Source organism: Thalassophryne amazonica, chromosome 1 (genome assembly GCF_902500255.1).
Source record: "Thalassophryne amazonica chromosome 1, fThaAma1.1, whole genome shotgun sequence".
NCBI lineage: Eukaryota > Metazoa > Chordata > Actinopteri > Batrachoidiformes > Batrachoididae > Thalassophryne > Thalassophryne amazonica.
In genome coordinates, this window is record NC_047103.1 from 155,009,633 (window position 1) to 155,249,073 (window position 239,441).

Sequence of the window (239,441 nt, forward strand, 5' to 3'; positions counted from 1 at the left end):
ATCTCCAGCATGAGAGGCGGATGCTCCAACCAGTCGGCTAACAACCCGGGCTCAAAAAGCATGGTCAGAAAAACACCTATATATCAACAACAAGCAGCATAGATGGATAACACTTGGAGGGAATACTGCTTGGACAGACATGTAGAGATGATTAGGCTTTGGAGTAGTTTGGTGGAAGGTCAAGATAACTGTTGGAAAACTCCTTTTATGTACATCTCAAGAACCAAGAAGCCTAGCTAGATTATCTAAAGCAAATTAATCAGCAAAATATTTGTGACTGATTGGTATGAATGACTTCATAATGAAGTCACACAGAAGTCATACGATGAAGTGCCATTTCAGATGTGTGTATATTTACTTTAACATTTATATTGTGGTGTGCAGCGTGTGCAGGGTATGCATCAGCTTCCTGATGCATTTCATTTTATTTTGCCATCACTTCATTTATCACCGGGTTACTTTGTTAATTTTCAATTTAAAAAATATCTCATATATATATATATTTAACTCTAATAGCAGTTTGCACGGCCGGTCCTATCACTCAGTTTGATTGTCCTATTTTTAAATGTTTATTTTTATGAGTTTTTTCCTTCTTCTTCTTCTTCTTGATATGCACAAATCGGAACAGAGCGTCGTACTTCGTTTCACTTTATATCTCTATGCACGTGACGGACAAATAAAAATGGTCCTTGAACGCATAATGTAATGACATGGTGGTGCTATACTCACAGTCTGCGGCGTGAGGGCGCTGTGTCCTGACTGTACTGGAAAGAGGTTGTGTCCACCCCCACCACCACCAGCCTACAGCAACCTGATACCGGAGACGAGCAGCCAGACAAGCCTGGAAACGAGGCGTTCCTGGCCGCCCTGCTTGTCTGTGTGTCTGCCCAGAACAGCTCCGCGCTGCCGCCACGGAACAAAACACCGGGGGACCTCAGAGCGAGAGAGAGAGAGTCCTCCTGTGGACGCGTAAGGTTCCATCACGGGAGTTCTTATTTATCTTAGGTTATCGTAAACCTAAAAAAGCGGACTGTTTTTTTTCCTCCCCCCCTCCTCTTGGTCGCCAAACGAGACGGGACGCGCCGGAGAACTAAACTGGCTAGCTCTTCGGCTAACGTCGCTTAGCTTGAAAACTAGCCATTTAATTGAGCCGAGGGCTCGTGTTTATAATACCACATTCCTGCCTGGAATATCTGGAAAAAGTGGACGCATAGATGTGAAAGCGGTGTTTATCTAAACGGAGAATTTCCCATCTGGTAATTTTTGCGATATTTCTCCTCTTTTTCCAAGTTATTTTATTTTATTTTTTTTATTTATTTATTTTTTTACTGCGCATTGTTTTTCCCAAGTTTTCCAGCTCCAGACAGTCGCCCCGCGGCAGCTAGCATGGTAGCTAGCAGATATGGACGCTGCTGGCTGGCCGCTTGCAGACGGCACATCCGCCAAACAAGTTAGCTGCTCGGTTTATCTGCAGGAGTAACTTTGCTTCCATTCACAGTCATTAAATCGCGACAAGCGACCTCGCCACAACAGCGCCTCTCTTTGTTTTTCTTCCTCCCTTTCTCCACATCCATCCTCAATGTGTCGGTTCGTGCTTCAGACAGCAGTTCAAGTTATTGAACTGACTTGAGGAAAACTGATCTGTTATAAAACGAACAGGGGGAAACAGACTAATAGAAGCCGAACAAGACTTGGAGGAGCTCCAAACAACGTGATCAAAGCCGATGAATGTTGCCATGGTTGTGGGCCGAGTCACGATGAAATCACTCAGTAAATTTGGGTTTTGCCTGATGATCCTTCTGACTTCTGTGGCTGGTAAGTGGCATGTTTGATTTTTGCAAAATTACCTTACAGATGCACTATATATGACATAATTTTCTTCAATCACCTCTTTGCTTTCTGGTGATCCTCCCTTATTTCCTGCCTGGTTCATTTCTGGAGCTGTAAATGTGACTGATGTAACATGGATCGCCTACGAAACCCTTCGCATAGACCAGAAGAGACCAAATTCTTTTCTTTGAAAGAATTTGGGAATTCTTCCATTTGAAAGCCACAGCCCACAATGTTTATGTTGTGTGAATTATATCAAGTTAAAATTAAATGTATTATTTTAAATACAATTAAAGTTCTAAATATAAAATGTTAACTTCAAAATACAAATGCTACTCTACTCTTTAATCTACTTCACACTTAATTTGTTGAGAGCTTGTCAGTTGCAAAGGTGGACCAAAACAAAAAGGGACACATGGCCCCAGATTGTGCCTGTCTGACACTAGGGGCTACTGTCAGGGCTTATTTCCGATAAGAGTTCACAACAGGTGGCATTTGCACCACAGTATTCCAGTCTTGGTTGATTCTGCTGATTGCTGTTCTGAATTAGGAGATTTCACCTTGGTCTAAAACCCAAGTTGGGAAGGCTCAGCTGTGACCAGGATATGATCCCTGGCTACTTTGCCACTTGAGTTCTGTATAGTTCAATACATGTATGTCTTGGATATACTCGCATGGATATTTCAGGGGACTTGGGAGTATTCCCAGTCAGTCTACGCGTGTTTTATCGACTTGGAAAAGAGGTCCATTCAGGTACACCGAGGTGTCTTGCGGGAAGTGCTGTGGGAGAATTGGGTACTGGGTCCACTGCAACACATGACCCAGGCCTCTATACGACCAAAGTAAGAACTGTGTCCACATGCTCTGCATTTCATTAGATCTGTGTCCGCTGGGTGTTGGACTTTGCCTGGGCTGCCCATTGTTGCCAGTTGTGTTTGTGATTTTCATGGACAGAATTCCAAGGGACAATCAAGTGTTTGGAAGGTGTCCGGTTTGGTGGCCTCAGAATTACATCTGTGCTTTTTGCAGATGATGTGGTTCTGTTGGCCTCATCGGACAGTGGCTGATGTGCATTCTGCAAGTTTGAGCCAGAGTGTGAAACAACTGGGAATGTGAATTGGCGCTGTCAAATCTAGGCCATGATCCTCTGTTGGAAAAAGGTTGATTGTCAGGGGAGAGTTACTGACCCATGTAGAGGAGTTCAAGTAAGTCTGGGTTTTGTTCATGAGTGGGATTAAGATGGAGCATGAGTTTGATTGATTGATTGACTGGGTGCTGTGTCTGAGGTCCTGCAGATGCCGAACCAGATTTATAGTGAAGAAACAGCTGCGCTGCAAGGTGAGGCTCTCGATTTACTAGTCAATCGCTGTTATGTTCACCTGTGGTGATGAACTTTGTGTAATGATTAAAAGAACAAGTTCACAGATACATGTGGCAGAAATGACATTCCTCTGTAGAGTATCCAAGTTTATATTCAGGGACATGATGAGAAAAGTGAATATCCAAGAGGAACTCAGAGAAGAGCAGGTGAGGTGGCTCAGGCATTTGGTGAGGATGCCACAGGGTAATTTGCCAAGGGAAGTTTTCCAGCCACGTCCAACTGTGACAAGGCCCCAGAACAGAACCAGGACACACTGGATGGATTATATCTCTCATTTTGGTTCAGGAACACCTATGGATTCCCCAGGAGGGGAGGGGAGGGCATAGCTGAGAATAGAGAAGTCTGCTGCTAACACAACCTGGACTCCGATAAGCAGCAGAAAATGAATGAATGAATGAATACTTTGGGGGTTTTCTTTGTGAGGCTACTTTGACATTGGTGTTTGATGTGACCTGAATAATCATCTTTTTGTAGTTATTTGCCTGCATTTGCTTTGGGACAAGTTCTATAAGTCTCCAGCCAGATGTGTCATATGCAGGGTGTTCTTCTGAATCAAGGCTGTCCCCAGAAACTTGGAGCATGGTGCCGGTTGGGTGTGGTGGGGGGTTCCGGGAGGAGAAACTCCAGCACTTTGCCTTTTTCAGATAGAGGTGGAAGCCATTTCCTGCAACATCAGACACAGAAGAGATAACACAAACATCATCTGAACAAAAGAGATTCTGCTTGGTTGCCCAGAAATTGGAAATAAATAAATGAATAAACAGTAAATAAAATAAACTTGCATGTAATTACCGATCTTGTTTATTTACTTTATTGTTATATTTGTATGATGTGTGCTTTCTTATATGTTTGTGTAATTTTTACACACTAATAAATTAATTTTGAGTTATAAAAACTAAGCAGAAAAAAATCAGCAACCCGCTGAAACTTTTCAATAACCTTTTACCTAACGCTGTTATGGGGTTGAAAATCTGAAACAGGAATTCTATACTCTCATCATATAACTTTGATTCATTCATTTGATCAATCTTACGAAAATGAAACAAAGTGAATTTTAATCTTCTTTCTGCTGTTTTCTTGACTGAAGCCACTTTATTCACATTGAGCTTCTCTTCTGTCTTACCATTGCTCGGCTTGCCTCCCCACTGCGGTCATTGAACGTAGCGCCATGGAGGTTCCAGTGGTCTTCCATTTCACGGACAGTGGAAACTACATCTGAGCTGTGTTTTTACACAAGAAAAAAAAATGCAGTAAACTGCACATTTGTGTCTTTTTTTTTTCTTGAAAATATCTTATTAAAGATCACATATTACACTTTAGTCAGGCCTTTAAAATACTTTCGTGGACTCTTGCTGTAATATGTTTTCAGTGGTTGAGAGTTTTTGTAGGCATCTAAAAACGCTCATAATCGGGTGAAACCTGATGGAAATCTCTTTGTGGTGTGTCGGTGATGTATGTATGTGCAAAATAAAACAAAACACTACACCAGGGGCCTGTACTACGAAGCGGGGTTAACTTACTCAGATGTAACCCAAGGTCAGCCTCTTAAACCGGGGTTGACAAAACCTGGTTTCCTCAAGTGGTGTTAATCGGTACTACGACGCTGAATAAGATGTTGATTTGTTGAACCTGTGTTAACCTAATTGGAGTTTGTGCGCGTTCACATAAAAGGGGCAGGTTGCAGCACACGTCACCATTTTTCAATGATGGCGCGGTCACCTTACTTTACCGAAGAAGAATGCACGATTATTATGCGGAGCTACGAGGAATTTAAATTAATGTTAAGGGGGAAATCGAACACATCGTCTGCCAATAAAGCAAGACAGGCTTGTTGGCAATGTATTGCTGATCGGGTAAATGCGTACGTACAATTCAATTGTTCCCCAAATCTGTTACAGATGATTAACCTGTGGAATGTCTAATATGTGTAAAAAAATGACCTTTCATTAATTACGCCCAGGTGCAACACGATTCAGAAGTGGGCATAGGCCTACTAATAAATGTTAGGTTAAGTTAATGTTTCCTAAATAGGCTACCTTGACTGTATGATTGCTATTCCTAATCCTGTCAATATTTCAGATGCAATAACAGTGCCAAACGCACCTGGCAGCAGGTGAAGATGAAATATAAAAACATCCTTCAGAACGGTAGGTTTATATTCAGAGCTTGATAAGCCCCACTTCGCCTAATTAATGGACATGCATTAGACCTATTTCGATATTAGTAATTACCCGCGATTGCATAAAACCCTTCTTTGATTTGCATTGCGGATAAATGGCCAGGGAAAACAACAAATGCTTCCAACAGTTTAGATAGAGCAAGTACTACCTTGCAAATCATACGACATACAGTATTCTTGCTCAGATGTTCAGCATCACCAATGAAATACATAAATTGTCCACTGGCAAAATAGGCACAAGGCACATTATCTGCTCGATCGTCGGGGCATTGCTACACTGTAAAAAATTACTTTTTTGTACAGGAAAATGCTGGAAGCTGTGGTTACCAGGGAATTCCTGTAAAACATACAGTAGATAACATTACAGACATAATATGTATATGGATTTACAGTGAATGAACCATGGCTGACTCACATTAAAAGAACTGTTAAATCTACAAACAAGAGCTCTCTTTTTTTTGTATATTTAACTGCTGTATTTTTTACAGGAATTCCCTGGTAACCACAGCTGCCAGTGTTTTCCTGTAAAAAGAACAGTCTTTTTTTACAGTGTACGATGGGTGATGTTACAGACTTCTGGCCCGATCAGCTGACAAAGATAACGAATTCCCTCGACTGAGAATCTATATCTTTCATAGAGAATATCATCCGGGTATGTCAGCGGATTCTGGCGGTCTTTAAAAACCCTCGCCCTGCGGAGAGAGGTCCTCACAATTTGTGCCCCAATATCAAACGGATCATCCAGGTAGGCCGGCATTGTCTCCGGAGTGATTGAAGGTGGATGGATGGTACTTATAAAGGGAGTGGTTGAGCGAAAACCTCAAGCTAACCGAGAACATAACCTGCTCGGAGCAGGTTTGGCACACAGCATAAATTGCCATGGCAGCATACTTCGATCAAAACCTATCCACCTTTCGTAGTACGGGTTAACCGGGAAGTTACTCCACACATCATCAACTTACTCCCGAAGTTACCCTGATAAGCCAGTAACCCCGCTTCGTAGTACAGGCCCCAGGTATGTTTATGACGAGAATATAACAATTTTGTTACAAGGTCAAATGATGTTGCGTGATAAAGGCCTTTTAACAATAACTCAGTTAAAGAAATAATGGCAAACTCACATGTAAGTAAAAAAAACAAAACGATTAATCGAAAAAATAATTGACTAATTAATCGATTACTAAATAGTTAGTTGCAGCCCTAGTTTGTCTTACAAGTGAGAGCATTTAATGATTAAATGTGAATAAGCCAGTTTGAGTTTCTCAGTGCGCATGCATTTTCAAAACGGGTGACAGTGTTAGTTTGTGCAAAGCAGAACGTTGTCAATTGCTTTAGGCCCTAATTTTGTATTTTATTGACTGTACAGCCAGCAACACAGCACCGTTTGGCGCATTTACTGTATTAGAACTGATCAAATACTGCAGAAGACAAAGATTTTTACTTGACAGTTTGAAGTGAGTTTTCTTTGTTTCAGAAGGCTTCATACCCATTAAAATTCACTAGAATATACAAAATTTGACTTGCTCTTTAAACAATTTCTGGTGGAGATCTCCCAAACCTCCCATAATCGATACTGTGTTTTACTTCACAGTTTGAAATGAGTTTTCTTTGTTTCAGAGGGGCGTCATACCCATTACAATTCACCACAATACACAAATTTGACTTGCTCTTTTAAAATGTTCTGGGGGGGCACCCCCAGACCCCCCAGAATCAAGACTACGGCACTGCTCCCCACCACTCTATTACCTTTATGTTCAGGTTTGCATTCTTTTTATGCTTTGTCTCTCTCTCCTTAGAGGCTATTTAGAATAGATTTGTATACTGTATAATGTGTTTATTGTATTTATTGAGAAAAAAGAGTGTGTTCCCCCACTACGCCACATTTTAGGGAATTGCTGGCATTGATTTTTGCCAGGAAAAACATTCAGTCGGATGAAAATTTATTGCTTTAACCCATGGCTTAGTCATGATTCATGCGAACAAAGAGTCAGCTGACATTGTTTGAACGTCCCCCCCCCCAGAAATGGTGCTATTAAGCCTTTGTGTGACGTCTAATATTCCACCAATAACAGCAATTTATTTTTTGCGTGACCGTTAAGCAGATCAATGACATGCGAGTCTTGCACACTGAATCATTGCGTGACGCCTCCTTTATGAAATTACACAGGAAAGCAATTTTGACAAGAGAAATCACACTGCATGGCTGCAAACTGATGAGTTTAAATAAATTCAAGCAAAATGAACTCTGGAATAAACGTCGACATATGGACATTCTGGAATAAATTTGCCACGTATCGTATTTATAGCCGGGGCTTAATGTGATTAGAATCTTGCTCGTCTAAATCAAACAATAGTATTGCATGCAACCTACTACAGCAACAATTAAACATCAAAATAATACCACATATAAAAATTTCTACAATAAATAGAATATATTTGGCACTACATAGCTGATGAGTGTCAAAAAACTGTTTCCTGATCATCTTACTTTTGAAATAATTCTGTGTGTTTTAAAAACATCCAGATTTTGCATTAGGATGTTTGGCCGCTGAGTCCTGGGATACACTAGGTATTAAAAACTGTGGAGTCTCAAGCGGGCCAGCACTGAGTCCCAGTGCCTCTCCTAAGAGTGCCAAATTCTGTACACAGCTGCTAATTTCAGGAGCTACTCAAGGTTGCTATTCGGCGAACATCCCATCTGTGAAATCTTACACCAATTCCTATAAAACATCAAATTAATAAGTAATGTAATAAGTTGTGGCATTGTCTTCTTAAATGAGCATTCCTTGAATGGTACATCTTATATGTTGTGTCCAGCCTTGTGGATAGTTAGGAGAAACAAACAAAACAGAGACATTATTTTAAAAATTGACTTTTGAATGCTTGGGACGTCCCTGCACTTTCAAGAATGCACATCCTGGGGACGTGGTACATTTTATATATTACACTCAGCCTCGCTGATTTTGCATCAGGATGCAGAATCAGTGCAAACCATGAGATCATGGCGTCACCATGGTCAAATTAGTTTATTTACTTTCATACCTGATTGGCAGTCGTCTACTCTATCTAAGCCTTATCCCATTAGAATCTCAGAAGCTAGGGCTGAAGCAGATTGGGCTGTCTGTGTTTTTCTACCTGAAACTGGAGCTGCGTCTGGATGGGAATCCGGCATAAAACTTAGGCCGAATCTCAATGCGGATCTGTGCTGTATCCGCTGTGGTGACCCTGAACAAAAACTGGAGCAGCCACAAGGCAAACAACAACTTTCATATTGGATTTGGGTCACTTACACGTGAATCTGAACCATTTGTATGAGAAAAAAAAAAAAAAGTGATTCAAAAAAACATTCATGTTACTGTCAGTAATTTAAGATGAGTTTAATGGAATTCCAAAAAAAAGTCTTGCTGCTTTGTCACCATGTGTATTTTGTCCATGTAGCAGGTTTGGTGCAGAATTTGTTGCCTAGACATCGAAGGATACTTCAGCCTTTACCCTTACGTATTTGGTAGCTGCGGCATTGTTTAATGTGTTAAATGTAAAGCAGAGGTCAAGCCTTGTAGATGCCTAATAACGATTATAATTTCCTCAGTCACCTCTTTGACTCTTGCACTCATATATGCCTCCTGTGTGTCTGTCTGATTTCTCCGTAATTGGCCATCTCGTCGTGCAGCTCATTTTTGCAGTTGATCTGTGAAACTCAAGCCGTTGTGGGTTAAGATAAACCTCCACATATCTCTTCGCTAACATGGTAGCAAATGCACTTGGAATTGCTTTTAATCATTCCGTGTACAAAGGCCTGCAAAAATACTGTCAACCTACTGCAGTCCTTGTCTGCCAAGTTTTGCCCCTTGTTTGAGACTCGGGCTTGAAGCCAGGCTGCTGTGAAATCTTGAGTTTGATAAGGTAGCTGAGCTTCACAGAGATGGTGAAGCAGCACACGGGGAAAAGCAGTGGAATGTGTGGGAAGATGGGTAAGGTATTTTACGAGATGGATAAATTCTCTGTTAAGTTCACTGTGGTGCTTTAGCAGTCTGAAGGGAGAGTTTGATGAATGGTGTGTACAGCTTTAGCCACACATCCGGTGCCATATTATCTCAATGTGCAAATGTGAATCTGTGTATAAACACTGTATTGTCATCTCACAGTGTGTTATTGTGGAGGCTTAACCATTTATAGACACGGTATTATCAGAGACCCAGAATAATAAGTGCTGTTGCTGGAGGAAAAGCAGTTATATCCATAAATTTATGGGTGATAGCAGTTATTTTCATAGTCTGCCGCAGCATGTTGGAGTTTTAAGCAAATAAAAAATATGCAGTCAAACTGTAGAGATATTTGAGGGTATGAAGTACTTATTATTTTACCAAAACATAATTGGTATGTTGGCTGTTGAGATGGTCCATAGAGAAGTGTGTTACTACATCACAATTTAATTTGGAAGTTAAACCAGTTGAACGTGTTGAATTGATTGTTACATTTGCTTTTGGAATCTGTTATTAACTGTCAAGATGAAGCCCATTGAGCTTCTGTTGTGGTGAAGCAAGTCATTAGGATTCATTCATTCATTTTCAGCCACTTATCCAGCTCCGGGTCGCAGTGGTAGCAAAGCAAGCAGCTCAACCCACCCTTCCCTATCCTTGGCTAAATCCTGTAACTCTTTGTGGAGGATCCTAAATCATTCCCAAGCCAGCTGGGAAATATAATCTGTCCAGCGTGTCCTAGGTCTTCCCCGGGCTTCGTCCCAGTTGGACGTGCGCTAAGTCCTCCCTAGGGAGACGACCAGGGAGCATCCTCACCAGGTGCCGAACCACCTCAGCTGGCTCCTTTTGATGCAAAGAAGCAATGGCTGGACTCTGAATCCCTCCCGAATAGGATGAGAAATGAAAACAAATCTTCCAGATAGATGGTAGAATATTCACTTATGGACAAATTACTGTTTGTGTATCTTTTTAAGGAGGAGGATGCACTGATGAGCTCAGATAGACTGCATATAACAAGTGGAAAAACGTCTCTGAAGAAGAGCTGCTTTACAACAATTGGTCAGAACATCCTCTTACAATATGTACATCAATGGCAAAGTCAATGATAATGACAGACCCACAGGTCAATAGCCTGTGGGTGGAAGAGACAGTGAAAATGTTAGTGGATTAATGGGCGGTGTGTGGAGAAGGGAAGCAGCTGGTTATGATCTGAAGCAAGCAAATCCTGTGAAGTGTGATGGTGTGTGCTGTGTCCGAATATGGCTGTAAATGTCTGTGTGTGTGTGTGTGCTTTTTTTTTTTTTTAAGGAAGTTATAACTGCTAGATGGAATTTGTTGAAGGTTTGTGAGGGTGGTGCTCAGGTCAAGGAAGGGTTGAGCAGATTTAGGTGGTGATGTGTGTGTCTGTCTACCTTAAAATTTCTCTTCTGAGACCCAAGCTTTAATTTTTGTATGCAGGATGTCTTCATGTGAGGATGCAGGCTCTCACGAGGTTAATATTGGCAAATAGGTTTTCCATGTATCTGTTTCATTAACATTTTTGCTTCAAGCCATTGCAAAGATCTGAATTTGGGTAAGTAGGGTTCTGACTGCTTTTCTCAAAATGCGCTGTTGAGTGCCCTTTGAGTTACGAATGCTATGAAAAACAGCAAGATGAATTGTAGTGGGTTTAGGGCTGTAATGGCTCTCATTCAACTCGTGGTGTGGAGACATATCAACTTAAATGGTATACTGATTTGAAATTAAGCATTTATTTGACAGTTTCTGAATATAGTCATGCTAGGTAATGGCAGAAAATTTAATTATTTGGTGAAGGCCCATTTTTAGTGCCACCCTGCTGCACACCTGTGTCACTTCTGGCCAATGTGTAGAAGAGAACTAGGTGTTTAAAGGAATTTAAAGCTATAAATGGTAAATGGACTGCATTTATATAGCACTTTTCCATCTGCATCAGATGCTCAAAGGGCTTTACAATAATGCCTTGCCTTCACCCTGATGTTAGGGTGCTGCCATACAAGGGGCGCTCACTACACACCCGGAGCAACTAGGGGATTAAGGACCTTACCCAAGGGCCCTTAGTGATTTTATGATTTTGGCAAAGGCTATTTTTTTTTCCACTGGTATTGTTCACACCACAGTGTATTCTACCAATTAAGGATTTTATTTTAAAATATTATTTCAATATTAGACACATTGTTTTCATGTAGGACTACAGGCAAAAGTTCCTTCTCTTTTGTTTTGTTTGTTTGTTTGTTTTTAAAGGAAAACCAAAAAGCAAAGTGATATTTGTCTTTACTGATCAGAAAAAAATGATCCAGTCCAATCTGTGAGTCATGTAACCAGTTATACCTCTACTGCACCTGCTTAAAATATACTGGAATACATATTTTTGACTATACTGATACATTCAACCCAGTGTTTCAAATCCATTTGCAGTTCAGATGAACAGCTTGCAGCATACTGCAAAAGAAGACATTAAAAAAAGTGTGTTCTGCAGTATCATCAGAGAAGAAACCTTTGTACCAGACATCAGGCAGCCACAACAAGGGGCCGTGCTTCTTGTAGTGTTTGTCTGATTTATCTCATTTATTTGCTTTCAACTTTAAATAAATGAATACAATCATTAAGAAGTAGCTTGAATTGCAGGTGTTTTATTTTTTCTTTATATGTGGTAGAGCTGTTATACTGGCATGTACAATGGATTGACTTTTAATGTTCATTATATTGAAGTTTATATACTGAAATATATATATATATAATAGAGGCATGCTTCAGATTATACCACAGCATGAATTTTAGGCCATACTGCACAGTCCTAGTGTGAAGTATAATATAAATACACAATGTCACTATGTTTGTGACATACACCTGGTGGTGCAGCAAAGCTTTGTCCATATTTGCATTAATATTTGCATTTAACAGACAAGTGATGGTGATGTGGGATGACAAACAACGGCGGTAATTGTCAAAGTCAAATGGTGCCATTCAGATCCTCTGATCATGAGGTCAAGAAATAACAGAGCAGAAAATCCAGTTTCTCTAAATTAAATTGGAATGATTAGAGAAGTAAAGGGAGAGTGGCCAGTGAAGCATTTCCTGAAAAAAAGTTAAGCCATGATGCAAACATATAGTGTGGAGGATGTCCGAAAGGCCAATCTTCAGGAAGATGTGAATCACTTGGCTGCTCTATTCACTTTCTCAGAGTAAAAAATAGCCATTGTGAAATGGGCATATTGGTGCGATAAGCTCACCTTTACAATTCATCTTGTGCAAATTAGTATTCCCTTAGAGTGCGTTTATGACTGCATTGACTGGCAGAGGATTGGCATGTTCTCTCAATAATCAGTGCAAGAACGATTAATGGAGGCTTGTACGAGCATGTACGATGTAAACGATCAATAAATCCAAATGGTCGCACTGTACAAAATTAATTATGGCAGTAGTCAGACTTTGTGAGTGTAATGACTGCAAAAACACAGTAGGAATTTAGCTCTGGCGGCATTCGTTTTGTTCATGAATGCAAAGTAGATACATCCCAGCACTGTTTCTGAACATGATAATGAGAGGAATATTCATGCCTTTGACCCAACACCTTTTCAGGTCTGATTTGGCTCCAACAACATTGTTTTCCATTATCCCTTTTTCCCAGCTCAGCCATCATTACCTCTGCCAAGGAGGTTATGTTTTTGGTCGCGTTTGTTTGTTTATTTGTTTGTCTGTCTGTCTGTCAGCAGGATAACTCAAAACGTTTTGAACGGATTTTGATGAAATTTTGTGGAGTGGTTGGAAATGACGAGGAACAAGTGATTAAATTTTAGTGGTGATCCGGATCACGATCCGGATCCCGATGCTAAAGCGTTAGCATGTCTATGGCATTTTCAATGTTAAAAGTTAGCATTAAGCAGTTGCAGCTGTCATCACGTTCGGGTGCATTTGTTTTCAAATTGTAATATTTCTTAAATTTATTTTTGTTTAGGGTTAGCCCTCTGTCTGTCAGCAGGATAACTCAAAAAGTTTTGAATGGGGTTTGATGAAATTTTGTGGAGTGGTTGGAAATGACAAGAGGAACAAGTGATTAAATTTTAGTGGTGATCCGGATCACAATCCGGATCCAGGAGTTTTTTTAAAGGATTCTTCCCCATTGCGGGATAAGGGGAATTTTGACATTCTAGTTTCTAACTCCACAAAAACAAGGCAGAAAGGCTTGAAAAAAATTAGGGTGTAACATAGTCAAATGTTCTATCAAACAACAAAGTTTGGTGATGATCGGATCCGGATTCCGGATCTGGTGATCCAGAATATGCAAAAATATAGGGAAGAAAAATAGAAAATGTGTCAGTATGAGGTGACAAATGAAGCTAGAGATGCACAAGTAACACCAAATTGTAGCTGAATCTGTACTGATTCAGTAAGGTGTCATCAGATTTGATGTAGCTTCAAATGTTATGGAGCTAGATCCAGAAGAAAACCGCCAATGCAAACAGGAAATCCCTCATGACAAACTATACAGGGCTGGGGTTAGGGTTAGGGTTACAAGCCCTCGTGAGATCACTCCCTGGTGAGACAGCCCGACGGTCCTTGTGGGAGACTTCAACTTTGATCTCCTGGAATCACCACAGCACAATGTCATCACGTATATGGAGGGTCTGTGCTTCATTCAACAAGTCCACGCACCTACTGCTGACTACGGAACCCTACTAGACCATGTATACACAAGAAATATTTCAGTTGCAGAAATCAAAGTTACTGATGTTTGTTTTTCGGATCACGATGCACTAAACATTTCCTTGAAGGTTTAATTTGTAAAAAAATTACATGTACTTTCCTTTTGTTATTTTTATGTAATACCTGTTACAGTGGTTTAGTATTTTTTATATATTTACCTCCGCCAAGGATGTTATGTTTTCGGTCGCGTTTGTTTGTTTGTCTGTTTGTCAGCAGGATAACTCAAAACGTTTTGAACGGATTTTGATGAAATTTTGTCTAGTGGTTGGAAATGACCATTTGAAAGTGATTCCAAGTTCTAGTGGTATGTTTTCATGGTCAATGATGTCAAATATACAGAAAATTGTATGTATCATAGTTTTGGTTGTAACACTGAATTGTTGAATAGATCACTGTGCCAAGGAGGGAATCTCTTTAGGCCTTTGGCCTTGGCGGAGGTTTGCACTCTGAGTGCTTCTAGTTTGTATTATCTTTTTATACTTTTATCATTTTTGTTATTGTTCTCCTTCCTGCTACGTGTGTCCAACCTGCCAGCAGTTGGTATCTCTGTCCCCTGTAACTAATCAGTGAGTGGGTGAATGCCTGCTGCTCAGAAATCTGTAGTAGAAACTGTTCCAAGCACCGCGCAGTCCTGCCGTCACTACCTGCGGCATAACCACAGGTGTTCATCAGTTGTGCTGTTTTGGTGGAAGTAGGTTGTTTTTCCTTATCTGAACTTGTTGAAGTTTTTCAAAGGTCACACATTCATGTTCATGATGTTTGCCATAAGCAGCATTCAGACAGTCTACGCTGTTTGAACTATTGTCCAGGTAACCTGGAGGTTTGGGCAACAAAGAGGATTAAGGTAGGAGTATTATACCACAGCATAAAAGGGCCTGCACATTTGCTCCGCCTGTCCAAATGGTGAAATTGTGTTTTGTGGGCCCCATACTGTGGCGTTGACAGGCCCACAACCAAGCCGCCCCTGTCCAGATTCTTAGGGCCACAGGGAACTCTTGAAGCTGTTGGGTCTGTGGTCACATCATCCACTCAACAGAAAGAGCAATTGTTGACTAAGGATCACAGACTCGTGTTGAATAAATGGGAGTCCAGTTTTGTCTTCCAGCTTTATTTGATGTGTTAGGTACAGACTGCTTTCTGCTGTGGCATCTCCCCAGTTAGTTTATTGACAATTTTGTTAAAAATAAAAAGATTTGAGGACTTGTCACAATAGCATTTTGGCTGTAAAATGTTGAAACAAATTTCAATTCATTCCCTGCGATCAGTGGATGTCTGTTGGTAAACCCAAGTAATTGTAATATTCACTAAATATTGATTTAGATTCAAAGGCAAATTCATGATGGCTTCCAATCAATTCATAAAATCCTACTGACTGGACTGTGAACTTCTTCCAAAGAATGTCGTCATTTGCTGTCACGATGTTTTGACAAAAGTTTCAGTTGACAATTATAGATACAAGTCCCTTCGGCTGGCTGCTTCAGGTCAACTGTGCACTGATGCTCCCCATCCAACCTCATGGAGCTTGAGAGGTGCTGCAAAGAGGAATAGACAAAACTGGCCAAAGATAGGTGCACCAAGCACGTGGCATCATATTCAAGAAGACTTGAGGTTGTAATTGCTGCCAAAGGTACATCAACAAAGCATTGAGCAAAGGGCGTGAATACTTGTGTATATGTTATTTCTTAGTTTTTTTATTAGTATTTTGAGAGGGGGAAAAATGAATTTACTCCGCTTTGGAATAAGGCTGTAACATACGAAATATGGAAAAAGTGAAACACTGTGAATATTTTCCAGGTGCACTGTAGATAGAGTTATGCAACAAGCTGAGTTCACCTGTGTGTTCACACATAGCAGCCATGCAGAATATTGCTGCTGCTCCAGTTCCAAAGCCGTTACCACCTTTCAAAAAAATCCAAATTCTAGGAACATATTACGGTCAGTAAAGATCCAATTGCAGATAGGTTTCTTTTGCTTCCTTCATTTGTCTGTTCACAGTCATTGATCCGGTAAGCAGTAGGGTTTTGGATATCAAGACCCGGTTCTTCTCGGGTATTGTTAAGAAATGATTAGATCCACCGACATCAATAGCCTTTTTGCTTAACGACTCCCTTATCAGTCCTTCAGAGCAGCTGTTGTTTTTGAGGGTGTGTGTTGGGAAAATGATCATTTCTCTACATTGATTACAGACCCTGCAGTGGCTCTGTAATCAACCACTTCAGCAGCGCGACACCACTTTGAAGTGTGAACCAATGAAGCAATGCTTCGATCCGCTGGCTCGTTGGTTCTTTGATTCACTGCTCTTCAGAAGCGGCAAGTCCACTTCTTAACCCCTCTCAACGCCATTAAACTATGTCAGTCGTGATTCACTTTTGTGTGGATTAACGTCACTAACTGGGACTCATGGCACAGCTCTAAACGCTGCGCCGCTCTCTGCCAAGACACAGTTCGATCGAAATTAATTCTCTTCAGCCCAAAATTCTAATCTTTTTTTTTTTACACATTTTACAAACTTCATGTCTTGACAGTAGCAAGGCTCCCATTTTGACTTAAATGGGAATTGCTCGGTAATTCATGCAGATACAGTTTGTCCACAGTAGGTTCTGTGATGAATGATATGTGCACAACTTAATCATCAGTCTTACCAGACGGTTTCACCGTGCAGCACAGTACAGAAGAGTTGGGAGGGAGAGGATTAATAACTTCAAAACGAATTGACTCTTTAGATAAATTGACACCTCCTTTCCAAACGCTGTAATATAGACAATAAACTACAATTGACTAACAAGTTTTTTCCTCCCAAAATGAGACGTCCTGCATTCTTCATGAATTACATCCTGACGTGCAGCATAGTCAGCTGCAAGAGCTCAGCACAGAGGTATGGAAAGATATTCATGCCAGTAGAGTCTGAAAGGAATTGCTTTTGACAAAAACTACAGATTTTATTTAATTCTATTTATGTTCAGAGATCAAGGATCCACCATGTAGAGTTTATGTCCAGAGTTTAAGGATCCAGTGACCAATTTCATATTTATTTACTTTAAGACTCAATAAAATGTTGTTGACATAGAAAACCTGTAAAGCCTACTTTTAGTACACAGAAAATTTACAAGAGTTGTCGATAAGGGAATCGATAAGGAATCGGGTCGATAAGCGGAATCGATAATGACATCTGTCGATTTAAAATCTTATCAATACCCATCCCTAGTAAGCAGGTAATGCCGTTAAATGACTGAGGGTGGCTCCCCGTGACCACGGCACATTTCACGCGTTAATATTTCAGCAGCAATCACTTTCAACGTCTTCCTTTTCTCACCTTTATAAACACATGATAACACATGGATAAAACGTTTCTTTCTCCACAACTCTAGGTAGTTTTTGAAATGCATTCCTCACTGGACTGCATTTCTCCGCTCTCTCCGGGAGTCAGTACAGAACACTTTATCCTTCAAAAATCTTATGCTTGGGAAAACTCTACAAACACCATGACTGGTTATGATGGAGCCTCCAAAAACACACCTGTTCACCATTTTGAAGTATTCAGTGTCAAAGTCCACAGAAAACACGGATTTCAAGCTACAAAATATTTACCGGCTACTCATATGATGTCACCAAACTCAACATTTCTGGCAAGCTACCATTTCTGACCGTTTATCAGCACAGATGAAATCAAGCTAATTTCCCCATGTTTATGACTTAAGCCCCTTTCACACCGGGGCCACTGTAGAGTTGCGTATTGCGGTGTACTGGTGAGTTCAGCAGCTCTAGGCCCAGTTTAAGCAGCTCTACGCAAAGTTTAAGCAGCTCTATGCTAAGTTTTTGCGCCCTACGCAGCAGTATGCTGATGGCTACCTGAGGTGGATGCAAAAAATTAAACCTGTGAATTATTTATTTATTTATTTTAAACCTGTTTAATTTTTTCGGCGTCGAGCACTGGACTCAGAAAATATGCAGTTTTTAAGCAAGCCTACACAGCACTCCACAGCTGTTTGTAAATCTAAATGACACTGCGCTACTGTACACCGAGCCTCCACAATTCTACACGCCAGGGTGAAAAATCCTTTTTATCTGTACATATCTGGCTTGATAGATTTTATTCATCCCGCTGGACTTTGCTGGCATTGAAGCTTTAAAACCACAGAAGAAGAAGAGGCGAGCCAAGGTTCCACATTCAGAGGACCGATCGCCAGCAGGAGGACATGTCCATGTCCGCCGTTCACTTCTCACGGCGGGTTCGCACGTGTGGCCACCAGAAGCAGCTCTGCTTTGCTTCGCTTTGCTTTTCATCTCCTCCACTTCTGTCATGATTGTGGCACATTAGTAAAGTCAATTAACTCGGGGAAATAATGTCTTCTGATTTTTTTTTTTTTTTTTTTCTCCAATGTATCAAATCCATCTTCGTGCTAGTCTGTTGCGTCTGGAACTAAACTTTTCCCATCTAAGCACAAGTTCGGTCTCTCTCTCTCTCTCTCTCTCTCTCTCTCTCTGAGTGCCGTTCATATATCGTTTTGAGAAAGGAGCGCATTTCCTTCCACACTGTCAAAAAAAAAAAAAAGTGGAGAGCGAGGGCTAGATATGTGGCAGTAAGCAACTGAAAGCAAGACTAGGAACGCAATCACATACAGAGACTACGCCAAAGCTGCGTAATTTTCCATTGTACTCCCCACGCATCACAACGCAACTGTATGGAAGCGCAGTGTTTAAGGGGCTTTAATTTCTCAGGACATACGGTACCAAAAATAAAGAACAATACATCAGTATTTTCAGAATTCTTTGTTTAGAATAGTCAGTTCATTTGACATTTCATTTACCATAGATATGCACTTTAAGCTCTAGTTTGGAGAGACTCAAAGACAAACAACAAACCCTATGGCCCAAATTTAAGATTTTTTTTTAGTTTTCACTGTAAGCGCAGTTGATTTTTACATTTAACTGTCTTCAGGGTAAAAAGGTTATTTCAGCAGCTATTTGTTGCTTTATAACAAAGCAACAAAGAAGTAACACATGACTTGCTATAAAAATAGAAGAGGCACTTGGAGAGCCCACACCTCTTCCAAAGCCAAACAATTTGGTCAGGATCCAGGATCCCTGTCAACTCCAGCTAATAGGTTCCAAGATATGTTGAAAGTGACTTAAAAAAGCACTAAGAAGCAGAAATAGTTTTGAAAACCTCCTAACAACAAAACATAACCTAACAACACTAATCCTGCAGTGATTATTTTAAAGACTGGCACTGGGGTTGTGAATAATCAATGCACACTGTGTTCATGAAGTTGGCAAGTCCCATTAGCCTATAGGTCACTGGGGATTACTACCTTTTTTTTTTTTTTTAAACTGAATTTTCATGTATGCTGTAATTTGTTTTGCAATAGAAAACACATGGAACTAGGAAACATGCCTTTAACAACAACAGAAATTAAGTTTAAATAATTTTCTTCGTTTTAAGGAAATTATGGTTTCACCTGCTATTATATAGGCTCAGCAGGTTAACAGTCAAAGCTGGTTGGTGCAGAGCCTGAAATATTCTGAATATACAATACAAATAACAAGAGTCAAGCCAGAGGTGCTGTGAAAATTTTTTTCTTTGTTGTTGCAGACAGCAATGTTATCATCCACAATAACACATCTTCCCAGACATGCTTCCCAATAAAAGCATTTTAATTGGAGCCCATTTATACAGGATTTTTAAGATATTTTACTATTGTAAAATCCAGTGTATTGACCATTATTTAAGCTGTGTGTTTCCTGGAAACACATAGCATGAACAAAGAGCTCGAAAATGGATTAGTTGTGATAAATAAGACCGATTTGCATTAAAAGAAAAATGCAGCCGATCTCCAGAGATTTGAGCTACCAAGTCTACTCTAAACATAATCCATACCGGTGGATTTTATATGCCATTCATCCTGCGCACCTCTATTTAGCAGGGCCTATATGTTCGGTGCATCTCAAAGAGCTCCTGTCTTAGCCTAAAATGTCGTGGCAAGGACTCCTAGCCTAAGACAGACCCAAGAGGTGTCTGAGAGCAACTCTGGGCAAGGAGTTGACAGAAACTCCTATCTTAGTGAGGAGACGGGGTTGACCCCATTGCTAGGTATGACGTGGTCCTGTAAGAGCTGTGATTGGTTGTCATGGAAAGAGAAGGGGAAATTTAAAAAACATTAAATGCACTCTGCGCTCCTACATATGATTGAACAGTAAAATCAACCGATCATATAACTGCATTAAGAAATGGGTAATCGTGAAAATAATGTAATGTCATGATGATGATACTCAGCTTAATTAATTTGGAGTGATCGCTGGGCCGGTAGCTAAACCTGTAAATTCTTGTGCTGCAATGCATTATGGGATTTCTGGGCTTGGGTTTTTTAAATGTTGTTACTGTGGTTCATGTTAGTGTTGTTAGTGTTATTGATTTATTGTGTTTTTGTAGTTCAATTGGTTTAGTGACTTAAGTGTCACCATGTTGTCACCATAAGTGAAAAGTGTATCGTGTTTGATGCCGCCCCTAAGCCGTCTGTGTTGTTTTAACTGAAAAATAAGAGCACCTCCTAGTGGCAGAGTGCCAAAAACACATTATTTGATGATAACATTATTTTTTTTGCTGGTAAAGTGAACAAAGTTTAACGGTCAAAAACTTTTGTAAACCCTAAAATGAAACATTTTAGTCAGTCTGTTGTGTTTGCAGCAAACTGGCTGCCTGTCGCTTGCTGATGACGTCATCATTTAGCGCAAACCGTGATTGGCCGGTCGACGCATGGAGCAATGTGGCAGTGTAGTTCAGGTTCACTTTGGACGTTACAGTGAGTGAGTCCGCTCGACACAAAACAAAACAGACTAATTTTAACATTATTTTATTTTATGTCTTTGTGGCTGTAATTTAATCGCCAAGACTGCAGCTGTGTGTACAGAGGGACTTTTTTCTTCACGTTTAGACACTGTTTTGTTTTTGTTTTGTTTTTTTAAAAGGACGCTTTATGTGGAATGGTGAATCCCACTGAAACTAACAGGTAAGAATTTATATTTACTATGTGCCTTTTACTCTGCCAATCAATGCATTAATGTACGTATTTCCGTTGTTTAAGGCGCAGGGTTGAAAGCCTGTGAAAAAAGCAGCAGCTTTTTAGTTCATAAATGATTGTGTATCTAATACCGAGATAAACTGTGACTTCTTATACTGTGTTTTACTGCTTTTGAAAGATGATGACAGTGTTTGGGGTTTTATTTTTTTATTCATTTATTTTTCGTACGTTCTTATGCGTTTGTGATCCTTGAATTTCCCCAGCAGTGAAAAGTGAAAGTGGTTTATCAGAAGCCAACAGTGCAATTTGATGTGGCCGCGTCCGAATCAATACTAGGTTATCTGTAATAAAGATAAATTTTTTTAGCAGTTTATCTGTTTATCGTCATAAAAGATAACTTTTCAGTTATCAGATTAATGGTTATCGAAGATAACCTTTTGGTTAGCTGTGCCCACCACTGCATGTGTCACATGACTAGCAATTTACTGTGAACACAGATTATTTCTATGGTGCTGACTCTTCTGTCAGCTGATTGTTGTGCTCCATGTATGTAGACAAAAGGAGAGCTGCAGAGTGCCCCTGGGTGGACAAACTATGCAACAACAACACTCATGCCATAGTTGACTTTTTTCAATCTCTTTCTTTTTGGCATTTATTGGCCGGTATAAACTCAGACACCAATTTATCTGCAAGTAACTTATATCAGATGATTATGTTAGCTTGCCAATTTATCGGTTGGGCTGTAATTTTAATGTAAAAGCAGCGGTGCATCAAAAAACTTCACTGTGAAAGTCACAGTGTAATTGTTCCATAAGACTATTTGTAATTGTAATAACCAGCCACAACAAACTAAGTATTTAAAAATGCAACATTTTATCTGCGAAATTAAAAATTAGACTTTGCTCGAATAAAGTAAAAAAAAAAAAGACACAAAAAACAAAACTGCTTTATCTACTACTTTACATCGTCTGTGGTTAGTTCTTCTGACTGAATTCTCTTTTGTGGTTGGATGCCAATCTGTGTTCATCTCTGATAGGCTGTGGCAGGCTCCGTCACTGGTTCTGCTCTGTGGGGCTTGCTGTGTGTTTTTGGCTCCCACTGCAGCGTTGGATTGTAGGTCAGAGTAGGCAGGCAGGGCCAGTGAAGTGAGGAAGATGAGACAGAGACACAGCAAGAGAGAGACCAGTCGTATCTAAAAGCTTCAGAATATTTCCCTGCTCCAAGCCAGTTCATTGGATGATGTCGGGCACTGCTGAATGTTTACCCATGGCCCAGTTATTTACTAATCCCACCCCCACCACAGCAGAGCCCTCCTCCCCCAAATGGCCTTCAGTGCACCCTCCGCTACTTCCCGTCCCCTCCGACTCCACGACCCCGCCCCACACACACCATCTCAGCCTCTCTGTTAAAAACAACGATCTAATCAGGCTCTCTCCTTCCCATTTTACCTCTCCTCCCTCCCAGGCTCACAGAGAGATGCAAAACATTCAGCTGAAGATTTGATAAATCACAAAGTACTGATGTGTCAATTGTTTTCTTTCAACAACTTTTTCCAATGTTGAGAGAGAGAGAGAGAGAGAGGGGGAGAGAGAGAGAATGTTTTTACTTATACAGTAGTGTTCAGAATAATAGTAGTGCTATGTGACTAAAAAGATAATCCAGGTATATTTATTATTGTTACATGGGAAACAAGGTACCAGTAGATTCTCACAAATCCAACAAGACCAAGCATTCATGATATGCACAATCTTAAGGCTATGAAAGTGGGCTGTTAGTAAAAAAAAAGTAGAAAAGGGGGTGTTAACAATAATAGCATCTGCTGTTGACGCTACAAACTCAAAACTATTATGTTCAAACTGCTTTTTTAGCAATTCTGTGAATCACTAAACTAGTATTTAGTTGTATAACCACAGTTTTTCATGATTTCTTCACATCTGCGAGGCATTAATTTTGTTGGTTTGGAACCAAGATTTTGCTCGTTTACTAGTGTGCTTGGGGTCATTGTCTTGTTGAAACACCCATTTCAAGGGCATGTCCTCTTCAGCATAAGGCAACATGACCTCTTCAAGTATTTTGACATATCCAAACTGATCCATGATACCTGGTATGCGATATAAAGGCCCAACACCATAGTAGGAGAAACATGCCCATATCATGATGCTTACACCACCATGCTTCACTGTCTTCACTGTGAACTGTGGCTTGAGTTCAGAGTTTGGAGGTCGTCTCACAAACTGTCTGCGGCCCTTGGACCCAAAAAGAACAATTTTACTCTCATCAGTCCACAAAATATTCCTCCATTTCTCTTGAGGCCAGTTGATGTGTTCTTTGGCAAATTGTAACCTCTTCTGCACGTCTTTTATTTAACAGAGGGACTTTGCGAGGGATTCTTGCAAATAAATTAGCTTCACACAGGTGTCTTCTAACTGTCACAGCACTTACAGGTAACTCCAGACTGTCTTTGATCATCCTGGAGCTGATCAATGGTTGAGCCTTTGCCATTCTGGTTATTCTACTATCCATTTTGATGGTTGTTTTCCGTTTTCTTCCACGCGTCTTCCATTGGTTTTATTGTCCATTTTAAAGCATTGGAGATCATTGTAGATGAACAGCCTATAATTTTTTGCACCTGCGTATACGTTTTCCCCTCTCCAATCAACTTTTTAATCAAACTACGCTGTTCTTCTGAACAATGTCTTGAACATCCCATTTCCCTCAGGCTTTCAAAGAGAAAAGCATGTTCAACAGGTGCTGGTTTCATCCTTAAATAGGGGACACCTGATTCACACGTCTTTGTTCCACAAAACTGACGAACTCACTGACTGAATGCCACACTACTATTATTGTGACCACCCGCTTTTCTACTTTTTTCTTACTAATAGCCCAATTTCATAGCCTTAAGAGTGTGCATATCATGAATGCTTGATCTTGTTGGATTTGTGAGAATCTACTGAATCTACTGGTACCTTGTTTCCCATGTAACAATAAGAAATATACTCAAAACCTGGATTAATCTTTATAGTCACATAGCACTACTATTATTCATAAACACTGCTGTACGTTTGGAGCTTCTCTGTAAACCAATGTGTAATGTACACAAATGCAAATTGCGCCACTTTCATCACATTTGAAGAGCAAATTTTTTTTTTTTAAGGATCAGGTTGGCTGTGGTTCAAGCCGACTCGCATTTCAACAAAACATGGCTCAGAGATGGAACCTACCAAGAAACAAACTTTCCCAAAATGTTTCGACCAAAAACCAAACAGTAACCTTGCCAGGGGTCATCAAAGTTCAAGGCAAAATTACGCAAAAACTGATATTTCATTAAATTCCCATCTTTCAAGTGGTGTAACATTCAGCGCCATCAAGTCCCCGCACCAGCTTAACTATCAAATGACTTATGGAGGCAAACTCTTTTATCTTACATACATATTAGGTTGGGGGATCGATGGTGCTGAATATAGGGGGTGCCCAAAGTCTGGTCATTTTGTAAAATTGGCTTTATTTTAAAGCCCATAACCCTTTGCACCAAGACCCCAACCAGATTTCAATGTTATCAACAAATATAGGCCCTACTCTTTCAAATGCAACTGAAAAAACATTGGGGTCTTGATGATGCTGGCCACCAGGGGGGGGCCAAAGTACTCGTCTTGCCCAATTTTGAGGAGGTTTAGCACCACTCGGTGGCCCGTGCCGTCAGCCTTTCTTAACAAAATTTGCAGGAGTGGATAAAGTAACATCTGTACTTTATATAACAGTTTGCAGAATTTTGGGGACTCCTCTTATACTGGTTTGATACAACTTTTTAAACGGGTCATTGAACACATGCTCACTAACCCAATTTAATGAATTACCATATGAATGCATGTATGGATCTGATGACATTTCCTTTTGATTCTCCTTACCTTATGTACAGTCAGTTCAATACATGTGTATTGGTATCAGTTGCTATGGCAATAATCTTGTCCTGTTCAACAGAACATAAGAATTTTCCTGAAGTTATTTTTCCCATAGTCGGTCCCTGATTATGCAAGTTCTCCTACTTAGAAAGATGAGAGAGGTCTGTAATTTTCAACATAGCTTCACTTCAATTATGAGAGACAAACTGAGGAAAAAAAATCCAGGAAATCACATTGTAGGATTTTTTTTAAAGAATTTAGAAAATAAGTATTTGGTCACCCACAAACAAGCAAGCTGTCTGGCTCTCACAGACCTGTAACTTCTTCTTTAAGAAGCTCTTCTGTCCTCCACCTGTTACCTGTATTAATGGCACCTGTTTGAACTCGTTATCTGTATAAAAGACCCCTATCCACAGCCTCAAACAGTCAGATTCCAAACTCAACCATGGCCAAGACCAAAGAGCTGTCGAAGGACACCAGGAAGAAAATTGTAGATGTGCACCAGGCTGGGAAGAGTAAGTCTACAATAGTCAAGCAGGTTGGTGTGAATAAATCAGCTGTGGGAGCAATTGTAAGAAAATTGAAGACATACAAGACCATTGATAATCTCCCTTGATCTGGGGCTCCACGCAAGATGTCATCCCGTGGGGTCAAAATGATCATGAGAACGGTGAACAAAAAACCCAGAACTACATGGAGGGACCTGATAAATGACCTGCAAAGAGCTGGGACCAAAGTAACAAAGACTAAACACTACACAGAGAGGGACTCAAATCTTGCAGTGCCAGGCATGTCCCCCTGCTTAAGCCAAGCCCATCTGAAGTTTGCCAGAGAGCATTTGGATGATCCAGAAGAGGATTAGGAGAATATCATGTGGTCAGATGAAACCAAAATAGAACTTTTTGGTAAAAACTCAACTCGTGTTTGGAGGAGGAAGAATGCTGAGTTGCATCCCAAGAACACCATACCTACTGTGAAGCATGGGGGTGGAAACATCATGCTTTGGGGCTGTTTGTCTGCAAAGGGGACAGGACGACTGATCCGTGTTAAGGGAAGAATGAACGGGGCCATGTATCATGAGATTTTAAGCCAAAACCTCCTTCCTTCAGTGAGAGCATTGACGATGCAACATGGCTGGGTCTTCCAGCATGACAATGATCCCAAACACACCACTCAGGCAATGAAGGAATGGTTCGGTAAAAAGCATTTCAAGGTCCTGGAGTGGCCGAGCCAGTCTCCAGACCTCAACCCCATGGAATATTTGTGGAGGGAGTTGAAAGTCCATGTTGCTCAGTGACAGCCCCAAAACATCACTGCTCTAGAGGAGATCTACATGGAGGAATGGGCCAAAATACCAGCTGCAGCTTGTGCAAACCTGGTGAAGGCTTAAAGGAAAGGTTTGACCTCTGTCATTGCCAACAAATATTATGTTACAAAGTATTGAGTTGAACTTTTGTTATTGACCAAATACTTATTTTCCACCATAATTTACAGATAAATTATTTAAAAATCCTACAATGTGATTTCCTGGATTTTTTTTCTCATTTTGTTTCTCATAGTTGAAGTGTACCTATGTTGAAAATTAGACCTCTCTCATCTGTCTAAGTAGGAGAACTTGCACAATCTTACCCCACTGTAAATCCTCAAGTCTGCCAAGGGAAAACACAATTTGAGGCATATCCAAGCAAGTCATAATTAACAGTTATCACTTAAAAACAAGTCATCATAATGCGACAGCACACTTATGTAAACTTTGCAATTATTCTGTGGCTCCGTGAGCAGCGACATTCCATTCAGCAGCGTGTTTCTTGTAATCTACAGCATCTCTGAATATTAATTTGTCAAGGTTGAGGAGCCAGCTCCATTTATCATGACCCTTCACAAATTCATAAAAAAAAAAAAAAAAAAAAAAAAAACTTTAGGCTTTAAAGTAAGGTTTAAAAATTTGGACCTCAAAATGCAGGAAATAGCAGTTTCAGAGGGTTATAAATTTCAAAATTTTCTGCCCTAAATTCTCCCCTATGCTGTGAAACAATCCTGGTGAGAACCATGGACGTGCAAACCGCTACACCATCACCTTCCATTAAAAAAGATGTAAGTTGTCCTTTTGACTGTATGGTGCTGAGTAAGTATTTTTCTTTAGCTGGGACAGGTCAAACCATGTTCAATGTGCCATGCAGGGATTAGTGCACCTGAGACCAAAATGTACAATATTGTAGTGCTCATACTCGTAAAGCTGCACACCAACAGCTCTGACAAGCATGAGGCAGTCCTTGTGCTGTTTGCATAGATGTAGATTGCTGAGGTTGGACGGATAGGATTCGGGGGCATTTGCTGACATCCCCAATTTTCCAAGTCCTCTAGATGAGTGGAAAGATGTGGAAGGGGAGGGTGGGATTTAATCTCTTCCATCTGCTGCACTGGGGCAGCCCCCACCCCCCAACTCAGTCTATGTTTGTCTCAGTCTGATACAGTTTTGTTAATCCTGTGGTTTTATACTATCCTCAAAGCTTAGAAGCCTCCATTATGGCTCATGATGCATTTATGTCAGAGGTCACGCACCCAGTACGTGTTAACTTTCCCCATATACAGTAGTGTTCAGAATAATAGTAGTGCTATGTGACTAAAAAGATTAATCCAGGTTTTGAGTATATTTCTTATTGTTACATGGGAAACAAGGTACCAGTAGATTCTCACAAATCCAACAAGACCAAGCATTCATGATATGCACACTCTTAAGGCTATGAAACTGGGCTATTAGTAGAAAAAAGTAGAAAAGGGGGTGTTCACAATAATAGTATCATCTGCTGTTGACGCTACACACTCAAAACTATTATGTTTAAACTGCTTTTTTAGCAATCCTGTGAATCACTAAACTAGTATTTAGTTGTATAACCACAGTTTTTCATGATTTCTTCACATCTGCGAGGCATTAATTTTGTTGGTTTGGAACCAATATTTTGCTCGTTTACTAGTGTGCTTGGGGTCATTGTCTTGTTGAAACACCTATTTCAAGGGCATGTCCTCTTCAGCATAAGGCAACATGACCTCTTCAAGTATTCTGACATATCCAAACTGATCCATGATACCTGGTATGCGGTATATAGGTCCAACACCATAGTAGGAGAAACATGCCAATATCATGATACTTGCACCACCATGCTTCACTGTCTTCACTGTGAACTGTGCCTTGAATTCAGTGTTTGGAGGTCGTCTCACAAACTGTCTGCGGCCCTTGGACCCAAAAAGAACGATTTTACTCTCATCAGTCCACCAACTATTCCTCCATTTCTCTTGAGGCCAGTTGATGTGTTCTTTGGCAAATTGTAACCTCTTCTGCACATCTTTTATTTAACAGGGGGACTTTGCGGGGGATCCTTGCAAATAAATTAGCTTCACACAGGCGTCTTCTAACTGTCACAGCACTTACAGGTAACTCCAGACTGTCTTTGATCATCCTGGAGCTGATCAGTGGGTGAGCCTTTGCCATTCTGGTTATTCTTCTATCCATTTTGATGGTTGTTTTCTTTTCTTCCACGTGTCTCTGGTTTTATTGTCCATTTTAAAGCATTGGAGATCATTGTAGATGAACAGCCTATAATATTTTGCACCTGCATATGTTTTCCCCTCTCCAATCAACTTTTTAATCAAACTACGCTGTTCTTCTGAACAATGTCTTGAACGTCCCATTTTCCTCAGGCTTTCAAAGAGAAAAGCATGTTCAACAGGTGCTGGCTTCATCCTTAAATAGGGGACACCTGATTCACACCTGTTTGTTCCACAAAACTGACAAACTCACTGACTGAATGCCACACTACTATTATTGTGAACACCCCCTTTTCTACTTTTTTTTTTACTAATAGCCCGATTTCATAGCCTTGAGTGTGCATATCATGAATGCTTGGTCTTGTTGGATTTTTGAGAATCTACTGAATCTACTGGTACCTTGTTTCCCATGTAACAATAAGAAATATACTCAAAACCTGGATTAATCTTTTTAGTCACATAGCACTACTATTATTCTGAACACTACTGTACATGACAAAACCACAGATAACAGACTGATACATGGTTGAAATTGGGCTTCCTCACCAGGGTAATAGCAATCTCAAGATAATTTATATGAACAACAAAAAATTTGGGTGCCTGATGCTTGAAACACTGCTTCCATGTTACACAGATGAACAACCATTCAGTCTTGACAGGATGATTTCTCCTCCACATCAGCCCACGTCACTGTCACCACTATAAACCTGTGGTTGTCTGGTATGTCTGGTGTTTTCACCTTTTCTGTGTGGGATAAAAAGCGCTGTGTTGTCCTGGTTATGACTGGAAATTTAGATCAAACACTTGTTCTTGAAAGGACAGTTTTTCCAAAAGCTGCTGTTCTCTTTATCCTGTTTGAATAATTTCAAACAAAATGTTCTGATAAATTGGTCAGAACTCATTTTTCCTGAAGGTTAGTTGTAGTCCTGTGGTGATAATAAAAATAATTAACTAGAAGGCCACTTTGAAAACAAATACCTCATCTGAGACTGAACAGTCGTTAAAATTGACATTGGATTTAACAACATTGTTGCATTGAACTGCAGTTCTATTTCTTAAAGTACTGTAACTCCATCCAAATGTATATTTCAGCGAGGGGAAAACATTTCACCATCATTTGACATATGTTTCAGTGAGATCTCTCTGGCGACTTTGAAAAATAAAGCTAAAAAAGTCATCTATAATTCAGTTCGGTCTACGAATCAGTGCTCAACATTTGTGGATTATTCTTCTTGAAATTGTATTCCACTGGAATCACATAACCTCCTTGGTCAAGGAAATATTCTGTTGCAATGCTCACTGTAATATGATGCAGAAGGTACATGGAAAACATGTATACATGAAATAATATCCACAATGTGCTATCACATCTCTTACAGGAGATAATATGATCCAGTATGAATACACCATTTTGCCCATCACATTGTATTAAATTACAGAACTCTCTCTCACCAAAAAGGCTCATCCCTACTCAGAACATTTTTTTTTTTTACATGGTGTAGACTTATTGTCTTTGTTGGTCAAGGAGAACACTTCATGCTAATCACAGCCTGTCACTCTGAGTTACCACCTCAAGGCTGCACCTTTTGTTTTCTAAAACAACCGCTAAGTTCTTCTTTTTTGCTAAACCAGAAGGTCGACTAAACACTCTTCTATTTCTATTGTATCTCACTGTGCATTTAACCTCATCTCAGAACTAGAGTACTGAGAAAGACAGTTAATGACGACTAGCTGTATTTAAGAATGAATCCCCTCCACACCTACACACTCGGTGGTTTGCTTCTAGATATCATCAGTGTAACCATGATTTACACACACACACACACACACACACACACACACACACACACACACAAACATGATAGTAAAATACGGAATCATAATTGGTGCAGTGCTGCTATATCCTACAGGCACAGCAGTAATTGATTGTCTTATTTCCCTGTCTAAATTGCATTGCTCTTTTTTGTGAACACGACAATAAGGATAGGTATTGATAAGATTTTATCTATCGATACCATTATCAATTCCGCTTACCGATTCGATTCCCTTATCGATACCTCCTGTGAATTTTCTGTTTAGTACAAATAGGCTTTACAGGTTTTCTATGTCAGCAACATTTTATTGAGGAAATAAATATGAAATTGGTCACTGGATCCTTGATCTCTGGATATAAATAGAAATAAACAAAATCTGTACTTTTTGTCAAAAGCATTTCCTTTCAGACATTAATGGCATGATTATCTCTCCATATATCTGAGCTGAGCTCAGCTGGCTGCTGGGGTCTGTAGGTCTGCAGCCATGCAGTCTTGGGCTGCTGGACATCAGCGCAGGACATCTTATTTTGGGAGGGAAAAAAACATTTTGATCAATTGCAGTTTATTGTTTGTATTACAACGTTTGGAAAGAGGTTTCATTTGATTTAAACGGCAATTCACTTTGAAGTTATAAATTACGAGCAGACTCGATGCAGCCGAGAGTGGCACAGCGTTTGGAGCAACAGAACAGAGGACGATTGTCATTTCTTTCTTGCTACAAGACAGGAGTCCCAGTTAGTCACTTTAATCTGCACAAAAGTGACTCATGATTGACATATTTTAATGGCTTTGAGAAGAGTTAAGAAGTGAAGTTGCCACTTCTCAAGAGGAGCGAAACAATGAGCCAACGAAGCAGCAGATCGAAGCACTGCTTCATTGGTTCAAAGCAAAGCCGCGCTGCAGAAACGGTTGATTACAGACCCGCTGCAGGGTCTGTAATAAAGGTAGAGAAATGATCATTTTCCTGACAAACACCCTCAAAACAACGGCCACTCTGAAGGACCAATAAGGGAATCGTTAAGCAAAAAGGCTATGGATGTCGGTGGATCGAATAATTTCTTAATTATTAATTAATACCCGAAAAGAACTGGTTCCCGATACCCATCCCTTGACGACAAATAAATAGCGAAGATAAGAAAATATTTTTATTCATTCATCTTACTACCAACGGAACAAGTCTCAGCCTCACTTCGTCTAAATTCTTGGTCTGTTAGTGAAACTTAGAGCTAGCATCCGGCAACCACCTTAATATTCTTTCTGCTTTCCTGTCTCTTTATTGTTGGCACACTATACTCTAGGTGTAGGTTTTCTGGCCGACTGATTCTGCTCTTTTTCTCTCTGTTCGAGGTACGGACAACATCACACTGTCAGCTGCACACCATAGGGCGCTGGACTGACCACGATATGCCATGCCTGAAACTGATGCAGCACACTGCAGTCTGCTTTTGGAACAAACTTTGCCGTGATGACAGGCCTACTGGTGGCGTGATGGAGGATTGCTGACCCTGCACCCCAGGGTGCTGGATAACCCCCTGCCTGCTGCGCAAATGCTTGTGTGATCATCTCAATAATTGCACTTTGTTTTGATGTTGCTTTGGTTTCCTGTTTCTTCAGCTTTGTTAAAACTTTTGTAAAAACCTTGTAACTGTGGGAGCAGTGGGTCAGCCCTCTGAGTCTGGTCTGCTTGAGGATTCTTCCTCAATTACCAACAGAGGGAGTTTTTCCTTACCACTGTTGCCTGTGTGCTTGCTCTAGGGGTTGGTAAAGTTAGACCTTACTTGTGTGAAGCGCCTTGAGGCAGCTTTGTTGTGGTTTGGCGCTATATAAATGAAATAAATTGAAATTGAATTTTACGATCTATATGCTAGCTGTCTGCAGTTTTATAACTGATTACTACAACACATAGATAACTCAAACCATCTGACAGAAAAGGGTTCACCATATTACCACGAGGATCTTGGTGAGAGATGCAGAATTGTACATCCCAAAAATTATTCTCATACATCAAGTTTTCACATTTGCTAACTAGACTGTGGCAGATCGCCAAAAACTAATTTGTCCCCCCAGGCCCCCCCACAGTTTCATATTGAGCTGAAAATGTGTGTCCATTTCTCAGAATAACATAAAAGATCTGTAATATTGTGCTTAAGCAAAGCATCAGTCAGCCAGCTCCCTCCATCTCCACCACCACTGCTGCCATATGCTCATAAATGTGTGCACTGTAAATGTGGCATTCTGGTCAACACAGCAACACATTTGAGAACATAACAGTAAATTTGTCATTGTGTTAGCACTGCCACGATTAATCAACTAGTCACAATTATGTTGACTTTCAAAATCGTTGGCAACTAATTTAATAATAAACGCCATCTTCTTTTTTTTTTTTTTTAAGATTTGTTTTTCTCTCAGATACGCCGCTGTTCCTTCTGCGGCCTTAATGTCCTTGACGAACATGCACAGTTGTGGTAATCCAGGTCAGCTGTGATGTCATCAGAAAAGCCCAAACAATATCATGTCTAGCTGGCAACGGAGCTCAAATGTTTGGGAAAATCTTAAACAACTTAAAGAGAAAAATGTGCAATGCAAAATCTGCAAGGCAGAACTTGCCTTCCACGGGACTACAACAGCGATGCAGGACCATCTGAGAAGGAAGCATGTTGTGGCTGATGCTGATGAAGAGGGCCAGTCATCTCGGTAAGCTAATTGGCTAGTTAGTGGCTAACACTAACATCTATAGTGAGCTACTTACTTATACTGATAGCTGTAAATGCTAACATTAACGATGACGATTTCATTAGCCTTACCACACGTTATGTGTTTGCTGTAACATTATAACAGTGATGCCATGTTTGAATAGGCAACATGATAATGCTAATGTTTTATAATGCTAAGTTACAGTGCTAAACAATACGTTCCTCTTAATTGAACAACTTTGTTACTAAGCCAACAGCATCCACAACCTCAGCAAGCAAAAATCCTGACTAAAGCAATCTTGAACATTTTGGAGACTGACACAAGACTGATCTCACTTGGCCACAATGATGGAAAAGAAATATGATACAACCTTTGAGGTCTCTCTCTCTCGCGCTCTCTCTCTTTCTCTCATTTTCAATTTGCTTTATTGGCAAGAATTTATTAAAACAATATTGCCAACAATAACACATACTAAAATAATTAAATGATGTAATAAACAATAGCAACATTTAAAGACAAATAACAGCTGCATGCTGGTGCGATAAGACGTAATTTATGTATGATCAGATTAGTCGACTAATTGCAAAAATAATCAGTGACTAGTTGATTATCGCTTGTGGCAGCCCTACACTGTAGGGATGGTGCCTGGTTTCCTTCAAACATGACACCTGGCATTCACGCGAAAGAGTTCAATCTTTGTCTCGTCAGACCAGAGAATTTTGTTTCTCATGCTCCGAGAGTCCTTCAGGTGCCTTTTGGCAAACTCCAGGTTGGCTGCCATGTGCCTTTTACTAAGGAGTGGCTTCCGTCTGGTCACTCTACCATACAGGCCTCATTGGCGGATTGCTGCAGAGATGGTTGTCCTTCTGGATGGTTCTCCTCTCTCCATAGAGGAATACTGGCGCTTTGACAGTTACCATCGGGTTCTTGGTCACCTCCCTGACTAAGGCCCTTCTCCCCCAGTCGCTCATTTTGGATGGGAGGCCAGCTCTAGGAAGAGTCCTGGTAGATCCGAACTTCTTCCATTCTGGGTTCTAACCAGGATTTTTTAGCAGAGTAAGGGGAGGGAAAAATCACATTAAAAAGCCGGGGGGTTCTGGGGCCGCTCAGACAGCACCCCGGTGGGGGGCCCAGGGTTGGCAAAGCCCCCTGAAGTTTTTATGCGCATATAAATGGCCTTCTTTGTCAATCTAAATTTACCAAATTGCTCTGGAATTAACTTAGACAATGATATTTTTACCTTTTAGATACCATGTTTCCAAAATATTGGACAATCAGGTACTTAAGCTCATAATAACACCCAAATCATGAACTCACAACAACATTTATTGAAACTAAAACCATTACATGTACATTTCTGTCATAGATTTGATCAAAGAATGCTCAGGTAGTAACATAATTTCTTCTTTTATTCATCCTGTCCCAATTGTTGCAAGCTGATTCAAAGCTGAATGTTTCTGCGTCATCTCCTTCAGTAGAAATCATAAGGAGGTTGTCCAGGGTTTCTTCTTCCAGTCTGTTTTGGAAGGGGGTCGTGACCCACTTCATAATGGAAAAGCACTTGTCACAGTCTGAAAATATAAATTACTTGAAACCTCAGCATTGGGTTGACAGTCTCATCACAGTGGATGTGTATTGAGGCACTACAAGTAAATGCATTTAATCAGTTTTGTTTCAAGATGCTAATTGTGAGGTCTACAATCTAAATGTCTTCAAGTCAGTAGTATATGAACACGAGGTATAATATACGGTATGATAACCGTGGGCAAAAATACCGCGGTTTCACGGTATTATGTATAACTTTAAAATGTGCTTTAACAACATTATGGCTATTTGCATATGAAGTGTGCGTGATTCAGGCACACTAATTGATGCAATGTCTACCGCTATGAGCACCATACCACTGATAACTTTAGAGAAAATACCAAAATGATAGTCTCTCTTTTAGACATGTAGCATCTGCCCTGTTGGAAACATGACTTACTTGCTTAGGGAGAAACGTGGCTGGAATAACGTCCGGAACTCCGATAAGAGAAAGCACTGTGACCTGCAGACTTTTTGTTCACCCTGGGGACACTAAGTAGACCTGCACCTTGAGAACGCAAAGCCCGGGCCGGTACGTAGGGTTTAATTAGGTCAGCTAGGTAGGGAGGTGCCAGGCCATGAACAATTTTCTTTCCAACAACACACAGAGGATATTATTATTATTGTTGTTGTTGTTTTTATTTTTTTTTCTTTACATGAGGGACAGTAACTTCAGTTTACAAACTGGGAGATATTAATGGTCCAGTACTTGCCAGAGAACCACGTCGTTGGCTGCCTCATGAAATGAGGAACGAACTAAAACTGTCTGGTGTGAAATGATGGATGATTCTTCCTTCTTGCCTGCAACAATTAAAAAAAAAAAAAAAAAAAAAAAAAAAAAAAGAGTCCCAGTTAGTGACTTTAATCAACAGAAAGGTGAGTCACAATTGACATCTTTAAATGGCTTTGATGGTTGTTGATGAATAAGTTGTGGTCCCGCTGCGCAGCGGGTTGACAATCAACGTAGAGAAATAATAATTTTCCTACTACACATCCTCAAAAACAATGTAATGGCCCAATTCCAGTGTAATTTTTTCAGGCAGTATAACGGGTCATTGCTCTGTTATAACGCTAGTGAGAATTATGGAATGATGGGGGCCACTGTGCTCATTGGGATTTTCAAAACAGCAGAAATGTTTCTGTACCCTTCCCCAGATTTGTGCCTCAAGTCATTCCTGTCTGAGGTCTACAGACAATTCCTGTGACTTATTGCTTGGTTACTCTGACATGCACTGTGAACTGTGGAACCCTATATGTAGACAGGTGTGTGCCTTTCCAAATCATGTCCAATTAACTGAATGTACCCCAGTTGGAGTCTCAGTTAAGCTGGAGAAACATCTCAAGGGTGATCAGTGGAAACAGGATGCACCTGAGCTCAATTTTGAGCTTCATGGAAAAGGCTGTGAATAGTCATGTACATGTGATTTCTTAGTTGTTTTATTTTTGGTAAACTTGCAAAAATCTTAAAAAAAAAGCTTTCTTTGTCATTATGGGATATTGTGTGTAGAATTTTGAGGGGAAAAAAGAATTAATCCATTTTGGAATAAGGCTGTAATATAAAATGTGGAAAAAGTAAAGTGCTGTGAATCCTTTTGGCACACACAGTATTTATTAATGCTTGTGCTTTTCGGTCTTATTTAAATGTATTTGACAGGGGTTTATTTCCTCCTGAATACAAAAGGCAACCTGGATTGACAAACTGGAGTAAATTTGAGTATGAAAGTAAGTGGCCACAGATGCAACACAATGACTTTCAGCTTGCTAAAAGTCAGTCCCCAAGGTTACATAATGATTATGGGAAAAAAATGGTGATTAATCTCTTGTGCATTTTTCTGACACATTCTCGCTAAGTTTACTTCTATCAGTTTTATCAGTGACTGCACAAGTTAAATACTTGGAATAAGTAATTTATAATCTGGTATATGTTATATAAATTTTTAAGAGACAGCATTGACTGGAGTGAGTTATGCACCTTAATGTCATGGTGAATTATCTTTTCTCTGTCCACAATTCATAGAAAAGGCTTCTTCTGCAGTTCTTTATGGAGTTTTATCCCAGTGCTTTTGTTTGTTGCATTTAAACACAGTTTGCAATTTTTCCTTGCAGAATTTAGAAATGAGGAGAAATAAGGACTTTTTTGTGGTGAAAAACTGAAATTTACCCAAAATGTTGCTGCTTCTTCAGTTCTTGGCAGAAATTGGAGTTTTATGCAAAATATAGACTTTGGGTGGTGAAAATACAAACATTTCCCTTAATAGGTCATGTTCCCAAATCACATTGTTGCTTCAATAAGAAATTCACCAAAAGAACACATCTTTCAAGAAAATTTACAGTGCAATCAAGAGAGAGAACCTGAACTACCAGCAAAAATATTTACAGCAGTGTGTAAATTACTATCCCCCAGGACAGTTTATGCACTGCTGTGAACATTTCACATGGTTGTTCAGGTTTCATTCACAAGTATATTTACATAAAAGTTTAAAAGATAAAATGACTTGACGCTTTGAAAATTTACAGCTATCAGTAAAGAATTTTACTTGTAGTATTTCATTTTCTTCAACTGCATGGTGTGGAAAAATAGTTGGAGAATAAATCTGGATGAGCTCTGTCATTGATGCTCTGAGTTTTTTTTTTGTTTGTTTGTTTGTTTTTCTCTGTAGGAATGTTGATAAAGTAGCATCTTGCTGGTCTTCATTTTAGAGGTTCCTAACAGAGTAAAAATGCTACTAATTAACATCTCTATCAACCTGTCTTTGTGAGAAAGATGTTCTGCTGTATAGATTTCTTTTTTCTCCACAGTGGTCTACTGTATAATTCTGTTTATCTATAGCTGGGTGTTGTCTCAAGGTTTGCCCTTCCTTCTGTTGTGTGGCTTTATGTATTTCCTCTTTTTCCTGGAATTCCTTGTCTACAACATGTGTCTACACCCCTTGATTGCTGCACAGTTGGAAAGGAAGTCCTTCTCAGCAGAGACCATCACTGTTGAGGCTGTCATTATGTTTCTCCTCGGACATTTCTAGATATGGCTGTTACACATACCAAAAAAGCAGCCTGTCCTCACAGAACTGATCATAAGACGACACTAGTGGCAAGTGTGGCAGGGATTGTTATTCTCCCTACCCATTGTCTGTCTGTCTCTCTCTCTCTCTCTCTCTCTCTCTCTCTCTCTGTCTCTCTCTCTCTCTCTCTCTCTCTCTCTCTCTCTGTGTCTCTCTCTCTCTCTCTCTCTCTCTGTCTCTGTCTCTCTCTCTCTCTCTCTCTCTGTGTCTCTGTGTGTATAACATCTCAGTTTGGGCAGAATGCAACTTCATTCCCCTTATTTGTTTAGTTTCTTGTTGGACTGAATTCTGTTCTACTGTATTTCCTTGATTAAAGGCCTGACCTTAAATACAAGTCTGCCTCATTTAATTGCCAGGTTTTGACCTCCGCTTGGAAAAAAGAAAAAATGCCAGCCTTAAATAAGCACCGGCCTTCTTTAAAGGCTGGTGTTCAAGTTGATCTCCCTGTAGTGCAAATCAACAGTTACGTGTGTCGAGCTGAGCTCCCTGTCATCTAACGACAATATTGTGCTTTAAAGACAGCGTGTACATGCAAGTCTTTACTTTTTTAAATTGACAAGATACTTATTTCTGTATTTTTATGTAAAGACAAAACTTACGTGGGTTTTCTTCGGTCATGGAGTTCATCTTGACAGGTGACTGTCTCCTCCCTGAGCTCCACAGCGCAACTTTGCATGCGCACCTCACCCATCATAGAAAAGTAGAATACCCACATAAGTTTTGTCTTTACATGAAGATACAGTAATGTGTCTTTCAATAAAGGAAAAAAAGGTGAAGACTTGCATGTACACACGCTGTCATTAAAGCAGAATATTGTCATTAGATGACGGAGAGCTCATAACGATGGGGAGATGCGTATGCGCAGTTGTGCGGTAAACAAAGATAGATAAACTCGATGGGGGGAGGTGTTAAAGTCTGGGGTAGAGAGAACGCATACACATTTGTGCGGTGGAGATGCTCTCAGCGGGTAGGTCATCTCATCGAGACACTGGGTCACTTATGTTAACCACCAGACGTCTCTGCCTGGCTGATTTTCCGTGTGAGCAGTCGCAGGTGTACCTTCTTTAAATTAGGCTCTGTGTACAACTTTTAGGTTCTGGTGTGATGAAAAAGTTTGCGATATATGTATGTTAAAATGGATTACATTTGATCAAGTTATTCTTTTTCCTAAGTCTGCTCCAAAGTGGTGCCTTAAAATCCTAGGATTAAATGGCATGCCACCGTGTCAGTTGAAGAGGAACGACTGTAGGTGGCGAACTGGTATGGTTTTGATTTAACACTGCATTGATATCTTACCATCCCATTATAAGATATTGAGAATGTCAAGCTACTGTAGATGCTAAATGTCAGATGTAAAGCGGTTGCCTTTGTTTTTCCGTACCCAGGGATATGTGTGAAACTTACAGTAAAGGGCAGCAAGCAGCATTTTGTTAATACTCACCGACATTGAATAACTTTGCGCAACCAGCATTCCTTCCTTTGAACAGATCACCTCTGAATACATAGCCTGCCTCATTTAGGTGCGCCTCTATAGGTCAAAGTTAGCCATCTTTGAACTTGTTCAAGGTCTGTGTCCCAAGAATGTTCCCTGTGAATTGAACGACTCTGGCCATAATTGGACTGGATTTAAGCTGAGCATGGACGGACACAAAGGCTTCACAATACCCAATGGCCATATTTGATGACCTCGGCTAATAAAGCCTACCAGCTCCACTGAGGAGGAAAAAAAAATACAAAAGGGGGAAAAAAACTGAACAGAGCACTCACCCATTTGTAGAATGATTTCCAATATTAAATATATATGGTCCACTCCACCAAAGAGTCCCCAAGTCTGGATCACCAGCTGGAGAACAATGTGCAGGTCCACTATAAGTCCTTAGACGCGATCACAGCCAGAGAGTAATGTCCAGCTGCAGCGCCGCTGCCAGGTCCTCAAGTTCTCTCACGATTCTGGCACATTAGATAGAAAGTCCATTATCTCCTGAAAATAACGGATTCTGATTTTTTTTTTTCCAATGTAACAAATACACCTGCGTTTTCAGGCAGTCTGTAAAAACAGCATCATGGAGACATTCCACATCAGTATTCATGGCAGCAGTAAAACAGTGTCCTGTGATACAAACAGCAACATCCCCACACGTTAGGTTCCAAAATCAGACAGATTCTGAAAAAGTTTAGGGTTTTGGGGTGAAGTGTGCCTTCTCTCTGTATAACCTCTGTAATTCTGAGCCATCACTTTTAAATGAAAGCTTCATTATTGGACATAACCGCATTCATTTCACTCTGTCGGCCATCGGGATGTTTCTGCTTATTTTAAAATGTAGGTCACGCCGATAAATGTAGACAAAAGACATTATCCAGAAATGCACCTGTTAACTCACACAGTGGGAGAGATAATTAGCAATAAAAGACATCAGGGATCACTAATTATTACTGCATGTCCATGGATAGACTTATAATCATGAATACATTGATGTTGTAGTATGTTCGTTTTATGAATTGTTTTGTAATTTGTGTCTGTAGCATGGCCCAAGCAGAAAGTCACCCCTTTGAGTCTGGTCTGCTTGAGGTTTCTTCCTCAGAGTTTTTCCTTACCACTGTTGCTCTGGGGGTTGATAAGGTTAACCTTACTTGTGTGAAGCGCCTTGAGGCAACCTTGTTGTGATTTGGCACTATATAAATGAAAATAAATTGAAATTGTTGTGTTGCTAACTGGGATGTTAAATAAAGTGCAACATGTCTTTTAACCATAGATTGCAACATGTTTATTGAAGGGGTGAGGCTTTTTGTTACAGACTGGCGTCCTGTCCAGGGTGTACCACGCCTCACGCCCTGTGACTGCTGGGATAGGCTCCAGCCTACCCCCGTGACCCTTAATTGGAGTAAGATGAGTGAGTGAGTGATTATATATTTGGGGAAAATATGATGGTTTCTGTCCCAGATTAAGCTGACTTGCATCATTTGTGACCTAACCAGTTGAAAATGTTGTTCTTGGTCAAGAAAATATTGGAAAAAAGAAGATAATTAAACAGTATTTGACAGGGACAAGCAAAGATCATATCTGTGAGTGAGAGTGGTTTTTGGTTTGTATTTTTCTGTACAAGTGCGAATTTGTTTATGTTAGAATAATTTATTATGTGTTTTTCTTTTTGTCCAAATAGGCAGCCATGCTCAACAAATTATATTGTGCTCAACGCTGTCATTGTTTGTACGAAATGTAATTGAGTCAAATGGCCCTTCAGGGTCACTTCACATAATTTCAAGCAAATTTTGTGTGTGCGAGTGCGTGCCTCCATCAGCAGTTGCAGAATGACGTGTTTTGATAGTTGAAAGTGTACTTTCCCTTTTATGTATGTTTTGTCTGCAGTTACACAAAACTGCTAAAAATGAAAGACTATCTGACCCTTAAGCCCCGGTCACAACCCACTGTGCGTTTTTTTTTTTTTTTTTTTCGCCGTACGTTTTCTGCGGATGCCACGGCCACTACGTTTTTGTGAAAACATACGGAGGCAGTAGCAAGAGGAGGGAGGGAGTACGTTCAACGCACGTCTCTAGGAGTGTAACGATTGAGTTGACAATAAAGCAGTGTGTGTGGGGGGGGGGTCGCTTTTCTTTTTTATGAGCGGGACTGGAGCGGCAGGTGTTTTTCGGCGTCGGCGATGCATGAGCATGTCCAGCCTGCAGCGGTCAGTTGTACGAGTGTTTACTTGCCTCAAAAAGTTACAGCTAGTTAACAGACTGAAGCTGTGGAGTGTGTGTTGCTGACGTTTGGAAATAAAGTCCAAGTTCAAGTGAGAAGCTGCGTTGTGCATGCAAGTCTGTTGGCCTCCATAGTATGTGGTGAGTGCCGTAATCCGTACTGCCTACGTACGGATTTGGTTAATTCAATAGTAATTGAATGAAAATGTGCTGCTTTGAATCCGTACTGAGGCAGTACTCACAACGTGTGTCATCTGTACTGCTGGTGAATCCGCAGCCTGACCGCAGTGAAAGTTCTGCATGCACTAAAACCGCTACGGCGTGTCTGCGTGCTCCTAAATTTGTACTGAGGCAGTACTTAACGACGTACGGATCTCCAAATTTAGCCCACGTTTTTGCAAGTAGACTTTGCAAGTACGGCGGGTTGTGACCACGGCTTTAGCCTCCCAAATAAAGAATTTCTGGTGTTTTGAGGAAAGTTACATTTCTTTGGGATCTTTTTTTAAATGGCTTACTGTTTGTGATCAACTTGAGCAGACATGAAAATGGTCCTCCTCAAGCAGGCTACTTTTCTGTCTGTATTCATTACTAATTTTGAGCATTTAATTTTTTGTTTTGTTTTGTTTTATGGGTTTTACAGGTCAGTGCTCATAGCAACCATATGATGTGTGTGGGAAGTATGTTGTGCATGTACTATTTGGTGGTCTTTTTAACCCAGAGCTTGTTCATGTAGTTTACATGCAAGATGAAAACTGCTGGGTATTCAGCTGCTACACCTGATACTTCTTGCCATCATCCACTCATTCAGATTTAGTTTTCTCATAAAAATGTTAATTTCTGCACATACCTGACCTTTAGTTTGAACTCTTTTACCACTCTGAATGTTCTTGATGGGATCCCACAAAACTGTAGGCAGCAAAGGCCCACAGGTTCGGAGTAGCAAGGCCCACAGTAGCACAAAGGAGATAGCTTTATCTGTGCATGGGTGCAGCAGAGGAAAGTTGGCATTGTGCCCAACAGAGCTACCACTCCATCACATCACCCTCTGCCCACACAGGCTAGTGTGACCTTGGGCAGGCACAGCTCCTGCTGCCCCCTCCCCACCCCACCCTTTCTCAGACAGAGAAGAAAAACGGTTGGGAGTAAGGGAAACAAACTGGCACATCATGTTTCCCTTATCAGAGATTACCCACAACACAGGCAGTATCTACAAACACACACTGTGACATTGGTTTAAGCTATTTCTTGCTGGCTTTTTCTCTCTTTCCCAGACATTCATGACAAATCAACATACTCTCCAATGAAGTAACCCCATTTAAGTTGTAGATTCACTTAGATGTAGCGGTGAGCTGCTGTAAAATAATGTTAAACGACACATTCATCTTTCTTTTTTTTAATGAGGCTCTATTAAATGTTTTGGGAGTCATCTTTTATTTGGGACAAAAATAAATTTAACTGGAAGCACTTGGAGAGCTCAAACCTCCGCCAAGGGTCACTGATGCCACATGGAATACCCTTTGGCAAAGAGACTTATTCCACGTCGTTTCACGCATTTACCATCATGTTTCAGATTCAGTGGTTAAACCCTTGGATCTTCAGCAAATGTATTTATAAAGAGAAACTTCATGAACTACACAAGTTTTTTTTTTCTAATAAGTTTATTCAATGAGGAGAAACAAATGCTAAATTATTGTTGTCGTAACGTCATTTTTGTTCAGCCTTTGTGCCCCATCTTCATGAAGTTAGATGCAAAAATGTGGAAATTGGCCCTATCCTGCAATGATAAAGAATCTTTAAAAAAAAAAATGACTGGATCCGGATTGTGTTCCAAATCATTACCAAAATTGAATGACTTCTAAGTTACACCAAGATACACCCCTTGTAAAAATTTCATTGAAATCCATTGAGGATTTTTTTGAGTAATCCTGCTAACAAACCAACCAACCAACCAACAAACAAACGGACGGGACCGAAAACATAACCTCCTTGGCGGAGGTAATCAGCACATTATTTAGAATGGAAACACTGTGTTTGCACGCAGAAGCTAAGCAGCTAGTTAGTATTGTTGGATCAGACAGAAAACAACTATTTGTTGCCACCAAACGGGCAAAAATGTCTCGAAGTGTCAATTTGCATGAACCACTTCATGGTGGAGTTAAAATACGAGGTCTATTAGAAAAGTATCTGACCTCCGTTGGAAGCCTTAAGGACAAGTTGGAACATGTCCAGCTGTTAAACAATTTCTCAGATACTCAACTGAAAGCCATCAAAAGCTGCCTGGTTTTTACAAATGGTTATCAACACGGAGGTGTTTTTCCTGTGGCGGCGTGCTGCGCCGGCTGCCTGCCGCCGCGCCAATCCGTCCGCACGTCTTCTCATTACAAAATCTCCTTTAACAGTGGAATGTCCGGATAAACTGCTGATCCCGACCTCTTCTGAAAGTTCTCTGTTCTCTCACGACGTCCTGGGTCAACAGAGGCGTAAATTTGGAGGTTTTCAGCTCGAAACAGGCTGATGACGGCGCCTCGGAGCGCTGCACGACGTCCCGCTCCATGGGAAGTCCTTAAAGCGACAGTAACACTCCATAATCTCTCATCAGCCGTTAAAATTTTCACCGAAAACCAGCTGAATTTCTCAAATGGTGTCCACTTCGATGTGCCTCACATGTTCTGAAAAAATTTTGATAAAGCAAAGCGCCAGTCTCTCAGCAAGTTTTCAGACAAAGGAATTCCAACGGGAGGGGTGGACCACTCCTCACTCAAAGCCTGCCCACAGGCGAATGACGTAACCGACAGGCGTGAAAAAACTCACACATGCGCACGAGGGTTCAAGGTTGGCTGATGTAATCGCATGTGATTCAAATCTGTATAGTTTTTGAAAAAAATTAAAAGGTAGGATACTTTTCTAATAGACCTCGTACACATATTTACCTCACTAATTTTAAATAAACCTTTTTAAAGTAAGTGATTATACAGTTAACCTTAGTTTTGCCTAGCTGTTGTCCTCTGCTCTGGCTGTCCGCAGAGTGCAAACAAGTAGAATGTACAGTGGGCCTAAGACTGAGCCAGTCAACTCTGTTACCAGTTGTTTTAAAAAGTTTTACATTTTTAGTGGGATAAATACTGTATATTTTATGCCCTGTCCAATAATATTAACTAGCTGGTTAGCTTTGGCTTGTTAAATTGGTGTTTGCATTCTTAATAAATTGTATGTCAATGAAATCTATTTTTCCCCAGGATGAAAAGATGATTCCTAAAACATCCTAAAAATAGGACCTACTAGGGATGTGATTCGTACAACTCATGATTCAATTTGATTCCGATTCTTGGGGTGACGATTCAATTCAGAATCGATTTTTGATTCAAAGAGCTCTGAGAAATAGTTATATTACTTAAAAAATGTTTATGTTTAAGAAAATGCAGCTTTACAAGGTTAATCAAGTGATTCTAGATGTAAATTTACTTATCTGCTTTGCTCGTTCGGAGTTGGCTGGCAGTATAGTGAAGCGCTGGTCAGTAGTCGGCAAAGACCGCTGCGCCCATCTTTTAGCTCCGGGTGATAGTGTAGCATGTGGGCTTGCGGATTTGAAGTGTTTCCGAAGTATTTGACTTTCATTTTGCAGATTCTGCACACTACATAAGTCATGTCAAGCTCTTTCTTATGCAGCAAATAATAAAATCCAAAATGCGCCCAAACATTTGCCTTCAGCAAAGACAGTGCTGGCTGAATTAGCTCTTCGTCCGCCATGCTAAGCTACAGCCACTGAACTCTGCAGCGCACGAGTGTTTGAAGCACGCCGGTTCTGGGGCGGATCCCATCAAATTTACTCTCTCTTTGAAATTTAATTGAATACTGTTGCTTTGCAACAATAAATTGAAAGTTACAAGTGGCTGATTAATATGACAGAATTTAATGTAGAGGCAGATGTCACTACAAAGTGCAGCAGAATGGGACTCCAAATAAGCTGACGGCCAAAAACAAATATTGTTCTTGTGAAAAAGTTATGGATGCAGTGATTTGGATATCCGCTTTTTATATCAGCTATGGTGTGTTTCAGTGAGTTGAACATGCTGAGGTCACTGATTTTAATTGGATGATGATGTGGGAAATTATCTTTGTGATAAACTTGCGTGTTGTCTGTGGGGTTCCACTGTCTTCAGTGGTAGTGTTTAGAAAATAGGTAGCTGACATTTTTCAAGGGTGTTAATAAATTTTGCAAAGTTTCTATCATGAGTTGAAATGGTGTGTGAGTCCAGAATGTTTTCAGAACCTTAGACCTCAACAGTTTTTAGAAGAAGAACTCAGCCCTTTTATTTTCTGTTAATTACATAATTTTTAAATGTTAATTTATTGGCTTAATGTATTTATAAATTGTTTAGGTTATTATTATCATATACACACTATTATTATTTTATTTTATTATATTATTACTTCTATCTTGTCATTTGATTTGAAATGGACTACAATGGAAATAAGTGTTTTCAATTTCTTGTCATCATGTATTTTTAATGTATTTACAATTATATTATGTACTTACTTACATTGAACTTATTAAATAAAATCACACATGCTTTTAATATATACATGATTTACTGCCCCCTGCTGGAATGACATGGGAGTCCAGAATGTAATTATCAGTGTCCAATGTTCAGTGTTGTCAGCTAATATCTGTTGTTCCTCTGAAAATATTAGTCCTCTCAACCGTCCATTTTGACGGCGTTCATGCATGACCCAAAATACATAAGCATACCAAATGGCGAATGTCGGCTCTCCCCCGTTTGTCCATGATCACAGCCATACACACACACACAGAGGCCACTTGGCTATTGTAATATATATTATTATTATCAGTATTATTTAGGGCTGAAACGATTAGTCGAGTAATTCAATTACAAAAAATGTTTGAGGCAAATTCTGTGCCTTGAAGCTTCATTTAACGTTGTAGTACATATGCCCGGCCTGTGTGTGGTGCTGTAATGTCCCCAGAAAAACAAACAGAAGAAGAAATAGAGCAGGCGCTAATGAAATTAGCACAAAAGCTACAGCTTTCCACGTGACAGAGTGAAATAAAGCCTTTTAGGAAAAAGACAATCCACACTGATCATCTGAAATAGCTTACTCTGCATTTAAAGCAAAGCAGTGTGTTTTTTTTTTTTAATTTTTTTAATTTTTTTTTTTTTTACAAAGTTTTGTCTGCTGGGCGCTCTACGTGCGGCGGCCGGCTGCTGCCTCTCTCTGCCTGGTGTGAGCGGCTCACCACTCCCGTCACACAGCTCCGTCCCGGCCACAGACGGTCTCTGGAAGAAGTCCACTCTTTCTTCTGTGTTTTGCTTAGACTCGCAGTGAGTTTTAATTTTCGCTTTTTGGGCAACACACAATGCTTCGCAAACACGGGAACTCAAAATAATAATAATAATTTAAAAAAAACAGTGACTGCGAGGCTGCATGTTCAACCTCCAGATGAAAATGAAATGCATTGGGTGAATTGCAGAGAGAGTGTTAAAAAGAAATTCATGCAGGGACCCATTCCACCACCTTAATAAATACATAAATAAATAAAAATGGTTCAATTTTACAAGATGGGGAAAACAAAAAACAGAAAGCCACAATCCATCGCCATTTCAGCAAAATGTCAAGACTTTGACCCGACTTTGGCTGAGCTCCTGACACCAGGAAAGATCCAAAATCAAATCAAATCAATTTTATTTATATAGTGCCAAATCACAACAAACAGTCGCCCCAAGGCGCTTTATATTGTAAGGAAAAAGCCATACAATAATTACAGAAAAACCCCAACGATCAAAACAACCCCCTATGAGCAAGCACTTGGTGACAGTGGGAAGGAAAACTCCCTTTTAACAGGAAGAAACATCCAGCAGAACCAGGCTCAGGGAGGGGCAGTCTTCTGCTGGGACTGGTTGTAAAGATGGGAAAAAATAAATAATTACCCAGGAAAACAGAAAGGGATACACTAAATTTGACAATCTCCGTGATGACACAGTGACACTGTGCCATTACTTAGGGAGAGCCCTGGACTGTTAATGTTTTAAAATGCAGAAGTACTTTTGATCCGATTACTTGATTAATCGCCAGAATAATTGATAGAAAAATAATTGATAGCTGCAGCCCTAGTATTATTATTATTATTATTATTAAATTGTATTATTATATGGCTGCAACACTACGTGCGCTGTGATTGGCTGATGTCCGGTCTGATATTTTCCCAACTCAGTCGGTCCGGAACGCGTATCACATTCGTTGCAAACCACAAAGCTAAAAACGTGATTAGAAAAAAACAAATCGGACATGAACATACTCCATAAATATCTAAACGGCATCGGAAAGCACACAGATTGAAAGCTTACTGGCTAACGACCGGACCGTCTATTAGCAGGTTCTTCATGGAGGTGAAGCAAACAGGTCTGACTACAAACCCAAAACAGTCAGCAGCTTTCATATTCAGGCCATACCATATGTTTGTGTGTTTTTATGTATATATATATATATATATATATATACATATATATATATAATAGCCATATAATAAATGAATTATTAACCTTGCTTGCTCGGTTAGTAATCCTTTATTATTGCTTCCGTTTTGTCATTTGATTTTTAAATGGACCGCAGTGGAAATAAGTGTTTTCACTTTCTGGTGTCATCCATGTATTTTTAATGTATTTACAATTATGTACTTATTGAACTTACTAAACAAAATCATGCATGCATGTATTTAACATATAGATGATTTACTGTCCCGTCCCCTGCTGCAATGTTGTGCGAGTCCAGAATGTAATTATCACATTTTTCAGTGTTTTTAGATGATATCCGTAGTTCCTCCAAAAATATTAGTCCTACCGACAGTCCGTTTTGGCAGTGTTCATCCATGACCTATAAGCATACCAAATGGTAAATGTCAGCTCTCAACAGTTTCTTTGTGATCAAAGTTATTCACATGCATGCAGAGCTTTTTTGTCTTTTCTGTATTTTGCTTCAAGCAGGTGCTTTTAATTTGACACACCCACAGAGATGTGTCAGAAGACATCAAATGCAGTATGTTTTTCACTCATGGTAATGGCAATATAACAATTAAACTGACTAAACCAATTGAACTACAAAAACACAATAGATCAATAACACTAACAACACTGTCAAACTAACATGAGCCACAATAACATTTAAAACCCCAAACACCAAAGTCCCATGGTGCATTACAGCACAACGTCCATTGCTCACTGGTTAATTAATATTGCAAATTTCACCAAAAATATTAGTCCTATCAACGTTACAATATACATGCACACAGAGGCCATTTGGTTATTATAATATAGATAGCATATTGTGGCATATTGAATATACAAGGAGGAAACAAATGTGACCAAAGATGGTATATTTCTTAGCTGCTATTCTTCCATGTGCTTAGTATGTAAAGCATTCATGTTTTCACCAAAATATGTATTCATAAATCAACATTAGCTTCAGTGACTAACCATGCAAATGCAACCAATGACAAAAAGCATACTGTAGCTGCAAAGATACACCACTGCCATATTGGAGGGGGTTGGTCAACAGATGTTTTTGTTGTTTGTGATGTTTTGTTTTTCGATAAACATATTATTTTACCTTGACAAGTTCTATCTGGCACAATTTCAAGCAAACTACAGCTCCTTCATTCATCATATGTACAAGCCTGCATATATATATATATATATATATATATATATATATATATATATATATATATAAAATGTGTGTGTGTGTGTGTGTGTGTATGCACATTTTCATCTACTTGCACTCATCTTGTGTGTTTATTAACGTGTAACGTGAATTTCTCCACTGTGAGATCAATAAAGTCTTATATATGTATGTGTATGTATGTCAAGTAAACCAGTGTCTTATCCAATTACTAGAATAATACTAACCATAAACAATGGAATACTTGTAATCAATAGTGACAGCTCTTACACAGTCAATACACTGACTGTTAATTGACACTATTCTTTTAACTTTTATGTCTTTGTTTTAAAATGTACAACATTTTGTAAATTTGTCTGACTTTTTCTTCACATTAAGGGCACATCAGAACAGTGACTTGACACTGCAGGATATTTTTCATCTAAAGTATGTGTATGTTTGTTGGTGCAGTGGAGCGATGATTATTTGATGTGTGTAATTAATAAACTTGTGGAACTCTTTCTATCCTTTTTACAGCATGTGCATAATAACACCAGCTGAAAGTGCATCTTTTGTAAAAGTAAAAAAAAATAAAATAAAATAATTGCATCTGGTATTTATTGTTCATGTCGCTGTGCAAAGTGCATCTCTGATGTGTCAGTGGAAAACACTGACTCCCACTTTTCCTTCACAGCCGCGGAGGGCGAAGAGAGGAAGTGTGCCTTTGCTGACCAGCAGCAGCAGTGGGAGGTGGAACGAGTCGCAGGGGGTGAAGGCAAGGTCTCTCCAGAGAACACCACCATCCAGTGTGCCAAGGGAAGCCACTGTTTCGGCTTGTGGGAGAAAAGCCCACCGGGCGAAGTGCGACTGGTCAAGCAAGGTACAATTTCTGGAGACATGATCTAAATGTTTGCCTACATAGTACAGCTGCCAAAGACTCTATCATCATCAAACAACTCAACTGGGGTCCACCTTTTGTAATTTGTAACAGATCTGTTAGCACCATACCCCCCCCCCCCCCCCCCCCAAAAAAAAGCTTTTTTGTCTGTTTGTGTCTTGTCAGTGTTATTCCAGAATAGGGCTGAAAGGATTACTCAAGTAACTTGAATAATTTGATTACCAAATATGCTCGAGGCAAATTCTTTGCCTCAAGGCTTCATTTAAATCTATCACCACAGTTCTGTTAAAAAATTATCCACTATCGCTCATGTTATGTGGGCTGCTCAGCTGCGATAGCATTGTTCCACACAAACTGTTATTACTGATGCACAGCACATTCAGACTTAAGGTGGCACAGCTGCAGAGAGGCAAGAAACTGTATGTAAAAGGCAGAAAATCCCCACAATTTGTGGAATGTGTCTACTGTAAAACAGACATGCTGTACCAAAACAGCACATTATCAGTGATTCAACATCTGAGCAGAAAACATCCACACCTTAACACCAGTTCACCAGGTGGAGCCTCTACAAGGTAACATAAAAGTTGATGTTAGCTTTAGCTAGCTGATTTCAGCCCGCTAACTATACAAAAGCCGCATCAACATGTTAACGTTCATGTGGTCTCTCTGTGTCTCATAGCGAACAATAGCAGCACAACAGGGCTACGTTTAACAAACACTACACGCCTTGCTTTTCTTTCCAACTCTTCGTTCTTTGGCTGTGACATAGCCAATTAGCACAGCTACAGCCAGCACCTAAAAACACAGCCGTTTAAGAACCACCACTTTGTTTTGTTTTGTTTTTGTTTTTGTTTTCAAATATGCCTGAATTCTCCCATCTCAGGATGGCATGATATAAAACCTTTTTACCTCTCAATAAATCATGCTTTCCACATAAATACATGTTGTGTAACGCACTATTGATGTTGTTTAAAAACACAGAAGTACTTTTTATCCTATTACTCGATTAATCAATGAAATAATCTGTAGAAAAATATTCGATAGCTGCAACCTTACTGCAGAACACTGAACCTTTACAACTTGGTCTAATGCTATAAATCTCTTAAGTCTGCTTGTATGAGTTTGATACCTGCGACAGATCTGTGTTGATGATTGTATGTTGATTAAGAGTTTTATTTATATGCCTCCCATTTATTCTTCTGAGTCGACAGGACTGATTATTCAACATTTTATACATATAATTGCATATATAGGTTTCCATAGGCTTAATAGAGTCAGAATTGTGACTTATTCACCTTAGAAATTTTTGGTTATGATACATAGAGGTGAGAACCAGTGAACCTCCTTGTTTTGGGGCATGTTGGCATTTCTTAACAATGACTAAAACACAGAATAAAGACAGATAGCCCTGCTGAGTTGCTTTTGAGGCCTTGTATTGCAAGTCCTTGGTGGCCACTAAGGCCACTGTTGCTTGTTTATTTATTTTGTTTTAACACATACACAAAAAATGAAGCTTAATGTGATGTTATTCATATTGCCCACTGGGGGCCCTCGCCGTCCAGTGAGGGCTGTTAAATGTCATGGTCATAACACAACCATAACCCTGTGTATCTGCATAAAAAAATTGCAGTATCCTTGTGAGACCCAACTCTTCAATTATTATGTCCTCTATAGTGGACAAAAATGTTAAATTGAAGGATATATGCCCCCTTCATAGCGTGAAGTTAGACGACCAAATAATTTCTGAGATGTTGATGGAAGAACTGAATAATTCAGTTTTATTATGAGGTGACAGAGCAGGATGAACATCAAACCAGGTATGAAGGATGTTCACGGAGTTATTGCTGAGGTCCAACTGTGGACAGACACACAAGTATGATTGTAAATAGGGATGAATTCATGATAAGATTTTTATTATCTAATATCTATTTTTTTTTTTTAATTGAGTAGTTGTTTGGTCTATCCAATGTTGGGAAAAAAACAGTGAAAAGTGTTGTTCACTGTTTCCCAAAGCCCAATATGTCATCTTCAAATGTCTTGTATTGTCCACACAACCTAAAGTTGTTCAGTTTATTGACAGCTAGTAAAGAAAACAGAAAATATTCACATTTAAAAAGCTGAACTCAGAGAATTTGGATGTTTAGAAACAAACTCAAAATGATTATCGATAATCAATTATACGAGGGGATATCAAAAAGCTTTGAGCCTCAAACAGAAAGAGCAAGATATTTGGATTTATAATGTTTTATTTTTCAGCATAGTCCCCTTCCAACGCCATACACTTGTTCCATCTAGTTTGCCAGTTATTGATACCCGATCAGTAGAACTCAACATCTTGGTCCCCTAACCAGCCCTCCGCTGCAGCAGTCAGCTTATCGTCATCCTCAAAACTCTGGCCCCAAAGGTATTTTTTCAGCCTGGGAAAGAGGTGGAAGTTGCTAGGAGCTAGGTCTGGAGAATAGGGTGGGTGAGGAAGAAGTTCATAGCCACACTTGCGCACAGCGTCCATGGCAACCCGGCTGGTGTCGACTGCTGCATTGTCCTGGTTAAGCAGAATGCCACGACTGACACTGGAGGGTATGTCTCTTCCACACAGTGTTATGACTCAACAGTTGAAATGAACAATATGATCCTACATGAAATAAGTAGCTACGGCATTGATCTAGATCAGGTGTGATGCAACTAAAATTTACATAAAAGGTGTGATGCAACTAAAATTTACATAAAAGGTAGATGCATAAACCATGTGCAGTCTTGTGCCTGTACGTCCACTAAAAGCAAAATGTGAATGCAGTTAGACCTGTCACAATAACTACTGTATTTTTGTTAGATGATATGTTGCACCAGAAGTAATGTTGTTGTTGTTGCACGTACACACTTTCAAAGTGTGTGGAGGAGCTGTGAGAGACTCTGGAGAGAGTAGATTAAACGACAGCAGCAACGCAACGCAAAATGTTTTTCTTTTTTTCCCCCCTGTTCTTTCAGGTGTAACGTCTTTTAATAGTAGTGAAAATCCTGCTGTTTATTCTGGTGTCATTTTACTAAAGTGAAATTTTTATGTAAACAAACACGTGTAAACACAATGAGCAATTTCAAGCACATCTCAAATGATCCAGGCCATGCCCATATATCATACAATTAGCCAACATAGTAATTATCAGGACAGGCGTAAATGCAGGTACAGTGCAAGATGTTCACATAGTCCTGTTTTTATTTGATTGCTCAGGTTGCTGGACTCACCTGGGTGACAACCAGGGATGCCGTGACGACCGCTGTGTGGTAACCAACCTCCCCCCACAGATGCAAAATGGAACATACCACTTCTGCTGCTGTGGTAGTGACATGTGCAATGTCAACTTCACAGAGGAGTTCCCAACACCCAGTCCCACCACTGCTCAGCCCATTTGTAAGGACGCACCCCCCAGACACACAAACCACCGCATCTTTCTCCCTTAACACGTAGCTTTTCAAATGCCATACTGCCATAGATGTGTCCAGTTGCATGGATTTTAGCATTTTCGAGTGAGTTTTACTCAGTTTTTTTTACAAAAGGTCTCCCCAAAATCTAGTTTTGTTTTTCGAGAATAATTTCTGGAGATGGAAACATTTCTGTCACAGGTCTTCGTAAAGCGGAGGCTCCCGTAGAGCTGGAACACAAAGCTGTTAAAAGAATAAAAGCATGTTTGATATGATCAGCGCCATTGTACCGACACTTACAGCATCTGTTTATTCTCTTCTCCTCCTCCGTAACATCAATCAGCTAAAAGATTTAGAAATGAACTTTGTTCTATTCAGAATTGTGGCAGCTTTGTGTTACAGAGATGAATTGTTTTGTGTTTACCACCACGTCAGGTGCTATGAGATATATCCAGTAAAGAGCTGCGAAACTGGTTAACACTGAATCCTGTTTGTATCAGTGGACTTGTTTTGTTCCTTACATACGTCGCACAATATACTGTGAAGTAAATAGGTGTATTGTTAATTATTACTGTCAAGGTGTAGCCGTGAATGAAAGAAATTTGTGTCAGTGTGCGTTTGAGGGTGTGTCTTTGTGTCTCCAGCCCACACACAAACTCACATCCACCGTCTTCACATTCCAGTGATTACAAGGCATCTGCTGTGACTGCAGGCTTGCAGTTCCTCATTTCAGTGAGCAGACAGATGATGACATGAAAGAAGAACTAAGCTGGGAGGAAGAAAACCATTAGGCATAGAACAATGTCACATTGTCTTCACAATGTTGAATATGAGCAAAAAGACAGATGGACTGCGGCGTAGAACACATGAAACATCATAAAAATAAATGGAAACATTTACCGTAGACAGGTTGAAGTCAAATAATGCTTCTCATTGGGAGGGAGGTGATGATTCCAGTTAAATGGGAACCACCAAATCTAATCTAATTTATCGGGTTATTTTGGCAGCCTTAATATCGACACACTGGACAACCCCCCAGCTGAGCAATAGAGTTCCTTTATTGAGCGAGTAGTGTCAACTTAGAACATGGCGCCATTTTGGGTCCAACTGTGCTGAACTACTGAATGAACCTTTTATGTTTTCAACATTTTTTTAATTACTAGCTAAATAAATATAAAAATAGTTAAGCTATTAAATTTACAATTTATGATGATTTATTTAATTAATTTAAAGCCTGATTTATGCTTCTGCAGCTCTGTAACTCCATGTCATGCAGTGATGTGCGTGACAGTTTTAAAGTTCTCCATCGCTGGATTATGCTTTATTATGGATTAATTTGACCCTCAACAAGCTTTTCTTTCTACAATCATCGCCTCCTACAATTCTCTCTTTTTCGGACTCTGTGTCGTAAATTTGTGGACTTTTCTGATCTGTTTGGAATCACCTTGCACACTGCAGAAACTATTAAAATATGATGGGAGACGAACGAGTGAAAGCAGAAGTGTCACATCACAGCCTTTTGCACTGTCTGATTTGACAGGTGCACGTGAGTCTGAGTCTGAACACAGTTTGAAAAAAATTAATTATTGGACTTTTAATCACGAAAATGACTCCGGCCCCACATGCAAGGGGTTTTTAATGGAAATTCATTGCGATTCAACAGGACATTTTATCCGATGTGAGCAAAAAATCCATTATACAGAATCTGTTATATACGCTGTTTATTACATGAAAAACAATACAAAAGCATTGGGACTTTTTTTGTCCGGTGACTGCGAATATCCAGTTTATACAATGACGATTTAGGTGAGTTTTACTGTACATGGGACTGAACAATAAATTTACCTTTCAAAACTTTGACGATGAAGTCACTTCCATCCCACACAACTGGCTTTATTTTCCCAAATTTTTCTTCTGTTCAGATCTGAAGGGAATCGGTACATCTTGAACCCGTTATTGTGTCTATTTGTGCATCCAAATGCACGGCAATCTGGCGTTTTCAGTAAATAAATAAATAAAATAGCTGGATTTACAGTGAGGCAAATAAGTATTTGATCCAGTGTTGATTTTGCAGGTTTTCTCCACCTACAAAGGATGGAGAGGTCTGTAATTTTTATTGTAGGTACACTTCAGCTGTGAGAGACAGAATCTAAGAGAATCACAAGGCTGGGATGGACTACAGGACAACAGGCAAGCAGCTTGGTGAGAAGACAACAACTGTTGGCATAATTATTAGAAAATGGAAGAAACACAAGATGACTGTCAGTCTTCCTTGGTCTGGGACTTCATGTAAGATATCACCTCGTGGGGTAAGGATGATTCTGAGAAAGTCCAGAACTACACGGGAGGACCTGGTCAATGACCTGAAGAGAGCTGGGACCACAGTCACAAAGATTACATTAGTAACACATGATGCTGTCATGGTTTAAAATCCTGTAGGCCAGCAAAGTGCCCCTGCTCACGCAAGCACATGTCCAGACCTGTTTGAAGGTCACCAGCCAAGTGACCATCTGGATGATCCAGAGGAGGCATGGGAGAAGTCATGTGGTCAGATGAGACCAAAATAAAGCTTTTTGGAATCTACTCTACTTGCCGTGTTTGGAGGATGAGAACAACCCCAAGAGCACCGTCCCAACTGTGAAGCACGGGAGTGGAAACATTTTTGTTGGTGTTTTTCTGCAAAGGGGACAGGACGACTGCACCGTATTGAAGGGAGGATGGATGGGGTCATGTAGCACGAGATTTTGGCAAACAACCTCCTCAGTAAGGGCATTGAAGATGGGTCATGGCTGGGTCTTGCAGCATGGCAATGACCCCAAATACACAGCCAGGGCAACTAAGCAGTGGCTCCATAAGAAGCATTTCAATGCCCTGGAGTGGCCTGGCCAGTCTCCAGACCTGAACTCAATAAAAATATTTGGAGGGAACTGAAACTCCAAACCTGAAAGATCTGGAGCTCTGTATAGAGGAGTGGACCAAAATCCCTGCTGCAGTGTGCAAACTTGGTCAAGAACTACAGGAAACGTCTGACCTCTGTAACTACAAACAGAGGTTTCTGTACCAAATATTAAAGTCTGTTTTTCAATTGGATCAAATACTTATTTCATGCAATAAAATACAAATTCATTATTTGAAAATCAGCAATGTGATTTTGTGAATTGTTTTGTTTTGTTTTTTTTTGTTGTTTTTTTTGTTGTTTTTTTATTCTGTCTCTCACAGTTGAAGTGTACCCACGATAAAAATTACAGAAGTCTCCAGTCTTTGTAGGTGGGAAAACCTGCAAAATCAACTGTGGATCAAATACTTATTTGCCTCACTGTACATGCAGACAGATTAACAGAGAACGCTATTTTGGCCCCAAGATGTCACCACAAGTCATGTAACCTTTTTTTTTTCCGACTCGTAATGTTGCTACTCTCTGAATAAAGGGACTCTACTGAGCGTTAGCCCATCTCCTTTTTTTTTAAAGACAGATGGCTGAATGCCCACCCTAAATTATTTTTATTAACCCTAACATGAATTAATTTTGTGATCCCAACCGAAATGAGTTTTCACAACATTTTTCTCATCTCGTCTGCACCTTACCTGTGACAACTTCAGCAGTGTGCGGTGGTACTAGCCGCATGACAGTGTTGTTAGTTTGAAAATTGGCAGTTCAAGAGTTGCGGCACACGTTGTGATGGATTGAGCAAACCAATTAGAACGGATTTAATTAATAATTTGTCTGGAAGCAAAAATCGTCGGTTTTCAGTGGATTTCGGGCTCGTTTATATAGCAGCTTTCAAGATAAAATCACAAAGTTCTTTACAATGACAATAAAATAAAATTAGAAATGCAGAAATTAAAATAGCAGTAACATAAATCTAATTAAAAGAAAGCCTATTCAAAGGGGCCTTGAGCTTCTCCTTAAAAGTTTCAAGTGTTCACCAATCTCAGATGTAGTGGCAGTGCATTCCACAGTTTGGGAGCCACAACCTCAGAAGCACAGTCATCTTTGGGCTTCAGCCTTGAATGAGGCGACAAACACTGACTGCTGGTGTGGAGTGCTTCTGGACGCAAACAGAAGATAAACGGATAACTCAGGAATATTCCATTGTTTGGCTGTGACTGCAACAGGACAAATGGGATGCTCCATTGTTTTCAGTGAGAGGCTGACCAGAAAATTCCACCTCCTGTAGCACATAGATGTTGTATTATCTTTAACAAGGAGAAAATACTTAACAGCAAGAAACAGATGATTTAAATGGTTTTAAACGGGTAGGAACTTTATAAACTGCCATCAGAGTCAGGGTTTCCTGTTTTAATGTAAAGCTGTGCAAAACATTTCAGTAAAGTAAATTATTGTCCTTGTCGTTGTCTTTGAAAAATGACTTCGCCCCACGGCACCTCCTGCAGTCTGTCACTGTAGATGGAATTATGCTGTGACAGTTTGAGAAAGCAACTTAACGTCGACTGGACATCCACTGGCAAGCAACGAACAAGTACAGGACAGAGCAAACATGAAACCATCAGGAAAGTTTTGAGCATGTACACAACTTTCCGATAGACATGATAGACATCAACTGACAAGGAACACATTTAAAGGACATGTCGCACGTTATTTAATGTCTCGGTTAGCAACACAACGTCAAAGTATTCATGATTGTATCTCTATGCGCGCATATGCGGTAGTAATTGGTGTTCGCTGATATTTTATTGCTAATTATCCCTCTCGCTCAGTGAGTTAGCTGGTACATTTCTGGAAAACATCTCAGCATGTGATGTACATTTTAGGAAAAGCAGAAACATCCCGATGTCCAAAAGAGTGAAACGAACACTGCTGCATCCAACAGTGGAAGCATCTGAGCTTTCATTTGGAAGTGATGGCTCGGATTTACATAGGATGTACAGAGAAAAAATGACACATTTCACCCTGAAATTCTTAAAATTTTCAGAGTCTGTCAGATTTTGGATCCTAACGTGCTGACTCTGCTGCCCGTGTCACAGGAAGCAATATCACTGCCGTCGTAAACGTGCATGTGCAACGTCTCCACGATGCCGTGACTGCATCAAAATGAACAGTTATCACTTTAAAAGGAGTCATCATAACACGACGCAACACTTATGTAAACTTTGCAATTAATCTGCGGCTCCGTTCTTTACATTAGCAGCTACATTTCATTGAAGCGTGCGCTAGGACGTTTTCCTCAAAGCTATGTAGATGCTGTCAGAAACACTCGGGAAAACGAGTACTTTGTTTTCAGCAGTCTCTGTAGCTGTTTGATGTGAATGCCATATACTTTGAGACCAGTCACGGAAGTGCACAAAGTAATCCCAGTGTGTCATTGGATGGTAACTAACAGCCTAAATCTAAGTTGTTATGATTTTTGTGCAACATGCCCGTTAATGAATGAGAAAAGGATTTGTACAGGATAAAGATGAGCACAAACAATTTGACAAACCGCCCATTTGTCAGGCAGAATTTCACGCAGAACAGCCTGGGCACTCTGACGCGTAGATAAGGAATATTATGGCTGTCAAAATATCATGTTAATTTTGATTAATTAACTACAGTACCTATAATCCATTAATTTTTAAAATCTAGATTAATCACACTTTGATCCTTTTTGGATGACGTCACTGATAGGGTTGGGTATCGAGAACCAGTTCTTTCCGGGTATCATTAAGAAATGATTCGGTCCACCAATATCAATAGTCTTTTTGCTTAATGATTCCCTTATCGGTCCATCAGAGTGTCCATTATTTTTAAGGGTGTTTGTCGGGAAAATGATCATTTCTCTATGTTAATTACACACCCTGTAACGGCTCTGTAATCAACTGCTTCTGCGGCACGACTCCACTTTGAAGCGTGAACCAATGAAGCAATGCTTCGATCCATTGGCTCGTTGGTTCTTTGATTCGCTGCTCTTCAGAAGCGGCAAGTCCGCTTCTTAACCCCTCTCAAAGCCATTAAAATATGTCAATGAGAGTCAGTTTTATGTGTATTAAAGTCACTAACTGGGACTCTTGTCTTGTTGCAGTCAAGAAACGAGAATCGCGTCCGTTCTTTTGGCACAGCTCCAAGTGCTGCGCAGATGTCTTCAGAGACAGAGTCCGCTCAGAATTAATAACTTCAAAACTAATCACTGCTTTAAATAAAATGACACCTCTTTCCAAATGCTGTAATACAGACAATAAACTACAATTGACTAAAACTTTTTTTTTCCTCCTAAAATGAGACATCCTGCATTCTTTATGAATTAAGCCTGGGTCCCACCGAATAATGAAGGATGAAGAAGGAGCCACGCAGCATGTTTTCTTTGCTATGAGAGGGTTTCTTCAACTATCGTGGGAGTTTCATGGCTCTGAGTGGCTCTTAGAGGCATTATCTTCAGTTAACGAGGCTCCTCTCTGAGCGTGGCGCTAATTTCAAGAAGTTCAAAATTTAGAGTAGTTTAGGTTTACGTATCTCTGACATGAGGAATAAAGGAGCCTCGTTAATGTTTCCTCCTGCTTAGCAACACACGTAGGTGAAATACCTGTTAAATAGTTTTCATACCAAAGTATGTTGCTTTAATAATTGTCATTGTTCTATCTCAAATGTGGAGGTTTTGTGCATTTTCCAACATTTCACAGGGAAATGCTGATTAGGCTTAAACAATTAACAGCCACACTGAGCTCTTACAGGTTTAAAACAGACTAAAAAAATGCTTGATTCATGATTCATTGATGTCCAGTGGACATATTTGAAAATTAAATCATCTTAGATCCAATATGGTACTTATTAAAGAGATCATATCATGGCAAATCTCGTTTTATCTATCTTTTTCATGTTTGATATTTAATGTTTAGCATCTCCAATCTCCCACAGTTCTATGTGTTTTCACAGATATTCTCCTGATTAATGCAGAATTTATGACTGACGGCTTGTTTAACACCTCTGTAACATATATAACAGATGTGCTCCCCACCCAACACACACCTTCTCAATAGCCCAAGATTACAGCTGTATACAAAAATCATAAAAAAAAAGGCCTGATATGCAAAGTGAAAATTGCTACATCACACACACCGCTTTGATTGAAGTGGTTTAAAAAATTATAAATACATTTTGTAGTGCAGCAGTAAATCATGCTCAGTTTGTTCATGATGAACCTTTTTTGCCAAGTTCATAAGCTGCACAATTTATTTTTATACATTAAAATATTTCCTGTAACTGTTTTTAAAGATATTTAATTTTTGTCCTCATTGCTTTTGTTTTTATGAGAGCCTGTTTGTGTTTTGTGATTTGAGTGATGATATCAAAACAAAATTCATATGCGATTAATTTACCACAAAGCTTGTAATCATTGGCAGCAGTGTGTGTGTGTGTGTGTGTGTGTGTGTGTGAGAGAGAGAGATCAAACAGCAGAAAGTAAATACCATTTGTGCAAAGAAAGTAAGCTGCTTTGTAGAGCATGTTCTGGAACTATAAAATCAGTGGGTCAGTCTGTGACTACTCCTGTATGTCAGTGTCCTTAATAAAGACGCTAAATCCTAACATGCTTCAGGCCTAATCCCATTTAGGACCAGTGTCTGGCTGCAAGGGCCGTGCTAACTCACATCTGGTTACAATTAAAGGTTTAAATTAGCTGACAGACTATTACGAAAGAGTGCAGTATATTTTTTTTCAAGATTATTTCACTAAAATGAGTGGTGTTTTTTTTTGTTTTTGTTTTTTTTTTTTACTGTTAAATGTATTTATTTTTCAGTTATCTGCTTTTTTTTTCTTTCAGCAATCAGTTCCACTCACCAAAATATTCCAGTTGGAGGATGTTAGGTTTTACAGTGTGTGCAGAAATGATAACAATTAGTCCAGTATTGATTTGGAACACTAACACCAGTATGGACTAAACAGCTGTACAGTGTAAGCCTATGGGGCAAGCTAAAAACATCACAGTAAAGACTCAACATAGAAAAATGCTGTTATGTGTCATAGTATGAAGAAGATCCATACAGAGGTAAACATGAGCATGTTTACCTCCAGTTAATTAAAGAATTCTTATTAAAACACCTTCCCTTTGTCCATGTCGCTCTCCATTGCATCCACACAAGTTGTTGCTGCTGTTAGCAAGAGAATGAGCCCCTCGTCAACATTTGACTTGTGTGACCTTAGTGGAGAACACCTATCAAACTAGAAGAAGGCTAAAGTATGTAGCTGCCTGTATAATGTAATTTTTAAATTTTCTCGCCAGGCTCACATAGGCCACCAAAGGCCTGTAAAAAAAACAAAAAAAAAAAAAACAAATTTGTTGTAAAAACACTCCCACAGGCACAAAGGTAATGTTCCTTAAACAGCCTCATTGTCAGGTTTCTAAAGCTGCATTTTGCATATTGCTTCAAGAATATTTGAGCTGTAGGCGGTTGGCCACCAGTGACCACAAATGGCACATTTCTATAGTAACAGTACACATTAGAATGCCAAGTCAAAATACATCATAACAAACATCATCCCATGGCTGAAAATGCGTTACCCACAACATTTGGCTCAGTGGTGGTGATTCTGTTTTTGTGATACAGAAGAAGATGCAAATGCTCAGAAAGTACAAGGCCATCAGCTGCCAGTCTCAGATGACATAGTCACCATTTAATTTGCAGAAGAAGAAACTTTTGCTGTCAGTCATCAGTGGTAGCAGTTCAGTGACTTGATGGTATGCTGTTTGAGTACCCAGTGTAGAACCCTAGAAATGGACTAATGTGTCATATGTCTTTGAAATCTAAACTGAACTGTATGAAGTTTAAAAAGAAAAACAAAAAAGCAAACTTTCCTTTTTTTGGTGGAGGTGTTAATCTTGTGAGCTGAATACATGCATGTTTTTTTTTAAAACCTTTATCAGAGCATGAGCATGCTCATAGCAAAATGTCAGTCAAAGTCTCTAAACCATCAATTATTGATAAAGACAATGTCCTGCAGCAGCACCAGTGTGTTGACTGATGGCACGGATTCGGGAGAGCGTGTTCCGCTTCTTTGCGGCTGCTGGGGAGTGTGTTTTTATTTTTAAGATGTGTGCATATTATGTTTGTTCTCTACATCCAAAAAATGAGGTGGGCTTCATAGATAATTGGCAAAGCTTCTGGGGAAAACCTGGTCTTGTTAGGAGAGACGGCATCCATCCCACTTTGGATGGAGCAGCTCTCATTTCTAGAAATCTGGCCAATTTTATTAAACCCTCCAAACCGTGACTATCCAGGGTTGGGACCAGGAAGCAGAGTTGTAGTCTTACACACCTCTCTGCAGCTTCTCTCCCCCTGCCATCCCCCCAATACCCCATCCCCGTAGAGACGGTGCCTGCTGCCAGACCACCAATAACCAGTAAAAATCTATTTAAGCATAAAAATTCAAAACAAAAAAAAATATAGCACCTTCAATTGCACCACAGACTAAAACAGTTAAATGTGGTTTATTAAACATTAGGTCTCTCTCTTCTAAGTCCCTGTTAGTAAATGATATAATAATTGATCAACATATTGATTTATTCTGCCTTACAGAAACCTGGTTACAGCAGGATGAATATGTTAGTTTAAATGAGTCAACACCCCCGAGTCACACTAACTGTCAGAATGCTCGTACCACGGACCGAGGGGGAAGATTAGCAGCAATCTTCCACTCCAGCTTATTAATTAATCAAAAACCCAGACAGAGCTTTAATTCATTTGAAAGCTTGACTCTTAGTCTTGTCCATCCAAATTAGAAGTCTCAAAAACCAGTTTTATTTGTTGTTATCTATCGTCCACCTGGTCGTTACTGTGAGTTTCTCTGTGAATTTTCAGACCTTTTGTCTGACTTAGTGCTTAGCTCAGATAAGATCATTATAGTGGGCGATTTTAACATCCACACAGATGCTGAGAATGACAGTCTCAACACTGCATTTAATCTATTATTAGACTCAATTGGCTTCGCTCAAAATGTAAATGAGTCCACCCACAACTTTAACCATACTTTAGATCTTGTTTTGACTTATGGTATGGAAATTGAAGACTTAACAGTATTCCCTGAAAACCCCCTTCTGTCTGATCATTTCTTAATAACATTTACTTTAATGGACTACCCAGCAGTGGGGGATAAGTTTCATTACAGTAGAAGTCTTTCAGAAAGCGCTGTAACTAGGTTTAAGGATATGATTCCTTCTTTGTTATGTTCTCCAATGCCATATACCAACACAGTGTGGAGTAGCTACCTAAACTCTAAGTGAGATAGATTATCTCGTCAATAGTTTTACATCCTCATTGAGCACAACTTTGGATGCTGTAGCTTTTCTGAAAAAGAGAGCCTTAAATCAGAAGTGCCTGACTCCGTGGTATAACTCACAAACTCGCAGCTTAAAGCAGATAACCCGTAAGTTGGAGAGGAAATGGCGTCTCACTAATTTAGAAGATCTTCACTTAGCCTGGAAAAAGAGTCTGTTGCTCTATATAAAAAAAAAGCCCTCCGTAAAGCTAGGATATCTTACTACTCATCACTAATTGAAGAAAATAAGAACAACCCCAGGTTTCTTTTCAGCACTGTAACCAGGCTGACAAAGAGTCAGAGCTCTATTGAGCCGCGTATTCCTTTAACTTTAACTAGTAATGACTTCATGACTTTCTTTGCTAATAAAATTTTAACTATTAGAGAAAAAATTACTCATAACCATCCCAAAGACATATCGTTATCTTTGGCTGCTTTCAGTAATGCTGGTATTTGGTTAGACTCTTTCTCTCCGATTGTTCTGTCTGAGTTATTTTCATTAGTTACTTCCTCCAAACCATCAACATGTCTATTAGACCCCATTCCTACCAGGCTGCTCAAGGAAGCCCTGCCATTAATTAATGCTTCGATCTTAAATATGATCAATCTATCTTTATTAATTGGCTATGTACCACAGGCTTTTAAGGTGGCAGTAATTAAACCATTACTTAAAAAGCCATCACTTGACCCAGCTATCTTAGTTAATTATTGGCCAATCTCGAACCTTCCTTTTCTCTCAGAAATTCTTGAAAGGGTAGTTGTAAAACAGCTAACTGATCATCTGCAGAGGAATGGTCTATTTGAAGAGTTTCAGTCAGGTTTTAGAATTCATCATAGTACAGAAACAGCATTAGTGAAGGTTACAAATGATCTTATGGCCTCAGACAGTGGACTCATCTCTGTGCTTGTCCTGTTAGACCTCAGTGCTGCTTTTGATACTGTTGACCATAAAATTTTATTACAGAGATTAGAGCATGCCATAGGTATTAAAGGCACTGCGCTGCGGTGGTTTGAATCATATTTATCTAATAGATTACAATTTGTTCATGTAAATGGGGAATCTTCTTCACAGACTAAGGTTAATTATGGAGTTCCACAAGGTTCTGTGCTAGGACCAATTTTATTCACTTTATACATGCTTCCCTTAGGCAGTATTATTAGAAAGCATTGCTTTAATTTTCATTGTTACGCAGATGATACCCAGCTTTATCTATCCATGAAGCCAGAGGACACACACCAATTAAACTGCAGGAATGTCTTACAGACATAAAGACATGGATGACCTCTAATTTCCTGCTTTTAAATTCAGATTAAAAGTCATTTTTGATCAGGATATGTCCTTCAATGCGCATATTAAGCAAATATGTAGGACTGCTTTTTTGCATTTGTGCAGTATCTCTAAAATTAGAAAGGTCTTGTCTCAGAGTGATGCTGAAAAACTAATTCATGCATTTATTTCCTCTAGGCTGGACTATTGTAATTCATTATTATCAGGTTGTCCTAAAAGTTCCCTGAAAAGCCTTCAGTTAATTCAAAATGCTGCAGCTAGAGTACTGACAGGGACTAGAAGGAGAGAACATATTTCACCCATATTGGCCTCTCTTCATTGGCTTCCTGTTAATTCTAGAATAGCATTTAAAATTCTTCTTCTTACTTATAAGGTTTTGAATAATCAGGTCCCATCTTATCTTAGGGACCTCATAGTATCATATCACACCAATAGAGTGCTTCGCTCTGACTGCAGGCTTACTTGTAGTTCCTAGGGTTTTTAAGAGTAGAATGGGAGGCAGAGCTGGGGGGTTCCCATGATGCACTGAGTGTTTCTTTCTCTTTTTGCTCTGTATGCACCACTCTGCATTTAATCATTAGTGATTGATCTCTGCTCCCCTCCACAGCATGTCTTTTTCCTGGTTCTCTCCCTCAGCCCCAACCGGTCCCAGCAGAAGACTGCCCCTCCCTGAGCCTGGTTCTGCTGGAGGTTTCTTCCTGTTAAAAGGGAGTTTTTCCTTCCCACTGTCGCCAAGTGCTTGCTCACAGGGGGTCGTTTTGACCGTTGGGGTTTTTCTGTAATTATTGTATAGCTTTTGCCTTACAATATAAAGCGCCTTGGGGGGACTGTTTGTTGTGATTTGGCGCTATATAAATAAAATTGATTTGATTTGATTTTTGATTTACATAGTTACGTCTTTTGCAGATTCAGAGTTTCATTAATCACAAATATCTGAAAGTTGAACCTGTGGCTGCTTCAGATAACTGTTTCTTTTGCTTCTTGTAACCTAATTCACCTGACCAGCTGTCAGCTTGTTCATAAGTCACTTCTTCCTCCCCCATAGAACAGGTTGGAATGAGACATGTTTGCTGATGTTTTTCATCTTTTTCTATTCACATCTTCTTACACTTTTCTTTTTCATCCTGTTTCTTGATCTATGCCTCACACGTTCATTTAAAAAAGCTTTGTACTGGGTTATATCAGGTAATAGTGTGCCTAATAAAATTTTAAATGGAACGCTTTTAATCATTTGCTTTTTGAGAGAACGGTCACGATTTAATTTGTACTTCTTCTTTCATATGCCGCTTGCAGACCCTCGCACAGTGCGCTACGAAGAAACAGTAATTATCGCCGTGGCAACAGTGTCAGTACTGGCCGTACTTGCTGTAGCGGCCTTCTTTGGTTACCGCATGATAAACGGTGAGTTGCCATGGTGCCGCACTTTAATAAATTACATCCATACTATTTAAGATTTTTGAGATTTAATTTCACAAATGGAAACAGTGCTGCTTTTGCTGCACTTTCCGTAATGGCTGGAATTGCTGTGTTTTAACAGGTGATGGTACACAAGGTCTTCACAACCTGAACATGATGGAGGCCGCTGGCTCTGAAAGTTCTCTGGACCTGGACAACCTCAAACTGCTGGAGGTCAGTGCAGAGTGTGTAGTCCACGTCTGGCTTTTTGTGTTTGTATCTTGTTGGACCCAGTTGAAATGACTTCATATACAGTTCAATACATTTCTTTGTTTAAAGAACATTTTGCGCAGAATTCATAACTCATATTTTAGCTATTAGAGGTCCTGTGATGATAAACCTGATTTGTACACTTCTGTGAACAGTTTTTAAACATATGCCAATCAAAACAAATGGCTACGGAGACTGCCAACAACAAAACATGATCTGATGTTGCAACGTTCATTTCACTCTGTCGGTTCACCATTGTGCTGTTTCTGCATTTGCTCTGACTGACATCACCCGCCGAGAAATGCAGAGTAAATTGTTTACTGTAAATGTACCTGCTGACTTGCCGAGTGAAAGATTTAATGAGCATTAAAGTACGTCAGCAGCCACTAATCGGGACCGTGTGCACATACAGACTTGAGGCCCACTGACACGAGCATGCTTTTGATTCACACAATAGCACAACCTGTGTCGTGCTGGAGAGTCAACTCATCTTTAACAGGTGTAGACAGGAAGCGAGAGGGGCGCCGGTGCGTGCTATTGCGCACAGAGAATTTTGAAATGTTCAAAAAATCTTTCACACATAAATGTTGTGCTATGTGGCGTGATCTAATCTTCAACAACATGCAGCTTGTCAAGTGGAGTAAAGAAAAAGTGAACAGAGCGAGTGGTGACGTCAGCGGATCGCATCAGAGCGCAGCTCGTCTGCCGGATTATAATAACTACAAGTTAAATCTGTTATAAACATACTTTAAGAGCTGCACACAAGAAGGAAAGAACATGCAACTGTTTGTCAAGCCATGACAATGTAAACATGACAAATAATGACCTTTTTAGACGGCTCAAAATGCTTTCTGCAGGTAGTTAGCTGCGCGCAAATGGCTCCGGCTGCAGCCTCCTCTGTGATTCAGGATGAGATTAGAGCCGCTTTCAATGGCCAGTTGGCAGAAAAAAATGATTAATCCGGCACAAAATAATTATTTTATATACGCAGCGTCCAGCACAGAGCACGTGGCAGCTGGTAAAATAAAGAATGGCATCCAGCTGGGAATGCTGCGGGTGGGATCGTCACTACGACATTCGTGCTGTTGTGTGAGTCACAGGCATGCTCGTGTCAGTGCAATTTTAGAATCAGGAATCCTTTGATGTTGTGTTGTTGAACGGCATGTTAAATTACCTGCTACATGTCCATTAATGTAGACAGTCATTTTCCATGATAAATTAAAATCAGCCAAAACTGGTATGAATACATATTTTGGGAAAAACCAGCAACCTTCTTCAGGTTCATGCTACTATGCTGCACTGTCTCTGCTCACCTTTTGTTCACCACTGGGAGCAGCACAATACACAGTAACAGAAAGCTCAGCAAAGAAGCTGCCCAGAAGAAGAAGCTAGCTGTTGTTAGCATAGCATATCGTTGCAAGCTGGTATGAGAGTCTTAACAAACCGTGAACCAAACATGAAGTTCAGAATACATTTATCTGCTACATTGCCTACTACTGTTGCACATGTTTCTGTGTAGGCTCTCAGTTGTCCAGGTGGTTTCCATAGTAGAGAAGCTAAATAATTAGAGCTATTGTTTAGTCACCAGCCTATAGCAGTCTGCCTTTCGGTAGGAGGGGTCTGGTTAGGTTTAAAACTCCAGCTTTTGTGACTTCTTGATTATTCTTCTCTACAAGAGTCAAGACAGAAGTCAGACCACCAGAGCAAGAATTTTAGCTGAGGAAGCTTCTGCGATTTGAAGCGAAACGTCCTCGCGTCAAGCAACCCAGTCCAGTCGAAGATTCAAGCTTCTCTACTACTATGGCACATGTTGATTTTGTTTTTACCTCGCAAAGGAAATGTTTGAGACGACTCTTGTGACAGCCTCACGCCAACCTTTGAACTTTTATGACAGTTCGAAGCCATGGAAATAGCAGCAAAACAAGCATGCTTAACTCAGCCTATTTATAATGTTGAAATCAAACCACCTACTACTTCATAGTGCATTTAGATTAATTCAGGGGTCCAGGCAACAATGTAGTCCTTCTGTCTATTACTTAACTCTATTTTTTTATTTGTGTCAGTTCATTCACCCCTAATAAGTATATATTACACTTTATTGGAACCAGAACAAAAACAAAGTGTCATTTCAATTGTGTTTTAAAGTAATTCTAAATTAAATGAAACCTAATAATTATAGCCACCTCACCCCCCGCCTTCCCTATTCGTTATTGGTCTTGAGGTGGGTCCATTGTTATTCAGCAAAATGAATTGATTTGTTTTCCAGTGCAGTGCCAATAGGCTGCAGTGGTGGACAATCCGTTAGGGAAATGTGACTGCTGAAGACAGGAGCATTACTACAAAAATTTTCACACTGGAATATCATAGCACTTGATGCTGTTGGTGGTGATTTGGTGGGTGTGCAGGGACAGATAACAAAAATAGATAACACCCCCATCAGAAGGTTTTTCAGGCTGTTTTTTATGTTCTAAAGCCTCTTTATCAAAGATAGACACTTGGAGTATTAAGACATGAAAGTAGTCTCACTGGATTCAGCATCTCTCGAGAGCTTGTTGTATGAGTTAAGTGTGTGTGTGCGTGTGCTTGTGCGCGCAAAAGGAGAAACCAAAGGCATAGAGACAGAATTGCACCTAAAATAACTTGAGGTTTATCGTTACATTGTTGTTTCAATGTGACTTTTATCATTTGATCACAGTGGGAGGCATTAAATGACAAGTCTGTGTCCACAAAAGTCAGATTTTTGTTCACGCTGACATAGGATGCCAAAAACCTGATATAGAAGTGGTAGAGCTGAAAATGTTATAGGAAGTTGATATAACCTGGATTATTTTCAGCTACAATGACAATATAAGCAGGGTGAAAGAATGGTAAATAAGCAGGGGGAAAAATTGAGGCATTGATTCAAATTATTTTGTACATTTTATTTTTTTTTTTTACAAAGCCTTAGTTGAAAGAGTTACCGAATTGTAATCAGTGTTCAAGGCTTCTGCTGCGTTTCCCAAAAGGAGGTGTTTGGATTTCCCAGCTGCTTTTATGCAGTTTCATATCTATATTATAATAGCCAAGTGGCCTTTGCGTGCGTGCGTCTTTATGGTTTTGATCATGGACAGATTCAGGGCAGCTGACAACGCCATGAGAGTTTGGGGTTTGGTGTATTAAATGTTATTGTGGTTCATGTTAGTTTAACAGTGTTGTTTGTGTTATTTATTGTGTTTTTTGTAGTTCAATTGGTTTAGTCGGTTTAGCGTGTTATGTTGCTGGTACCATGAGTAAAAAGAGACAGATAACAAAATGATGTTTCTCTGTTTCTGCATGTCTGAAAATAGAAGCACCTGCTTGCGGCTGAATGCGGAAAAGAGATGTGCGTGCGTGCGTGTAACTTTGATCACGGACAAACTCAGACATTTGCTGTTAGGTATGCGTATTTTGGGTCAAGGATGAACGCTGCCGAACGGAACGTTGATAGGACTAATATTTTTGGAGAAGCTACCAATACTAGCTAATATTACTAATTACATTCTGGACTAACACGCCATTCCAGCAGGGGGCGGTAAATCATCTTTATATTAAAGTTCAAAGTAACTACATAACATATTAACTGTGTTAATATGTTACAAATACATGAATGACACAAGAAAGTGAAAACATGTATTTCCATTTTGGTCCATTTAAACATCCAATTACAAAATAGAAGTAAAAATAAAATAATAATACTGATAATATTAATATGTATATGATAACAAGAACCTAAACAATTTATAAATACACTAAAACAGGAAATTAACATTTAAAAAATTATGTAATTAACAGGATATAAAAGGTTTGAGATCTTCCCCTAAAAACTGTTGAGGTCTAAGTTTCTTAAAACATTCTGGACTCACACACCATTCCACTTCATTATAGAAACTTTGCATAATTTATTACCTCCATTGAAAAATGGCAGTATCTATTTTATAAAGACTACCCAATCTGGAGCCTGTGGATCCCCACAGGCAACACGCTCACGGGTGGGCAATCGTGTCATGAAGGGCCAAGACACTACAGGTTTTCCTTTCTAACAATCACATCACTGGGAACCCAAAAAAGCTGCACTTTTCACGACTGCTTTGGTGATTGCAGCCGAAAACAAAACAGTACACCATTTTCCCGTGTGAAGTTATGCTGTGTATATATTGCACAACGGGAGCGGCTGTCCCCTTGAGTGGTCAAATCCTGCAATATCACGCAGGGTTCACATGAAGACTGTGCTGCCCTATTCCTCATACTGTACAACGTGTTCTAATTTAAGGTGATAGAAATTATTGCAACTACTGTTACCTCAGAATTTGGAAATGGTAGCTTTCTGCTCACTGGCTTCTCTTAAATCTGATGACGTTGAAGCTTTGCCTGTTAGCGTGTTATTAAAAAACTCCGTACCATAGAGCAAATTTATACCTCCTCTGACTATGTGCAGTTTATACTGTCCACCCTTAATTTCAAGATAACTAATCATGCTAAGAGCTACCATGTACATTTTGATTTACCTTTAGGTGATTTGTACATAAAGCAGGTGTTTTTAATATGCTAAGCATGTGTAAGATGTCATTGAGGGCATCATGCATCGTTGTGTGGGTTAAAATTTTCTTCAGGTGTTCTGATGGGTTTTTTGTTTTGTTTTGTTTTTTTAATCACCTTGTTCCTCCAAGATCAAAACCCAGAGCACACGGTCATCACTGAATAACTCATGTTGTAGAATAGCTTATTGGAGAAAATAATTTCTTGAAGTTTTTCGATTAAGATTTATTGCTCAAAATAGTTGATTATTGACTCATATCAACCAAACAATACATGAGAAATAGCAAATGCTAATAATGTCATCAAACTACCTGTGTGACAAAATGTTGCTTCTGCTGTATTTCTGCCAGTGCAGAAAATGACAACTTTAGAGATGTATTACAGTTTTTTTTTTCTCCCCATCATTTGATATCTTTATAGAGCTTTTCACTTTGAAAGCAGTGCTGTGTTTTCAGACAGGAGTTGAATTCAGAATGCTGTCCTTGGACCTTATCAAATGCAGGCACACGTTCTTTCACATCAAATTCATTGCAGTGGGAGGATGAGTCAGGAAGTCTTTATCACAGACAAAACAAGTGTCCGGTGATTTCACAGTATAATAAACGAAAATAATTTATTTAGCAAGCATGAAGGTAAAGCATGGTAGTGCTGCGGGACTAAATATACTCTGTCATTCCGATTGTGCCTCTTTGCTAATTTCAGGGTACAAATTAGACCATTAGAGTTTGACGTGCAGTTTGTGAAGCTTTAAGCAGGAAAAATATTGTCATTTCATCTTTTTTTTTTTTCTTCTTTTTTTTATGCTTGGGATAGAATTTTAAGAAATGTGTCTGAAGAGTTTTTGTTCTAATCCCACTGCTGTCTGTTCAGCTGATTGGGCGTGGCCGATACGGTGCTGTGTTCTGTGGTTCACTGGATGAGCGGCCAGTGGCCGTGAAAGTCTTCACTACGGCCAATCGCCAGAACTTCCTCAACGAGTGCTCCATCTACCGGCTGCCGCTACTTGAACATGACAACATCGCCCGATTTGTAGCTGCAGACGAGCGAATCGGCACAGAGGGGCGCACAGAGTACCTGCTGGTGATGGACTATTACCCACATGTGAGTGCTGAGGAAGTAGAGGAGAATTACATTAAATTCTCCTGTTTCCTTTTTCCATTCATGCAGATACATAACAGCTTTGGGGGGGGAGGGGGGGTGATGGGCTCTAACTGAACCTTATACAGTTAAAAATCGAATATTTACTGTCAAAGGCTTTAGTAGAAGTCAGCTAACCTGCAGCCAGACTATGAAAGGAGTGTTTTATGTATCATAACGATTACTAATGCAGGTTGTCATAGAAACACGGTGCAAGCCAGGACAGAAGTCTGGGACGTATAATGGTTTCCCATTCACGTAAATGATGATTCATTTAAAACCAACAGATCTAATGTGATTTTCTTTTGTAGCGGATGCACGAATTGCCTTGTGATTGATTTTTCAGCGGAACAGTTGAGTGCATGTGCATGTGTTTTTGTTTTGTGTATTTTTGATTGTGTGTTTTTTGTGTTAGGGCCTAACCAGTAATGGATTATGAAGGCAGTTTCAGATAATTGAGGAAGGAAATTAATCATGTCTGCAATTTCTGGAAAACATTCAGTGGGCTTCTTGTAGGATGATATAAGGTGCCATCATACCCTTTACAGCAAAATGTAAAGGCAAAATTATGCAGAGCCAAAACAAATTATCATCTCAGATGTTCCATAATATGCAAATGTTTGAGAACACTTGGGCGTTTATACCTTTATGTATGTGTGTGTGTGTGTGTGTGTGTGTGTGTGTGTGTGTGTGTGTGTGTGTGTGTGTGTGTGTGTGTGTGTGTATATATATATATATATATATATATATATATATATATATATACTCAACAAAAATATAAACGCAACACTTTTGGTTTTGCTCCCATTTAGTATGAGATGAACTCAAAGATCTAAAACTTTTTCCACATACACAATATCACCATTTCCCTCAAATATTGTTCACAAACCAGTCTAAATCTGTGATAGTGAGCACTTCTCCTTTGCTGAGATAATCCATCCCACCTCACAGGTGTGCCATATCAAGATGCTGATTAGACACCATGATTAGTGCACAGGTGTGCCTTAGACTGCCCACAATAAAAGGCCACTCTGAAAGGTGCAGTTTTGTTTAATTGGGGGGGGATACCAGTCAGTATCTGGTGTGACCACCATTTGCCTCATGCAGTGCAACACATCTCCTTCGCATAGAGTTGATCAGGTTGTCAATTGTGGCCTGTGGAATGTTGGTCCACTCCTCTTCAATGACTGTGCGAAGTTGCGACGACGAACTGGAGTCAGGTCGAGACCCCGATGAGGACGACGAGCATGCAGATGAGCTTCCCTGAGAAGGTTTCTGACAGTTTGTGCAGAAATTCTTTGGTTATGCAAACCGATTGTTTCTGCAGCTGTCCGAGTGGCTGGTCTCAGACGATCTTGGAGGTGAACATGCTGGATGTGGAGGTCCTGGGCTGGTGTGGTTACACGTGGTCTGCGGTTGTGAGGCTGGTTGGATGTACTGCCAAATTCTCTGAAACGCCTTTGGAGACGGCTTATGGTAGAGAAATGAACATTCAATACACGAGCAACAGCTCTGGTTGACATTCCTGCTGTCAGCATGCCAATTGCACGCTCCCTCAAACCTTGCGACATCTGTGGCATTGTGCTGTGTGATAAAACTGCACCTTTCAGAGTGGCCTTTTATTGTGGGCAGTCTAAGGCACACCTGTGCACTAATCATGGTGTCTAATCAGCATCTTGATATGGCACACCTGTGAGGTGTGATGGATTATCTCAGCAAAGGAGAAGTGCTCACTATCACAGATTTAGACTGGTTTGTGAACAATATTTGAGGGAAATGGTGATATTGTGTATGTGGAAAAAGTTTTAGATCTTTGAGTTCATCTCATACAAAATGGGAGCAAAACCAAAAGTGTTGCGTTTATATTTTTGTTGAGTGTATAAAACAGTAAACTCTGCTATATGTATTAAATGGACAAAATCTCTTATGTATGTAACAGATTAGTTACAATCAGGAGGCGCCGAACAATCTACGGGGAATCCATAGCACCAATTAGGCTTACGTATTTCCATGATTAAATGTCTGACCTTGAATAGGGGCCTCATTTAATGGCTGGGTCAAAACATCATCTGAAAAAAATAAACGCCTGCCTTAAACAAGCACCAGACATTATGTGCATTAAAAAGATTACATTTGGTCGAGTCACTCTTTTTCCTAAGTCAGCTGCACCTTAACATCCTAAAGCCTGATATATGCTTCTGCAGCTCTGTAACTCTGTAGCCATGCAATGATGCTGACATGCCTGTGACTCTTTTTAAAGCTCTCAGTCACGTGTTTATGCAATTTTCCGCATGAACGGCGGCTTTTTCTGAATTAATTTGTCCCTCAAGGAGCTCATCTTCCTTATACAATTATCAACCCCCAAACCAACAGTATAGTGCAGGTAATTTCCTTCCATGAATTGCGGGTCATTAGTGTGTCCTTTTCTGGCTCAGTGTTGTGAAGTTGGTCATATTTGCGGACTTTTCTACCAAACATGTTTGATCCATGATCGAAATGTAATTGGAAGGCGCACTGCAAAAGCATTTAAAATATGACAGGAGAGGAAGGAGTGAAAACGTAAAAGTGGCCAATTACAGCCCTTGCGGTCTCCCTCGTTCAGCAGGGGTTTTCAGCCACGCAGAGGGCTCTGATCTAAAGCGATTGTCTTTGGTTCGTCACACCAGGGATATGTTTGCAACTTAACTCTATATTACAATGCAGGCAAGAAGCAGCATTTTGTTAATAATCACTGGCGTTGAATTACGCCCTGCCTCATTTAGGTGTAGTGTCTGAGCACGGTTTGAAAAAAATAAACGCCTGGGCTTTTAATCAAGGAAATACAATACCCACTTTCCTCAAGTCTGCAAGTGTCAGTGGTGAACTTCATTCCATACCTCTGTTACTGGGCACATCCAAACTGCTCTGTCCGGTATATGCGGGGGGTTGTTAATGTAAATATATTACGATAGGCGGGACGTTTTGTCCGATGTGAGCGAAAATGCGTTATACAAAATCTGTTATATATGGTGTTTATTACATGGAAAACCATACAAAAACATTGGGACTTTTGCTTTTGTCTAGTGAGTGCGAGTATCCGGTTTATACAATGATGGTTTAGGCAAGTTTTACTGTGTGTGTGTGTGTGTGTGTGTGTGTGTGTGTGTGTGTGTGTGTGTGTGTGTGTGTGTGTGTGTGTGTGTGTGTGTGTGTGTGTGTGTGTAAAATATAATATAATGGACTAGGCTTTCAGTCCACCGTTCTCCCATCCCAAGCACGCCCTCCCTCTGTCCTCTACCCACCCATTTGATCTCTTATCTTTTCACTTCTCCTTTTTTTGGGTTTGCATTTTCCATCTATTTTCTGACATCTCATGTTTCTTAACCCACCTTACAATCTTCCCTTACCCTCCTCTTGCTCCCTGTCATCTGCACTTTTCCCCCTCGTACGTTCTTACTCTTTGTCACACCCTCTCCCGCCCCCTTGCTCCCCATCAGGGCTGTCTGAGTCGCTACCTGAGTGTTCAGACCAACGACTGGATCAGCAGTTGCCGGCTCGCTCATTCTGTCACTCGTGGCCTGGCGTATCTGCACACTGAGCTCTACAAAGGAGGTGAGCCTTAGGGTGCAAGAACACACACGCTCAAAGTTAATTACATAACTCCTGTGTTTACACACACCAGAGTTACAAGGCGGCTGTTTCTGAGACTGACATTATTTTGCACATGTTGCAAGATGCAAGCAAAAGAGGTTTGAGAACATTTATAGAAGCATTTCAAACATCACCTGTCATTATCCTCTGCTGGTCAGATGGGGTTGGCTCTGTTATGGGCTGTCCACATGCCTGGGCGTCCATACTTTGTGCTTGTTCATGATAAAGACCACACATGAAGACTACATCAGAATATTTACTGGCGCTGTAAAACTTACTTTTCCACATCATCTGGCAGTCGCTTCATTTCACCAGTCACTAACTGTGTTTATATGAAGGATTCAAGCCCAAATGGAATTAAGACTGGGGGAAAAAAAACTCATTTATTCCACCCATATGGTTTAAATGTCTGTAATAAAAAGGATCAGATAGGTGCATGTGTTTACAAGTGTTGCTCAAAACAGTGTGAGTAGTTTTATATATACACAACGCAACTCCTGCTGTCAGTGTGATTAGTTTGATATGTACACAACGCAACTCCTGGTGTCTCTGCATAATTTAGTTTGAACAATGTTCCCGCATTATTCTGTCTTTGAGACTCATACTGCAGCAGAAGAGATTCAGACCAGACTGTAGTGCAGCGGATAACTGAAAAAAAATGCTTCAAATGGTGATGCAAGCACCCAATTTGGCACACATACTCCTTAGACATTACTCTTTTAAAAATGCCAGGTACCCACGTGAACTTTCAATAGGCGGCCAAGAAGGGGTCAATTGAAGTATTACACAGGGGTCAAAATTTAAAAATGTTCCAATCATATTGAAAGGTATTCCATATTATTTGTCTGATCATAAAGATTCCAAAAAGGTTTAGTTTGGACTATCTGTGAATGAATGTTCTGGAGTTATGGGGTAAAAACAGCAAGAACACTGAGAAAGGTCAATTTCAGTTTGTACAGGGGTCAAAAATTAAAGTTGCTCCAATTTTGGTACAAAGTGGTGCAAATTACTGGTTGAGCTAATAGGATTAATAAATGGAATAGTTTTGACTGTGTTGTGTGCTTGGTTTGTAAAGTAAAGGTTAAACAATATCAGCATCCATTGGATTCTATGACATGTGACATATGCTACCCTGTAACATGATAGCTAAGCATGATACATGATGCAAACTATTCCTTTTTAAAACCGTATTCACCCAACTAATAATTTGTATCACTTTTTACCAAAATTGGAGTAACTTTAACTTTTGACCCCTGTACAAATTGAAATTGACCTTTGTCACTGTTCTTGCTGTTTTTACCCCATAACTCCGGAATATTCATTCACAGATAGTCCAAACTATACCTTTTTGGAATCTTTTTGATCAGACAAATAATATGGAATACCTTTCAATATGATTGGAGCATTTTTAAATTTTGACCCCTGTGTAATACTTCAATTGACCCCTTCTTGGCCGCCTATTGAAAGTTCACGTGGGTACCCAGCATTTTTAAAAGAGTAATGTCTAAGGAGTATGTGTGCCAAATTTGGTGCTTGCATCACCATTTGAAGGATCCCTCAGTAAATATTCATTTATCTGCTGCACTACTGTGCAAAAGTGGGTTGGTGGTTCATGCACATTATGGGTCATCCTCGTTCTGATTGTTTTTGACCATGGAAACAGTCAAAGATTTTAAAAAACCAACAACAAAAATCTTTAAGTGGCCATAGTTGCTTCCCTCGTCCCTTCGCTGGAAAGTCTCTGAGCAACTTTCAGGTGATTGCCCATCTGAAAAGTCCTCAGTGAGCATGTGCACAATATTCTACCTGTGGAAAATAAACCGATTGGCTGTTTGCATGGCTAACAGGTGCTAATATCTTATGATTTAATTAATTAAAATAAGGACTGAACCACCCTTGAACCATCTGACCATATTTATTATCAGACTGACTTATTAATTCTTATCGAAGTTTATACAAGACATTTCCTTTAAAGAGTCTCAGTCACTGGGATTATAAATGTGTTGTTACGTTCCATGTAAATACAGCTACGGATTGAGGTACATTTCTGTCACTCCAACAACTACCTGAGTTACTTCGAATTGCCCAGTGAGCAGATTGGTATTGTTTATTGAAGTCGGAAGGATGTAGTCTTTTTTTTTTTTCTTTCTTTCTTTCTTTCTTTCTTTCCCAAAATATGTCTATAACACATTGCCTACCACTAAAGTTGCATGATTCGCATTACTAGTAGAGTATAGTTGTATTTTGACATTATTTTGTAAAAACTATTTGCCAAAGACAAAGCACCTTTTGGTGGATGCTAGAGAACAGAGTATTATCTTGCAAGGCTTCTTTGAGAAGTTTCTTGAGAGACTAAATACATTGTACACATTTTAAAGTCGGCTACAAATGAATTAATCAAACATAAAAATATTCAGCGTACTTTTATGACTCTAGCTCTTATCGCTTCAGCCCTGCTGTGTTCACTGCAGTTCCACATGGGTTTGTTTGGTTTGGAATGCTTTGCTTGCGTGCGTTTTGCCACATACAAACACTGCAGACACTTCAAGCCCAGAGTATTTATGGATTGGCCTCAAGCAAGCTTCAAACAAAGCAAAAAGTGGAAAGCAGGACAAAGGAGGGGAAGGCCGAGTCGAGATGGGGATTCAGATGACAAGTGAATTTCACAGTGGCTCAACAAACAAGTGAACCGAGCACCACTTTGTTTTTTGTTTTTTTTTTTGTTTGTTTGTTTGTTTTTTTAACCAAACCTCAGCCAGCCTCAGCAGTCACATTCGGTCGTCTGTCTTCATCAGTCTGGACTCACATCAAACGGAGTAAGAAGTGAAAAGATTCCAAAGTGATTTTACGTTGGCTGCAAGTGTGGCATGCCGCAGACTGAGCAGTTTTTGTCCAGGCTCTTCACAGATACAGACAGTCAAGTGGCTTTGTTGTACGGGGGTGATGGACAGTAGGCTGGGTAGGGTGGGGAGCAGGAGCGCAAGATCAGCGTGACAGAAGGTAAAAAGCGCTGGCGTTTGTGAATTGTAAATTCTGCTAAAAGCAAAATCTCATGGGCTTTGGCACAGTCATCTTCCTCCCCTTCTCCTCCTGCACATCAGCTCCCACACTGTAGCGGCTCCTCCACCTTCCACTGGGCCTCTGCCTCATTGCACCCTCTGCTGGCGCTCTTGAAATGTTACCAGCAGAGGCTACACAGTGACGCTTTCTTAATCCCATTGTCATAGATTAGATTAGAGGATTTACTGTCTGATGGTGCTTCTTGGTCTGAACAATAAATAATGCAGAGGATGGAGAGAGAGCTGGATGAGGGGATTCTCTGGATCTTATCATTCATTAGCACATAACACAAAAACTGAACATGTATCTGTGAAGCAAATAATTTGAGTGCTGTACAGTTGTGTATATTTAATGAAATCTAAATTAGCCTCATCTCCTGATCCTCCCTTTGCCATGCTCCTCACCCCCTCCACCTCCTCCCTTCCTCCCTCCATGAAGACTTGTACAAGCCGGCAGTTTCCCACAGGGACCTGAACAGCCGGAATATTCTCGTCAAGGCTGACGGCACGTGTGTCATCATCGATTTTGGCCTGTCTATGAAGCTGACGGGAAACAGGCCAGCGCGTCACGGAGAGGAGGAAAATGCTGCCATAAGTGAGGTATGTGTTAGAGGATGACCACGATTGAAGTCTGTTGTCAGACAGTAATCAGAAGGAAGCTTTGCTGAGTTGGAATTCTAGAGATTTGCTTCTTTTTTCATAATACTTTTCTGTCATTGTGCATTTGCAACTCCACTTACTACTCCAGTTAAGGGTCATGGGGTGGGGGGGGTATCAAGGTGTCTTTATTAGCCCCTCGGGGGAAGTTTGTTGTGCATCCAACAGTAGAATACATTCATACATACATATACATAACATGATCTTAAATATGGCGTGAAAACTCACCAAACAGTAAACATAATAACACAACATAAAATAATAAGAAAACCTAGATTAAAAACCACTTGTGAGAGTGTTTAAAAATCTAGTGACAGTGGTAATAAAAGAGTTCTTGTATCTATTGGTGTTACATCTCTTGGACATAAATCTACGACCAGACAGAAGCATTTTGAACTCAGGGTACAGAGGGTGACTGGGATCATCCAAGATTGACTTCACCTTCTTAATGGAACTATTTTTATATGTAGATGGCAGATTGTTTAAGGAAATGCCAGCAATCTTGTTGCACTCATTTACAATACGATGCAGACTGTTTTTGTTTTTAAAAGTTAAAAACCCATACCAACAGATAAAAGAAAAGGTAAGAACAGATTCAATAACACATCTTCAGAAAAGTGCTGTCCACGTTAAAATGCCTGGGTTTACGTTAAGCTTTCTTACATACCTGGTCAATCTGATGCTCAAAGGTTAATCCACTGTCAATAAAGGTTCCAAGGTATAACTTCCCCAGCCGGTCCATTAATAACTACAGGAGAAATGTCATCCTGCTTTTTCCTAAAATCAATTATCATCTCTTTAGGTTTGTTCACGTTGATATCATTTACACCAGCTGATAAAATCTGACACCACAGGGCCATGGTCTTGATCATCTGAATTTAAAAGACAGATGTTAGTATATAGAACAAATAAGATGGGGTGGCGTGGAACCTATCCCAGTAGTCATAGGGCGTGAGGTTGGGTACACCCTGGACAGGATGCCAGTTTGCTACAGGGCTAGGTATATAGTTATCATCTTAAAAGAAAAGTGAAACTTTGATCTGTTGCCATGACAGTCTGGAAAAAAGGTGCACTGAAAAGATAATCTTATTAAATATGACTTCACCTTTTCCTCACCTTGTCATTTTTCTTATTGTTGAATAATCCTATGTGCCTCCCTTTATTCCTCCTCCGTTTGCCAGGTGGGTACAATCCGCTATATGGCCCCAGAAGTGCTGGAGGGCGCAGTGAACCTGAGGGACTGTGAGTCAGCCCTGAAGCAGGTGGATATGTATGCCCTGGGACTGGTCTACTGGGAGATCTTCATGCGATGTACTGATCTTTTCCCAGGTGAGACATAACAAAAAAGATTTTGAGGGTTTTGATTAGGGGTGGACTTAATTACCATTCTTGACAGGAAAGGCTGTCTCCCTAATATGTAAGCATAAGACATTCCTGTTCCCTTCCCCTCCTTGCCTGCCTCTAGGAGAGTCTGTGCCAGAGTACCAGATGGCGTTTCAGGCGGAAGCAGGAAACCATCCGACATTTGAGGACATGCAGGTTCTGGTATCGAGGGAGAAGCAACGGCCCAAATTCCCAGAAGCTTGGAAGGAGAACAGTTTGGTACGTTTGTGTTTGTGCAGTAGCTTATCCAGTGTCTCAGGTTCCTACACAGCTCATGAAGATACAGAAACGTTGTCAGTCAGACTTGTTAATTTGAGTGTATGCAGCACTAGTGTCATCAAATTAGCGGTTTAGCCTGTAATTATCTGTTACCTATTCTTAGCTGTTGGAACAAAATATTACTCTTAACAGTAGAGAAGTGCGACTTCATTATTGTTGATGCTACAAACAGTCACAGTGCACTCAGACTATGCCTGATTTTAACGTCAACATCAGGACTTTTTCAACTACGAAGTTGGGACGTCTTGTGTTGTAATTGGAAGTCTTAACACAGAGTTTATGCCTGTTGATGTGATGTTGATTTTAACCCTACAACCAGCAGATAAAGTCTGTGTCTTTGCCAGGCGGTGCGTTCTTTAAAAGAGACGATGGAGGACTGCTGGGACCAGGATGCAGAGGCCCGGCTGACAGCCCAGTGTGCAGATGAGCGATTGGTAGAGCTGCTTCTGATATGGGACCGTTCCAAGTCTGTCAGTCCTACACTTAATCCCATGTCCACCACATTGCACAATGAAAGGTAGGCATATGTGGACACGTGTTCCTCTTACTTGCCGTATGTTGTTGATGCTGCAATTAGTATTTTCTATTTTTTTTTTTCTTTTCTATTAGAAACCGCATGACACCGAAATCTGGCCCATACACAGATCATCCCTCCACCTACATCGAAGAGCACGAAGGTGTGGCCAAGAACTCTCAAGCCGATACAACTAGCTCCATGAGTGGCCGAACTACTACTGGGACTGGAGAAAGAAACCGGAATTCTATCAACCAGGAGCGCCAGCAGCAAGCGAATGCCCGTCTGCCGAGTCCAGAGGGCAGTAGCACCAGTGGTGTTGGTATTGGCATCAGAGGAAGCCCTTCAGCCTCCACTACAACTACCACTATTATCTCTGAGTCTGAGGGTCCTGCAGGTGCCGCGACAGTGCCCGTTTGTCTTCACCTGACTCAGGAAGATCTGGAAACCACTAAGCTTGATCCTAAAGAGGTAGACAAGAACCTGAAGGAGAGCTCTGATGAAAACCTGATGGAGCACTCACAGAAGCAGTTTTGCTCACCAGACCCACTGAGTCCTGGCAGTTCAAGCCTACTTTACCCCCTCATCAAGATGGCCAGCGAGACATCGGGCACATCAGAATCTGCCACCACCATTCCCGCCACCATCTTCCCCCTGCCAAAGCAACAGAACCTGCCTAAGAGGCCATCCAGTTTGTCGCTACGCACCAAGCCCGCTAGGAAGGAAACATCATCCTCGTCGCTCAGGTTCAAGTTTGGACGCTCTGGAAAGTCTAACCTGCGGCAGGTGGAAGGAACAAAGATGAACATTGGTGCAGTAACAAGCACAAACACAGCTGGAGAGACTCACAGGGCCACAAGCACAAATAACGTCCCTGTCCTACGAGACACACAAGTCAACGGTAGCGCTAATGGTGCTGTTAACGGTCATGTCAGCAGTGGTATATCATCCATGACAGTAGGTGGCCCTGCAGGTTTTGGAGGATCCAGTGCCACTCAGAATGGGTCTTTAGTGTTAAGGTCTGACGATAGCCGTCTGAGTCTTGGCGTCATAACAGCCAGCCCCGATGAACATGAGCCGCTTTTAAGCCGAGAGAGGGAGCAGCTCGATCCGAGAGAAGCTTCTTCGAGCGTTGCCGCTCTCCGCTCAGCTCGACCCAACACAAATAACAACAACAGCAACACTGGCCACTGTCAGGGGGATGGAGAAAGTGAAGGAGAGAGTGATGGTGGAGAAGAAGAGAGGACAGAAGAGGGAGGAAGCAGGGAAGCCACAGGAACCCCAGCTGAAAGTTCAGGGTCTGCTGCCATTGATCCCCAGCAAGAAGCACCTGTCACCATGAGAGGGGAGGCGCTACTGAGGCAGCCCAGAGCTCGCAGGCCTGAGAGACCCAACTCTCTGGATCTGTCCTTCACCACACAGGACCTGGCCTCACTTGGTGATTTTAACACATTGAACACCTTCTACCTCACACATACAGCTGTTTTTATTCACAGACACCATTAATCACTCAAAACAAATAATATTTGGCAGAGCTGTTGGCCGTTTTGCCAAGCCTGTGGACAGGGGAATCATAAATGTGCACACAAGCATCGACTTCAAAAACCACCTGGGACTCAGAAACAATTGAGAACCTTGACAAAATTCATCAAATTCTGTTCAGTTGTTTTCATTATAGCTTGACCTATACATTCCATATGTGCCCTCCACAACACCCCTTGATTGAAGGCCTACTTTTTAAGACATTTTTCATACTATTACTTCTTAAAATAATTAATCATTTTAACTAAAATGTTTGAATCAGCATTTCTCTGGGCCTCCATTTTACTATAATTTTGGACTAAGTTTAATTGATGAGCCATATAAAAATAAGTTTACTTAATTTACCTTTTCTACATAACTAAAGTGGGATGTGAAGCAATAGCTTGTTTTAATGTAATGTCTAAGCTCTGCATTACTGAGTCTGTTTGGGGTTCCAGCTTTAAAGTCAGGTCAGTCAGGATGAGGGAAGCTGAAAATATGAAAATGGTTATGGCTCTTGTGGTTAGTAATCTTATCAAACAAACATGTAGGTTGTGATGAATTTGGTTAAAGGCAAAGTAAAGGTGAAAATGTGCAAAAGAAAAAACAAATACAACCTGCATTAAACAGTACAACTAAACTGGGTGGATCAGGGTGAGAAAGCAGTCATCAAAAAAAATAAACTACCAAATGCATCCCAGGACATTAAAAACCCAAAATTTTCTAGGGGCCTTGAGCAGCTCCCAGACCCCCTGCTGACAAGGTCCACTTTCACCAAAGAAGCCACCCCCCCCCAGTTCAGATCCTGGCTATAGAACTGAGATTTTAATTGGTACTTAAGTAAAAGCTGTAGAAAATCTGTGCCCTTAAACTGTGTTTATCCTGAAGTATTTAAATAATATGAAGGTTATAGTCTGTCTACAATATGATGCTGCATTAGAAAAGAGCAGCAATGGTAGTGAGTGAAATATAATCTTATCATGGGTTAAAGTTCTCCGTCACCACGACGGATTTCCATCATTTGGAAAATTTAACCACACATACGCGTACGCACGTGGTGTCATGCGTGTTTTGGGGCCGAAATATGATACGCTCATGGTCAAAGCAACATCCCATTCTGTGCTAATCAAAGCAGCAGCAATGTCTGCATGGACTGCGGAGGAAGGGACTGTGTGAATTTTCACTCCTCTCTGCTCTGTTTACTGCTTGCCATGAGCCACGGTCCTCCTCCTCCCTAAATCGACCTGTTATGGTCTTCTAAAACAGCTGATAGATGTATTTTATAACTTAAAAACGGGACAGACGCTAACGCGTTAGCATCCACTTCGTCCCTGTTTTATTTAAGTTTAATGACAATTTGTTTCAGTCAAACCACATCTAAGCTGTGTTTTTAATACGAAAAAAATAAAATGCAGTAAACTGCACATTTGTGTCTTTTTTCATTAAAATAACTTATTAAAGATCAAATATTACACTTTGGTCAGGTCTTTAAAACAAAACACTACTCCGGGTATGTTTTTGATGATAATATAACATCATAACTTTATTACAAGCTCAAACGTTGATGTTGCTTGATAAAGGCCTTTTAATAACTCACTTCAAGAAATAATGGCAAAACTCGCATGTAAGTAAAAAAAAAAAAAAAAAAAGATTAATTGATTATTAAAATAATCGTTAGTTGCAGCCCTAGTTTGTTTTATGGGTGAGAGCATTTTACCAGTTAAATGTGAATACGCCAGTTTTGAGTTTCTCAGTGCGCATGCATTTTCAAAACTGGTGACAGTGTTACTTTGTGCAAAGCAGAACAACGTTGTCAGTTGCTTTAGGCCCTAATTTTGTATTTTGTTGACTGTACAGCCAGCAACACAGCACCCATTTGGTGCATTCACCAGATTAGAACAGATCAAAATACTGCAGAAGACAAAGAATTTTTATTTGACAGTTTGAAGTGAGTTTTCTTTGTTTCAGAAGACTTCATACCCATTAAAATTCACTAGAATATACAAAATTTGACTTGCTCTTTTAAAAAATTTCTGGGGGAGCACTACCAGACCCCCCATAATCAATACTGTGTTTTTACTTCACACTTTGAAGTGACTTTTATTTGTTTCAGAGGGCTTCATACTCATTAAAATTCATCAGAATATACAAAATTTGGCTTGCTCTTTTAAAAAATTTCTGTGGGAGATCCCCAAACCCCCATAGTTTGAAGTGAGTTTTCTTTGTTTCAGAGGGTTTCATACCTGTTAAAATTCACCAGAATACACAAAATTTGTCTTGGTCTTTATAAAATGTTCTGGGTGGGGGGGGCACCCCCAGACCCCCCAGAATCAAGACTACACCCCACCCACCCACCATCCTTTTATGCACCTTTATGTTCAAGTTTTGCATTCTTTTTATGCTTTGTCTGTCTCTCCTTAGAGGCTATTTAGAATAGATTTGTATACTGTATAATGTGTTTGTTGTATTTATTGAGGAAAAAAGAGTGTGTGCCCCCACTACACCACATTTTAGGGAATTGCTGGCATTGATTTTTGCCAAGAAAAAATTTCAGTCAGATGAAAATTTCTTGCTTTAACCCATGTCTTATTCAGGTGGAAAACAGTTTGCTGTTTTCTTAACTGTCTCCACTTTGTTTTACTTTAAATCCTACGACGCAGTCACGAAAGGGTTTCTGTAAAAAGGTTGATGATGAACAGCTTATGATTTGGGTGTGAAAAAAAATTCAGTTGTAAGATTTTAATTATTATTATTAGTAGTATTAGTATTATTATTTTGCTTTAATCCCTGTAAGTGGCAGAACCTCCCAAACAAGTATAAAATTGGGGTGGGTGTTGTTCCATCCCAAACTTGGAATGTAATTTCAACAAAAATGGGTAGTTGAGTATGTTGTGGCTTCATTTATGTTTAACGCAAATATTTGTTAAATGTCGTATACATTAAAATTTGCCTAAACAGTCGTTGTATAAACCAGATATTCACACTTACCGGACAAAAGCAAAAGGCTGAATGTTTTTGTATGGTTTTCCATGTAGTAAACACCATATATACCAGATTTTGTATAATGGGATTTTTCCTCACATTGGACAAAACGTCCTGTCCGATCGCAATGCGTTTTCATTAAAAACTCCTCGCATGTACCGGACAGAGCAGTCTGGACATGCCCAGTAACAGAGGTATGAAATTAAGTTCAGCACCGACACTCGCTGATTTGAGGAAAGTGGGTACTGTATCTCCTTGATTAAAAGCCTGGCTTTATTTTTTTCCAAACCATGCACAGACCCGGGACCCGCAGTCTGACTTGCACCTGCTAAATCAGACAGCGCAAAAGGCTGTGATTTGTCACTTTTCAGTGCTTCCTCTCCCGTCATATTTTAATAGTTTTTGCAGTGCCCACGGCGATTACATTTCGATCATGGATCCAACACGTTTGGCAGAAAAGTCCGCAAATATGACCAGCTTCACAACACGGAGTCGGAAAATGATGCTCAAATGATCTGCAATTCATGGAGGAAATTGTACACCTTACCTGTGATTTGTAGGTAAATGATTGTAGAAACAAGAGCTCTTTGAGAGACAAATTAATCCAGAAAAATTGCATAAAGACGCGATGAGGAACTTAAAAACTGTCATGCGCACAATGTCGTTGCATGGCCACGGAGTTATAGAGCTGCAGAATCATAAATCAGGCTTTAGGATTTTAAGGTGCTACTCCACAGCAGACTTAGGAAAAAAAAAAGAGTGACTCAACCAGATATAATCTTTTTAATGGACATAATGCCTGACACTTGTTTAAAGCAGGCCTTTATTTTTTTTTTTTTTTTTTTTCCAGAGGAATTTTTTACACAGCAGGGCTTGACAATAAGGCAATTTATGCACTGGCCCACAGGGCCAGTAGAATCTGAAAGTTACTGGCCCGGATGAAAATATCACTGGCCCATACTTTCACGCCTGTGCCGAACCGGGGGGTAACTGATAAGAATTTTTTAAATCAACACTCAGACATTAGAATTGGGTTTCCTTAATGTAAAAACACTTGAAAACAAACACAAAATTCTTATACTACATGATAAAAACCTTAAAGTGAGTAAACTTTGAAAAAAAAATTTCATAAACCAAGTTCCCTTGCTAATGTTGTCACCGTGGGGTTTCCACAAGGGCATACTGATTAGACTTTTAAACTGGCGTATGAAATCATACCACATTGTCTACCAGGACATGGTATATTTATACTTACTTGTTAGCATATTCTGGCATGGCCCTACAAGTTCCACAGAAGACAACCTCACTCTCCTCATCACGCTCCAGCTATGGCCGTCTTTTCTTCCAGGAAGTTTGCCAAGTTTTCCTCACCCTTTTCTTCTCATATTCAGCATCAGCAGCCTTCCTCTTCTGTGCTTGTTTTGAGGGTGATAGCTGTTCTTTCCTTTGCTTTCCTGGTTTCTGCCCAGGGGCAGGAGGTTTCAAGAAATTCATACTATTCACTGCGCTCGATCTTGCTTAAGCGAAAATGACGCGTCGATGTTGAAGCGAAATTTGCGCCACATCAGAAGATGCGCCTGCAGACAAAGTTTGTCTGCACTTCGGCAATGTTCCGAACATTGCCGAAGTGGTGCAACATGTCCTGTCTCTGGTAGCAGCCTGTGAGCAGGACGTATGTCTCTTTTGTCCTTTATTTCACAACTATGACAAGAGTTTTTGGAGGAGCAGCAGCCCCACAGCAGCGGGAGCGGAGTTTCTTTTTCTTTTCTTTTTTCTTTTTTTTTTAATTGTTTACATGTGCGCGCGTGAACGGGACAGTTGGTCCTCAAGTTGGGTCCTGCAGAGACAGAAGGACCACTGAAAGCAGCCATCATCCAGACGCAGCTCCTGCAGCAAATAATGATACTGCCTGAATTGGGAACGTCTCATGACGTTTGTCAGCTTTCCACAACAACTCGCTCCGTGTGATCAAGGTCCGTCATGTTAACTTGACTGACAACCGGAGCCGGCGAGCTGAATGGAAGCTGCTCCTATTTGATGACGCACCGGGGCGAATTTTCGCAGCAAAAGCAGAGCGACACACCGGGTGAAGGAGGTGCGTCCGTTGCCACGCGACCCCCGCGAATTTGTAGCATCTGATCGCGCCCGGTGTGAACGCGGCATTAGACTAATAAATCTGCCCAAAGCAATTTTAATTCTTACTGGCCCATACGGACCAGTGAAATATGAACTTCACTGGCCCGTGGTGGCCCGGAACATGTAAAAAAGGCCGCCGGGCCATCGGACCAGTGCTATTGTCGAGCCCAGCACAGTCATTAAATTAGGCAGGTCCCAATTCAGGATTCCCCGTAGAATGTTTGGCACCTCCTGGCTGTTTTGATTATAACAGACAAAATTTGCTGGTCCACCTGAATTATATTCGAGTTTTACTGTAATTGCAAACACTCTATTACAAAATCTCAGTCTGAGCTGTTGTCTTCCAGTTGTGTATCACAACTTAGATGGCATTAATCTGGTGTGTGCATTAGTTTATGAATTAGTATGAGATGATAATCACTGCGCCCTCTTCTTTTGCAGGAGAGAATATGCAGCAAGACGGACCGGCGGGGACCGGAGACAAAATCAAGAAGCGTGTAAAAACACCATATTCTCTGAAGAAGTGGCGGCCCACCACATGGGTCATCTCCACAGATACCAGTGGCCCCGAGGTTAACAACAATGGCTCCGCCCATAATCAAGGTCATAGTCAGAACCGCCCCAAGTCCACTTCAGCCATCTATCTTCGGGGCGGAAACTTGTCCGGCGGCTCCAGCGACACACACGTGTGAATCTGGACAATTTGACAGGGCCGAACAAAATCCAGAGAGCGTCTTTATTATTTAATTTTTTTTTCAGCTCTCCACTCTGATTATGAACCAACTTCAGCAAGAGGAAGCTAGTGAGTGTCGCAAACGAACAGCGGAGTGTGACCCCTGTACAGTAATCTGGTCCTTCTCACTCCCGTGTGTCTTTCTGATGATGGCATTGCTTTAAACGGAATCCAGCTATGCAGCTTTCTCATCTGCTTCTGTTCCCATGTTTTATTATTAATCTCCCTTTACTGGTTTACACGTCATCCTCGTGAGCGTAGCTATGTTTGGAACGGATTTCTTTTTCTATGTGCACTTTGAAGCGATTAAAATCAGTGTTTCAGAAGTCCTGTCTGTTGTGACCGTGACACAAACGTGGTCTCTAAACTTCAAACTGCATTTTTTTTTTTAACAATCTGCATTGGTTTTTTTTGTTGTTTTCTTTGTACTTAGCTGTATCAAGCAAGTCGTCTCTGCAAAAGAAACGATGGTCTTAAAAGACAGAACAAACTTTTATTTGTATGCAATATGTGTTTTGTCCTTTTTTGAGTATGTATCCTTTTTTTGTATCATAATTTTTAATTGTGCAATAGGATGTAGCTTTTAGATGCTTTCTATGTTTTTATTGCTTCCATCAGTTTGGTTGTTTTAAAATTGTTGTTTTTGTATGTTGATCCTTGTTGCACTTATTAATCATCACAATCATTTTTTATTATTATTATTTTTACAATCCACCGCACACCATCACCCTGCCTTTGGCTAAAGAGGAGAAAATAGATGACAATCCTCATTATCCGACTTCTCCAGAATCCGTCTGTGGGGGGGCACAAACACAAACAGCTGATCCCAGCTGACTGGAACTTCCACACTTGCACAATTAAACCAGGATCACTACAATCACCAGATGGTAGCGTCTGCTACGGTGGCCACCTCGCTCTCTGCACCACTCACCTGAGCTCACTGTGGACAGACTTTTTCTCTGCACGTGACGGAAATGAAGCCCAGATTTTGCTCTGCAAAACCAGACATTCGTCAAAAAAAATAAATAAATAAATGAATGAATGAATGAATAACCAAACTCTTCTGAAGCACGCTGGACATGATTTCTGCTTCTTGTCTCATCTCTTAATGTGTGAGCGAATGGATCTGTGTGCATGTTTGTTTGTTACCCAGAATTCACTGGGGCCCCGCGCTATACAGGCGTGCTGAAATGTCATCATACTCATTCTGTGTTTTCAGCACTGCTTCAGAGCTTATGAAAAGATCCCACTTATGTTTTTTGTAATCTGTAATTTGTATTGAGAAAAAAGATGTGTGTATTGCATCAATAACTGCGTAATTTTTATTCTGGAGTTCTGTTTTGTGTTCAGTGGACATGGCCTTTGAATACATTGCTATGCGTCTGCTCGATACTGTTTCTGTAAACATTTTCAAAGACGATATGGAATTTAAATGAAAAAAAATAAATGTGTAAAACTGCTGTTGGTTATTTGTTTACATCTTAAATTTTGGAATATTTGTTTTTAACAAATGTTTTATTTTTCAGCAGTTTTACACTGAACAGGTTTAACTTGTGTCAATTTTAAGTGCATCAACTTTAAGGAGACACACTGTGTCAAATCAGGTTTTAATATCATTGATAACTAGAGCACCACGCTTGTAGAGTGCAATTTTTACTTTGGAAAAAAAATTCAAGGTCAGAGTCCTGCTAGAAAATAAATTAGATGTGATCAAATAGACAAACAGGCATAAAATTGGAACCTCCATCCAATTTTGGTGGTGTAGGTAAATCCATAAATGAAAAATGAGTGATTGAGGCACTTTTGATCGAAATATGCAAAATGTACACCAAAAGGGCTTTTCAATATTAAACTCAAACATCAACAAAATCCACAATCCGAATAAGATCCAGATCAAACTTTGTCAGGCGACAGTGAGTGCCAGTCTGCACCTCACTTTTAAATATGAGTGTGATTGGGGCATGTTTGATTCAGATATAATGTAAAATATACATTAAAAGGGGTTTTCAATGTTAAACTGGCTACGTAATCTGTAATCTGGATCAAATTTTGTCAGTTAATGAAGGATACCATCCTTCATAACACTCTCACAGATGAAAGAACTTTGATCTTTTTTTGACAGGTTGATTTTTTGAAAATCTGTTCAATGTTAAAGATGTTTTTTTTTTCCAGTTTTCCAAGATTTTTCCTGACTTTGAACTTGAAAATTTAATCAGTTCTTGCCTATCAGGATATGAGTCCTCAAAATAAATTCATAATGATATATGAAAAATTGTGGGTTACAAGCTGTTGACAGACCAAAAAAAAAAAGTGAAAACATTAGCTTCTGCCCAACATTGTTGGAGGAGATACAGTGAGGAAAATAAGTATTTGAACACCCTGCGATTTTGCAAGTTCTCCCACTTAGAAATCATGGGTCTGAAATTTTCATCTTTGGTGCATGTCCACTGTGTGAGAGATACTCTAAAAAAAAAATCTGGAAATCACAATGTATGATTTTTTAATAATTTATTTGTATGTTACTGCTGCAAATAAGTATTTGAACACCTGTGAAATTCAATGTTAATATTTGGTACAGTAGCCTTTGTTTGCAATTACAGAGGTCAAACGTTTCCTGTAGTTTTTCACCAGGTTTGCACACACTGCAGCAGGGATTTTGGTCCACTCCTCCATACAGATCTTATCCAAATCTTTCAGGTTTGGAGTTTCAGCTCCTTCCAAAGATTTTTTATTGAGTTCAGATCTGGAGACTGGCCAGGCCACTCCAGGACCTTGAAATGCTTCTTACAGAGCCCCTCCTTAGTTGCCCTGGCTGTGTGTTTGGGGTCATTGTCATGCTGGAAGACCCAACCATGATCCATCTTCAATGCTCTTACTGACGGAAGGAGGTTGTTAGCCAAAATCTCGCAATACATGACCCCATCCATCCTCCCTTCAATACGGTGCAGTCATCCTGTCCCCTTTGCAGAAGAGCGCCCCCAGAGTATCATGTTTCCACCCCCATGCTTCACGGTTGGGATGGTTTTCTTGGGGTCATTCTCATCCTCTAAACATGGTAAGTGGAGTTGGTTCCAAAAAGCTCTATTCTGGTCTCATCTGACCACATGACCTTCTCCCATGCCTCCTCTGGATCATCCAGATGGTCACTGGTGAACTTCCAACAGGCCTGGACATGTGCTGGCTTGAGCAGGGGGACCTTGCTGCCCTGCAGGATTTTAAACCATGACAGCATCATGTGTTACTAATGTAATCTTTGTGACTGTGGTCCCAGTTCTCTTCAGGTCATTGACCAGGTCCTCCTGTGTAGTTCTAAGCTTTCTCAGAATCATCCTTACCCCACAAAGTGAGATCTTGCATGGAATCCCAGACCAAGGGAGATTGACAGACATCTTGTGTTTCTTCCATTTTCTAATAAATAATCATAACAGTTGTCGTCTTCTACCAAGCTGCTTGCCTGTTGTCCTGTAGTCCATCCCAGCCTTATGCAGGTCTACAGTTTTGTCCCTGGTGTCCTTAGACAACTCTTTGGTCTTGCCTATGGTGGACAGGTTGGAGTGTGATTGATTGAGTGTGTGAACAGGTGTCTTTTATACAGGTAACAAGTTCAAACAGGTGCAGTTAATACAGGTAAAGAGTGCAGAATAAGAGGGCTTCTTAAAAAAATTAACAGGTCTGTGAGAGCCAGAATTCTTGCTGGTTGGTAGGTCTTCAAATGCTTATTTGCAGCAGTAACATACAAATAAATTATTAAAAACATCATACATTGTGACTTCCGGATTTTTTTTTTTTTTTTTAAGATTATTTTTTAGATTATGGACATGCACCTAAGATAAAAATTTCAGACCTCTCCATGATTTCTAAGTGGGAGAACTTGCAAAATCACAGGGTGTTCAAATACTTATTTTCCTCACTGTAAATATGGTTGAGAATTTGTTAAATATCCTGAAAGTCTGACAATTCTGTGCCTGCATGGAGAAATGGCCCTGTATACACAAAACACAATTTAAGTCTAAATCTGGGTTCCTTTGCTCACACAAAAACTGAACAGGTTGCACCTTAGCGATATGAAAATAATTATTTCATTAAGGACACATTACTTCACTTAGAAAATGTTTATTACCTGCGTTGCCAAAAGCAGGTCTGTGAACTGTTTGACTCCATGTGTACATCTGTGTACGCAATATCTTGACAATGAAGTTGTGTATCGAGGTGAAATTTTTTTTACACTAGTCATCTCACAGTGATTTCAGACAAGTTCAACATTACGAGCATTTCAGTTCTAATTGTACCCAGCTGAGGGCCATGTTTATGAAACCTTGTATACATGATAAATGCTACAAGGTGAATCATGATGGAAGTTGCTCAACAAGGTTACCACACTAAAGGGGCTTATTTACTAAAGGTATGCATTTATGAAAACGTCCACAATACAGCAGCTCCTACAAAAAATGTGCATGATCATGTACTAACTGCGCACAGAGGATTACGTCTTTCAAAAGTGGAAGATGGCACGTATTTCCCATTTTTGACGAATATGTAATTTGGCATGTGTTCACCTGAGTGCGCACAATTGTGGGTGTTGATCATGCAAACAGGTGATGTTTACACATGTGATTTATGGAGGTTAAACAATTTCAGGGCTGAGATTGTGTCTGTAATTTATCACCTTTAAAACCTTGGTGCTAACTTACCCAGTGTTGTGATCAGTGCAGACATGTTTCAATCTGACACTCATTCCCTGTGAGCTGTTTGGATATGCATTTTTTTTATTTTCACGCTATAATCTTTAACACTCACAGGGGCTGACAGTCAGCACTGTCAACTGCTAGGTAAAGCAGTTGCAATCATAATATGCTTTTTAAGAGAAGGCGATGATGTACATAAATAATGTATTATGACTCAAAGGACTTTCCATACAATTATTCTTCATAAATCACATGCACAACGATTACCAACCCAATGTGCAAAAGTTTGGAATGCCCATGAAATTTAGCACTCATTATATAGGATTAAATCAGGCCCGAAGACCTCAAAGCTTTTGGGCACATTTTGATTGTACTTGTGGTCAGCAGGGGGCTGAGTCTCTGAAACCTAGCATGATGAAATTACGCTGCATAACCGTAAGGGATCATGATCACCTAGCTACTGTAGATTATACCTCACTAAGAGTGCACTAGTTTGTGGTTTGGCTCAGCAATGCAGGTTGGGGTCAGTGTTGCCCTTCTATACTATTTTTTTATGCATGTTGCGACATATACGGTATTTGCTAAAAAGTGCATATTGTACACTATTTAACATTTGTTTGGCCCATAAATGTTTGGACACAAGCTGGAGGTTTGTGAGGCTGTCTATGGTAGCTCACTAGATCAGAACACAAACCCTGCTCCTGGAAGTCACCTGCCCTGCATGTTTTTCCAACTCTTTCTGCTCCACCCACCACTAATTAACTAAGTCAGGTGTGTTGAGCCAATCAAGAGCTAGGAAAAACCAGATTTGTCTTATCAATTGGGACTGCAGCAGGCCCATATCACTGGTTACGCCTTCTTGGCTTAATTTGAACTTGCACTAAATCATTATTTGCAGCAAGTATGACTTGAATGTTTGTGAAATTATGAATTAATTCATTTCATTTTTGCATCAAGATAAGTTGGTATTAAATTGTCTATACAAGCAGGTTTGGCTTAAAGATGCCATGATTTAGGACGTCAGGCTATTTTACAGGACAAAACAATGGGATCAAGCTGAATCTTTCACTATTTTATAGCCTGTAACTTTGCTTTACATCAGCGCTTTCTAGAATCAAAGGACTACAGCACGTGTGATGGAAACAGGACTCATTCTGCATTGTGATCAGATTTATGGTTTGCCTTGCACCTTGTACGTACCTGTAATTACCAAGAGGGGGCGACATTTTTTCCCCTTCGCTTGTTTACCCAGAGCTCAGTCGTCTGCTCCACGCGCCCTAGCAACTGCAGCTTCAGCGCGAGTCTCGGAAACCTACGTCAGCGCGCAGCCTCAAGCTAGCCACAGTTAACCCAGACCAGACAGGAAGCCGTAAGCCTCCCGTCGGAATTAAAGGCACTGGTTACTGTTAATGGCGATTTTATAGCAGTTGCAATATAAATAGATTTGAAAATCTCCACAGTTCTATGTGGATTTTTTTCTACAAAATAAATAAAACAAGACAGCCAAATGAATCCCTGATGTCTAAATTTGAGATTAGTTATAATTACTTTATTATGACCAAAGAATTTATCACATCTAGAGAAATAGACTTTAGTTACCATTTGTACTTGCACTCAAAGTTTGGGTATGTGGCAGCTATTTGATACATTTTACAGTGAGCTTGCTTAGAGCAGAAGTATTCACCTGTACCGCGAGGAAAACCCTCACGGTAGCCGGGCTAGTAAGCCTTCCGGCTCTTAGCGCCCGTCCGCCTTCTGCGGAGCTTTATCCAATTGCTTCTTGAAGCCATTAACTGAAGCTGCTGTGACTACGTGAGCGGGGAGTGAATTCCATTGGTTAATAACTCGCTGGCTCAGGAAGTCAGGAATCATCTTTGTTACTGCTCTTTGTACTCTCTCTAACAGGTTGATATCTTTTCTATACCAAGGGGACCAAGCTTGTATGGCATATTCAAGATGTGGCCTAACAAGTTGTTTATACAATTTGCCCATTATGTATGTCGTCTTGTTGGATATGTTACGTCTGAGCATTCCTAGGATCTGGTTGGCTTTCTTCACACTTGCAATACATTGTTGAGTTGGTTTTAGGTCACTAGTTATGATTATCCCCAGGTCTTTCTCTGCAGTAGTAGAATTTAGATTTACCCCTTCCATTGAATATTGGTAGTGGTTGTTTTTATTTCCCATATGCATTATCTTACATTTTTCAGTGTTGAAGACCATTTGCCAGTCTTCAGACCACTTTATTAACGTGTCAAGATCATTTTGAAGTTGCTGCCTATGATGTGGGCTAGGGACTTCCAAGTAAATTTTAGTGTCATCAGCCAATTTGATTATGTGAGATGATATATTCTCGTCGATATCATTGATATATATATAATGAAGAGTGTAAGTACTAAGTACTCCGAGTTTATGGAGCGGTATGTCATAGGCCTAAGGTCAAGGTCAAACCTGGATGCCTTGATATTTTCACCTTTAAGGCTTGAACATAATCGATCACTTTATTTTGAAAAGACAACAGGTACTGCTATGGCTTCTCGCGTCTAGCTTGACATTGGTCCTCGGTCGTTGTGCATTAGCCCAGCATCACCGCCTTCTTCTTTCTGTCCCTCCCGTATTTTCCGTCTTTGCGTTTTATATTTTCAGTCTTATTTTCGACTCTGTTACAAATACTACCAGTCGTTCAACGAGTCTTCCTGCTTTGGTATGTGTATATTTTTGCTAATGTCTGTTCTACGCCCACAAAGCGCCTTGTAGCAGCTTCTGGCGTCGCGCGCCGCATCAGCCGAGAGAGGAAAAAACATCCATCCACCACGACGGCTCTCAGCCACGCCCAGTCGACGCCTCCTGCATCCGTTCTCGTATTTTTCCGATGTTTCGGCGATTAAACCGAAGGCTGTCTCTCGTTCTTTTAGCCCGTTTTCCGTCTCTTTAGCCACAGATAGGCACTGGGCTACCGAGGAGCTCGTGCCGCTTCTCTCACGGCGCGCTGACGTCACATTTGTGCAGGTGAGCGTTGTTTTTTTTTTTCCTTCCCAAATAAAGCACAATATCGTCAGCATAGTGATGCACTTCTCTCATGACGAAACCTGGTTTAGTTTTGTGTAGCAGCAGTGGTATGTTGTTGATGATGTTTACAGAGGAGTTGCCGCAGAGCAAACAAATTCTGTAGGTCTTAATTATCATACCTGTAAAGAATGTGACACACAGTGAGCAATATGTCAGGAATTCAAGCATGCAGTTAGCGATGATTCAAAGTTGTGTCACTCAAGCAACGTCCCTGCTTTACTCTTTACTCTCAAGCATGCTGTCAACATTTTTAACAGTTACAAGCACAACATCGAATTGAAATTTTTCAGGTTTTGGACAGTTGATTCAACAAACCAGTGTATTTGAAGATGTCACCTTGACATCTGGGAAGTTGCAGAATTTTGTTGTTGATTGCAGCTAGAGTACTAACAGGGACTAGAAGGAGAGAGCATATCTCACCCATATTGGCTTCTCTTCATTGGCTTCCTGTTAATTCTAGAATAGAATTTAAAATTATTCTTCTTACTTATAAGGTTTTGAATAATCAGGTCCCATCTTATCTTAGGGACCTCATAGTACCATATCACCCCAATAGAGCACTTCGCTCTCAGACTGCAGGCTTACTTGTAGTTCCTAGGATTTGTAAGAGTAGAAAGGGAGGCAGAGCCTTCAGCTTTCAGGCTCCTCTCCTGTGGAACCAGCTCCCAATTCGGATCAGGGAGACAGACACCCTCTCTACTTTTAAGATTAGGCTTAAAACTTTCCTTTTTGCTAAAGCTTATAGTTAGGGCTGGATCAGGTGACCCTGAACCATCCCTTAGTTATGCTGCTATAGACTTAGACTGCTGGGGGTTCCCATGATGCACTGAGTGTTTCTTTCTCTTTTTGCTCTGTATGCACCACTCTGCATTTAATCATTAGTGATTGATCTCTGCTCCCCTCCACAGCATGTCTTTTTCCTGGTTCTCTCCCTCAGCCCCAACCAGTCCCAGCAGAGGACTGCCCCTCCCTGAGCCTGGTTCTGCTGGAGGTTTCTTCCTGTTAAAAGGGAGTTTTTCCTTCCCACTGTCGCCAAGTGCTTGCTCACAGGGGGTCGTTTTGACCGTTGGGGTTTTTACGTAATTATTGTATGGCCTTGCCTTACAATATAAAGCGCCTTGGGGCAACTGTTTGTTGTGATTTGGCGCTATATAAATAAAATTGATTTGATTTGATTTTGCTGGTTTTTACAAACTAAACATGCAGTGGGAAATAATGGAAGATTAAACACTGGTAGCTATAATTGTTAGTTGTAGTCCGAGAATGGTATATACTGTAAAATGTTTGTTTTTAATTTTGTTTTTGTATTTGTCATGTTTAAAAAAAGAGAGCATTGTGTAGTACATGAACACATGCACTACTACATCAATGATAAAACTTTGTTGGAATGTGACCCCTTAGATGACATCACTGTATGTATATATATATATACACACACACACACCCTATATATATATATATATATATATATATATATATATATATATATATATATATATATATATATATATACGAGGGCTGTCCATAAAGTATAGGTCCTTTTAATTTTTTTCAAAAACTATATGGATTTCATTCATATGTTTTTACGTCAGACATGCATGAACCCTCGTGCGCATGCGTGAGTTTTTCCATGCCTGTCGGTGACGTCATTCGCCTGTGAGCACTTCTTGTGGGAGGAGTCGTCCAGCCCCTCGTCGGAATTCCTTTGTCTGAGAAGTTGCTGAGAGACTGGCGCTTTGTTTGATCAAAATTTTTTCTAAACCTGTGAGACACATCGAAGTGGACACGGTTCGAAAAATTAAGCTGGTTTTCAGTGAAAATTTTAACGGCTGATGAGAGATTTTGAGGTGACACTGTCGCTTTAAGGACTTCCCACGGTGCGAGACGTCGCGCTGCGCTCTCAGGCAGCGTCATCAGCCTGTTTCAAGCTGAAAACCTCCACATTTCAGGCTCTATTGATCCAGGACGTCGTGAGAGAACAGAGAAGTTTCAGAAGAAGTCGGTTTCAGCATTTTATCCGGATATTCCACTGTTAAAGGAGATTTTTTTAATGAAAGACGTGCGGACGGGTCCGCGCATCGGGATGCAGCCGTCGCGGTGCGGCGGCACAGGAAAAACACCTCCGTGTTGATAACCATTTGTAAAATCCAGGCGGCTTTTGATGGCTTTCAGTGGAGTGAGTATATGAGAAATTGTTTAACAGCTGGACATGTTCCAACTTGTCCTTAAAGCTTCCAACAGAGGTGTTTTTCCTGTGGCGGAGCGTCGCGGCGGCTGCGTCCCGACGCGCGGACCCGTCTGCACGTCTTTCATTAAAAAAATCTCCTTTAACAGTGGAATATCCGGATAAAATGCTGAAACCGACTTCTTCTGAAACTTCTCTGTTCTCTCACGACGTCCTGGATCAATAGAGCCTGAAATGTGGAGGTTTTAAGCTTGAACAGGCTGATGACGCCGCCTGAGAGCGCTGAGCGACGTCTCGCACTGTGGGAAGTCCTTAAAGCGACAGTGTAACCTCAAAATCTCTCATCAGCCGTTAAAATTTTCACTGAAAACCAGCTTAATTTTTCGAACCGTGTCCACTTCGATGTGTCTCACAGGTTTAGAAAAAATTTTGATCAAACAAAGCGCCAGTCTCTCAGCAACTTCTCAGACAAAGGAATTCCGACGAGGGGCTGGACGACTCCTCCCACAAGGAGTGCTCACAGGCGAATGACGTCACCGACAGGCGTGGAAAAACTCACGCATGCGCACGAGGGTTCAAGCATGTCTGACGTAAAAACATATGAATGAAATCCATATAGTTTGTGAAAAAAATAAAAAGGACCTATACTTTATGGACAGACCTCGTATATATATATATATATATATATATATTGTATGTGTGTGTGTGTCTGTGTGTGTGTATGGACCAGGTTACATTTGTGTTGGTGAACCTATGAATAAGGCTGCATGAAAAACCCATTAGTTTATCATCCTTGACATCAGAAAAAAGTGATGTGGGAGGGTGGATTTTTTTTTTTTTTTTAACAGGTACATACAACATAATTTCAAACCTGAAAAACGACAAGATGCAGCACCTGCATACCAAGTGAGGAACTGAAAACATCAGCTATTTTTAAAATAAATCTTGTTTCCATATTGAAGACAGTCAATGTACTGCACGCTAGTAGCATGATAGTAGTAGTGTGAATGAGATGGAGTAACTGACTGTGGTTGTCAGAGACAACAAGCCGCACGTTCCGGGCTCAGTTCAGTAAACTTTGGCCATCTTCAGCCAAAGCATACTCGCCACCTAGCGGATGTGCCAGTTCTTGTACCAGCTGTACCGCCGTCAATGAAATTTTCCAAAAAAAAAAAAAAAAAAAAACTGATGCGGGCCAATTTCACCATGCATGCAGGGATGATAAACAAATGTTTTTTGTTATGTGGCCCAATGACCATACAATATGTTCATAGTGTTTGAGATAATAACAAAAATTATAAAAACACCAAATTTAGAAAATGTTTCAGAATTTGGTTGTACATATTTATACGTATGCATCTGGAGACAGATCAGTATTTATTTATTTTTTTAGGCTGTCCTTCCTTTTGTAACAAACAATGTTTTCACCTAAAAAGATGAATAAAAATTAGTTCATAACCCTGCTGTTGTAGAGCAGGGAACTCATTGACATGAGCTGGGCTACAAATATATAGATTGGGATTCAGTTCCTGCACATTCTACCTGTCTTTGTTCTTGGACAAGACCATTCATCTGCATTGTCCCAGTCCACCCAGCTGAACATAGGTACAAACCATGGCTGGAGAAGTAACCTCCGTCAGACTGGCATGCTTTCTGGTGGGAGTTGTAGACCCTCATACATTTCATGCTACAGAATACAGGGATAAGCACCGGCATCAATGGGTCTCAGGGCCTATTGACTTCTTCCTGTTAAGTATCAAAGAAATGCACCAGAGCAGCATTAATTACTGTGTATCTCTCCACCAAGGGTCAACAATCCACCAGATCTGGATTGCAATCAGGATTCAGACCAAATTAAATTTAAAGTCATTCATATTGACATATGGCGAATGTTTACCTTCACTTAGTGATGAAGGAGGGCATAATTTATGTTATTGCTGCTATTTGTTTGTGTTTCTACCACCATAGCTCAAAAAAAGAGTGGACAGATTTTAACCTTTTTTTTTTTTTTTTTTTTAGCAAGAAGATCCTTTAGTAAGGGAAATCTATAGCTAATTCAAAATCTTTTATTACTCTTCTTTTAACATTGTGAGATAGTTTTTTGACAGTCGTAATTCTGAGTTTAGTCTCAGTGCTCCTTTTGATGTCGTAAAGTCCTAACGACCCTCCTCTGTTGGATAGTGAGTGTAATTTTTAGCTCACCAATGTTGTTTGTGCAATCAGAGAGCACCTTCTCGTTTAGCAAGATGCTGCCATGCAAGGCGCCCAACTGGATCCTGGGAGCAAGTTGGGGATTAAGGACCTTGCTCATGGATCTGCAGGATTGTCTGTCTTAAAATATTATATTAAAATTTGTTTTAAATAACAGAATAAGAATCAATATTGCAAATCATATTGCATTGATGCATTATAACAGGCTGAGTTGAAATATTACTATCCTAGTACTCCGTCACTCTTGCTGCCCTGTGTGATGAACAAACTGTTGCAGACATAAAGCAGCAGTCACAACAGAAAAGGCCCAGTGTTGCTCACAGACTGCTGATGCCTAAACCTGTGTTTACTCTCACTCACACACACACACGGCAGCACGGCTGTGTGATAATGAAGAGCAGTCGCCCGTTACCTAGCAACAGTGATGTGTTCTGCCCAAGGCCCCTGCCAAATTTAGCTCTCGGACCAGCAGTACGTATTGTTGGGTGCTGATGCTGCGTGTCTGTTTTGGTTTTCAAAATGGTTTTCTGTTCTGTTGCTTTAAAGAAAAAAATCAGTAATAAATAGTGAAAAATTTTCTTTGTCAGACAGACATGGACCCATTGTGTGAACACTGTTTGATTCCTGCTTCTTCTTGCAGACAGATTTGTGATTATGAACTGGTTCTTAGAAAAGGTACAGACAGCATGCCATGTTTATTCAGTCTCATATTATCAATAAAAATACTCAGAAGAGGGCTTCTCTCGTCTCTCTGTCTCTGGCACTCCTTTGCAGTTCTGTCTGGTGTCATGCACTGGTTCGGTTCTTGTACAGACTCAGCTCTGTTCAGTGTGTCTCTTGGCATGTGTGAAAGTGTCTCTCCTCACTATGAAGAGACACACAAACATTAATTTCTCCAATTAACAACACACGTGGTCACTCCATGCCAGTGATGTTTCACATCGGTTTAGTTTGATGCTGGGTTCTGATGAACAGATGACCATTAATGTTGCCTTATAGCCCTCAATATTACACCAAATCAGAAAATGTTGGAACAGTGTGGAAAATGCAAATACAAAAAAAATCCCGACAGTGATAGTTAAATTTACTTTGACTTTTACAGCCCCAATTCCAATGAAGTTGGGACGTTGTGTAAAATGTAAATAAAAACAGAGTACAATGATTTGCCCTATATTCAATTGAATACACCACAAAGACAAGATATTTAATGTTCAAACATAAACTTTATTGTTTTTGTGCAAATATTTGTTCATTTTGAAATGGATGCCTGCAACACGTTTCAAAAAAGCTGGGACAGTGGTATGTTTACCGCTGTGTTACATCACCTTTCCTTCTAACAACACTCAATAAGTGTTTGGGAACTGAGGACACTAATTGTTGAAGCTTTGTAGGTGGAATTCTTTCCCATTCTTGTTTGATGTACGACTTCAGTTGTTCAACAGTCCGGCGTCTCTTGTCATATTTTGCGCTTCATAATGTGCCACACATTTCAATGGGCGACAGGTCTAGACTGCAGGCAGGCCAGTCTAGTACCCGCACTCTTTTACTACGAAGCCACTCTGTTGTAACACGTGCAGAATGTGGCTTGGCATTGTCTTGTAGAAATAAGCTGGGATGTCCCTGAAAAAGACATTGCTTGGATGGCAGCATGTGTTGCTCCAAAACCTGGATGTACCTTTCAGCATTGATGGTGCCATCACAGATGTGTAAGTTGCCCATGCCATGGGTACTAACACACTCCCCATACCATCACAGATGTTGGCTTTTGAATTTAGCGCTGGTAATAATCTGGATGGTCTTTTTTCTCTTTTGTCCAGAGGACATAGCATCCATGATTTCCAACAACAATTTGAAATGTGGACTCAGACCACAGCACACTTTTCCACTTTGCGTCTGTCCATTTCAAATGAGCTTGGGCCTAGAGAAGGCTGCAGCATTTCTGGATGTTGTTGATGTATGGCTTTTGCTTTGCATGGTAGAGATTTAACTTGCACTTGTAGATGTAGCGACGAACTGTGTTAACTGGCAATGGCTTTCTGAAGTGTTCCTGAGCGCACACTGTAAGATCCTTTACACAGTGATGTCAGTTTTTAATGCAGTGCTGCCTGAGGGATCGAAGGTCACGGGCATTCAATGTTGGTTTTCGGGCTTGCCGCTTACATGTTGAAAGTTCTCCAGATTCTCTGAATCTTCTGATTATATTATGGACTGTAGATGATGGAATCCCTAAATTCCTTGCAATTGAACGTTGAGAAACATTGTTCTTAAACTGGTGGACAATTTTTTTTCACGCAGTTGTTCACAAAGTGGTGATCCTCACCCCACCTTTGCTTACTTTGAACATTAAATATCTTGTCTTTGTGGTGTATTCAATTGACTATAGGTTGAAGAGGATTTGCAAATCATTGTATTCTGTTTTTATTTACATTTCACACAATGTTCCAACTTCATTGGAAATGGGGTTGTATTTCATTGCAGACAGTATAAACCCAAGACAACTCTGCCTAGATGGGGCATCCAGGGAGAATTGTAGAGTGTCATGTGTTTCATGCTGCCATATCACTGGATATGGCATATGCAAGGATCCGCATTGGTATCAGTAGTCCTCATGGCCTATATAGGACTTTCTTCTTCTTTCTGACAAAGAATGGCAATTGTGTTTTTGCACATAAATTCTGTATTGAGTCTGAGTTTAGCCTGTTTTTACTGTTGTAACAAATTACACTGTGCAGTACTTCAAGGGATAGTATTGTAATTATACAAAGGTGAGATTAGCTCAGGTCACTTTCATGTCATATATAACATTAAGGGTAGGTGTGCCAACTGGCCTTTTTGTACTTTCAGTCCTCCAGATTTCATGAGCAAAGACATGTTAGTTGGGATGTTAATGAACTTCAGAGATTCCAGATTTGGCTAATACCAGAGTTCTAAAAATTACTGACTACTATTCCCTAGCTGAAGTTGTGGGCCAGTGGAAATGTTGAGCTATTTACATGAAGATTATCGATCATCTGGGGTCACGACTGCATCAAAAAATTTACCCAATAACTTGGCTTTGCTGCTGTCACCCTTCAACATTGTGGGCAGGTGGAGGGACCCTAATGTTCTCAATTGGACCCCTGGACCAGACTTAATGTCTACCTGTGATTTATCCTCCAACTGGGATCACTTCAAGACCTTTTTGTTTTCTCATTAAGATATTTATAAAAAATGATTAAAATGAACCTTAGTTTGAGCTAGAAAGTACAACTTCTTTATGGATAGAATTAATTTTCTTGGTACAAACATTTTGTGTTTAATGTGTGTGTTAATTATTATAACTAAGGTATATTTATGAGTTCAGAATGATAAAAAGAGATAAAATGATAAAATTGCTTTTTGCACTGACAGTTCAACTTATTATTTTAATGGGAGGAACAAAAAACAAACAAATGCTGAAGTTGTTGGAACATTTTTTTTTAAATTACTGAGCTTCCCAGTTTAAGGTATATGCATTTGTGTTTGAGTTATTGTTAAAATGGTCAAAAATACTGTCTTGTGACGTTAAATGATAACACAGTTCCTAACGTGCATCCAGAAAGTATTCACAGCGCTTCACTTTTTACACATTTTGTTATATTACAGCCTTATTCCAAAACGGATTAAATTATTTTTTTTCTTCTTCTTCTTCTTGCAAACGTCTACACACAATACCCCATAATGGCAATGTGGGAAAAAAAGTTTTTTGATTTTTGCTAATTTATTAAAAATAAAAAACAAACAAAGAAATCACACATATTCACAGTCTTTTCCATGAAGCTCAAAATTCAGCTCAGGTCAAATCAAATCAAATCAATTTTATATTTATATAGCGCCAAATCACAACAAACAGTTGCCCCAAGGTGCTTTATATTGTAAAGCAAAACCCATACAATAATTACAGAAAAACCCCAACGGTCAAAATGACCCCCTATGAGCAAGCACTTGGTGGCATTGGGAAGGAAAAACTCCCTTTTAACAGGAAGAAACCTCCAGCAGAACCAGGCTCAGGGAGGGGCAGTCTTCTGCTGGTACTGGTTGGGGCTGAGGGGAGAGAATCAGGAAAAAGACATGCTGTGGAGGGGAGCAAAGATCAGTCACTAATGATTAAATGCAGAGTGGTGCATACAGAGCAAAAAGAGGTGAATAAAAAGAAACACTCAGTGCATCATGGGAAACCCCCCAGCAGTCTAAGTCTATAGCAGCATAACTAAGGGATGGTTCAGGGTCACCTGATCCAGCCCTAACTATAAGCTTTAGCAAAAAGGAAAGTTTTAAGATTAATCTTAAAAGTAGAGAGGGTGTCTGTCTCCCTAATCCGAATTGGGAGCTGGTTCCACAGGAGAGGAGCCTGAGAGCTGAAGGCTCTGCCTCCCATTCTAGTCTTACAAACCCTAGGAACTACAATTAAGCCTGCAGTCTGAGAGCAAAGCACTCTATTGGGGTGATATGGTAACTTTTAGGACAACCTGATAATAATGAATTACAGTAGTCCAGCCTAGAAGAAATAAATGCATGAAATAGTTTTTCAGCATCACTCTGAGACAAGACCTTTCTAATTTTGGAGATGTTGCACAAATGCAAAAAAGCAGTCCTACATATTTGCTTAATATGCACATTGAAGGACATATCCTGATCAAAAATGACTCCAAGATTTCTCACAGTATTACTGGAGGTCATGGTAATGCCATCCAGAGTAAGGATCTGGTTAGACACCATGTTTCTAAGATTTGTGGGGCCAAGTACAACTTCAGTTCTGCTGTAACCAGGTTTCTGTAAGGCAGAATAAATCAATATGTTGATCAATTATTATATCATTTACTAACAGGGACTTAGAAGAGAGAGACCTAATGTTTAATAAACCACATTTAACTGTTTTAGTCTGTGGTGCAGTTGAAGGTTCTATATTATTTTTTTCTTTTTGAATTTTTATGCTTAAATAGATTTTTACTGGTTATTGGTGGTCTAGGAGCAGGCACCGTCTCTACGGGGATGGGGTATTGGTGGAATGGCAGGAGGAGAGAAGCTGCAGAGAGGTGTGTAAGACTACAATTCTGCTTCCTGGTCCCAACCCTGGATAGTAACGATTTGGAGGGTTTAATAAAATTGGCCAGATTTCTAGAGATGAGAGCTGCTCCATCCAAAGTGGGATGGATGCCATCTCTCCTAACAAGACCAGGTTTTCCCCAGAAGCTTTGCCAATTATCTATGAAGCCCACCTCATTTTTTGGACACCACTCAGACAGCCAGCAATTAAAGGAGAACATGCGGCTAAACATGTCACTCCCGGTCCAATTGGGGAGGGGCCCAGAGAAAACTACAGAATCCGACATTGTTTTTGCAAAGTTACACACCGATTCAATATTAATTTTAGTGACCTCCGACTGGCATAACCGGGTGTCATTACTGTTGACGTGAATTACAATCTTACCAAATTTACGCTTAGCCTTAGCCAGCAGTTTCAAATTTCCTTCAGTGTCGCCTGCTCTGGCCCCCGGAAGACATTTGACTATGGTTGCTGGTGTTGCTAACTTCACATTTCTCAAAACAGAGTCACCAATAACCAGAGTTTGTTCCTCGACGGGTGTGTCACCAAGTGGGGAAAAACAGTTAGAAATGTGAACGGGTTGGTGGTGTACAGGGGGCTTCTGTTTAGAACTACACTTCTTCCTCACAGTCACCCAGCCAGCCTGCTTTCCCAGCTGCTCGGGATCTGCTGGGGGACAGCTAACGGCGGCTAAGCTACCTTGGTCCGCACCAACTACAGGGGCCTGGCTAGCTGTAGGATTTTCCAAGGTGCAGAGCCGAGTCTCCAATTCACCCAGCCTGGCCTCCAAAGCTACGAATAAGCTACACTTATTACAAGTACCATTACTGCTAAAGGAGGCCGAGGATTAACTAAACATTTCACACCCAGCGCAGAAAAGTGGGGGAGAGACAGGAGAAGCCGCCATGCTAAACCGGCTAAGAGCTAATAGCTGCGCTAAGATAGCGGATTAATAAAAACACACAAAGTGAATAATGTGTAAATAATTTAGAGGTGATTCAGCAGAGAGAGTGCTTTAATTAAGGCACATGAAGATTACACTGTGAAATAAATCGTTATCTAGTTATCTAGATCAATCTAACTACGCAGATTAAACAGCTAACAGATACAGCAAAACACCGCTGTGCTCCGGAACAGGAAGTGATACAATACCGCAGTGAGAGCTAACCACCAGTAGAGGTCCATCCTCTCAGGTGCATCCTGTTTCCTCTGATCATCCTTGAGATGTTTCTACAGCTTAATTGGAGCCCACCTGGGGTAAATTCAGTTGATTGGACATGATTTGGAAAGGGAAACACCTGTCTACATATAAGGCCCCACAGTTGACAGTGCATGTCAGAGCACAAACCAAGCATGAATGGTAAATGGACTGCATTTACATAGCATTTTTATATCTGAATCAGAAACTCAAAGCGCTTTACAATGATGCCTCACATTAACCTAGACACACTCACACACACTGATGTCAGGGTGCTGGCATGCAAGGTGCTCACTACACACCGGGAGCAACTTGGGGATTAAGGACCTTGCCCAAGGGCCCTTAGTGATTTTCTAGTCAGGTTGGGGTTTGAACCAAGGATCCTCTGGTCTCAAGCCCAGTGTTTGTCCACTAGACCATTGCCTCCCCTGAAGTCAAAGGAATTGTCTGTAGACCTCTGAGACAGGATTGTCTCAAGGCACAAATCTGAGGAAGGGTACAGAATCACTTTTGCTGCTTTAAAGGTCCCAATGAGCACAGTAGCCTCCATCATCTGTAAATGGAAGTTCAGATCAGCCAGGACTCTTCTTAGAGCTGGCAGCCCATCTAAACTGAGAGATCGAGGGAGAAGGGCCTTAGTCAGGGAGGTGACCATGAACCTGATGGTCACTCTTGTCAGAGTTCCAGGCCTGAATGGTAGAGTGTCCAGACAGAAGCCACTCTTTAGTAAAAGGCACATGGCAGCCCGCATGAAGTTTGCCAAGAGGCACCTGAAGAACTCTCAGACCATGAGAAACAAAATTCTCTGGTCTGATGAGACAAAGATTGAATTCTTGAAATCAAGCACCATCACTACAGTGAAACATGGTGGTGGCAGCAATAATGCTGTGGCAGGAACTGGGAGACTAGTCAGGATCGAGGGAAAGATGAACGCAGCAATGTCCAGAGACATCCTGGATGAAAACCTGCTCCAGAGCGCTCTTGACCTCAGACTGGGGAGACGGTTCATCTTTCAGCAGGACAGTGACCCTAAGCACACAGCCAAGATATCAAAGGAGTTGCTTCAGGACAACTTTATGAATGTCCTTGTGTGGCCCAGCCAGAGCCCAGACTTCAATCTCATTGAACATTTCTGGAGAGATCTGAAATGGCTGTGCACTGATGCTCCTCATCCAACCTGATGTAGCTTAAGAGGTGTTGCAAAGAAGAATGGGCAAAACTGCCCAAAGATAGGTGCACCAAGCTTGTGGTATCATATTCAAGAAGATTTGAGGCTGTAATTGCTGCCAAAGGTGCATCAACAAAGTATTGAGCAAAGGCTGTAAATACGTATGTACATGTGATTTTGAAGGTTTTTTTTTTATTTTTAATAAATTAGCCAATATTAAATGAAAAAAAAACCAACCCTTTTTTCATGTCATTATGGGGTGTTGTGAGGAGAAATTTTAGGGGAAAAATAACTTTCTCCATTTTGGAATAAGGCTGTACCATAACAAAACATGGAAATAATGAAGCGCTGTGAATACTTTTTGGATGTACTGTAGATACAGCCATTGGGTGGAGTCTGTCCCAGCATATTGGCCAGTGTACAGCTGAAAGAAATTGTCCATTTATTAATATATGCTTCAACCAAAAATGAATGCATTTTTATTCCATAAGCAACCATTTTTATTAAAATGGATAGCAAATAGGTTGGCAGTCATTTTCATTTTGATGTAAAATGTTAATTGTGAAGACTCTTTATTTATTTATCCAGTGAAAAATACTTAAAATTTCTAAAGCTGAATTTATTGTTACCATGGAAAGGCAATGGGTGATGGCATCCACACTGGTTTAAATGATGTGTTCACAAGCTGCTCTGAGTTAGGGTCAATCAGGCAGAGGGCACCTACCCTCAAGGCCCCACCCCCCTCTGCTTTAAGTTGTTTTAATGCCATTAACAGAGGGTGGCACATTGGCTCTGCACAGCACGGGACAGATTAAGTTCAATCTTGCGACACACACCCACGTTCAACTCAAACATAGACAGGCTTATCCTGTTGGCCAGCTGTGTCTGTTGACTTGTTTACCATGTGTTGACAGAGTCCTTGTTTATGTCTTTGAGCAGATGCACCTGATTGTGCTGTCTTTTTTCAAACAGCATCGTTGGCCTCACCCTCCCTTGGCCCAGCGGTTGTCCACCGCTGCCTCAAACTTCTCCTCCTCCCTCTCAGAGCGCTGCGCTCCCCATTCTCCTTTCGGGATCTCGCTGTCGCGTCCAGCTGTGGCCGTCACAGGGCGCGTTCGCTGGCGCTCACCTGATAGGTCCTTGGCCTCAGGACGACAGCCAGCACCAACACGTTCCCTACATGAGGGACAAAGCCACGCAGGTCAGTGCTCTTGTTTTATTTTTAATTCTATGCACATTTTTTGGTACCTCCAAACTGAAAACAGATGTCAACTATAAAATGTGTTTACCATCCCATCATGCTCAAGTGGTGGCCAGTAATTAACACGAAGATATTAAGAGAGACTGCAGATGGTTGCTTCAGCAGTCAGTGGGTGAGCAGTGGAGGCTTCCACTGACTGGCTTGATATGAGACACTCTGACGCAGGGGCGTAGGTTTGCATATGGACCATAGGGACAAGTCACAACCAATATTTTGGGATGGCAAAATAGTCCCTACCAATATTTAGCATTTTTGTTTATATAACAAAATCATTCACTGTTTTTTTGCGAACTCGATACTATAATTTTAGTCGTCATGTTTTGTGTTTTCGACGTGACAGGGTTACCCATGTTGCAATTTCATTAGCTCACGTTCTTCTCACATGGACGTAAACAAAGTGCATCTCGTGGCAGGCAGTGCTTCATTTGTAAAGTGGGAGGTCCCGGAGCAGAGAGGATGGGTGGCTCTGGTGCAGTGTTGCCAGATGTACGATAATTATCGTATTTGTATGATAGTTGTGCCCTCTGTACAATGTACGATCAATAATGGGAAAAAATCCAATATGTACGATAATTTCAGTTGGTTGGCCAAACACACATCTCTCTCTGACACCCAAGAATCATTTTGCAGGCGCTGCACTCAGTCGGCATCAAAGACACACCACACACAGGGCTGCTGCTGGCTTTCGGCGACCGTCATTTGAAAGCCCGCCCCCTCTCATACAGAGTAATGAGTTCCATCCAATCTCTGCCGTGACAGGAAGATTCCCCAACCATCTTTTTTTTTCGAAACTTTATTTCAACAAATGCAATAACAAACGAACAAAACACAGAACAAAACAAAGAGATATACAAGAAAAATAAAAAAAAGTTCCAAGTTCCTTATGGAGGTGTCAACATTTTTTCTGTGTTCAACAAAATCTGCACAAGTGTCCATGGCATCGGATGACGACAGCGACCTCGAGGTTGAATTCGACTCTTTCTAGTCTGGTAATTAACACGTTTGTGTCCCTTCACAGAAAAAAAAAATGTTTCTAGTCTGGTAGTGCATTTGCGTTGTTTTTGTGCCATAGTTTCCCCATTACTATAATTACTGTTTAAAAATGTGACATAAAATTCTTTGTAAATAAAATAAAAAAAAACGCTAAAATAGCTACGTTGTATGCGTTTTGTTTGTGTACGATAATTTCTCCCAAAATACGATCATTTTGAGGTTTTGGTACGATAGTTTCATATTTCATATCTGGCAACACTGCTCCGGTGCAGAAAAACAAGAAGGGCGGGGTGGAGGGCTTGCGAACAATGCTGTGCGCCACACTTACAATAAACTGCACACCCACACAAACACACACCTTCACAAATGACACTAACATCCTGCCTTTTCCTCAGAAATTACTACATTTATGTTTGCTGTCTGTCTCTGTACTTTTCTGTCACTTTTGCGCTCTTTTTCATACTTTCCCTTGTTTCAAAAGTCACCGAACGCACTGTTGGAAAGAACGGGTTCTTGGCTTGCTGTCAAATTTTTCAGAGTGAGTTTTTTTTTTTTTTTTTTTTTCAGCGGCGCACTAGTGTGAAACTTCCGTGTTTTTCCTTTGCGTTATGACATCACAGGCTTACGTTTACCGTAATACACCATATATATCATTGGAAATCTTTTTTTTTTTTTTTTTTTTGGCAAATTAGGTTGCCAGATACCTACAACTGCATTATTGATGAAAAGAATAGATTATACATCTTGGTTGCAAAAACTTTTTTTTTTTTTTTTTGTTAGCTCCACAAGTATTTTTTTGTTGTCTTGTTCTCTCAGGTGTAGGCCTATAGAATAGATTAGTGATTTTGGGTGCAATTTTGTTATTTAAGCTATTTGTTTGTTTGCCTACACACTTAATAATGTAAATAAAGTGTTAAATTATTCAGCATTATGTCGTCATATGTATTATGCTGTACTTGTGCGTCTAATGGTATGAGTGGGTTAGGGGGTGGTGGTGGTGGGCAGGGGGGCCGGGGGGGTTATTGTCCCTACCAAAGCTGAGACCAAACCTACGCCCTTGCTCTGACCAGTTGGCTAAAACCTGGGCTCTGGCTTAAGTGGTCAGAGTATCCTTTTGGCTGTCGAGGGATTGAAGCCTTTTGACTACCACATGCACAGCGACTCCTGTTGTCATGATATCTTGGCAAAGATTTTGTATATGAAGGTGAAAGGTGGCACATAAAGTCATCTCACTTAAACCTTGGACATGTTTGATGTTTTAGTGCAGTTAAATTCTAATTTTGGCCACCAGGAGGCAGAGTCTTTGAAACCTAGTGCATGTGAGAACTCGACAAGGCTCGATCAACCTTGCAGCTTTAGAATATACATTACCCAAGTTCAAGGTTGGGTTCGTCGATGTAGGTGAGGATAAATATTGCCCTTGTGTGTCATCATAAATTAAGTATCTTCGTTTTGGACTGTTGATGGGACAATACAAGTCATAAGAAGATGTAGCCTTTGCCTGTGGGGAAAATGTAACAGACTATATTACTAATTGTAAAATTAATCAACAGATGAGTCAAAGTGAGTGTCAAAAATATCAGGTCCAAGGCACTGAAGACATCTCTTTTTGTAGCACTGTGTTTCTGTTGCTTGGCAACAGCCCTCAGGCTTGTCTGTCACCCACTTATGTGCTAATGAGAATAGATTTTTGAAGGTACCAGTGAAGTCCGCATTAACCACCGTTGAGCAGTCTGAGTACCTGACGCACTCAAACAGAGTATGAAGGCAAGCCTGTGAGTTGCGCCCCTCTGGAATACTGTCTGAGCAGCTGAGCTAAAGACTCTTGACCTTTACGTTTCACCCACTTCTAAATACATCAAGTATAATGTGTACCCTCTCTCTCTCTCTCTCTCTAGGAGTCCTATTTGTAAAACTAAATTCACATCTCAGACTGTATTTATGCATAAAGGAAGAAATTATGCACCTTTTTTTCCATACCAGATTTATAAAACCCTGTGGATGCCTCCTCTCTTATAAATATGAATCTTTTAGAAATGGTATACACACACACACAAGCACAGTTTCCACTCCCATCATCAGCCACGAATACCTGTAGACACACCCTCAAATAATCACTTTCATATAAAAACTCTGGGTGTGTCACATGTTTGTAGATATGGCAGTGAAAATAAACAGCACAGCAGAAGTGGAATTTCACCAATTAGGAAATTAAGACGCCCATTTGACAAGCAGAGAAAAGGAAATATGTTTTACTTTGTGGTCTCATATGGTAAAATGTAACAGAGGCAATCAACTTGTAAATCATGGGGGGAGGGGATGGTTTAGTGGTTAAGGAGTTGGGCTTGAGACCAGAAGATCCGCGGTTCAAATCCCAGCCTTGAGCATCTGATACAGATGGAAAAGCTCTATATAAATGCAGTTCATTTATCACGCACATCTGTAACTCTTAATAGCATTTGTAATTAACAATAATAAGAAAAGAGCTGATGAAACTTAGTACACACTCAAATATTTACAGTATAGTTTGTGAATAGTAAATTGTACATATTAATATATGTAGGTGTACGTGAACAGAAATGTTTTAATTTTAGGAAATGCAAGTTCTTTGACATTGGCTGCTTTGTTTTACATTAAATTCAGTCTCATTTTCTTTTCCCATTTCCACTTCATCACAAGTGGGGGTGGTCTTGGAGGTCAGAAATTAAAGAAACCAATAAAGACGTTAATTTCAAGCTACATACAACGTCAAAACATACATGTTTGAGAGCGACGAGAGAATGAAGATGTGCTACATTTATCCAAAAAGAAAAAAAAATCCTTTTTGCAGGGTTGTATGGACTTGTTACCGTGTGATTCCTGTTTTTGTTTGGTTGATTTATTTACTTACTTCCTAACAGACCCCCAGGGCCTGGGCAGATGAGAGGAGGAGAGGCTCTCACAAACGCTCGGCCTCCTGTGGGAGCACCGACCAGCTTAAGGAGGTTACTTATTTTAACTTTGCTGGTCATAAATGTTGTTATTGTTATAATTCCTGTTTTTGTAGAAGGTAACACTTGTACCAACCCAACAGGAGTGAAGAACTGTACTATTCATAGCTTTCACCCGGGTATTTTTTGGGAGTCTTCACCTTGTCTGTTTGGACATCTCCAGATTGCCAAATTGCGTCAGCAGCTTCAACGCAGCAAACGCAGCAGCCGTCATCGGAGGGACAAAGAACGCAAATCTCCATTCAATGGCAGCCACACCATCATCCAGTCACAGGTGATTCATGTGTTCAGTCTGTGAAAGATATGAGTGGTTATTGAGGACTCAAAGCTGCAGCAAACATAGACAGACAGACATGTATTCATCTCCTCAGGGAATTTTAGGAACTCCTTTAGCTTTCACAAAAACAAGACAAACAACGTATCATCAATAAAAGTTACTGCTATAAACACAGGATTTTAATAAAAAGAATCACTAAGAGAATGGGTCATGTGTAAATAAAAAAGAAAAGAGGCGGCATTGCTGTCGCACACAGTCAGCCTTGCAGTAGGGGCTTCACGGGCCTCTACCACAGACTGAGGTGTAATAAATCCTGATGGCTGTGGGAACAATGGGTCTCCTATGCCTTTCAGTCCTGCAGCGCAGCAAGATGAGCCTCCAAGTACAACTTGTCTGGTCAGTCTGGATGATATACATGGGGTGGCTGGCACTGTGCAGCACCGCCTGGACCTTAGTCCTTGTGCATCTCTCCACCACCTTCCCCAGAATGAACAGACTATGAAATCCCGCTGAGCCAGCCTTCTTAACAAGGTTGTTGTCTTTGTCCTTCAAGCTGGCTCCCCAGCGCATAAGAGACGACGATTGCAGTGACCATCTGACAGAACATACAGTACATCTAGAAAGTATTCACAGCGCTTCACTTTTTCCACATTTTGTTATGTTACAGCCCTATTTCCAAAATGGAGTTGATTAATTTTTCCTCCCTCAGAATTCTACTCACAACACCCCATAATGACAACATGAAAAAATTTATTTGGAAATTTTTACAAATTTACTTCAAGTTAAAAAAACAAAACAAAACTAAGAAATCACACATACATAAGTATTCACACCCTTTACTCAATACTTTGTTGATGCACCTTTGGCAGCAATTACAGCCTCAGGTGTTCTTGAATATGATGCCACAAGCTTGATGTACCTGTCTTTGGGCAGTTTTGTCCATTCCTCTTTGCAGCACATCTCAAGCTCCATCAGGTTGGATGGGGAGCGTCGCTGCACAGCCATTTTCAGATCTCCAGAGATGTTCAATTGGATTCAGGTCTGGGCTCTGGCTGGGCCACTCAAGGACATTCACAGAGTTGCCCTGAAGCCACTCCTTTGATATCTTGGCTGTGTGCTTAGGGTCATTGTCCTGCTCAAAGATGAACTGTCACCCCAGTCTGAGGTCAGGATAGTCTGTGCCTGACTATCCTGACTAGAGTCCCAGTTCCTGCCGCTGAAAAACATCCCCATAGTATGATGCTGCTACCACCATGCTTCACTGTAGGGATGGTGCCTGATTTTCTGGATCTGAAGTTCTTCCATTTACAGATGATGGATGCCACTGTGCTCATTGGGACCTTCAAAGCAGCAGAAATGTTTCTGTACCCTTCCCCAGGTTTATGCCTTGAGACAATCCTGTCTCGGAGGTCTACAGACAATTCCTTTGACTTCATGCTTGGTTTGTGCTCTGACATGCACTTTCAACTGTGGAACCTTATCTGTAGACAGGTGTTTGTCTTTCCAAATCATGTCCAATCATCTGAATTTACCCCAGGTAGACTCCAGTTAAACTGGAGAGATGTTTCAAGGATGATCAGTGGGAACAGGATGCACCTGAGCTTCACTTGCGCTTCATGGCAAAGACTGTGAATACTTATGTACATGTGATTTCTTTGTCCCACCCCTGCCACATTTCTCCATGTAATGTGGAGTTGCGTCAAGAACGGCATCTGGCGTAAAACGTGCCAGTTCAACATGCAGATCCACCTTGGATTTGCTGTGGCGACCCCGAGTGCAAACAAGGGAGCAGCAGAAGGGACTTACTTTTATATATATATATATATATATATAATGTATGTGTGTACATAAAAATGAGCAAAAATCTACAACCCCAATTCCAATGAAGTTGGGATGTTGTGTAAAATGTAAGTAAAAACAGAATACAATGATTTCTAAATCCTCTTCAATCTATATTCAATTGAATACACCACAAAGACAAAATATTTAATGTTCAAACTGATAACCTTTATTGTTTTTGTGCAAATATTTGCTCATTTTGAAATGGATGCCTGCAACACATTTCAAAAAAGCTGGGACAGCTTTTTTGATATACTTTTTTTTGCATACTTTCTGGATGCACTGTATGCAGCATTTCAGTGCATAGATTAAAATACCTGGGCCTGGAGAAAAATGAGCCAGTGTGTGAGGCAGGGGCAGCTGGTCACTAGAGGGTTATAGAGCACCGCCCCTTCAAAATATTAAGAAAGGAAATGTACTTCAACATAATTAAGAAATAAGTATGGTTTGCTCAAAGTCAGAGTATGCAAATGGCTGTCGGTATGCATTTAAATGTGTTCCAGCACTTCATTTTAGTGTTTTCATTTCAGTTAGTAAGAGTAAACCTCATTTCCTGGTTGGGTCGCTGGTTATGTGAAAGTCTATGGAAGGTTGTAAACTTTTTAGAGTTATGTTTAATTTAAGCATCAAACATTGCCTCAGAGGTGCAGCTCAGTGTGTCCTCTACCAATTGGCATTGTTTTCCATGTTTGTTTGTTTTTTAATCTAATTTTATAGGACAATGGACAAATCAGTCATGCTCAACACAACAGTTTCACTCATCCAATGTCACTCTGGCTGGAAAAATTATTGGTACGCCGACAACCACCATGACTTTTGTGTTCCAAGTCCAACTTCCAACTACTTTTGTCTTATTTCGTCAGTGTGCTTTTGCGATCATCATGTAACATCATTTGAAACAAAGATCAGTGCAAGGAACTCTTTGGAATCTTAGTGTGCTTTATGGAAAAGTTTCGCTAGCTGAATTCAAAACAAGCTGTGGGCTAACTAAGCTATAACACCAAGTTATTGATTGATAATGTTCAGTAATATAATAAGGCAAAGCATTGGACTGAACATCGATGTAAGTTGATGTAAATTTTGAAGACTGCTCAGGATGTGAATTTGAACAAAATATTTATTGAACTGGGCAGGGACAGTGGCAACTACAACTTGATTGCTACAAAAGTCAAATAAATTTGATTCAAAGAAATAACTGGGCAGGAAACATGGTCTACAATAAAATATTTTTAATTCTGTATGTTATTTTTACACTTAGGTGAAGATTCTGCCCCAGAGTTAAAGAATATCACTGATTCACAATTTTGATGTTGTCACAGACAACAGCCGACAGGAATCTGAATGACATGCTAAGTGGCCAATTTCGGCACTGCACACTACTTACTTTGGAATCCAAGGCGTGTTTTTGGTCTGTTGACTCAGTTGCACATCTGGGCACTCCATCTGTGAGGTCTTAGCAATGTGCTTACTAACACCGGATGGCATGACAATAATCGAGCTGGGTGGATTGTTTAGCGGACAGTTTAATTAGATGCCACACAAGTAAGGTCTAACCTTACTTCACACAAGTAAGGTTAGACCTTACTTGTGTGAAGTGCCTTGAGGCAACTTTGTTGTGATTTGGTGCTATATAAATGAAAAAATTGAATTAAATTGAATAGATGGTTTTTACATTTTAGCCACTGTTTTTGTTTTTTAAAATGCCTGGGCAATGTGGGGCAGTGGGTTGTACCAACAAAGCCTGAAAGAAAATTAAAATCCATCACAATATTAAAAACAAAACATAGAATGCAAAATTTGGGCAGCATGGCCCTCCTGGGCACAGGCCAGTATTTCATAAAGGATAATAATGACACACCAAGAGGATCATGCACCACATCGATCAGTATCATGCTTTACTTTGTGGGGAAAATAATCAACAGCAGGGCCCATCCTGAGGCAGACCAGCAATTCACAATGCATACATGACATAAATGATATAAAATACAAATTACTTTCATAAATACCTGTTGTGTCTATGAGATAGGAATAAATATCAGGATATTGAACATCTGGCCATTGTGTAGGATCATTTTTCCATTGTCCAGCTTTGAGTGGGTACGGACAAGATGCAAGTCCTGCTGTTGCTAATTTGGTTTTATACCGCTCCCGGGCGATAGTATCCAAGCCCTCTGGATAGCTGAAGGCCAGACTAAGGCCACAACAACAGAAATATAACTAAATTAAAACAAATAATTACTTAAATCTGGAATTCAAGAGCAAATACCACTCCCAAATACACAATGTATCTTTATGGTAAAACATGTCAACAGCTGCGGATTGTCACGCCGGTGACTGATCTGACACGGAAGCAAATCAGAAGTGATGTTGCTGTGACACAATCGAGTCTTCCCCCATGCTATTTTAGATCACATCATGTGACCCTTCAAAATGGCGGCACCCTTCGGTTTTAGGGGTCCTCATGGCGGATGAGGCAGATGGCACATGTGACCATTCAAAATGGCGGTGCCCTTATTCAAAATGGCGCCGCTCCTCGATTCTGGGGGTTCTCATGGCAGATGAGGCCTTCAGCCTCAGTCGATGTTCAGTATCAAAGTAGGATATCACATAATTCAAAGCAAAAATTGCAGCAAAAAAGCACACTGGAGTATTCAAAGGTTTGAATCAAAGTTATTCTCACAGGCTGATTTCAAAACAAAAAGTCAGTGTTTAGCAGCATGCACTCAAAAAACTTCAAACTTCAACAGCTTCATCAAAGGGTGAGACATACGCCTATAGAGACTAACAGAGTAATAACAACACTCTGAAAGGCAGCCCGCACAGCTTATAGTGGTTCTATTATTGTCATTCAATGATGTATGTATGTGTATGTGTGTGTGAGAGAGAGAGCGAGCACTGCATGAAAAGCAAAGTTGCCCTGCAGCAAATTCACCAACACTAATGGCCCAGTCACACGGCACTTAACGAAGGGCAATAAAGCCCTGAGGAAACAAGAAATCTGGACTTTTGTTGACTTTCGTTGGCATCGTTTAACCTTCGCGCAGCTTCGTTCCTGCAGCTGGCGCTATGTCAGGATTTTGAAATTGTTGAAAAATTTTAAAGATAAAGATAAACTTTATTGACCTCACAGAGGAGAAATTCACATGTTACGTCAGCTCTTAAAAAACACACAAGATGGGTGCAAGTAGAGGAAAATCAATCAATCAATTTTTTTATATAGCGCCAAATCACAACAAACAGTTGCCCCAAGGCGCTTTATATTGTAAGGCAAGGCCATACAATAATTATGTAAAACCCCAACGGTCAAAACGACCCCCTGTGAGCAAGCACTTGGCTACAGTGGGAAGGAAAAACTCCCTTTTAACAGGAAGAAACCTCCAGCAGAACCAGGCTCAGGGAGGGGCAGTCTTCTGCTGGGACTGGTTGGGGCTGAGGGAGAGAACCAAGAAAAAGACATGCTGTGGAGGGGAGCAGAGATCGATCACTAATGATTAAATGCAGAGTGGTGCATACAGAGCAAAAAGAGAAAGAAACAGTGCATCATGGGAACCCCCCAGCAGTCTACGTCTATAGCAGCATAACTAAGGGATGGCTCAGGGTCACCTGATCCAGCCCTAACTATAAGCTTTAGCAAAAAGGAAAGTTTTAAGCCTAATCTTAAAAGTAGAGAGGGTGTCTGTCTCCCTGATCTGAATTGGGAGCTGGTTCCACAGGAGAGGAGCCTGAAAGCTGAAGGCTCTGCCTCCCATTCTACTCTTACAAACCCTAGGAACTACAAGTAAGCCTGCAGTCTGAGAGCGAAGCGCTCTATTGGGGTGATATCGTACTACGAGGTCCCTAAGATAAGATGGGACCTGATTATTCAAAACCTTATAAGTAAGAAGAAGAATTTTAAATTCTATTCTAGAATTAACAGGAAGCCAATGAAGAGAGGCCAATATGGGTGAGATATGCTCTCTCCTTCTAGTCCCCGTCAGTACTCTAGCTGCAGCATTTTGAATTAACTGAAGGCTTTTTAGGGAACTTTTAGGACAACCTGATAATAATGAATTACAATAGTCCAGCCTAGAGGAAATAAATGCATGAATTAGTTTTTCAGCATCACTCTGAGACAAGACCTTTCTGATTTTAGAGATATTGCGTAAATGCAAAAAAGCAGTCCTACATATTTGTTTAATATGCGCTTTGAATGACATATCCTGATCAAAAATGACTCCAAGATTTCTCACAGTATTACTAGAGGTCAGGGTAATGCCATCCAGAGTAAGGATCTGGTTAGACACCATGTTTCTAAGATTTGTGGGGCCAAGTACAATAACTTCAGTTTTATCTGAGTTTAAAAGCAGGAAATTAGAGGTCATCCATGTCTTTATGTCTGTAAGACAATCCTGCAGTTTAGCTAATTGGTGTGTGTCCTCTGGCTTCATGGATAGATAAAGCTGGGTATCATCTGCGTAACAATGAAAATTTAAGCAATACCGTCTAATAATACTGCCTAAGGGAAGCATGTATAAAGTAAATAAAATTGGTCCTAGCACAGAACCTTGTGGAACTCCATAATTAACTTTAGTCTGTGAAGAAGATTCCCCATTTACATGAACAAATTGTAATCTATTAGACAAATATGATTCAAACCACCGCAGCGCAGTGCCTTTAATACCTATGGCATGCTCTAATCTCTGTAATAAAATTTTATGGTCAACAGTATCAAAAGCAGCACTGAGGTCTAACAGAACAAGCACAGAGATGAGTCCACTGTCCGAGGCCATAAGAAGATCATTTGTAACCTTCACTAATGCTGTTTCTGTACTATGATGAATTCTAAAACCTGACTGAAACTCTTCAAATAGACCATTCCTCTGCAGATGATCAGTTAGCTGTTTTACAACTACCCTTTCAAGAATTTTTGAGAGAAAAGGAAGGTTGGAGATTGGCCTATAATTAGCTAAGATAGCTGGGTCAAGTGATGGCTTTTTAAGTAATGGTTTAATTACTGCCACCTTAAAAGCCTGTGGTACATAGCCAACTAACAAAGATAGATTGATCATATTTAAGATCGAAGCATTAAATAATGGTAGGGCTTCCTTGAGCAGCCTGGTAGGAATGGGGTCTAATAAACATGTTGATGGTTTGGATGAAGTAACTAATGAGAATAACTCAGACAGAACAATCGGAGAGAAAGAGTCTAACCAAATACCGGCATCACTGAAAGCAGCCAAAGATAACGATACGTCTTTGGGATGGTTATGAGTAATTTTTTCTCTAATAGTTAAAATTTTGTTAGCAAAGAAAGTCATGAAGTCATTACTAGTTAAAGTTAATGGAATACTCAGCTCAATAGAGCTCTGACTCTTTGTCAGCCTGGCTACAGTGCTGAAAAGAAACCTGGGGTTGTTCTTATTTTCTTCAATTAGTGATGAGTAGAAAGATGTCCTAGCTTTACGGAGGGCTTTTTTATAGAGCAACAGACTCTTTTTCCAGGCTAAGTGAAGATCTTCTAAATTAGTGAGACGCCATTTCCTCTCCAACTTACGGGTTATCTGCTTTAAGCTACGAGTTTGTGAGTTATACCACGGAGTCAGACACTTCTGATTTAAAGCTCTCTTTTTCAGAGGAGCTACAGCATCCAAAGTTGTCTTCAATGAGGATGTAAAACTATTGACGAGATACTCTATCTCCCTTACAGAGTTTAGGTAGCTACTCTGCACTGTGTTGGTATATGGCATTAGAGAACATGAACAAAATGTTCATCAAACAGCGTGTGCAAGATAAGCAATGATAATAATACTACTTGTGACAGTACAAGACATAAGAAAATGAGGTAGAAATAGAATATGTATGTATGTGTGTGTGTGTGTATATATATATATATATGCTCCCTTGTTTGCACTTGGGGTCGCCACAGCAAATCCAAGGTGGATCTGCATGTTGAATTGGCACAGGTTTTACGCCGGATGCCCTTCCTGACGCAATTCCACATTACATGGAGAAATGTGGCAGGGGTGGGATTTGAACCTGGAACCTTCTGCACTGAAACCAAGCGCATTCACCACTTGGCATATAGATATATATATATATATATACACATACATACACCTACACATATACATATGCATATATACGAGGAACCTCACCAACAAAAACCTCAATTTGTCTGTGTTTCATTTTGCTGTCGTTCTTGACGTTTTTTAATCGTTTGTTTAGTTTTTGTAACATTATTGTTTAATTTGACTTCGTTGGAGCAGCTGAATGTTTTCACACAGTACAGAAGCAAGTTTGCGAGAGCTGAGGCTGCTGCTGCTTCATGTACCGTTGGAAATTACAGGGCAAACTCAGCCTGCTTGCTTGGATTTTTTTTATCTGTGTGGGGGGCAGCTTCAGTGGGCTCAGGCACCTTACATAGGCCAGAATTAATGGTTTGTGTGGATATGATTAATTATTTTGCCACAAGCGACTGCTGAATTTGAAACAACAAAAAAGTTGTAATTTCCGACGGTACTTGAATGCAGCAGCAGCAGCTGCTGCATGCGCTTATTATTTTGTATTAAATATAACAATATGAGTGTAGGAATGACAATCCAGTCCTTCTGTACATGTGGCAACAGGCAGATGAATCAAAATGATGATATAAAGAGCTGTTCTGGAAGTAGGAATTCACGTTGTGGATCAGTGATCAGCTGATGGAATAACCGCACATGTGAGTCAATGTGCGCGTTCACACGCACTGATTAATTTACTGCTCTGATATATTCAGTCATCTTTACACTTTATATTTATTCCCTCTTTTGACAGTTTTCTGTTATGAATCAATATATATGGCTTAGAACATAATACAGTGATAACAGCAGTGACCACAACACACTTTTTTCTTTTTCTTTTTTTTTAAATTGGAGCAAGACGCTCCAATTTAGCACAGCACGTCGACAGACAGTGTGGATTCTGATGATGATGGAGATGATCCCTCTTTTGTTCTGGACGAGGAACCAGAGCAGGTGGTCCACCAATGTGCACACAGGTCTCCACAGCTTCTCTTTGCAGTTTATCCAGGACTCAGGTGCTATGAGCTCTGTCCCAGCGCTGAGTCCTGGAGCTCAGAGATGCAGACACACACTGCTCCAGCTGTGGCTCCAGGCACGTTTAGTTAAAGCGTCGGGATCGTGAGCTTCGGTTTTGTTAAGTTCCTTCGCAGACTGTTTGGTGATAAAAGCTCTTTCATCCACCTTTTCTCAACGAATTGTGACTTTTTTTACTTTTTCCCTTCGTTCAGGAATCGTCGTGTGCCGTGTTATTGAGCGTTTACAAGGTGTGCTTTCTTATAAATCAGTACCACCAGCCACCACTGGTGTGAGGACCAGTTCAGCTTGTTGTCCAGGTGTGCACTGTGCACCCATGTTTATAGGTCTACGCCATTTCAATGTACCTCAGAAGATAGCTGGCTGAGACCTTTGAAAGTCCACCACCATCTCCTTGGTCTTGGAGGTGTTCAGTAGGAGGAAGGTGGCATTTCCCCAGTCAGTGAAGGTCTGTATGAGATTCAGCCTCTTGTCCATCCCTAATACACACCGCAATAGCTGTGTTAGAGTAATTTTTGATGTACCATGACTCAGAATTGTGATGGAAAACAGCAAAGTAAATTGTGAACAGGAAGGGAGCCAGGACCATTCACTGTGGAGCCCCAGTGCTGCTCACCACCATCCCAGAAACACAGCTCCCCATCCTGATGTACTGCAGTGGTCCTGTCAGGTAGTCTGTGATCCAGGAAGCGATGGAAGGATCCACCGCCGTTACTTAGAGCTTGTATGCCAGTATGGGTGGTTGGATGGTATTAACACTTGATAAATCAAGTAACATAATCGTCACATAACCTCCTGACACATCCAAGTGATCAGACCCACTGGAGTGTGTAAAGTATGTCAACCTCCACTACAGTAGGTTCCAGTGTCAAGAAATCTAGATGTAAAATTCAGATGTGGAACCAACATGTGGCAGGCTGGTCTGACCAGATGCAGAATACTGACAACAAACTAACAAAGCCTGACAATAAAACTGGAGCTAATATACAGTAGTGGTTTGATAACAGAACAAATAAGACACAGGTGCGTCAACCAGAAAAATGAGGCAGATGTGACACACAAGGAGAAACCAGGCAGATAAATAAATACAAGAAAACATATAAAACCAAGACAAGGCAAGGATCCTGACAATATGGCCTGCATTTTTCATATATACTGCGCAGTAAATTGCAGCGACTAGTGTGGCAAAATGATACTCCGATGTTTGGTGTAATACATGAACAAATATTGTGGTATATGTAAACTTAAGTGTATGTTTTGTGTGTTGTATTTTGTAGTCCTCTATGTCCAAGACCATCCTGATACCCATCCCAATATCCAAGTCATCAGCGCCTCGTTTCCGCAACAGCATAGAGGGCCTCAACCAGGAGATCGAACGCATCACCATCCGCGACATTCCTGAAAAGGACGAGGCCATCACTGTGAGTCTGGCAGACTTAAAGGACATAACATGTTCCATTACTGCCTTGATGTTCAGTCTTGTGTTCCACAGCCACAGGATGTCCCCGATGGCCATCGTGCACCCCCACCTGTCCCACCGCAACGCAGCAGCAGCACCCGCAGCATCGACACACAGACTCCCTCAGGGGGTGGCCTGAGTGGTAGCCATAGCAACTGCAGTAGCCGTCCCGATTCCATCTCACCCTCCTACCTTACCGTTCTCAACGATACATGTGGAGGAAGCCCTTATGAGGACAAAGGTGACAGAGACACACATTAACAAACACGTCGTACACACATAATGTCGGCTGAAGTGTGTGTGTACGACAGACCAAATTCTTTGAAGTTCTACTGAGGCTGTCCTCTTACTTTGCCTGACTTTTGACCTCTTGCTATTGCTCTACCTATTTTAGAGTTGAGTCCCTGCTCCCCACTGCCGAAATATGCCGCCTCTCCCAGACCCAACAACAGCTACACTTTCAAGAGAGAACCTCCGGAGGGCTGCGAGAAGGTCAAAGCATCCGAGGAGTCTGTGTGAGTTTATAACATCCAACTCTAAATGTTGTTCTAGACAGCTGAACACAACCCAAAAGTGTTTAATGAAAGAAAATGACCATGCTATAAATAGCTATTACTAAAAAAAAAAAAAAAGGAAAGGAAAGTAATTTAGTCCTTACTGCAGTAACTGTCACTAAATTAATGATTATTACAGTAGCAGGCGTGAATGCACTGCTAACTCATTCACCATTATAAGAAATGTCAGCTATCCCATTAATGCCTGTTTCTATGGCGCCCACATCAGACAGTAATAATTACATACAGTTTTGATGAAAATTGCACAACAAACTTCACCATCAGTGTAATAGTTATTACAATGGTGATTGTTACAAGTGATATTGTACAGTCTATAGACAGACTCCTAAACTCATGTTTGGTTTGTCCTCCAGTGTTTCCAGTAGATCATTAAAATCCCCAAAAAGTATGACCAACAAAAATACTTGGAGCACTAAACAAGATCATTATGCATGTCCTCTGAAGCTGAATTGTAGCTGCAGAGCTTTCAAAGCTGTTGATCTTGTAATTCTTGAAGTAGAAGGAAATATGATGTGGTTGTTTCTTTTCTGTCTCAGGCAGCATGTTTACTGTGGTACACTGAATTAGGTGGTGTTGGGTTAAATCTCTATGCACATGTGTTCCAGACCCAAATCTCTGCAAGAGATCCCGCCCTTCCTGTGCCCTGACCGCAACAAGGTCAACTTCATTCCCAACAGTGGCTCTGCCTTCTGCTTGGTCAGCATCCTGAAGCCCTTACTTCCTGCACCGGAGCTCAACTTCCGGCCTGGAATGGGCCGCCGAAGTCTGTCCCCATCCCTGGTGCCCCTAGGTGGAGTCGGGCTGCAGAGCCTGTCTCCATCCTTGTCCACCCAACCCTGCCTCCTGGAGGAGCCTGAGACCTTCTGACAGCCCCAAAACGTTTTACCCCAACATCCCCCAAAAACAACGCGACAGAATCAGAGAACATTTGAAACTCCAAAACCTACTTTTTCTGCCTTCAGCATGCTGGCTCAGCCCTCTCTGATGTCCTTATCTTGTTGAAGAAGCTCTTCCCACTGCCTGTCCTCCTCAAACTATGATGCCAACCTGAGAGTCCTGCATCCCCATTTGGGTTTTTGCAGTCAACATTTCATGGCTTTGTTCTACCTTGAGTGCCGCTTTTGTTCCCACTTTTTTAAGAAGGAAAAGGGCGAAGAACAGACTTGATTTCATCGTAATATACCATGACGCCTTTCCACAGACATATCTCTTTTCTATCTGTACTTTTTTCTCTTAATATTAAATATGCCTTCATTACGGGGAAAAAATAATTAAAAATTAAAGGTGGCTGCTGGTTCCAAGAGATTGACCATGGAGGCTAATTTTGGTGCTGCCAGTTGTACCGTAGCAAAATATGAAAGGCAGTGAAAAGGAGATGTTTAAAAATGTGCCTGATATTTTTAGATTGCCGTTTCCCAAAACCATTGTAGCGCTGCGGTCGTGTTGTGACGTACACACACACGGCCTGTGCACTCTGATGGTCGCAGATACACACACGGAGGCGGGATCACAAACATCTGTGTGGAAAACGGTACAAACCGCTGCCTTTGGTTCACTGTCGTGCTGAGTTGTGTATCTGTGGGAAGCACAGGCCAGGGCTATCGTGTGCAGCGTGTTCAACCTGTGTCTGCTTGCCCCTCCTTTGCTTAAAATGCCTCACCTCAGCTGGCCCCTTTTCCCTCTGCCCTTCTAGCTTCATGACCCCTCAGATTCCTCCCTTTTCCCCAGTGCTTCCTCTCCTTCTCTGCCCCTTTGTGCGTTCGCTGTAAAGCTGATTTCCTTGTGTTCCCGTGTTGCTCACCTGGTGTTGTGACGTGTCTGCGTGTACAAAAGAGCTTCATCCTCCAGAGGATTGTCCCCACTCTGCAAGGACCTGAGCACAGAGATGTGATCCCAAAATCCCACACAGACATACCCACTGGGTGTAGGCAGAATAGTCATTGATGGGTTTTTTTTTTTTTTTGGCAACAAATCGTTTCTGAGAGACTTGAGTATGCTTTTTGGGGGGGTAGGAAGCCACAGTATTATTTGAGAGCATCAACCTTCTGAGACGGTTCTTTGAACAACTCAGCCAAATATTGTCAGAGTCCTCTTGGGCTTTGCAAAATTGTTCATATTTTTATTTGTTTATATTGAACATTGTGTTGTGGCCAGTTATTGAACATAGGGGGGAAAAGTCAATTACCTTCAGGTTTTGTAGTCTTGCTAGAACAATAAAAAAGCATACCTTCAGTGAGGCAGAAAATAATCGGAAATACGATAAAAATATACAGCATGGGAAGGTGATAGTCTAGGGGTTAAGTGGTAGGCTTGAGACCAGAGGATCCTCAGTTCATATAATCACCAGACTGGAAAATCAAGAAGGGCAAGGTCCTTAATCCCCCATTTGCTCCTGGTATGCAGTTGAATGTCTTGCATGGCGGCACCCTGACATTCCTGTGGGTGAATGTGTGGCATCCGTGTAAAGTGCTTTGAGCTTCTGATTCAAATGTAAGCGCCATACAAATGCAGTCCATTTACCACTTATAAATTGATCCACACCTGCCGCTAACTTAATCTACACTTCAGCCACAGCTTCTCCAAATTAAATTGATAACTGTTTTTGTCTGCTGACAACCAAATAATGCACTAATAATACTTTTAGAAGAGTTAGGTTTGGGAAAATAAAATCGTGTCTTGGATATCATCGCCGGCAACAGCTGTCTTATCTAGTGATTGCACTAATAAATTAGTCACAGGCAGAGAAATGTGATGTACTCAAAAATAGCACAAAACGTGTGGATGTGGAGCCTCCAGTTTTAACTTGTTTGATAGTTGTAAGATCTTTCCAGGAGAAGGAAGATGCAAGTTTGGTGCTTCCTGTCAGGTTGTGAGATGCCAACCAGTGACAAAATACGACGATTGGATGGCTTTGGTACCAGGTCTCTTCAGCTGTTCCTTGGGTATGATGGAATGACTTTGTGTCAAAGGAGCAGTTACTTGGGGGAGCCAGATCAGAAGTGCTACTTACGGTACATCCGGAAAGTATTCACAGCACTTCACTCCTTCCATATTTTGTTCTGTTACAGCCTTATTCCAAAGTGGATGAAATTCATTTTTTCCTCAAACTTCTAAACACAATACCCCATAATGACAATTTGAATAAGGCTGTAACATAAAATTTGGAAAGTGAAGCACTTTGAATACTTTCCAGATGTATCGTACATTGTAAGTGAATTTTGGGTGTGACATTTTGGCCATGTCATGCGTTTCTCTATACATGAACCAGGATTAAGCAGTGGTGGGCACAGCTAACCAAAACGTTAGCTTTGATGACCATTAATCCAATAACTGAAAAGTTATCTTTCATGATGCTAAACTGCTAAAAAAAAAATGTCTATTACAGACAACTGATAACATTTATTCAGACGCAGCCACATCAGATTACACTGTTGGCTTCTGATAAACCAGTTTCACTTTAAGTGCCGCAGGGGCTTCTGGGTAAATTCAAGGATCACAAACAAAAAGAATGCATGAAAAATGAATGAATAAAAAATAAAACCCCAAACACTGTCATCATCTTTCAAAAGCAGTAAAACCCAGTACGTATTAGAAGTCACAGTTTATCTCAGTATTACTGTAGATACACAGCTGCTGCTTTTTCACACGCTTTCAACCCTGCAGCTTCAACGACCGAAATACGTCCATTAATGCATTGATTGGCAGAGGAAAAGACACGTAGTAAATATAAATTCTTACCTATTAGTTTCAGTGGGATTCATTAAATTCTGAAGAAGATATACCACATAAAGCATCCAAAACAGTGTGTAAATGGTGAAGAGAAGTCCTTGCAGCTGCGCCGTGAGATCTCCTCTCGGCGATTAAATTATCCTGTGCCACAAAGAAATAAAATGTTGAAATTAGTCCGTTGTGTTTGTGTTGTGCGGACGGTAACAGTGTAATGTCCAAAGTTAACCTGAATTGCACTACCCACAATGCTTGCTGTGTCGACCGGCCAATCACATCTTGCGCTTAATGATAATATTATCAAGCGACAGCCAGTCTGCCATAAACCACTGATCTACACGACAGGGATTAAAATGTTTGATTTTAGGGTTTACAAACGTTTTTGACTGTTAAACTTTGCTCACTTTACCAGCAAAAAAATATTAGCAGACTAAAAGTTATCGGAACTAAATTTATCGGAAGATAATTGGTTCGATGATGGTTTTAAAACTTATCTGATAAGCTAATCTGCTAACAAAAACATAATCTTTAATAATTATCACTTATCAGATTAGCAGAACAGTGCCAACCACTGGGATTAAGATACCTCAGTATAGAGAATACCAGCAATTAGAGAAGCCCAAGGGGGCACCCATGCTTCACCTGGGTGCAGGAAATAGATGCTTATTTTCAAGAGGTGGGGATGGATGGTGAATGGCTGCCATTCAGGATCCAAGGTGGTTCCATGGTGTAGTGGATGCAGCAATATGCAACACGAGGACATGCTCCCAGACCTAAGGATTCATTCATTGTGTTCAAAAACCAGATATCATAAATTTTAAAGCCGTACTCATGTTCCAGATCAAATTTGCAGTAAGAGTTTTTTCCTGAACTAACTGGCACGTAAAGCTGTGTGTCATTAGCATAACTGAAACGTAGTTCAGTAAATGCGAATAATCTGAACAAAAAGGGCTGTGTGGAATTAAAGCAAGAGCAGGTCCAGAACAGAACCCTGTGGCACCCCATATTTCACCACAGAAAATGTCATATTACAGGAAGCACACTGAAATCCATCCATTTTCTTCCGCTTTATCCGGAGTCGGGTCGCAGGGGCAGCAGCTCCAGCAAAGCTGCCCAGACCTCCCGATCCACACACACCTCCCCCAGCTCCTCCGGGGGAACCCCAAGGCGTTCCCAAGCCAGCCGAGAGATGTAGTCCCTCCAGCGTGTCCTGGGTCTTCCCCGGGGCCTCCTCCCAATGGGATGGGCCCGGAATACCTCTCCAGCAAGGCGTCCAGGGGGCATCCGGAAAAGATGCCCGAGCCACCTCAACTGACTCCTTTCAACGTGGAGGAGCAGCGGCTCGACTCCGAGCTCCTTCCGAGTGACCGAGCTCCTCACCCTGTCTCTAAGGGAGCGCCCAGCCACCCTGCGGAGGAAACTCATCTCGGATGCTTGTACTCGTGCTCTCCTGTTTCTGATAAATATAATCTCTACCACAGTTATTTTGGTCTAACACCATGAATTGGTTCAAACCTTCAGTTAATTCTGAAGCTTTGCTGATAAATGTTCATCTTTGCACAGTGGGATTGCATTCTGTGTGGTTTTTGGGTGACCAGCATCTCTGCTCTTGTCCATCCTTCTGTACATGTGTCATTACTACTAGACTGTGCCTGCTACGCTGGAACAGGAATGTACCGGGTTTGTAAATAATAATATTAAGGCACACTGTGTTTGTATTACTGGCTGACAAAGATATGTATTTAACAAGTCAAAAATTGTACCATAATGATCCTCCCTCTTCCGCTGAGTACTGTGAATTATTACACATCTCATTATTGTTAAGAGTAACATTTATTTATTTGACTTGTTTCAAAGTGTAATTGGAACTTTGACACAGCTAGACGTCATTATCCATCTCAGGTTGTAGCGAATAAGGTACAAAAGTACCAAATTATAGCAACTTGTTTAACAATTCTGCACTATGAGAGCTGCTGTGCATGTATCAAAATCAAAATTCTGACCGCCATGAACACGTAATAAATTAGAAGTAGATAGTGTAGATGTCAGTGACCTGAATCATTAGGAGACAATTTAAAAGAAACAAATAGTTTTTTTTAATTCGGTTACAAAATGAGATTTTCACAATTGTACATTGTTATCTTCCAACCTGTTTACAAGAGGATTGCTGAGGATAAACATCTTGGAATGAAATTCCTCAAAATGCTCAACAATGACTCAGACTTGTTTTGTTTGTTTGCTCGTCCAGTTTATTGGAAACAGAACTGCCAACATTTCATCCTTTCACACGAAGTCCCATGAGTGAAATAAAAGGCGTAGTTGAATAAAATAAAGCATTTGTGTTTGACATGAAGTACATTCCTTTTTTTATTTAACTGTGTAAATTAATGATGAAGTGACACGTCATGAAGCTGCAGGTGATTAAAAAAGTAACAGGTGTACATTTCATCAAAAGATGATGTTCACGTTCAACTTGCATAAAAAAAAGTGTTTTGCGATCCCATAATGCACTCTGACCTCGTTAGTGCAATTACAGTCACAAACCTTGTAACAGGTTTTGGTTTCAGCTGGCGTGTGTAGGCGGTGTGACCAGGTCAGCGCAAATAATGGGAAAAAAAACAAAACATTATCTGTATCTTCACTATGTCACTGTTCACTGAACAAAAACATTGAAACATTCAAAATGGTCAGTCTTGGTCCTGTCAAAATCAGAAAGAGGAAGTGAATTTCTTTCAATGAATGTATTAACTAGTAACAGATTTTCAGTGGTGCTTTTTTCCAGAAATATCCCCAAAAATATATATAACACACAGAGCTTAAAAAACACTCATTTTACACTATCAACAGTAATAAATTTAGTCTCACTGCTCAATGAAAACATGTTTTTGCAGCAATACAATGTCAAACTAAATACACATAGAAGAAGCATTGCTGTTTGTAGAGCTCAAAGAATCAAAAATAATCACAGCAGCTTGTCCCACTTTCTAACTTCAAGTGAAAACAACTTCACATGTGCCTTTTGGACATCTGAGTGTTACATAAGAGATTTCAAACTTATTTTGTCATCTGGCACAAAGTTCAGCTGTAGTGTGAGACATCTTTTTCCACAGTTTCGATGATTTACAGCTGAAAGGTGGTGTTTGAACCTATCATTCCTCCATGGAGGACGGCGGCTGTGTGCGAGACACTGAGCACAATCAACTTCTTTCACTTGTGGTGTCTAAGATTCTATGTTTTAATCCACGGGCCAGAAGCATACAAAACAGGACTGTGGATGTTATGAATCTGGATGAGGTTAATTTTTCAGCCTCTCAAACATGAGTACATTTAAAACGCATCAACACCAACCAAAATCAGTTTGACAGCGAAAATATAATCACACACCAAACCTCGAAAAGCTCTCTGATTTAAGTTGCACACTGAATCAAAAATAATTCAGCGGTAACAGGCTCAAGCCAGCCACTCAATAAATATGCAACCCTGAATCTGGTTACACTGTATAATGGCATGGACACAAAACCACACTACTCGACAAAGGATTTTGCATGAATGTAGTCGAAGTTTCCTTCATTTCCAAAGCAGAGCTCTGGTGGCAACCAAAGTTACCGCCGGCTAAAAATTACTACTAATTAATTAATTAAGCAACACTTTTTAAACGCTTCATGAAATCATACAGTTTTGGCATATACATGCAAAATACAAAAATACTGTACTCGTGGTATCTTTATGTCTTTCTAGACAAAGACTGAGTGACTGGTGTTGATATTTGTCAGAACATTTCTGATGTCTCCGTCACAACAAAGTCCAGGTGATCTTCAGTGTGCAACTCGTCTACACGTACCTTAATCTCTGAGGGTCATCCCATTTATTTATTTTTTTACTGTTAACATTCACAATCATGTTTGTATGTTTCTCACCCTTTTTTATTGGGGGGGGGGGCTTCTGCTGTTGTTTTGGCTCAACTTGTTTATCATAATGCAACTGTCCAACATTAATATAACAGTCATTTTCTGTTAAGGCCATGTGTTAATACACATAAGCATTAAGGAATAAATGGAGACTTTTATAAACAACAATCCAACACCCAAAAAGCAATGAAAAAAAACATTGGGGAGAAAAAAACCCCACACACAAACCGCCGTTCATAACATTCCCCAAGCAGGAGCTGGAACTGTGGAAAGGTAACGAACGCTGCCAGGTGTCATGCCTTCATTTGTGCCATCAGTTACTGTGGCTGTGTCAGATGTCTGTGCAGCAGCTCCCCTGCCCCAAAGTGGAAAATAGATGTATTCCAGTGTAACTTACAAAAGTGCATATGTGCATGTTTCCGTTGGCAACAGGAAATCCACACAGCTGCACGTGCACTCAGAACTTTCAGGCATTGAGCAGCTCATCCGCGGAGCGTCCAATGGCATCCGGGTTAGAAAGAGGATCCAAGTCTGCAAACAGGTTGAACCAGGCTGACATGTCTCTGGACCCACTCACAGCAGCTGAAGAGAAACGCAGATTTTTAGTGCAAAGCAAAAACGAGCATCACTTTTGTTGTGACATCAGTTGCTTTGTTTTTGTGCCAGAGGTGAAGACATGGTGCAAAGACGAGAGGAAACATCGTGGAGCTTGGACTTTTCCACCTGGAAAAATTTAAACACAATGCAAGGCAGCCGATCTGCTCCGTGTACCCACCAGTCCCATCAGGTGTCAGAAGCTATGCAGAGTAGAACCTGATCGGTACTTTGGCTGGGAGACTGCATAGGAGGACCCGGGGGCGTGTGTGTTTCTCTGGGTAGTACTGGAGTTGCGTCAGAAAGGGCATCCAGTGTAAAACTTGTGGCAATTCCCAATGCAGGTCTATACTGGATCCACTGAGGTGACCATTATCAAAACTGGGGCAGCCAAAAGACGCATTTTAATGCAGTGCGAGACATCACACACCGAACAGACACCTCTAAACTGTCTGTTCCCTTATTCACTCAACAAGCTGCAACCTGCATAATGCTTTAAATGTGCAGCAACAACAGAATGATGTTGAAAATCACTAAATAAATAAATGAACCCAAAATAAAAGCCTCATGTGATCACAGCTGTTTCATCGTCAAAGCAGCACACGTAATGATTTATGCTGAACAAAAACGGAACGTGTCAATAAATCTGTCACTCTGAAATTATTTACTGACATTCTACAGAAAACCAAGTCACCTGCTTTGCTAATCAACAAGTTATTTACTAGGGGGCAAATGACCCAATTTTGATTTATTACAACTTTTTAAATGTGATGATTTGCTCCTTTTCTATTTGCTATTTGACACTTTATGTCAAATATCTCACTGATTTAAAATTGTTAAAAAATATCTAAATTACAGAAAATCTGGAATTTTATTTATTTATTTACTTTAAATACCAGTGGCAATCGGGAGTGCTTTACATCATCACTGAGCCTGCTTCTGGCCATCACCTGTCCTGTTAGCTGCTATAATCACACCTAATTACTCCACTCAGGTGTGTTCAATTAATCTGTGTCCTGTCCTGACAACTTTTTCTTGGTCTCAGTAAAGAAACTCTGAAGGAGAATTCATGAGGGCCGAGGACATTCATGGTGCGACACATTCTGCACTCAGCATACACCGTGTCATTATGTGGCAGCGAGCGATACTGCCATGACACTGCCACTGTTCTTCACTCCGTGTCTTCTGACCACGTTGTTTCACGCAAACTACAATCTGGACAGCACAGTTATAAATATTGCTTCATTGTTGAGGTTGGAATTGAAATAAAATGGGAACACCGGCGACTTATTCACAGCCTGAATTAACTGCATTTGTGTTCCATCTGAACCTATAATCCACTTTTAAACTTGCCTTTATTGGGCAAAAGGTGTAGCTAAATTAATTAGTATTATTAACAGGGCAGCTCGGTGCTGCCACCGTTGGCACACTCGCTGCCCAGAAAACAGGTTTGAGGGTTTAAAGCCCACTACCCCAAGTTTCTTTGTACATTTGGCATAAAACTTTTGCTAAATCAACATGTGGATGCACATAAAATCTACTGTGGCCAACCCAAGCAAACACAAGAAACCAAAAGCAGTTAGTTAGATTTGACCAACTGCTGGGTCAAATTAAGAATTAACCAGCGCAAGCTGTTTGGAGAACTAACTAATTCAAACTGAACGTGCACTGTAAATATCCAAAAACAGACACAGAATATACCGAGTGTGGGATAATAAGTCAATATCAAAGACACATGATGTGGAAAGAGCTGCGCAGCATGTGATCGGGTCTGATACCAGTCTGGTGTGAGATGTGGAGTGAACAGAGTGAGAGATAAGGCCGCACTCCACTTTTTCCACTGTGTGTATACAGTCTGTGCTTTGTTGCACATGTGAGTCAGTTCAGGACAGTCAACAGTTCACACTGCACTCTAACCTGGCCACATTAAATAGAATAATGTGAACAAGACAACAACAACAATTTTTTTTATTCATTTTTAATTTAATATGTAAGGTGCCTTTAGACGGCTTTTGCTGTGATTTGGCGCATTATAAGCCAATTAAACAATAAAACAAACAAAAAGGGATCTGAGCAGTAGATCGGAAACAGCATTAAGGCCTGCCGTCTGAATGTAGATTTAGATACTTTCAGGTCATTTTATTCAGTTAACATTCCTCTGCAAAAAGGATGTGAAGTGAGTCGAGCAGACAGAAACACTGCAGTGCAGATGATCTACAGGAGGAACGTCACTGACCACTGCTCTCAACCAGAAACCAAAGTGATTTTAAATTAGCTTAAGAACTGGTTCTGACTGCTTTATAAAACCACCTGAGCAGCTTCGGGTGGCAACACAAGTAATTTAAAGATTTCTCCTCTGGATCTGAAAAATTGTGGACTTTTTTTTTTTTTGCAATTTGCTAACAAAACTTTTCATCATGCAGAAGTGAACACTGTTATTAAAACCATGTGCAACAACAAGCACACATTTCTGAACAAATCTGACAATCATATAGTTGATGTCCTGCCACTTTGCGTCAGACTGAGCGATTTGTGCCGGCATTATTGATTATTACACAGAGCCGCGTGATAAAGCATCCAACTTACCACTAGCTGCCGAACCTGGAGCAGTCTGTGCTGATTGGCTGTGGTCAGAAGGAGGCTGCAGCGGTGGAGCTTGAAACATAGGTGGGGTTGACCATCCTAACAACAGGAAAAAGACAAGAAATGGAATCTTTCCCAATAAAGTCATGTCATCAATATGCTGCAGTGAGGTCATCCCACCAGCAGAGGGCAGCATGGCTGACCTGTGGAGCTCAGGCTGTGGTCCAGCAGCTGGGAGGGCAGGAAGCCCGCGGGGTTGGGGGAACCAGCACTGCTCAATGCTGTTGTACTCGGAAGCGGGGCGCTGGGAGGGTCGAACATCCCAAAAGCATCCTGCCACTCTCGACTAAACTCATCACCGCCTCCTGGACCTGGACTGAGAAGGTCCTTGAGGAAAGCCATGTCCCCTCGTTCACCGTTTTCCTCTTCCAGGCTCAGCCCAGTCACAGCAGGGAGGGACAGACTGCCTGACAGCACGCCCCCTCCTGGAGGGGAGAAAATATAAGAGTGCTGAAGTTCAATATACTATGAACTCTGGAGGGGGGAGCAGTGTTTTATTATGATTCAAAGCAAAATAAAAGTGAGCAGCTTCAGAGATATTCCTGAGCATCATTTTCACGAAAAGACGCAATGAATTCCAGCACTGTGGGGTCAAGTGATGCAGATGATATTTTAGTATAACTAACGTGAGATTAAGGTGTAATAATAAAGTGATCAACAGCCTCTGACCCAGAACATGTGAGTGGAGCAGAATGATGAGAATTTCTGCTGAATGCACTGAAAACTGGGGTTCTGAAAGAAAGTTCTTGTTTTTCAAATTTATTAAAAATAAAAAAATATTTTCAAATCATGTCTAATCAACTGAATTCATCCCAGGTGAACTCTAATTAAGCTGTAGAAACATCTCAAGGATGACCAGGTCATCCTTGGCTGTGAATACTTAGGCATATGTGATTTCTTAGTTTTTTGTTTTTTTTTAATAAATTAGCATTTCACAGTGTTATTATGGGGTATAGTGTGTAGAATCTTGAGGGGAAAAATAAATTCCATTGATTTTGGAATAAGGCTGTAACATTAAAAAATGTGGGAAGCACTGTGAATAGTTTCTGGGTGCACTGTATAGTTTTTATTATTATTATTATTATCTGATGCTTGTGAACCAACATAATTTTTGCAAATTTGTGCACTTTGCAATATTGTTGTCTATGAAATAACAGAAAATGTACCAATGTTAAAACAATAATATACATAAATATTGTAATCATTCATTTTTTTTTATGACAGGTGTGGGGACTCTCCACGCACACATTGTTGTTGCATACACTGCTAGAAAAAGCCCAGTGTGTCTAAGTGGGCCTTTAGCCTGTTGCCATTTTCACCCAGCAACATCCCTGAGCATTCATTCCATCAGCTTACACAACAATAAAACTACAGCTATGCTATCTAAAGAAGTCAATTAGAGGTTGTGATGCATACGTAATGTTTACTTAAGTGGAATTTATCTTTTGGCTTTGTTTGATCTGTCCTCTACAACTAAAATGGATCTAAATGCCACAGGGTCAATAAGTGATAATAATCGTGGTTTCTTTCCAAATGTTACATCCTCCGCTTGAGCCAATGTTTTAATAATCTGTAATGTGCTGACACACCATTTGAGTAGATCAAGTTTCAGTGTAAATACAGTGCAGAATATCAAAGAAATGAAAATGAGAAGAGTGGTGCAAGGTGAATGTATGCCACACAAGACAAGGAAAGGAAAGTGGAAGCCCACATATAAAGCGTAGAAGAGAAGATTTTTCCAGGACTTCTGCCAAACCTAAGCAAAGGTCAGATGTGAAGGCTGAGGACTGTTAGAATTCACCGACAGAGGGTTTGTAGCCTGTTTACCGATGGCAGGCAGCTGTGGGAGGCTGGACTCAAAGTTTCCAAAGTACCAGTTGTGCGAGGAAAGCTGGGGTTTGGGTGGCACATTAGTGGGGACTGCTGGAAAATCACAGGCCATGCGAATGAGGTCGTCATTACAGGCAGCTGACGGTCCACTTAGGTCATGCAGGGCTGCAGTGGGAGTGGGTGCATTTTGGTCCACTATAGTCAAAGTATCATAAAACCCAACAAGTATCCAACTACACAAATGTACATATCTGTGGCAGTAAGTACAACTGACGGCCACCGCAGAGGATCTCAAAATGATTCAGGACTAACTTTTTTGTCAACTTTCAGCAGTCATATTTTGATTATCTGCACCTTTACGATAAAGCAACTGGACTTCTCATTTCGTCTTGAACACATCTTCAGCATTTCTCCTTCCTGATTAACTGACAACCTTCAACAGATTTTCCAAGACATAAATGTCTCTTTTTAAAATTAAACTGGCCATGAAGGCAAATCAGCCACACTGATTCCCAACACAAAGACACACACACACACATACCACTGTCTAGTGTTTGCCCATCACTGCTATGGGTGAAGTCTGGAAAGAAAATCACAGACAGTAAACGTCTAAATCAAAACAACACAATAACACTTGTTTTAACTCCACGGTAACAGAATTACAATCAGAGCAAATTTTTACTAGCAAATTAAAATATGGACAGATTTTGCGCTCTGTAATTCCGTTAGAAATGCTCCCTTGTACATCTTAAATTGACCTATGTTCCACTTTTAGCAGATATGTGGGGAGAAAAAAAAATGTGCACGAAGCCTTATTTAGAAATACTCTGCTTTCATCAAAACCTGTGAAACTGTTGTCGCCAAACAACCATAATGAGTGGAATTATATTTTTCTTCCACATTTACCCTAATATTGTCTCCAAACCCTGCATAGATCATTATAATCTTATCCCTGCCATGTTTTTGCCTATAGGGGGCATTACATACCCACGTCAGAAGCACTTCCTGATGGGTTGTGGTCATCCAAGGACACCAAACTGAGAAAGGAGAGGAGATGGAAAACATGACAAAGTGCCTTCTTTAAAAGCCGAAATATCGTTTTGCCATTTTTAGATTTGCAGAAAGAGCTTCAGTTTAAGATGCCTGCTGTCATGGTTTTAAGGCTAAAAACTACCTCATGTGTCACTCACATATTTTAAATCTGTCACAGCACACATACTTGTGAGTGAACACTGGCATGACACACAAAGGAGGAAAAAAAGACGTACACCAGCAGTATGATGGGGCAGAGAGACAAGACGGCAAAGCCACAAAAAATGAAGACGGTCAAAGTGTAGCATGATGGACGAGTGGCGAAATAAAGTTCAGTAATACCCCCCGTTATGAAATTATTTAAACAAACTGTAGCTTTGTGTGCACACTCACCTGTCTGTGTTACACTGTAGAACATTCTCCTTGTCTTGTTTCTGTGTCTCCGACTTGTGCTCCAGCTGGTCACTGAGGTCCTGCAACAATGTGACATGAAGATATACAGTAAAACTTACATATTCAGGTGGATCAGCGAATTTTGTCCATTATAATCGAAATCCATTATATGTATAAAACAGACAAAATCCGGTATACATATATACAGTGGGGTAAAAAAGTATTTAGTCAGCCCCTCCACGCAAGATGTCATCCCGTGGGGTCAAAATGATCATGAGAACGGTGAACAAAAATCCCAGAACTACACAGAGGGACCTGATGAATGACCTGCAGAGAGCTGGGACCAAAGTAACAAAGGCTACACACTACACAGAGAGGGACTCAAATCCTGCAGTGCCAGACGTGTCCCCCTGCTTAAACTAGTACATGTCCAGGCCTGTCTGAAGTTTGCCAAGGAGCATATGGATGATCCAGAAGAGGATTGGGAGAATGTCATGTGGTCAGATGAAACCAAAATAGAACTTTTTGGTAAAAACTCAACTAGTCATGTTTGGAGGAAGATGAATGCTGAGTTGCATTCCAAGAACACCATACTTACTGTGAAGCATGGGGGTGGAAACATCATGCTTTGGGGCTGTTTGTCTGCAAAGGGGACAGGACAACTGATCCGTGTTAAGGGAAGAACGAACGGGGCCATGTATCGTGAGATTTTAAGCCAAAAGCTCCTTCCTTCAGTGAGAGCATTGAAGATGCAACGTGGCTAGGTCTTCCAGCATGACAATAATCCCAAAAACACCGCTCGGGCAACGAAGCAGTGGCTCCGTAAAAAGCATTTCAAGGTCCTTGAGTGGCCTAGCCAGTCTCCAGACCTCAACCCCATAGAAAATTTGTGGAGGGAGTTGAAAGTCCATGTTGCCCAGAGACAGCCCCAAAACATCACTGCTCTGGAGGAGATCTGCATGGAGGAATGGGCCAAAATAACAGCTACACTGTGTGCAAACCTGGTGAAGACTTACAGGAAACTTTTGACCTCTGTCATTGCCAACAAAGATTATGTTACAAAGTATTGAGTTGAACTTTTGTTATTGACCAAATACTTATTTTCCACCATAATTTACAAATAAATTATTTTAAAAAAAATCCTACAATGTGATTTCCTGGATTTTTTTTTTTCTCATTTTGTCTCTCATAGTTGAAGTGTACCTATGATTAAAAGTACAGACCTCTGTCATCTTTCTAAGTAGGAGAACTTGAACAATCAGGGACTGACTAAATACTTTTTTACCCTACTGTATGTAACGGATTAGTTACAGTCAGGAGGTGTCGAACATCTACGGGAATCCTGAATCGAGACTCATTTAATGACCGGGGTCAAAACGGCGTCTGAAAAAAAATTAACACCTGCCTTAAATAAGCGCCAGACATTATGTGCATGAAAAATATTACATTTGGACGAGTCACTCTTTTTTCTAATTCCGCTACAGAGGGGTACCTTAAAATCCTAAAGCCTGATTTATGCTTCTCCAGCTCCGTGGCCATTCACTAATAATGACGTGCACATTACCCTTTAAAGTTCAATTTGTCACCGCGAAAGCAGCTTTTTCTGGATTAATTTGTCCCTCAATGAGCTCATTGTCTTTATACAATCATCAACCTCCAAAACTACATTGGCGTCATCTGGGCAAATGCTTAAACCTAGGATAAAATTCAAAACTCTCTAATTAGACAAAGAACGGGGAGGTCTTGCCCTGCCTGATCTTAAACAATATTATTGTGTGGCTGCGATATATGGTATACTGCCGTTCACCTACATTTTATGCAAAGTGGAAACATATCGAGTTCAGCCTAAGTAAGGTGCCACCTCCTGTAAAATTATTATGGAAAGAATTTACAGACCATAAGGGAGATAATACTATTTTAGGAGAAACCTTGAAAACCTGGTTCAAGATTGTTAAGAAAAACAAAATGGAAGGAGATAGAAAATTACCCTCTCTGACTCCAAATTTTGTCCCAAATAAGTTAGATGATACGTTCACCGAATGGACAGGGAGGGGAATAACAGCAATATGCACACTTGTTGAAGGGAAAACTTTTAAGACCTTTGATAAACTCAAACAAGAGTTTGACAAAAAAGAAGTACAGAAGCACTTATCAGTGGAGATTAATGACACAATTTTATTTTTGACAGATGCATATAAAAAAATTCCCATTAAGATTGTATCAAAATTATATAACTGTCTTCAAAAGGGCAATGGGATGAACTCCTTATATGTAAAATCAAAATGGAAATGTGAACTCAATGTATCGGTGTCTGGGAGTGATTGGCTTTCCATGTGTAATACACAACAATCCACAACTAGCTCGAGAAGATGGTGAGAATTCGGATGGAAAAATCTCATACTTTTTTTCATTACCCCACATATAAAGACAAAACAATCACAGCAACAGCAGAAATGTTGGAGAGGAGGACGGGCATGAGAACGCCAATCACTCCCATATCTTTTGGTCATGTGCAAAAATGCAAACATTTTGGAACAATGTAATTCAATTGAAGGAGGAAATTTTAAATTCTAAAATACCCAGGGATCCACAGACTGTGTATCTGGGACTTGTACCTGGTGAAATAATTAAAAACAAGGACAAATACCTTTTCAAAATTTTATCAATTGCTACTAAAAAGGCCCTGACAAGGAACTGGCTGAAAAGCAACACTTCAACGACGTAACAATGGCTGGACATTGTGAAGGAAATATACGAGTATACTATGGAAAGGTTAACTTTTCACTTGAGAATCAGAGAAGAGGACTTCAAAAAAACTGGCAGAAATGGACTGCATTCAAGATGAAATTCCAGCCATAACGGACTTAGATAATTTGTATGTGAAACTCCCCGTTTGTTTGTTTTTTTTTTCTCCTTTTATTTTTGTTATTTCCTGTGTTCTGATTATGTTTTAGTACTGTTCTTGAAAAATTGGTTAAATAAAAAGTATTAAAAAAAAAACCTACATTGACGTCACGTACCATACAAAAGCTTTGGGACTTTTGCTTTTGTCCAGTGAGTGCAAATATCAGGTTTATACAATGATGTCATTAGATCATGTGTTGTATAGCCACCATCTTGATGAGCAAGAAAAGCTTGCTCTGGTCACCGTGGCGACAAAATGAACCCCATTTCCAGCGACAGAGCGCCAGACATGCCTGGGAAGAGCTCAAGGAGTCCTCAGTTCACTGGACAGAGGTGTTTGGCGAAGCCAGTATTTGTAACAGAATGAAGATCCAAGTCTTTAAGGTTGTGGTGTGTCCTGTCTTACTGCATGATTGTGAGACTTGGATTCCAACCTGCAACCTAAAGTGATGACCAAGCGGTGAGATCTGATGGCCTCAGATGAAGCCCTACCAGAAGAAGAAAAAGTTGCAGTTCCTTGATGCTGGTGCCAAAATAGAGCAACTTCCCATTTAACTCCATGTTAAAATGTCTAACTTTAGAGCAAAAATAGACATGTAAACAGCATGGGAAAAAATGGTTTTGGTCTCTATAGACAGTTTTTGCCTCCATGACAACTGTACGGGCAAGCCCGGCGCCAGAAAAAAAATATTAAGGGGGCGATGAGTTTATCACAGGGGGCGGGGTCGACCCCCCCCCCCCCCCAAAAAAAAGTGTGCACCGGAGGGGATGTGCCTCTGAGCGTGCGTAATGAATTGGGTGCGCTCCTGGAAAGCTCATGTATTTAGGCTACACCGTTGTAAGAGACTGACTGAGTAAGAGTAAAGAGTGATGACAGTATTTTTTTAATTATTATTTGAACGTATAGACCCTCGGTCAAGTGATCTGCATACCACAAAACCAAACCAACAACTGATCTGAGAAATGACACGAGAGAGTAGATTAACCCCACATACAGCCCTCCATCACAAGCGCAAACACAGTGCAATTGGGCATGTGTGCCACTCCATGGCACAGAGCCCAACTACGCATGCAGTCACAAAGTTCTTCTGAAAAACTGGAGTGATCTGAATTCGGTTGGATGAATATGGGTGTGTGTGTGTGGAGACAATTCACCTCGTTCACAACGTGACAGAACTTAACAATGCGCTGTTACGCACAATAGCGCGCAACAACACGGAACACTATTCTTGACCGTGCGTAATGGTTCCTGATAATTCTCCAGCAACACGTGCTATTAATCCTAACATGTGGTAACAGGTTGCAGCAGTTCCTGAGGACACCTGACGCCTCTGCCCCGAATCATCACATTCATGATCAGCGGCCAAGAATGTGTACTTCGTGGCATTCGTGACTTGTCGTCGTTATGTGTAAACGCAGCATTAACACCCTCCCCAGTGAGTCGTGCTGCATGATCTGCCTTTTGCTTGGTGGACTTGACGAATACCAGGAACTCCAGCTCTGACACTGCTTGAATAAATCGAGCATGCTTTAGTTCGTCCACCTTGCCATAATCGCTGGACTCAGGATCTTTGCCCTCTGCCACACTGACAAGCGCAACCTTCAACCTATCAAATTGCTTGAACACAGACACACGCCATATCTGTTTGTTTTAAAATTAAATTACTTTAGTTAATTAATTTGGTTTATTTGTTAAATACGTGATATTATTGAATAACTAATATTTTGCTATATTTTCCAGTATTTCTTTTTCTTTCTTTTTTATTTTTATTTTTTGATAACTTTCGCATCCGAGGGAGCGGGGTTGATGATGTGAGGGGGCGTCACCCCCAAACGCCCCCTCGTGGTGCCGGGTCTGTGTACGGGAGTGACTTTTTTCTAGCTTCTTAGTTTAAGATGTTTTAAGCCATAAAGTTCTGTATAATTTGGGGAATGGCCACTTTGAATTACAGTGGCTGAGCCCACCACTGCCACCTCTCACTGACTGTCGCTCAGAGGCCACTCAATGCAGCCACTAACTGTTGTGGAGGCTGTGTCTTTCGTTTTGGAGTATTTTATTACAAACACCTGGAATAATAAGTGTCACAACAGATCATCTAAGACATCCTTGCTATAACAATCGCATTGAGTGAAACTCTCGTATTTAATGTTGTATGCTAACGGCGTTAGCACTTTTAGCAGCTATGGGTAGCCTGATCATTAGGTGCCTTTAAATGTACAATTGGTGTGAAAATGAGCAACTCGTAGCTTTTAATGTCCACACCAAATAAAACCGTTAGGAGCAATGTTGTGCAATCCATCAAAATGATTTAATAAACACCCGAACTAAGGTTAGCCTGTTAGCTGGTTCGGACTTGAAGAGAGGAGCGTGTTCAGGCTTCTTTCATCACACACTGAGCCACTCATGCCCCACCCCTTTATGCATTATTGTGACATAGCCAGAAGCAGCGCTGCTGCAGCTACCAACATGCAACTGCCCAGACATGGGCTTCATATTGACTGTCCCAGATCTCTGTTGAATGGTAAATGGACTGCATTTATATAGAGCTTTTCCATCTGCATCAGACACTCAAAGCGCTTAACAACTGAAAATCTGTGGGTGACACCAACCATGGTTTGTCCAGTATACACCGTCTATGGTGACAAGCAGATGTCTTTGGTACTAGATCTTTTTGGAGGAACCCTGGGTACCACTGGAATTATTTTGTGTCAAATTAGAAGTTACTTATTATACTCAGGTGAAAAGTATCACTTGTATGACATTTGATAAAACTGACGACTTGATGAGGAACTTGAATCAATACCATGTTAAACCTGGTGCTAGTCTATTTATCTCTTTTACCTGCTACCAAGCAGTGCATTACATGGTAATTTTTCTAATTCAGTTCAATTGCATTTTAAATTGGGTGCATATAGCCTCTCATCATTTGTAAATGGATTTCTTTAACCTAGGGTAACTTTTGGATGGGGCATCTATTTTTAGAAATTAATATATGCACATCTGGCTGCGAAAAGGTGCTTTACAACTCAGTTATGTCATGGTTCCAAATTCTGATTTGTATTTGACTGTTATTGTAACACATGGTGACATGATGAACCAGTTTTACTTGATCAGTGTAATATGTGGAAGGAAAGGCAAGGTGTTAAACCGCCCATGGAAGTGCCACAGATCGTGCACTCTAGCATGCAAAGATGTTGAAACACATCCTCTACTATCTCACCAGCAAGGTTTATTGTAATAATTCAAAATCAGAGCTACACAAACAGTGGCCTATACCCCCTGCTCGTATACTAAGTTGGTGTATGGTTTTACAGTAGAAGTGGGAGGAGTCTAGAAACTGTATTTGTATAGTGAAAGAGTGTTGCTTTATTTTTGGTGTGTGGTGTATGACTCCCATTTTTAAAGGAAACCTTCCTCTAGCCTCCCCCAATACACCACCAAGAAATGGTTTCAATCACATGAGGTGTTCTTTACTTAATGTGCAGAAACAACAATCAAGATGGCATCTGTAGTGGCCATATCGATAACAAACAACAGCCATTTTTGAAAGGAACCATTCTTGAACCTCCCCCAATTCACCATCAAGACATGGTTTCAATCAGACAAGACATACTTTAGTTACAGTTTACATACCATAGCAAAATTTTAGATTTTTTGGCCATTTTTCAGAGAATATAAATGATAACACAAAAACTTTTTTGTCTCACTCATTGTTAGTGGTTAGGTGAAGCCCTTTATTGTCAAACAACTGTGTTTACTCTTTCTAAATCATAATGGCAACAGAAACTACCCAAATGACCCTGATAAAATGTTCACATACCCTGGTCATTTTGGCCTGATATGCTTGATAACAAAACGTGACCATCCTCACCTGTGACCTGTTTTCTTGTAAGAATTACTGTGTGTGTGTGTGTGTGTGTGTGTGTATAAAAGGTCAGTGAGTTTCTGGGCTCCTGACAGACCCCTGCATCTTTCATCCAGTGCTGCACTGACATTTCTGAGTTATAGGCAATGCAAAAGCATTGTCAAAGAAAAGGTAACTGAACTGAATAAAACAGGAAAGGGATATAAAAAGATATCCAAGGGACTGAGAATGCCAATCAGCAGTGTTCAAACTCTACTTAAGAAGTGGAAAATGAGGGATTCTGTTGGAATCAAACCACAGTCAGGTAGACCAACAAAAATTTCAACAACTGCCAGGAAAATTGTTCAGGATATGGTTGTTCCAAGATGCACAATAAGGAGGCGCTTGAAGAAAAATGGACTGCATGGTCGAGTCGCCAGGAGAAAGCCATTACTATGTAAATGGCACAAAGTATCCCGCTTACAATATTGGATTTTATTGACAAATACTGATTATTAAGTGTTGTGAATGTTAATTATAGCACATTATGCGTAGTCAGTGGTTAAGGTTTTAAGTGATTAAACCTTCACTCAAAAGTCAGTCTTTCCCTCTACTTCTACATCCAGCAATGTTTCAGCCATTTTCAGTAATTTAGTGAACAATATTAGTACAGAAACAACACAAAATGTACTCTGACTTGTGGATTATTTTTACATCAAGTAAACAGGCTAGATAATATCCTTATAATAATTCTTTGAGATTAATTAATTTCACCTCTGACATTACCTTGAGGGTTGTGAAATGGTACGGTACGTGTCCTTGGAAGGCCTCGTGGATTCCTGACATAGCATGAGCTGTCGTCTCCCAGAACTGCAGCAAAGTCGTCTTTTATAAAAGTAAAAAAGGAACACAGAGAGATGTTAAACCATTTGTTTTTGTGTTTATACATTTTAAAAGACTGTGTTCTCTTTTTTTTATATTTATTTCATTCATTTAAAAGCAGAAATGAGTACATTACAAGACACTGAATGAAAAGGAGCAGAGAGAAGAACAAGTCTTATATTTTCTGCCCCTTTATACAACCCCTGGCAAAAATTATGGAATCACCGGCCTCGGAGGATGTTCATTCAGTTGTTTAATTTTGTAGAAAAAAAGCAGATCACAGACACGACACAAAACTAAAGTCATTTCAAATGGCAACTTCCTGGCTTTAAGAAACACTATAAGAAATCAAGAAAAAAAAGATTGTGGCAGTCAGTGACGGTTACTTTTTCAGACCAAGCAGAGGAAAAAAATATGGAATCACTCAATTCTGAGGAAAAAATTATGGAATCACCCTGTAAATTTTCATCCCCAAAACTAACACCTGCATCATATCAGATCTGCTCGTTAGTCTGCATCTAAAAAGGAGTGAACACACCTTGGAGAGCTGTTGCACCAAGTGGACTGACATGAATCATGGCTCCAACACGAGAGATGTCAATTGAAACAAAGGAGAGGATTATCAAACTCTTAAAAGAGAGTAAATCATCACGCAATGTTGCAAAAGATGTTGGTTGTTCACAGTCAGCTGTGTCTAAACTCTGGACCAAATACAAACAACATGGGAAGGTTGTTAAAGGCAAACATACTGGTAGACCAAGGAAGACAAAGTGTCAAGACAGAAAACTTAAAGCAATATGTCTCAAAAATCGAAAAATGTACAACAAAACAAATGAGGAACGAATGGGAGGAAACTGGAGTCAACGTCTGTGACCGAACTGTAAGAAACCGCCTAAAGGAAATGGGATTTACATACAGAAAAGCTAAACGAAAGGCATCATTAACACCTAAACAGAAAAAAACAAGGTTACAATGGGCTAAGGAAAAGCAATTGTGGACTGTGGATGACTGGATGAAAGTCATATTCAGTGATGAATCTCGAATCTGCATTGGGCAAGGTGATGATGCTGGAACTTTTGTTTGGTGCCTTTCCAATGAGATTTATAAAGATGACTGCCTGAAGAGAACATGTAAATTTCCACAGTCATTGATGATATGGGGCTGCATGTCAGGTAAAGGCACTGGGGAGATGGCTGTCATTACATCATCAATAAATGCACAAGTTTATGTTAATATTTTGGACAATTGAAAGGATGTTTGGGGATGATGAAATCATTTTTCAAGATGATAATGCATCTTGCCATAGAGCAAAAACTGCAAAAACATTCCTTGCAAAAAGACACATAGGGTCAATGTCATGGCATAGGGTCAATGTCAATGAGCAGATCTGATTTGATGCAGGTGTTAATTTGGGGGATGAAAATTTACAGGGTGATTCCATAATTTTTTCCTCAGAATTGAGTGATTCCATATTTTTTTCCTCTGCTTGGTCTAAAAAAGTAACCGTTACTGACGGCCACAATTATTTTTCTTGATTTCTTATAGTGTTTCTTAAAGCCAGAAAGTTGCCATTTGGAATGACTTTAGTTTTGTGTCATGTCTGTGATCTGCTTTTTTCCTACAAAATTAAACAACTGAATGAACATCCTCTGAGGCCGGTGATTCCATAATTTTTGCCAGGGGTTGTACAATACAATCTTTCAATTTTAAGCATCATTATTCAACATTATTTAACAGATTACATTTTTTGACTTTGTCACATACCACTGACTTATTTCATAATTTTAGCCATTATTTAAAAGATTACATTTTTAACAGGTTACATTTTAGACTTAAAACATTTTAGACATTACTAACAGATTACATTTTAGACTTTGTCACAACCCACTGACTTATTTCATAGTTTCATACTTACTTAGCAACTGTTTGCTAAGCAAACAGTTGCTAAGTAAGTATGCTTACTTAGCAACTTACTTACTAAGTATGTAAGTATGCTTACATGCTGAAGCAACAATTTTAACTTTATGCAACTGTTTTAACTTTATGCAAGTTGAAAGTTTCAACTCAGGGGTTTCTATATGAACTTAATTCGATCACTTCTGATTTGAGGTGACCAGCTAGACAGTGTATTGATATCCAAGGATGGAGGTATGCTGTTATTATAGTTGTCATAGTAAGTCCCTAATGCCGGTGCGTATCTCCAGATTCCGTAGCATGAAAGTCTATGACAGACAGACACATCCCAGTGGGATGCCAATCTCACGAAGGCTACATCATCAGCCAAGGTTGGTGCCCATTTACAGCTGGGTGGACTGGGACAATGTAGATAAAGTGACCAGGAATCAATCCCAGGTCTGCAAGAAGTATAAAAGTCAAACATTTATTTTTACATATCTGACACATATCCACAGTTAAAAATTTGATGGTGTTCTACAGATCACATGCACCCTAAATTACACAGACCTTGGAGCATTTACTGGTTATTCTTCATGTCCTGTGTGTACTCAGAAATACTTCACTGGATTAGCACTTAATTGTTCACGACCAAGTAAGTAAAAACTGTAACCACTACAGATGAGATGAATTCAAAAACATCTTATGGTGTACGTTTAGAGTGGGATATCAGAGACACATACTTGATATGTGCAGAGGGAGTGGGAAAGCATGTTGCAGCGACTCGCTCCAAGCATGTCCACCTTCTGACAAACATCGTTCTTAAGCTTCTCAAACTGGCTCTTTGTCCCTCTGACCTGAGACTGGACCTGATGACCCAAAGACGAAAATAAGAAGATACAGAACACACACACATAGATGTACCTCCTAATCTCAATGTTAGGCAGCTCGTCTGACAAAGGAGGTCATGATGCAGTTATTATGCTATTGTATTGTTCCACCTTGCGGAACTTCTCCAGCTGTTTGTAAGTGTCTGGATCCAGTTCTTGGGAGATGTTTTTCATCCAGAGCAAGGCTCCTCGATATTCAGTGCGAGCTTTCTCCATATGGCCAACTGTCAGGAGAGTATCTGCAATCGCACGACGTCGGAATGTCTCTACTTCCTGGTGCAAACGATACAGCGGTGGGCGAAGTGCCATTCTGCGGAGACAGCAAAGCTGTGTGTGTGTGTGTGTGCACCACTTTTTCAAAGTTAAGAAACATTTAGACATCTCAGGGCAACAAGAAACAGTTCAGAAATTCAGTGGAAAAATCAGACTGCCTGAACACATGATATGTAACACATGAATAAGGATGGGTATCAATTTGGTAGTTTTTATGGCACCAACTGAATTCCATCGGTACTACCGGGTATCTGTTCACATAAAATCAAACGATACCATGTTTCAGTACTTAAACACACCATTATGCTTGAGAGAGTGAGAGAGCAGCCAATTTTACATGATGAACATGAACGCAGCACAGTCAGCGTAATGACGTCAGAAGCGGCAGTCACTGATTCATAAACAAATCAGCATAGCTGACAGAAAGCGTTCAAAAGTATGGCTCCACTTTTCTAAATGCGATGCAGATTACGCTCGCTGCAATATTTGTGACGCAAAATGCAAGGCCAGTGGCGGAAATACATCTAATCTGAGGAAGCACGTGGTTAAGCACAAGATATTTCTCAACGCTGAAGAGAGCACAATTTTTCACTGCCTGCGAGTCAGATCAACTCCTGAATTTCGGCACTGCTAGCAACTCGTCTGCAGCCAGCATCGCTGGGGAAGATACGCTTACAACCGCTTCATCATCATTGTGTGCTGCAGGTAAGAAACACTGAAGCATAGTGTTTAGATGATGTTAGCATGTATGGAGCGGGCTTGGCTCTTGCCCGAAAAAGTTGATATGCTTCTGTTCTTGAAAAAAAAAAACTGCACAAGGAACGACGAAACACAACAGTAAATGTAGTTCATTGCAAAAGTTTCCCTGACTTTTATTTTTTAATTTGTTGCACTTTAATTTATATAAAAAAAAGTACACTTATTTATATTTAGTCTATCCCCTTTTGGTTTTAATTTGTGCATTTGAAAGAAAAACACTGCTTAGGTGTAGTTAAGAGCTTCTATGTTCAAGAAATTTGTGAAACAATCGCCTTGTGACAAGACAAACAATTTCATGTTGTTTTGACATACAGTGAGGAAAATAAGTATTTGAACACCCCGCGATTTTGCAAGTTCTCCCACTTAGAAATCATGGATGGGTTTGAAATTTTCATCTTAGGTGCATGTCCACTGTGAGAGACATAATCTAAAAATAAAAAATAAAAAATCCGGAAGTCACAATGTATGATTTTTTTTTTATTATTTATTTGTATGTTACTGCTGTAAATAAGTATTTGAACACCTACCAACCAGCAAGAATTCTGGCTCTCACAGACCTGTTAATTTTTTTAAGAAGCCCTCTTATTCTGCACTCTTTACCTGTATTAACTGCACCTGTTTGAACTTGTTACCTGTATAAAAGACACCTGTTCACACACTCAATCAATCACACTCAAACCTGACCACCATAGCCAAGACCAAAGAGCTGTCTAAGGACACCAGGGACAAAACTGTAGACCTGCACAAGGCTGGGATGGACTACAGGACAACAGGCAAGCAGCTTGGTAGAAGACAACAACTGTTATAATTATTTATTAGAAAGTGGAAGAAACACAAGATGACTGTCAGTCTCCCTCGGTCTGGGATTCCATGCAAGATCTCACTTTGTGGGGTAAGGATGATTCTGAGAAAGCTCAGAACTACACAGGAGGACCTGGTCAATGACTTGAAGAGAGCTGGGACCACAGTCACAAAGATTACATTAGTAACACATGATGCTGAGATGGTTTAAAATCCTGCAGGGCAGCAAGGTCCCCCTGCTCAAGCCAGCACATGTCCAGGCCCGTTTGAAGTTCACCAGTGACCATCTGGATGATCCAGAGGAGGCATGGGAGAAGGTCATGTGGTCAGATGAGACCAGAATAGAGCTTTTTGGAATCAACTCCACTTACCATGTTTAGAGGATGAGAACAACCCCAAGAAAACCATCCCAACCGTGAAGCATGAGGGTGGAAACATCATACTCTGGGGGTGCTCTTCTGCAAAGGGGACAGGACGACTGCACCGTATTGAAGGGAGGATGGATGGGGTCGTGTATTGCGAGATTTTGGCAAACAACCTCCTTCCCTAAGTAAAAGCATTAAAGATGGGTCATGGCTGGGTCTTCCAGCATGGCAATGACCCCAAACACACAGCCAGGGCAACTAAGGAGGGGCTCCGTAAGAAGCATTTCAAGGTCCTGGAGTGGCCTGACCAGTCTCCAGACCTGAACTCAATAAAAAATCTTTGGAGGGAGCTGAAACTCCAAATCTGGCTGATCTAGAGAAGATGTGTATGGAGGAGTGGACCAAAATCCCTGCTGCAGTGTGTGAAAACTTGGTCAAGAACTACAGAAAACATTTGACCTCTGTAACTGCAAACAAAGGCTACTGTACCAAATATTAACACTGATTTTCACAGGTGTTCAAATACTTATTTGCAGCAGTAACATACAAATAAATTATTTTAAAAAATCATACATTGTGATTCACGGATTTTTTTTTTTTTTAGATTATGTCTCTCACAGTGAACATGCACCTAAGATGAAAATTTCAGACGCCTCCATGATTTCTAAGTGGGAGAACTTGCAAAATCGCAGGGTGTTTAAATACTTATTTTCCTCACTGTATTTGTCTTTATACTTTCAGAAAAAATCTGTTAAACTATAATTTTTTGGAGATTTTACTTCAAACACAATGCATAAAAGTACAGAAAATTGGTACCACTATCGGTTCCCAGGTACTGGGCATCGATACCGTATTGGTTCAAATGTGAAAGGTACCCATCCCTACACATGAATACTGGTTTTGTTCATTGCCATTGCTGACCTCTGTTTCGCGGAATTGCACAGGGCCTTACTGGTAGCATCCATCATATTGCCAGCTTTGCTGTGATCACGTTCAGCCTGAAAGCGCAGGAACAAGCCAAGCTCGTTCTCCTCCTGGGACAAACCTGACAGTAAAACCTCTGAGGTTATAATCTGCATTCTGTCCACAGTGGAACCTGCCTCAAATTCTGCAAACATTTTTGAAGTTGTGTCACAGTGATATGTCTTACGTGTAATCCTTTGCTGGTACTTCTCGATCACCTTCAGAAGCTCTGTGCAGGTGGTCTGAACAGAACGGAAGAACTGCAGAAACAAACAAACCACATGTGAAAATAAAGTTTCTCAGGTGACTGTTGATTAAATTTGATATTACTTATTGTCTTGATCTTCAAGAATTTACTCAGTGACAAAGATGTTGGCATCACAGCACCTTTTATTACTCTTCTTCTTCTTTCAGCTGCTCCTGTTAGGAGTCACCACAGCAGATCAATCGTTTCCATCTCACCCTGTCCTCTTTCTCTGTCACACCATCCACCTGCATGTCCTCCCTAATCACATCCATAAACCTTATCTTTGGCCTCCGTCTTCTCCTTCTGCCCTGGTGGCTCCATCTTCAGCATCATTCTCCCCATGTACCCTGGGTCCCTCAACCATCTCAATCTTACCTCTCTGACTTGGTCTCCAAACTGTCCCACCTGAGCTGTCCCTCTGATATGTTCATTCCTAATCATGTCCATTCTCGTCACTCCCAAAGAGAATTGCAACATCTTCAGCTCTGCCTCCTGTCTTTTTGTTAGTGCCACCGTCTCTAAGCCCTACAACATAGTTGGTCTCACTACCGTCTTGTAAACTTTCCCCTTCACTCTTGCAGATATTCTTCGGTCACAAATCACTCCTGCCACCTTTCTCTGCCCACTCCACCCTACCTGCACTCTCTTCTTCACCTCTCTACCACACTCCCAAGTATTTAAACTAGTCTACTTTCACCACTTCTACGCCTTGTAACCGCACTATTCCACTGGGCTCCACCTCATTCAAACACATGTATTTGGTCTTGCTCCTACTGACGTTCATTCCCCTACTCTCCAAAGCATATCTGCACCTTTCTAGGTTAGACTCAACCTGCTCTCTACTCTCACTAAAGATCACAACATCCTCTGCAAACATCATAGTCCATGGAGACTCCTGTGTGATCTCATCAGTCAACCTGTCCATCACCATTGCGAAAAAGAAAGGACTCAGAGCTGATCCTTGGTGCAATCCCACCTCCACCTTGAATGAGTCTGTCATTCCTACTGCGCATCTCACCGTGGTCACACTATCCTTGTACATATCCTGCACTACCCTCACATACTTCTATGCCACTCCAGGCCTCCTCATACAATTCCACAGCTCTTCTCTTGGCACCCTGTTATAAGCTTTCTCTAAATCCACAAACACACAATGTAACTCCTTCTGGCCTTCTCTATACTTCTCCAACAGTATTCTCAGAGCAAACATTGCATCTGTAGTGCTCTTTCTCAGCATGAAACCATATTGCTGCTCACAGACCTGTTATCTAAGCCTAGGTCCTACTACTCTTTCCCATAACTTCATGCTGTTGCTGATTAACTTTATGCCTCTGTAGTTACTGCAGCTCTACACATCACCCTTGTTCTTAAAAATAGGAACCAGCACACTTAATCTCTATTCCTCAGGCATCCTCTCACTTTCCAAGATTTTATTAAACAATCTGTTTAGAAACTCCACTGCCATCTCTCCTAGACATTTCTATGCCTCCTCTTCATAGCTGCCGTCACTTTATCCTTAATAATCCCTTGCACTTCCTGATTTTTTTACTTTCACTTTTGAAAGTGCTTCTTACCCTGTGTGCTGCTATACAATGCTGCTGGAACCTGAATTTCCCTGAGGGAGTCTTCCCAAGGGATCAATAAAGTTCTATCTAATCTAATGTTTCTTATGGGACAGACAAGGGTTGTGCCCGGAAGTACAATTATGCTTTCATTTTGCCCCTTTAGCGCCCACCCTCAAACGAGCCTATCCCCAACTTCATTGAGCAGGGGCATAAAAAGTGGCAGGTAAATTATTTCTCCATTTCTTCTTTTGACGTTTCTGGGACAACCTCCACTACAATGCTGGTAAACTGTCAATGAATGAAAACCTGTTTGTTCTGACATGTGAAGAAAAGACGGCATCTTGTGCCTTCTACCTGCAAACAAGCAGACTTGAAACAGCACATGAAGGATTGTTAGTTACTGATTAACTACAGAATAAACTGCCACTGCCTCCTTTGTCTGTCACAGTGTCCAAACACGCTACACTTGGCCAAACAGTCCTCTGCCCCAGCACACTGCTGTTCTTGTTTGTTTGAGGCTACTTTGTTTAAAAATAAAGGGAACTAGAAGCACTCAGAGAGTGCAAACCTCCGCCAAGGCCATGGGGGTCACTGATGCCATAACATCTACACGCCGTGGAATCACTGAACCTAAAAAGTCTAACATTGATGTTTGCTCAGTAGTTAAAAAGTTTCATCTGCTGTGACTGGATAGCATGTATCCTTAGCGCTCGGCATCACAGTTTATTGCAACTTGCACCTTTCCCAGAAGCTACTGTCATCTGAGCACTGATATTGATATTGCATGTGCTTATAGACAAAAACAAAAAAGAGACAAAATTCAATTTATTATTCAACTAAACTCCAAATATATGAATTTTTTAACATTTATGAAACACTTCTCTAAACAAGGCCATAAGGTCACTGACCCTAAAGAGATTCCCTCCTTGGCACAGTGATGTATTTATTTTTGTCTCTTTCTCTAAAATTGTATATAATAATCATTAGATTATTAATATATAAACAAAAATAAATTTAAGAAATATTATAATTTGAAAACAAATGCACCCGAACGTGATGACAGCTGCAACTGCTTAATGCTAACTTTTAACATTGAAAATGCCATAGACATGCTAACGCGTTAGCATCGGGATCACCACTATAATTTAATCACTTGTTCCTCTTGTCATTTCCAACCACTCCACAAAATTCCAACAAAAATAAATTTAAGAAATATTACAATTTGAAAACAAATGCACCCGAACGTGATGACAGCTGCAATTGCTTAATGCTAACTTTTAACATTGAAAATGCCATAGACATGCTAACGCGTTAGCATCGAGATCCGGATCGTGATCCGGATCACCACTAAAATTTAATCACTTGTTCCTCTTGTCATTTCCAACCACTCCACAAAATTTCATCAAAATTCTTCAAAACTTTTTGAATTATCCTGCTGACAGACAGACAAACAAACAAACGCGACCGAAAACATAACCTGCTTGGCGGAGGTAATTACTGGGATGTGCAACACTTACTGATCCATCAAGATCACATTTATCTAACACCAAGTGCTGTACACGAGTCACAGAAATATGCCACGGAGGGGTCAGAAGCAGAGAAGCATTCACAACTGTTTTTGTCAGCTACAAAAAGTTATAGATATCCTTCCGTCCGATTACAGAAACACAACTGATCATTTTATTCATCAAGACTAAAGCATCAATGCAAGAACTGGACATAAGATACACAAAATGATAAAATACACACAATGCCTCATTCATGGATCCACCGGGAGTGTGGATCCAAAACAGATTAAAAATAGCTCACAAACAACTGTTTGGTTTCAAATTTGTATAATGCAGAAACAAAATCTAATGTTTCAAGTAGCTCACAGGTCACGCAGGAAGACAAGCTGTAAGTCAGTTCAAAATGCACTCAGGCAATGTGATTAAAAACCTGATAAGATCAGGTTAACTCAGAGGCTGTCGTGAGGCAGCAGCCACTGTGGTTTTATTGCTGCAGAGAAGGTTAATAATCATGATGAAACTGTGAGCCGACTGAGAGAAATGACGTCTGCTGGTCTGTTCAAAAGCTGCTGTGTCTCCTACCTCCCACTTTCCTAGCTTTATTCCCGCTTTGTCATCAAGGATGAAGAAAAAAGGACCAAAGAGACCTGATTTGGTTCCAGAATGAACAAAGGACTCACAGTTTGTTCTGAGCAGCTCTCTGAAACATGACCACGTACCCAATCTGTCATGACTAAACATCACTGAGGGTTCGCCAAGCCAAACTGTCTGTTCTCTTTTGTCGCATTGATGGGAAAAGAGCCAAGACTAAGAAGCAGAGGAACATACTGTGCCATGTCAGTGCAATTTCTAATACAACAATGCAATGAGATAATCTGTGCAACTGATGCAGGGACATTTGAGCACTTGACTCTTGCACTGAGAACTTTTTAATGTAATTATAAACTCTTTCTACACCAATATAATACTTTACATAATTACGAGTGTCTGTGTCAATCGATCATATTGAAGCAATGACATCAGAATATATCCACTCATAATTTCACACCTAAAATCTGCATAAGCATCAAAACCTGTGAATCTCATAAAACAGGTTTACTGTAAAAGTGCTCACACAACACCACTGATTAGCTGGGGAGATGGGATGCTTTCCTCTCCTAAATAATCATCTTTGGATTTTCCCAAAAATTTGGAGATCATAGCAGTTTTCTTCCATTCTGAATCAAAATAAACTGTCAGTTTTCCACAAAGCTACAACTGCTCGTCCCTAAATTATTTTTTGTTTGTAAGTTTTGTTTTTAGAATATATGTGACGTGTAATGAAGCACCTTTGGACAATTGGTGATTATTACTGATTTGCTACTATAGGTTTTTGTTTCTTATCACTTGATTCCTCAGAAAAAGACCAAGGATGAAATTTCCCAACATTTATATTAAAAAGATGAAAACAGCGCGGCACCCAGGGGGGCATCCGGAAAAGATGCCCGAGCCACCTCAACTGGCTCCTTTCGACGTGGAGGAGCAGCGGCTCGACTCCGAGCTCCTCCCGAGTGACGAGGACCAGACTCATTAAAACATTATATTAAAGGACCAGACCTTTCCAGGTAATAAAACTCTGAAACGCTTGTAGGTTTGTAGCTCAATCAGACTAATGAAAGAATGAATCAGCATAATGTTCATGTAAAAAAAAAGTATTCACTATCAAAAAGTAAAGGGTAGTCAAACAAAATAATTGTTTATTTTTTAATGCTTAACACAACCAGAAATGATTTCACTCACTCACTCATATTCGCTTATCCAGGATCGGGTTGCGGGGGCAACAGCTCCAGCAGGGAAGCCCAAATTTTCCTTTCCCAGGCCACATTAACCACCTCCTGACTAGGGGAGACCGAGGCGTTCCCAGACCAGTGTGGAGATATAATCCCTCCACCTAGCCCTGGGTCTTTCCCAGGGTCTCCTTCCAGCTGGACATGCCCGGAACAGTTCCCTAGGGGGGCACTCAGGGGGCATCCTTACCACGACCTCAGCTGCCTCCTTTCAAAGCAAAGGAGCAGTGGGTGTACTCCAGGCTCCTCACAGATGGCCAAGCTTCTCACCCTACCTCTAAGGCAGACACCAGCCACCCTTCTGAGGAAACACATTTCGACTGCTTGTACCCGCAATCTAGTTCTTTCGGTCATGACCCAACCCTCATGATCATAGGTGAGAGTAGGAACCAGTTGATTGAGAGCTTCGCCTTTTGGCTTAGCTCCATTTTGGCACAACAGTACGGTAGAGAAAAGTGTCGTGTGGTCAGGGGAGGCAGGTGAGGCTGTGCCTGACCTGTCATCATGGAAAGAAAAAAAAATGTAAAATGAAAAATAAATTAAATGGTTATATTCATCCAGTGATTCGTACTATAAAGTTATTTTTCTTTTAAATTCACCAGTCTTAGATTATTTTTATTCAAAACTGAATTTTCACATTTGCTGTTCAAATACTGAGAAGAGACGTGCGGTGAGGCAGCAGCCAGCTGTGCCTCACCTTAGATTGCCAATCACTGGGCTGACTGCTGGAATGCTGTGCAGTGAGACTCTGTCTCACTGTCTCTGTATGTCGCAATTTAAATTGTCAAACACTTTGGTTATATGAACGCTTGAGTCCATAGTTTAGCTGATGTACATAATGTAGTGTTTTTCTTGTCAACAGCTGTATGTGTGTAACATGTTTTGTGTGCTGAGCGATCATAAAACAGCTGCAAAAAGGCACTAGGTGAGGCATGCAGTTCTCCTGCCTCATGGTAGGGGGCACTAATGATCCCAGAGATTGTTCTTGCATCTGCACTCCTCAGCTGCAGAATAAGTGACGGCAAGCTACGAGAGCAGCTGTTCATTTTTTTTTTTTTCCTCTCGCCTGGACTTTAGTTTCAAAATGGAGGATTACATTTCCAAACAAACAATTGTCTAAACTTGACTTTCAATCGACGCAGGAGGTAATAATTAAAGGAAGACCAACAACAGAGCTAAAAGGTTTGCTTCAGACTACGTGACGGAAGACCTGCTCTTTTCAAATGGAGCGGGACACACGTAAAGTCTTGCTGTGTGGATGTCCAGCAAGAAACTGCCTTTTCTGCCTCCTTTTCTCAACTTGTCTGGACTCAGATGGGATACTGTGGCCTAAAGAATTTACAAAGAAGTCTCATCAAACACAAGCGGCCGGCCACTCACATTCAAAGCCAGAAAAGGCTCCAAACATAGTTGGAGCTTTCTTCCCTAACAGTGATCTCCACTGAGACAGAGAGACTTTTAAAACTGAAGGAAGATAAGGTAGATTTGTAAAAAGAAGTCATCAATGCTTTTGTTCAGAAGGAGCAGCACATGGACTTCATTTATAAGTAAAGGTAAGTCCATAATAACATTTTTTTTAATTAAATGTGCTTTTTTGTGTGCTACAGTTTGTATGTGTAAAGAATGCTGATATGAGATTTTAAACATAACCCATTAACTGCTGTCAATCAAACTGTGAATAAGCTACTCTGTGGAGTTCATATGTTTGTAAATCTGATTGTGATGGAATCAGTGCCTCACCAGCCATCAACCTCACCGCACGTCACTGGGTAGAGAAAATGCAACACCACCCCTGCTGCACCAATTCTCCAATTCTCCAGACGATCTCATGCTCCTTTGTTCCCTCATTCGTGAACAAGACCCCAAGGTACTTGAACTCCTTCACTTGGAGCAAGACCTCATTCCCTACCCAGACAAGAGAATCCATCCTTTACCTGCTGAGAAATAATGCAAAGCTTCTAAACATCAAATCATAAATGATTTGATATTTAGAATCTTTATATTATTTCTCCAGTGTCTTAGTTTCTCCCCATGCCTAAGACTTTTGCACAGTACTGTGTAATTTAACATGAAATGAAAAGACTTAAGCTTTAAAGGAGTCCATGTCCCCTCCACTACCTCGAGTTTGGCGTCCAGGTCGGCGTCTGAGGCTACTACATACTCGTCCTCTTTCTTCCCTGTGGCTTTGATCAGAACCTGCTTTGTCTTCCAGTACTTCTTCTGCATTCGAGCCATCACCGAGCTGTCCTCGCCAAGTAGAGCCCGGCCACTGCTCAGCAAGTCTCCTGCAAACCTGTGTCAAGGATAATGGTCCAACCTGTGACATAAACCACCTATGCTCTCAAATGCAGTAAAACAAATTCCATCTTTGGCCTTGGTGACCACCAGGACCCTGCAATTAGCAGTAAGGCTTCTATGCAACTCAAAAGGCCTATCTTTCTTTTATGTGATGGTCATTTCCCATGTTAAAAGAAACCTGCATGGCCCAAAATAGGAGGTTCACTGGTCCCCACCTCTCCACGAGAACACAAAACTTCAGAACTGAATATATAGCAGTTTATACAGAGTTGTAGACATTTTGCAGAATCACTCACTGACTCCATCCTATTGTTGCCCTGCTAACTGCAAGGATCATCTCTGTCTATAAAAAAAGTTCATCTCTTAATTAGTGATAATTAAATTCACACATACCCATCCATCATGAGATATCAGCCTTCGTCTGCTCTGAAAAAACACAAAACATAGAAGAATGAAAAAAATGTGTGGGCCCCAAGATAATTCTATTAAAGTGTAAACCGATGTTAATTACTGATCACTGGCAGGGAAGGAAATGGGCAACATTTCAGTGATCAACCCCATTATCAATTCTGCCTATTGATCAGATTCTTTTTTGATGCCCTCCTCAATTCCTGATCAATTTTCTGTCAGGAAAATTAATGTCTACAGAGGTTTCCAGCATAAACACAGCAGTTTTTCTGGTTGCTGGACACACAGCTTAACATCAGAATAACAACATCTGAAATTCCGACACGAGCATGCAATTTGCAACTGTCAGGAAAAACCTGGTGGCATTGATGAAAGGAAGTGATAACATTTCACACTTCTAATTCAGATGTATTAAAAAACTTGAAACCAATCCTCAAGTGGAACCAATTCTCAATTCCCATCTCTATTCACTCGCTTTTGGCAATGGAGCCAAATCAGATAAACCAGTTGCCCAGTAGGAATTTTTCCATTTATCAAGTTTAAAAAAATGTTGGTTTTATTTCCTGAATGTCAGATTTGCTGCTTTTTTCACTTTTTACATTATTATAAGCACACAACTTTGAGTTTCAGATTGTTGGTTTAATAAAACATGAGACCTGAAGACATTATTTTAGGCATATTGACATTCCCACAGTGCTTAAATAATCTGAGGTGAATCAGATTTTTATTTATTTACTCATTTATTTTTGTCAGATGGAATTTTTCTGGATGACTCGCATTCACATTTATTAAAATGTAAACTGTCTGTGATGTGACCATTTAAGCTTTGAGGCTGATCAAATCTCAGACCACAAACACAGTTTTATGTAATTACTAACGTCAGTTAACCAGGTCCGCCAATACGGATCCAGATCACCTCCAAAATTCAGTGGAGTCTTCAATGCCCTAATATCTATCTGCTGAATTGTCTCATTTATCCATTTTTTGTTATTGTTGAGTTTGTGTGCCAAATAAATTAATTTAATTCATTCATTCAAATCTGTGAAGTAGTTTTGAAGTAATCATAAAGTGAATTTTGATCCAGAATTCAGATTCAGATCTGGATCACCTCCAAAATGTAATGGAATCTTCCATGGCCTAATATGTATCCGTGGTGAAGTAGTTTTGTAATCCTTCAAAGCCTATATAAGGCTAACCGTGTGTGTGTGTTTGTGCACATGCGCTTTCAACTTAAGGGCCCAGTGAACTTAAGGGCCCAACTTAAAGGAGACCTACATTGAAAAAAATGCAGTCAGATTTTTTGAACAAAAAATGACTTACATTTACACATGAGATCCTTCTGAATGTAGTAAAGTAAATCTGCAAGCCCAGATCTGTCATTCAACAGAGAAATCTTCATTTGAAAATGACAAATTTACAGCTAACATTTAGCCCTCCGCAAATTGTCCCTCTCATCATGGACGCTGCCGAGACGTCACGGACAAGACCCTCTCCCAGCATGCATTGCACCAATTGTAATTTGCGGATTTACGTCAGTTTGCATCTGCACCTTTTTCTTGTCTTATACGGAAGGATCTACTTTTTTTAAAACTTCATATTGTCTTGCGGCACGTTTGGCGAGTACACATTTCTTTTATTTGTGCTTGAAAATTATTTTGGGGGACTTTTTCATATGCCCGTTTGATTGAGTGGTGTCGCAATGAAAATCTACTGTATTTCGCCTCCGGTACCATCACGGGATATGGAGGCGAGACCCCCAAAGAATCCCAGTCTTTAAAAATATATAAACCTCTCTCAGCGTCCATGGAGCTCTGGGGCTCCAATTGCCGAGATGTGCGGTGCTGTGGATTTTGCCGCAAGAAGTCTGTCCTTGCAGCAACAGGTGTACCGGCCACTTCGCATTAAAACAGCGAGCGTAGCAGAGGCAGAGAGCGGGAGAGGAAGAACGGCACCCACTGTCGATGTCGTTGCTGATCTGAGCACACAGAAAAGTATCTTACATTCATTGCAGCTTACTTTTCGATGTTGAAACCAGGACGTGTATAAGTAACATTACTAACAGATAAAATCAATTTCAATGCGGGATCGGACTGAAGGCGGGAGCGCGTCGTTTTGTCCCTGACGTCATGGAAATGATACGGCTGTACAAACTGTTTTCACAGAGGGCTAAATTTTAGCTGCAAATTTGTCATTTTTAAACGAAGATTTCTCCGCTGAATTACAAATTTGGGCTTACAGATTTACTTTACTGTATTCACAAGGGTCTTATAAATACATATCAGCTATTTCTTTCTGAAATCTGACCACATTTATTTCAATGCAGGTCTACTTTAAGGGCCCTCCCCCTTGGTGCTCCCAGTCACCATGCCAAGTTTGGTGTAGATTGCTTAATTACTGTGGCCGTTTACTTGCATGAGAGCATCAAAAGAGGTTGGTCCTCATACAGTGTGAAGCAGAAGCATTCAAAGTTTGTAGGGTGTACAGTGTATAAACGGCCCAGTGCATCACTTGAAAAGATGCCAGGGTAATCATCAGCAGCCTTTCCTGCTCTACGACGTTTGAATTGCTTTTCATCCCAATTGTAGTATCCAGGAACATCACAGGTCATCAGGAACATCAAGGTCTTCGCAAAGTCATCATTACAGAGTTGAAAGAATGCTGTGTGTTGCTTGAGGAGGTGAGTCCACCTGTTGATGGGCAGTCTGTTCGTTGTAGTACACTCTTGGCTTAAATTAAAGTTATTCTCTTTAGAATTTAATGCTTTAATCCATTCTCTTTATCTATTTATCTATTACACAATTCAGCTTTAATTATTATTACTAGAATTCTTAACCACATTCCAATAATTTAAAAATTTAATTACCTTTACCTTTTATTACTTTAATGTGTGTGTAATGCTTTAATCTAGTGTGTGTGTGTGTGTACGTGTGTTCGCACACGTGCCCTTTCAACACAAAGGCCCCAAAGACATCCGCCTCAGTGCCCCCAGTCACCATACCAAGTTTGGTGTTGATCACTTCATCGCTGTGGAAGTTCACCAGAACACAAATTGTGCCGCATACATACATACGTTGCCTTTATTATATATATATATATATATATATATATATGCTTTAATCTATTCTCTTTATCTATTACAGAATTCAGCTTTAATTATTATTGCTAGAATTCTTAACCAGATTCCAACCATTTCATCACATGCTATAGACTGTTTTGTGTACATGTTAATGGATATTTTAATATAACCCTCATTTGTCACAAATAATTAATTTTCTATACCCGTTTACTGTACCTGCTGAAGCGACTCAGGTCCTTTAGAGTGCAGGGGGCGCTCCTGAGGACCTTCTTTGACTCTGTACTGGCATCAGCCATTTTCTATAGAGTGGTCTGCTGGAGCAGCAGTATCACAACTGCTGAGGAGGAGACTTGACAACGTGATTAGGAAGGTCAGCTCTGTCCTGGGAAGTTCCCAGACTCAGTGCAGGAGGTGGGAGAAAGGAGGATGATGGCTAAGCTGTCATCCCTGCCAGAGAACACCTCCACCCCATGCATGACACATGACACTGACTGCACTGAAAAGCTACTTTAGCAACAGGCTGCTCCACCCAAAGCGTGTGAAGGAGCGACACTGCAGGTTCTTCCTTCCTGCTGCTGTCAGACTACACAACCATCATTGTTCCCAGGCGACCACTCAGATCAGTCAAATCATTAAAATCATTATTGTAACAATTTTTCTCTTTCTCATGTAATAATACTTGTACACAACATCACTTGAACACTTGTGCAATACAAAACATTTTTTCTTGCTTGTTAATGGTGTATTCTACTGCATGTACTGTTATTCCGCACAGAACTTGACTTCTGTGTGTTTGCTGGCATTTATTTTCTTTTACCTTACTTTGCAGTTGTTCTGTGACTATCACTTTGCTGCTGTAGCATCATAATTTTCCCAGTCGTGGGACTAATAAAGGATTATCTTATCTTATGCCAATCAAGGGTCAGAACAGGGGGCAGGGGCCTTGGGCCTATCCCAGCAGACATAGGGTGAAAGGCAGAGTACACCCTTAACAGTAGGCCAGTCTATCGCAGGGCCACATATAGACAAACAAACTCGCACATACAGTCAATTTAAAGTTACCAATTCATCTAACTTGCATGCACTTGCCAGAGGGAACCCATGTGAACACAGACAGAACATGAAAACTCCACACAGAAAGGCCCAGGTGGGAAGCGAACCCACAACTTTCTTGCTGTGAGCCAACAGTGCTAACCACTAAGCCAGCATTTGCCACTATATGAGCTTTTTAAAAACAATTATGTAGTATAATATATCCAAACTTTTGACTGTAATTGTGTATGTACACACACACACACTTCTTATTCTTCTTATTTCTGCTCTGATTAATGCACAAAACAAAAACTCCCAACACCTTCCTTGCTTTGAAAAGCTTTAGAAAAACGATTTTTACACAGCTAACCCTTACCAAAAAAATAGTACTGATAAGTATATAAAAAGTAAACTAGAAGTACACTTGAAACATACTTGCATATACTACTTTTTGGTAAGGGAAGTGCAGGCTGACACCAGAACTATGCCATGTGTGCAAGTACTTACAGGACCACGAAATCAGGTAAACAGGTGTAGGGTACAGCCAATCATACTGAGGGCTAAATAATGAGTTGGTGAGTGGATTACAGACCCAGCAATTTTGCAAACAGGAAATGTTATTGTGGTCAAGAAATCAGAAAGAGTAAGCCGAGCCGGAGGGGCTCAGGGCTGCAGAGAATGTTCAGGTTTTTAAAAATAGGCTCAAGACTTATCTTTTTAGTTTAGCTTTTAATTGTTTATTTTATTATCGTTTAAATTGTTATTGCCTTTTATTCTCTTATTCTTTTCATGTGCATGTGTGTGGCGAGCGGTGGTGTGTACGACGTAGATTTTTGTGGGTTGATGTTTTTACGTGGGTCGACAGTTCAACGGTACTGTTTTTACTTTGTGAAGCACTCTGTGTTGCATTTAATTGTATGAAAAGTGCTCTATAAATAAAGTTTGATTGATTGATTGATAAATGTCTTCTGTGTACTGTGTTCCAACAAAGAATTGTGACCTTTTCTAGTAAAAACCAGCTGAAGGGTAAATGGGTGTCACCTGCAGTTTGCTGAGCAGGCAAAAGCAATGGAAATAATTTAGTAACAAAATCTGAACGGTTTAGGGAATAAACACAAATACATTACCCCCAACATACCTATATAAATAAGCAGCTTTTGGTTGATAGCTTGTTTTATATATTTTTTGTCCCATATCCTCTCAGCTTCTGACAGATGTTTGAAAAAGCTGCTCATCCTGTTGAATTATGCAAAATGTTACTGGGACAAATCTTAACGTTATTTAAAATTGAGCTGAGAGTTGTTTCTCAGAGTTATAATAATGTTATAGACTCTTACGAGAGGAAAGCAATGAGTCAGAAGCCCGAATCAAAACGCGGCGATGCTAAAGGCTAAAAAGCTAATGTGTTTATGAACACTTGTCAGGCAGGTGTTTAGTTACAATAAACGTTATGATGCAAACACCATGAGAAAAATTAAGACTAAATTTCAGTCTAATATTTGATAAAATTCATTAAGAACGTACAAGGTGGGATAAAAACGCATCAGCTTGTGCGCTAGCGAAACTTAGCTAGCCTTAGTAACATCTACCGAGTAACCATTTAACTGAGCGACAAAACGGTTTATCATGTTTTTGTGGGATGAGTGATGTTTAATCGTGTAGCTGTACCTTAGTTTCCGTGTTGTCCAGTAGTGCGCTAGCCGCCTCGCTCCACAGACATCATCATTCCGACTCAAACAGGATATGCAAACAAGCCGTAGCGCTCCCTGACCACTAGAGGACGCTGTGGTTCAACACCAACACTAATGAATGAAAGCGCACTAGCCAATGGGAGAGTGGGCGTTGCCTCACGCAGCGTGAAATTTCCTGAGGAACCGCAGTCCATGTAGACAAGAAACGATTTGCATGCACTTATGCTGTGAAATAAGCACGTTGACAGTATTTGTCACGTTAGTTATGTTCAAAGTAATTTTAATTCCATGACTGACTTATGTATCTTCTTCATCATCTTCTCAATCCATTATGTTTGATATAGTACTGCACTCCATCGTGAGATAAAGGACACGATGGTGTTGAAGATGTACAGGAAGCAACTGAGAAATTTCAAACTCAAGACTTCAGGGTCAGAGTTCTGTATGAAATGTGACTTTGGGTTCTTTAAATAACAATGGGAGATGTACTAATAGCAATTTGCAGCTTGATACATCAACAGCAATGACCATCAATAAAAATGTTAAGCAAAATCAAGAGGTTGACCAGTAACTGATCATTTAGCGTTTTTGCTGTTAAAATGCTACTTTTCTCGTCAACAAATATAAGGATATTGCTAATAAGTCCCAAAAATACCTTTTTAATTTCCCATTGAGACAGAAAACATATGCAAAAAAAAAAAACAAGATCCACACCAATTTAATGTTCCAAAATTATTATTGAAGACATTACAGTGATTTATATGAAAATAAAGACACAAAAGAACCTCATTTGAAGCAGAAATAATAAACAGGGTAATGAGTAGGTTTTATAAAGTACAAAAGTTAAGATTCTGCTTTCTTCAGTCTATTGCAGCACTGTAATATTAATTTGTCTCCATCCACTGGTTGGGTGCGCTGGTGGATCTCGACTGTTCTCTGTGGAGCCTACGCCCCTGCGTCTGTCTGACAGGATGAGTATCTGTAGGTGTACAACTTGTTATCGGCGCCTCCGCTCAGCATCAGCTGGAAATAGAAACAAGTTTATCATTTTATACACAAAGGCCGTTTGTGTTGGGGCAATGCTTGAGCATACTGCTCTAAAGATATTTTAGATGTCATGCACAAACAAAATATTTGATGTTTCTCACCCCGCTTTCTGTCCAGTCCACACAAAACACTTTGTCCTCATGGGCAGCAAGATCATACAAAGGAGCCTTACAGCTGGAACACAACACAATACTGCTTTTAACAAACACAACTATCGTGCAAAGTGAGGTGGCTGCAAAGTGCCAACAGCTCAGCTCGAACAAAGCAGCCAGAAACTGCCTCTAGTTTTGCAGAGCAGAAGTTGAGTTGTAGAAGAAGCAGTTTGAGCTATTTTGTTCAATTTATATGTGGCTGCAGAGAAACGACAGCTGCGACCAGTTCATTTTTTTTTATACCATTATCAGTAGTTGCAGTGTACAAAATGTAAAGAATTAAAATAAAGTATGAAAAATGCATTATTTGCCAGAGATCCTGATCGCACCTTCAAATAAACTGCGTTGACTGACCAACATTCGGAACATATTTTTCGTTTAATTATGCTGCTTTTAAAGATGAGAGTAAAGTAAGACCCTTTGTCTTCTCCCTCGTTTTTGCTCTGGGTCACCACAGCAGATCCAAGGTGGATCTGCATGTTGATTTGGGACAAGTTTTATGCCGGATGCCTTCCTATGGCAACTCCGTATTACATGGAGAAAGGGCAGCGGTTGGGTTTGAACAGGGAACCTTCTGCACTGTAAAGAATAAACTCAGGAAAACCCAAGCTGGGAGCTTCGCAGTTCCAAACAGCATGTAGTCACTTCAAAACATGTAAACTATATGGCCATCCGCACTAAAATATTCTCGCTTTGTTGTCGTATTTATGAGGAACACATACATTAGTAATTACAGTTGTAACTGGTAGTCTGGACTTACCGCAAAAACCGTAACGCTGGAAACTTTACTCATATTAAAAATGTAAACATATCACATACAAAAGTAAATTACTTTAGTCAAAGTAATTAAATAGCACCTGTAATATTAGTGTTTTAACTGTCAAAACTGAGCCGTGATTGTTACTGATGTCAACTCAAACAAATCCGAGCATTGATTTCCAGCTGAAGTTTCTAAGAAACAAAATCCAACTCGACTTTGCGTTCAGATTATTTTGTCAGAGTTGAGTTTGTGATTTCTAATGTGACAACATGTCATGAACCTGGCATTAAAACAGATAAAAGAAGAAAACCCTCATGTTTAAAGCCCCGTCACACATAGTAAGAATGTGCAGGAACCATGCCCAACACGGCAAATACAGCCATAAACCGACGCAGTTGGGAGAAAAAGAGGTGTGGTCAGCAGTGTCAGATGCATCCGAATTATCTCGTCTACACCTGCACGATGGCATCCAAAGCGCAGGTAGACAAAAGGTAGATGACAGAGACTGCTGTCAGACGGCCATAAAAGGCGCTGAAGACTGCCCGATGTCCAAACATCTGGATGGCAAACATGGGACTGGAGTGGGAGGGAGCGCTGTGTTCCACATGCATGGGACTGCAATTATTACTCAACCGTGTGTCTGTATATATATATATATATATATATATATATATATATATATATATATTGCGTGTGCCACTGGACAGCTTCAGTGAAAGTTTGCTGGCAGTGGGCCATGCTGTCCTCTGCATCAGATGGAGCTTTTCCAGGGAACTTTCTTTTTTGCTCACTTCAGGAGCACAACACAACTCTGGCCACTGTGATGGTTGGATTATCACATGGGATTTATTTTTTATTTTGGGTGAGATGATTTTAACCACAGGCTAGGGTCCGGCTCCACGTCCACGCTGTGGAACACTCCTGGACCACTGCTGGAGGTGAGATTCATGTTTATTAATGCTGTCACTGCCTGGCACAATAGCTCCATGTCATATCTCCTACAGAGTTAGAAGTTGATAATTTATTACAGCGTGAGATCCGTTCAGCTCTCAGCCTGACGCGTGCAATGACGCATTACTGCGAACCACGGAGAGGCGCAGCTGTGCCTTGTATATTGTTTTGTAATATGTCTGTGTGCAAATAAATTCAGGAGCTGAGTAGGCGGGCCCTTCAGAGCTGACTGACGGACAGTGACGAGGGGTCATGCTGGCTCTCCCTGATCAGGAAATGAAATTCAGTCTCTAGCGTGATCATTCTTTGTGTTAGTTAACTGAGTTGCCTTACAGATCACAACTCTGACAAACGGTCCACAGATGGCTGACAGAACGTTTTGGAACTGAAATCTGACACTTTTCGGATGTGCGCAGATTCGTCATTCTGATGCCATTCTGCGTGATTCTGGCTATGTGTGATGGGGGTATAAGGAATTGTTTACCAGCCAATATCACACAGTGAAACTCGGCTGAAGTTTTTAAATCCAGACTTTAAAAATGCACAATCTTCCTCATATTTATAACGAGACAACTGGTTTTAATTTTTATCATAACCTACTTCTTCTGATTTTTACTGTGATATGCTAAACTCATGGGTTCTAATTTTGATTATGTTCTTTGTGTGTTAATTTGGTGATTTAATTTCTTGTGTTTTAATATCTGTATGTTAGTTTTAAATAATATATTTGGACTATTTGTCCTCAGCTTTCTAAGCTTTTCTGACAGTATTTTCCTGAACAAAAACAGGAAACCTCTTACAGGAGATGCTGGCGGAAGCTTTCAGATGTGTGGAATGAAAAGGACTTCCTTCATTTCAGCAAGACTGATTAGCGGTTCAGCTTATCTGTTACTCACTTATGAGGATTTTGACTAAAACTAAAGCAGCCCCAAACTTTTGCCACGCAAACACACAGAAGAGAAATAGGATTTATTCAATGCTACATAAACTTTCAAAAAGGAAGGTGCAATCACGGTGGTAACTGTTAAGTGCCATGTAAATACTTCACCAGATTTGTGATGATTCACATCACAAGTTCATCCTGCAGAGTTTGGTACAGGCACTTACTTTACTTTTGATTTTTAAACAGTACAGTACAGCATGTAGGATATAGTGGTGAGGTTGCAGATTGCAATATGCCGTCACCATCATTTTGTTCCCTTTGTTTCACTGGCGACGGGGATTCATGCTCCCTTGATTTCTATTTTGATAACTAATATGTTTGATCTTTCATTTCACAAAAATGAGGGTTCTCAAACTTGTTAGCCTGCACTAGCAAACAGAAGACCTTCTGTTAGAGAGCAACCACTGACTCCAACATTTTTCGTCAGTCTTCTGGCCACGCTGCAAAATGAAAAATATGGAGTAAGAATGTCACTTTTGTCATTCATATTCTCTTAAAAATGGCCAAAAAAGCAAAAATTCTGCCAGGGTATGTAAACTTTTGAGCACAACTGTGTGTGTGTGTGTGTGTGTATATATATATATATATACATATATATATATACACACACACACACACACACACACACACACACTCAACAAAAATATAAATGCAACACTTTTGGTTTTGCTCCCATTTTGTATGAGATGAACTCAAAGATCTAAAACTTTTTCCACATACACAATATCACCATTTCCCTCAAATATTATTCACAAACCAGTCTAAATCTGTGATAGTGAGCACTTCTCCTTTGCTGAGATAATCCATCCCACCTCACAGGTGTGCCATATCAAGATGCTGATTAGACACCATGATTAGTGCACAGGTGTGCCTTAGACTGTCCACAATAAAAGGCCACTCTGAAAGGTGCAGTTTTGTTTTATTGGGGGGGATATCAGTCAGTATCTGGTGTGACCACCATTTGCCTCATGCAGTGCAACACATCTCCTTCGCATAGAGTTGATCAGGTTGTCAATTGTGGCCTGTGGAATGTTGGTCCACTCCTCTTCAATGGTTGTGCGAAGTTGCTGGATATTGGCAGGAACTGGTACACGCTGTCGTATACGCCGGTCCAGAGCATCCCAAACATGCTCAATGGGTGACATGTCCGGTGAGTATGCCGGCCATGCAAGAACTGGGACATTTTCAGCTTCCAAGAATTGTGTACAGATCCTTGCAACATGGGGCCGTGCATTATCCTGCTGCAACATGAGGTGATGTTCTTGGATGTATGGCACAACAATGGGCCTCAGGATCTCGTCACAGTATCTCTGTGCATTCAAAATGCCATCAATAAAATGCACCTGTGTTCTTCGTCCATAACAGACGCCTGCCCATACCATAACCCCACCGCCACCATGGGCCACTCGATCCACAACATTGACATCAGAAAACCGCTCACCCACACGATGCCACACACGCTGTCTGCCATCTGCCCTGGACAGTGTGAACCGGGATTCATCCGTGAAGAGAACACCTCTCCAACGTGCCAAACGCCAGTGAATGTGAGCATTTGCCCACTCAAGTCGGTTACGACGACGAACTGGAGTCAGGTCGAGACCCCGATGAGGACGACGAGCATGCAGATGAGCTTCCCTGAGACGGTTTCTGACAGTTTGTGCAGAAATTCTTTGGTTATGCAAACCGATTGTTTCAGCAGCTGTCCGAGTGGCTGGTCTCAGACGTTCTTGGAGGTGAACATGCTGGATGTGGAGGTCCTGGGCTGGTGTGGTTACATGTGGTCTGCGGTTGTGAGGCTGGTTGGATGTACTGCCAAATTCTCTCAAACGCCTTTGGAGATGGCTTATGGTAGAGAAATGAACATTCAATGCACGAGCAACAGCTCTGGTTGACATTCCTGCTGTCAGCATGCCAATTGCACGCTCGCTCAAATCTTGCGACATCTGTGGCATTGTGCTGTGTGATAAAACTGCACCTTTCAGAGTGGCCTTTTATTGTGGGCAGTCTAAGGCACACCTGTGCACTAATCATGGTGTCTAATTAGCATCTTGATATGGCACACCTGTGAGGTGGGATGGATTATCTCAGCAAAGGAGAAATGCTCACTATCACAGATTTAGACAGGTTTGTGAACAATATTTGAGGGAAATGGTGATATTGTGTATGTGGAAAAAGTTTTAGATCTTTGAGTTCATCTCATACGAAATGGGAGCAAAACCAAAAGTGTTGCGTTTATATTTTTGTTGAGTGTATCTTTAAAGGATATATATGTGTGTGTGTGTGTGTGTGTGTGAGAAACAAGGCTGAATGTGTTGTGAGCAAAACACATTTCTCTTGTTTCTCAATTTGCCAGATGACTCCTCTGTCCAGGGGTGCAGAAAAGGGGAGAATAAGGAGAAGGATTCTAGGGGCCCATGATTGACAGGGGCCCAGAGAGGCCCTTAATACAATTATAATACTGACAAATTAATATGGGCGGTGGCACAGTAAGATTTATTTTCTTTTCATGGGGCCCAAAATCCCTGGCAGAACCCCTGCTCAATCTCACATAGCTACAAATGAATCTGCTATGACCAGAATCATTAAACTCTATACACGCTCTGTGGGAGGAGGTTTTGGGCGAGACACTGACAAATAAAATGTGGGTAGATATTTTAAAACAGGTACACAAGTCCTCTTTTTGTGCAACACAGTCCTCATCCATTTTGAAGTAGTGCATCAGACGTGTTACACTCAGGCTCAGCTAAGTTCTGAGACTGCGTTTTAGCAGCCAATGATGTCAGCAGTCTGCTGCTAACCCCATACATGTGTTTTGGTCATGTCTGTCACAATATAATTTCTGGACAGAAATTATGCTGTTTGTGTTCCGGTTGTGGTCGTCCCCACACGGTCGTCTCAGCCTTTGTTATCCTGTAGGCAAGAAGACTGATACATTGGAAATCTACATCGTCTCCCCGCGCACTCTCTGGGTTAGTGATATCATTCTTTCTTCTATTGGTGACAATTAGATTCTCTCTGGCTCCTTGGATAGACTGTGCAAAACATAGTGTCCTTTTCTTCACTTTCTTTTTTTAAGTGGATAAATATCAGAACTCATCACTGCCTGAGGCCACTCGACTGTTCGATGAAACTTTAACACCATTTGTGGCGCAAGTTCCAGGGTTGCTGTCTTGGCTCTTTCTTGATGATATTAAAGTATCTAATTATTTTTTACAGCAATGTTACTGTTGAGGAATTGCATTTATTACTGTACTGTCTGATAATGTTATAGCGGTTAAATCCTATGTCCTTGCAAAAAGTAATTATAACAAAAAGCAAGGAAAAACAAAATTACTTTTTTAACACTTACCAGTAAGTGCTTTTTAGTTTTATTTAAGTAATATTCGAATCGCCGTCTTATACTTTTACTTAAGGCTTTTGTTTTTTTGTAAAATGTCTACTTTGTGTGACTATACTTTGGAGGTCATTTGTTTTCACAGACACTGGGTAGAATGTGTGACATCAATGTGAATGATTGTTGTCATGACAAACTCAGCCCACTGCTACTATGACCGCTGCAGAGCGTAGCTACTTCTTTTAAATAACGTTACGTGCCCATCAGAGGTCACATGCACCTGAGCCAATAATTTCACACCATTAACTTGCAGTTAAACAGTTACCTTACATCTGTCCGGCACGATACTTCATTAATTTGAACAAAGCCCAAATGCATCCTTCTATGACTATTGTTGTCATTATGAACACAGTATATTATGTGTGTTATGGCATCTATGAATATTGTTGCTGCTGTTGTGAACATAGTCTTTGTCAAACATGGTCACTGTTTTTCTTTTTCCCCTAAGTGGGGGATCAATAGTCTGATGAAATACAACCCCTGGCAAAAATTATGGAATCACCAGCCTCATAGGATGTTCATTCAGTTGTTTAATTTTGTAGAAAAAAAGCAGATCACAGACATGACACAAAACTAAAGTAATTTCAAATGCCAACTATCTGGCTTTAAGAAACACTATAAAAAATCAAGAAAAATAATTGTGGCAGTCAGTAACGGTTACTTTTTTAGACCAAGCAGAAGGAAAAAATATGGACTCACTCAATTCTGAGGAATAAATTATGGAATCACCCTGTAAATTTTCATCCCCAAAACTAACATCTGCATCAAATCAGATCTGCTCGTTAGTCTGCATCTAAAGGGAGTGATCACACCTTGGAGAGCTGTTGTCCAAGTGGACTGACATGAATCATGGATCCAACATGAGAGATGTCAATTGAAACAAAGGAGAGGATTATCAAACTCTTAAAAGAGGGTAAATCATCACGCAATGTTGCAAAAGAAGGTTGGGAAGGGAAGGTTGTTAAAGGCAAACATACGGGTAGACCAAGGAAAACATCAAAGCGTCAAGACAGAAAACTTAAAGCAGTATGTCTAAAAAAATCGAAAATGCACAACAAAACAAATGAACGAATGGGAGGAAACTGGAGTCAACGTCTGTGACCGAACTGTAAGAAACCGTGTAAAGGAAATGGGATTTACATACAGAAAAGCTAAACGAAAGCCATCATTAACACCTAAACAGAAAAAAACAAGGTTACAATGGGCTAAGAAAAAGCAATCGTGGACTGTGGATGACTGGATGAAAGTCATATTCAGCAATGAATCTCAAATCTGCACTGGGCAAGGTGATGATGCTGGAACTTTTGTTTGGTGCCGTTCCAATGAGATTTATAAAGATGACTGCCTGAAGAGAACATGTAAAGTTCCACAGTCATTGATGATATGGGGCTGCATGTCAGGTAAAGGCACTGGGGAGATGGCTGTCATTACATCATCAATAAATGCACAAGTTTACGTTGATATTTTGGACACTTTTCTTATCCCATCAATTGAAAGGATGTTTGGGGATGATGAAATCATTTTTCAAGATGATAATGCATCTTGCCACAGAGCAAAAACTGTGAAAACATTCCTTGCAAAAAGACACATAGGGTCAATGTCATGGCCTGCAAATAGTCCGGATCTTAATCCAATTGAAAATCTTTGGTGGAAGTTGAAGAAAATGGTCCATCACAAGGCTCCAACCTGCAAAGCTGATCTGGCAACAGAAATCAGAGAAAGTTGGAGCCAGATTGATGAAGAGTACTGTTTGTCACTCATTAAGTCCATGCCTCAGAGACTGCAAGCTGTTATAAAAGCCAGAGGTGGTGCAACAAAATACTAGTGATGTGTTGGAGCGTTTTTGTTTTTCATGATTCCATAATTTATTCCTCAGAATTGAGTGAGCAGATCTGATTTGATGCAGGTGTTAGTTTTGGGGATGAAAATTTACAGGGTGATTCCATAATTTATTCCTCAGAATTGAGTGAGTCCATATTTTTTCCCCTCTGCTTGGTCTAAAAAAGTAACCGTTACTGACTGCCACAATTATTTTTCTTGATTTCTTATAGTGTTTCTTAAAGCCAGATAGTTGGCATTTGAAATGACTTTAGTTTTGTGTCATGTCTGTGATCTGCTTTTTTTCTACAAAATTAAACAACTGAATGAACATCCTCCGAGGCCGGTGATTCCATAATTTTTGCCAGGGGTTGTATTAAAAATGTTATTTCACCTACTTTTCACGTATCAGGTATCTATGACTTACACCAGTGCACAATATACAGATCGGGGGAATTACAGTTTACAGTATAAAGGTTCTGCACTGACCTCATAGGTCAAGGGGCGTGAGCTAACTTCCAGCACAGGGGTGATTAAGCATTTCATGACTAAGCCTTTCTGCTTAGGGTTCAAATCACTTGAACATAAAGGAAGTTTCATTCAATCACTTTCCAAAATGCCGATATTCCAAATATGGAATGTCAAACATATAATGATAAGACAAAAAGGAAGAATCTTGCTTTACGGACCTTCTCGTGTCCCACAGTTTAACTAGGTTGTCAAGGGAACCGGAAACCAGCTGGTGCTCATGTGCAGGTGCCCACTTTACAGCCGTGACCCAGCCAGTGTGGGAGGTCAGAGACAGCAGCACCAACGACCCATCTGGACAAACGAGAAGATAACAGCTGTGAAAGTGAATTTGTATGGAAGCATTTAAACCACAAACACACCACTTTCCAAGGCTTTTCCAAAGCCTTAGCATGTTAAAGGCTGTAAATGAACAGATAAAAGAATAAGTCCATCCCCATCAGGTTTTTAAATGTGGTATCTCAAAACAATAAAAGCTATCACCTTGTAGGTCTCCAAATTAAAAAGGGCATATGAGAATAAGCTCATTTGATGCAAGAAATCAATTGAAAAGGCAACTTTGTTTTGTCTGTGTAATATCCTGGATATGTGTCTGCTATTTACTGGATGGTTAGTGGATGATGGATTAGGAGCAGGTATGGCTGTCAGTGAGAGTCTGATTCCAGACAGGAATGTACTAAATCAGACAGCGGCTGTTTTGTAAAATCTGAATAAAATAGTCTCACGTCACACAACTGCGCAGAAAGGATTCTGTATGAATTTAACTGCAGAAGAAAGAAATCAGAGTGAATGGAGTCTGTGAGAAAGAGTTTTCTTTAATCAGAGAAATAAACCATTATTTTCTGATTGTTTACCAATGTTTTAAAACTCACATAACTTTGTCACAAATCACCACAACCCTGCATAAAATGTACTGTATGAACACAGCCAAAGCAGACATAACTTCTCTCTCAATATGTGCGTTTTTAAGTTACATGTACTCGTAGCTTGATGTGAGCTTGTCTGTCAGCTAGGGATGCACTAATACCGATACCAGTATTGGGTATCAGTCCAATCCCGTATGTATTTACTTGTAATCATAAAACTGCTCCGATACCAGACATCCAATACCCCTTTACAGCAGCATGATGTCAACCTCTCAATTGTGTTTGTATTGTGGGTCGATCGCGGCAGCTCGTGGGCAGGCGGAGGTCGCGGTTAGACGGAACTGCCCACTTCGCAAAACGAAGCGTTTCTTGCTGCGAGGTATTCATCTGTTTTCTGCAGTGCAGCTCAGAGTCCGAGCTGAAAACACTTCTTGTCTCTCAAAGCGTGGTGATGGCAGCACACGTGAACTGAGCTTTACAAAGACATTTTTACACCTTTTTTTTTTTTCTTTAAAACTCTGTGCCGCTCCGTGTGTGTCCTCACTAAAACAGCTGATCTACATGTATTAACAAATGCTAATGCTCGTTTTTTCCACCCAAATGCACCTAAAGTTGCTTTCTCAGGATGACATGAAGTTAAAAAAAAATTCCCTACCTCTCAATCTGGTGGAGTGGGGGCATGCTTCCCCTCAACACCCTTAAAGGTCCACTTTTGAAGACAATTTTTCATATTACTAATACTATAATAAAATAATTTTAACAATTAAAATGTTGAGAAAGAATTTAAATGTTAGAAAAATGTAGGAAAGAATTTAATAGTTACATTTATAAACAATGTAGATTATAAATTGTAAGTATTACTGTTACATTGCTATCAACATTTAAATAAGACAAGTATTATGTTCATTGAAGTCAAGAAAGGGTAACTATAAACTGAGTATTGGCAAAACTGGTTATCATTTTCATGTTGAGGTGGCAGGGGGTGTTGTCAGCAGCTGCTGAAAGTAACTAATAAAGTAACTAGTAATCTAACTTAGTTACTTTTAAAATTGAGTAATCAGTAAAGTAACCAAGTTACTTTTCAAGGAGTAATCAGTAACTGGATTACTTTTTCAAAGTAACTGTGGCAACACTGGTGCTCACAGATATACGTAAAGTTAGTGATGGACAATTTCAGTTCTGTTACTGGTGTTGTATATTTTGTAGTGCTGAAGTCCAAAGGTTACATTTCAGTGAGATGTCCAATCCATGTGACCCTCAACTTTAACAAGATTCCCAGTACCTGCACTGGCCACACAGCATGATGGAACTACCTCCAAATGTTACTGTAGGTAGCAAGCCTTTTTCTTGGAATGCTGTGTTCTTTTTCTGCCATGCATACCACCCTATGTCCAAATAACTCAACTTTAGTTTCATCAGTCCACAGCACCTTATTCCAAAATGAAGCTGGCTTATCCAAATGTGCTTTAGCATACCTCAAGCAACTCTGTTGTGGTGTGTACGCAGAAAAGGCTTCCTCTGCATTACAGCATCTCCTTGTGCAAAGTGCACTGTATAGTTCAATGATGCACAGAGACACAATCTGCAGCAAGGTCATGTTGTAGGTCTTTGAAGCAGGTCTGTGGGTTGACTATGACTGTTCTCACCATCCTTCACTTCAGCTTATGAGATTTTTCTTGGCCTGCCACTTTGGGCCTTAACTAGTACTGTGCCTGTTGTCTTCCATTTCCTCACTATGTTCCTCACAGTCGAAACTGACAGCTAAAATCTCTGAGATAGCTTTTTGTATCCTTCCCCTAAACCATGATGTTGAACAATTTTTGTTTTCAGGTCATTTGAGAGGTGTTTAGATGCTCCCACTGCCACTAATTAGAAGAGATGCAAAGAGGGGAAACATTTGCAAATGGCCACCTTAAATACCCTTTCTCATGACGTGAATCCAATCAAGGTCAAGGGTCAATGAGATTACCAAACCAATTCTGTGTTCCAATAATTAGTGGTAAATGCATTCAAATTAATAAAATGACAAGGGTGGCCAAATTTATGCACATGCCTAATTTTGTTTAAATAATTATTGCACTCTGTAAATACTAGAAACATCATTTCACTTTTCAAATATCAGTGTGTTCATCTGCTATATGATATACAACCCCTGGCAAAAATGATCGAATCACCGGCCTCGGAGGATGTTCATTCAGTTGTTTAATTTTGTAGAAAAAAAGCAGATCACAGACATGACACAAAACTAAAGTCATTTCAAATGGCAACTTTCTGGCTTTAAGAAACACTATAAGAAATCAGGAAAAAAAAAATTGTGGCAGTCAGTAACAGTTACTTTTTTAGACCAAGCAGAGGGAAAAAAAAATATGGAATCACTCAATTCTGAGGAATAAATTATGGAATCATGAAAAACAAAAGAACGTTCCAACACATCACTAGTATTTTGTTGCACCACCTCTGGCTTTTATAACAGCTTGCAGTCTCTGAGGCATGGACTTAATGAGTGACAAACAGTACTCTTCATCAATCTGGCTCCAACTTTCTCTGATTGCTGTTGCCAGATCAGCTTTGCAGGTTGGAGCCTTGTGATGGACCATTTTCTTCAACTTCCACCAAAGATTTTCAATTGGATTAAGATCCGGACTATTTGCAGGCCATGACACTGACCCTATGTGTCTTTTTGCAAGGAATGTTTTCACAGTTTTTGCTCTATGGCAAGATGCATTATCATCTTGAAAAAATGATCTCATCATCCCCAAACATCCTTTCAATTGATAGGATAAGAAAAGTGTCCAAAATATCAACATAAACTTGTGCATTTATTGATGATGTAATGACAGCCATCTCCCCAGTGCCTTTACCTGACATGCAGCCCCATATCATCAATGACTGTGAAAATTTACATGTTCTCTTCAGACAGTCATCTTTATAAATCTCATTGGAATGGCACCAAACAAAAGTTCCAGCATCATCACCTTGCCCAATGCAGATTCGAGATTCATCACTGAATATGACTTTCATCCAGTCATCCACAGGCCACGATTGCTTTGCCTTAGCCCACTGTAACCTTGTTTTTTTCTGTTTAGGTGTTAATGATGGTTTTCGTTTAGCTTTTCTGTATGTAAATCCCATTTCCTTTAGGTGGTTTCTTACAGTTCGGTCACAGACGTTGACTCCAGTTTCCTCCCATTCGTTCCTCATTTGTTTTGTTGTGTATTTTCGATTTTTGAGACATATTGCTTTAAGTTTTCTGTCTTGACGCTTTGATGTCTTCCTTGGTCTACCAGTATGTTTGCCTTTAACAACCTTCCCATGTTGTTTGTATTTGGTCCAGAGTTTAGACACAGCTGACTGTGAACAACCAACATCTTTTGCAACATTGCGTGATGATTTACTCTCTTTTAAGAGTTTGATAATCCTCTCCTTTGTTTCAATTGACATCTCTCGTGTTGGAGCCATGATTCATGTCAGTCCACTTGGTGCAACAGCTCTCCAAGGTGTGATCACTCCTTTTTAGATGCAGACTAACGAGCAGATCTGATCTGATGCAGGTGTTAGTTTTGGGGATGAAAATTTACAGGGTGATTCCATAATTTATTCCTCAGAATTGAGTGAGTCCATATTTTTTCCCCTCTGCTTGGTCTAAAAAAGTAACCGTTACTGACTGCCACAGTTACTTTTCTTGATTTGTTATAGTGTTTCTTAAAGCCAGATAGTTGGCATTTGAAATGACTTTAGTTTTGTGTCAAGTCTGTGATCTGCTTTTTTTCTACAAAATTAAACAACTGAATGAACATCCTCCGAGGCCAGTGATTCCATAATTTTTGCCAGGGGTTGAATTTATCCAAACAAGGTGAAGGGGAGGTGATGGTCTAGTGGTTAAGGTGTTGGGCTTGAGACCAGAAGATCATCAGTTCAAATCCACACCTGACTGGAAAATCACTAAGGGCCCTTGGGCAAGATCTTTAATCCCCTATTGCTCCAGGTGTGTAGTGAGCGCCTTGTATGGCAGCACCCTGACATTGAGGTGAATGTGAGGTATAATTGTAAAGGGCTTTGAGCGTCTGATACAGATGGAAAAGCGCTATATAAATGTAGTCCATTTACCAAGCAATGATTTATAAAGGAAAATCATGAAAATGATCAGGGATGCCCAAACTTTTGCATACATTGGTCTCAGTTATAGTCAAAATGTAAGTAACAACTGATGAATAAAACATTTTGAAAGTCATCATAAAACTGGAATGGTATCATTAAGTATTCGTATCGGTACTCGGTATCGACGAGTACCCAAATGTAAGTACTCATACTTGTACTCAGTCTGGGAAAAAGTGGTATCGGTGCATCCCTACTGTTAGCTTCTTTCATTTCCAAAAGCTAAGTCTCGTGACCACCAGACCAACTGCTTCTCATCTGAAAACCAGAGATAAAAATGTGTCTGTTATTTCGCAGAGATGTACCTTTGGTTCGGGGGTCCCACAGTCTGATGTGTCTGTCGGTGCTGCCTGAGGCCAGCCGTCGACACAGAGGTGAGTAGGAAATACAGTTAAACACTTTACTGCCCGACTGTAAAACAGAGAGAAAATACCATATAAACAGTCAAAAAAAAAGTCTATAATGCCATTTTCACACATGAAAGCTGTCATGGCTCAGACATAAAGCTGGAGATCCTAGAGATGGTTATAGATAATAAATCCCAGTTGATCAGCAGTTTGTTCTTCATCACCAATCTGACACAGTTTGAACTTCAGCAGATCCTCACCATGTCCTTCTGTAAGTTTCTGCTGTGTGATTGGCTGATTAAACACTACCCTTTATAATTAGTTCAAGAAGCAACCCCAATAGAGTGTCCAGTGAGTGCCTATTTTCCTTTTATCACTTTTGAAACCCACCTTATGACATCACAATGATCTTGACAAACAAATATTCTGTGGATGTGGTAAACCATTGTTGTCCCACTGGTAGCAACGGCTACTTAGCAAGCAGGCCCCACCAATTTTCATATGTAACTGTAAAATTTAATATTTTATCCTTTTAAATAAAACAATGAAATACTACATGAATAAATTAATAAGAGCACACAAAATGTATTCTGTGTCTGGTGTCTTCATAATGGGACAACATTTATACAGACAGACCTGGGCCTGGTTTCATGAAGTGGTCTAATCATTTAGTCTACTAAACTTACTTAGTCGACTAAGGTTAGTCGCCCAACATTATCTGTCGAATCTCTGTTCAAACAGCTAAACTTGTAGATTAGCTGTTTTACCTTAGTCCACGATTTTCATGGTCATAGCGGCCTCTCGAGTGTCATTGCCAAGAAATGGATCCAATGCCTAACAGTTTTGTTTACTTCTGGGTTGGTCCGTCTGCTACAAACATGGCTGAGTCCACTGCAGGAGAGGAGAAGCACTCCAGACCTAGGCATTTGAAAACATCTCCAGTGGATTATTCCGGGCCCGGAACACCTGCTCCCTCCGCAAGTCTCTTCTTCCTTCCTCCTCCATCAAGTGTTGGCACATGATGGCCACATTTTTGAGGCAAGACACTGACAGACAGAAAAAGCCAGGTGGCGCTGAAAAAGCTAGATTAAGAAAAAGAAAAGCTTTGGAGGAAGATGCTGCCAAGTGTGCAAAGCTCACAAATATTTTTTCAAGAAGACAGAGCGAAGAGGGAAATGGACATAACAGGCTACATGCCTGTTATGTCCGGATGTCAGCTGTATTAACATCTGTAGTACAGTACCACCTCCTGATGGGGAATCATATGGTCGGATAAAAATCAAACCTGTTTGATATTTTGGTCGGCCGTCGTGACTTGTGAGGGTTCCGTGCTGTTGAAGCAGCGCTACAAGCGTCTACGCGCTGATTACGTCGCGCACTGTGCATGAGCAAACACCGTAGAGAGCAAACAGTGATCTCACGTAAAGTCTTGTGTTTTTTTATTGCGTTCCCTCGCAATAACCTAATATATTAAAGTTCATGCCTATCAGCACGCACAGTGAGTGGAATCAGGTGGGGGGGAGACTGAACGTATATGCACGCGCGTGGATACACACACACAGCAAACAACAGCAGCATTTACGACAGATGAACACAGCTGTAAGACTCCGTATTAAATATAGTTTATGTATACAACAGTGTAAGTAGCAGCACCTGTTATGAATGTTTGTTTTCTTTTTTTCCATCCTCTCGTGAATCATGTCACTGTCTGCTGTGTGCGCGCGCATATACGTTCAGTCTCTCCCACCTGATTTCACTCACTGTGTGCGCTGATAGGCATGAAATAATTTTTTTTTTAAAGAAAAAAAAAAAGCTTCTGTTACATTTTGCTTTTGGAAACACCAGTCCAACGTGTGGTTTTTGAACGTACAATGTGAGCAGTCAGATTGCATCAGAACATCGGGCCGTACAGTGAGACCATGAATCGTGCGCTCTGAACTTTTAAACCCTGTGGTTTTGTTGCACAGTTTGAGCTGGAGCCAAGTACAACGATTGAAAATATCGTACAGTGTATGTCCAGCTTAACTAACTTTAATTATAATTATAAGCCACCCAATTTTCACAGTCAGTCAGCACATAAATGCCACAGCAGAACTCTTATTATCTCTGTGCGCTGGCGGTTTGTGGGCCAGTTGGATATGAAACTCCCGGGCTGAAAAATGTTCACAGCACGCCCTGGCTGTCAAATCTGGTGTTTCCTAGCTCTTGAATGGCTGAGCACAAATGACTTGGAGCTGGATGGAGCAGGAACAGTGAGAAAAGATACAGGGCAGGTGATCTCCAGGATCAGGACTATTGATCCCTGGCTCATAGTTTTGACACGAAGTGTGATGACTGAAGGACAGAGATGGATGCTTGCACTTATGGATGGAGCATGTTTCAATATCCTCCCCTCCAAGCCTATCAACCAGTGGAGATAACAAAGCGGTAAAGTAAAAACTTCTAGAGTCATGTTTATTTAAAAGTTAATTATTTCTAATGTGGTGCCAAACTTGAGGCAAACTGATGGCATAAAGTTCCTCTCTTAAGAGTTTTACTTGCATGTATCAAAAGAAATGCAAACATATTGTTTTGGGGAACTCATAAGAATTTAATTTCCATCTACAAATCTACAAAGTCCTTGTTGAAGCAGTATTACTGATCAGTCACGATGAAAATATGCTCAAGATGCATTTATTTGTTTTATAGTCATCAGCATGGTCTAATTTCACAAAGATGAGATACTGATAGCTGTGTGTTGATTCATCTGTGTCTCACCAGTGTAGTCTTCATTCCTCCGGTCTCAGCATCCCACACGCGGATTGTGTGGTCCCAGGATGCACTACACAGCTCCTCACTGTCACACCACAGAACAGAGGACACCGCCTCGTTGTGACCAGACAATGTCATCAGGGGAGTCTGACAGGCATTTGAGAACACAAGATTTTTTAAAAGTTTCTTCTTAATAATGAGGTCAGTCATATAATCATATACAGATGATCTTGATTGGTTTCCACCCACCCTGGTCAGACCCAGCTGATTAGTCTTTTGTTTCTTCCTCGGTCGGTCTGCAAGCTCCTCAACTTCATCTGCATCTTCTGTTGGCACTGCAAACCCAAAACAATAAACCCCAAACATTGGTGCTTAACCAACAATTTGCCATTAGCAGTGCAGATTCAAACAAACACTCATGCAACCAACATACCTGCTGACCAGATCTTCAACATTTTATCCCAGGATCCACTGCAGAACTGAAAGTAAGCAACAAATACTGTGAGAAGCTAAAACAGCCTTAAAATTTCAGACTGTTTCTGAACTCCCCTACTCTAGCGGCCTTCTGTGGCTCTTTCACCCTCTTCACCTTTGAGCCGCTGGGGTCTGTGGCGATGGTGTCAACGCTCCCAGTGTGTCCTCGACAGCAGTGTCTGGCTTTCACCTTGTTCCTCTCAGAGTTCCACTCCCACAAGAGAATGGTTTGATCCAGAGAGGCCGTCAGAAGCAGAGAGGTCAAGCCATCTGCACATAAGAAGATTTTTGTAAGAGCTTATAATTATTACTAGCGGTGCCCATGGTTGCCGGCTTTGTATTGCTTACCTTTTTTGACCCAAGCGACGTCTTTGACCACATCTGTGTGTCCGGCCACAGTCATAATCGCCTTGCCTTCCACAGACCAGATTCTGGCTGTCTTGTCATACGAACCTGTCAGAATCCTGCAAGAATATACATGACAGGGTCGGCTGCTGGCTGCAGATGCAGACTTTACTTCAGAGTTACGGCTATTAGTGCAAATGCTGCATTTGATAAAACTGGTCACTAGTTTTTTGGACAGAATTAAAACTATTCTGGTATCTCTGGTTTAAGTGCTAACAGGGATGAGATCCCGAGGTGATGTCTTATCATGTATTCCTGGTGGTAGAATCTTTGCCTATCCTGCTCCAGTGTTGTGGATGAGTCTAACCGGTAAAATTACTCACATTTGGTTACGGGTGTTTAAGTCAAAGACTCAAAGCTCACCCATTTTCTGCCGTTTATGATGTCCTCAGTTCATGCATACAATATCAACTATATAGGCAAATTTTGACATTGCCTTGTAACCATATCTTTTAACCTTTTCGCCTCTAAATGTAACTGCTTTGTCCTTGTCTGTCCATTAATCATTCTACCATGTTTGGTCCAAATGGGGTCAAAACCCTTTGAGTCACTTTGTTCACATATACAATACCACACACCGGTGTCAAAACCTATATCGGTTAGGACTAGAGTCAGAAAATACAATATTCTTCCACATGGATAATCCTTGTGTTCCCATGTCAGTGGGCTTGTGTTAGTTAGTTACCATTCTGGATCTGCATCCACGGAGCTAATCCAGTCATCATGCATCAAGCACTCCTCAGGCTCTGGGGCAGTGATTCGCTCGACATATTCAATCTCCACCACATCTTCCTGAAACAGACACACTTATGATTAACTGTTCAAAGACCGTCAAGTCTGGTTTAAGCCCAAAACCAATCACATCTGTTTCTCTCATGCATGTCAATATATGTTACCACTACAAAAAGAGGGTCTCGATCAGACTGAAGATGGCTTTGATGGGCAAAAAAATATATCTTTAATATTGACAACAGTCAGGATGTGCTGCATGCACGTAAAGTATTTTTGTATTCATTAAAACACATGCCTATTGCTGTAACAGGTGCGCATTCAACTTTAAGCCCTGAGACAGGTCATACCGTAGATATTCCTTCTGACTCCATATGAGTGTACAGTGGTGTGCGCAGGAACTGACCCCTGACCAAGAAGTCAAACTCCACTTTTCTATGAGATGCTGGGGAGACATGAAACATGATACAGACATTAGTGCTGAAATCATTGCTCCTTTAACTGATTAGTTGGCTGACATAAGATTAACTGACAGCCACACTGATAACTTATGAATTGTATAAGTCAACAAAGCAAGAATGTAATTTTGGTTAAACAAACGTAAATGCATCATTTTCTTAAATGCACTTTCTACCAAACCTCTGATATCATATAGACTAACCAATAAACTGAATTAGAAGATTAAAAAAAATCTGCATATTAACTGATCATAGAATTAGCGTCAACAATCCTATTTACTTTAAAGACAATGTGAACATGATGAGAGACAGAAGCTTATTAAATTTGATTTAATGCTCAATTTCAATTTCAATTTATTATCATTTATATAGTGCCAAATCACAACAGAGTTGCCTCAAAGCACTTCACACAGGTAAGGTCAGTGATAATAATGATGACAATAATCCAATGATGAATACATTTATAAAAAAAAGGCTACGTGAGTGTTGACTAATGCATTTACTATAAAAATAAAACCTCATAAAATCTGTTTAGATGTGTTGGGAGGTGATGGTCTTCTGGTTAAGCTTTGGGCTTGAGACAAGAGGATCCCCGGTTCAATCTCCAACTGTAAAATCACTAAGGGTCCTTGGGCAAGGTCCTTATTCCCCTAGTTGCTCCCGGTGTGTAGTGAGGGCCTTGCATGGCAGCATCCTGATATCAGTGTGTGAGTGTGCTTGTGTGAATGGGTGAATGTGAGGCATCATTGTAAAGCACTTTGAGCTTCTGATCGAGATGTAAAAGCGCTATGTAAATGCAGTTCATTTACCATTTAGCTGTGAGCTGAAACTATTAATGTATTCACAAAAAGCATTTTAAAAAAGCATTTAAAAAACAAACACTTGTTTCAGCATCTTAAAGTTAAACATTTTGCTTGTCTTAATTTAAATGACTATAACTACTTTTAAACCACTTCAAACATGATAAACTGGTTTAAAACAATGTGGCATTTTATTTTAAACTGATCCCTTGACAATATGCATTTTGTTCTGCTAAAAACATGTGAATGATTGAATTGTGATCTAACACATTATTTCATCAAAATATAACCCCTGCAGTGACACGGTTCGGTCTCGCGAGACAAGAGGCAGCTGAAACACGGAAATCTTAGCAAGACATCAGAAAGGTACATCAGCAGGCTCACTGCTCCGCAAACAATGTCAACCTCCACAGCAGCTTGGAGGAAAAACCTTATTTTGTCACTGCCTGTATGAGACAGACACTTCAAACACTACCAGAGAACATAACGTGGTAGTTATAGAGGGTTTTCAATCACGTGACTGATTTGCTGCAGGATAGGTGCCGTCTCCATTCTGGATTACAAGGAGGCTGGCACGTGATAGAAAAATGGACCCGTATCTTATACCAGATAGTGAATTTAGTGGTGATGTAATGAACTGGCCGACAGTGTCACACTGCGGTATTGTGAAGTAGGAAGCTGCTGACCAGGTCAGCCTCGCTGACCTCCTGCAGAGCATCACAGGGGAGCTCTGAAAGCAGAGGTCGTCTTGAAGTCTTGAGCGATTTCTCTCACCAGGCGCTAGAAGGGCAGCTTGCGGATCAGCAGCTCGGTGCTCGAGGACCACAATGTAAATAAACATCCGTATTGGAAGCGTTCTTGTGTTATCCTGAGCAGTATTTTTATGTATTCTTATTCTTATATAATTTTATTGCCGAATAAAATAAAAATAAAATTCTGGTATAAGTGGATTTCTGTTAGTGGCGGATCTCTCTCAGCACCATGGTGCTGTGAGGCTTCTTCACACCAACGTTAAAGCTTCTGCAATTGTTCGCCAAATACACGTAGCGTATCACAGCGGCCACCGCGTCGTAATCCAGAATGGGCGTGGGACACAAAATACGTCACATGAAAACCCTCTATACTTGGTGATCAGCCTGACAACAAATTTTGAGAATGACTATGGTCCAAAAAAGTACTTTTCTGACATATTATAAAAAATTAGTTTGTTAAAAAATTAACAAACTAATCACAAAAATAAATAACATACATCAATAATAAAATATAATAATTGTTAATTGCAGCTCTATGGGTGCGTGCTTGAATTCAACCATAAACTTTAATCTTTTATTATTACTATTTTAAATATTAAATATATGTTCAGTTCCACAACGAAGTACAGAAACACATGTGGCAAGTCTGGAGATGAAAACAAGCAATATATATATATTTTTTTTTTTCCTTTTTTCTTTTTACCATTTTTAGCCTCCAGTAGCTTGTTGATGACATTACTGAGATCCTGCACTTCAGAACCAGCGGGGATGGAGAATGGAACATCATCCACAACGTACCTAAAATACATTAAAAAGCTAAATTAATCAGGAGTAACTGATACAGAACTTACGCTTAGCACGGTTACATAAAGAGGCTACAAACATAAGCTAAGAGCCACACAAGCGGTTATGTAAAGGTAAAATTTAATGTACCGACTAAACACAGTTAGCCACGACTTTTTTTTCTTTACTTCCCTTATATCTCTCAGAAGAAAATCAATCCTCACCTTTTGTCCTCTGTAAAGAACCTCGCTTGTAATTGTGACATTATTTTTAAACCTTATTTTATTTACCACAAAGTAACCATGTAAAATTTTACTAAATATTCGTTTAATCCAGAACACACCGGAATCATGCAGCCATGTGGTACGACACAAGGCACTTCAGTTGAGCACAGATGGCGTCGATCGAGGATGGAGATCGACGCTCCCCAGCACTATGCTGCATTCAATATAATAGTAAACTCGGCAAACCTAAATTAAAAACTTCCTAGTTCTACAAAAAAAAAAAAAAAAAAAACGTGCACTTGATCAACGCAGAAAATAATATGGATGCCTACAGTAACATATTTGAGCTTCTTTACGAGGAGCACATACGTAAGAGCTTTGCTTGATGTGAGTGAGCAGGATGGAAAATCTCAGATAAAGCTGGCAACTTCACTAATATATAAAAAGCACAAACATGTCGCATACAAGAATAAAAGATTTGTTAAAAGTTATTGACGGGGGACCCCACGATTATAATTCAGAATTCATTTTATTGTGTGTATAAATAGGTATATACAAAGTATAATAAAAGCACATCAATACATTAAAGTGATACAAAATTTAACACTTGTAAGAACATTAGATTTAAAATCACATCAATGACATTATTAAGAGATTAAATAGAAGCACACGTCGAGCCTCAGCCTTTCACACTGAATCCGTCAGATGCGTCAAAAATCGGCCTGAAAAGCATTATTTCTCAATGAGACGCATTGCGTTTTAGATGCAAAACACGGAAGACGGGTGGCAGAAACCGCATTGGCCGCCATCTTGGAAGGGGCGTCCTACCTATGGCAGCCAAAGCCAAACCACTCATCTGTACAAAATGGATCGGTGGAAACCACTGATCCGTGCAAAACAGAAACGTGTCACAGGACTGCTCATTTATGGAGCAGTTTTCTGAAGAAAAATCCTTCTAAATGTTTTTTTGTTGTTACCTCATTATTTCTGATTACTGTTAAAAACAGTTTAGAACACTTGTAATTAAAATAGCTAAATAAACCAATAAATGGTTCTTCAGAAACCTTTTGTCTGTAAATTAAAACCACCTGTTATTTCAGATTATTTCATTTCTTGTTTAACACAAGGAACCTCAGACATTTATGTTTAGACAAAATAACATGGAAATTTGTATTTTTTTAAAAAAATTCTGGTAGATTATTTATATCTCATTTTAAACAGAAAAACAGACACTGTAAATAAATACTGTTTATTATAAATGCAACAGGAAATAATATAACAATGACTGCAGTGTGATTGTAAAGTAGGATTTCTGTGACAAACCTCATGATGACTATATATGTGTGTGTGTGTGTGTGTCATTTCAACTTGTAATTTCGCCAAAATATGTAATTGCCTTTAATGTTATCAGGACAGAGTCATTTCTAAAATATGAATTTGAGCACAATAAGTGGAGAGCTTCTACTTGTGCAAATGTCTTTTGACTTTGTGGACATTTTTAATGATCCGTTCATTTATTGTTAAAATATAAAATGAAACAGCTTTTTAAAAAACAATAAAATAGTTGCTGTTCAAAGAGCCTTTATTTAGAAGCAGGTGATGTTCTGCTGGATTCTCTGGACCAGATGAAGGTCTCTTCTGCAGCTTTGAACTCTGGTGGTGTTGCTGAAAAGCAGATATGTTTTCTTTCGACTGGACTTCGTGGTGTTCAGCTCATCAATGGAAGTTTGGTTGTCTGCACAGCAAATGTTCCTGATTGGGACAAATAAAAATATTTCTTTAAATATAAAGAAACACTAAACAGTTCATATATTAAAAAAAGGGGAAAAAACGGGGGAAAAAAACGATGGAAAAAACGCCCGAAAAAATAAGTTATTCAAAGTTGAGCTTTTGTGGTGTCTGAAAAAAGCTGTAGCTTTATTTGGTAAAAATAAAAAGACTGAACCATTTAGAAATTAGTGTTCCCTCAGATCAACTGTGCTAAAAGGCTACGCTAACGTTAGCCGATCATTAAACCTTCAAAGCAGTTAAGTAAACGCCACGTTTATTTTTACATTATTCTCAGCTGCAGAACTAAGCTCAGTTGGGCAAACTGGGACTTCGCATATATCCAAAAAGTGGAAGATTTCGGACTGAGTGGGTCTGCTCCATCACCCCGGCTGCCTGCCTCGGTCTGCCCAGTGATGATGCCTGAAGGCCGGCTTCTCCGTGCGGTTTGGTCCGCTGTCGCGGTTCGATCGTCGGTCCTCCTCGTCCATCCTCCTCCTCGGTCGGCATCACTCCGAAAAGTAGCTGGGAAAAAAAAAAGCTTCTCCCAGCAGGGTGATGGGAGAATCGTTCTACTGCTGTTTTTTAAAGCTTTTTTTGTGGTTCAGGCGACCCAAATTCAAGATGAACTTTTTCATATTGTGGAAACAGCCAGAGTGTGATGTGGCAATCTCTGCCCCCCACTTTTTTTTTGCCGCTTCCAAAGCGACGCGTCTGACGTCATCCGACGGATTCGACGGATCCCGATCCGTTGACGCATTGGCCTGACGGATTCAGTGTGAAAGGCCCTTAAGGCCATTGTACCTTTGTCTAATAAATAACGTATTGGGGTCGACTGCCTCAAAACCATGTAAAATTTTGTACATTTCTATTAGGTCACCCCAAACTCTTCTGTTCTCAAGAGTTGTTAAACCCAATTCAATTAATCTCTCCTCATAACTCAAATTTTGCAAACCAGGTACTAATTTGGTTGCACGTCTTTGCACCTATAGCAACAATTTATCTTTTTCAAAATATGGTGACCATACTTGTACGCAATACTCAAGATGTGGGCATACATAGCTTTTATACAAAACCAGAAATGACTCTTTGTCAATAAATGTAAATGCTCTCTTGATCATGCCTAGCACACTATTAGCCTTAGCAGCAGCCTTGGCTATGTATTTAGAAAAAGACAATTTGTTGGTAACTAATACACCTAGATCTTTCTCTTCACTTACAGGAACATGTTGCCATTCATGAAATATTCATGACATGGATTTTGATGACCTACATGTAATACTTTACACTTATCTTCATTGAACCCTAACAGCCATCGTTTTGACCATAACATTAAATTATCAATATCTTTTTGTAAATTTGCTGAGTCTACTACGGACAAGATTGGATGATACACCTTGGTGTCATCTGCAAAGAGCTTACATTTGGTTGATATTGCACCAGGCAAGTCATTAATAAATAGTAAAAATAGGACCGGCCCTAGGACCAATCCTTGTGGAACACCACTCAACACTCAACCATTTAGACTTTGCACTCTTAACACATACTCGTTGTTTCCTGTCTCTAAGGAAATCTTCAACCCAGTAACAAAATTTACCAACAATACCATAACTCTGTAGTTTATAAATTAATCTAGCATGAGGTACCGAATCAAAGGCTTTTTTGAAATCTAAATATAACACATCAAATGGTAAGCCCTTGTCATAAAATGTGGTCCACTCTTATAGTGTGGTAAGCAAATTAATGAGACAGGATCTACCTTTCCTAAAACCATGCTGTTCATCACACAGCTTATTAATGGTGTGAGTAACAATGCTATTTCTTACAAGTTTTTCACAAATCTTACATATTTGAGAAGTGAGACTTACTGGCCTTTATACACTTGAGATATACTTTATTGATCTCACAGTGGAGAAATTATGTTTACACTCCAGTTACCTCAGACAGCAATTAGTCCACAATTATTACTTGTTTACCATAATAATGGCACACATCAGAATTAAAGACAGCACATACACATTTGACATTGTTTATGTGCACTAAGTTTGAAGAAGTCCATTATCTGAACTGAGGCAAGTGGGTGAAGGCCACGCAGCAACCCTGAGATGCTTAGGGGGAGTCCCAAGCCGACGGCGTGTCCCCCCTCTTGTCCCCCTTCTTGAAAATGGGGATCACATTAGCAAATTTCCAGATATCAGATACTTTACTTTGATCAAAAGACTGTCTAAAAATACAAAACAAAGGAAATTATAATTCGTCTGCACATTCCTGAAGGACATGTGGGTGGATCTCATCCGGACCCATAGCTTTGTTTGGATTGGTTATAAGTAACAATTTCTTAACATCATTAGGTGTAAAAAAATGTTATCAAGAATGGTTTCATCTCCCATTCTATTAAATACAAAAGGTTCTGACACATCTTCTCCATACAATGTATGAAATCGTTAAACCAAATCAAACTTTTATCGTCCTCATGGGCAAACACTGATTGAAAGAAACTGTTCAATTCATCTGCGATATCACAATCATTATTAACATCATCACCTTTGATATTTCTGTTTGGTAATGGATGATCTAGACTTTGTCTTACTGTTCACATACATATAGAAAGCCTTACTGTTTTTCTTAACACGTTTACAAAGATTCTTTTCGTAGTGCCTCTTAGCCTTTCTTACTTTTCTATTAACAGCATTTATTTCCTTTACAAACTCTTAATATCTAACATATGATCTACTGTTCTGATATCTCTTCCAAGCAAAGTATTTCCTTCTTACACTCCTCTTAAGTGCTGCATTAAACCATCGAGGATTAATTTTACTACCATAGTTAATCTTAACCAAAGGTACACATTCATTTACAATTTCAACAATATGGTTATGAAAACAATTCCAGGCTACATTAACATCAGTGGAATTTATCACTGGAGACCAGTCTACCTCTATTAAGAGGCCTCGTAGCTTATCAAAATCTGCCTTATTGTAATCATACCTATGGATAGATTGTGTAAGGAAGATATATATATCTTCCTTACACAATCTATTTATACTTGTGTGGAAATCCCATGTTATCACACTGTGATCAGCTTTACCAATCGGACAACACACATTAATATTACTAACACTAGTTTCACTTGACAAAATAACCAAGTCTAAACAGCTAGGATTAATATTACCTCTTTGCCTAGTAGGTTCATGGGCATGTTGAAAGGTACATGTTGGCAGGTACAAATCACACAGTTTGTCAAAGAATCTATGAGAAAACGCATTGTCACCATCATTTACCATACAGTTAAAAAAGTAAGTCCCTTCGGCTGCTCCCTTGTTTGCACTTGGGGTCGCCACAGCAAATCCAAGGTGGATCTGCTTGTTGAATTGGCACAAGTTTTACGCCGGATGCCCTTCCTGACGCAACTCCACATTACATGGAGAAATGTGGCAGGGGTGGGATTTGAACCCAGAACCTTCTGAACTGAAACCAAGCGCATTAACCACTTGGCCACCACCATATGACAGTTAACCCAATCAATATTCGGCAAGTTAAAATCACCATTTATAAGTAATTTACCTTTACAAATACTGCTTGCAATATCAAACTGTTCTAATAACCTTTCATTGTATTCGTCATTTGCATCACCTTTTCTATAAACAACTCCTAACAGGTCATCATTAGAATTATTGTTATTCAGCCAAACCCACAAGGTATCTTTGACATTCATATCATTTAATTCATTGCAAAGTTTCATATCAATATGATCTCACACCATTAATAAAACGCCACCTCTTATTTAATGAGTATCTTTACGTAACATTTTAAAACCAGGCACATTTAAAATACAATCATTAACATCAGGTTTCAACCAAGTTTCGGTTCCAAAAATAATGTCAGGCTGCAATTCATTAATACGGATTTTAAATTCATCAGGTTTGTTCATAATACTCAAAATTGGTTGCCATGCACCTCACATTATTAAATGCAATGGTATCACAGTCAAGGTTATATTCAACAAGAGTTGGATGCCTGGGTGGTCCTTACAACTGATGTAAATTTGGATAAATCGGAGCATTGATTTTCTGAGCAAAAAAATTAACTGTAACTGGGAATGAAGTTGATAGTTGATAGCTGGTTAGCCAATATGAAGTGGATATTTTGCTGGCAAACACGCACCTCGCGCTATCTCACCGGATCTCCTCGCTGATTAGCTAATTCAAATGAAGTCAAAGAGTTTATTTCAACATGGTGGCACCTTTGGCATTGAGTGTTGGTGCTAATTTTTCATCTTTTAATGCCGTTTTGGGTGCCATAAAGTCGAAGGGATTCTATGCCGTTTTGGGTGCCATAAAGTCGTTTGAATTGGAACAGAAAATCACCTACTGGCCGAATGATTCTCGGATGTTAAAAGCAGCTCAAAACGTGGCATAGCCGTGCAAGAAATTATTTCCACCGGCTGTTTTGGGTGCCATAAAGTCGTATGAATTCAAACAGAAAATCATCGACTGGCGGAGGGATTCTATGCTGTTTTGGGTGCCATCGCTAAAAGCAGGTCAAAAACGTGGCATAGTCGTGCCCGGAATTATTTCCACCGTCTGGTGAAAATTATATCCACTGGCGCTTTTTAAAATAATTTTTGCAGTCTTGGTAATTTTCTGTGTTGGGCAGGGATGATAAACAATTTGTATTTTTTTTTTTATTTGGCCTTAAGTGGCCTCATTTTGTGTAGCATACTCTTAGCTTCATAGTGGAGTAGAGCAGATTTTCTTTCACCAAAACAGATCAAAGTCAAGCTTGCATCTCAGATGTACCTTCTGGCAATTTGTAGCTAAACTTTCAGTTCTTCTTTTTAAGAAAATCCTCCTCTATACCACTTCATCATGAAGATGGATAACTGGTGATACAAAATGCAAAGCTTGCACTCTGCATAATTTGTCCAATCACAGCCACGAAAGCCTATAACTTATTCTGGGTTGTCTGGGTGTCTTGGTGGCTTTCCTCACCCTTCTACTTCTTGCACAGTCACTCAGTTTTTGAGAACTGTCTACTCCATGCAGATTTACCATAGAGTGCCATATTGTTTGTATTTCTTTGTAATTGATGTAAATAAAGTCCGAAACATATTCAGTGGCAGCTTTACCATAAGACAGCCTCGTCCAAAACTACCACAAGACTCCAAGCTGTCGTTGATGTTAAAGGGGGTGTGGCGACCCCTACAGATCACCAACAAAAAAAAAAGATTCTCAAACTAGGGTAAGAAAAACAAGCAGAGGTGTGGTCCCAAGTTACAATAACTCACAGTTTTTATTTTCAAATGTTTAAAATGGCCAACTTGTGTTGTGGTTAAAAATTAATTAACAAACACAAAGCATGGAGGGATTGGTCAGCAGCAAGGGCTTACCGGTGAAAAGGAGACACCAGCAGTGATGGTCCCTAAAGAAAGAAATAAGCACCCCAGTCACACGTGACACACACACCACAATCACACTGTGAAGGTCCAATCCTGCAGGGTGGATGAAGCACAACACACCAAAATCGAGGGATCCAACACCCTGGGCCCCTACACCACCACCGTTGCCCCACAACTGAAAAACAAATAAAAGAGATCAAAACAATCCCCCCCAATGAGACATAGTTCAAAAAAAAGATTTAAAATTAACCACAGACTAGACGCAAAAAAAAAGCACATCAGCTAATATTAAAAAGAAACACACAATATACAGTTAAAAGAAAAAGGACAAAATAAAAAAAACAAAAATTACTAGACTCTAATCCAAACCCCCATAAGCGCTACTGCGCAAAGAGGCCTGGATATGTTGCGGGTGTCTAAGTTAGCCACCAGGGGGTATGCTAACATTAACACGTGCAGACAACACGCTAAAACCAAGTAAGGCAAAGCAGCAGCGGTCTCATGCAGCCGGTCCAGAGCCGCTGTCTACCCCAGAGATCAATGAAGGAGCCGCTTAATCACAGGAAGAGAGGGAGGAGCGCCACAGCTGCTGATGCCGCCGTAACGACCTACGGATCATGTTTCCCCCACAACACAATAACCACAGATTTCCTGCCTGCTGAGCTGCAGAAAACGAGGCGCACACCCAGATAGCGCACAGAAGGAGGCTGGCAACTCGCTGCACGATGACGTGCTGCACCGGGAGTGAGGCAAAAGAAACCAAGTGGTGGAAGTGGAGCGGCTAAGTGTGCCCGCTCAATACCATGCCGAACCAGGAAGGGCCCACCCATAAGGCACCACTCCTTTTGAAGTGCGCTCCTAACGAGGATTGGATGAACCAAATGACAATCAGGGGAGAGACAGGGAATACTCCTCCTGCTACATTCTACCCCCACCTTTTTCATCATCACCCCGACGATCCATCGATTCAACCTAACCTAATCCCAAGGTCTAAAAAGGGCAATCATGGCATTGGACACTGGGCCAGAACCACCCTGCTTTCCATCCACCACTTGACCCACGGGCCTAGGTAGATGGTACCTATTGGAGTGCTGGCCTGCTGTTGACCGTGCAGTTCGCCTAACTGCTCCCCCAGTGGCATCCAAAGGAGCAGCTTGTGAACCTGCCAACGGGGCAGGTGGCAAATCAGTCACCTCAGGGCCAGGAGAATCTAACGCTTGCCCTGGAAGAACTGCACCACCCTGCAATGGTGAGGTGCTTGGAATCACTACCACCCTGCAACTAGGAGTTCCACGACAAGTTCCACGAGTCACCACAAACAGATCACTTTCTGGGGGTTCCTCCTCCAGAAGCTCTCCCTCCGGAGAAAGAGGACCCGGGTCCACAGGGGTACCAACTCCAGCCACTACCTTTAACAGGGTTCTGTGGACCGTTTTAATTTTGGAGTAGTCCTCCACGGGGGCGATAGTATACACAGAGCCCCCGTCTTTTGGTGCTTTCAGGACTTGATACAGAACAGAACTCCACAAATCCTGAATTTTATTATGGCCCTTTGCACGACAGTCCCGCAACAACACCAACTGCCCCTCGTGCAGAGGGACATCCTGGACCCGCCGATTATAGTTGTTTCGTCGACGCTCTGTTACTAACCTCAACCTCTCTCTGGCACCCTCAAATGCCATCCGCAACCGGGCTTGGTTCTCCTGAATCCATTCTGAAACACCACCATGAACTGGACTTTGAACACGGCCCAACAAAAAGTCAACTGGGAGCCTAGGCTCTTGTCCAAACATTAAAAAGAATGGAGATTCACCTGTTGACTGATGGGGGGTGGTGTTATATGAATAAAGGAGTTGCAGTAGGCAGGCGTGCCACTCACGTTTCTGAGAGGCGGGCAAAGTACGCAGCAGGTTGTGGAGGGTTTGATTAAACCGCTCACACTGCCCATTGCCAGCTGGATGATATGGCGTTGTACGGGACTTTTCAATACCATAAAGACTACAAAGCTGCTGGATCAGCAAACTCTCAAAGTTACGCCCCTGATCGGAGTGAATACGAGCGGGGACCCCAAACTTACAAAACCACTCTGTAACCAACACTTGAGCCACAGTAGATGCACGTTGGTCATGGGTGGGAATGGCCAGAGTGTACTTACTAAAAACATCCGTCATAACAAGGACGTTCTCCAGGCCTGTAGCAGTAGGTTCCAGTACCGTAAAATCCATGGCCAAGATCTCATTTGGCCGAGATGCAAGCAGGTGCCCCATGAAGCTAAGAGCGACTGGTTGAGTGTTTTTGGCAACCTGGCATCTATCACAGGACTGGCACCACTGTGCCACGTCAGTGGACATGCCTGGCCAGTAACAGCGCAAACGCAACAACTCTAAGGTCCTTTCAACACCCTGATGGCCATGTCTCTGGTGTACTTCCGTTAATACCTCTTCCTTTAATGCCGCAGGTAACACCAACTGCAACACCCCCTCAGTACCATCAGGGCGGAAGGCCCGCCGATACAACATACCCTCCCTCTCCACCAAGCGGTCCCACTGACGGAGCAGAACCAAGGCAGAGTGGGAGAGTTGTTTACGCTCCACGTAAGTTGGACGCCGCTTCTGCACCCAAAAAGTCAAAAGTTCTTGAATGACATAAAGACATGGATGACCTCTAATTTCCTGCTTTTAAACTCAGATAAAACTGAAGTTATTGTACTTGGCCCCACAAATCTTAGAAACATGGTGTCTAACCAGATCCTTACTCTGGATGGCATTACCCTGACCTCTAGTAATACTGTGAGAAATCTTGGAGTCATTTTTGATCAGGATATGTCATTCAAAGCGCATATTAAACAAATATGTAGGACTGCTTTTTTGCATTTACGCAATATCTCTAAAATCAGAAAGGTCTTGTCTCAGAGTGATGCTGAAAAACTAATTCATGCATTTATTTCCTCTAGGCTGGACTATTGTAATTCATTATTATCAGGTTGTCCTAAAAGTTCCCTAAAAAGCCTTCAGTTAATTCAAAATGCTGCAGCTAGAGTACTGACGGGGACTAGAAGGAGAGAGCATATCTCACCCATATTGGCCTCTCTTCATTGGCTTCCTGTTAATTCTAGAATAGAATTTAAAATTCTTCTTCTTACTTATAAGGTTTTGAATAATCAGGTCCCATCTTATCTTAGGGACCTCGTAGTACCATATCACCCCAATAGAGCGCTTCGCTCTCAGACTGCAGGCTTACTTGTAGTTCCTAGGGTTTGTAAGAGTAGAATGGGAGGCAGAGCCTTCAGCTTTCAGGCTCCTCTCCTGTGGAACCAGCTCCCAATTCAGATCAGGAAGACAGACACCCTCTCTACTTTTAAGATTAGGCTTAAAACTTTCCTTTTGCTAAAGCTTATAGTTAGGGCTGGATCAGGTGACCCTGAACCATCCCTTAGTTATGCTGCTATAGACGTAGACTGCTGGGGGGTTCCCATGATGCACTGTTTCTTTCTCTTTTTGCTCTGTATGCACCACTCTGCATTTAATCATTAGTGATCGATCTCTGCTCCCCTCCACAGCATGTCTTTTTCCTGGTTCTCTCCCTCAGCCCCAACCAGTCCCAGCAGAAGACTGCCCCTCCCTGAGCCTGGTTCTGCTGGAGGTTTCTTCCTGTTAAAAGGGAGTTTTTCCTTCCCACTGTAGCCAAGTGCTTGCTCACAGGGGGTCGTTTTGACCGTTGGGGTTTTACATAATTATTGTATGGCCTTGCCTTACAATATAAAGCGCCTTGGGGCAACTGTTTGTTGTGATTTGGCGCTATATAAAAAAAATTGATTGATTGATTGATTGATTGATAAGCAATCGGCCTAATCTGGCCATTCTGCTGCTGTGACAATACTGCCCCCAAACCACCATAGCTTGCGTCCACCTCCAGGATAAACGGAAGGGAAAAGTCGGTGTACGCCAACACAGGCGCAGTGGTGAGTTTGGTCTTCAATAACTCAAAACTCCGATGACACTCATCAGACCAGTGCTCAACCACAGTAGGTGGCGTGGAAAAACTCACGCATGCGCACGAGGGTTCAAGCATGTCTGACGTAAAAACATATGAATGAAATCCATATAGTTTTTGAAAAAAATAAAAAGGACCTATACTTTACGGACAGACCTCGTACACTGGTCTTCAACAGACAAAGAAGCCAAGAGAAGGGAGGCGATCTGCTCAGAAACAGAAGTGGAAGCCGACTGAGATAAGACTGTGGCCACATTAGATGGTACTTCTGTGAACCCAGCAGGGAGACTCACAACGTCTACCTCAGTTAGGCTGCCAACTACAGTACGAGGATAAAGCAGTGCCTCGGTGGTACCTACAGTCACTATAGGAATGTAGGCTGTCCCCCCGACAACCCGAACCAAAGCTGGCGAGGCAAGTAGTCCAGCAGGGAGACCAGATTCCAAAGGCTCAAACAGTGCGGCAGTGCCTGAGTAATGTTCAGAACAGGTTGCTGCAACAATCCGCATCACCCCACCAGGAATTCACCACATCCTCCCGCCACACACCTTGACCTCACCAGAGGCAGACCGACAGGTTGACACACTAGCCTGATGACATGAATGTAGTGCCCGCACAACTGCTTCGGGGGCCTGAAACACAGATGGCAAATCGAACAATGCGGGACCATGTTGGCCAAACAGCTCCTGGTAGCACTTGCGTATGATGTTCATCCCCAAAACACCAGGAGCTGGCGCAAACCTGCCACCAGGAGGATCCCGGACCACAAGGACCCCACATTGCGGCATCAGCTTGCCACAAAACTCAATCGGAAGCTCCAAATAGCCAATATAGGGGATAGCCAGGCCATTGGCTGCTCTAAGTTGAAGCCATTGGCAAGACCGAAGTCTCTTCTCGCCCCATGGCTTAAAATGTTGAAGGAAGAAACTCTCTGTAATTGTAGAGACCATAGAGCCAGTATCCACTAAACAAGGGACACTGACTCCACCCATGCTCACAGCTAAATGGGGACAAGATGACACCAATTTAGCAACGTCAGAATTGCCAACGGCAAACTCTGAGCCTGTGGCTACACCCTCCGAACTGTGGCTCTGCAATTCGGCGGGAACTAGTTTTCCGCCGGTTCAACAGAATGGGTCGGCCGTCTGGTCATCCGTGCAGAAGGAGAAAACTGAGTGCCTGAGACCACACGAACCCCATCACACTCCCTAGTAAAGTGACCGGGTTGCTGACATCGGTCACAAATAAGAGAGCCATGATGGGAGCGACTACGCTGACGAGAGCTGCGTAACTGGGAGATGCTCTGAGTGAGCTGATTAAGCTACTCCTGCTGAAGTCTGAGCATCTCCCTCATCTCAGACCCATAGCATGGATTAACTGTGGGGCCACCGTTGATACCATCCTGAAGGCCAAGCAGTGAAGGGACAAAAGAACTATGACCCCGAGAACCCCCAGACAGACCCTCCCGTTCTCACCGAATTGCCTCACCCCAGACTCAAGCAATGTAGCAGTCAGCTGCCCACGCACATATTGTTTCAACTCCCGACGAAGGGAGCCATCACTAACATGCTCTACAAATTGATCGCGTAGCAGGGTGTCAGCATTAGGCATGTCGCCCGGGGCATGCTGTTTAACAGCCGACATTAAACGCATTAATGCTAACTTCTTGTTGTCGTCGGGAGAAGAACGCTTCCTGCAGAGCAACATAGGAATCACAACATCCATACAACTCCTGCAACACTGCAATGATTTCATCTGGATCTTCCCGCTCTTGCCTCGACCAAAATTTAATCTCTTCACGTGCCTCCCCCTCAAGATGATCAAACAAAAACAACACCCTATCAGATGTGGATAGGTGAAGCGCTCTCATACAAGCCTCTACCTCCTCAATCCATGCGCTCAGTCCTATCCCTGATCTTCCCCTAAACATAGGGCATTTCCGGTCCCGAGGTACCAAAACTAACCTCTCAGGAAGGGGGGGCCTCAGGAGGTCCAGCAGACACCGAAGTGCTAGGGCCCAACCCAACTTCGGCCCGCTCCTGTCGTAACCCTTCATTGTCTGCCTTCAACTGAGCGACTAACTCTCTTAATTCCTGTAACTGTTCCTCCATGGCTACAACTCACCCAAAAAACAAAAGAAAAGAAGAAAAAAAAATGATGATACCTTACCAATTGCAAACCCATTGCTGCTTTGCCTCAAAACAAAAACAGACACAAATTAAGGAACATAGGTCTCTGCTCCCACCCTATGAGAATCCTGTTCGTGATGCCAGAATGTGGCAACCCCTACAGGTCACCAAAAAAAAAAAAAAAAAAAAAGAGATTGATTCTCAAACTAGGGTAAGAAAAACAAGCAGAGGTGTGGTCCCAAGTTACAATAACTCACAGTTTTTATTTTCAAATGTTTAAAATGGCCAACTTGTGTTGTGGTTAAAAATTAATTAACAAACACAAAGCATGGAGGGATTGGTCAGCAGCAAGGGCTTACCGGTGAAAAGGAGACACCAGCAGTGATGGTCCCTAAAGAAAGAAATAAGCACCCCAGTCACACGTGACACACACACACACCACAATCACACTGTGAAGGTCCAATCCTGCGGGGTGGATGAAGCACAACACACCAAAATCGAGGGATCCAACACCCTGGGCCCCTACACCACCACCGTTGCCCCACAACTGAAAAACAAAAGAGATCAAAACAATCCCCCCAGTGAGACATAGTTAAAAAAAAAGATTTAAAATTAACCACAGACTAGACGCAAAAAAAAGCACATCAGCCAATATTAAAAAGAAACACACAATATACAGTTAAAAGAAAAAGGATAAAATAAAAAAACAAAAATTACTAGACTCTAATCCAAACCCCCACAAGCGCTACTGCGCAAAGAGGCCTGGATATGTTGCGGGTGTCTAAGTTAGCCACCAGGGGGTATGCTAACATTAAGATGTGCAGACAACACGCTAAAACCAAGTAAGGCAAAGCAGAAGCGGTCTCATGCAGCCGGTCCAGAGCCGCTGTCCACCCCAGAGATCAATGAAGGAGCCGCTTAATCACAGGAAGAGAGGGAGGAGCGCCACAGCTGCTGATGCCGCCGTAACGACCTACGGATCACGTTTCCCCCACAACACGATAACCACAGATTTCCTGCCTGCTGAGCTGCAGAAAATGAGGCGCACACCCAGATAGCACACAGAAGGAGGCTGGCAACTCGCTGCACGATGACGTGCTGCACCGGGAGTGAGGCAAAAGAAACCAAGTGGTGTGAAGTGGAGCGGCTAAGCGTGCCCGCTCAATACCATGCCGAACCAGGAAGGGCCCACCCATAAGGCACCACTCCTTTTGAAGTGCGCCCCTAACGAGGATTGGATGAACCAAATGACAATCAGGGGAGAGACAGGGAATACTCCTCCTGCTACAGGGGCCATACACAGTATTAAGAACAGGGGTATGTAAACTTTTGATCTGGTTCATTTGGGTAGTTTCTGTTGTCATTATGATTTGAAAAGAGCAAACACTGTTGTTTGCCAATAAATGGCTTCACCCAACCAACCACTAACCATGAGTAAAAAAAAGTTTTTGTGTTGTCATTCATATTCTCTTAAAAATGGCCAAAAAAGATCAAATTCTGCCAGGGTATGTAAACTTTTGAGCACAACTATATATATATATATATATATATATATATATATATATATATATATATATATATATATATATATATCCATCCATCCATCCATCCATTTTCTTCCGCTTTATCCGGGTCACAGTGGCAGCAGCTCAAGCAAAGCCGCCCAGGCATCCCGATCAACACTCACCTCGCCCAGCTCCTCTGGGGGAACCCCAAGTAGTTCCCAAGCCAGCCGAGAGACGTAGTCCCTCCAGCGTGTCCTGGGTCTTCCCCGGGGCCTCCTCCTGATGGGATGTGCCCGGAACACCTCTCCAGATAGGCGTCCAGGGGGCATCCGGAAAAGATACCCGAGCCACCTCAACTGGCTCCTTTCGACGTGGAGGAGCAGCGGCTCGACTCCGAGCTCCTCCCAAATGACCGAGCTCCTCATCCTATCTCTAAGGGAGCGCACAGCCACCCTGCGGAGGAAACTCATCTCAGCCGCTTGTACTCGCGATCTCGTTCTTTCGGTCATGAGCCAAATCTCATGACCATTGGTGAGGATCGGAAGGTAGATCGATCGGTAAATCAAGAGCTTTGCCCCCCTACTCAGCTATCTCTTCACCACGACGGTCCGATACAGCGACCGCATCACTGCAGATGCTGCACCGATCTGTCTGTTGATCTCATGCTCCATCCGTCCCTCTCTCGTGAACAAGACCCCGAGATACTTAAACTCCTCCACTTGAGTTAAGGACACTCCACTGACCTGAAGACAGCAAAGCACCTTTTTCCAGTCGAGAACCATGGCATCGGATTTGGAGGTGATGATCTTCATCCCGGATGCTTCACACTCAGCTGCAAGCCGCTCCAGTGCGCACTGAAGGTCCTGATTTGATGTAGCCAACAGAACCACATCATCTGCAAACAGCAGAGGTGAGATTCTGTGGTTCCCAAACCGGACCCCCTCAACACCTTGACTGCGCCTAGAAATTCTGTCCATAAAGGTAATGAACAGAACTGGTGACAAAGGGCAGCCCTGGCGGAGGCCAACGTGCACTGGAAACAGGCTTGACTTACCACTGGCAATGCAAACCAAGCTCCTGCTGCGGTCGTACAGGGACCGGATAGCCCTTAACAAAGGACCCCGTACTCTCGGAGCACCCGCACAAGGCACCTCGAGGGACACGGTCGAACGCCTTCTCCAAATCCACAAAACACATGTGGACTGGTTGGGCAAACTCCCATGAACCCTTGAGCACCCGATGGAGGGGTTAGAGCTGGTCCAGTGTGCCACGACCAGGACGAAAATCACACTGCTCCTCCTGAATCCAAGGTTCGACTATCAGTCAAATTCTCCTCTCCAGTACTCTGGAATAGACCTTACTGGGCAGGCTAAGGAGTGTGATCCCCTTTAGTTGGAACACACCCTCTGGTCCCCCTTCTTAAACAGAGGGACCACCACCCTGGTCTGCCAATCCAGAGGCACTGTACCCGACCGCCACACGATGTTGCAGAGACGTGTCAACCAAGACAGTCCCACAACATCCAGAGACTTAAGGTACTCAGGACGGATTTCATCCACCCCGGCTAGCACAGAAGTCCAACAACTGAACACCACTCGGGTTCAGATCGGGGAGGTCGTGCTTCCCGATCATCCCCCCTCCAGGTCTGTCGTCGCCCACGTGGGCGTTGAAGTCCCCCAGGAGAACAATGGAGTCCCCAGTCGGAGCACTATCTAATACCCCTCCTAGGGACTCCAAGAAGATCGGGTACTCTGCACTGAGGCTCGTCCCGTAGGCCGAGACAACGGTGAGAGACCTGTCCCCGACCCGAAGGCGTAGGGACGAGACCCTCTCATTCAGCGGGGTGAACTCCAACACATGGCGACTGAGCTGGGGAGAAATGAGCAATGCTACCCCCTCCTGCCACCTCTCCCCGTGGGCAACGCCAGAAAAGTGGAGCGCCCAGCCCCTCTCCAGGAGTTGGGTACCAGAGCCCAAGATATGCGTGGAGGTGAGCCTGACTATCTCTAGTCGGTACCTCTCAGCCTCCCTCACAAGCTCAGGCTCCTTCACCCCCCCCCCCCAGCGAGGTGACATTCCACGTCCCGACAGCCAGAGGCTGTGAGCACAGACCGGGCCACCAGGCCACCCACCCTCGACCGCCACCCAGTCCTCTTTGCACCCGACCCCCATGGTCCCCTCTGCAGGTGGTGAACCCACAGGAGCAGCAACAAAGCAGCAAAATGATCAGGCTGTGAACAGTTTACTGTGCAAGACCTATTTTTTGTTGTGAAAGTATGTAGTTCTCACAATCTCCTTAGAACAACTAAACTGTTTAAACTGTTGCATATATTTAACGTTGTTAATTATGAGATCGTTATTTTTCTCTTTGTATGTATTAGCTTTTCACTTATGCAAACACCACACCAAGTTATCATAAAGGTAGCTTTTTTTTCTTATTTTAATATATCTAAAAAATGTATTTATTGTCAATACATTGAGTCATATTTGTAACATGTCACTGAAATGAGAAGCTTCTTTCACCTTCAGATTAGAGGTCAAAAATTTTTACAGTCCTGGTGTTTACTGTAGTTACATTGCAAAAAGGTGGATTTTTTTGGGGGGGGGGGCTTTGACCGCAAATGTAGGGTTGACGTAAGAAGGTTAAGAAAAGTCTGTTTTTCACTTTTTTCCCCTCCCCAGAAATGATGTGAACTTTTGATGCGCCGTGCCAACTGCACATCCCTCCTCCCAGCTTAGGCTTTGATCAGCAAACTGCTGCTGATGTTGCAAAGATGAGAAAGATTGCAAATGCCAGGATTCAGGTTGAACAGGCTATTGGGAGGATGAAATGGGCCGCTTACTCGTTTCAATCCTGGAAGACACTGTGTTAGTCTGTGCAGCACTTTGCTGCCGCCACTTGTGTGCTGAGAGTTTACGCGCTATAATAATTAACAAATGACATGTTACCAAAAAATATAGATATGTTTCTCATAATACAACCCCTGGCAAAAATTATGGAATTACCGGCCTCAGAGGATGTTCATTCAGTTGTTTAATTTTGTAGAAAAAAAGCAGATCACAGACATGACACAAAACTAAAGTCATTTCAAATGGCAACTTTCTGGCTTTAAGAAACACTGTAAGAAATCAGGAGAAAAAAAATTGTGGCAGTCAGTAACGGTTACTTTTTTTAGACCAAGCAGAGGGAAAAAATATGGAATCACTCAGTTCTGAGGAATAAATTATGGAATCACCCTGTAAATTTTCATCCCCAAAACTAACACCTGCATCAAATCAGATCTGCTCGTTAGTCTGCATCTAAAAAGGAGTGATCACACCTTGGAGAGATGTTGCACCAAGTGGACTGACATGAATCATGGCTCCAACACGAGAAATGTCAATTGAAACAAAGGAGAGGATTATCAAACTCTTAAAAGAGGGTAAATCATCACGCAATGTTGCAAAAGATGTTGGTTGTTCTCAGTCAGCTGTGTCTAAACTCTGGACCAAATACAAACAACATGGGAAGGTTGTTAAAGGCAAACATACTGGTAGACCAAGGAAGACATCAAAGCGTCAAGACAGAAAACTTAAAGCAATATGTCTCAAAAATCAAAAATGCACAACAAAACAAATGAGGAACGAATGGGAGGAAACTGGAGTCAACGTCTGTGACCGAACTGTAAGAAACCGCCTAAAGGAAATGGGATTTACATACAGAAAAGCTAAACGAAAGCCATCATTAACACCTAAACAGAAAAAAACAAGGTTACAATGGGCTAAGGAAAAGCAATCGTGGACTGTGGATGACTGGATGAAAGTCATATTCAGTGATGAATCTTGAATCTACATTGGGCAAGGTGATGATGCTGGAACTTTTGTTTGGTGCCGTTCCAGTGAGATTTATAAAGATGACTGCCTGAAGAGAACATGTAAATTTCCACAGTCATTGATGATATGGGGCTGCATGTCAGGTAAAGGCACTGGGGAGATGGCTGTCATTACATCATCAATAAATGCACAAGTTTACGTTGATATTTTGGACGCTTTTCTTATCCCATCAATTGAAAGGATGTTTGGGGATGATGAAATCATTTTTCAAGATGATAATGCATCTTGCCATAGAGCAAAAACTGTGAAAACATTCCTTGCAAAAAGACACATAGGGTCAATGTCATGGCCTCCAAATAGTCCGGATCTTAATTCAATTGAAAATCTTTGGTGAAAGTTGAAGAAAATGGTCCATGACAAGGCTCCAACCTGCAAAGCTGATCTGGCAACAGAAATCAGAGAAAGTTGGAGCCAGATTAATGAAGAGTACTGTTTGTCACTCATTAAGTCCATACCTCAGAGACTGCAAGCTGTTATAAAAGCCAGAGGTGGTGCAACAAAATAATGTGTTGGAGCGTTCTTTTGTTTTTCATGATTCCATAATTTTTTTCCTCAGAATTAAGTGATTCCATATTTTTTTCCATCTGCTTGGTCTACAAAAGTAAGTTACTGACTGCCACAATTTTTCCTGATTTCTTAAAGCCAGAAAGTTGCCATTTTAAATGACTTTAGTTTTGTGTCATATCTGTGATCTGCTTTTTTTCTACAAAATTAAACAACTGAATGAACATCCTCCGAGGCCGGTGATTCCATAATTTTTGCCAGGGGTTGTAGTATTGGATGAGCAATTTTATTTAAGACATTCAGCCTTGCAATTTTGAAATGGCCAGGTTTAACTACACAGGCATTGGCCAGTTTACAGTAATGGAACAGAAAATGTATTGGTGACTAAATGCTGCCACGATCCTGGGAATGCTTAATGTTTATATACATTGACCTTTGAACTTACCCAGCAGCCACTGCAGCACTGTAAACTCAAAACTGGTTAATTCCAGTGTGTGCTTCAGGCTACAGGTATCCTTTTGTCACTGTATCTTTGACCTTGTTCCTAACCATTACACAAAGGTCATGCCCGGGAGGAGTGTAAATTGAGAATGTTGTCTTCTAGCTCAGCTTTCTTCACGACGGTTCTGTACAGCATCCACGGGACCTCATTTGCGGCACAGATACATCTGCCGATTCATGCTGTTTGAATACGAGTAAAATGTATTTATTTTCACATGTTCGTACCATTCCCTCGTGTGTGCAATCTGGATATGGTGTTCAATAAAAATTAAGTACAATTTTCACATGTTGCAGTTTATTTACAAAATGTAATGCCTTTTATATATTCCCACTTTTGTTGACATTCAACTTTAACAAATGAAGTTGACTGCAATTTCATTTGCATCTAAAAGAAGCAGTGCACCACATCTGGCAGTTACTTCACTTTTCTCTCACAACGTATTCATAATACACTTTTGAGAACCAGACCTATTCAACTTTATATCCTGCAGCTGAACAAACATACAACCAATTTGTGATTCAACTTTATACCAAAGGGACAGATGTCAAGATATAAATTTGTTGTAACAAAGCAATTTTTAAGCCTGATACGGACAGTAACATGAAAACAATCAAATTGTGGTAGATAATGTATTAAACATTTAATAAAAAAAAAAAAAAAAAAAATCCAATCTTCTCTGAAATACACCAATATAGTAATTTCAAAACACATGAAACAGCTGAGGATTTGTTTTATTCTCCGGGGTACATTTACACTGTCCAAAAACAGTCACTCTGGAAATAAAGTACTTTCTTTATAAGACAAAACTAAAATGTTTAAAAACTAAAATATTTACACAAAACATTTTTCAGTCCTCTTCTTCCTTTATCTTCTTTTTTTTCTTCTTTTTCTTTTTTTCTGGTGACTGGACAAAGAGAGGAGAAAATTGCAATCACATAATCCAAACACCATAACTACTTTTGACTGCTTTTTTTTTTTTGTCCTGACGTCCTACCTCCACTACCACCACGTCCTCCTCTGGCTCCTGGGGAACATCTTCAGCTTTCTTGTCCTTTTTCTTCTTTTTCTTAGGCGTCTCTTCTGCTGCCGCTGATGTGCCTGCTTCTTCTCCTTCTAAAGTAGATCAACAGAAAACAACATGAGCGCCACAAATTCTACAATGAACATAAACCCACAGGACCAGATTACATCCAAGTCCACTAACCTTCTTCTACTTGTGTTTTGGGCTTTTTAAGTTTTTTGACAACAGGTGTGACAAATTCTTCACCAACTTCTTCCTTCTCCACTTCCTCATACTTCCTTTTCTTTGTGGAAGTAGAAGGGATTGTAGAATCACCAGACGGGTCGTACATTTTGATCTCACTGTTTGAGAGATTGACATGTTTTAAAACAGAGACCATCCATCTTTGGAAACATGTTTGTTGATTTATATTCACCTCTTATGCTGGTATTTGTCTGCCCTGGCCATCGCTTTGCCAGTTCCACTGATTCTTCTGATCTGAAATAGAAAGTGAGCAAATCAGGTGAATGTTTGGGGGAGGTGATGGTCTAGTGGTGTTGGGCTTGAGACCAGAAGATCCTCGGTTCAAATCCCCGCCTGACTGGAAAATCACTAAGGGCCCTTGGGCAAGGCCTTCAATCCCCTATTGCTCCCGGTGTGTAGTGAGCGCCTTGTATGGCAGCACCCTGACATCGGGGTGAATGTGAGGCATAATTGTAAAGCGCTTTGAGCATCTGATGCAGATGGAATAGCGCTATATAAATGCAGTCCATTTACACGCACAAAAAAACCCCAACAAAAAACAAAAAAACAAAAACAAACAGCAGATCATATTCCATCTCTTATCCACATCACCAGCTAAGCAATACCAAAACAAATATCCAAATTCAATGTTGCCATCTTGAACTTAAAATTCTTTGCTGCAAGTGTACTTACACCTTTCTCCTCCAGGTGTCGCAGTCTGGCCTCCAGCTTTGCACGGTTTTCTGCTCCCATTTCTGCATTTGTGTCCTCTCCAAGCGCATCGTAGCGAATAGCCAGGGCTGCTTTAGCTGCAAGCATCCTGGATATCTGGACGAGCACCACAGAGAGTTAGAAGCCACATTGTTTATTGGAAACCATCTGAGTTTTCAAAAACTCATCCAAACGCACTTCTTTCTGAGCTCACCTTGCCCTTATTCTTGGCTGTGGTCTGGCCCACCAGAGAGGCGTGGTAGATGAGGCCATACTTGGGTGTGTCTTTACGGGTCTTCAGTGCTCTAAACAGAGCTTTCTCCGCTCCAAGAATTTGCACTGTGGAGGCCGGATGTTTGGCGAGATTCAAGAGAGAACCTTGGTGCCACAGAAAGACAAAAAAACATAAATACAGGACCTATCTGGCTACACTGCATGGACTCTCTTTCATTTGTGACACTGATAGGAATTTTAATGCAAGCTCAGATGAGGTAGTGACTTAAAACCATCAGGGATTTTCAGGTAGCGACATATCGTCATCATCATCATCGCTTGGCTGGTTTTCAGTTTGTTTTCTCTGCAACTTACCAGCATGTGAAATGAGACGGGCACCAACCAGCTCCCCCACCATTATAGTCAGGTTGGGAGCAATTGCCATCATTCTGTTCTTCAGGTAGTCGTACAGCTGAGCCCGATATTCTGAAATCTCAATCACCTGTGATGAAAATAAAACCAAGTCACATCTGTATTACAAACGCAAACATTAGAACATAAAGAGCTCCACCAAGTCCAAAAAAAACAAACAAACAAAAAAAAAAAACCCAAAAACAAAAAAACACCTTCTTGCAAAGATTAAATCCAACATTAGCAGGACTTGTGAAAACAGTTAATCTGCAAAAAGCCCAAAATAGCAATATTAAAATTTTGTTGCCCCAAAATGCAATACTTATTCCAGACCAGGCCAAACTTCAACATCAAGTTTTGCAATATAAACTGATTCATCTGGCAATGTAATTTGTGTATCTCATCCACTCCATAATTTAGCATGTGGGCGATTCTTAGACTACGGGCACTTATTATGTCCTTTGATCATATTGTATGAAAAACAGAAAAAAGGGGAAATTTCACACTTTTATAGTTATCTTTACAATGAAAGTGTGTTAAGAACTTTGTTCTAGTAGTCTATGATGACTTTTTCACCTTTTTTCAGCATCATTATATGCAAATATTGCCGTTTTGTGCTTGTCCCACACCCAGACTTTTGATCTTCAATGATAAAAATGAATGGTAAAGAAACGTTTTTGCTAATGTTTTAAAATATCTCTGAATAAAATATCAGTAAAATAATCAAAACATAATTGGGGTATTCAATGTCATACAACTGTTGTGGTTTTTTTTTTTAACAAAATGTAGTTGTCCCACACTATTGCCGTAATTTAGATAAACAGTGACATCAGAGCACATGTATATAGCGCCAAATCACAACAGTTGCCCCAAGGCGCTTTATATTGTAAGGCAATGGTGTGGTGGAAATTACACTTACAAGGCCAATAGTGCCCGTAGTTAAAGAATCACCCATGTATGTAATCACTGCAAACTTTTAGCCACACCCATTTATGCAAATACAATGTTACAACTCATGCCATGTGACTGCCGACATAAGGTAGTGACTGAAAACCCCACATCGATTTATTCAGAACAGAGAAAAACGTCATCATCAAGAATTTCACATAAGCTCTCATATATCCAACAAGAACGGAGTCTAAAATATACTCACAATGGATACAAACAGCACACGCAACTGTAACAAAAAAATGCCACCCACCTGATCACACAGGTGCATAATATTGCTAATATCCTCTTCCGAAACTTCGGTTCCCATGGAGATCTCAGCAGCCAGTTTAACTTCTGCCTCCACTTCCTCGGGAAGGACATCTGACAGATCCGAGCTTGCCACATTTGTGCGATCACCTAGAAACAGAGTGAAACAGCATTCAGCCACTACTTACTGTCACATCTACACAAACATTTCTTCAGATTTTGTACCTGTGATCTGTAAAACAGTATTTCACAAATCCAATTTGCAGTACCTATTTTATGGACAGTTTTGCAGTAGGCCAGATTGTCAGTGATGATTTTTCCCAGCTCAGGGAAGTGCCAGCCATACCACTCTCTGCAGCGCATAATGTAGTTGTTAAGCTCCTTATCCAGGTCATCCAGAAGAGCTGATGGAGATGAAGAATAGACACTAGGTCATAGTCAGTACAGACACACCATGGAGGAAATCAACCTTACTCATCATGTAATGCTTTCCCGCATTCTTAAAAATAACACTTACAGATGGCCTGCACGATCATAGTGTCCACTTTGTCTGGACTGAACTTTAGCTTGTAACGAGATAAACTGGAAAACAAAGAAATAAACCCAAATTATTTCAAACACCAAACAATTTCACATTCTCAAGTTCAAGGGCAAAAATGATGCCTCAGTGGTAGTGACGAATGCTGATGAAATCTACAAATGTGTTTCAGATAGCAAGTGTAATCATGGGCAAGTTACTTTTTCCATACTACTGCCCATCACTGACCTGTGAGCAAGTCCCAGTGACATGGCAGCGAACTCTCTGGACGGAAGACCAGTAATGAGGCTCTCCATTTGGTTCCTAATGCCTCTCATCAGCTCAGCCACAGCAGCGCTGTGGACACAGCTCAGGTTCAGCTTGTCCTGCAAACCCAAACTAGGTTGAGACCATGCTACTACACTACATGTGTACAGAATTCTAATCGGCCAACTGCTTACTTTGATAACGCCACCGAGTTTTGCATCACTGATGGCCAGCTGCTCATGAGCCTCCTTGGCAACGACCTTCTTCAGGACTTTCTTCAAACTCTTGCCAATTTTTCCCTCAACAAGGGCAGTGGCAGCTGAGGGGGAGATGTTAAAAACACAACATTAAATATACCTTACCTAAATGGATGGTGCACCCCCCACCCCTCAGCAAAAAGAAGTCTAATATACCCAAGATTTCAATTCACATTAAATGATGTGGTCTCAGTGGTAGTGACGAAAACTGTGAACTCTCTCATAGTTTGACTCAGACACACAACATCATCACAGACCACACATCTCAGCAGCATGTTCAAGCATAGGGATATCAATACCTGCCAAGGCTTCAGTTGTGTCCTGAAACTTCTCAAAGTGCTTCAACTTCACACTGATGGGAGTAAATAAAAGTATTATGGCAGAGCTTCCATCCATGTAACAGAAAACTTTAGCACACATATACATAGTCCACACAGTATGCAAAGATTGCAGACTGAAAATTTTATGCACTGCCAAAATTGACAGCCATTTCAAGAAGGTCATTATGAACCTCTGGATTGGGAAAATGAATCAAAGATGACATTTTAGTTGTCTAACAATCTTGCATGTGAAGTACTGTATTTTCTGGAGTATAAGTCACTTTGGGGTTGTCGTTTTGTTTTTTGGACTAGTTTGAGAGGTCCTGCAACTTATATACAGAGAATCACATTATTAATAATACTAGTTATTATTATGGCAATTATATAGGCTTTCTCGGGAATGAAAGCACCAACCAAAATAAAGTAATAATAAAAGAACAAATTGCAATAAGAAAAAGAAACAAACTGCAATTTAAACTCTGGAAAATTAAGTTCTATATAGGCCACAAGGCCTCTTGATGCCAGTGCTTATCCCCAGATTGCATAGCATAAAACATTTAAGAGTCTGTGGCTTTGCTCAGACTGCCAGTTCAAATTGAATTTATTGCATGTCTGATTCAAATCTTCTCTCACTGACCGATTGTCCACACTAAGTAAGTAAGTAAACTTTATTTATATAGCACTTTTCACAGACCAGGGTCACAAAGTGCTTCACATGATAAAATCAATAAATACAAAATAACACATACAAACATTTAAAAGAAAATCAAGCTAAAATGTAATTTTAAAAAGGTGAGTCTTAAGTTGCTTTTTAAAAACATCGACAGAGTCTATCGAGCGAAGGGAGCAGGGAAGCTCATTCCAAAGGCGCGGCGCCACGGCTTTAAAAGATCTGTCCCCTCGAGTTTTAAAACAGGTACGGGGAACCATCAGCAGGTTCAGGTTGGAGGACCTCAGGCCCCTGGTGGACACATACGGTTGGATCAGTTTCTTGATGTATTCTGGAGCCTGCCCATGCAGAGCTCTAAATGTAAGCACCAGGATTTTATAATTTGTCCTAAAAGAGACAGGGAGCCAATGCAGGGACTTGAGTATTGGGTTAATATGGGCTCTCCTGTGGGTGCAGGTCAGAAGCCGTGCAGCGGAGTTTTGCACAACCTGCAAACGAGCCAGTTCTTTCTTATTAAGACACGTGAACAGGCTGTTACAGTAATACAGTCGCGAAGATATAAAAGCATGTACAATCATCTCTAACTCTTCAAAAGACACCATTTTTCGAAGTTTAGAGATATTCCGGATCTGGAAAAAACAATTCCTACCTAACTGTTTCGTATGATGTTCCAGAGACATCCCTTTATCCAAGATAATGCCAAGATTGCGCAGGCTGCCCTTAACTGAACTATTCAGTTCACCAAGGTGCAACCTAATAGCAGGCACGGCACTCTCCGGAACAACAATCAATGTTTCAGTCTTATCAGAGTTCAGCTGCAAGCTGTTTTCACTGAGCCATTCCTTAACTTTGGTGAGACAATTGGTTAAAGAATTGAGTTTCTGGGTCTCAGTAGTTTTAAAGGAGCAGTACAGCTGCAGGTCATCAGCATAGAGATGATAGGATACGTCACAAAACTGCTGGATCAACTTGCCGAGAGGGATGATATACAAAAGAAACAAAATAGGTCCCAGAACCAAGCCCTGCGGCACACCCCACAAAAGGTCAGCAGACTCAGACATCACATTATCAACAGACACACTAAAAGTTCTACCAACCAGGTAGGAGCTAAACCACTCTAATACAGGACCCGACATCCCCACCAGATCCTGTAGTCTCCTGATCAGGATGCCATGGTCAACTGTGTCAAATACAGATGACAAATCCAACAAAACCAAGACAGTGCATTTGCCAGTGTCAGCGGCCATCATAATGTCACTCGACACTTTCAACAGAGCCGTTTCAGTGGAGTGAAACTCACGGTACCCAGATTGAAAAGTGTCATAAATGTTGTTAGTCTGCAAAAAGAAAGTTAGTTGGGCACAGACCAATTTTTCCAGGACTTTAGCCAGGAAGGGGGTTTTTGATATTGGCCTAAAGTGCTTCAGATCTGTAGGGTCCAGTCCAGCTTTCTTAAGCTGTGGCTCCACAACAGCATACTTAAAAGAACTGGGGAACACACCAGTCGACAGGGACATATTAAACATTTTGGCAACACATGGCCCAATAGAATCAAATACATTCATGAAAAGTCTAAAAGGAAGAACATCTAGTGTACTAGAAGATGGTTTCATTTTGCTGATAATGGATAAAATGTCCTCCTGTGTAACAGGAGCAAATGATGCCCAGCATTGAGGGGGTAGTCCCATATGCTGGGGGCCTTGATAAGGTGGCACTGACTGTGGCAGTCTATCTTTTACAGCCCTGACCTTATCAATAAAGAAAGTCAGAAACTCATCACTAGTAGTTTTATAGTGAACAGGAGTGACATAAGTAGCAGGTGCCACAATAGAGCTAATAGTTTCAAAGAGTGCCTTGGGATTTCCTCTATTAGAGGAAATCAGCAGATTGAAGTAGTTTGCCCTGGCCTCTTCTAACATCTTATTTAGGGAGGCTATTAGGTCTCTCAAATGCAGCCTGTGGACCTCCAATTTTGTAGATTTCCACAAGCGTTCAATTTGACGACAAGATCTCCTTAGATTCATGATCGCATCATTAATCCAGGGGCAGAACTTTTCACGAGATGCATTCTTAGATTTAAGTGGTGCAACTTGATCCAAGATGGTTGCACAGTGACCGTTAAAGCTGTCCACAAGGCCATCAATTTCAGTGCATTCACTAAAAAGAAGAGGATCAAACTTATCACAAAAATGTGTGGATGTTGCCCCTGTGATAACCCTCCTTTCTACCTCGGAAAGCACAGGCCTTGGCTGAGACGGCACCCTCAAGTCAAAGAGAACACAGGAGTGGTCGCTCAACAGAACATCCTCTACACACACATCAGTAACATGCAGACCCAATGTGAAGACCAGATCCAAAGTATGGCCTTTACTATGGGTGGGGCCTGACACATGCTGTTTAAAATTAAATGTCTCAGTCACTGATAAAAGTTCTACAGCATGACTTGATGTGTCATTGTCAATGTGCAAATTAAAATCCCCCATAATTAAAACCCTTTCCAATTGAATTATGGCTGTTAAAAGGTCTGTAAAATCCTTTAAAAAGGTCCCAGCAGGGCCTGGGGGGCGATAAATCAAAATACAATAAAAAGTATCTGAGGAACCAACTTCCATCATAAGTACCTCAAAAGAGGCGGCGTGATCTGTGTTCGTATGTCTGCATGTGAACCTGTCCTGGTACACAGCAGCCAGGCCCCCACCACGGTGAGAGGGGCGGGGCTTTCCCACAACTAAACAGCCAGCCGGACAGAGCTCATTTAAATGTATGAACTCGTTCTCCCTCTGCCACGTTTCAGTGAGGAAAAGGAAATCCAGGTTCCTCCTGACAAAAAGTTCATTAATGGAGAATGCTTTATTTGTGATGGAGCGTGCATTCAATAATCCGATCCGACTCAGCGATGACGCCTCGGTCGAGCCAGCAGGAAGCAGCGGGATTGACTGCAGGCATCTCCCACGGTCATGTGACATCCAGCTATACCGGCACAGCCCACGTCGCTCCCAGGATGTACACAAAGACGGCCGAGATGAGCCAGGGATCCAGGCGGGACGTCCATCAGGGATACAGCGATGCAAGGGCCAACCACTGCTGCATGGAGGGATCGCGGAGAGCGTTAGCAGAGCAGCACCGCCAGCCATGTCCTGCTGAAGAGAAACGGGGCACAGCCACCTGTAGCTTCGGTATGAGCGAGCCACAGACCTCGCCTCACATTTTACCCGAAACTGGATGGACACTATATATCAAGTCACCAGATTCAGTGTGCCCCTGTTGCAATCATCATTTTCCATCTTATCCACATTGTTCTATAGTACTGATACAGCACCCAGCAGCACATGTGGAAGGAGGGCAACTGAAGCTTTCATTTTAATCTCCCACTCCACTTTCCTATATCAGAGTGATACCAGGCCCACTTACACCAAACAGCTGAAGGTGGACGCTGTTCAATCTTCTGCACCATTTGTTATCATTAATATGACTTGAATCCACACTGTCTTCTGTGCCTGGTTTTGGATGTGATTTTACAGATCTGTTTGGGCCTTTGTGTGTGTGTATACAGTGCATCCAGAAAATATTCATAGCTCTGTACTTTTTCCACATTTTTGTATGTTACAGTCTTATTTCAAAATGGACTCAATTCTTTTTTGTTTTCCAAAAACGTTTTCATGTTGTCATTATGGGGTGTTGTGAGTAGAATTTTGAGGGGAAAAAATGCATTTATTCCATTTTGGAACAAGGTTGTAAGATAAATTTTGGAAAAGTGAAGCACTGTTCAGCCGAATAATGGCTGTCACCCAACAGCAACTCCATGTAAACACAATGTTGATTTGGTTTTGTTTTTGTTTTTTTGTTTTTTTTACAACAGAATAGAATTGAGCCTTTATTGTCACTGTACATACATACATACAACAAAATTTGTCCTCTGCATTTAACCCATCATAATTTCAGTTAGACATAATCCAACCATTAGGAGCCGTGGGCAACCACAGTCCGGCGCCTGGGGACCAACTCCAGATGTAGAGACTCTGCCTTCATCAGGAGCAGAGAAATGAGAAGACCCTAAATAAGCATATTTTTGATTGTGGGAGGAAACTGGAGTTCCTGGTAGAAATCCACACAGACAGAGAGAGAACCTGCAAACTCCACACATAATGGGTGGGAAGCGATCCCACAACCTTCTTTTTTGGAGCAGGGTGAAAAGTGACTGGAGTGTGAGGGAACAAAACCACATTGGTTGGAAGCAGTAGTGCACATTTCTCAGCATGTAAAGCCTTGTGTGCTGTGAAAATTTGCAGATGGAACAAAACAACTGGAATTCGATCTGAGTTCAGGCCATAACAGATTTGCATTTCAAACCACCAATGAATGAGGCTTGCAACAGATTTGAGGGTGGTGGAGAAAGACTTGACTGTTAAGACTTGTAACATGGAATCATTCAAATAAAGCTGATTTTTACCGGCAGTCTGAACAAGGTATGTGACTCTGTGGATAGGCTGAAAAGCCAACTTTGCAAATGACTTTATCCTTAATGACTTTGGATTACATTTAAATTTCATAGAAGGTCTGTAAATTCAATGTTCTAGATTTGTGCAAAAGCTTTGCATAACTTCTGCACATCTTGCACAGCAGCAAAATTCTGACAGTCCAGATCCAACACTACCACATTCGCAATCTACAAAGATCACAAACAGCTGTGATGATCAAACTTAGCATCAAGACTTACACTTTGTTTGCCTTTTCAGGAGTTTCAAATTCCTTCCACAAGCTGTCGACTTGTTGTAGCTTGGATTCGTCAAGCACCTAAAAGACAACACAATGACCCTTCATTTAGCCGTCATTCAATGAAAGTTTGATCATCTGCAACGGATCTGCAAGTTGTCCGTAGAGGTATGCCTTCTTATAGGTTTTACTTTACAATGGATGCTGATCACGTTACAGAACAAGAACAATACTACCTTGACTCGCCACTCCACGTGTTGAGGAAAAAACTAGTGCACTTAAACATGGTACACGTGGATACTAGGCCTTCGGAGTAAAGTACTGTACTAAAGTATGATTTAGCACAGGCACCAGTGACGATGTGAATACAAAGGCTGCACATCTACCTATTTCACCACAAACTCTTTTCTTGCTCACTTCAGTAACATCCCTCAACAGTAACCACTAAGTTTGCAAGGCTAGTAGCGGTGCAGCTCTGTTAAGCTAACACTAGCTAATGTGGAGCACTTGTCCATTCATTCATGAATAAAAGAGTACATACTTTGAATATTGCATATCCAGCGGCGGTCTCAAATAACACGAGCATTTTGACAGCAGTTCAAATAATTTTGCATAGTTTAGTTGTTATCTTAAAAACAAACAATTGAACTTTTCTCAAAGTCACGCAACCTCTCCACTCAGGAACACACGCGGCCAGAGAAAAAAAGAACGTCATGAGGTTGCCATGTATGGGTGACAAATTTCAACCGATTTGAGGCACAATTTGTTCATCTTCTTACATTTCAAATGGATTTGAAAACACCACACGTCTTTTGGTCTGCACAAACTACAGATAATAACACGGAAACCTTACTTTAATGTGCATTTTTTTCTCTCTTATTTTCTCATCTGATTAATGTACAAACACAGGTAAAACTGAAGTGCTGTGTTAAAAGTCTCAGTGATATTTCAAAAACAGAGTTATGACACGATATCATGGATTGAGGTTATTCTGTTATTACAGTTGAGTTTTTCCATTTTATTTGTTTTTTTAACCTTAAATTGGAGTGTAAAAATAAAAATCCTATATGCGTATTTAGCCTTAACCTGGCAACAGCAGAAGTAAAACTCGCGAGAAATCAACTTAAACGTTTACGTCACTTCCATTTAATAATGTCGGATAATCGCACTAAAACCGAATTTAAGTTATTTCTGTTCTTCACTTATGAGATATTGAACAATTAGAATGTGGCAGCTTGCACTGTGACTTTGTTTATTTATGTATTTAATGTTGTTCCTGGTTTGGCGGAAGTGATCATCTCGCTACACACACGTGAGAGTTGCGTGTTCTGAAGTTTTACTCCAAATTTACTCCGCCGCCCATGAAAACCGAGATCTGTGGTTTGCAGTATGAATGAACGAGGGCGGTATCCTCCGCCGGACTTCGGCTGTTCACCTCCGGACTGCACCATGAAATCCCCGCAGTCGTTCCAGCAGCAGCCCCGCTCCAGCGGCTTCCAGCCCGGCATGTGGAGCTGGAACCAGGAGGCCTGGCAGCCCCGAGCACCGGCGGAGATCAGAGTGAAACCGGTCCATGGTGGACACCCACATGGTGAGGAGGACACTGGTTGTAAAAGTATCTCAGTAAAAAGTAGAGTTAATCAGTTCTGTGTTGCCAATCTTTGTATGTATCTTGAAAGGGATTTGGTTTCATGTCAGAAGGAAAAACACGTTTTTCCATTGTGATCAGTCTATGTTCAGTAGTAACACTTTTCATTATGAATTGATTTCATCTTTGGGAAATATTTAATGGATATTGTACCTAGGGGTGTGCCGATCCTATATTTTAGACTAGTATTGGTCAGATATTGAGGAAAATTACTGGATCGGATAACAGAAATTAAAATAAATAAGATGTGATATTACATATCTGAGTCATGTTGTGTATTGTTTCCTCTCGGGGAGTAGAATATTTGTTCCTCAGTTTGCGATGATGTTTTACATGTTTTCATACAGGCAAATATTAAACAGATAGTTGTTTTAAGACGTTGACAAAAGGTATCTGATTGGTGTCGGTATCAGCAGATACTGAAGGTTCTGTTCTGTTATCAGTGTCGTATCGTACACAAAAGTGGTATTGTGCCAGTTAGGCCCTTTAGAACAGTTGGTGTTTCAAGTATCAGTCAGTCCAGAGATGGAGTGGACCTACTTGTGATTCTCTTGTCTAAATCGGTCATTAATGTCATTTTTTTTCTTCCTCTTCTTCTTTGAAAGGTCTTGTTTGTGCAGTACAAACAGTGTTTTCAGAATGATGGTTTGGAACGAAAGTGTTTCAGAGTTGACAATTAGTTAAGCTCTTTTTAAGTACATTTTGAACACTTTAATTAAAAAAGATTATGATGAGGCTAGAACTTGGTAATTCTGAAAGTAACTGAGATGAAATGGAAAATATAAGGCTGCAGATTGACCACGGGACTCTTTAATACACAGTATAACATTCATTTCAGAATGAAGTTCTATCTCCATATTTTGATACTAAGATCTCTGACTGAAAGATTAAAATAATAATAATAATTGCATTCTGATGCTCAGATACCGTGCATCCAGAAAGTATTCACAGCACTTCACTCTTTCCACATTTCATTATGTTACATCCTCATTTCAAAATGGATTAAATTTTTTTTCCTGAAAATTCTACACACAATACTCCATAATGACATTGTGAAAAGTTTTTTTTTTTTTTTGTTTGTTTGTTTTTTTTGATTTTTGCAAATTTGTTAAAAAAACTGACATCACATGTATATAAGTATTCACAGCCTTTGCCGTGAAGCTCAAAATTGAGCTCAGGTGCATCTTGTTTCCACTGATCATCCTTGAGATGTTACTACAGCTTAATTGGAGTCCAGTATCCACTTGGGGTAAATTTAGTTGATTGAGCATGATTTGGAAAGGCACACACCTGCACATATAAGGTCCTACAGTTGACAGTGCATGTCAGAGCACAAACCAAGCATGAAGTCAGAGGAATTTTCTGTAGACCTCAGAGACAGGATTGCCTCATGGCAAAAGTTTGGGGAAGGGTACAGAAACATTTTTGCTGCTTTGAAGGTCCCAGTGAGCACAGTGGCCTCCATCATCTGTAAATGGAAGACAATTTGGATCCACCAGGACTTTTAGAGCTGGCCGCCAATCTAAACTGAGTGATCGTGGAGAAGGGGCTTTGTCAGGGAGGTGACCAAGAACCCGGTGGTCTCTGTCAGAGCTCCAGCATTCCTCTGTGGAGAGAGCAGAACCTTCCAGAAGGACAACCATCTCTGCAGTGACCAGATGGAAGCCACTCTTTCGTAAAAGGCACATGACAGCCCGCCTGGAGTTTGTCGAAAAGCACCTGAAGGACTCTCAGACCATGAGAAACAAAATTCTCTGGTCTGATGAGACAAAGATTGACTCTCTGGCCTGAATGCCAGGCATCATGTTTGGAGGAAACCAGGCACCATCCCAATAGTGATGTATGGTGGTGGCAGCATCATGCTGTGGGGGTGTTTTTCAGCAGCAGGAACTGGGAGACTTGTCAGGCTTGAGGGAAAGATGAATGCAGCAATGTACAGAGACATCCTGGATGAAAACCTGCTCCAGAGCGCTCTTGACGTCTGACTGGGGTGACAGTTCATCTTTCAGCAGGACAATGACCCTAAGCACACAGCCAAGATATCAAAAGAGTGGCTTCAAGACAACTCTGTGAATGTCCTTGAGTGGCCCAGCCAGAGACCTGAATCTGATTGAACATCTCTGGAGAGATCTGAAAATGTCTGCGCACCGACGCTCCTCATCCAACCTGATGGAGCTTGAGAGGTGCTGCAAAGAGGAATGGGCAAAACTGCCCAAAGACACGTGCGCCAAGCTTGTGGCATCATATTCAAGAAGACTTGAGGCAACAAAGTACTGAACAAAGGATTAATAACTTTGAAAAAAAACCCTCTTTTTTCATGCTGTCATTGTGGGCTGTTGTGAGTACAACTTTGAGGGGAAAACAATAATAATTTACTCCATTTTGGTACAACCCCTGGCAAAAATTATGGAATCACCGGCCTCGGAGGATGTTCATTCAGTTGTTTAATTTTATAGAAAAAAAAGCAGATCACAGACATGACACAAAACTAAAGTCATTTCAAATGGCAACTTTCTGGCTTTAAGAAACACTATAAGAAATCAAGAAAAAAAATTGTGGCAGTCAGTAACGGTTACTTTTTTAGACCAAGCAAAGGGAAAAAAATATGGACTCACTCAATTCTGAGGAATAAATTATGGAATCACCCTGTAAATTTTCATCCCCAAAACTAACACCTGCATCAAATCAGATCTGCTCGTTAGTCTGCCTCTAAAAAGGAGTGATCACACCTTGGAAAGACCAAGGGAGACATCAAAGCGTCAAGACAGAAAACTTAAAGCAATATGTCTCAAAAATCAAAAATGCACAACAAAACAAATGAGGAACGAATGGGAGGAAACTGGAGTCAACGCCTGTGACCGAACTGTAAGAAACCGCCTAAAGGAAATGGGATTTACATACAGAAAAGCTAAACGAAAGCCATCATTAACACCTAAACAGGAAAAAAAAACAAGGTTACAATGGGCTAAGGAAAAGCAATCGTGGACTGTGGATGACTGGATGAAAGTCATATTCAGTGATGAATCTCGAATCTGCATTGGGCAAGGTGATGATGCTGGAACTTTTGTTTGGTGCCGTTCCAATGAGATTTATAAAGATGACTGCCTGAAGAGAACATGTACATTTCCACAGTCATTGATATGGGGCTGTATGTCAGGTAAAGGCACTGGGGAGATGGCTGTCATTACATCATCAATAAATGCACAAGTTTACGTTGATATTTTGGACACTTTTCTTATCCCATCAATTGAAAGGATGTTTGGGGATGATGAAATCATTTTTCAAGATGATAATGCATCTTGCCATAGAGCAAAAACTGTGAAAACATTCCTTGCAAAAAGACACATAGGGTCAATGTCATGGCCTGCAAATAGTCCGGATCTTAATCCAATTGAAAATCTTTGGTGGAAGTTGAAGAAAATGGTCCATGACAAGGCTCCAACCTGCAAAGCTGATCTGGCAACAGCAATCAGAGAAAGTTGGAGCCAGATTGATGAAGAGTACTGTTTGTCACTCATTAAGTCCATGCCTCAGAGACTGCAAGCTGTTATAAAAGCCAGAGGTGGTGCAACAAAATACTAGTGATGTGATGGAGCGTTCTTTTGTTTTTCATGATTCCATAATTTTTTTCCTCAGAATTGAGTGAGTCCATATTTTTTTTTTTTCCCTCTGCTTGGTCTAAAAAAGTAACTGTTACTGACTGCCACAGTTATTTTTCCTGATTTCTTATAGTGTTTCTTAAAGCCAGAAAGTTGCCATTTGAAATGACTTTAGTTTTGTGTCATGTCTGTGATCTGCTTTTTTTTCTACAAAATTAAACAACTGAATGAACATCCTCCGAGGCCGGTGATTCCATAATTTTTGCCAGGGGTTGTATAAGGCTGTAACATAACTAAATGTAGAAAAAGTGAAACACTGTGAATACTTTCCAGGCGTGCTGTAATGCAGTAACAATTCCACACAAACCCATGGGAAGGGTTTTATATGAACACAACCAAAGGCAGACACTTCTTCCTTCTGTCTCTATCAACTGACCATGTTTTGTTGGAAGTTGCATAAAGTTTAAAATAAGGTTGTCTGTTGGGAAAAATTGGTTTCATGCTTTAAAGCTTTAGACACTTGGTCACAACAATGCTATCTGTTTTTGTTTTGTTTTTGTTTTTTCACTGTCTCATTCTTGTCATCAGGTCAGTACTTTGGTAATGAATGGCAGCGATGTGGATATCGTGGTGGAAGACAGAATTATGGTGCACCAAACAACTATGGAAAAAAGGTAAACACTTGAATAAAACCACCTGTTACATCAGCTGGTAAGATGTCATACTGAACTGACACATTTGAAACCAACTGCAGAAAAAGAAGAGAGAACCAGAATATTCCCATTTCTGTGACACATGTGACCGGGGCTTCAAGAATCAGGAGAAATACGACGAGCATGTGTCTCAACATGTCAAGGTAACTGGTTAAAATCATTGGATGTTTAGTGTTGTTTATAGTACTAACTACTGTTGTTCATCTCCTCTCTTAGTGTTCTGTGACAAACTGCAGATTTATGGCTCACGAAAAACTTGTCAGTATCCACTGGATGAATGTAGGTGAAACATCCCGGAACGTAAAATGTTTGGTTTCTGTTTTATTTGCTCATAACTTTGCTTTTGTCTATATATAGAACCATGCACCAGGAGCTAAAAGAATCAAGCTTGATACACCAGAGGAAATTGCAAAATGGAGAGAGGAGAGGCGCAAGTCAGTTTCTCCTGATTTATTATTATATTTTACAATTTGACTTTATCTCAGGTTCTCAGTGTTGTAGTTCTCTTGCTATTTTGTCTCCTTGAGTGAAAATTTATCCTAATGTAGCTCCCAAAAGACATAGATATATCAATAAATGACAGTTTTCATTGAAGGGAATTTTTTTTTTTAATCTCTGCAGAAATTATCCAACACTCGAGAATATTCAGAAAAAGAAAAAATTGCTGGAGATGAGAAGAGAGACGGGCAGTGTTCTTGAGACTGCTCAGTTTGGGTAAATGTGCAAATGTGATGAATTTTGCATCACACAATAAATGAGTGCTGTAATTTGCATTCATGGCTTAATGCCTAATACTTTATGCACAGGCGAATGAGGGGCAGAGGCCGGGGACGAGGTCGTGGCTGGGGTAACAGAGGGTACCGTGGCCGATTCCAGCGAGCACCCGATCAGTTCGACAGAGGTGCGCCAGAGGGACCACCGGCACCCAGTCAGCCCAGCAGAGACGGGGATCCACTGGGTGCACTGGCCACCAGTGACCCCGGTGAGTGCTCCACCTGACACTGGAGTGTGTATAATTAGTGATGTTTTTGAACTTTAATTTCTTAAATGGGAATTAAACAGAAATGCTGTTTTTGTTTTTTCATTTTTGATCAAGATTTTTCTGCTGTTTTTTGTTGTTAAAAAGATGCATGGCATTAAAAAAAAAAAAACAAAGAGCCAGTACCTCAGTTTCTTAGGACCCCTTTTTCTTAGGGCTCCTACAAAGGGTAAAACCAATTCTTATTCCTGAATTATGACTTTATGCTCTTGAAATATCACTCTAAGTCGTGCGTACAAATTAACAGTGCACTTAATCACATTTTATTTCCTTTAACCTTATTGTACCTTTTCACCTCAACACTATGAACAGTCCACAAGCTACTTTGATTTATTGCAGTTTTATTTTCTACTGAATTCCATGGAGGGTTTGACCATTGGACACAATTCACTTTATTTGTATACTGTACCACCAAATCACAGCATAACACCCGTCACACCTTGATGATTTAGCCAGCGTATTCCATCCATATTAAGAATGCTGGCATACACAGGCGTACACATCTAATAAGTTATTGGTAAGTTTTGTATAAGTTAAAAGCACATTGATATACAATGAGTATGTTGAAAAATTTTGGGTACGCACAATATTTTCGACCTTATGCCAGCATACGTCAGCATTGTTGACACACAGTTCTAAGTTACTCAGAAGTCGAAATACGTCCATTGATGATGTCCATTGATGATGTCCATTGATTGGCTAAACAACTGAAAGCTGCAGTCCACATGCAAGTAGTTCACACTGTTACAAATATTAAAACCATTGAAATAAATATGAAGTCTTAATCTTAACTGTTCGTTTCATTATTTTCCTGATTTTGGAAAATGACATTTGAAAATACTTTAATTGCTTGTTGTGGCTGAAAAAATGTAGTGTTTTAAAAGAAGTCTGCGCTTTGTGCCTCAACAAGAAAACTAACTTATTTTAGAAGTTGAAAGAGTCACAGCATCTCATTCATTCACTTCAGCATTTAACACAGACATCAGTCAATTCTTCTGCAGTCTGCATGAGATGAAAATAAATCTCATGATCCATCAAGACAAAAATTTTAAAAATGTGAAATTACTCTGTTTGGCCTCCATGCGGAGGGGAGAGGCTGTGCGACAGTATGCACTTGCTTGATGACGTGCTTGTCAATATTTACATGCTCCGCCTGCCAAACAAAGGAGTTCTGCCAGTGGTGGAAATGCACACCGAGCCAGACTTAACTGATCCGACCTGGACCGGTCTGTGGAAAAGGGGCTGTCGGCATACACTGGCGAAATCATCAAGGTGTGACAGCTGTAGGGCCGCAACAAACGATTATTTGGATCATCGATTAATCTCATGGGGTTTCGACACGATTCATCGGATTAGCGGGAATTTTTTAAAAATGTGCCAGGGAAACAATTTTTCTCTCCTTCCATCACTTTATTTAATAACAGAACATTATTTGAAAACTTAAAATACTTGAAAATCAACAAATTGTCAAATGTCCCTTGGCTGTTGAAATATAAAATAATAAAGAATAAAACAGTTTATAATAAAGAACAAAAATAATTATTTCAAATGGCATTGCTTTATCAAAGGGCTGAGTTGCCATAAAACAACATTGAAGCATATAAATGTTATAAAATATATGGTGAAAAAATAGGTATTTTTATTGCTGCATATGAGCAATTATCATAACCAGTTAACCATAAAACCTAAATCAAAAACTCTAGCCTGACTCATTATATATGTGCAACATTCTCTGTATAACTTGTAAACTATGTGGACATTTCACAATGACACATGTGACTCCCACATTTTCTTTCTCTCTCTCTCAAGCCTATAAATGAATTTCTGGAGCTCATTTTATGTGAAGACTTTGAGTTCTTTTTCCGCTGCAGCTCGGCTCTCTGTCTGCGGGGGGGGCTATTATTTGTCTGATCACATTTTACACTTGTCCCGGACAATCGGACCAGCGTTAATGTCGATGGTCGGACTTTGACAACATTAATAAAAAACTGTCGGTGCTGTTACTGTTTTCTTTTTCTCTCACTCTCTGCCCCTCACTGCTCTGGGAGACATGCAGACAGCCTGAGCCTGACTAGCTTCATATCACTGCCTGACTTGTCATACTGAGACGTTACGACTGCTTAAACAAAAATAAAGATTTGTTAAGTTGCCCAGACACTGAGCTCTCCCCCTCCTCGTTGATGACTCCGACATGCTTTCGTTTGAGATGCTGCATCATTACTGTCGTACTCCCGTGCCATGCGAGGTCCGACTTGCAAATGTTGCAGTTAACAAACGTCTTTGCACTAACGTAAAGTGCTCCCACACTTTTGAAGTCTTGACTTTCTTCTGTCTACTTGCTTCTGCCATATTCTAAGTGTGTAGTTCTACGAAACAGCGTCTGATCTGCTCTGTGCACTGGTCGTTTCTGGCGCCATAATCGCTCTACACAACGCATCGATGATGCAATGTGTTGCCAGTGCCTGTCGTAATCGAATTTTATCTTTTTTTTTTTTTTTTTCTTTTTTTTTGATTCGTTGTTGCAGCCCTAGACAGCTGCATAATGCATTCAACGTATCTAGCTTATTTGGCACATTTTTCATATGTTGGCATATGCTAGCTAAATCGTCAAGGTGTGACAGTGCCCTAAGGCACTTCACGTGGGTGATGCCTAACCTCACCAACCCCCCTGAGCAAGCACAGAGGGAACAATGGCAAGGTAAAAACTCCCTCTGGTGTTGTTTTGAGGAAGAAACCTTAAGGATACAATGATATTTATGTCCATGTGTTTAAAATAAAATTTGATAATCTAGGTCCAAACCCGACTTTGGGCAGAGTCTTGGCTACAGTTTTATTTGAAGTCAATTTACTTTGAGTAGTCTGACTTGTATTTACAAGCTGGGTCCAACTCTACATCAACAAAGACTCTTACCAACAGTGTGCAAAAATTTAAAGTCCTTTAGGTGGATTTTTTTTTTTTTTTTTAATCTCTTACAAGCGGAGGGTGGAGTTTATATGTTTGCGAATCTTTGTCTATAGATGTTAAAACTTCACATGTATTATATTTTCAGGAAAGATGGCATATGGGTTAAGACTTTTATTTTTTATTTATTTATTTTTTTGCAAATTTTGTTGGAGATCCCAATTTGCCTCCCTACACCAGCAGGAGAAACATACATATGTCTGCAACCGCTTATCTGGGATTGGATCATGGCAGGAGAAACATTTGGCTTGAAGTGAACATGTGTGTGTTACATTGCATTGTAATACATCATAATATCCGATGTGCTCCCAGATTCTGACAGAGAGGACAAAGCTGCTGAGTCCATGAATAGTGGTCTGGTTGTCGCCCCAAAACAGATGAGTTCAGCTTTGGGCTCTTTGCTGTCCAACTACGGCTCCATGAGCGAAAGTGATGGTGATGAAGGACCAGATGGTGAGTTTACTGCTGTACATCACCATACGTGGTGTAACTCAGCAGTGGCAAACTGATAGTTTCTCATTAACTTGAAGAGATTGTCATTATTTTCTCCACCTGTTCCAGTCACCCCCATTCAGAGAGCCAGAGAGCTTGTGCAAGAGAATCAAAAACTTCTGAGCCAGATACCACCAACCTCACAGGACAGAGGAACCAGTAGAGACACCGAAACGTCCAGAGACCCCCAGCTTGGACCTACGCTTCACCAGCCTCTCAAAAGAAAAGGAAGGAGAGGCAAAAGGGGAGGCCAAAGCACTGTGCCAACTCAGAAACGTCGCCCCACTCTGCTGGAGATGGTACGAATCCACGTAATTCCCTGAACTTTCTTAAATGTTCTAATCACTTATCGGCTTTTCTGTTTTCTTCGCCTCTGTTCAGTTACTTGCTCCAGATATCCGCCATGAGAGGAATGTCCTCCTACAGTGTGTTCGATACATCGTCCGAAATGACTTTTTTGGGTTGGAGAGCAGCTCTCGGGACCAGGAGGTGAGCAAAGAGGCACCGATCGTCACAGCTGCAGATCATGAAAACCCATCAGAGGAAAAGAACACTGTGTTCCAGAGTGCTTTTCTGCTCAACGGACAGCGAGGTTCAGGAGAAGGTGCTGTTACATGTGAAGCCACGTCAGAGGAAGGCGTCCGGGATTCTGCAGGAATGAGTGAAGCTGTGGAATCCAAATGTAATGTGGTTGACTATAACATGGCTGAAATGTCAGGGGAAAGGCACAGCCAAGATAACAACCTACAGAGTAAACAAACTGACTCAGCACAATGCAAGAATCCTGCTGTGGACTCGGCACAAAGTGCAGGTGATGGCATCCAAAGTCCCAAAAAGACAACTGTCAAAGACTGTCGCAGCCCCGAGCTGATGGCCACAAATAAAATTACATCAACTTCTTACATTTATGATGATGAAATATGGGAGAGCCCCAGTGCTATGATGTAGATTCTAGCAAATTTGAACTACAACCCCAAATTTGAAAAAGCTGGGATCATATGAAAAATACAAAAAAAAAAAAAAATCAGTGATGTCTTTGACTTCTGTTTCACTGCAGACAGAATGAACCCAAGAGGTTCCATGTTTTGTGGAGTCGGCTTCATCTTTTATTGCCAGTTTTCGTGAGGCAAATCAAGGGATGGATACATGAGCATTTAATACAAAATAAATGTCAGGTACACCATGCTGGAAGGAGATGAGTGAATAAAGACATATTCAGTGATTTGTGAATGTTCTGTGTATTCATCCTCTGACTTGTCTCAAGAAAAGTGGCGGTAAAAGATAATTTGATCTTTATATTTTGAAAAAATTGTCCCGTTCCAGCTTTGCTTTTTTTTTTTAATGGGTGTTTCAGGTCTTTTAATGCAGGAATTGGTCTAAATTAACAAATGAAGCTGACACAAAACATGTCACATCCTAGATTCATACTGTCTGCAATAAGATAGAAGTCAGTCCCTCCAGAAATATGCGATACAAGGATTTCAACAATTCTGTGAATAATTCAAGTAATGTATCCACATATCTGGATCTCATCTATCTCTCTCTGTACATGTGTATTGGTTGAATTCATTACTGAAGCCCTGGTATTGCAACTGTTTGTTGTGTTCAAAGTAGTAAGTGTTGAAAAAGTGAGTATATTGCTTTTATTTCCATACAAGCAGATCTGTTGGGAACATTGTACAGTCTATCCTTCATCGAAACATGAAGGAAAATTATATCAAATTTATTACTTTACTACTGAAAGTGAATAAAAGAATATTGGGCTCTTCAAAAAAAAAAGCTTTTTTTTACATCAAACATTTACTGTATAAACTGAAATGTGCTTGAAGATGTATCTTTCCTGTGAATCACTGAACTAACATTTAGTTGTATAACCACCATTTCTGAGAACTGCTTCACATCTGTGTTGCATGGAATCAACCAACTTCTAGCACCTGTGAACAGGTGTTCCAGCCCAGGATGATTGCACTACTTTCCACAGTTCCTCTTCATTTCTTGGTGTTTGCTCAGAAACAGCTTTTGTGGTGTCACCTTACAAGTTTTCTATTGTATTCAGGTAAAGTATCAAATTCAAAAATCACAGATAATTTCATATCTCAAGAACTGTTGCACAGAGACTTGAAATTTGGTGCAAAATGTTCCTTGACCCCAAGTTTATATTCAACTACTATAGTAACAACAAGCTTATCTGGTGTTTTTTTTTTTTTTAAGTAATTGACGAAAAAAAACTAATTTCAGTACATACGTTACGATCAATTGCAACAAACAAAATCTATGTAGTTTTTATTTAAGGAACATCAGTTGAGTATAATCCTCACATGTAAAGAATGATGTGGCCACAATGAACTAATTGTAAGCAACAGAATGGTTTTCTATGTCAACAGCACATATACGACACGTGCGTTACTTTAAATTTTCAAACAAAGCTATAAACAAACCGATGGTGATTCATTGCCGAAATTTGTATAGCTATCATAATTCTGTGCAAAAAAATGAACTTTATCACACACACACTGTGGCTGCTAGTCCCCGAAACAACAGTCTTGCTTTCATCAGTCCACAGAACATTGCGCCATTTCTCTTTAGGCCAGTCATTGTGTTCTTGTCAAATTGTAACCTCTTCAGCACGTGTCTTTTGTTTTAGCAATGGGACTTTGTGGGAGGTTCTTGCCCATAGCTTGGCTTTACATAGGCGTCTTCTAATTATTACAGTACTCGCAAGTAAATTTAGACCTTCTTTGACCCTGGAACTGATCATTGGCTGTCTTTGCCATTCTGGTTATCCGTTGATCCATTTGAATGGTGGTTTTCTGTTTTTCTTCCATGTCTTTCTGGTTTTGTTGCCATTTTAAAGCATTTGAGATCATTTTAGCTGCATTTCTTTATATGTTTTTCCCCTCTCCCATTAACTTTTTAATCAAAGTATGCTGTTCTTCTGAACAATGTCTGGACTGACTCATTTTACTCAGATTTGCAGAGAGAAATGCACAACAACCAGCATGTACAACATTTACTGCCTTCATCCTTAAATAAGTGTCACCTGTAAGGGTAACAGAGAAAAATGCAGACACCTTTTTTTTTTTTTTTGAACAGCCTAATATTCCTTCATTTTCTGTAAAGTAATAACAAATTTGATAAATGTTTCTTCATGTTGTGATTTGGAATAGAATGTGCAGTGTACCCAATGCATTTGAGTGCATGGAAATAAAAGCTATTGGATTTTGAGTTTTACTCACTTTTTAACACATTATTTTGAACATAGCTGTATGTGCATGTGCACCCGTGCATAGTTCAGGCTGTCCCAACTCTTTGGGATTGGATGATTAGTTAGCTCTGAAATGTGAAATGTTTTTCTGTTTAATCATATAAGGCATAATGTTTATGATCTGTTCACAACCCCCCTACTACCACCACACACACACACACACACACACACACACACACACACACACACACACACACACACACTCAAAGTTGACAACAGTTCTGTCAAGAAAAAGAAAAAAAAAATCATGTTCAGAAAAGCATATACCTGATGCAAGGCCAAATCTTCCTAACAATTTGGAATGGGATGAAGTTGTACCAACCCTGTCCAAATCTATACTTCATATCAGATTTTGCCATGTGTAAAATGTGCAGACATCGACTTGCTACAAAAGCTGGCTATGTAAATGTAAATAGTATTCCAGAATATTAATAAGTAATTAATAAATAATACAAATAATATTATAAATAATATTTAATATTCCAAATGGTTTGGGCTGTTTATTTTTTTTCGTCGATGAGTAGAAGCCAAAGACACCGAAGAAGAGCACAGATGCCGTTCTGCTGGAGAGAGTAAATGCTTTAAAAAAATGTAGTTGTTGGTTGAGGCGAAGATGGCAAAAAAAAAAGTACAATTCTCCCCGTCGGGGAATCGAACCCCGGTCTCCCGCGTGACAGGCGGGGATACTCACCACTATACTAACGAGGACATGAAGATATGTGTGCAGTTTAGCTCCTTTAAAGTGATAAACATTGGGGGTTATTGTAATTAACTAATGAATTGTCAAAAGTGCGATATTAGTATCCTGTTGGTTTAGTGCTGAGAAATAGGACGTTGTGTTCTCTTAGCTTTGTGTTTAAGGTGCTGTCGTCTGACTGGACTGCAGTCTTCCGTATTTTGGCCCGACGCCTCGTTTCTATTGGACAGCGCGAAGGTGTGTCCTGTGTCCTCCACTCCCATCCACCCTCCCTCTGTCCACACCACCTCTGTCTCATCTGCTGAACCCATGGGTGAGTAAAAAGCTTCAAATTGTTGAAGTGCATTTTTCCACATTACACAGCACTTATTTAGTCTTTGAAATAATTATTAAAGTAAATAGGCAGAATGAGTAATGAGTAAACACTATATACACTAGAATGTATGCAGACTTCTTAATAGACAGAAGGGATTTCATCAGCATCACATGTAGAAGAGGCACTAAATCATGGCAAGGCATTAACAATTTCAGTAAGTGTATTTTTATGTATTTATTTTTTAAGAAATGGAAGAAGATGAGGAACAGTGCTCAGCATTTCAACAACACCCGAGTATACAGATATGAGTAAGTTCTACTTACTGTCAGGTATTAGAGCTGATTTTTGTGTATTTTTAATGAACATATTTGGGATTTGTCTTTCAGCTTTGTCATCACCAGCAGTAGTGGGAGAGGTGCAGCAACCAACAGGTTCAGAGACATGTTCCTACCCTAATTGAATTAAATTTACAAGTGAGTCTATATGGACACCATATTAACATATTCATATATTAATTTATCAGTCCACATATACAATATGAAAAGAGCATTTTCTAACTAATGTATTAGTTAATACATTAGTTAGAATATGCTCTTCTCATATTGTATATGTATGGGCTTATTTATTGGGTGGAGAAATGTTTTAAGTGCACAGAAAAATATAAATGGTGTTGTAATATTTTTTTATTTTTTTTTTATCATTTAGCTCCTGCTCCAGTCCAGCCCACAGCTGCAGCCAACAGACCACAACCTCCGCTGCTTCTTACTGAGCAGGAGCTCAGCCAGTGGAACTGCTCCCATCAGCAGAAGATGTGGATGAAGGTGGAGCTGGAGACTATGGGTCTGTGGCCAGGCTCCCGTCCTGTCAGCAATCCTATGAAGACCTTCTCCTTGTGGCGCTTACCTCCCCAGCCTGAACTGATTGACAGTGTCCGCTATATGCCCTCTCCCAAATACTTTCGGCTCCACCCCTTTTTTATTTGGAAGCCGGAGAGTGACTACCTGATGGCACGGCTGAAAAATTACTCCTTGCCATGCTCTGGAGACTGTGCTCAGCCTTGTGTCGTGTCTGCAGGTGTGGGAAGACCACGTTTGATCGGGGAACATTTGACCTGGGACTTGTGGACAACAACAGATGCCATTGTTACTGAGGCCACTTCAGGGAACATGTTAAGTTCAAGTGCATCAAGAATACACTACAACAGTGCCATTACCTTCAAGCTGGACTTGTTTCACTGTATGAGACGGTTCCTCCGTGAGTGTATCTCTGAACATCACCCTCTGTACAGCTCATTTGCACAGTTCCTGTCAGCTGCCTTCTCTGTGGTGGACCAGGATGACCTGCAGAGGCTTAAAGATGCATATGACTTCTGTGGCATCCAGCCTGCAAATCCCACCAAGCAGCACATCCGTGAGCACTGCAGGGTGAAGATTCCTCAGCCCAGGGAGCTGATCCAGAGAGTAGAGGGGGTGTTCAAACACTTCCACATGGCCACAGACCCAAACTGTGTCTATCTTTTCAAACCCTCAATGCTGAAAACCTGGAGGATACAGAGGGTTCACATACTCCGCAGGTGCCTCAGTGATACAGAGGTGGAGGGAGGCATTCTTTACCGCCATGGAGGAACCATCCAACTCAACCATGTGCCAGGTGAGCCCGCCAAAGTCCCTGTCTGGATCCCAATCCGAGGCACCTCTCAGCAGGAGGGCCACCACTTGTCACAATGGGTGACAGGAACACAAGTGTCACCAGAGTTGTTCCAGGCTCAGGGACTGACAGGAGTGTGCCGCTGGAATTATCAGCGCCTGGTTGACCTGAAGCAGCCCGGTGTGCGCCTCCTACCTGTGTTTAACCCTGCTCTTATTCACTCATTAAACATTGTGTCCAAACGTGTCACTGGAGAGGAGAAGTACCCAGCGCTGCATCTCTCTACTGAAGACACAGGGGAGAGGTTTGGCCTGGAATACACAGAAGCAGACTGTCACCCTGTCCCTTTAGACTGGGACAAATACAAGAGCAGGAAGGACACAGCCCACAGTGCAGCCGCAACACCCTCTCACTCTGCTCTATCTGCTGCAGCATTAGAGCCTGACCCGCCATCCTCCTCAGCTCCCACCAGGCTCTTCAGGCTTTCGGCAGCGATTAAAACATCTGCTACCACCACTGCTTCGTCTACTGTTACTGCTCCTACTGCTTCCACTGCTCCCACCAGGCTCTTCAGCTTCTCATCTCTCAACCCTATGTTCCATACTCCTTCTACTACATCAACAGCTACCACCACCACTGCTGCTGTTGCTCTGGCTTCCTCTGCAGCTTCTTCTGTCAACTCTGATGCAGCTTCAGGTTCTGCATTTTTGATGACTCTGCCTGAGACTAAGTCAGGTAACCACCCACTAGCCAAATTGTCATAATTTGATAAAAAAAAAAAAAAAAAAAAAAATGCAGGTGTTAGAAAGGAGAGTTAGAAAGTGTTTAGAAAATGTCTTTGTTGTATATAAATCTGAAAATATATTCATATTGTGTGAAATTTGTTGTGTGGGCCACGAGAAGAGGAGGTACTGCTGGCCCACCACCAGAGGGAGCCCTGCCTGAAGTGCGGGCTTCAGGCACGAGAGGGCGCTGCCACCTCACAGGAACAGCCGAGGTCACCGATCATCTGCACTTCACCCCAGATAAAAGCAGGATGACACCTCCACCACGTCGCCGAGATATCGTTCTTCTAAGGAGGTAATATTCTCAGCCATAAACTTAACTGTATCTTAGTCTGACCTCTTTTTGCAGCCGCTTTCCTGTGGAGCCTTGTCCGCTGATTGGTGGTTTGTGAGAGTGCCGACGTCTTCGCCTCTCACTCTTTCCAGATAAGTGCTGAAACAGGAGCTGCACGAGTGTGTGATTTGAGGTGGAGGTGGAATTCCCACCGTTGTTGTTACTGGGTGTACACACACCCACACTTGACTGTCTTTGCTCTTCGCCAGCAGTACCAGATCCGACACGCGGAGACGGTGGCCACCTGGGGGATTCGGGACCTGGCGGCTCCAGTATCCTTCGGGTTCGGTGGCGGAGGAAATCGTGTGGTTCTGGTTCTTCTTTAGACGGACGTCTCCTATCGTTGAGCCTGCCCACACGACACCTTTATCCATTGACTTTGTATCATTCTATAATCTGCTGTATATGGTTGTGGCATTCACAACAGTAAAGTGTTCAAATTTGACTCCTTCTATTGTCCGTTCATTTGCGCCCCCTGTTGTGGGTCCGTGTCACTACACTTTCACAACAAAATTATGACTGTGCCGTGTTTTTTTTTTTCAAATAGGTATGTTTGTGTACATGTAAATAGCTTATATTTGACAAAATAAATATCATTATATTGACTTTTAATAATTTCTCGTGTTTTTATGACTTAACCACTGATATTTTGGTTATCTTTACAATAAGCCAATTACCCGTCACAGGGTAAAAATAAATATTTGTATATAAAAATGCTTTTATTGCTATTTAATTACTGTGCTGCATATAGTGGTGGTGTTTAAAGCAGATATTTAGTGTAAATATACAAATAAACACTCCCTTTCCTATAAACAGGTGATGAAGATGTCTATTTATAGCAATCTATTTTACTGTATAAACATTTGCAGATCAAAGAAAACATATCTCAGTTGGTCAGTTCATCCCACTAGTAACACAGTGATGAACAGTGTTGCCACAGTTACTTTGAAAAAGTAATCCAATTACTGATTACTCCTTGAAAAGTAACTTAGTTACTTTACTGATTACTCAATTGTAAAACTAAGTTAGATTACTAGTTACTTTTTTAGTTACTTTCCCCAGCTGCCGACAACAACCCACGTCAACATGACAATGATACCTGTTTTGCCAAAACTCACTTTATAGTCACCCTTTCTTGACTTCAATGAAAATAAATACTTGTTTTATAAAAAGTAAAATAAAGACCTCTTTCTTGACCTCATATTTAACTGTTGACAGCACTGTAACAGTAAAACTTGCAATTTCAAACCTACATTGTTTATAAATGTAAAGTAAGTCCCTTCGGCTGCTCCCTTGTTTGCACTTGGGGTCGCCACAGCAAATCCAAGGTGGATCTGCATGTTGAATTGGCACAAGTTTTACGCCGGATGCCCTTCCTGACGCAACTCCACATTACATGGAGAAATGTGGCAGGGGTGGGACTTGAACCCGGAACCTTCTGAACTGAAACCAAGCGCATTAACCACTTGGCCACCACCCCTGCTACATTGTTTATAAATGTAACTATTAAATTCTAACATTTTTCTAACATTTAAATTCTCTCTAAACATTTTACTTGTCGAAATGATTATTTTAAGCAATATTAGTAGTTGTATTAAAAAAAAAAAAAAAAAAAAGCTTCAAAACTGGACCTTTAATCTAGGGGTGTTGTGAGGGGGGGGGACATCCTTGCCCCACGCCCCCATTCCTTCTGGATTCGCCCCTGCTTTGGCGTTTGAGCACAAAGAATGGATAACATTTATTTATTTATGCAGAAAACAGGACCAGACTTACAGGTAAGAAAGTTTTATTGCGTTTTCACATCATGTGGTCCTCAGAAAGAGAGTTCAGGTGAATTTGAGTGGAAAATAGTGTAAGTTGTTGACGCGTCGCGGAGGATCAGCTGTTTTTAACGAGACGATACGAAGCGGCTCAGCTCAGAATTCTAGATAAAGGAGGAAAAAAGTATAAAAATGTCTTTGCAAAGCTCAGTGCAGATGTGCTGATCACCGCGCTTTAAGAGGTGAGGACGAGTCGAGCAGCTGCAAAAAACCGTGGATGAAAAGCTCACAGCTCACTTAAAGTGGGCAGCTCAGTCGAACCCCGACCTCCTGCCCACGGACCAAGTTTAATGCTGCTATCGACCCACAATGAAAAATAATAGTAACGCACAGTGACATGGAGAAGTAACTTTAATCTGATTACTGATTTGGAAAGATTAACGCGTTAGATTACTCGTTACTAAAAAAGTGGTCAGATTAGAGTAACGCGTTACCGGCATCACTGGTGATGAAAGGCTAAAAACTGTTTAAAATTAGGTCAAGATTAGATTTTATGATATACACTATTATAATTCAGCAACATTTTTTTCAAAATGAAGTTTAAAAAAGTAAAATGCAGATGTGACGTCTGTGTGCACTGCTGGATTCGAACCCACTCACTCCCTGCGTTCAATTGTGAAAGAGAACAAATCCCTGCTTTCTGATTGGCTGGAGCTCTGTGCCTACCACGCCTTGCTGACAGGCTCATTCTGATTGGCTGACGGTCTATGCCAACAATCTGCGACTGGCCACATCAGCGATGAGGCGAAAAGTGTAGTCAAAAAACAGAGCAAATTTCAAAACACACGGCTAGGCGAAACAGGACTGGATACGAGAGCTAGGATGTGTACTAACGACTACAAACTGGCAGGGAAGTGTTTAAATAAGGCAGGAGTTAACAAGGTGCACGTGAGGAACAATCCAGAAAGGAGGCGTGGTTAATGAACAAAGATGATACATGGTGCAAGAAAGTGAGGAATGACAACACAAGGTGAAGTGAGGTAAGACACAAAGATGCGTGAAGAGGTGCCAAGAG

The 239,441-nt window shown here is 40.7% G+C and overlaps 6 protein-coding genes and 2 non-coding genes across 13 annotated transcripts; 3 read left to right on the top strand and 5 right to left on the bottom strand.

The window, feature by feature from the left end:
* Positions 1–811: 811 nt before the first annotated feature.
* On the top strand, positions 812–90,643 carry LOC117516012 (bone morphogenetic protein receptor type-2-like). The gene is made up of 13 exons (XM_034176868.1): positions 812–1,815; positions 49,778–49,963; positions 53,208–53,387; positions 66,226–66,333; positions 66,470–66,561; positions 72,022–72,252; positions 75,765–75,879; positions 79,417–79,577; positions 80,816–80,963; positions 81,100–81,236; positions 81,641–81,813; positions 81,906–83,248; positions 88,891–90,643. The coding sequence occupies exons 1-13, from the start codon at positions 1,725–1,727 to the stop codon at positions 89,139–89,141; spliced, it is 3,216 nt and encodes a 1,071-aa protein (XP_034032759.1). The 5' UTR covers positions 812–1,724; the 3' UTR covers positions 89,142–90,643.
* A 2,887-nt stretch (positions 90,644–93,530) lies between these two features.
* On the top strand, positions 93,531–126,498 carry fam117ba (family with sequence similarity 117 member Ba). Its single transcript, XM_034178137.1, has 9 exons — positions 93,531–93,584; positions 96,803–96,876; positions 109,736–109,964; positions 113,918–114,001; positions 114,171–114,281; positions 124,474–124,617; positions 124,689–124,896; positions 125,050–125,170; positions 125,836–126,498. Exons 1-9 carry the CDS (start codon positions 93,531–93,533, stop codon positions 126,095–126,097), a joined length of 1,287 nt encoding a protein of 428 aa, XP_034034028.1. The 3' UTR covers positions 126,098–126,498.
* Positions 126,499–131,187: 4,689 nt separating this feature from the next.
* ical1 (islet cell autoantigen 1-like) lies at positions 131,188–166,668 on the bottom strand. Of its 6 annotated transcripts, none has more exons than XM_034176965.1 (15): positions 166,560–166,668; positions 160,769–160,801; positions 160,196–160,370; positions 153,119–153,191; positions 152,890–153,013; positions 149,882–150,080; positions 149,624–149,749; positions 146,892–146,990; positions 139,357–139,436; positions 138,919–138,968; positions 138,473–138,511; positions 137,929–138,096; positions 136,245–136,526; positions 136,045–136,140; positions 131,188–133,446 (listed from the first exon to the last, which is right to left on the bottom strand). In XM_034176965.1, exons 2-15 carry the CDS (start codon positions 160,777–160,779, stop codon positions 133,331–133,333), a joined length of 1,638 nt encoding a protein of 545 aa, XP_034032856.1. In that variant the 5' UTR covers positions 160,780–160,801; positions 166,560–166,668; the 3' UTR covers positions 131,188–133,330. The 6 variants fall into 6 exon arrangements, with proteins under 6 accessions (XP_034032856.1, XP_034032848.1, XP_034032840.1 ...); XM_034176957.1 differs by having other exon boundaries at positions 137,929–138,099; XM_034176949.1 differs by having other exon boundaries at positions 137,929–138,126.
* A 647-nt stretch (positions 166,669–167,315) lies between these two features.
* On the bottom strand, positions 167,316–189,084 carry wdr12 (WD repeat domain 12). Its single transcript, XM_034177026.1, has 13 exons — positions 188,920–189,084; positions 188,616–188,710; positions 186,253–186,347; positions 185,859–185,965; positions 185,117–185,232; positions 184,884–185,038; positions 184,728–184,773; positions 184,544–184,629; positions 184,301–184,441; positions 181,502–181,607; positions 176,337–176,469; positions 167,731–167,803; positions 167,316–167,605 (listed from the first exon to the last, which is right to left on the bottom strand). The coding sequence occupies exons 1-13, from the start codon at positions 188,958–188,960 to the stop codon at positions 167,528–167,530; spliced, it is 1,272 nt and encodes a 423-aa protein (XP_034032917.1). The 5' UTR covers positions 188,961–189,084; the 3' UTR covers positions 167,316–167,527.
* A 20,219-nt stretch (positions 189,085–209,303) lies between these two features.
* nop58 (NOP58 ribonucleoprotein homolog (yeast)) lies at positions 209,304–219,792 on the bottom strand. The gene is made up of 15 exons (XM_034176998.1): positions 219,651–219,792; positions 219,114–219,190; positions 213,706–213,758; positions 213,344–213,468; positions 213,132–213,268; positions 212,883–212,947; positions 212,635–212,769; positions 212,370–212,515; positions 211,133–211,259; positions 210,759–210,922; positions 210,527–210,661; positions 210,027–210,088; positions 209,795–209,952; positions 209,585–209,703; positions 209,304–209,494 (listed from the first exon to the last, which is right to left on the bottom strand). The coding sequence occupies exons 1-15, from the start codon at positions 219,693–219,695 to the stop codon at positions 209,438–209,440; spliced, it is 1,605 nt and encodes a 534-aa protein (XP_034032889.1). The 5' UTR covers positions 219,696–219,792; the 3' UTR covers positions 209,304–209,437.
* On the bottom strand, positions 211,020–211,101 carry LOC117521295. Its single transcript, XR_004563922.1, has one exon. It is a non-coding gene; the product is annotated as a small nucleolar RNA SNORD11B (small nucleolar RNA).
* Positions 219,793–220,283: 491 nt separating the features above from the next.
* Positions 220,284–230,614, top strand: nufip1 (nuclear FMR1 interacting protein 1). The gene is made up of 10 exons (XM_034176938.1): positions 220,284–220,700; positions 224,945–225,030; positions 225,111–225,212; positions 225,286–225,348; positions 225,427–225,503; positions 225,691–225,783; positions 225,876–226,051; positions 229,383–229,523; positions 229,632–229,861; positions 229,944–230,614. The coding sequence occupies exons 1-10, from the start codon at positions 220,499–220,501 to the stop codon at positions 230,508–230,510; spliced, it is 1,737 nt and encodes a 578-aa protein (XP_034032829.1). The 5' UTR covers positions 220,284–220,498; the 3' UTR covers positions 230,511–230,614.
* A 2,849-nt stretch (positions 230,615–233,463) lies between these two features.
* On the bottom strand, positions 233,464–233,535 carry trnad-guc. The gene has a single exon. It is a non-coding gene; the product is annotated as a tRNA-Asp (tRNA).
* Between the last annotated feature and the right edge of the window lie 5,906 nt (positions 233,536–239,441).

Coding starts and splice junctions, on each gene's coding strand:
- ical1 (XM_034176949.1), bottom strand. Junction 153,192..160,195: donor ACCTGGACGCCAAACTCGAG/GTAGTGGAGGGG, acceptor TTGTTTCTGCAG/TTCTTCCGTTCTGTTCAGAC. Junction 138,512..138,918: donor AGGAAGTGCTTCTGACGTGG/GTATGTAATGCC, acceptor TTTTCTTTCCAG/ACTTCACCCATAGCAGTGAT.
- nufip1 (XM_034176938.1), top strand. CDS start 220,499: ATGAATGAACGAGGGCGGTATCCTCCGCCGGACTTCGGCTGTTCACCT. Junction 225,504..225,690: donor TGGAGAGAGGAGAGGCGCAA/GTCAGTTTCTCC, acceptor TAATCTCTGCAG/AAATTATCCAACACTCGAGA. Junction 229,862..229,943: donor GCCCCACTCTGCTGGAGATG/GTACGAATCCAC, acceptor GCCTCTGTTCAG/TTACTTGCTCCAGATATCCG.
- nop58 (XM_034176998.1), bottom strand. CDS start 219,695: ATGCTCGTGTTATTTGAGACCGCCGCTGGATATGCAATATTCAAA. Junction 219,191..219,650: donor CTGGATATGCAATATTCAAA/GTATGTACTCTT, acceptor GTTGTCTTTTAG/GTGCTTGACGAATCCAAGCT. Junction 210,923..211,132: donor CCGTCTCATTTCACATGCTG/GTAAGTTGCAGA, acceptor TGTGGCACCAAG/GTTCTCTCTTGAATCTCGCC.
- wdr12 (XM_034177026.1), bottom strand. CDS start 188,960: ATGTCACAATTACAAGCGAGGTTCTTTACAGAGGACAAAAG. Junction 186,348..188,615: donor GCTACTGGAGGCTAAAAATG/GTAAAAAGAAAA, acceptor ATGTCTCCCCAG/CATCTCATAGAAAAGTGGAG. Junction 167,804..176,336: donor AAACTGTGGGACACGAGAAG/GTCCGTAAAGCA, acceptor GTTGTGTTCCAG/CTGTAAGGCTCCTTTGTATG.
- LOC117516012 (XM_034176868.1), top strand. CDS start 1,725: ATGAATGTTGCCATGGTTGTGGGCCGAGTCACGATGAAATCACTCAGT. Junction 53,388..66,225: donor CACCACTGCTCAGCCCATTT/GTAAGGACGCAC, acceptor TGCCGCTTGCAG/ACCCTCGCACAGTGCGCTAC. Junction 66,562..72,021: donor ACAACCTCAAACTGCTGGAG/GTCAGTGCAGAG, acceptor CTGTCTGTTCAG/CTGATTGGGCGTGGCCGATA.
- fam117ba (XM_034178137.1), top strand. CDS start 93,531: ATGATGGAAGTTGCTCAACAAGGTTACCACACTAAAGGGGCTTATTTA. Junction 109,965..113,917: donor TGAGGGACAAAGCCACGCAG/GTCAGTGCTCTT, acceptor ACTTCCTAACAG/ACCCCCAGGGCCTGGGCAGA. Junction 114,002..114,170: donor GCACCGACCAGCTTAAGGAG/GTTACTTATTTT, acceptor GGACATCTCCAG/ATTGCCAAATTGCGTCAGCA.